Source organism: Ursus arctos, unplaced genomic scaffold, assembly GCF_023065955.2.
Source record: "Ursus arctos isolate Adak ecotype North America unplaced genomic scaffold, UrsArc2.0 scaffold_12, whole genome shotgun sequence".
NCBI lineage: Eukaryota > Metazoa > Chordata > Mammalia > Carnivora > Ursidae > Ursus > Ursus arctos.
In genome coordinates, this window is record NW_026622786.1 from 37,563,823 (window position 1) to 37,852,180 (window position 288,358).

General features: G+C 36.1%; 3 pseudogenes; 2 read left to right on the forward strand and 1 right to left on the reverse strand.

Annotated features, from left to right (window-relative positions):
• Positions 1-84,536: 84,536 nt before the first annotated feature.
• LOC113254320 (elongation factor 1-alpha 1-like) lies at positions 84,537-88,889 on the reverse strand (annotated as a pseudogene).
• Positions 88,890-113,834: 24,945 nt separating this feature from the next.
• Positions 113,835-232,107, forward strand: LOC113254321 (GTPase NRas-like; annotated as a pseudogene).
• Positions 232,108-234,968: 2,861 nt separating this feature from the next.
• On the forward strand, positions 234,969-238,317 carry LOC113254322 (60S ribosomal protein L18a-like; annotated as a pseudogene).
• The last annotated feature ends 50,041 nt before the right edge of the window (positions 238,318-288,358 follow it).

Sequence of the window (288,358 nt, forward strand, 5' to 3'; positions counted from 1 at the left end):
CGGAGGTTTTCTCTTGGGCAGGGGGTGCGGTTAGATTCCACATATAATGAGATCACACAGTAATTGTCTGTCTGACTTATTTCACTACTGTATTAACCTCAAGGTCTACCCATGTTGTTACATTGCAAATGGCAACATTTCCTTCTCTTTTTTTATGGCTATATAATATTGCATTATGTAGATAGTTAATATAAATATGTGATATATGTGATACATATATACCCCATTGTCTTTATCCATTCATCCATCAGTGGACACTTAGGTTGCTTCCATGTATTGGCTATTGTAAATAATGCTGCTATGAGCATGGTGGTACAGATACCTTTTCAAGTCAGTGTTTTCATTTCCTTCAGATAAGTACCCAGAAGTGAAATCAATGGATCATATGAAATTGATGGATCATTAAAAGTTCCACTTTTAATTTTTTGAGAAACTTCCATACTGTTTTCCATAGTGGCTGTACCAATTTATGTTCCCACCAACAGTGCACAAAGGTTCTCTTTTTCTCTATGTTCTTGCCAACACTTGTTATTTCTTGTTTTGTTTTTGTTAATAACCATTCTAACAGGTGTGAGATGGTATCTCATTGTGGGTTTAATTTGTGTTTTCCTAATGATTAATGATGCTGAGCATCTTTCCATGTGCCTGTTGGCCATCTGTATATCTTCTTTGGAAAAATGTCTATTCAGATTCTCTGACCATTTTTCAATTAGGCTGTTTGGTTTTGGCTATTGAGTTATATGAATTATTATTTATATTTATTTATATTTATATACTTACATATTTTATATATTAGCTCCTAGTCAGATATAGGATTTGCAAATATTTTTTCTTATTTCATAGGTTGTTTTTTTTTTCATTTTGTTGATGGTTTCCATCGCTGCACAGAGCTTTTTAGTTTGATGTACAAACTGGATTTTTGATGGTCAAAGTTATTAAACAAAATCACTTGGGTTTTAGGTCATGGTACATCTTTTTAGAACATGTTCGACGCTACTCTGAAAACACCCTATACAACTTGGGGTTCAGAAAATGTCACCATGGAAACCTCAGCAGTAGTTAGACAGAGATTGTTCTTTATTCACCTTTGCACCCCAGTGCTTCATGCTGTACCTTTCAAGTCCTGATGCTCAATGTCTCAGAATGAGGAAATGAATGAATGAATGGGAATGAAATATTCTTGAATGCAACCACAGCTTATTCCAGATAGACTTTGTTCAACACTCCCCTGTGAATCAGAATAAGACCTCAATCAAGCTGCAGACTACATAAGATGGCACAGGTAAATTATCACCAGGGTTGTGGCAGGCTGCAGGGAGGCAGAGAGACCTGGACAGGTGCCAGGTGACTGTGCAGATTATATAAGAAAGTGATTTTAGCCAATTGTTGGGTTAGAGTTCCTGTAGTTTCACATATACATAGTTTTGTAAGTTTCTAGTAACTTTCAGTTACTTGTGATTCCAGGAATGATCAGACATGCAAGGTAGCAGGCATTTACAAAGTCATTTGTATTAGGTTTGATATGCTATACATCAGATTTACATTTCTAGTTGTGACTTTCACTGGCCAAGTCTAATATCAGTTATTCTTAGTTTTTTGTTTGTTTGTTGTTTTGTTGTTGTTATTATTCTGTTTTATTAAAACTTAATTTGACTAAAGATTATTTGAGATTAAAAACATGAAAAATTCAAAGTTCAAAATATCTCTATACACACATACACATAGATGCACACCTACATAAAACATATTTATGTATGAGCACACATACATATACCCCTATAAAGCAATGCTCATATAATTCCATATTATCTATGATATATATATTTCATAGTATATATGGAAATGTATATGTGTGTACATATGTAAATATGGGATCCATATAATATGGAATTGTATGGATATTATTATGTAAGTATGTGTGTGTATATATACACATAAGCATATGCATATATATGCTATATATATGTATATCTTTTATACTGACATCATTGCTTTAGTCATCAAATATTAAATATTTATTGTATCTAGGCACTCTACTAGGCACTTAGAATACAAGAAGTGAATCTTTTCCATTCTTCAGGAAAATCACAATTTACTAGGGAATAAAAACTCACAAACCCATCAATGCAGATTAATAGCAATACAGGCAAATGCTTCCTAGAAGGCTTCAAGAGAAGAATGTTCCAAACATTCACCAGTGTTTTCCACTTATGACATGCAGGTCTTTATTCTTTTATCTAATCCATCCATCTTCCAAGTAATGAGTTTGTAGATACTTTTTACCTTGATAAAATCTCAAAATTGTTGCAAGTGTTGGTGGCAAAGTTTTGATTTATGCCTCTAAGAGCTAAAGCACCTTTTGCTTTTCCCAGCGTCACATGAAAATTTGTTGCTTGAACTTTGGAGAGGTTTCTTCCTTTTTGACTTTCTTCCCTTTTATCATGTTGCAGTTTGTGAAATGCAATGATTCATTAATGGTTTTCTTGTGGTTTTTCTATGTCATGACATTTATAAATATCTTAGCAACATTCAGAGTATATGAAACTCTGTATATAACTAAGAAGTACACACAAACATATGCATGTTCAGATGATAAAAAGTATAGCACAGCTGTCTGTATCATGATCCATGAGTGCAGGGATGGTTGGAAAATTTAATATATTCTGAACATTCTGTCTCAGGGTTTTCCATCTGCAAAATGGAACTAGCATTCCCTTCCCTTCTTATTATACAGGATTGCCATGAATTTCACATAAGATAATATGAGTAAGTGGTTTATGAGGTAAAATATACTATACAAATACATGTCTGGCCAAGATGTAAAGACCATCTGGCTGCATGTCAGATTTTCACAGGTTCCTAAACTACCAGAATGGCTTCTACAGGTGACTACAAGGAAGCTCAAGCATATATTTGATATTTATAGTTCTTTTCCAAATCACTTTTCCACCTTTTTCGAAAGCCCAAGTCTGTGCTCTTTCCTGACCTTCTTGTATGTGTTCTAGTTTCTATCTTTTGAATTTGATACTTTCTCTGGTAACAATATTTGTCCCTGCTAAGTAACATTTCAATAAGCAACACAATCTTGTCTCTCTATCACTTTTCCTGGGTTGATGCAGGATCCTCTCACCCAGAAGCTGCCCCCTTCTTTCAAGCCCAAGTTCCTGTGGTCACATGATATTTTTACTGGGTTTTCTCAAACATTTCTAAAACGGAGCCAATAGATCTGGGGAAGATGGTGGAGTAGGAAGATCCTAGGCTTACCTTGTGCCATGGATATAACTAGGTAACACCCACATTAGTATAAATAACCCAGAAAATGTCTCAAAGACTGGCAGAACAGACTCTCCATAGCTGAATGTAGAGGAGGCCATATCAAAGAGAGAAGCAAGGGCAGAGATGTGGTCAGGACCCAAACAGACCTGCGGGATTGTGGAGGAACATTGCAGGCACAGAGAAGGGAAAGAAGCAGACTCTGCATCAGGCACCTTAGGCATAGGGGCCTTGTCCTGGGAAGATGAATACCCATAATATTTGGCTTTGAAAACCAGAGGGGCTTAACTTCCTGAGTTTTACAATCAGTGGGGCTTAACACATGGAACTTTACGTATCAGTGTGCTCAGCTCTTGGAGACTTAGAGAATGAGGGGAAACTTGAAGAGATAGAACAAACAGCCCCACTGAGATATAGCACAGAAGCAGCACTTTGAAAGATGCCCAGAGTATACTGGAGGGAGATTTGTTTGCTAATCTCACAGCCTGTCCTGGAGACAGGCAGGGATCTTTCAGAGACTTCTGTAAGAACAAAGGAGCTGGTGGGTGTCATTTCCCTTCCTGCCCCCATCAGCATAGATGCATGCAAACCTATGAGAATCAATGCAACATGAATATTCTCCACCTAGCTTGCTAACAGTGCACCCTACTCCTACATACTTCTGTGATCCATTCCCTCCAACTTGGCCTCCTCCCATAGTAGTCCTGTGCAAACCCTGCTAATGCTACAAGTCCTGCCCCTATGTTCTCTTGTTGACTCGCTCCCTCCAACACGCCCTCCATTGGAATCCATCCAAAGCTGCCCCACAAGCATGGCAGTCTGCCAGCAGCCCCAACAGGAGCCAGCAGCCCCAACAGGAGCCAGCACCACCCCAAAGTGACTCCTGCCCTGGGGAGAGGGGATGATAACCACATACACCAATCTGATTTTTGACCCCAGCAGTGGGCTGGGGGCAGATGTGGTCTGACTGCAGGGTCTGCCCATGAATGAAATCTTCTCAGGGGACAACACAGGGAAAACACCCTGCAGTTCAGTGGAACAGAGCTCTGTCAAACTCCTGAACTGACCCAACTCACACTGAAAGCAGCCCCAGTCTGGTCCACTAATATAGGGACCAAACTTTGCCCACAACAGGAAAAAAGAGACACTGCAGACAACCGGACTAAAAGTAAACATGGCTCAGCCACAATAGCAGGGCACATGCAACACACGTATGAGACACCTCTGAAGTGCCAGGTTCTGGTGAACAGGGGACTCTGTACTGCAGGGCACTACTGAACCTCTTCTTCATAAGTCCACTACTCTTAAGAGCAAGAAACAGAGCTGACTTTCTTAACATATAGAACCAGACAGAGTTAGAGAAAATGAGAAGGCAGAGGAATATGCTCTGAATGAAAGAATAAGACAAAAATCACAGCAAAATAGTTAAACTTAATAGAGATAAGTAATATGCCTAATAGAGAATTTAATGTAATGGTCATAAATACTCAATGGACTGAGAAAAGAGTGGAGGATACATTGAGACTCTCAAAAAAGAGATAGAAAACATAAAAAAACCCAAACAAACAGAGATGAAGAATTCAATAAGTGAAATTAAAAACACACTAGATGGACAGGACACCTGGGTGACTCAGTTGGTTAAGCATCTGCCTTCAGCTCAGGTCATGATCCTGGGGTCCTAGGATTGAGTCCCGCATGAGGTTCTTTGCTCGGTGGGGAGCCTACTTCTCCCTCTGCCTGCCATTCCCCCTGCTTGTGCTCTCTTTCTCTCTGACAGAAAAATAAATAAAAATATTTTTAAAAATACACTAGATGGAATAAACGGTAGACTAGAGAAAGCAGAACATTTATAATAATAAATGAAATTAGACTAAGGGAACTCAGTGACACCATCAAGCATGATAACATTCACATTATAGGGATCCCAGAAGGAGATCTTCTCCCAGAAGGAGAAGAGAGAAAAGGGGGCAACAAATTTATTTCAAGAAATAATAGCTGGAAATTTCCTGAATCTGGGAAGCAGAGAAATCCAGATCCAGGACACACAGAAGGCCTCCAACAAAATCAACCCAAGGAGGTCCACACTAAGACACATAGTAATTAAAATGGCAAAAAGTAGTGAGAGAATCTTAAAAGTAGCAAGAGAAAATAGATACATACAAGGGAAACCCCATAAGACTGTCTGATTTTTCAGCAGAAACTTTGCAGGCCAGAAGAGAGTGGCTTGATATATTCAAAGTATTGAAAGAAAGAAACCTGCAACCTAGAATACTCTATCCAGCAAAGCTATCAAAGCTATCATTCAGAATAGAACGAGAGATAAAGAGTTTCTCAGACAAACAAAAGCTAAAAGAATTCATCATGACTAAACCAGTCTTACAAGAAATGTTAAAAAAAAAAGGAGATAATTTGAGTGAAAAGGAAAGAACATACGTAGAAGAAAAGTAGGAAGCACAAAGCAGTGAAATTAAGTATATCTATAAAAATCAGTCAAGGTATTCACAACAGAAAAGGATATGATCTATGACACCATATACCCCAAATGTGGAGTGGGGGAAAGGAGTAAAAATTCAGTGCTCTTAGAATGAGTTCAAACTTAGGTGACCATCAACTTAATATATATGCATAGGGTATTCTATATAAACCTAATGGTAATCACAAATCAAAAACTGGTAATAGATACCCCCCCAAAAAAATTAAACAGAAAGGAATCCAAGCATATCATTAAAGAAAGTCAGCAAAAAATGAGAGAAGAGAAGAGAAGAGAAGAGAAGAGAAGAAAGGAACAGAGAAGAACTACAAAAACCACCATAAAACAAGTAATAAAATGCCAATAATTACATACCTATCAATAATTATTTTGAATGTAAATGGACTAAACACTCCAACAAAAGACATAGGGTGATGGAAGGCATAAAAAGCAAGACCCAGATCTATAGACTGCTTAGAATAGACTCATTTCAGACCTAAAGACACATGCAAATTGAAAGTGAAGGGATGGAAAACCATTTATCATGTAAATGGAAGTGAAAAGAAAGTCAGGGTAGCAATGCTTATATGGGTCAAAACAGACTTTAAAACAAAGATTTTAACAAGAGATAAAGAAGGACACTCTATAATCATAAAGGGAACAATCCAACAAGAAGATAAAACAATTGTAAGTATTTATGCACCCAACACGGGAACACCCAAATGCATAAAGCAGCTAATAACAAACATAAAGGAAGTAATCAATAGTAATACAATAATAGTAGAGAACTGAAAACACTCCGCTGACAGTAATAGATAGGTCATCCAAACAGAAAATCAACAAGAAAACAGTGGCTTTGAATGACACACTGGATCAGACAGATCTAACAGATATATCTAGAATATTCCATGCTAAACAGTGGGATACACATTCTTTTCAAGTGCACATGGAACATTCTCCAGGAAATACCACGTTAGACCACAAAACAAGTCTCAACAAATTCAAAAAGATTGAAGTCATACCATGCATCTTTTCTAATCACATTATGAAACTAGAAATCAACCACAAGAAAAAAAATCTGGAAAGAACACAAATACATGGAGGTTAAGTAACATGCTACTAAACAATGAATGGGCTAACCAAGAAATCAAAGAAGAAATTAAAAAAAAAATACATGGAGGCAAATGAAAATGAAAACACAATGGTCCAAAATCTTTGGGATGCAGCAAAAGCTGTTCTAAGAGAGAAGTTTATCAATATAGGCCTACTTCAGAAAGCGAGGAAAACCTCAAATAAACAACGTAACCGTACACCTAAAGGAGTTAGGAAAAGAACAAACAAAACGAAAACCAGTTGAAGGAAGGAAATAGTAAAGATTACAACAGATAAACAAAATAGAAACTATAAAAAAATGCAATAGAACAGATCAATGAAACCAGGAGCTACTTCTTTGAAAAGATTAACAAAATTGATAAACCTTTATCTAGACTTATTTTTTTTAAGATTTTTATTTATTTATTTGACAGATAGAGAGACAGCCAGCGAGAGAGAGAACACAAGCAGTGGGAGTGGGAGAAGCAGGCTCCCAGCGTAGGAGCCTGATGTGGGGCTCGATCCCAGAACGCCGGGATCACACCCTGAGCCGAAGGCAGACGCTTAACGACTGAGCCACCCAGCCGCCCCTAGACTTATTTTTAAAAAGAGAAAGAAGACTCAAATAAATAGAAATGAAGGAGGAGAAATATCAACCAACACCACAGAAATACAAAGGATTATAAGAGAATATTATGAGAAATTATATTTCAACAAGTTGGACAACTTAGAAGAAATGTGTAAATTCTTAGAAACATATAACCACCCAAAACTGAAGCAGAGGAAATGGAAAATTTGAACAGACTGGTTACCAGTAATGAACTTGAAGCAGTAATCAAAAAATCCTAACAAACAAAAGTCTAGGACCAGATGGCTTCACAGGCAAATTCGAATAGGAGAAAATATTTGCAAATGACATACCTGATAAGGAGTTAATATCCAAAATATATAAAGAACTTATATAACTCAACACTACACAAACAAATGATCCAGTTAAAAAATGAGCAGAAGACATGAACTTCTTTTCTCCAAAGAAGATAGACAGATGGCCAAGAGACATGTGAAAAGATGCTCAATATCACTAATCATTACGGAAATGCAAATCACAACTACAATGAGATAACACCTCACACCTGTCAGAAGGGTTAAAATAAAAAACACAAGAAACAACAGATGTTGGAGAGGATTAAGAGAAAAAGGAACCTTCCTGCACTCTTGGTATGAAAGCAAACTGGTGCAGCCACTGTGGAAACGTATGGAAGTTCTTCAAAAAATTAAAAATAGAATTATCAGATGATCCAGTAATTCCACTACTGGGTATCTACCCAAAGAAAAGAAAAATGCTAATTCAAAACAACATATGTACCCCTATGTTTACTGTAGTATTGTTTGCAATAAACAAAGTATGGAAGCAATCCAAGTGGTCATTGATAGATGAATGGATAAAGAAGCGATACACATACATACACACACACACACACACACACACACACACACACACACACTGGAATATTACTGAGCCATAAAAAAGAAAGAAATCTTGCCATTTCCAACAGCATGGATGGATCTAGAGTTTATAATGCTAAGTGAAATAAGTCAGTCAGAGAAAGACAAGTACCACGTGATTTCACTCATGTGGAATTTAAGAAACAAAACAAATGAACAACAAAAAAAACAGACAAACCAAAAGAAGACTCTTAAATATAGAGAACAAACTGGTGGTTACCAGAGGGGAGGTAGTTGGAGGGAGGTGGGGGGTGAAACAAGTGATGGGGATTTAGAGTACACATAATGTGATGAGCCCTGAGTAATGTACAGAATTGCTGAACCACTATATTGTACAACTGAAACTAATATAACACTGTGTAATTAAACTGGAAATACAATCAATAAATACATAAGTAATAGGCAGCCAATAGTATTTATATTTTTAGAATTATCCAACCCTATTTAATAATGGCAGAAGTTCTAAGCATTTACTTTTCAAAATGGTTCAGGCCTCTGGAAAGGGCAGAGATTTTCTAGGAATAGTCACTTTAAAAAATAAAAAAAAATTACACTCTAGACTCACTTGGGGTAGGAACCTTAATGAGTCATCAGATAATTGTAGCATTGCTTCCAGTGCCCCACTGAAATAAAAAGGAAAATATCTGAGTCTGATTAGAATCATGTAGACAGGTAAAACATGGTCTTTTGGTTAAAAGATCTTCCAGGATGCATTTCGGCATTATGTTTAATATATTATTATTTCACAAAAACTTGATTGTGAGTTTTGGCCATGATAGTTAAGAGATCTGTGATATAGAACAGGTTGCTTGGCCTCCACAAATGTCAGTATTCTCATATAAAATGGTCCTGGTTGGCTACTTCTTTTCTTCAAATGTAGAAAGATATAAGAGAATGCCACCTTACCATTACATCAAGGGAAAAAAAATCTATGAAGTCATTATTCTTCCTAAAACCATTAGAGAGATGAGACTTCTAATCACATGAACTGACTCCTACAGGCTGAGAAACCCCTCCAAAGAGAGAGAAAGCAAACAAACTGTTTCCCCTTTAGAAGAGCACGGAAGAAAGAGGTGATTGCTGAGTACAGCAGGTAAGGAGGAAAGCTAAGTATGAGTTAGTACGACAGAGTAAAATCCCCAGAAGTTAGTTGCAGATGCAAGTGGAGTGTGTACATTCTCAAAAGTGTCCTTCACAGGCTCCCACTGGTGCTCACAGGAAATATTCAGGGAAGAGGAGGAAAACAGAGTGAACTGCCCTAAATGGTGCATCTTTATGTTTTTCACAAATGAAGTAAAAGTCACAGCTACCAATAAAAGGACAGGTGATCCCCTCACATCCCATCCTTCAAAAATATGAAATACTTAAGGATATAGCTAGCAATATATCTGCAAGATCTGTAAGCTAAAAATGACAAAATGTTGCTAAGAGAAATTTAAAAAGACCCAAATAAATAGCGCTATCTATTGTGTTCATGGTTCAGAAGACTCACTATTTAGATTTTCTCCAACTCACCTACCAGATTCAATGCAATCCCAATCAAAATCCCAAGGCTTTTTAGTAGAACTTGTCAAACTGATTTTAAATTTTATGTGGAAAAGTCAAGGGCCAAGAGTAGCCAAACAATTTTTAAAAAGTACAAAATTGGTAGACTCATGCTACCTGATTTCAAGGCTTTATTTACTAAAAGGGTGAATAAATTATACTTTAGTAAATCTGACTTTAAAAAGTGTACATAATGAAGCACTTACTTCAAAGGGTTGTTTCATGAATTAAATGAGGTGACGGTACCAATACAGGGGAAGTGCTCAATAAATGGTCACTGTTGTCACTGGCATTTGTTATTTGTTAGAGGGTCATAAATTGTAATTCCTAGTTCCCTTCTGTTCCCTCTCCCCTACCACAAAATGTTCTGGAATTGAAATAGGTCTTTTTATGTGTGACATTATAAGCTCTTTCTTTTCCTGGGTACTCTCTACAGATTTAAGCCATTACTATGTCTTGGATACGTATTCCGATGTATTAGCCTCAGAAGTGGGCATCCTTCATTTTACCTCATGAGTTCAACTGTGGATGCTTGGCTGGAAACATTGTTTTCATGATGAGATAAATATGGCAGCTCCCCAATTCCCTCTTGTTAACACGTAGGCACTTTGGGGGTTGAAGCAGGTTTACTATAAAGAAGCCTAAGTTTCAGATCCCCTCACTTGCACTGGTTTCTTTTAAGGTCCCTGGAAGAAGCCCTAGCAAAGTATTTACCTAATCATAGGTTGCTGTAAAATTGGTAAAAATAGAGTATTTTAACCACAATTGTGAAAACCCACCATGTCTTTCCAGTCTGCCCTGTTCTCTGTCATACTTGCCCTCATGTTGGGTGGGATTTCTTCTTCCCTCCCTCCCTTTCTCCTTCCTTCTCTCCTTTTCTTTCCTTTTTGCATTTTGCTGAGGGAAAGTTGAGTTGGAGGCACAGTTTGACATTTTTAGTCACTTCCAAGTATAAATAATTTATTGTTAATCTGAGTTTGAATGCCTTCCAGTAATACACCTGAGGTCCACTATGCTGACTTATCTATATTCTGATACAAAGGTACTGGAGGAAGATCATGTTGTGATATGGACATGAACTATAGAGCCCAGAAAAAAAAACAGTTGGGGAGAAATAAAATTTAAAATATGTGGAGCTAGAAGCTAGTGTTTGAGAATTCTTCTGAACATCAGACATGAAAAATTGTGGGATGGGGGTTGGAATTAACTTTTTGTAGATAGCTAGTCTAAATGGAGCTTCTCTCCTATTAGAAACACACCTAAAGTGCATATAATTATATTCTCTGTATGTATATTTTATAGGATTTATGTAAAATAGAATTTATCAGATTTACTTCATTTGTAGGCACAAACCTAGAGCAGTATTACAAAGAATGGGTACATGCCTGGGTGCGAGCTTCACACTATGTCTGATCATACTGAATGTATCAGATACATCTTATCCTAATGAAACCTGTCAGTCTGCCCACCACCACCCCCTCTTCCCCCAAAAAGTGTGCAAAATTGCTATAGATACATTAAGCAGCCTGAAAAAATAAGTGTCCCTGTGACAAAGCATCTGCATACATTCATCAATAAGTCAATTTGATTACATAGTTATCTAGCTTAATACAATACAGAAGACATTTAAAATGCATTTGAATTTCTCTTATGTATGTCATAATTTCAACTAATTGTATGTATTTTCAAAATTATTGGTCATATTATTAAGCAAAATAAAGAGTGAAGATAATGTATGTATACCATATTGCATGATGCAAGGCACATGGTACTTCATAAAAAGCAACTACTAATTAGTATGTCAATACTGTAAACTTGGCATATCAATAGATAGCAGCTGTTTATTCTTGATAGTGCTGCCTAGTTGATTATTAAAATTCCTTTGGGGAGTTTCCAGTGGAAGGTGGATGGAGTACACTGGCAATGGCCTTAGAGCAGCAGACATCTATTTTTTTTATATATATATTTTCCAAGTTATTTATCTTTTATTATGCTATGTTAGCACCATACAGTACATAATTAGTTTTTGATGTAGTGTTCCATGATTGTTTGGCATAACACCCAGTGTTCCATGCAATACGTGCCCTCCTTAATACCCATCATCAGGCTAGCCCATCCCCCTACTCCCCTGCCCTCTGAAACCCTCAGTTTGTTTTCCAGAGTCCATAGTCTCTTGTGGTTCATTCCCCCTTCTGCTTACCCTCCCCTTCATTCTCCCCTTCCTTCTCCTACTGATCTCCCTGCTATTCCTTATGTTCCACAAATGAGTGAAACCATATGATAATTGTCTTTCTCTGCTTGATTTATTTCACTTAGCATAATCTCCTCCAGTCCCATCCATGTTGCTGCAAATGTTGGGTAATCGTTCTTTTTGATGGCTGAGTAATATTCCATTGTATATATGGACCACACCTTCTTTTTCCATTCATCTGTTGAAGGGCATCTCGGCTCCTTCCACAGTTTAGCTATTGTGGACAATGCTGCTATGTACATTGGGGGGCATATGGCCCCTCCTTTCACTACGAGCAGACATCTATTTTTGTAGAAGACTTCTGCCTCCACAGGAGTACCCTTTCAGACTTGCCCTGCTCCCAGTGTAGTTCACAAACAATGCCTCATCTCTTACGGCTTTAGACTAGATCAATCTACTTGCTCTTGTCAAGTCCCTAAGACCATTTCCAAATGCTTCGATCTGCAAAAGCATTTCTTCTTAAGAATTTGGAATATAGGAGAAATGCCGGATGCTATTGTCATTGGTGGAAAGAAAAACAAGAAAAACAAGAGCAGAATCTCTCTCTTGTTTTCTTTTGCTGGCCAGATACTAGGTCAACAAATAAATGACACTTAATTGTGCATCCTTAGAACTCCAACTATTTTGGCACTGTAACATAACAGAATGGTTATGGAAGTAAATAGCTACTGGATAGGTTATAAAAAAGGATGAGAACTATTTTATATTCCATAACTCTTCAAATTCCTTGATAGCTTAAACCTGAAATATCTGAAGTGAGTATTCTCCAGCCTTCACATGTCCTCTTAGTAAATAATTCCAGCCTCGGGGCACCTGGGTGGCTCAGTTATTAAGCATCTGCCTTCTTCGGCTCAGGGCGTGATCCTGGGGTCCTGGGATCAAGCCCCACATCAGGCTCCTCCACTGGAAGCCTGCTTCTTCCTCTCCCGCTCCCCCTGCTTGTGTTCCCTCTCTTGCTGGCTGTCTCCCTCTGTGTCAAATAAATAAATAAAATCTCTAAAAAAAAATAATAATTCCAGCCTCATTAAAGCCCACCAGTAATAAGAATGATGATGGAGACACTGAATTATCATTTATCTTTTTGTTTTGTGGCACTTTACATATAGTAATTCTGCTTTTGGCTCTATGCAGCCAGGTCTAAACTTAACAATGACTTAAACATTGGGGGGTTATTTTTCTTCGCAAGTTCGGAGATCGTCCAAGTCTCTCTAGTGGCTCTGTGATGGCATTCGCGACTCAGGCTCCTATAAGCTTTCCACTCAACTCTCCTTATTTGTGGCTTTATTCTTAGAGCTACCTTAGAATTAAAAGATAGCTGTTTCACTTCCAGCATCACATTTCCTTTCTTGGCAAGAATAGAAAGAATAGTAAGGAGAAGTACAATGTGCAGGTCAGAACAGCCCCCTTCTGAAAATATCTTAAATAGCTTTCTTTTAAAGGTCTAGTCTCTGTTTCTATCTCATTGGCCACCACCGTGCTGGATATGGCATACTTGTCAGTCCCCTAGCTGCAAAGGAGGTTGGAAGGTGGAGGTCTGCGCATGTAGGTATGTATGGACACATGCATGCACACATTTTTAAGGAGAACACATTGCTGCCACAAACGGATTCTGATAGAAGGGGAGACTGGTACTTGAGTAGGAAACACATAGGGTCCATCATACATAGTAACCTTTATAAAAGTTCTAGGATGGGTGTTATATTTCCTGTCAAGAACAATAAAAGAAAAGTTAAACAATCTTTCAAATAAGTTGCAAAAATTAAGTTTGCACCTAAGAAGTCATATTGGAGGAGAACAATTACAAAGAGCTTATCATTGATATGCTTCAAAGACATAAGGAAGAATCATAAGAAACTTTCACAGGCTTAGAATTGTTTGTGCTTCACAATTTTCTTCAGCTTATGAGAGCTTTTCCGCTTCCATCCTTCTAGGCTTCTCTTGGTTGCTCTAACACTCCTGGGGGCTTTGTTTTTGTTTCCTCTGTTTTGAAATGTTTTATCTGGTGTTTATGCTGTCCAAATTCTTCTTTACCTTCAGGTTTCAGCTCAAATGCCATCTGCTCAGAAAAGCCTTCCATGAACTCCCCATCTGGGTGCCGACTATCCTTAAGTCACCATCATATTATCCTAGCGTTTCCTCCCCACGTAGCTTAGTTCAGTAGTCCGTGCCTTGTCTATGCGGGATACGGTCCAAGACCCTCAATGGCTGCCTGAAACCACAGATAGTACCGAACCCTGTATATTCTATGTTTATTTCTATGCACACATACCTATGATGAAGTTTAACTTCTAAGTTAGGCACGGTAAGAGATTAACAACAATAACTTATAAAAAATAGAACAATTATAATAATATATGGTAATAGAAGTTTGTGAATGTGGTCTCTCTCAAAATAGCTCGTACTGTACTCACTTCTCATGATGTGAAATGATAAAATGCTTTGCGATGAGATAAAGTGAGGTGAATGATGTAGGCATTGTGATGTAGTGTTAGGCTACTGTTGACCTTCTCACCACATGTCAAGGGGAGGATCACTACTTCCAGAACCTGATTGACTATGAGTAACTGAAACTGTGCAAAGCAAACTGCAAGTAAGACTATTGTACTATCCAGAATTATTGTTTATTTATTTACTTATCTCTGTATTTGTCTCCACCAGAATGTAAGTTCCTGGGAAGCATAGATTTTTGTATTTCTTTGTGTTCACTGACCTTTGCCTGGTATCAACTCCAATGCCTGATAAATGGTAGAGTCTGAAGACATGTTTGTTGAATCTGTGAACGAATATGTGAGTGGGAGTGGGCTTGTGGCAGTAGAGAGTGAGACACTAGGCTGACAGGCGTGTTTTTTCCAAGCTCTGGGTCAGTATCTGTGCTCCTGTAGAAGCATGTGTAGTGGTGAGTGGCTGGCTCTTGGCCCCAGGTAGACGGTTCTATTGAGCGCAGTAAAGGAAGAGAGTGAGTGTGAACTATTAACAGACCAAAGTCAAGCCATCAGATTCTTTTGGCATAAGAGTGGTCTGGTTCTTAATGGTGTTTACGTGGAATGGTGGGAAGAGAAAGCACAGAATGTGCTGTGTCTCTTTGAACTTTCGAGTGCTTATTGCATAGACATCCGGCATGTCTGGAAGAAATGCACAGCTGAGCGAAAGGCACCAGTTCTTAAGACATGTGGGTGACCTGAAGTATAGTTCTGAGAAAACCCTAATTCAACCCAGAAAGCTCAGGAATGAACCCTTCAGAAATATTTAATTCGATGGTTATGAAGCATTTACTTGAGTAACAACTCAAGTGTTTTCCCCTTGCATAAGAAAGGGAGCGACCTTTATATTCTTAAGCAACATTTTCTTGCCAAGCTAAGAACTGTGACCCAGCACATTGCATTTTGCCTACAGATGTTATAAGGAACAGCAGAAATCAGTGGCGCTTCCGAAACAATTTAAAAGGTTAAAATTTTGATTTAAGAACTAAGTTGGTAAACTGTGCTTTTGTCACTGATAAACATTTTATTATCCTCAGATTTGGGGCCCAAGTATTTGCTGAAAAACTGTCTCTTTGTTCTTAAATTATAAGAGATGATTTCAGTGATACCCTATGATATTATTATACTGTCTGGAGTGAGGTTTTTTAGAAGGCAAAACCACTTGCTATATTCTGTATGGAGACTTCCCTCTGGCTTGTGTTGACAGTAATCTCAAGGTAATCCTTTGAAATAAAAACCTATAAAAAATGCTGTGACAGGACAAAGAGATAACATGTGTGGCAGAGGAAATGAAACTAAAGTGTTTATTTTTCTGATAAAATAGGAGTGTCTCCTCTCTCCCAGTTGCAGCGTAGTGACTCAGTTCAGCGAACTATATAATCCTCTCTGGAGCTTAATTAGAAACCTTGTAAACTGAGTGCAAGAGGCCAGAATGTATGTTGGGTGAACACAGAAAAGGCTTTTTACAAAAACAGGAACTCCCCCTGAATCATCTTACAGTGGGATCTAATGACTTTGTAATTGAATTGCCCAGTGTGGGTTCAAGAGAGGGAAACTTCTGTTTCTACAGAAAGATGATGAGAAATGTGGACTTCACATGTTTATAACAAAGGCATTCTTCCTTCGCTCCCTAAATTTCAGAGGCATGGATCCAGATCTTCCTGGCAGCTGACTTGTGGGCTGTGAACTGAAGCCCTGCATTGGTTTCCCCGATGGTATCCTAAGGAGCTGAAAGAGTTAATGCCCAGCTTCTCTCAGAGTATAGAGACACCCTGGCCCAATAAAAAGAAAGATAATAGGCTATCAGGAAGGAATCTAAACTTGTTTTGTCCTTGAGTAATTGCAAGCAGTAGCCCCTCCTTTGGAGGGGGAGGGCACTCTCTTCAAGGGGGTCAGTAGATTTCCTATCTCTTGAAAAGACAGAATCCATTTTTCTGCCCTCAGATGGATCTCTTCTAAATATCTTTGTCCTTTAATTTTTCCATTCCCTTTTCCTTTCCACTTCGCTCCTCCCGCCCACGCCTCCATTAGGCCCTGCTGCAGCATTTGACCTGTTTTATTCAGTCCTAATGTGAACTTTTACTGTTGTTACTGTTAGCTTATAAGTTTCCATTTTGGAGGTTATTAAGATTTAATGAAAGTTGGTCTCCATTTTGAATCCCAGCTTGATTTATTAAAAAAAACCTGTTTTCTAGGACTGTATTTTTATTGAGCAAAACAGCCATATTCTTTGCCTTGGAGTTACCATCTACTGTACCTAAAGGTGTGGAAGGACTGAAACGACTGTCCTGTGATTTTAGAAGTTCTAAGTACCAGTGGTAGGAAATTATTCTCTAAAATTAAAGTACATTTTACTATTCATATGACTCACATCCATTTATATATATACTAATGTATACTCAACTTCTATGACATGAATAATAGTATATAAATGGATGTATATTTCTAAGGGGCAGCTTGTGACCGTAAAGAATGCACATAAGGTTGACACCTACTCAATTCCTTCCATAAACTCATCTTTTCAACTTACTATGTCTCCTATTCTCTGAAATAGGTTGGAAGATGCTTACATTGCATCCAGATAAATGTCCTTAGAAAATATTTTTGTATTTTTTGAGCTCTTTACATCACCACATCATGGTGATGCAAGTATTTCTACATGTCTTCCAGTGCTGGTCTGGTGCTTTTGATTTTTGTTTTCGTTTTTCTTCATGCAACCGTGTAACTGTTAGGCCTGGGGAAGAGGAGAGAAAATTGATGCCTTCTTCCGATTGCAACATGCCATGTGACATTATGTACTCCACTCCCTTTTGCTAAAAAAACAAAAAAACAAAAACAAACAAAAAAAACCCTTAAGTCCAATGATGATCTAAGGTGGATTTAAAAAGTTTTTCTATCCCATGGGGCACCTGGGTGGCTCAGTCAGTTGAGTGGCTGCCTTCAGCTCAGGTCATGATCCCAGGGTCCTGGGACTGAGCCCCACATGGGGCTCCCCGCTCAGTGGAGAGCCTGCTTCTCCCTCTCCCTCTGCCTGCTGCTCTGTCTACTTGTGCTCTCTCTCTAGCTCTCTGTCAAATAAATAAATACAATCTTTAAAAAGAAAAACAAAAAGGTTTTCTATCCCAAATAAGCTGTTGTGGTTCTCCAAGTTGGTTCAGATGCCCTGCAAATCCTTATTTTGGCTGACATTCTTGCCTGGTGTAGGTATTCAATTAGCCATTTCCGTAGTGCATTTTATTTGTAAGCATACTATGCTAGAGATTAAGACATAATTCCTGCCCTTCATAAACTGAGGCAGAATGAAACAAGGACAAAAATGACTATACCACAAAGTAGAATATGACAGATACCATAAGAACAGGGCTAGTGAAGTAACAAGTTCAAAGTGCCAGGCACAGAATTCCAAAGAATATATGCTCGGTAGATGCTGGTTCCTCTCTCCTCCCCATGATGATGGCAAATGGCACATCTGGTTAGAAGAATAAGTAAAGCCCTTATGGACAAGATGCCATTTTGGTGAGAACAATGTGGGGAAATGTCTGTGGAACAGAAAGCAATTTAACTAGACTTGACAGCAATGTAAGTATAGGAAGGAAGTTGAAATGATTTTTGGAAAGGTGGGCTGTGGCCTAACGTGCATGACCTAGCATGTCAGGAGAAGACATTTTAACCTAGTTTGATCGATGTGAGGAAGCCACAGAGGGTTTCAAAGTAAAGAAAATCATACTGTGGCCTGTGTTTTAGAGAAATATTCTGAAAACTGTGTGAAGAATAAATCAGAGAAAAGGACAAAAAGATCATCTGGATTAATTATATAACAATAATAGTAATTATAATCTTTACCATTTGATTTAAAGCCTTTTGGGGGCCAGAATTTTTGCATACGCAATTTTCCATACTCTCAGCCATTTTAGAAGATAGAAAAATTGGTATCTCCATTTTTACTGGTAAAGAATTTGAAGCTCAGTGCCTTAATAAGGGCATAAGAGTTGATATACATATATATATATATATGCATATATATATACACTACTAAGCAGTGTATGCAATGTTTAAAGCCACAATTATCTGACTCCATCGTCCGTGATAGGAAGTAGGACCCACATTGTTCCTAATGAAATGTGACTTTGCCTAGGTCCCTCAGTTTGCGTAGGACTCAGTCTCTCCATATGAGGAGGTGAATCAAACATTAAAATTCTACAATCAAACTTTAAAATTCTACAATCTATCTATACTCACACATCCAATTCTTATTATGGCCAGTATCCAAGGGAATCGGATAGAAAGCAGTATGAGATTTTATCAGAACTTATTTTCTAACTAACTGAGCAAACTCTTCAGGCTGAAGTGTAATGAGTTTTAACAAATTTTCACAGTACAATTTTTATAACTAAAATGACATGGGAAATTTACATTTATAAGCCATACAAATTCTGTAGGAATAAGATATATTTAACTATAATTTTATAAGAGGTACATTTAAAAAGATCCACTCAATGACATTTCACTTGCGGATATTCTAAAGTTAAAAAGGAAAAGTTTGCGGAAAAATATAAAGGCCCTAAGCCCCTTATTACCTCAGTTCAACAAGGAATCAAGAGCAGAGTTCGTCAAAGAGATAATTGAAGACACCCTGGGAAGAGGGGACTGAGGTTTTCAAGTTTATCATAAATCATTCAATGCCTTTGGCAAAGCCTTGGTGGAAATTAGGAAACTGAATATTGTAATTTAAGGTTCCACTAAGGACTTCATTCTGATTCTGATGGGAATTTTTACCCAAGAAAGGACGGCAGAACTAAATCCCAAGAGCCAGATTCTATTGATCATGATAATGTTTTGCCTTTTGCAAAAAGGTGAGCTGCTGTTTTGAACCCAAATGAGAAGCGTTTTTAGAAGCACCCCATCTATTCCTTTTATACTGAGCAGGAGTAAACCAAGAAGACGATGTGAAATCTATTCCTCTTCTGGAAAAAGGATAAATCAGAGTACCTTTATTTGTATAGGACTGGACTTAGAAATCGTCTCTGAAATCTCTATCAAGTGTTTCTAAATAGTATAGGCGTGTGCATCAGTGATGGCTCAGTAGATCTAAACCCGTCTGAAAATCAGAGCAATTGGAAAATGTTTGTGTTCACTCACCTCCTGACAAAGGAAACAATAACTAACACAGTAGGAAGCTACAGCTATCTTCTGACACATTATGTTTCCAGCCCCAAAATGTCACCTGAAACCACTGAATGGAGATGAATGAAAACCAGCAGTGGTCGTGAAACATGCAAAAGGAGAAAAAGCCCCAGCTACAAAAAAGGCCAAGGTTCTTCAAAGCCCAACAAGCTGTTGACTCAGACCTCTGCAAAGTCGAAAGCGTATGTCCTCTGGTTAAGGCCGAGGGTCTTATAATTGACCAGGCAGGGAAACTTAAAATGTCTAATTTGAGGTTTAACTGCAACATGTGAATTCTTTGCAAGAAGCCCTCAGAGAGAAGAGCTACAGTAAACCTGCGAATGATTTTCCATTTCTCTATTATTTGAAAATGTGAAGAAAGACTCTGAAACATGTAACATTCAGAGGAAAAGGGACCCAGGAGCTTCCAGAATTCAAACTTATTCTGCCAGGGTTGATTCCACAAATTTTGCATGAAGTATCCTGTGACACTGACGAAAAAATCCTTTGCAACTTTGTAAGAGCTAAAGACAGCTGATAAGTGAAGATGAGTTATTAACTTTCTAGCAATATCCTTCTCAGAGCTTTCCCCGATCACTATTTTGGGAGTCAACATGAAATTTTTTAAAGCACAAACAGTTCTTATTGAGTGAAGCTAGAAATGCATGCTCATTTGAAACTGAAGGGGAAAATGAGAAAATGGGACGTATCCTTCATAACTTTAAAATTTTTTTTTGGCTATTTGAGCCCATAGCATAGTTTGGGACTCCGCTGAGCGAAATTACTGTGATCATACAAAGAAACATAATGGAGTTTTACGTATGTGCTGGACCTCAGAATTTCTCCATTCTCTCTAGTTTCCTATTTTTATTGACTGTTTGCTGTGAATTGGTCTAAATTAAAATCTGGTTATCTTTTGTATAGGTGCACAAGATAACATTAGTGTCTTTTGAGATCTGAGAACAACTGATCTTGCCACATTTATGTTATCAGTGTGGCCCTGGGTCAATATAAAGCACCAATTTTTGTAACTTTTCCTGTTTCAGAAAGGTGATTTAAATTATTGTTTAATTATTGTTTTTACTATTGTTTCAAATTATTATTTTCTTTTCAATAATAGTAACACACTCACAACCAGACCAATGTCACACTTTGAAAATTGTGTAGATAACCTCATTAACTGAGAAGACTACATTCAGTTAGATGACTGGTTTCAAAGGTGAGAAACTGCAAAAAGAGAAGGGAAGAGCTTCACATTAACTTTCCAGTTGGACTACCCATGCTGCTCAATTGAATAAACGAATTGCATTTTGACCGTAAAGAAAGTAGAAGAAAATAAAACAACTTTTAGGAAATTCTTATATTTGTGATAGGTCTATTTTAGGATAGACTCTTTATATTTATGCAAGAGTCCTTAGATATTTTTCTTACAACAACCTAAGATTTCATAAGATTTTTTTTCAACCCCATGGAATTTGGACACCGATGAAATATGAACAGAGACTAATATATGTGCATTTTAGCTAAAATGAAGCATTAACATTAGGCTAGGTAAATAGATTCCATAGGTTCTCATTGCCAATTTATAGTTCATAATTGGACCAAAAAAAATGGATCTTCTCTGATTTTTTTCAACACTTGGAGCTGTCAGAGCTCAGTAACTATTCCATGATTCATGATAAAGTGACTGCCTTCAAAAACGGAAGTATACTGACTTTGTTTTCCCAAGAACTTGAAATCCCTTTGGTAGGAAATTCAATATGATACATCATATGGTAAACTGAAATTCGTATGAAACATTACATATTTACAGCTTTCCCTTTAATTCTGCAAAACTTCATTTTAGTCCTGTAGTTATTATTTTCCACTATTTTAGCAGGAGTAGGCAAAATATATTGTTGGAGAAATATGCTGGAATAGTAAAGAGAACAAGGGTTGGGGCTATTAAGTTATATTAACAGCTTTCTCTAGCTTTATTTAAAAAAATTGATGCAATAAATGTCATTTTAAATATTTTATCATACATTTAATCTGGTAGAGTAGGGCTTTGACAATTTATTCTTGAACATAATGTTTCTTAATGAGGTTTTCATACATGAAATTCATTAGTATTTAGGACAAAGAAAAATAAGTGAATTTGTACTATATTGTCAAGTTTATGATTTGTTGGTACACTAAAGTAAATAAATATGGTGCATACACTAACAGATTAATTCTACATACATTATAAAAGTGAACTCAGTTTTCCTAATCTTATTTTTTGACATATGTGCTAATTATATATATGTCTAAAAAGTAATTGCTCACATTTTAATCATGTGAGGTACTAGTTTATAATGAATTTTAATCTCTTTGTTCTATGATTTTGAATGTTCCTGGATATCCAAAGATCTAAAGAGATTAATTGAACCATTCATTTATTCATTTATTCGTTCATATGAGTTGCTGGCCTAATGTGTGCCAGGTACTAATCTATGTTCTGGGAGTACGATGGTGAGAGGGCACAGGTCCTGCCCTCAACAGTGCGGCTGCCTCAGAGTATGATGGGAAGATATAATTTAAAGCTTAGCTAATGCCTAAATTCAGGGACTACACCTTCTAGGGTCGGAATGCCCTTCTTCTGGATGTATATGGTGCTATGATTGCCAAAGCCAGAAAACATGGGTCCAGAAACCAAGACGTCCAAGATTGGTCCCTTCGTTATCATTCAGAATGGCCCAATTCTGGAGTTTGCGCTTCCCATATCCATAATTTAGACTCTTCTTGATTAGGAGTTGGGTTGCCATGGATCAGGAGAGCACTTAATTAGGGAGCATAGTAAGTGTTTCACAACCTTGAAGCTATAACTACTGCTTGGTCATTTTGGGCTTCTCATTTAAGCGGCCCCAAAAGAAGAAAAGAAAGTGATCACGTTGGTGGGGATAACTGAACCTGACAACCATGAACAGCTATGATTGCTGCTACATAATGGTGCCCTGGAAGAGTATATTTGCAATCCAGGGGCTTCGCTGGGGCTTTTCTTGTGATAATAGAAAGTTGACCATTGTAAAGACAACAGCTTAACCAGGGTAAAGTAATTAATGATTCTGACCACTTGGGGATGAAGGTCTGGGTTATCCCTCCAGACAAGTGAGTCTAAACCAAGTGGGATGACAAGTATGAATGGAGGAAACAGTGAATGGGGATGAGTGGAGAAAAAAGATGGTTAATATCAGTTATGGCCCAGGAACAAGTTGCAACAGCAGGGACTCTAGCTTTTTCTACTAACTTTTCTATATTGAGCTGATTGTAGAAACTACTGCTGGCCACTACCTTGAAGGTTCTCTGAAAGATGTGAGTCTAACATTTTTATTCCACCATTGATACAGCAACTAACTGATTGCAGGTGTAAGCAGCCAGCACCCACTCCCAACTTTTGCTGGAGGGCTCTTTTGTGTGGAATACCTGCGGGACCAACTAACCAAACTCCATGGGGATGACCCTTGAACAATGGGGATAAGAGCATATGACTCAGTTAGACAATTCTGAAGTGTATTACACAAGGCTCCCCAGAGGATTCCTAATGATGCTGAGCCCTAATTATGCACACTGGTCAGCAACTTGATAACACACTGTTACATCACTTTTCCTTTCTTTCCCATTTCACTCTTCTCATTTTCCTGCTTCTGCTTCTTGCTATTACTTCCAAAAATAAGTAACCTAAATACAAGGTCCTACCTCAGCTTTCTGGGGAGAGGTGGTGATATAAGAAAGATGGTGAGAATTGTTTTAAAGAAAAGTAAAGCAGGGAATGGGGTATTGGAGTCGAGAGAGAAAGAAAGAGAGAGATAGAGAAAGGGGAATTGGTGACATTTAAGGAGAGACCTGAGCAATAAATAAATAAATAAGCATGCGGATATTCCGCGGAACACTGAAGGCAGATGAACTATATGCACAAAAATGCTTGGAAGTTTGTCTGACACATTTGAGGAGAAGCAGGTGCCTGGTGTGTCTGGAGCAGAATGAATGTAGAAGAGGGTAATAGGAAATCAGTCACAGGAAGTGGGCTGATGGAATAGAGGCTTTAGTGGCTCTGTCAGCATATTTAGTATCTCTAGGCTCTCATTTTAACTGGGGCTAATAGTGCTAACCTCCCATAGTCTTGAGAAAAATTCAAAAGAATGTAGTGACTAGAAAGACTAAGCTTGTTTTCTATCATCCATCCATCCATTCAACCATCTAATTTATCTGCATTTCACTTCTTAATTATTTCATTCTCTTCCATTTCCTCTTCTAGCGTAACACTCATTGATACATAGTCTACTTGGACTTTGGCCACATGGGCAATGATGGCAAGGCACTGGAGAGCTGAAAGCTTTCAGAGGATGGGATTCTCACACCTATGTATATGTCACATCACACCATTTCCCTCCTTTTTTCATCCTGTGTCTCCCTTCAGTCTCTAGAGCTCTGTCATCTGTTAGCCTAAACACACCATACTGCAAGGAAAACTTACATCCTGTTCACTTAGAGGGGCATACCCTTAATGATGTACTTTCTTTAAGAGAGCCTGTTGAACTTGTGGGGACCTCGACCCTGTCATGTATTATTAGTAGCAGGAAGGCTCTTACTTGGTTGAGTCTTGTTTTATGTTATCTTTTTCACTGGGGCAATGAAGAAAATGTGAGTCACCATTATTGGGGAAAAAAAAGAAAAAAGGTAAAGGTGAATAAGTTGGGACTCATAAGAATATGTGTAAATTACTTGACACTTCCTACAGCAACTGACTTCATAATCTGTTATGAAGCTACTTCCTGTTCCACGCTTTGGCTACTCACACATCTGTTTACTTTGTATCTAGTGACTTCATTCCTCCTCATACCGTGAATTTTATAGCTTATAGACTATATGAGATCCACTCAGTAATTTATTTTCCAGGTAATGTTTAATTTTATAGAGTTGTAAAAATTGTTACGATTGTGACTTGGAGAATATTCATACCTTGTCATCCTCTGCACTGTTTTTTCTGACACTTTTTACCGAGGCAGATTGGACCTCTCACTCCTTTCTTCAACAGGTATGCAAGTGTGGCCGACACAGTGTCAGCTAGTGGGGCTATAACAACATAAAAACTTGAGCTTCTCTGGGATTCAGAGTCTTGGACCTGGAGTATTTGAAAAGTAGTTGTGACAAAGCAGGAGTATAGAAGTCAGAGGAGCTAATAACAGAGGGACTGGATGGGCATGGGCAGTTCTAGGAGCCTTCGTTGCACTATATTCCTCATTTATCCACTTATCCTGCCACTTAAAGTCTGCCACTGATAACTGGAGTAAGTTAGAGACTTAAGCTGAAACAAGAGGCAGTCTGCCAAAAGGCAGTGTGCTCATGGGAAACCTGGAGAAGAAGTTTAGCAATGGAAGAGCCCAGGAACCCCTTAAAGACAGGCTGCTTAGAGACTGGACTTGGGTTCTGAATCATGCAGTTGGGTTTAATCTAGAATTAAACTAACAGGCAAGTTACCAAATTGTTTTGTTCTACTTTCTCTTCCTACCTACTCCTATGTCCCCACTAAAACCCAAATCAGATGAAATATAAGCATTTTCTTAGATAAAATTGGCCTCCTATTTGGTGGTATATCAAGTTATAAAGGTACTGACACAACTTCACAATTGATGCACAAAATCATAGGCAGTAAATAAAGCCCAAATCACAAGATGTCTCTCATGGCCTAAATATTGCAGAGTTCAGACTCTCACAATGTCAGGAGTAGGATCTCTGAAGATGAGACCTTCAACATGAGAGAAACTAAACCCAGGACAAACAGAAAGTAAATGGATAGCAGGAAATTCTAAAATTGGAGAGTTTTTATAGTGTCAAATATTAAAAACTATACCTGACTGCTCCAAAGCAAGCTTACATGTATGTGCTTATATTTGATTGATGTTACATATACATAACATTATAAAAAGATTAAAGGAATTTCAAAACAGATTTTTGGAATCTCAATAGAATTAGGATACACTTCCCGAATGTTCATGACACTATTCTAAAGAGGAGATTTCACTATCAGTTCTGTGCATGTTTTAATCAATGATTGTACAACTCAGATACTTTAGATTCCAAAGTAAAAATTTTTGTTTAAATACATTTAAATATATTCACTATGTTAAAATGCCATGCTATTTGGGAATGAATAAAAGATTTGTTTTTTAGAAATAAATACATACCTTTTATCATTTCTTTAGTGACTTTCTTCTTTTGGCTTCTAGGATGCTTCACTCTCCCAAATTCTTTCTTTCCCAACTGACCATTCTTTCTGAGTCCCATCTGTTTCATTCTTCTTGTCGCCTTGAACTCTAAATAACGAGTGCCCAGGAACTTCATCCTTGGACTGCTCTCCCCTGCCTGCACTCCTGACCTCATAGTCTCAAGGATTAAGAGTTCTGTAGTGAGGATTTGCCTAACCTACAGACTCTTACTGACGACTAGCTTACTCAACCTCTCCTCCCGTAAAGCTAATGTCCAAACATCTGACCTACTTGCCCCCACTGAATGTGCTTCTCCCAGTTCTTCTCCATTTCATAAATGGCAACTCTATCCTTCCATTTGCTCAGGTTAACTTAGAAGCATCTTTGACTTTTTTTTCTCTCACATTTTTATCCAACTTGCCCACAAATCCTGTATACTCAAACTTCTAAATCTATCCACAGTCCAACTTCTTCATTCTACCTCTGCTGATGACAAACACCTGTATCATCTCTTAGCTGGATTATTTTAAGAGCTTTTTAACTACCGGTCTTCACTTCCATTCTTATTCCCAATAGTCCTTTCTCAAGGTAGCCTGTGTGCTCCTAAGTCAGAAGGCAGATCATGTCACTCTTCCACTTACAATCTTTTGACGGTTTCCCACCTGACTCAGGGTAAAAGCCCCTCAATGGACCCCTCATCGCCCTCACCTCCACACACACATTCCCACTTCAACATCGTCTCTTTGACCTTATCAACTGCAGCTCCTCCTCCCTCAATCTTTCTGCCTTAACCACACTGACCTCTCCGCTGTTCTTCGGACTCTCCAGGGAGGCTCCTGTCTGGGTTTCTTTCATTTGCTTTTTCCTCCGTAGAACATTTTCTTCCAGCCACCAGCTGAGTGGCTTGCTTTCTCACTCCCTCAGTACCCTTTGCTCACATGCCACCTTTTCAGAAAGGGTTTCTTCTCCCTGATCTCCCAGATCTCCACTTTTCTGCTATTTTTCTCCGTAACACTTATCAGCAGCCAACATACCACATACTGTACTGCTTCTCCCTACTACAATGTAAACTTTATTGTGGCAAATATTTGGTTAGCTTTTGTCACTGGTGTTTCTCCACATTGAACTATAATTTTAGAGAAAAGTTACTAATATGCACACACCAAGAAGCACGTATATTACACATAAGAACTGGATGGGGTGTATGGTATGGTGAGGACTGAATGTGGACTTGGCTTTGAAGCAAATCATATGCAGTTAAGATTCATAAGATGACTTAAAGATCAAGACTTCTGCTTAAAGTCATTAAGGAGTTTAAAGGTATAATGCTTTAACGATCATGAAAAATGTCACAAAAAATGGCCTCTCTAAAAATATCATTGAAGTTTAAAATGTTTGCTACTTATGTTAACGTGATTACCAGCAGATTTCAATGTGTTAATAAGTCATCTAAAATACCCCCCAAAAGTGAAACAAACTTCCAGAGCCAAAACTGTCTTAAATAGAGTAGATAGCTGACTATCACAGAAGACGATCCACCGTATGAGACAATTTCTCACGACCATTAAAAATCTCTACAGGTCCTGGGGGACTCTAAATTGAAGCAGACCAGACATCATGGCATCCATGCAAAATTAGGTATGACAATTCATTAAAAGTATTATTTTGGGGGGGAGAACTAATGGTTCTCCTAAATTCAGGACTGCAAAATAAAAGAAAAAAAAAAAAAAACGATGAAATCCGAATATCATGTTTAGCTGGCTGACATCCTTTCTGGTTTTTTTTTTTTTTTTAATAAAAAAAGGATTTCCAGTGCCACAATACCATATTCATTGTCAAACATGAGAATGATGTGCATGCATAGGAAATAAGTAGACACGAGCATGGTATGTGCATCATTGTTCATGGGAAATTTGTGAAGTTGTGCATATCTACAAACTCTCATAGCCCTGCACTTGGCATTCCTGGTAACAATAATCCTTGGACTTTGGGACTGTTTGTTTACAATTTAGGAATATAGTGTTTCATTTTTTCTGATGGGCCTTATTAGCAATGGCATCGTTTTATTGTGAACACAAACATTTCTCAATAAATTCACAGCTTGGTGCTTTGGCAAAGTGGAAATGCCATTTAAAGGACAGAGCCTGCAAATTGAAATATGAGGCAGAAAAACAGTGGTGAGGAAATTACTGAAAATCAAACTCATCCCATGACAAGTTTAACAGCATTATTGAACCAATCAAGATTGCAGTTTGGGGGTTGATTTCACCTGCTAATGAGCAAGCCACTCACAACTCCTAAGGTTTTGAGTTCAGATTTTGTATCTTTTACAAATTTAAACACGAAAGCAGATTGGACTGCTTTTCCCTGCCTCTCTCTGTGTCCTTAACTTAGGTGAAATCTTTCTTAGGCAGCCTGACTCTCCACTCCTAGATGAAGTCAAATTTCCGTGGAATGATAATTGCTCAGAATTGAACTATAGGCAGCTCTGTCCATACAGTGTATCATCAGACAAGTATTTCAAAGAGAATATTGAAACTTAGAGAAGCACAAATGATCTTGGCTATGGATGTCTTAGGATTTCAACTCCAATTAAAGGGAATAGGACCTGCTTAGAAATCGTCATCCCCACACGCCACAGCCTGAAGTTAGACCTGCATAATCACAGACACCCCTGTCAAGCTGGTGGAAGGCGCCCCTTAGAGCAGGAACGCACACGCGGCTCATGAGGCAGCACATGTGGGTGATTGTGGCTCAGGATCAGAAATAGCTTCAACTCGTTTGAAAGGAAAGAGCAACACACTTTAGAAAAAGCACACACAATCCCACGTGATCTTGATTCTTGGAAACACCTATTTTCTTAGTAAATGTAAAGCATGGCGGAGCGCATCGTGTGTTATTTATTCCTGCCCGGGCGTGGATGTCAGAGTGGAAGGGCTTTTTTGTGCTGGCATACAGGATTGGAATGAGACAAACAGAGCAACACAAATATTCCATTGTTTGCCTCTGTGGAGTGGCGGGGCTGCAGACAAAGGCGCTAGAATGCTGGAGAAGCACTTTTGTGGAAATGCTGGTGAGAAGCACCGAAGGCTCTCTTCCCCCTTCTTCCCAGCTCGCTTTCATATTTCTGGAGCTAAAACAAAAGAGAACTTTAAACGCGCACACATGAGATAGAAAGGTGACGTGCCAAGTCACAAACAAGCAGAGCATTCTTAGAACATTTACAAAAATGAGAACCTACTCGGAGCCCCCCTCATCACCATGCATACACCCTCAATTAAAACAATGCCCCTGATAGCAGGCAGTATAATCTGCATTTTATTTCACTCATGAGCAAAATAACAAGTTACTCAGGCCTGCGGCACTCACGAGTGATATGGGGCGTGTAATATCCTTTCCATTGAGTTTCCTATTATTAAGCTTGAAATAAGGAGTTCAGAATTAACTGTGACAATGATTTTATCTAGTGTTGGCATCACCATTAGCTTTTGCAGTTTACTGCTAATAAAACTTTAAATTTGCTATTACTTCTAATAACCTTCTTGCCACCTTAGCTGTAGAAATTAGACAAAGAACCCTGCTGACATGTGGCTAGTGACATTTTCTGGAAGTGTAGAAAACTCCGATGACAACAGTGACTGTTATTTACCAAAGTATAATAAAGCCAGGCCCTGCTGGCCTTCAGCAGCCTAATTTAAAGCACCTGTTCCTGGGGCTTGACAAGGCCTATAAAAGAACAAAGCATAAAATTTTGGTTTCTGTTATTGTTGTTCCAAGCATCAGAGTGCTCTTTCATGGCAATCCAATAGATTCTAAAGTAGGAAAAAAAATAAATACACTTGTGATCAGGCCTACGTGAGTGACAGGGAATATTAAAACGAGTCGTTGTCTGGTTAACTTGGAAGTAGTCACCTGAAGCACCGAAAAAATTTGCAGTGATAGACACATCTGTGGCTTGATCACTTTCCATCAAATCTCTAATCTCATTCAGCCCTTCCTCTGTGATATTAGGCATTACCCTTCCCCAATAATCAGGGTCACGAATGCTCTTGTGTTTCAGACTGTCAGCAGAATTAATATATATTTGGATGTTATGACTTTGGTCATAGGTCAGATCTTGCTGGCAGTGCCGTTCCAACAAAGTTCCCCTAAAGATATGAATGAGACAACGGACTTAAGCATTCAGAAAAAAAATAGTAATAAGTATTATAAAATATTTTTTAAGCATTTGCTTTTAATCACGGAGAAAAGAATTAGTTGTTCACCAGACTTTTCTTTGGGAATCTGTGTTAGCATTCCGTCAGTTACGGCTGGCATGGAAATTCCTTCCTTCACACATTTTCATCTCAGGGCGTGCTCTGCCCCTGGAGAGGTTACTGTTTACTCTCCTCGGGCAGTGTGGCTAGTTGATGAGAAAGTCTGCATTCCTGAAAGCTGGGGAATCAAAGTGAAGCTTGTTGGCCACTGAAAAATGTGCCTTTTGCAGGGATTCCTTTCCTTTCTGTCTTCTTGGGTCAACTCTCTTCTCATTTTAAATATAATTGAATGTTATTAAGAAACACGAAGTCAAGAAGAAAAGTTTCTCCCCCAAGACACTCCAGGGGGGACGTTCTCTTTGCCACGTGAAGGCTCTGAGCAAGACCGGCTGTAAGTGGCAGTATAGCACCTAGCAAGCTCTTCAGATTTCCTGAACTGCGACTGAGTTGTTCATCATCGGAGGAAGAAGCTCAGACCATTCTCAGCCTTCACAACGTTGATAATGGCTGCAGTATATGGTGGTAGTTTCTTCCTCAAGTAACTTCAGGGTTAATCTTCTCCCCCTTGAGTACTACAATCACGTCCTGAGTGAATGTTAGGCACGCACCCATCAAGTTTTCCTCTATCAAGTCTTCCTCTTACTCATTTTCCTCTCTCGGTCCGACACTCAATGAAGATGGAGGTTCTGCTACTGCTTTTTCTGTGCTGGCCTTTTAAAAAGAGGGGATGCCAACACTAGGTCTAAGGAAGAGTCTTGAAACACTGGGGAGATGACTGGGGGGCAAGTTCTCAAGGAAGCACTTGGAACTGGACAAGACATGAAATGATATTCTCTTGTTATGACTTTCCTGGTGACCCAGGAAGTTTTCCTTATGGCTTTTGTTAAAGTTCCCAATTCCCTCTCAACTCCAGGAAATGCTATCTTGGTATTTGGAGCCAGGAAGGAATAGTATCTTTCCCTTAATGAGCCAGGACTTCATTCACTGTGAATGTGAACTATTCTTCTCACATCTGGGATTCATCTGTTCAACCACAAAATGTCGGTTAAGAAAGAAGGAATTTAGTAACGAAAGTGATATTGAGGGCCAGCCCATCTTAGCTGGCTGGGAATTTGGTTATAAGAGATAGAAAGTGACTGAGAACCAGGTGAAAAGCACTGGTGGCTCTACAGAGAGCTCCCATCCCTCAGGGCTCCCCCCTCAATTCTACTCCTTTTCCTTCTTATCTCAGAGCCCCGTCCCAAGTTTCCACCTTCATTCCAAGCCCCTGTCCCTGAAAATTCTATTTTGTTCTCTCATTTACAGACCTGAGAAGAGGGGGAAGAGGAAGGAAGAGGATATCCTGCTTCAGCACCCAGAGAAACTTGCTTCAGACATGCCCCATTTTAGGAATGATTGCAAGTTCCCAAAGTATCCTTGTTGGAAAGTTGTGTTTAGACTCAAGTCAGAGCCATTCGAAATTAAATTGTCACTAGATGTGACATTAGTCATATGAAATAATGCATCTCAGGTTTCCAAAATACTTCATTTCAATGGAGATTTGGAAAACACAACTGATTGATAAATTGCTTTTGCAAAACTCCTGGTTGTGCTAATTTCTATAGATTGCCTTGGATTTCATGATCTTTTGATAGTTGTGAGTAATTCATGTTTGTTCAATTCTTCTTTCTTATTATTCAATTGGGAAAAAGAAAAAAAAAAACTTTTCCAAACTAGCTATCTGTCCCATAAAACAGTACTGAAATTGTATGTACTTGTTCCCAAATTGCTTTCTACTCCAGTAGCTACTATCCATTTGGACTATTCATTTTAGTTGCTGAACCACAAAAATAGGTCTCTTTTGTTATATACAAACAGCTTTCAATCTGCTAATTAGGGCTAATTAGAGGGCAATTGAACTTTACTCTCCCTGTGTCTTTCTCTCTTTAAACTGTAGGCTGGTGGCATTTTGCAGACTAATAGAATGAGCAGCCTTCCTGAGCCTCATACTCTTCCTATTATGCTACGGCTACTATACATTTCCTCGTCAGTGTTGGTATAGAGAAACCCTAGGAGTGCAACTGTGCTTATTATACATGCTAAGGGAGACTAATTTAAGGTGACTGGATAGAGCTTGGCTGGTTCTAAAGAAAACCTTCAGCGTGGGGCGGGAGAGGGTGGCACGGCTAGGTAATCCCTCAGAGTTCACTTATTCTCTGTGTTATTTAAAGTTATTTTTCTCCCTAACAGTAAAGGCAGTAGACTTTTCTGTTACTCTGTTCCACATTAACTGACATGATTTCCTTTGTTCCTTTTATCAACCGTGTGGAGAGCACAGTTTCCTCTGTCCCATTTCTTTGAGAGACAGAGGCTTGGGGAGTTACCTGGAGAGGGAACACGGCACAGTAGAAAAAAGCACAGTCTCTGGAGCCAGACAGCCAGGCTTTAATTTTCTTTTGTATACTTTGGAATGTTACTGAAACACTTGGAGTTTTATCTTCCCTCATTTGGTTATAGAACAATAGTGTCCCAGAATTTGGTGGGACTCAGAGTCATGAGTTAAATTGAGTTGAGCTCAAGATTCATTTATTCACCAAACTCTCATTGACATTCTACTCCAATGTGCCCCTTATTTAAGCTGTTAGAAACACAAAGACAAACAGGATGCTGCCCATATCCTTGAGGGAGTTTTGATCCTGTGAAGATGGTGAAGGCAAGAGACAACGACAAGACATTGGGATAAGCACTGTGGTATGTATGGTAGCTAGAGGTGGGGGTCACCTGACTCTGGTTGTAGGAATTCAGGAAGGAATCCTGGAGAAAGTGAAGATTAAGCTGGGTGTTAAAAAGAGGGACACATTAATTAAGTCAAATGACAGGTGAGGTTAGGGCAACGATTCTCAGAAAGCAAATGAGTAATGGCAGATGGCCATAAAGAGAATTCAGGGAGTTATATAAGCCATGGATGAGAACCCAGGATTTGGGGGACTGACTAGAGAAGTAGTTGGTGGAGTAGGGTTTAGGATCATAATTAGGAAGGAGTCAGGATTTGAATGTAGATTTTCTGATTTCAAATCTTATCCCTTCTCATCACAATCCCCTCCCAGCCCAGCATGTGTGTGCATACGCACATGTGAACATGCACGAGTGTGTGCATATGTGCATGTGTGTGTGTGTGGGTGTGTAGTCATATGTTTGGAATGAACACTTCACATATGTTTTTACCACTCAAGAGATAGTACTTTTCTTTACAGCTAACATGTGGATACACATTACAATCCTATTCTAATGGAACAGAAATGTCAACATACTTTGAAAGAAGCCTTTAGCTGTATTTTTACTTCCCGTTATCTGTACTTTAAAAAAAAAAAAAAAAAAGAACAATTCAAGCCATTAGAAGCTGTTTGTGAAATATTTCAGCTTTAAAAAGTTGTCTTTGATGAGAAAGAGTACAAGCAAAGAAAGAAAGCAAAGCAAACCTGGGCGGCATATAGCTATCATTTTATCTGAGGTGAGAACCAACCATCCTAACGGACTTAAGAACTGTAAATATTTCTCCAGTGATTGGCAATTTGTAGACAGAATTCTGCAAGTAGGCTACCTTTTGTACTTGAATAATTATAAATTTAGATTCATAGATGGATAATGGATAGGTCAGTAATTTATCTATATCAGGGAAGGGGCTGTTAACCTGTGTCCTTTGAAACACAACCAATATGTGTAACAAACGACCTGGATTCTGTATAAAATGTAAATTTTCTAGTCCAGAATGTTACTTTCCTAATGAGAATGGATAAGTGTGTATTTCAAGAGAGAGCCTGTGTTATTCTAATCTTCCAACCCAGGCCATTTGATTGCAGAAGATACAAGGAAAACACCTGAGAATGGAAAAAAAAAAATACATACACAAACAAAAATAATCTAGCCCATATCTAATACTTAAAGATTCAAGTATTTATAGTAAATGGGCTCCTTACAAGGGTGTGATTCATAAAAAATACACTAGAGTTCATATGTGTTTTAATCTTGCTCTAGCAAACATATGACACTGATATGTCTCCCTTTATGGATATAATGAATTATTTAAAAATATAACATATGATTGAATGTCTAAAAAGAATCCATGTTTCCTGTTGTTTTCTTGTAAACTAGAAGAATATTTCCATAATCTGAATTAGAAAGTTTTTTCTTTTAAATGGGAGTGGTAAGGGGAGGTAAGGAAGAAGTTGGTCATTCCCATGGCTCCTGGAAACATTATCACAGTATTTGTACTCGCTCTCATGTTGTTTTTGCTAAGAAATAGAAGGCAGAGGTTAACAGATTCCCATCTCTTTTGTACCTCTTTGTTTAATTTTGTTTAACTTCTATTCCTCAATTTCTTAACAGTTTCTTCCATGCTTATATTCTCATTTCATACTCATAACTCCCAAAGCCAACTATCCTTCTAAACTTGGTCAGGATATGTCGTGTGTACAGTAAAAGGGTTGCATTTTCTAGTTCTACTGCAGCTCAAAAACTGCAATTATATTGCCAGCTCTGTAAACACAGAGCATATGTCTACAGTAAAATATGACTCTATGCCTTGCAGTGGGGTATTTTCCATCTGCCCCTCCAGATCATTCTCCAGGTTTCTTCCCTTACCCTATATTCCAGGAGGCTAATCTGAAGGCAGTGTGAAACAAAGTTTCTTTTCCTCTGGCTTCCGGTGGGGCTCAGCCAGTGGGAGGTCCTGGTTACAAAGTGGACAAGAGGAAGGAAACCCTGGGGCATTTGTTCCCTTAGCTCCGTCTGGCTGGTTCATGGGTTGATAGTGTCTGAGTGCCTCTTCCTTGGGCCACAGCTCCTGTCATGAGACCCTCCCATCAGACAAAGGCCCCACTCTACGCTAAACATACCTCTGTCGTTACTTCAGCCCTGGTGGTAGTTGGGAGGCTTAGGATGCCTGCTTTACCCTCCTCGGTTGGTTTCCCTTAATACCGCCCACTGTTTGAGTCTTCGTTAAAACTCTCTTTAATCTCTTCTTTTGAGTGCGCCATCTGTTTCTTGCCAGAACTCTGACTGATACAATTTCCCAAAGCCAAACATGAAGAAAACAGTGGGAAAAATATCAAATTTGGGCAGTGAATCAGCTGAAGTTTGTTTTCCTGCCTCTCCATACCCTGCATACAGCAAATACATGTGAATAGGAAGTACTTGATCTCTGAAGAAAAAAAAAAAAGATTACTAGTTGAGGAATTTTAAGTTAGTCATATTATACCATGTTTAGCATTTGCTGTACATTAAAAACAGGCAAGTGGCATCAACTTGCACTGAAAAGTAAATTGTTTTTCTTCTGTCCTAGACGGCCTTTTTTTTTTCTAACATGCCAATGTTTTCATGCAAAGAGACATACAAAAGATGGAATAGCAGAAGTGAGCCCCAGATGACTTAAACTTCTCAATATTGATCATTTTAGAGGCTCTTCTCTCTCTTCTTCAGACTACTCTGATAATGGTAAAATCCTGCTCTCCGTCAATGGGCTCGTGCTTGGAAGACAAGATGCGTCGGGTAACGACTTGCCACTACCTCCATTAACGCAATCTGGGGGGCTTGTTTTGTTTCATTTTGTGGCTCATTTCTTACTCCATGCTGCCGTGGTCTCCAGTGCTGCTTCCTACCATAAGTTAGAAATGAATTTTTTAAAATAAACACTTGTACTTTGAACCATAAAACAAAATCTGAAGCTGAAATCAAAGGAAGAAGGTAAATTACTTTTAGTGCTCTGCAAAGAAACTTTCACTTGCCTATTTCCTGTTGTTTTGAAACTCTGAAAAATCAATACAGAAACATATCATATTCTGAAGGCAGGTCAGCTGTTCGCTAGGTGTTTTTAACAGTTGGCTTTGAAGGGGATACTTATGCCCCCTTGACATGAATCTACAGTTCTTTACACTAAGTGTCCCCATGAAACTACATTTTTGCTCGGGCTATCCATCTCAATGGTTATTACTTTTTACTGTTGCAGGCTCCCATCTTCTATTATAGATTCACTGATAGATCAATATGACAGAGGCAAGATAAAAGTCAGTTAGCTGCACATGTCTATTATGAGCCTGAAAATTCAGACACACATTTCTCCCGACAAAAGCCAGGCACGTAACTGAGTCGTTACGTGTCTGGGTGGTTTTCTAGTCCTTTCTGTACAAACTCACATTTCTTGACATCTTTCTTAATTTTGAGGTCCTCATGGCCTGTCAGGGAATTAGGAATGAGTGGTTCCCTGGGGGAAAGAGTGATTTTAAAATACAATCTTCACTTTTGAAAGGAGAGAACAAAACACATTTGCTGCTACACTGAGGCAGTAAAAAGTAGTGCTGACATGCTCAGTTTCTAAACCACAGGCAAGTGGACTGTAAAACCAAGCAATGGTTCAAAGTCAAGGAAAGAATCTTTGTAGTCCTCTAGTGGGTAATGGGAATGACAAAACTGGCTTTGGGTTGGTTGGAAACCTTAGTTCCCTCTGGGGTTGATCACTTTGGCTATGAATCAGCAACCATTTTGAGAAAGAAGTAGAAATCTACTAAACACTTCAGCCACTGTCCACGCGATGGTCTACAATAGCCACGAGCATTGTAGGGAGAGAGTGCTTAAGCAACACCTCAGAGACAGAAAAAATGGGTAGCAAAAGAGGCTAAGATTCAATGGTTTCATATGTGAAGATTTTAGCTCTTATTGCAAGTACTCATGGTTAGATTCCTAAGAGAGATGAAAATTGAGAAGTCCACCAAAGGTCATTAGAAGTGCAACCAAAATTTAGACCTTTTAATTTAGACCTCTTAAGTGATAAATTATCTCATAAATGGATTTAATAAACATTTACTGAGTTCTTACTGTCTATCACTCACTGTGTTTCAGTATGCAGGGTGTTTAGGTTAGAAAGAGGCTGGTTTCCTGTCCTCAGGTGGCTTATGATTCAGATGCAGACAGACAGGTATAACAGGCAATTATGTGAAAAATACACACAGATAAGACAAGACATGACTTTCATAAGGACTTAATTGAAAATCAAGAATCCATACACATTTATGGATCCAAAGAACACATTACATTTATGGTGGAAGTAGCAGGAAGAAATGGGGAGAAGGGAATGAATGAATGAATGAATGTCAGTGAAAAAAGAAAGACATTGCACAGACTGGTAATAGTCTGCTATGGACTGAATTTGGAAAACAGAACAAAACAAAACTAGACATCATAGCACACATTGCTGCTAATAACTGGATGAGGAGAGGTACTTAGCCCAGATGGGTTTAGGAGAGACCTCCTGGCAGAAGCAGCACTCAAGGAGTTTCTGGAGGATGAGCGGGGATTATCAGGTGAACAGAGGTCAGTGAAGATATATTGTGTCTATATACACACTGATATATTTATCTATTTTTTGTTGTGGTAAAAAAATGCATACTATGAGATCTACCCTCTTGGCAAATTTTTAAGTGTATAGTTCAGGATTGTTAACTAGAAGCACAATGCTGAACAGTAGATCCCTAAGACTTTTTCATCTTATATGACTGAAACTTTATACTCATATAACAGCAACTCCCCATTTTGCCTCCCCCCCCATAGGATATTTATCTATTTTCAATTTTAATTTCTTTCCCCTCCACTACCCACAAAGATAAGGGAGCACTTATTTCAAGGCACGCAGGGAGAACATGATGAGTAAGTAGTTTACCATGTCAAAAGGGAGGGCTGGCAAGATTTCATGAGATTGTCAGATCATAAAAGGCCCTACAAATTACTCTGAGAAAATTTTATTTTATCCGGAGTGAAAGGAAGCCAGTGAAATTTTTTGTTAAAGGGTATGAAATGGTAAGGATATCCCCTTCACAACTGTCACTCTGGGGACAATTGGGCAGGGGGGCACAAGAAGCATGTGAACCAGTCTGGAAGAAGTGCTGGTTGAGACAAAAATAATGAGGGCCTGAAGGAAGGTGTGGCCATGATGGGGGAGAGGAGAGGCAGTAGTACAGGATCCTAGATGAGAAAACATGTGAAGGTGGGGGCAGGACAGGTGACAGTGTTGTGGATTGTCCATTTACTCAGTTTCACAAGACAAAGCAAGTTAAACCTCAAACCTGCTGCTTGAAGAGAGGGAGTGAACACTAAATCAGGATCAGGTCTGAACATGCCCAGTTTGCCTACATTTTATACACTGAAGTTGGTCTCCATATGCAAACCCTAAAAACTTACAGGGGGTGTCCTTTCTTTTCCACAGATCAGTTTTAAGAGCAAGCAGAGCATGAGTGAGACACTCAGAAAAGAAGAAAAGGCAGAGCTGGAGCTCTGTGAAAATCAGTGTCTAGTACTGAATATCAAAAATTCTCTATTTTTTCATTTTTGAATTTGTGAAATGTAGTCAATAGCATAGTTCTAAAGAAACAATCCTAAGAGTTGCTTTTATTTTGGCTATATAGCTCTTTCAATCAATGAAAACAAATGAAGAATGACCAGGGTCCAGGAATTCGAGAGGGCTAGAATAAGAGGATAAGTAAGATAAAGACCAAACTATCCTTTGGTCAGAGATGGGGAAAGTTTTTTAAAACAGCTTTACTGAGATATAATGTACATATACATAAAAATCACCCATTTGAAGTTCACAATCAGATAGGTTTTAGTATATTCATAGAATTGTACAAACATCACCATGATCTAATTTTATACTTTTATCACCCAAAAAGAAACCTTTCTACTCATTAGTAGTCACTCCCTATGACTCCCTGCTGCTACTCCAGTGCTGGGTAGATCATTACTTCATTCCCTTCTATTGCTGAATAATATTTCATTGTATGGCTACACCAAATTTTGTTTATTCATTCATCAATTGATAAACATTTGAATTGTTTCCACTTTTTGGCCATTTGAATAGTACTATCATGAGCATTTGTGTACAAGTTTTTGCATGGACCTAGGTTTTCATTACTCTTGAATGTATATCTAGGAGTGGAATTGCTATGACTAACATTTCAATGAACTGCAAAACTGTTTTCCAAAGAGGCTGCACCATTTTACATTCCTACTGACAATGCATGAGGGCTCCAGTTTCTCTACGTCCCAGCTAATGTTTGTTATTGTCTGTCTGATTATAGTTATTCTAGTGTGTGTAAAGTGGTAGCTCATTGTGGTATTGATTTGCATTTTCCTATGTTTGTATTTCAAATCCGTTGACTCAATCTCTTTTTCATTATTTATAGTGTATTTCTCTTGCATTTTTTTTAAAAAGATATATTTATTTATTTTGGGGGGGAGGGGCAGGGGGAGGGGGAGAGATTCTTAAAGCAGACTCCACGCTGAGCATGGAGCCTGACGTGGGGCTCAATCTCACGACTCTGAGATCATGACCTGAGCCAAAACCAAGGGCTGGACACCTAACCAACTGCACCATCCACGTGCCCCATCTCTTACAGTTTTTTTTTTAATCTCGTAAAACTTTGTGAAAACTCACCAGTCATATATTAGTACAATAACTGCCTAATAAAAGTACAAAATTCATGAGCTTAAACTATTAAGCATCTATTAGTTTGTGAATCCATGATTTAGTCTGGGTTCAGCTAGGTGGTTCTGATCTGAGCTCATTCAGATGTTTGGGGGTTAGCTGATCACTGGCTGATCTAGGCTGGCCCCGACAGGACAGCTCCACTGTCCTCCATGTGTCTCCTGCCCTCCAGCAAGTGCTATCAGCCATGCTGTTCCCAGACAGTGGCCAATACAAATGCTTTCCATGTCTCCTTTGCTTCTGGTACAACTGCTTACACCTCATTGGCCAAGCAAGTTGCATGGCTAAACTCAGAACCAGGGGGCAAGGAAATATGTTCATTTCTTAATGGAAAGAACTACAAAGTCTCATGGCAAAGGACAAGGATACCATGTTGGGGGAGCATCTAGGCCACCTGTGGTATCAGTCTACCCCACATAGTATACTATCTCTCAGAAGAGAGATGGATTAAATTCGTAGGTCAGCAGCTGGTGTTCACTGACCTACACCAGGGCCACATTTGTTCTTAGGTTTGCCTGTGTGAGTAACAGAATCATTAGCTACCATTTAGGGTTAAATATTCTCCCGGTAACAACAATCTATTTTTAGAAAATAGGAAAGATATTTATGTGTCAAATGAATTTTCTATTGTTTGAAAACATCTCCAGTGCCATAATGAGAACTCAGGACAAACCTAGATCAAATAAATAGCAGCAGGTACTCTGAAATATTCTGGGAAGTGTGTAAGCCTAGGATATATGGCATTATTTAAGAATTTATAAATGTCATATCATTTGTTTTAAGAAAAGCTAATAGAATGCCTTGCAGACATTTCAGGTCCCCCCAGAAATGCTTCCGTAATCTATTTCTATAGGATCGGCAAACGTGGAAGCAGACGTATTATGGGTCAATACCAGTGAAAGGACTCTCTGCACAGATATAGGATTCACAGTCCATTAAGCTTCAGGTCTGCCCTGATGTGGATTCCTCTGATGTATTACTATTATATCCTATTTTTGTTGACTCAGTTACTATGTCAGCAAAACCAAACATTTTGGCTTGTGGCCCAGCCTCGAGCTGTCTATGAAGGGTATGTTTTTGCCTCTACCACCATGACAGTAATGAGCAACTGGCATTAGTTTGATTTGCATAATTGTGTGCTTCCAATGTAGACTCCGTGTCAGTAGGAAACAACCTATTGTGATGATACCCACAGCATATTATCTGTTTTGTGCTATCAGCATTTATTTATGTAAATTCCATCATTACAAGGGGTCATTTTCCAACCTTCTACGACGAAATCACATTCTCTGCCAATAAGCAGGAAGAAAATATTATAGCAGAAGAGCTGGGCATATTTTGTCATTCACAGCTGTTGGTCAAGGAGTCGGAAAGGGCATTATTGGTGGTTGCTTGTTTGTTTGTTTGTTTTAGCTAGTTTATTTTAAGGACTGACAGATACAGTGATGATCTGAAAGTCTGTCTCTGACCATTTAAAACTAACTCCATCAAGCAGACACATTCTCTTTTTCTCTCACACATACATATATATATATATACACCACAAAGAGTGTCCAACTCATCTAAGATTTTCTTTAAGAAATTTATGGTCGAAAAAAATATTTCGTGTTCCCTAGATGATGAGTCAAATGTTTTCTTTGATAAGAAGCAGAACTCTGTAATTTATTCATGCAAGAGATAAAATGATAGAATAACTAACTACGATATACCACTTGTGAAAGTACCTGAAAGAATGGGAAGGAACCATGTGGAACCGAGATTTTGCATACTAAACCTCACAACTATGTTCACAAAAAAATAGCCAAGGTCAATTGTGCATTTAGCCATTAGAGGTAGATGAGCATTCTAAGTGTCAAAGTAACTGGAGTTGTAATTTATACATTTCTCTGATAGTTTCGCTAGTTAAGCACAAAAAGATGTCAGCATCTAACTCTACTTAAGGAATGACGATGCAGAAAAAAAGAGGGAAAAGAGTAAGGAAGCCCAGCACTCAAGCATTTTAAATTTAGTTCAGACCTGTCAAAACGAATCCTAACTAAAAGGAGGGTAATTAGAATATTGCTTTATTGTGAGCTCATAGTTTCCAGCCTGGTCTGTATCACGCTTCAGGCTGGTCAGAGATGAGAAGGAAGAGGGAAAACAATAAAAATGAAAAAATCAACCGGAAGTCGAATGTCATACTTCAGCAACCTTACATTTAACAGTTATCCTTACAGAGGCTCTTAATGGGAGCCCAGCTGATCATTTAGCCCAAAATGAACTCAGAAATGATCTTTTAAGGAATGCAACAGGAAAACCACATTTGGTAAAGTCTGTAAAGGAGAGTACATGGGATTTCCCAAGAAATCTTTCTAAGCCTAAATGTTAAACTTAAAGGGGGGGAGGGGACAGAAAAAAAATCCCACCAACCCCATCTTCTTAGTATGATAATTCTTTCAAAAAGTATCCTGTTAAGTGTGTGTGTGTGTGTGCGTGTGTGTGTATGTGTGTGTGTTTGTGTGTGTTTTCACTTAACTTTTTACACTTTGGGAGGTAAGAGGGCATTTATTCATGAGTGTATAATACTCAGTCACATGGACTATTATTTCCTCCTATCTAAGCATTTAGAGCTTCAACTCATAACTAAGATGTTTCTCATGATTTTCTCCCCATTCTCTCCATTTTAATTTTCCTTCTCAATAACATTTTCTTTATTTTGTATTGTATTGATGAAATGCCTCCAAATAAAATACACAGAATCTCCTGCCACTCTGACTTCTACTTTGACCACCTGTGGCAAATGAAACTGAACGAGGAATCAGTGATCAAATGACAGCTGCTTGATGTACTGTATAAAACATGTGATTAAGAGTGATTAGACAGGATTTCACTCCCAGTCATTTGCACTATTTATGTAACATGTGTCAGCCTTTTACCATGTCGGCTCCTCAGCGTCCCCAATTGTAAAATGCAAGGGAGAGCTCTAAGGGTCCTTTTAATGTGATCTTTGAAATGACACCAGGATTTATGTTATCATGTGCTCAATTGCTTGCACTGGGGATAGAACTAGGAATGGAAAAGTGAGGTCTCTTGATGTTATTTCTTGTGTGGACAAGTTCCAAAGGGAGAGGAAAGGTACTCAAAGAAACATCAAGCCAGGCAAGCAGAACACACATTCTCATAGGAATACCTCCTCAAAAAGAGTTTAAATAAGCAACCGAGTAGAAAGGCAAAGCCGGTTGTGGAAGAAAAGCTGGGAGAAGCAAAGGTCTGGCCACTGCTTCATCTACAGTGGGGCAGTTACACCACACACATGTCAAAGGGAGAAAACAGCCTTTCTGAAGAGCCCACCATGTACCAGAGAAGTGGAAGTTGAAAGGCAATGTGGAATGTTACCTAAAAGCCACAGGGGCAGAATAGCAGCACTGGGAAAAGCAATGCCAATCCTAAAATGGGGCCAAATCCCAAAAGGATGTAGTTTAAGGAACCAAACCGAGGGAGACCCATGTGGGGGCAGTTGAGCCACAAGGACTGAAGTAAATGACAGTAGCATTTAGAAAAAAGTTAATATATTTGACCGCAGGGACTGACAGAGGCATCTGGAAACAATGAAAAAGAGAATTTATTTTTCTCTAGAAGTTTTCTTTGAAAATAACCCTCCAGTGGAACAAAAACCATAATAATATCCTTAACATTTCACTTTTTGTGTTTTAAAAATTGATGTGAGAAACAAACACAAAATTCTGGTTTTGTTAATTAAGGGGAAGTATGATTTACAAAACAATTCCTTGTAGCCTTTCTGATTTCATGAGGTCTTACTCCACTTAGAAGAAGCCCAGGGCATAAGAAGAGAGCTTAATAAATACCTTTTCTCTATATTCCCTATAGCCATGCTTTACTCTGCTCACCCTCTTTTGGACATATGGAAACATAATGGGGAATGAATAGAAGACTCAATGATGTCTTTTCTTGGGTAATGACAATGGAAAAAAACCCATGCTGATCATTTATCATATGTAATGTACTCATATCAAAGATAACATAATCAGAGGAGAGTGGGTTACAAACTACCCAATTGACTCAGCAGGTATCACCAAAATATTTGCAGGTTGCTTGGTAACCCAATTAAAAGTCTCTATTTAAATCCCAGATCATTAGTGACTGAAAATCACTATCATTTGATGGCTCATCTCAGTCCAGTTCTTAGGGGAGATTTTCCTACATCAAAAAACCACCAACATATTTGGCACTAATTGGCTCCCTTGGTGGCAATCTCAGCCTATAGGCCAAGAATTGAGTGGACCTGGGAGGCTAAGCTATTTCCCCAGCCTGAGAGTTGGTGCTTCTCAGCACGGGCTGAAGGACATTGGTGGGTTAATACGAAAATTTTACATAGATATTACCTGTCTTTGGATTAATTGAAATGTTCTATATTTAAGGATATCATATTGGTGGCAAGTTCTTTTTTTAAATTAAGGCCCATTTAGGACTCTCTTATTAAAATATCTCCTCCTCCTCCCCCTCTTTTTTTTTTTTTTCAGGTCCTCTCCCAAACTTACAATAATTAACAGGAAGAATATGAAACTTTATCATCTCAAAATTAGAAACTTGAATTACAGATATTGATGCTATCCAAAAGACAGACCCAGATTAAAAGGGAAATTGTTTCTTCACTAAAATTAATGGGTTGATGGCCTTGTTACTATGCTGGTTATGATAGGAGCTCTGCAGCGATAGATTTCCACAGTAGTCAAATAAATATATATGAGACTTGGCATTATTTGAGTACTTTTCTTTAGAAAATCAACCTGAAATTGATCTTTTTTAGATAATGAATTTTCCATAGATTATGGTATTGAAAGTTGTAGAAAAATTCCAAATTGGTGAAGAGACATACATATGGGGAACATATAATTGCAGAATCCTAGGTTTGCTACCAGTAATGACATTTTAACTAAATATGTATATTTGGACATTTGACTATGAAGAAAAGGATGATACAGAGTATTGTAAGATAAATTCATTACATTTATGGTACAATATTTGACACAGACACAAAAGATAATAACAGCTGTAGAACAATGTTATGAAAAATAAAATCCAATACAAAAGAACTAGACTAAGAGAAAAGCTGGGCTTCAGTCATTTTATTGCTATCTCTTTGGTTCTCATTTTTTTTTTTTTTTTTTTTACCTGCAAAACTGGAAATAAGGACCTACAACACCTCTTTTTAGCTCAGGAATTATGAGATTCCTTTAGAAAAGATTCCTTTGCAATTTTCTTTCTACTGACATCTACTTTTCGTGTACTGGGATATGAAGAGTCAGTTATATTTTGTCCTCAAGAATTTCAACAAAAATTCTAAAGGGACAAAACCTGCTGAATTTATTGGATTATAGCATTTTCTAAGATGAATCTCAGAGGATTCACTATCAGAAATATTTAACCAGATATATGGATAGTTTTAGTTTCATTTGGCCACAGTGCCACAATGAAGAAAAGTGGACTTGTTGAGTAGTATTGAAAGAAATGGTGGGGAAAACCTCTAACATTTTTATAACAATGAAACTTTCTCAACACAGCAGTCAAGACCACAAAGATGCTGTGTCTGAACTGATAAAGTGCACTAGCTTCCAACCACTTACAAATCAGAAAGATTGAGTTTTTTCCTGAATTATTTACAGATCACAAAACTTTCTTATTTTCCACCTTCATTGTTAATAATTTTTGTTGAACTTGGGACTAGCATTTTGCAATTTATTTTATGCAGGCAATCTTTCATTCAATTACTTGCAGCGAAGGCTTTGAGGAGGCAAGGTTCTAAGCACTATTCTCCAACTGATGTCTATGAGAATATATATAACCCATTTAAGTCCCATAGGCATTCAAATAGACTTCTTTCTTTTTCTATGGCTGCTGTGCATACGTTCAGCTCATAGGGTAAAGATGATCCAGTGCTAGGAAAGTACTTGAATGTGTCATGAAATCATGGAAGAGACTGCAGTGGTTGTGTCAAACCATCCTTGGTTCATGAATTCCCTATAAACACAGAAGTTCACCAAGTAAAGTTTGTAAAATTCTAGTCCCAGGAGTGTCTCAATTAAAAAAAAAAAAAAGTCTAGTGTTCTGTTAATCTAGAGAATGTTGTATGCTACACCCTTCCGGTTAGAGAATCACAGACCATTATAAAGTCTTTGAGAAATCCTAAAGTGGGAGGCAAGCATTGTTAATTTGCTTAATCTAGAGTAATCTAGATTATTGGCTTAATCTACACAAATTTGATCATAAATCTATTTTTCTCTTTAATACCTATGTATTTGTATTCTAAGGTCTCTAATAAAACAGCCAGGCACCCTCTGTAGTAAGAACACTCAGAGATTTTCCAGAAAATTGTGCTTTTTTTGGGGGGGGGGATTCTTCCTTATACTGAATTCCTTGTTGCCTTCACCTATCCATTGTTACCATGCATTCTAAAGACACACAGTGAATACTGACCTCGTGGCAATATTCCAAAAATTTTAAATCAAGAATTGATTTTTTTCTCTATGACACATCTCCTGCACACTAAAAATCTTCAGTCCTTTAGACATTTCTTCATGTCACAGTTTCAAGACGATTCCCTTTCTCTGAATATGCCCCCAATTTACCACTACTCTTACAGGCAGCACTAACGAAGAACACAGTATCCCTAAGGGGGTAGAACAGAGTGGAATAGAGGGAAACTATCATCTCCCCTACGGAATAGTCAGTAATTTATCATATGGTCAGGATTACTTGCTCTGCTTTTGCGAAAGAAGACTTTAACAGATGTCCAGTGCAGTAGGCAGAATTCTAAGATCGCCCCAAGATTTCCTGCCTGCCTCTTGTTCATTCCCTAAACAGTCCCTGGGACTATGAATATGATGAGTTTTACCCCTATAATTATTACTATATGGTGCAACTGACCTTAAATTAGGGTGGGCCCAACATAATCACACCAGCCTTTTAAAAGCAGGGAGTTTTCTCTGCCTGCTCCCAGACCAGTAAGTCACAGATCCAATGTGGAAAAGGATTCAAAGAGCTGTTGCTGGCTTTCAGACAGAGGGGGCCACACAGCATGGCATGTACCTGATTTTCAGGAGAGAGAACAGCCGCTGGCTGATAGGCAGCAAGGAAACAGGAACCTTTGTCCTAAAACCACAGAAACGGAGTTTGGCCAAAAAATCTAAGTGACCTTGGTGGTGGATCCTTTCTCAGTGTTTTGAGATGAAAACAGGCTAACAACTTGATTTTGGCATTATAGGACCCTGAGCAGAGAAGAGAGTAACACCGCACCAGATTACTAACCTTCAGAACTCTAAGCAAATAAATGGGTATTTTTTAAGCCACTAAGCGTGTAGTAATTTGTTACACAACAATAAAACCCTAATAAATCCAGATGACCCAAACTCACCATCTTTGCCATATTTTGCTTTAATAAGTGTTTTGTGATATATGTCAGTTATGCATTTTCTGTTTTCTCTGGCTGCACAGCTTTAAATACCCTACATAAATATCACTTGCATGTCCCTTTTCTTTGTTTCCAGTAAAATGCTGCCAGCATGCAGACATTCTCTGATTCATTGATTTTCCGTACAAATTCATATTTTATAGACCTAAGGATCTATCTCACTTTTTTCTTTTTTACTTTCTTTGGACTTTTTCATTAAGATATGCCATTGCAAACCTAAATTCTAAGCATGAGACACATAATATAACTGATTATTTATGATAACTATATACATTTTTCTATTAACATTAGAAGTTTACTCTGTTGATTACCCAAACCCTAGTATTGATATTCTGATTGACCTCAAGTATTGATTATGACCTCTTTTCTCATTTGCTTTTTTCTTGAGAATTACCAGGCATCTTCTCTTTCTGACTCATGTTCTTTGTCCTTAATAACTGGTAGCAAAGATTTTTTCTATTTCTTCTCCTACATTTTATTTTTGCTTGTACAGCTCTGTACCACTCATTCTCTGACCAGCTATCTTAGTCCATCATCACTATGTCTTTAGTCAAGATCTAAGACGCACCTATTATCTGTTCTATGGTACACTTTGGTATAGAAAGTTCTTTACTGCCCATAACCTCATTTCTCTTTCAAAATCCCAGCCTTAAAATGAATGAAAAAGTGGAGGTGTTATCTGGGGCCCCAAATCCTTCAGTATTATATCCCTGAAGTTATTTGTTAACCCTTTTCTGTTGGTTTTCCTTGCCCTGCATAAATAAGAAATTGTAGATACTAGACAGACAGCCTGGTAATTCTCAGAAGCCTACAATATTGCATAAACCTTCTTCAAGAAGTAGCAACTTTCCATGAACAAGTCACTAAAGTATTCCAGCCACATCCTCCTACTTTTGCTTCTAAAAACACTAGCCATTCCTTCTCGGTCTCCTTTGCTGGTTCCTTCTCTAATTAAATCTCTCTGCCCACGTTTCACTGTGAGTTCAGTTTGAGCACATTCATGTATGTGTTTGGCTGGCCAACAGTAATCTTAGTAAACAATGAAATATCCCCTTCTCTTTTGTACTTTTAATGGAAATTAAGGAGTTACGCCTTCAAAATATGATTCCAACAATCTGATTTTAATATGTCTGGTGATCTAGGCTATACCACCCAAAGATTAATATCTTCATTAGACTGAATATTTACAGCTCCCCATTCATATGTTAAACCCTAATATCTAATGTGAAGGTATTGGAGATGGGAACGTTGGGAGGTGATTAGGTGATGAGGGTGGAGCCCTCATGAATGGAATAGTGCCTTATAAAAAGACCCCAGAGAGTTCTCTTACCCTTTCCACCACATGAGGACACATCAAAACACAGCTGTCTATGAACTGGGAAGTCATCCCTCACCAGACACTGAATCCGATGAACCTTAATCTTGGACTTCCCAGCCTCCAGAAATGGATAAATGAATGTTTATTGTTTAAGCTACCAGTCTACGGAATTCTTGTTACAGCAGCCAGAATAAGCTAAGACTAATCTAGTGACATTTGCCTTAAATTGCCACATGGCTTCCAGATGGCAGGAATAGCAAGAGGTTTGTCTTATTCTCCAGATAACAAGATTCAAGGAAAGTTCTATCTTTGGCCTTATCCCAAAGAGTAATTGAGTTCAAGAATCTCAATTAACCCTTGATCTACTCCAATAGTGTCTATCTTCTGTTACTACTATTTAATTGTCTAGCTGCTTTAGATCTGAAAACTTGAGTAATTGGTGGGGGGGAGTATGGCATGTGCACATGCATATATGGGGTAGTTCTCTTTTTCTAAGTATTTTTCTATGCTTCCCTCTTTGTTCATTATGAAACTCATAACTATTATTTTGCTTTCTCATTACCCCATAAATGTAGCAAATACACTTGATTTTTGCTTTAGAAATTTCCCAGTTAATCAACTTCTCCCTAATTAGTTCAACATTTTCATTAATATTTACTTTCATTAATATCTATATTCTTCAACTTCAGTTCCAAACCACAAGATCTGAAAATATTTCTTTAACTGCACAAATTTGGCAACTCATCAGTATAAATTCTCTTCCACCCTCTCTTTTCAATGACAATAAGTAAAAATGATCTGAATGTGTTTATACTGCTTATACAGCATTTTGCCCTTTCCTACGTTCTCCTGAAGAGTAACACGTCATTTTCTGTTCTGTACTTTAATCTTATAGAAAAATGATAAATTAAATGTGAGCAGGCTCTAAAATCATTGAGAAGAGAATATACATTCCCACTATTATATTTATAATTATTATATGCATATTTTGCATTATTATATCCATAAAAATCTCTTAGAGAAAGTTCACATTGAAGACTGGCAAACCAATATTTTCATTCAGGATTGGAACAGATTATTATATCCTTAGTTGAGTTTCAAATGAAATGGCTGGCTTGAATTTAGGGGGCATGTTGTACTAAAAATAAGTGTTTTTAAACGATAGAATTGTGCTTCACGCAGTGATAGACAACGACTGAATGGAAAGCCAAATCACGTCTCCATCTCTTGTTAGAAAACTCATAATTCTTTAACTGGAATAGTGGCAAAAATCTTCTGCTGTTACAGAATTGTTTTTTTTTTTCTTTTCTTCTTGACTTGCCACTCTCTCCTTTTATCAAAGATAGCTGAATTTACATACTTGAATTCTGTACATCAAGTGACTACACATGCACAAAATAATATATTGATATGATCATTATTTTTTAGTTGGCTAACCTTAAAATGATGAGACAAAATAAAATATGTTTTATTTTATTTACTTTCCTGATACAGTTTAAGCTTTTTGTTTTATTTTGTTTTGTTTTGTGAGAAATGAGAACATGAAGAACAGGAAGACAAAAGAGAAATTAAAGGTTTTTTGAGCATTTATTCTATGCCAGTAATTCTACATGTTGTATGCCATTAAATCTTCAAAAATAATCTCAAAAATGCATTATTTTTCCCTTCCTGTGGATAAGAAAATAGACTCGGCAAAAGCATTCGTTGAAGGCCATATAGCTAGTAGGTGCAGATGCTTCTCTTCTCTCCCTGGAAGTAGACAGGTTCCAAACCCCAAGTTCACTCCAGAGAGTCACCCACCATCCTCCCTCCTAACTTTATTCCTATTTCAAGACAAATACTTTCAGGACAGTAGGTTGAGGTTTCCAAGGCCTTATTAACTCTCCCCATAGTCCAAGTACAGCCATTTTTATGCCATTTGTAAGAAACAGGAAATTTATTTCTTGTGGTTCTGATTCATGTATACTTTACTCAGAAAGAGGTCTAATGTTTTATCAAGAGCTTTTGAACTGCAGGCCAGATTACTTTTCAATTTTTTTCAAGTTACTGGAAGTCAAATGTTGATATAAACAAAATGGAAGCACCTCAGACTACTGGATTAAAAGCAAGACTTAAATCCCTAAGTTTATGCCCATAATGATATGCTATAAATATAGCAAAGCATATTTTATTGTTTATACTTTTGATTGCCATAAGTGAACATTTTAAACATAAGTGCGTTTTTTTCCCCTTAGCACTTATCAGGTGTGTGTGGAGCTTCTATTTCGTCTTGACAATTCACTGGTAAAAATACCAGTATTTCTAGGAACTTTTTTTCTGTACAAGTCAGCATTGTATGTAGGCCCATGATTAAAGTCGTACTTGAATGCAAGATGCCAATGATTTCATGCAAAGTTAAAGATGTTCGCTTTAAAACTGTAAGAAGTCTGGTAGTTCAGAAACATTAAAAGTAAATTTCCCAATTCTCTTAAAAAATAGTTGAGACTGTGGAGGAAACAAAAAATAGTCTGGACTTTGGTGAACTGAGGAAATAAATCCCACTCTGTATAGATTGGCTTCCTAATGTCACAAGTCAATTTAGAAATTATGCACAAGATAAATCTCTTTCCTCTCATTGCACCAATGTATTTAGCTTAATCACGAGCATCAGTGGAGACAGAGATTGAAAAATAAATTGTTCACTGTCTCCAAGACAAACCCCAAATAGGAAACTTGATATTCTGCATAAACTCTATCTCTGCAATATGCTTTTGAAAAAGACATGGTATAATTATATGTAGCATTATGAGACTTTTGTGTTTATAAATATTTTCAAAAGCCTTTGAAATTGTTTGTAAATCCAAAGTTTATAAATGACTTATGAAATCCACAAATTTGCTAAATATGATTCTGTATTTTTGTATTATGCTCTGTGATTTTTCTTTCTATGTGGTGTAAGTCAAAGAAAATGATATACAATATGACTAGATGGGACTAAAATTTCCAAACAAAAGAAGCATCTGTTTTTCTAATTTAGTTTTTCAATTTATGTTGGTTTCACAATTGGTTACACTGCAAACAATGTGGTTCAAATGACAATGACATTGATTACAATTCTACTTTGCACTAAGAGCACTTTTTATCCACGATTGTCAACTCCTTTAACTAGCAATAACTAAGCCTTTCTGCACCTCCCTACCTTGGATATTGTTTTATCCAATCTGAAGCACATTGAACTGTAACTTTGCAGGAGGCTGACACAGTTTTCATGAAGCCAGAGATGGCTAGAATTTTAAAGAATGTGTTGCAACAGCTTATCTTTTGATGCGCATTTTAAAAGTTTTGAGCAAGCTACTTATGGCTGAGGTTTCTCCACTAGGCTCATCTTTCTAGTACTTTGAAATTATTTCTACTTAGTTCAGGGACCACTGGCCAGGTGAACTTTGTCTCATCATTAATTCCTATTTTCTTTCCGTTTCTGTGCAGTGTGTTCCTACTTCCTCTCTGAGCCAGTGGAAGAGGCTATATCATAAATGGGCAACAAGCCTTCCAAGTATCATCCCACCATACAGATCTTTGAGTCCTAGGATAGTTTCCACCAATTGCTTTAGTTCAAAATTTCGCTTTACAGATCATCTAAATATGTGTCTGCACATCAATTCTTAAAAAGCTTTTTACATCTATGCTGTATCCAAATAGACTGTGAGTCCTTCAAAACAGGAGAAATCTGCATTCCTTGTATCTCTGTGTCTTAGTCGTTTGTTCATTCAGCAAATACTTCTTGAGTAACTATTATGTTTAAATAGTATCCTCAGTGCTGGCACATAGGAGCAACTGAACATGATTTCCTGTTTAAGATATTTATTGTTTCAATAAGGTAAGAACTCTAAGGAAAACTCATTGGCAACTGAGTTGACTAGCGTACTTTACTGAAATATTTTCACACTGTAATTTGTATCTATAATATGAGAACATTTACATTGTGTAATTTCTACAGTTACAAGATCTTTAGGACTGATGACTACCATTTTGTACTTTTTCTGTTGAGTGGGAATTGTATTACTCTATGAACTAGAAATGGAAAACTCTGAATCATCTCCCAAGGGTTTTGTTTTTACTGTGATGCCTTTAATGATTTCATTAGTTTTTAGTTGTATATTAAAATACCACTTTTGTCTTATAAGTAAGATAAGCTTAATGGGCATTTTTTAAAATGACAAGAACAAGATGTTATAATAAGGTATTAAATGGAGATAATTTCTCAACACTGAAACCAGACCAGTTTTAACGTATGCTTTATCAAATGGTATTCTATACTATAGCAAGGAGAAATTGACAATAAACTTAATACCTCAGTGAGAGAGCCAAAAATGGCTTATTACCTGATTTTTTTCATGCAATTTTTGACATCCCCAGATATATACATCTTACCTGAATGGCCTTACAAAAAAGTGGATAACTAACCCAATTCTAGAATCAAAAATAGTTGTGTATAAAACCCACTTTTGCCTCTCATGAATTGTATAGTTGTGGGAAATAATTTTGTCCCCTGAAAACTTAGTTTTGCTATCTAGGGAATGGAATGATAAAAAGTATATTCATGATTTAATGATGGATACTTAGAAAAGAGCTTAGCACAAAGCAACTACTCAAGAGATGTTAGCTAATGCTATTACAATAGGTGTCAAATAAATCAAATTTGTGCTAAATTTATTGGAACAGATCAATCAAGTCATATAAGATCACAGATGAATTAGGAAATCATTATTAACTGATTAAGAAGAAACCAATCCTTTTGGTGATTCTCAATCTGTCCTTATTATGCAAAGCCTCAGCCCAGTTTTATTGTACTGACTACAGCGTTGCTTAGTAACTATAAGAGACATTTAGTCATAGAGTCATCACACCACCACTAGCAGGTAGATAATATGGTATCCATTTTAAAAGTGAGGAAACTGAAGGTCAACATGCAAAAGTGAATTTTCAGGGTAAAACAACAATGAAAGGGCCAGTTCTGGGATCTAGGGGCATTAAATTCTACATATCTCATGCTTTCCAATAACCTGTAGTTCTAATTAGCATTATTTAAATACAATTAGTGGGTACCTGGGTGGCTCAGTCAGTTAAGCTTCTGCCTTCGGCTCAGGTCATGATTCCAGGGTCCTGGGATGGAGAGCTCTGCATCAGGCTCCCTGCTCAGCAGAAAGTCTGCTTCTCCCTCTGCCCCTCCCCCCACTTGTGTGCTCCCTCTCTCTCTCTCTCACTGTCTCTCTCCTCTCCCTCTCAAATAAATAAATAAAACTAAAAAACAGAAATACAATTAGCAATTAGATTTGACAAAAGAGTCAAATCACCATTGCTGATCTAATAATTATTGTCTATTACTTGCTAAATACTATGCAACAGTCCTTAATACATATTTTTATAACATAATCCTTCAGTCATTAGCTATACATATTGGGCATCAATTTTGCTGCTATGCTAGCTAGGAAGAATATTCTAAAGATGATGTATTCCTAACTATAAAGAGCTTATAAGGGAAAGGCACAAATAATCATACTATCGTAGAATGTAATGTGTCATCACAATGGATTTTCATCCCATTATCCCCATATTATAGATAAAGAAACAGAGGCTTAGTGAGAAACATAACCAATCATAAGAGAATGATTAATATGAGGAACAGTCTGGATACAAACTCAAATCATTTTATGTTTATCCTTTTTAAGTTTTCAATATGCCATGCCCATATTCATTGCCAGCAATGGATTTCTGATGCTTAGAGATACAACCCTTTGTGTGGCTGCATCTTGATTGGTGTGGTTCTAGAGCTGTCTGGCTCCAATCTAAGGGAATGTTTTATAATACAGAATGAATATAAAATATGCCAGACACTGTTGCTTGCATACAAACCACCATTCCCCACCGTTCCCTTTATTAAAAAAAAAAAAAATTGTTCAGGTATCTCACACTCATGCATTCCTGGATTCTCCTTAGCTCCAGATTATAAATCATGATTGGTCAAAGCACCAGGTCAAGCCCATCTCCCTTGATATTTTAGGCTAAGGTCCTATCATTCAGTTCTGGCAAATAGGTTAAGAAGAAATATCTGCTGGGAGCCATTTGGATAGAGTTCATTAAAGAGATAACACAGAAGGGAAAGACTCCATTTATACCCGTCTACATTTTGTAGCCATCTTGGGTCCATAAAAGACAAACCAATTCACTTAAGATGACAGATCATAAAGAGAAAAAAGTTAGGTCACTGATGATGTCAATATGCCACTGAATTATTCAACTCTCAAACCACTTTATCTCCAGACTTCTAATTATGTGAAATAATGATTTTACTTATTGCTTAAGTAACTTTGTATTGGATTTTCTGATTTTTTCAGAAAAGAATTGTTAAAAGGTATTTTTGTGGGATTCATCACATAGATCTTAATAAAAAAGTTCTCGTTTTCCTTGTTTGAATTTTTCTCATGTTCCCCCTCCCTCCTAATACGATATTTTAATGACATGTACAACTTACAATCATATTGGGGTGTCTAAGATGAAGTTTAAATTGTTTTATTGGGCCCAAATTTGGCTATCAAACCATGACTTGTTAATGAGGCTACAGTTACCAGGCAAATATGAGATCAAAGACACTTATGGATTGTTTGGCTTAAAGGACATCTTAATCCAGAAATATATCTGACTGTCTAACAGTACAGAGCAGGAGCAGGGCAATAAACCTAACTGCCATATATAAATTTGGATGGCAAATCAATCAAAAAATGATTCCCTTTTACTCAATTTTATTGCAGGAATAGAAGGCAAATGCAACTGGAAGGAAATAAAAACATTCAAGAGAAATAACAGAATATTTTGTTATGTATATGTGATAAGCTGTCTTGTTCTCATACTCAGTCAAGGTGTATACAAGTACAGAGGCCGTCGAAAATAAGTACCTATATGGTATCATTCTTTGTGTGTGGCTTTATGGTAGACAACATACCAAAAGAGGGATGCAGTATAGTCTTTGCCTACAGAGTAGCCAACACATGGAAATGGCAATTAGTGGACAAGTAACTGAATAGCTACAATGTACAGTCATAAGTGCTAAGTAGAGATGTGCCAGGCAGTACTTCCAGGAATGCCTAACTGTCTGAAAATTAATGGTAATGGATTACCAGTGGGTTAGAGAATAGTTCCACAGAGAGAGAAGCACTTGATTTGAATCTTAAAGAATGCACTCAAGGAACTGCAAATAGCTAGGGCAGCCAGAATGCATCTTCCATGTGGCAGTGTGGAAGGAAATTAAGGTGAAGAGGGAGGTAAGAGCCAGATTGTGAACAGGGTAAAATTCATGAGAAACTACATTAAGGTACTGAGGAATGGAATTAGCTAATCTGTAGGTTGTCTATTTAAATCATTAACTGTTATCATCCAAACTGGAATAATTTTTAGAGTGAAAGAGAGCATGATTAATAACTGTGATGGATAACAGGTATAAATGGGAACTTTTGGGGGGTAAGCTAGGGTGCATACCATGCCAGTTGAACTAGAATATATTCAAGAGCTTCTTATTTGATAGAATTAACAGTACAGAATGGCTGATCTGTTCTGGCAGTGGTGACTGAGGATAAAGAGCATATTCTCAGGCTTCTGATGTAGGCAAGACTAATGGTGATTACTTTCACTGAGGTAAGAAATATGGAAGAAGAAACAGGCTTTCAGGGAGGGAAAAGGAATTATATTTTGGACATGTTGAGTTTAAGGGGCTTGTAGGAAGTTTAAGTAGCCAAGTCTCTAGAAATCTGAAATGTGGATTAGGGAATCAACAGTTAGACATTCAGTACTAAGATAAAAACTGGGCAATCATTAAAGTAAGACAGGAGTTCAAGCTGTGGGGAGGGTAACTTTTGCCTTCTTTTCTCACTGTATACAGGAAGAGACGATAACCAAAAAAGAGAACTCTCGTGAATAACAACAACAAATGTGTCATATAAAAGAAAAGAATCCTATGGAAAAAAATGAAAAAAAAGGTAATCAAAGAGACAGGAAGAACCAAATTTTAGGATAGATACTGAATAGCCATTTTCGGTTTTGTCTATATGCCTGTGAAAACAAATAAAGGAAAAACTTCATTCAAAATGGAGTTGGGAAGTCCTCAAGGGAAAGCTCTCACGTACATACCACTAATCAAAGCTAACTACATACTCCAGGAGGAGGAAGGAAGATTTTCTCCTTTCCCAGTAACAAACCAGCCAATAAGAAATACCACAACTCAGTCAATCACAGGTCTCCACAACCCCAAATTCTCACAGTCCTCCAATGAACTTTCATTCCAAAGGGCTCCTTCCAACTTTCTCCTTTCCTCTACAAAAGAATGTGCCTCTCCTTTGTTCTCCAGAATTGCCTATGGTTTGTCATAGTTTGTATGTCCCAAGCTGCAATTCCTCTACTATTCCAGAACTCATTTTGCTCATAATGGACTATTTTATATTTAAGTTTGACAGTGCCTATCCCGTTTATCTGGTAACAGAGTTACCTTAACTATGAGAACCCTATCCTCTGCATTCCCTGTCTCCTCTCTCTTGCGCGCGCGCACACACACATGCACACACGCACACACGCGCGCACACACACACACACACTTCAGCACCACAATTGATCATTTGATGCCAATTATAGCCCATCTGTTCCAGGTAATTATGATTAATTCAGGGGTAGTCTTGTAACTTAAATCTATTTCTCCAAGGCATTTTGATCTTGACTTAATTGGCACATGGAAGCGTGGTAGTGAGAGGTGAATTATTCTAATACCAGAATTCAAAGGGGACTATCCATGAAATCCTAACTAAGATCTATGACTCAACCCTGATTCCTGTAATTCTTAAGTCCTGGTTATCCTGTCTTTCCTTAGATTCTATGAGTTAACTGCAACCTTACAGTAAGCTTGTTTTGTTGTTGTAGCTTGTTTTTTGTGTATTTGTTTTGGTTTAAGTTATCTATGAATGGTTTCTGTTTCTTGCCATCAAAGAACTCGAAAAATACTAAAATAGGTAACTGGAAGTGGAGTGTTACATTTAATCGTGTCTAACAAATTACTGGTTGAGTTGTACAGGACAATTAATTTTTCTCTCCAGAGATACTGGCTAACTTCTAAAAATAGCAACAAAGCATCTGCTTAATCTATTATTGGTTGCATTTTGTGAATTAGACTATGTGCTAATGAAGTTGAAGCTTTACAATACTCAATATCAAAAATGTCAGGATGTTGGAATGTACAGGCTTCTTAGTGTAGTCTTTAACACGGTTCTACAAGAAGAGGAAATATTTTATAGTCGGAGCTGGGTCATGTGGAAGCAGAAAAGTAAGACTATGTTAGTTTGCCTTAACAAGGTCATTTATGACTTTGGCTAGCAGTTTAAGGTGGTTGAAAATTTACTAATCATCCCCCCTTGTTGAATGGAAAAGCCAGAGTCTCTTCCTTCACTAAAATTAATGTGAATCTAAGTAGGGGCAAAGACACTTGGTGGTAGATAATAAATTTGGGAACAAAGAACTAAAGAAGATAACAAGAAGGGAGAAATTGACCACCTCATTTTCTACCACAGACTTCCTGCTGTGTGTCTTCTGCTTGATAAATAAAAATTATTACCACTAACATAAAAAAAGAAGAAGGAAAGAAAGAAAAAGAAAGAAAGAAAGAAAGAAAGAAAGAAAGAAAGAAAGAAAGAAAGAAAGAAAGAAAGAAAAAGAAAACGAACAAGAAGCAAGAACTTCACTGGTGTATGGCCTGGTGGCAAATGAGAATATAAGAGTAAGAGTGCTTTCCAATTGCTGTCTATTGTTTAGTATTGGTATTTTTCTTGCCTGAGAGATTGAAGATAGTACTTAAGTTCATAGGTCTTGACTTATCAAAATCCTGAGTTTGGTTACTAACCCAGGAGTCACAAAAATACAAATAACCCAGAAGTTGTCTAAACTCGTAGAGAGGTTATACAGCCAAGGTATCCTCAAATCTGGCAAACTGAGGCTTATGTTTTTTCAATGCTTATACCATTTCCTGATTCCAAATCCCAACCAGAAATTGATCTGGAAAACAGAAAAGTCTCCAAAAGGAAAATAAATACGCTCCATTTCCCCTTTTTACGTGGCAACAGAGAGCAATGAATAAAGAGAAGTGTCTCATGAAGGGAGCAGGTCAGTTGGTCAAGGGGCTTATTCCTGTGCCAAGGCAGAGAAGCTTTGCAATCCTCGCCCTTCAGGGTGTGCTAGATGTCCTCATCCATTTACTCAACTACATCACAATCTCTTTTTCCATCTGCGTTGTTGTATGCTACCTTTCCTCTATATATCTCTTTTCCACTTTATGTCCAAGGCAATCCTATGCATACTTCAAATCCCAGCATAAGAAAGATTTTCCCAAAGCCCAACCCTCCTGATCCTAACCCCCAGTGCAGCTAGTGCATTGCTGTACTTCTGTAACTTTTTTTTCTGTATGGTTCTTTTCTCCATCATAAAACTATGTATTACTTTAGGTCAGAGTAAGTTGAATTTCCCTTTCTTTTTCCAAGGTTTAGTCCAATATCTGTCTTCAAAATTGCAAATTAAAATCTTATTAAATGCTTAACAAATGCTCTTTGAATGATAAAGAAATAGATCAGTATAGACTATTCACTCAAGAAGATTGGCTGTGAAAGAAATGAGTGTAGATTGAGGGCTCAATAATTAACTAATCAAGCATTAATTGTGAGCATTAATTAAGCTCTTGCCACACCCAGGTACTCTTTTACGGACTTCATATTTTATTAACTCATTGAACTTTCAAAATAATCCTTCTTCAAAGTATGTAAAGTTATTATCCCTAGTTTACTGATGAGGAAACTGAAAAATAGAGATATTAAATAACTTGCCCTAAAGTACGTGATTAACAATGTCAGAGCAGAATTCAGTCCCAGGTAATCTGACTTCTTAACCCCCTGCTATTAACCACTATTTTATACTGCCTTTCTTGAATTTGAAAAAACTCAGTGCAAAGTCCACTTATTTTTAAAAATTTATCTAAGTGTTTGTGTACTGGACAGAAACAACTCAAACCAGCAGGTATTTTTTTTTTTTTTATCCAACTAGTTTTTTGATGCTAGCTAGACAGCTTATTCGTAGTTCAGACAGCTTAAAACTTAACTTGTTCATTATATTCTATAAAACTAAAAGTGTCTTTTATATTTTATCTGACATTTAAGAAAATGCCAAAATAAAGCAGATTATAAGTCCAGCACATCCTACCATAAACACTGGTGTGAAGTAAGTGATTTTTGAATACGTCATAGGAATATTTCAGCAGCAACTACATAGAATTTTTGTGATTGTAACACTGAGGGTTCTTCAGAATTATGTAAACTTGGCTGTGTTAACTGGCTATTGGTTCTTTTGACTAAACTTCTGATTAAATAATACTAATGAATTACTGAATTCTATATCTGAAACTAATGATATTCTACATGTTGGCTAATTGAATTTAAATTAAAAAAATAAAAAATAAAACAGAATACTTAAATGTTCATACACTTTTAAAGTAAAAAAACTAATAAGCAGCAAATTAAATTTACTGTTTTGGTTAAACTAACAAATTAATTACTTTTATTTACTTTCTGACTTTATAATCCTACAAAATATGCCTTACTCTCAACATCATTTTGAACTAATCATTTCTGTGTGAAAAAAAGTCTTGAATGGTAAAAGAAATATAAATTTGCATTGTCAAAAACTATGATATAAACAAATCAAAACCACAGTTAGACACACCTCACACTGATCAGAATGGCTAAAATCAACAACTTAGGAAACGAGATATTGGCAAGGATGTGGAGAAAGGGGAACCCTCTTACACTGTCGGTGGGAATGAAAACTGGTGCAGCCACTCTGAAAAACAGTATGGAGGTTCCTCAAAAAGTTAAAAATAGAGCTACCCACACAGCAATTACCCTACTAGGTATTTATCCAAAGTATACAAAAAGAGTGATTCAAAGGGCCACATGCACCCCAATGTTTATAGCAGCAATGTCCACAATAGCCAAACTATGGAACGAGCCCAGATGTCCGTTGACAGATGATTGGATAAAGAAGATGTGATATATATATATATATATATATATATATATATATATATATATATATATATATGATATGTATATAGGAATATTACTCAGCCATTAGAAAGAATGAAATCTTGCCATTTGCAATGACATGGATAGAACTTGGGTGTATTATGCTAAGTGAAATAAGTCAGTCAAAGACAAATACCATATGATTTCACTCATATGTGGAATTTAAGAAATGAAACAGAGGAACATAGGGGAAGGGAAGGAAAAATAAAACAGGATAAAAACAGAAAAGGAGGCAAATCATAAGAGACTTAACTATAGGGAACAAACTGAGGGTTGCTGGAGGTGGGGGGGTGAGGATATGGGGTAATTAGGTGATGGACATTAAGGAGGGCACTTGATATAATGAGCACTGGGTGTTATATGCAATTAATGAATCACTAAATTCTACCTCTGAAATTAATAATACACTATAATAACTAACTTGAGTTTAAATAAAATAAAAAACCCCAAAACTATGATGTAAATGAGAATTGACATTTTGAGATATTTTCTTCCAATCTTTAATTTTTTAAGTTTAGGGTTACAGATACCTTGATAGAGGAATGTATTTAGATAGACACAGACATAGATGCAGTAAAATTATCTATTTTTAGACATCTTCATTTTTCACTTGAATTAGAAAATTTCCATATTATTAAAGACTTTCTAAAAAGCTATCAAATAGAACATTCTGTAATTAATTACACTATTCCTCTATTGCTGTTCATTCAGGTCATATTCAGATTTTATTTTTATAATCAGATAAATAATAAAAAACACTACACAAATCTTTGTTGACATTTCTGATTGTTACTTGGGGATTATTTTTATAAATAGAATTACTGGGTCAAAGAATAAAAGTTTTTTAGCTTTATTTTTATGTATTTTAAAATTGCTTTTCTGAAAGATTGTCCCAAATTGCTGTCTCACCAGAAGGGTGTGAGAATGTTATTTCGTACCCTTGTCTAATGGGAAAAAATGATTAAAAAAATGCTAATTTGGAGAGCAAAATTTTTATCATATTCATACTTTAATTTGTATATTTTTTGTGTTGAACTTTTTCATTTATTTATTGCCTATTTGCATATTTTCTGTAACATATCTTTTGTTCATGTAATTTATGGGGTTCTTCATGTTGACTTTTGTGTGCTCTTCAGGTAGTACGACTATTAACACTTTGTTCATTATTTTTGTGACCATTATTTTTATGACATTATTTTCATCTCATGTAGATATTTTGGGTTTCCTTTAGTTGTCCCATGCTAAATGTTTTGACTATTGCAATTATTAATGAGATAAAGTACCCGAGTTATGTCACTGAAGTTGTGCCAGCAATATATCAAACAGCTTAAACACTGGCAAATAACTGGACAGCTGACTGAATTTTTCATTTTCATTTTCTTAATAGTAATATCAGTGTCTAAGTCTCCATTGTAATATTTAGAAATAAGTGTTTAGAATGAGAAAACACTGATTTAAAATGAAAGGAATAGAGTGTGCTCTTTACTGATTTTGTATTGCAAACATTCTTCTTAGTAGAGATGAAAATAGGTTTGACCTTCAGTTTTCTGCTCTAATCATTGGCTTTTATTCAAAGAAAATTTTAAGCAATTAAAATGCTATCAGTTGCAAGATTCAATATAAGCAAATCCTGTGGCTCTGATCTATTTGCTATTCATTTAACAGTGTGATTCTGCTCTCAGAGAGATTCATACTTGCCAGAACATTGTAAATCTCTCAGCTTCAGCCTATAGAAATTCTTTCCAGATATGTACAATATAAGTGTTTTTGACTTTTGGAGAGAATTAAGTTTCGTTGAATAAACTATTAAAATTATATTCTAAGCTGGGCAGTAATTTAATTAGCCTAATACTGAAAGAATTTAATGAAATAAATGACAAAGCCAAATATATTATAATCTAACTAAATATTACTTAACCTTTCCCAAGATTCATATTCATTGTTCTTAGATGTTGTTCTTATTTACACACTGTACCTATCATGTGATTGCACAATTATTAAGTCTTTAATCTGGTCTAATTGAAGTGACACATATTTTTGACTAACTGCTTGTTTTCAGTGTATACAAAAGATATTTGAACCCAAAATCATAGGGTCCTTATCATCTCATCTTTCAGTTAAACTCATATTACAACAATCCTGTGTGGTTGTTTGGAGGAAAACATTGGGAAAGACTGTTGGTAGGCTTATGAAGACTGCCAAATACTTTTTCACTGGGATATTAATTTACTGTCTCCTAACTAAGTGTAATATACTACAATATATGGGATACGAGCCACACAAAATAATATTTCATGTGCTAACAATACAAATAATATAATTTTAACATGTAGAATTTATAAATACATTGTAATTATGCACTTATCATAACACAATAAATTTCCTGCAATTATTTTTAGAACCAAATGAACATACTCTCTAAAGCAGAAGTGCTCAAGCATGTGCAATGCTGTGCCCATCGTACAGCTGGTCAACCAATAAAAGATGACATGGTGATGATATAAACGTTTTTGGAAAGTTTAGGGCTATGTTTGTTAATACTGGATGTTTCAGATGTGAAAATAATAAGCTTACGACCTCAAACCTGTTTTCCTGCTCCTCTAGCTAGTTGAGCAGATGCCCCCTCTGTCCTCACACCTCTGTGTGTCATATTCCCCAAGCTGCACACCTGAAGGAAGCAAATGACCTTTTCTTATTCAGTAGTATTTTTTTTCCTCTAAGATGCATCTTCTCCATTCTAGTCACCATCACTAGTCTAGTTCAAGGTCTTTGTGGCTCTCCCTTAGATTACTGAAGCAGCTTTCTAAACGGTGACTTTATTTCTAGTCTCATTTCTAATAGCTATCAGATTCATTTATTTAAAGCATAAATCCAGCCACTGCATCCCTCTAATTTAAGCTCATATGGAAAAAACTGGAACTTTCATATAATGCTGGGAGGAATGTAAAATGGTGTAGCTATTTTGGAAAAAAAAAAAAAAAGGTTGGCAGTTTCTTAAAAGTCAAGTGTACTTTTACTGTATGACCAAAGAATTCTACCCCCAAGTATCTACCCAAGAGAAATGAAAGCATATGTTTGTGCAAAGACTTGGATGTGAATGCTTATGGCAGTATTATTCATAAAAACCAAGTAAACTCTTGTAGTATTGCTGGCAGTCCCTCAGACATTCTAGACTATTTCTTGAGTCTATGCTTTTGCTCATTCTCCTATACATGAAACACCATTCCCGCTTATGCCCCCCGCCCCCAACTCCTTTACCAAACATTCTTCTTACTCATCCTTTAAGCTTTAGCTCATGCCACATCTCCAAAGAAACTTATCTTGGTCTCTGTGTTGATCCCTCCAAACCCCTAACCACAGAATGAAGTGCTATCTCAATGCTCCCATAGTATCTCTAGATACCAAACAATACACATGTATACAGCTGTTTATGAATCTATCTCCCTCTTTAGATTCTGACTTTATCATTATTGTTACTTTTGGTATCTTCAGAACCTAGTACAGTGCTTGGCAAAAATAAATGCTCAAAATGTTTGTGAAATAATGAATTAATGTACGTACAACTGCTAGAGATACAGAATCCATGTTTATGGGGCATTCTCATCCAATCTGACATGAACTACTACTTCAACTTTATTTCTGGCAGCTGAATTCCAGGAGAGATGACATAATAACATCTACATGAGATCACAGGTTAAAATATTTCATTTGTGGACTCACATCAGTTCATGTTTTCCAAAATGTGAAATGGCAATCTTCTGACCAAATCCATCACTTGCACATAGGATGGATCAAGTGTATGCGTGTTGTGACTGGTGACTCGCAATAATGACAGATCACACTGCCTAACAGGCTGTCATTTCCTGACATGATTTACAGTTCACAGTAGAGACCACAAGAGAAGATGAACGGCCACTTGGGGACCACCTGCTACAGGTGAGGAATGCAATATCATTTTCAGCTGTTACGAAATCACCTCATCAGGAGGATTTGGAAGTTAGTCGATAGGCAGTGGGTAAACAAATACACCAGGCAAACTAAACACCACCAAATGACGGATTTCAGACGTGGGAGTTCAGGTAAAGCTAGAAGTTTCACACTGCTTCATTTAGTATTACTAGAACTATGTAGGGGATTGTGGCATTACTCAATTCTGCTGTACATTGAGATGAAGCCACAAAAATGAACACTATTTCCTAGGGCAGTAATACCAAGACAATATCATTCTATACAGTGTAAGTGATTTGTTTGTGTCAAGGCTCTAAGGATTATGATTGAAAACAAAATGCATAGCAAATGTTCTAATACAAACTGTAAGCAGAAACATGTTATTTATTCATAAGCCTACAAGAAAATATAATCAAATCTTTTAGAAAAGGGTAGAAAGAACAACATGTAACCTCATGAGTTTTTGGTGTGGACTCACAGATTGTTGAGTAAAATTCCATGCACCCCTGTAGGGCTATCTATTTCAGATTTGTGGAGAGGGCAGTGATGGTTTCCTAAAAGTGCACAGAATTTCCTAAAAATGCAAAGGGAATCTGGCTACACAGGCAACTAGGACTCCTATTGGTGGCAACACGGAAGTTTAATTGTTCTTGCTCTGGCTTTAATTTTAAAGTTTATAAAGAATACAGGAAGTAATTAAAGATGGCAGAGAAAAGACATTTCTGCCCTGCTCTTTGAAACCAACTTAAAACCAAAATGCAGAACAAAGAAGCAGAAATCAAAACTTGGAGGGCTGCCAAACTATTGTGAAATTTATATACAGGTGAAATGAGGAAAGCAGCAGGAGGTGCGTGTCTCCAAGTTGCAGGAAACAGGCAGAACTATCCAAAGGTAAGTAGCACTTTCTGAAAGGTCAAGTCAGTGACCTCCTCTTTGGAACAGCAAGGGCTCAGTGGCTTTGTTTGATGTTGAGCCATCACTAATTCTGTTGGGCAGAATAGAATGACAGAAAAGGTGAAGCTAAGTACAGTGCCTGCATATCATCTTTGCAGGAGGAAAAAAAAAGGCAACCAGCCTGGGTGGTGGAAGGGGAAACATGGGTGGCAAGCAATCTTCCAGTTGATTATCTGGTACACAGAAGTAATATAAACTCCAGATCACTACTCAAAAGGTGGTGATATATTTTATCATGAGATAGGGAAAGCATATGCTAACCGAGACATAACCAAAACTCTAGGATGACCTTTTGTTGGGAAACATTTCAAGACAAGGGATCTGAGTTCTAGCTTTCTGAATATCCAATTCACTCCACTATTGTCCTTTCTAACATCATCCTCTAATGCATAGTTGGCCTGGGGACAGCAACACAGGTAAACAGAAAGAAAGCACATGAGAGATGCATAAAACATTATGAAAGAGGAAAAAAATGAAAAAAAAGGCAAAAACACATAAAAAATATTTTGTCATAAAAGACATACAGATTATGAGAAAACTCTTCCCTGAGAATTCAAAGATGACTCTAAAAATATAGTCTTCTGAAATATTTATAGTCAAGATAACTGCCAGAAAATCTACAAGCAGAGAATATGCCTTCCAAATTAAGGGCTAAAAAACTAAAAAGAGTAAAACATACACACACAAGAAACATAGATGTATAGCAAAAATAAATTAAAAAAAACAAACATTAAACCATCAAAAGTATAACATGAAATAAAATGTCAGAACTACTTGTTATACCAGTAAATATGAGTGGAATAATATCACCCATTAAAAGTAAAAGACCTTCAATTAGGATCAAAGAGCAACATAGGTGATATATATGATATTCATCTAAAATTAAAATAAGGACCGAATGTAAAATACAGGTTAAAAAATTCAAACTAAAAGCAAGTCAGGGTCATTTAATTAAAATTATATAAGGTCTAATTTTAAGAAAAGCACATTAAACTACCAAATGAAAGACATTTAATAATGAAAAGCCTGGAATCTACAATTAAGATTTGTTGTGAATCTTCATAAACTAAATAGCATAGCATCAAAATTCAAAATGCTAAAATTTCAGTAAATATAAGCAGTAGACAGAAATGCAATAATAGAAGGAGACTAATTAACCTCTCTCAGGCCTTGGCAGATATATTAAACAAATATTAAGTAATGTTTAGGGGAAATCAATAACATAGTTAAAATAATTATTCTTGATAAACAACAAAATTTATACCTACAATTAGACTTTAGCCTTTTTAAAATTGCATTGAAAATTTATGTATTGATCATGTTTCAAGCCACAAAGAAAACCTCAACAAATTCCACCAAGTAGATATTATACATACCACATTCTTAAAATATTACCAGAAACCAATAACAAATATAGAAAACAAACCCTAAACCATGAATAGAAATTAAAATATACATTCAAACAACACTTAGGTAGAGATAAAAAATTATATTGTAGTATAAGTAGGAATATTAGTTATAAAACTTTATAACTATCAAATCTTATAAAATGGATGTAGTTCCGGTGCTCAAAGTACACTTTATCACACTAAATATTTGTGTTACTAAAGTAGTAAATAAATGAATTAAAATTTAATGTAAGTGAGATAAAGTCCAATGAAAGCATTAAATAAGCAGAAAGAATAAGTAAATGAAGGCATATAAGGTAAGACAATAAGCTGGCTATAGTAAACTAGTATTTACTATGGAAATATGATAAAATAATAGAACTATGAACTAAGATGAAAATAGTAACAAAAATAGAGTTATCTGTCAGGTAAGTTAATTTTGGAAGAAAAAGAAAGAAAGTCAGATACTCAAAATACAAACTGAAAATGGATATATAATCACAAATACAGAATTATAAAATAGTAAGTTTCTATACTCTCTATAGACACTTTTTAAAACCTGAATAAAATAAAGGATATTCTGGGAAAACACAAATTACCAAATCTGATGCCAGAGGATTTAGAAATTCTAAAGAGGCTGATTATTCCCTGAAAGAGCACCAAACCAGACAGCCTCACAGGCAAATTCTATAAAAGCATTAAGGAGAAGGAAGAGGGCAGAGAGAGGGAAGGAGAGGAAAAGAGAGTGAGAGCAAGAGCAGCAAGGAGAGGGAGAGAAACGAAGACAAGCTTCTAAATTCTTTTCGTGAAACCACCATAATCTTGATCCCAAAACCTGGCAAACAGAGCACAAATAAAGACTAACAAATAGCATATATGAATAATGGCTCAAAATTCCTAAAAACTACACTGGCAAATAGAATCCAAAAGTACTTTAGAAGAATCATATATCATGTCCAAGAAATAGCTTTCCCCAGAAATACAAGGTTTCATGATGGAAAATGTTTACATCTAATCCAGGGTAAAAAAGGAAAATAAAAAAACCTGTTTACTTCTATAGATTCTAAAAACATATATTATAAAATTAACTTTCTAGTAAAAAAATTTTTAAGGGTGCCTGGCTGTCTCAGTCGGTTAAGCATCTGCCTTCGGCTCAGGTCATGATTCCAGGGTCCTGGGATCGAGCCCTGTGTCGGACTCCCTGCTCCGCGGGGAGCCTGCTTCTCCCTCTCCCTCTGCCTGCTGCTCCCCCTGCTTGTGTTCTCTTTCTCTCTCTGTCTAATAAATAAATAAAATATTTTTTAAAAATAAAAAAAGTTTTTAAAATAATCTATAATAAAATATTAGCTGATACATGGAAATTTCCTTAACACACATACACAAGCCAACATCATCATCCTTACTGATCAAACACTAAAAACTTTCTCATTTTATTATTTTTTTTAGAGAGGGAGTGGGGAGGGGCAAAGGAAGAGGGAGAGAATCTTAAGCAGGCTCCACACCCAGCATTGAGCTCTATGCAGGGCTCGATCTCAAAACCCTGAGATCATGACATAAGCCGAAATCAAGAGTCAGATGCTTAACTAACTGAGCCACCCAGGTGCCCCCAAAATTTCTCATTAAATTCAAGACAAACACAAGACCAAATATGATACAGAATCTTGAAAAAAACAAGTTAATAAATATAAGTATTCAAATATTTGTTCATATAATGCAGCAAAAGTATTTGACAAAATTCAACACTCATTTATGATCAAAACTCTCAACAAGTTAGGAATAGAAGTGAACTACCTCAACTTGATAAAGAACATCCACAAAAACCTTACAACTAACATTATAATTAGTAGTGAAAGACTGAATGCTTTCTCTCTAAGATTAGAGGAATAAGGTAGGGATATCTATGCCTATCTTATCACTCTTATTCAAAATAGTATAGATGTTCTAGTCACTGAGCTAAGGCAAGATAAATAAATAAAAGGCATGCAGATGGGAAAGGAAAGAATAAAACTGTTCTTATTGCATGAATGTCATGTGGAAAATGATGAGGAATCTAAAAATTTTTTTTAAAATACTTCTAGAGCTAATGTGAATTCAGCAAGGTCTCAAGATACAAGATCAACACACAAAAATCTATTTCATTTTTATGTATTAATGAATATGTGAAAAGAAAAATTAAAAAGACTACTAGAAAATGAAATACTTCAGTATAAACTTAAAAATACATGTACAGGATCTGTATGCTGAAAAAAAATGCTGATGAAAGAAATTAGATAAGACGAAGAGAGATACACTGTGCCCAAGGAAGGTAAGGATGAACATATTAAAGATGTCATTTCTCCTCAAACTTATATACAGTTTCAACACAATTCCTATAAAAATCCTAGCAAAGTTTTGTAAATGTATACAAAATCATCCTAAAATTTCTATGAAAATGCGAAAGAACTAAAATAGCTGAAACCATTTCCAAAAAGAATATCACTGAAGAAATTAATTTTATTAAATAGCTACAATAATGATGTGATATTGGCAAAGGAATAGATAAATAGATCAGTAGAACAGATTAGATAACCAAGAATAAGTACCCACAAAAATGCCCAACTGATTTTTGGCAAAGGTGCAAAAGCAATTCAATAGAAGAAAGATAAGTTTTCAATGCAGCAATTGGACCTCTATAGGCAAAAACGGAACCTCAACCTAAACATCATCCTTTATACAAAAATTAACTTTAAATGGACCAACCTTAAATGTACAACATAAAACTAATAAAGCTTGTAAAAACAAATCATAGGAGAAAAATCTTCAACATCTATGGCTTGGCAAAGAGTTCTTAGACTGGACACCAAAAACATGATTTCATTAATAAAAGGAAAAAAATAGATAATTGGATTATCAAAATTAAAAGTGCTCTGTGAAAGACACTGTGAAGGCTATAAAAGCTATATATTAGAAGAAAATATTTGACAATCATATATTCAACAAAGGATTACCTGGAACATAAAATTACTATCAAAATAAAACAGTAAATACAAGACTAGTAACAACTGGAAAATGGTCTAAAGATACAAAGAGAATTTCACTTAAGAGGATGTAAAGATGACAATAAGCCCATGAAAAGATTTTCAAGATTGTTAGTGATTAGGGAGGTGAGAACTAAAACCACAGTGAGATGTCACTACACAGTTACTAGATTGCTAAAATAAAAACGTAACACCAGATCCTGACAGTTATGCCAAACAGCTGGATCACTCATACGTTGCTGATAGAAATGTACACTGGTGGGGCACCTGGGTGGCACAGCGGTTAAGCGTCTGCCTTCGGCTCAGGGCGTGATCCCAGCGTTCTGGGTTCGAGCCCCACATCAGGCTCCTCCGCTATGAGCCTGCTTCTTCCTCTCCCACTCCCCCTGCTTGTGTTCCCTCTCTCGCTGGCTGTTTCTATCTCTGTCAAATAAATAAATAAATAAAATCTTTAAAAAAAAAAAAAAAAGAAATGTAAACTGGTGCACCCACTCTAGAAAAGTGAATGGCAGTTTCTAGAAAACTAACTGTGTGCTTACCATCTCATACGACTCAGCAATTCGCTAAGCATTTGTGTCAGAGAAAGGGAGACTTCTGCTCATGCAGAAACCTGGACACAATTGCTCATACAAGCTTAATGTGTAATAGTCCCAAACTGGAAATGCTCTAAACATCCTTCAATAGGTGAAGGATTAAATAAACTCAAACATCCACACCATGGAATATTACTCAGCAATAGAAAAGAATGAACCATTGACACATACTTGGTAGGATCTCAAGGAAATTACACTGAGTGAAAAAAGCCAGTCTCAAAAGATTTTATGCTGTCATTCTACTTATAAAACATTCTTTTAATGGCAAAATTACAGAAATGGAGAACAGATTTGTGGTTGTCAGGAGTTAGGGAGGGGCAGAGGGACGAGGCAGCTGTGAATATAAAAGGGGGTGATCCTTGTGATGGAATTGTTCTATATCTTGGCTGTAGTGGTGTGTTCACACAAATTTTATCACATGTAAAATGCTTAATTAAACACACACACAGGTGAATGTAAAACTGGTGAAATCTGAATAAGGTTGATGGATTATACCTATGTCAGTTTCCTACCTGTAATATTATTATACTCTAGCTATGTGAAATGTCATTAGTAAGTGAAATTAGATGATAAATGTATGGAATGTCTGTAATTATTTCATATAACTGAATATGCACCTACAATAATCTCAAAATAAAAGGTCTAAAAAATGAAACCATGGTTAAAAATTAAATTTGACAGAAAAATAACAAACTAAAAATATTGACAAGATATATGATAATGGGCTCATTGCTTCTAACATACTAACTTTGAGAGCAGTAGAAAATCAGGCCAAGATTATGAACAGATAATTCAGATAAAAAGGGAAACACAAATGTAGTGAAGAGAAGGGCCATATGCACCCCAATGTGCATAGCAGCATTGTCCACAATAGCTAAATTGTGGAAGGAGCTGAGATGCCCTTCTACAGATGACTGGATTAAGAAGATGTGGTCCATATATACAGTGGAATATTACTCAGCCATCAGAAAGAACGATTACCCAACATTTGCAGCAACATGGACGGGACTGGAGGAGATTATGCTAAGTGAAATAAGTCAAGCAGAGAAAGACAATTATCATATGGTTTCACTCATTTGTGGAACATAAGAAATAGGGAGATCAGTAGGAGAAGGAAGGGAAGAATGAAGGGGGGGTAAACAAAAGGGGGAATGAACCATGAGAGACTGTGGACTCTGGGAAACAAACTGAGGGCTTCAGAGGGGAGGGGGGTGGGGGACTGGGATAGGCCAATGATGGGTACTAAGGAGGGCACATATTGCATGGAGCACTGGGTGTTATATGCAAATAATGAATCATGGGACGTTACATCAAAAACTAAGGATATACTGTGTGGTGACTAACATAACATAATAAAAAATTATTATAAAATAAAATAAAAAAGAATTTTGAAAAAAAGGGAAACAAAAAACTTGTAATATGTGAAAATATACTCATATTTTTTCATAATAAGACCAATACAATTGAAACTGTAATAAAATATCTTTTTGGAACGGTCAAAAGTTTTGATAATAAATGCCATTGGCAAGTGGTCTGAGGACATTTTAGGGTACTGTAGGTTACAATACAAAGGGATGCAATCACTTTGAAGGATATTTGGCAATATCAAAACTAAAAACTCACTTGCCATTTAATAGAAATTTCACTTCCATAAATTTGTACAGCAAGTATACTAATGCATGTATAAAGCCCATTATGTATAAGCACTGTATATAACAAGGAAGGACTGGAAACTGCATAAATGTACATTAAAGACCAGTGATTCAATACATTATGACACAATCATACAACAAAACATGCTATTAAGAAAAATGAGGTAGCTCTGTATATTCTGATATGGAATAATATTCCAATTACTGCGTTTAGAGAAAATCACAAGGCCATGATTGTATGTATAACATACAGTGTATGTATGTATAACATATCCTCAATTGTATAAAATTAAAAGATACATATATATGGATATGTCTATATACAAACATATGTATGTGTATATATGCACTTGCATATACATGTGTTTCTGGAGAGTTCACAAGAATAAATAGTGGCTGGCTCTAGGAAGGCAGCAAAGGTCTTCATTTAGAGAGCTGCAGCCATTCTCTTTTAAGCCTGTTGTCTGGCTAGAAATAGTTAATATGTCTGTCTTCATTATTGATGTGTCCTCCAGAGTCTAACATTTGCTTAGTACATTGTAGTGGCTAAATAAACACTTGTCGAAATTGAACAGTATTTCTGTGTTACTCACCCTTAAGGAGTTAACTCTTAACTTGCAACAATTAATTACTTTTACGTGTAGCAAACTATATGCTTTTCACAAACCTTTTCTAACACGTGATCTTACTTGATCCACAAATGTTTTTCAGTTTATACAAAATATTTGTAAGTTTTACCTAATGTGTATATTCCAATTATATCCTGCAATGCAGTCTTAGGTGCTAATAAAATTGCACACCTTTTATAAACTCTGTTTTCACGTTTTGTTGCTTTTTCTATTTGCTTTACAGTTTTTTCTTTGTAATTTCCTTTCTAGCCAGTTCTCTTTACACTTTTTTTTTTTTTAAGATTTTATTTATTTATTTGACAGAGATAGAGACAGCCAGCGAGAGAGGGAACACAAGCAGGGGGAGTGGGAGAGAAAGAAGCAGGCTCATAGCGGAGGAGCCTGATGTGGGGCTCGATCCCATAACGCTGGGATCACACCCTGAGCCGAAGGCAGACGCTTAACCACTGTGCCACCCAGGCGCCCCTCTTTACACTTTTTTTTAAAGATTTTTTAAAAAAATTTATTTGAGAGAGAGAGAGCATGCACAAGCAGGAGGGGGGTGGGGCAGAGGAAGAGGGAAAAGCAGACTCCCTGCTGAGCACGGGGCCCAGGGCTGGGCTGGATCCCAGGTTGGTACAGCCACTCTGGAAAACAGTGTGGTGGTCCCTTAAAAAGTTAAAAATTGAGCTACCCTATGATCCAGCCATTGCACTACTGGGTGTTTACCTCAAAGATACAGACGTAGTGAAGAGAAGGGCCATATGCACCCCAATGTGCATAGCAGCAATGTCCACAACAGCTAAATCGTGGAAGGAGCCGAGATGCCCTTCAACAGATGACTGGATTAAGAAGTTGTGGTCCATATATACAATGGAATATTACTCAGCTATCAGAAAGAACGAATTCTCAACATTTGCTGCAACATGGATGGCACTGGGGGAGATAATGCTAAGTGAAATAAGTCAAGCAGAGAAAGACAAATATCATATGATTTCTCTCATCTATGGAACATAAGAACTAGGATGATCGGTAGGGGAAGAAAGGGATAAAGAAAGGAGGGGTAATCAGAAGGGGGAATGAAGCATGAGAGACTATGGACTCTGAGAAACAAACTGAGGGCCTCAGAGGGGAGGAGGGTGGGGGAATGGGATAGACCGGTGATGGGTAGTAAGGAGGGCACATATTGCATGGTGCACTGGGTGTTATACGCAACTAATGAATCATCGAACTTTACATCGGAAACCGGGGATGTACTGTATGGTGACTAACATAATATAATAAAAAATCATTAAATTAAAAAAATATATATTTGAGAGACAGAGAGTATGCACAAGCAGGAGGGGGGTGGGGCAGAGGAAGAGGGAAAAGCAGACTCCCTGCTGAGCACGGAGCCCAGTGCTGGGCTGGATCCCAGGACTCTGGGATCATCACCTGGGCCAAAGGCAGATGTTAAACCAACGCAGCCACCCACACACTCCTCTTCTCTTTACTCTTATGCACGAATGGCCTACCACCTTCTGTATTAACACATTTAAAATATATTATTCTTTTTCTTTCTGCTTTGTTTTTGTTTACAAAACAAGTTATTTTTTTTCTTTTAAGATACTGTAGCTTGTTCTTTCTGTGTCCTTCAAGCATTCCTTTGAAATCTATTTAAAAACTGTGTTGCAGTTTCTCTTCCTCACCCCACATCCACCCTCTTTCTATAGAGCAACAATTCCTTCTCCAGCCCAAGAATTATTGGCTCAGGCCAGCAGTTTGTCATAAAATATTCTACATGACATCCATGCTTTGTCCTAGCTCTTCTATTTCCTGCAGCCTCTTAAAGATCTTTTTTAATATCCTTACTCTCAAATCCATCAATTTCCGTGTTATAAGGAGAAAAGGCCTTTGCAATTATTCTATGTAATACTTTCCTGACTTCTTTTTTAAGGACCTCATCCTGTATTCCTCTTTCTGCTTCATTTAATCTATTCTTTTGGAAAGTTAGACTTTTCCGTTTAGCCCCATTTAATAGTTCTATTTACACTTCTGTTTGCGTATTCTGGGCCTTTTACTTTTCTCCTAAATTATTTAAAAAGCAGGTACTCCACTCCTCAAAAATATGAGCATATTGTGTCCATTTCCGGATTTCCATCCCCCTGATTTTGATCAGTTGTTTATGGTGAATTAAGAACTTTGGACTTTTAGCTGTTTATTTTCTAACTTTGAAATGGTTCCATAAAAGGAAAAAAAAAACACAACAAAACCTAAAAGCTCTTTGATCATTTGCTCTTTTACACGTAATCTTGATCTGATTGTCCATTTTTATCTTTTAGGACCAGTGCTAATCCAGTCTTCCTGACCACTCTAGGAGGTTTCTATAAATTTCTCAGTCTTTCTTCTCTATTTGTGCTTTGGGTGTGCAAGAGTTTGTTTACAGTTCTCTCAGTTTGATTTCTATTTCTTTAGCAATTATGTCTGTTGATGGGATCTCCAAAATTCCTACTTTTAGCTGTAGCAGTTAAGATATGTCTGGTTGCTTTATTGGCCATGATGCTGCATAACAAATGACCTTGAAATATAATAGTTTCTTAAAACAAGCATTTATTTTTCTCAGCCACGTGCTTATAGGTCAGTGGGCGCATTTCTGCTCTAGACTGAGTGTTGGCTGACCTTGGACCCAGCCTTTGGAATTGGCTCTGGGTCCGCTCCACATCTTCTCATTGTTCTTGAACCGACAGTTGCTGGTCATGTTCTTCTCCTGGTGAGGCACCAAAGGCCCATGCAAGTCTGTTTAGAGTCTCTGCTCACGTCCCCTCCCTCTCACTTTGCACTAGCCGAAGCAAGCAGAGGTATGCTCTGTTTCCTCTGCTACGCTGCACAGCAGGGAGTGAAGAATTGAGAACAAGCATGCAATCTGCCACAGCTGTATACAGTCTGCTCCTTTGGATACCCTATGGGTATGCACCCCCTTCTTCCTCTCTAAGCAGAAAAACCCTGATGTCTCCCCTGCAGTCACTGCATTCTACTCAGAGTTCAATCTCTCTGGATGGTGTACAGTCTCCTCTAACAGATTTTGATTTGCCTCATGGTTCAGTTAACGTGATACTTTTATTAATGTAAAGATAAGAAGAGCCTCTCTGGGGCACAACAATCATCAGAAATTTTTGCTGAACAAAAATGCTGTAGGCTCCCTGCCCTGGCTGTGGAGTGAGCTCTTCAGTTTGTCCATCTGGTAGCCCCGGGTTTCGCTCTTCAGTAAGAACTCCCTTGTCCATTTTCCTTGTTGGTCCCTGGCTTTGCCCTCTGAAAGAGTTTTCCTTCTCCATTATCCTGTGGCCACATCTAAGGTGGACATTTAGGAGCACATTTTTCCTAAGGATCACACATCAGTTCCTGTTAGTAAGGTTTCAGAATCCAGTGGATTCTTTTTGGACAGTAAGTTACCCTCAAAACTGTGGTAGGCATGCAGCATTCCTGGCTTTTCGGTGATTTTCAAGTGTGAGTAAACACAGTCAAAATTCTTGGATAAATGGAATTTTTAAGCTCGAGGACACTAGTCTTTTTATTTACAGACCTCTGTGCTCTGCCCATCTAAATAATTCTCAGCTTGGTGTCTGCTGCACTGACGACATCTGAAATAATGTACTGTCTTTGCCAGCAGGCTAACCACTTTTGAATGGTGGGGCACCAGTCATATTTATTGCTAAGATGAGAATTTGCAGATAATTCTTTTAACTGCTTCAATTTAGGATATAAACAGTTGGCCTTTTCTACCCTGAAAGTTTTCAAATTATCAGTCTCTCAATCAGCTGAGGTTGCAGGTTATAGGCAAAGAGTTCCTTTAATCTTAGAGAGGAGGCAAATACTTTCTCTTTCAACTCTCAGACTGGCCAGCTGGCTCCACCTTAAATTCATCATTCTTTTAGGATTTTGCTGACAAACCATGCCAACATTTTGCACATGATTTGCCATTTTCCCTAATACCATATTATAGCCTTTGTGAGCATATGGCTGGCTTTCCAGTATGTGGCAGGTGATGATTTGACTAAATATTTTATTGATATATAATAATAGTCTTGAGATTTTCAGTTTTCATTATCTACATAATCAATTTTCACCTACCTAGTTCTGCCTCCAATCTAGTACCACATCTTAGCTTCTGTTACTTGAAGCACCTCATTTCTGGACACCGAATTAGTTGGACTAAGTGTTAAATCCACATCACCGAGATAATAAATACTATTGGAAATAAATAAATACTGTGGCTTAATTGAGATAGAAGTTTATTTCTCTCTCATGTAAAAGAGAATTTTGAAGATAAATCATCCAAGGCCAGCCTACTGGCATCAGGATGTTATCAGAAACAAGTCTATCTTTTTTCTACTTCTCCACTCTGAGCATAAGGCTTCCTTCTCTGAGGTCACGCCATAGTATAAAATAGCTATTGTACCTCTATTCATCACTTCTGTGATAGCAGAAGTGGTGGGGAAGGATAAAAGAGTATCTATCTTGAATCAGTGGGCTCTCTTTCTTTAAGCAGTCTTCCAGAAGGCCACTGCAAAATCCTAACCTTACATCTCACTGTCTAGGACTTAGACATATAATTTCATCTTGCTACAAGGGATGATGGGAAATGTAGTAATTTATTTGTTAACTGAACACAATTGGGATTTGGTTATTAAGGAAGAAGAGAATTATAGGTATTAGGAGTCTGCAATTAATAGTCTCTACCAGAGACTCTGCCTTGAGACTTTTAATTTGTTAAACACATGTTCAGTTAAGCTTTGACATCTTGAAAGGACAGAAAATATTTTCTCTTCTTTATCATCCTCATATCATAATTTAAGTCAACCCTATTATAACGGCAATTTACTCATCCTTCATATACATATGCCACATTTCCAACCTTTGTGGAAATTAATTTCTGTCATTATTCTAGCCTTATTTAAAAAGACAGAATATTTTACTTTATATAGTACAACAGTAATTCTTTTACATAGATCTTTTCAAACTGACTGGTCCATTTCCTTTTCTTTTAAGTACATTTCAGACTACTACTCTGTTTACCTAAATAGATTTGTTTTTTTCTAGTTAGAAATGATCTTAGTGATTATCTATTTAATTTGTTCATTTTGATGAAGACGCTGAGACCTAAAAAAAGTACCTTAGGCCACTCACGTTACACAGGAGGAATTAATAGACGATCGTTATGCCTATATCCTTGGATTTGTTTGCAATTAAATATGTCCATATATTACTTTTTCTTTTCCCCAAATTTCCTTCTACCTTCCTTAGTATTTGAGTTAATGTCTATTTCCAACCATTCTTATTATATGCAGGAGATAAGTCATGACCCAAAATAATATTTCCTTTTCAAATTTCTCTTATGGATGAGGATGGAACATAGTATATTCATAAATCTGATATTTCCTCTCACTGAGGAAATCACACATACGATCATATATCTTCCACTTCAAATCTCATATATCTTTGAACATTTACATTTGTGTGATTGGCAACACTTCTCCTCTTATGATTTTTTTTTTCCCTTTTGGCCAGTGTAAAGAGCCCTGAACCAAGTTCCTATCTATGTGAAAGTAAGTTCTCCTTTAGGTCCTTCTTCTAAAATGATTCCATTACCCACCCACCCTATTCGTTCTATTGGTTGATTAAGTTAACAATATTTACAGAGTAAGGTTTACCTTTACATGTAAGGTTCCAAGAAATCTATGACTTAAGCTGGAAGCATGCAACACAAATAACATGAAAGCCTATATTTTGCTTGATCCCAGGAAATATCCTTTCAACTCCCAGACCTCCTTCCCTACTGTGATTTTCTTCCTACCGCTTCTCTTTATCACCGGAGCACAGCATGTAGTAAGCAGCCATATGTGTGTTTTGCATTATGTTGAACCTCAGACTCTGCTATAGCAACATCCCTTTCTGCTTTCTTCTTTATCCTTCAACATCTCATTTGCTGCAGATAAACTACTGGTAGTGGTTGCGTGTCCGGGAGACTGGAAATTTGGGTTTGGTGCTCCACAGGGCGAATTCAGGACTTAGCATGTATGTGCACACTTCCGGGTTATGCTTTTGGTACTGTCGCTATTGCAGTGTTGTTTTCTTTTTTCATATTAAAATTCACTTGATCTTGCTCACACAATACTGTCATCTTTTTATCCATCTCTTGGAAGGTAGGCTTGACCTTGAGCAGCTACCCCTGCCATTTTCACTTTCCTAATTCTTTTTCCTTTCCAAACTCATTGAATTCCTTTCAAACTGCACTATTGCTTTCTGCAATATTGATAATCATAAATATTGAGCCTAACATAAAGACTAGCACTCAACAAATGAAAATCATTTTTCTTATCTTTATTAAACGATCTTCACCATAATTCTGTATGGTGGATTTGACTGGCCTGGGATGAACTAACCATAGCATAAGATATTGACATGGTAGTTAAATACTATCCTGCAATGATTACTACATTTGCAATAAGACACATCTGAGTTTAAGGCTTGGCTCTATCAATCACCATTATGTGAAACTGGGAAGTTACATGAACCCTTTGGAGCTCAGTTTCTTTGGGGTGTGAATTAGGGAATATAATACCTACCTCACTGGGATGGTGTAACATTAAATCATATCCCACTTGCCTGGTGCATGGCAGAAGTGCCAGAAAAGTCTGTCCTCTTTTATATGGAGCTTATTGGAAACTAAACCAGTGGCATTTATTGGATACTCCTCTTAGAGTTTTTATATGTATCTCCTTTTTTCTTTTCCATATCCATTTATAAGTCTTACTAACTATCTTTCATTGATATCCTTAAGAGTTTAAAAGTGGAAGAATGTTCTTTCTCATTTTTCAAAAAAGACATCAAGGAAGGAGAAAATAAGGTAACGGATTGAGTGAGAAAACAACTTTTAGCCTGCATTCAACCTATTGCTGAATACACTTGTTTCCCTAAAAGTTGAGGTAAAATATGCTGCTTCCTGGTGGTAAGGAATTGATTTGATTTTGTTTTGAATAAACTTTGAGGGGAAAAAGCCATATTTCTTCAGCATTTTCTCATCTTATCTATATAAAATGGCAACTGATTTAGGTTAAAGCTATTTTGGAACCGGTCTTGTAAACTTAGCTCTAATAAACTAAATGTCAATGTGATAAAAAAAAAAATCCTTACTAAAGAAAAAATATCTACTTCATTCCAATTCTGAAAAAAATATGCTTTGCTGCAGTTCTGAGAGGTTCTTTTCGGTATATTACTGGGGTCCATTCATTTACTTTTTGTTTAGCATAAGCTTCCAGGGAGAGTTTGGGCAAAGTAGCCACCGTTGTTCTTTCAGTAGATGGTGGCAATGAAGTGCAAGAACTATTAGAAGTTATAGAGCAATTCAGTAATGTGGCGGGATACAAAATCAATGCTCAGAAATCAGTTGCATTTCTATACACGAATAATGAGACTTAAGAAAGAGAAATTAGGGAATCCATCCCATTTACAATTGCACCAAAAACCATACGTTACCTTGGAATTAACTTAACCAGAGACGTAAAGGACCTTTATTCTAGAAACTATAAATCACTCTTGAAAGACATTGAGGAAGACATAAAAAGATGGAAAGATATTCCATGCTCATGGATCAGAAGAATTAACATAGTTAAAATGTCCATGCTACCCAGAGCAATCTACACTTTCAATGCTATCCCGTTCAAAATACCGAGGACATTTTTCAAAGAACTGGAACAAATAGTCCTTAAATTTGTATGGAACCAGAAAAGGCCCCAAATCGCCAAGGAACTGTTGAAAAGGAAAAACAAAGCTGGGGGCATCACAATGCCGGATTTCGAGCTGTACTACAAAGCTGTGATCACAAAGACAGCATGGTACTGGCACAAAAACAGACACACAGACCAATGGAACAGAATAGAGAACCCAGAAATGGACCCTCAGCTCTTTGGGCAACTAATCTTTGATAAAGCAGGAAAAAACATCCGGTGGAAAAAAGACAGTCTCTTCAATAAATGGTGCTGGGAAAATTGGACAGCTACATGCAAAAGAATGAAACTTGACCAGTCTCTCACACTATACACAAAAATAAGTTCCAAATGGATGAAAGACCTCGATGTGAGATAGGAATCCATCAAAATTCTAGAGGAGAACATAGGCAGCAACCTCTATGACATCGGCCAAAGCAACCTTTTTCATGACACATCTCCAAAGGCAAGAGAAACAAAAGATAAAATGAACTTATGGGACTTCATCAAGATAAAAAGCTTCTGCACAGCCAAGGAAACAGTCAAAAAAACTAAGAGACAGCCCACAGAATGGGAGAATATATTTGCAAATGACACTACAGATAAAAGACTGGTATCCAAGATCCACAAAGAACTTCTCAAACTCAATACATGAGAAACAAATAAACAAATAAAAAAAATGGGCAGAAGATATGAACAGACACTTTTCCAATGAAGACATACAAATGGCTAACAGACACATGAAAAAATGTTCAAAATCATCAGCCATCAGGGAAATTCAAATCAAAACCACACTGAGATACCACCTTACGTCAGTTAGAATGGCAAAAATAGACAAGGCAAGAAACAACAATTGTTGAAGAGGATGTGGAGAAAGGGGATCCCTCCTACATTGTTGGTGGGAATGGTACAGCCACTCTGGAAAACAGTGTGGTGGTCCCTTAAAAAGTTAAAAATTGAGCTACCCTATGACCCAGCCATTGCACTACTGGGTGTTTACCCCAAAGATACAGATGTAGTGAAGAGAAGGGCCATATGCACCCCAATGTTCATAGCAGCATTGTCCACAATAGCTAAATCGTGAAAGGAGCCGAGATGCCTTTCAACAGATGACTGGATTAAGAAGTTCTGGTCCATATATACAATGGAATATTACTCAGCTATCAGAAAGAACGAATTCTCAACATTTGCTGCAACATGGACGGCACTGGAGGAGATAATGCTAAGTGAAATAAGTCAAGCAGAGAAAGACAAATATCATATGATTTCTCTCATCTATGGAACATAAGAAATAGGATGATTGGTAGGGGAAGAAAGGGATAAAGAAAGGGGGGGTAATCAGAAGGGGGAATGAAACATGAGAGACTATGGACTATGAGAAACAAACTGAGGGCCTCAGAGTGGAGGGGGGTGGGGGAATGGGATAGACCGGTGATGGGTAGTAAGGAGGGCACGTATTGCATGGTGCACTGGGTGTTATACGCAACTAATGACTCATCGAACTTTATATAGGAAACCGGGGATGTACTGTATGGTGAATAACATAATATAATAAAAAATCATTAAAAAAAAAGAAATATCTGCGTTCATTTCATTTACTGATGAGCCCTTTTCCTCCAATGATGCAGCCTGCTCAACTGCAAGGAAGAAGGGCTCCTGCTTGTCACACTCACAGGAGATGAGAATCGAGGATCTAAGTTTGACAAAGCGATGATGATGTGCTTATCACAACAACAGGACATTTTACAGAGAATACTGCAACATCATTTAATTAAAGGTCAAAAAGGGCACTACTGGAACAGGATAGTAAGGATGTGTTTTAGTAGTAGCAACCTCTAGAGGGGAAAAAAAACACCTTTCTTTTTATTTTGCACTACTTCAGTTCCCTCTCCAGCCCTTCCACTGATATGCACAGCTGCTGACCTCCTCCCTAACTGCGACTGGCCTTCCTGTCCTCCATTGTGCACTCACTGTCCCCTTTCACCTTACCCAACTTCTCTTGGTCCCTGGAGTATTTCTCGTGCTCTGATTTGACTGGGGTTTTCACATGTTATTTCCTCCTCCTGAAGCCTTCCTCATTCTCTTTTTTTGCATGGATAACTCTTATTTATCATCAAAGTCTCAAATTAAATGCCTGAGAAAACTACTAGGCTGCCACACCTGCATTGGGTTAGGTGTTTTAGAGTATTCCCAACTCAGCTATTTTATAACCAGGACCTGCCACATCATTTACATGTCCCATGGCAAAATGAAAATGGAGGGTCCTTCCAGCATCAGGGAAATCGATCTCCCTGTCTACACACGTTGGACAAGTACCCCACAAACAATGAAATCTCCATCCTGGGATGTACTTGGTGCAGGGCGGATGTGAAGTACCCATCAAGTCACCTGCTAAACTTGCTATGGCTGTGCCAACCCAGGCACGGATTCATGCTGCTTACATGTACACATATGCCCTCCCCTCCCCAAAGATGCCTTGAGGTGTGCATCTGTCTCTGACTTTCTTTGTGCTCACCACAGGGGAAACCCCTGGATGTGATGGCAGAACACATGCTTTCATGGGCCACTGATACCTGTTCCCCCAGTGGTGATCAGGAGTGGTTGGGGTGCAAAAGGGAGGAAAGCTGGGAGCTAAGAACCCTCCTAATGAAGGGGGCAAGCAGTGAGAAGCCAGCCTGCATGAGCTGACACAAGCTCCATTGTTCCACTGGATTTTATTTATAAAACACGAATTCAAAAATAAAAGTATTTAAACACTTCAAGACAGCCACTTCAGAGTTTACACTTCAAGAGGTTGGCCCTTCTGAGCATACAGCCCAGTGTGACTGTTCTGGCTGTGTGCCTCTGAGGCTGGCTCTGTTTTTAACTGGTCACACTTTACTTTTATTGCCATTAAATTGTATCCCCTCCACTAGACATTTATAGTATGGTCCCAATGTATTTTGTAGGATTAATTTTTTACTACTTCTGCTTTATATGGAAGCACACTTGTCTTTCCAATTTCAGGTTAAATAACTGATGACCTTGTGAAAGATCATCTTGTGAAATCTCTTTAGACTCTACCATCAGTTTTGGAGGGCAATGTCTCTGTACTCTGCATATCAAGAGTCCTCTGTTCCGCCATGGCATTTGACAGGATAAATGGTCAATCAAGTTGAACTGTAGCCTCTTTTATTCCAGAAACTGAGTTTCCATTATTAGATATCAACATTTTTGATGCTGCTTAACATTGTTAAATTCAATTAATATTGAGTTTACTAGTTTAACATGCTATAGATTAAGGGTTTTTATGTACGAAGATCTATGTATGTTTCCTCAGGGAAACGAACAAACAAAAATGATTGATTGTGAACTTCTCTCTCCTTCCCTACACACATAGAGAAGTGCATAACCTAATGGGAGAGATAGAAAAGTAAATATAAAGTTAAATTTAATACTTTAAGTACTGTACTAGACACAAGAAAAAAGGTGTCTTGATAGTGTATTTATAGAGTTAGGAAAATCATAATGATGAGGAGACTAGGAACTGAAAACTCTTGAGTGTTTTGGAAAGAATTAGTTTCTAGAAAACAGAAAAGTCTATAGAGTAACTTGAAAGTCATTCAACTAAAGAAGAATTTTTTTCCTCAGTAGACATTTGTTTTAATGGGTCTTGAAATTCTGTGACAGATTTTTGGTCAAGTTGTTTCCCTTAAAAAGTACTGATTTTAAAAACTAGTAACTTAAAACTGCCACACACACACACACACACACACACACACACACACACGGTCCACAGAACATTCTCCTTCCCTTCTGAAAGTTTTACAATGCATTGTTATCATTAACTAGTCTTTCACAACTAAACGTAAATGGCCAATTGACACAACAGTTCTGAGGCCATTTTTCCATCACTGAATAAAACCGGGGTGGCAGGTATTGGGCACAATATTCATTTAGCCTTCTGAGCTTTCTGGGAAGACTTGGTGACCTTGCCAGCTCCAGCTGCTTTTTTGTCCACTGCTTTGATGGTACCCACAGCAACCATCTGTCTCATGTCACAAACTTCAAAACAGCCCAGAGGAGGATAGTCAGAGAGCTCTCAACACACATAGATTTGCCAGGAACCATATCAATGATGGCAGTATCACCAGATTTCAAGAACTTGAGACTGTCTTCCAGCTTTTTTCCAGAATGACAATCTACGCCTTCAGCTCAGCAAACTTGCAAGCAATGTGCTCTGTGTGACCATCCAGCACAGGTGCATATCCAGCACTGATTTGGCCTAGACGGTTCAGGTTAATCACCTGAGCCATGAAGCCAGCTGCTTCCATGGGTGGGTCATTTTTGCGGTCATCAGTCACACTGCCACCATGAACATCTTTGACAGATACATTCTTGAAATTGAAGCCCACATTATCCCCAGGAAAAGCCTCACTCAAAGCTTTATGGTGCATTTCAACAGACTTTACTTCAGTTGTAATGCTGACTGGAGCAAAGGTGACCACCATGCCAGGTTGAAGAACACCAGTCTCCACTCGGCCCACAGGGACAGTACCAATACCACAAATTTTGTAGACATCCTGGAGAGGCAGACAAAAGGGCTTTCCAGTTGGACAAGTTGGTAGCAGAATGCAATGCAGAACTTCAAGCAGTGTTGTTTCACTGGCATTCCCATCTTTAGGGGTGACTTTCCATCCCTTGAACCAAGGCATGTTAGCACTTGGCTCCAGCACGTTGTCACCATTCCAGCCAGAAATTGGTACACAAAAATGCTACTGTGTCGGGTTGTAGCCAATTTTCTTAATGTAGGTGCTGACTTCCTTAATGATTTCCTTGTATTTCTTTCGGCTGTAGGATGGCTCAGTGGAATCCATTTTGTTAACACCAACAATTAGTTGTTTTACACCCACTGTGGAAGCCAGAAGGGCTTGCTCACGGGTCTGCCCGTTCTTAGAGATAACTGCTTCAAATTCACCAACACCAGCAACAGCAATCAGGACAGCACAGCCAGTCTGAGATGTGCCGGTATCATGTTTTTGATAGTCTCTGTGTCCTGGGACTTCAATGATAGTCACATAATACTTGCTGGTCTCAAATTTCCACAGGAAGATACTGATGGTGATACCATGTTCGTGTTCAGCTTTCATGTTTATCCAAGACCCAGGCTGAAGGAGCCCCTTCCCAATTCAGCAGCCTACTTGAATGGGATCAAGTAGTTGAAGGCACTTTTCAAGTGCTATGAAATAGGAATTATTATTATTTATGTTGTTAATAAAAAATAATAATAGTCATATGCATTATTTTGGTATGTGTAGTCCTTGAAGATAGACAGAATAATTATCTTCTTACACATAAGAGAAGTATCAGATTACATGTGACCTTCCCATAGAGACATAGCTGGTCAATGAGTGGCAGAACTGGGAGTCAAGACTTCTCCCGTAGAGCTAGGAATTAACTCCCCTGCAGCACACTGCCTTTATGATGAAGGAATCTGTGACATTTTATAGTTCCCAAAGTACTTTGGACTGAAGTCACTCAAGTAACAATAGACTCTGTTTAGACATCATTCTTTAAGTGATATGCTTATGTGATTTTTCACTCAAGGTACCAGGATAAAAATAACACATGTTGGCTAGATCTACCCTTTCTTTAGTAAATAGCACCTTTCTTTAATAAATGTTGATAGAACTCTTGTCAAATAGGAGCTTTTATAAGACAACCAAGAGATTACTCAAGATGAACTGAATACCCACTATGGAATACCACACACACACACACACACACACACACACACACATATATATATATATGAAATTATAAATGATATGCCCAACAACTACTATTACTTTTAATGTTAATACCATCCCTCATTATTCTGGTGACTGACTGTATCATATTTCTATTCTTGTCCTTTTCATCCACTGTCTTTCTCTGCATGTTCTCTTATTTAAATGTTCTAGTTCTTGATCCCATGATGGGACACGATGAACCAATCAATTCTTTGTGACAAGTGAGATACACTCTCTACAGGATGTTTTCGGTAATGGTTCAGTGTTCAGTCACATAAATGCAGATGGGTTCTGCCTAAACTGTTCAAAACTTAGAAACTATTTTGATGTCTATTCCTAATTACTGTTACATAAATGTTTCAAGGAAGGAAATTTAGGAGATGTGACTATCTTTGTTCTCTATAAAAACCCAATATTCTGTGAAAATTTTCTGGGGCTTCAATGGCAGAAATTTTTATGGTTTTCCTTGCATTTAAGGGTAGAAAATGAGTATCTTCTAGTCTGAGTGCTACTTTGTACTCCCTCTGCTATTACTCAAATTTTCTTTCTTCTCTCTTTTCCCATTTTGCCATCAAAAGTTCCTCCCACATCCCCACCCATTTATAAAATTTAGGATTAGAAGCTACTTTGCTACAACAAAGTGTTTTCTCAACAGGAGCTTGTTGTTTAACTGTTTGAAGACCACCACACTTCACTTGCTCTTTGGTACATTTAATCTCATAAATATACACCAGAAAAAATGAGAGAAAGTGGTTAGATTCAACCAATCCTTTGAAAGATGGTGCCTTTGATTTTCTTTTCCTGTTAAAAGCTCACAATTCACTAGCTACGCAGTTTGTGAATATTTTTGTATTCTTTTTATCTGTCAAAATGTACAGTTTTAAAGGACTTATGAATTTTTTAATCACATGAGTTTCAATGCCAGCTCTCTGCACTGGTAATAGCATAAGAAGAAGGTCAGTCATGAGGCCTTAGCCCCACCAATAATTCAAATCTCAATAAACTGGAAAAATGCCCCTCCCTAGGAAGTCACAGCAGGATCCTCCATCTCTTTTATATCTGTTACATATTTTTGATATTAACATAATGGAATTTATAAATCCATTGAAAAGGAAATATACATGGACTTCCTAAGCAGTAAATCTAGTCATTGCCTATGACTTTAGAATGGAAAAGAGGAAAATCCAAAATTTTTCTATTTTATATAACCTAGAAGGAGAGGAATAACAATGGCACCAATCCCAGGGCCCTTTCTCTTTTCTTCTTATCTAAAAGCATCTGGACTGGCAGAAAAAGGCCCACTTTCCTCTAGGCGGCAGTGCTGTGCAGGTGCCATGGTTTTCACTTTCATGCTCAGGGGCCATTACAAGTACTATCCACTTATATTCCATTACAATTGATTGAATATTATACATCAAAAAGTAGAGAGAAAATGTTTAAGATTTTATGAATGCAAGCGAAATGATTAGAGCTCACAAAAGCTTTGAATTTTGAAGCTTGGCTTCTATCTTGTCCTTACATAAGCGTCTTTGATCTTCTCTTCACCCAGCTTTTTAGATGACTTTTATGTGGTCTTATAATTGTTTTATTATTTTAGGAGAATTAGTCATGTAGACTTCTTTTTTAAATTTTTTCTATAGAGGTTATTTTTAAAAGAAAGTTTCCATTCCATTACAAGTCAGGGGATTTCTCAAACCAGATGGAATTAGTGTTTACTCTTCTGTGTGTTGTAAGGAATAAAAGATGGAAGAATTAGTTAGGTTCTAATCTTAGATCTTCCATAAAATAATGTCGTGACCAAATCATTCATCAGATCCACTTTAATTTTTCTCTTCCTACGATGGGCTACTTGTCACTTATTTTTCAGGATTAAAAGAGTCAATTTTGAAGAGACTTGAAAACTATTTTACAAATGTGAGGTATTACTAATGTAAAAATCCAAGTTCTAAGGTTAGGTTTATAATAAACATTCACTAATAAATAAGAAGAAACTGCACAAAGGACAGTCAGCCTCCCTTCAAATTGTATTGTTTTCCTATTAATAGCCACCCTTGATTGTGCCTTCATGTGCACTGGCAAGTTGCCAAGACTTTGCAAACTTTTCCTGTGGGGAACCCCTTAAGCGTAATCTCTCAGAATAGAGACAGGATTAGGAAACACCTGGAACTCTTGGTTTCTGCATGTGGGCCAACCATTGGAAAGTCTCCAAATAATGGAATTTTCACTATTCTTATGGTTCTACCACCACTGATTTACTATTTGCTCAATTGGAATAATGATTTTTGAGCACTTTCTCTGTGATAGACACTGTTCTAGACACTAGAGATACAGTGGCAAACAAGAGACCCTCTCCTTCTACTTCAAAAAGGAAGCAGACTCCAAGAGAAATTGTGGTGCAGCAAGTAGCAACTTTCCAGTAAGTCAGAGGTAGGCTCTATTTGTGATGCTGATAAATTTACCTTCGCCGCCTTTTTTGTTTCTTTCCAGGTGTACACCTGAGCAAGGGTTTTCATTCTATTCCTGCTTTTCATTTTTCCTGACTTGAGTAATGCAGTCAGTCCCTAACCATGGCACTCCTTGTCACATCCATGTTGATCTCTGCCATGTTCTGCCATTTGTCTCGTTTGAGCTTCTGATCAGTGTGTGTAAAGCAATTTTTCCTCAATTTTCCTATTTGCCATTAAAACAAATCTCATTTGAAGGCTCTGAGAAGTCCTACAGTAAAGAACTCTCTTTAACATCATTTAACAAAGAATTTTCCAAACTTATTTTGACCACAAATTGTGTTTCACCCCAACTCTCCCCTAATACTATCCTTTGGTGCTTATTATCTGAGTATCACATTCTAGGAACCGCTGCATTAAGCAATCTTCAAAACACCTAATAACCTCTTTCCCATAATTCTCTCCCAAAGGCAAGGTCTTGATAAAAAGGTTGAAACAAGAACATTTTTTCCCTTAGCAATATGTTTCCAAATTAAATATATATGTATATACAGCAAATATATAGCTATTAGATGATTTTTAATTACTAAAAGATAAGAAATACAATGCATGTTTTAAAGATTAGCATATTGGGGTGCCTGGGTGGCACAGCGGTTAAGCGCCTGCCTTCGGCTCAGGGCGTGATCCCGGCGTTCCGGGATCGAGCCCCACGTCAGGCTCCTCCGCTATGAGCCTGCTTCTTCCTCTCCCACTCCCCCTGCTTGTGTTCCCTCTCTCGCTGGCTGTCTCTATCTCTGTCAAATAAATAAATAAAATCTTTTAAAAAAAATAAATAAAGATTAGCATATTATTCAAAATAAATTGATAACAGAATTAGATCAGCAATCACTGTTGTATTAGTAAATGTTGATGGTTTGAAAGAAAAAAAGGTAATTATATTAGGAAGGTGATAAAATGATAACAGCTATTGAATTATGTAGCTAGGTGAATCTAGTAATATTTCTAAAACTTTTGAAGGTATGACCTTGACATAAAACACCACTATTTAACACATAAACTAAGGCTGTTGTGGTACATTAAGACATGAGTTGAGGTCTGGAGTTCATGGGTTTATTCCATTTTTCCCCCCTTTTTTTTTTTTAACTTTGTTGAGAAATAACTGACAAATATAATTGTATATATTTTATGTGTACAATGTGATGATTTGATATACATATACATTGTAGAATGATTACCAAGATCAAGCTAATCAGCATAATCACCTCCTCACATAGTTCCCTCTCTCTAGCTCTCTGTTTTTGTATGTGTTGACAGTGCTTAAGATACATTCTCAGCCACTTTTCAAGTGTACAATATCATGCTATTAACTATAGTCACCGTGCTCTACATTAGGTCTTCAGAATTTATTCTTATAACTGAAACTTACAGCTCCCCATTTGTCCCTCTCCCTAGCCCCTGGCAACCACCACTGTATTCTCTGTTTCTATGAAATCAGCATTTTGTTTGTTTTCTGTGTTTTTCGTTTTGTTTTTAGATTCCACCACCACAGAGTGACAGCATATAGTATTTGTCTTTCTCTGGCTTATTTCACTTACATAATGCCCTTAAGATTCATCCATGTTGTCACAAATGGCTGGATTTCTTTCTTTCTCAGGGCTGAATAATACTCCAGTGTATATACACCACATTTTCTTTATTCATCTCTTAAAGGACATTTCTTTTTCATTCATCTGTTTTTTATTCTTATTTCATTCTTGCTTTAATTAAAAATCTTATAAAAATGTCCTGATTGGAATGCCAATTCAGTACATTTTCTTGACAGTATTGTGAATAGATTTTATTCAAGTCTTTTCTGGCATGTGGTTGCGTTATATAGCTGCTTGCAAGGATCTAAGGAATGATGAAGTCTTACCTCTCAGTTATAAATGAGGATGTCTTTTGTAAGGACTGGCATCTATGTCCTTGTTTACCCCTTCCTGTTCCTTAATTCTGCTGTTCTCCCAAGTTCTGCCATATTTTGGATCTTCTCTCTTTTCATTCTAGACTTTCTCTCTGGGGCAATCCAGCTTTCATGGCTTCATATGATATTTGTATGTATTTGACTCTGAAGAGATACATCTTTAAGCAAAATATTTCCCCTAAGCTCAAGGTCTAAATACATCCTTCCGTGGATGGCCCTTCCCTCTGCCACAATCTGCTCATTGACAACACATTGAAACTGAACCCTTCATCTTTTGTCTTAACCCACACTGTTACCAAGTAAATAATATAGACCATGCCTTATTTGCATTTCACTTCTATCTTTTGGAGACCTCTATCCTAGCATCTATAGTATTTTACTCTTTTTTGTTCAATGACAGTCTTCCCTTATTATATTCTAAACTTCTCAAGAGCAGCAATTAAACGTATGCTTTTATTCTCTTTTATTCTTATGTAAATATTTTATCCTCAGCATATAGCATAAGGTCTGGCACATAGAAAGTTCTTGATGTCTATTTGCATTGAGTGGATCCGTCCAAGGAAAGAGACAAAACCAGGTGATGGGCTCTAGGGAAAGTGTGGCACTGTGGTTTGGGGAGATACATTACCCCGAGAAGATAAATCTCTAACTGTGGGGTGAGTTCCAGGGGAAAAGATATAGGATCCCAGTTATACTATAAAAGTGGGTGAGAGTGAGGTTGACTTCCCATTCCTGAACCTAAGAGTCAGGCTGCTGTAGTCAGAGCCAGAAGGCTTTGCCTCTACTGCCTTGGCAACTAATAGAGTGTGTTAATGTTATGTGTTGCATTTCTCTCTTCCAAACTGGAACTTCATGGAGGGCAGAACCCTCCCACAATCATTTTTGTGTCTGTGGTCCTTAGCTTAATGCCTAGAACACAGTAAACACTCAGCAAATACTGTTAGATAAATAAATGGTCTGTCTGAGTCTTATAATACATAACTTAGAAAAAGTAATAACTACTTTAGTGGTTATTTTAACAATTAAATGGGAAACTGTAAGTAAAACAACACTCACAATGATTGGATGGAAAGTACTATAAAAATATGTCACTCTCCTTAATGTTTACTACTCTAAGACCAGAATTGTTTCCAAGGTTTGGAAGGAAAAAAGGAAGAAAGAAATGATAACATGTTTTGCGGGCCTACCAAATGTCTGTGCTTTCACATATTTCAGAGACTCTTCTGTGAAGGAAGTAGGCCATTTTCCAAGTAAGAAAACGGATGCTTCATGAAATTAAGTGCCCAGCCCAAATCAAACAGTCAAAAGGAGCAGCGATGGGATTGAAAGCTACAGCTTCTGAGTCTGACTCATGAGCTCTTTGCACTGTAAGGAATAGGAATTAAATTTCCTCAGTAGCAGTGGGTAGGTGGGATCAGACATGGGGAATCATATAGGAAGTTAATGTTTGGCCTCATATAAGATAAACTGGTCATGTTAATTGTGCAGTTAATTGTACAGCCACAACCAAGCCTTTCAAAGAAACTAATATTAATTAATATTTAACCAATGTTCTCTTCACCAATCACAACGTGTCTTTAAATGTCTCTATATTCCCAAGAACCTCTCTGAGCTTTAAAAATACATCTTTCTAATATTAATCACTGGAAGAAAGGGGTGGTATTGTGAAGAAGCCGTGTCAATACGTAAAATCTCTTCTCTTGGGATCTATGCATAATGACTAGCATATTTTTCCCAATTTAAGGAGCATTTCCATTCTATTTCCTTGTATGGGAAGACTCCAGTTTTGTGGATAATGATAAATGGATCTTTAATCACTCCCATTCTTACTCCTGTCTTCTCTCCTCCATCTCAGACTTGCTCTCACGTCTTTTAAGTTTTTCTTCTTGACTTCATTTTTCTACATTAACAGATTTGGCAGAGCAGCTTGGAAAACCTCTGGGAGCAGAAAACCAACATATTTAAATGTTTACTGCAGCTGGGAAATTATATTACATCCACTCTAACAGATGACAGGGAAGCCATATTTAAATGTCTGAAGGGTAGCTTACAGGTATTTTAATGCATTGTCTTTCTTTATTTAGGTCCAAAAGACTCAAACCTTTCTAATATCCTAAGTAAATTTGCAGAATGGACTAGTCCTGTTAGTCTATAAAATAGAGTAATATTTGTTATTCTACAGTCTACATGCCCATACTGTCACATATGAGGTTTTCCTGAACAATTTCATGAATAATAATTTAGCCATGCATTATGTAGACCCAGGAAACAATCTCTTCCTTACTGGTTCTTGGAGGAGACTTAGGTTCTCATGTGGTAAAAACTGCTTCATATGTCTTTGGAATAATGAAATATAAGGATTTTTTTTCTCCTGATAATTAAAACCTTAAATGAAACATGTATCATCCTCTTATAGGATTAAATTGATAATGAAAATATTAAATTTTCTAGAAATGCTTATTGTGGTATATGTTCTTTATTATTTTAATGTAGTTTGAAAATAAGAAGCGGTCTTGGGTATCATAAATGTAAAATTATATTAACTATGCAATCAATAAGAAATTACCAACAGACACAAAAATAGTATTGAATGTATGACATAATATAGACATAGTCTCCACTGTATTTAAAAAATGGAAGCAAGTATTCTTATTGCTGGCCTTAAAAAGAACACAACATACTATAAGCTCCATGAAAGCAAAATCAATTTTTCATTACCTCCTTCAGTTTTTAGTCCTACAATAACTTGCATTTGGGGTAGTACTTAAGACCCCCAGGTTATAGAGCCCAAGTGTCAGATTAAAAACAGGCTCTTCCACTTAAGGTCATGATGGCCTTCAGCAAGTCACTTAAGATTCATGTGCCTTGGTTTCCTTGTCAGCTGTGGTGGGAGACTAATACCTACTTTGTATACACACTGAAGGAAGTAATACTCTAAGAGTGTTTACAGTAGTGCTCAGCACATGTTAAGACCTATATAAATGTTTGCTATTATTATTGGTGTTTCTATTGCTGTTATTAAAATTATCACTAGTATTACTGACGTAATGTCTTACAGTTAACTGATGAGGAGGAATAAATTAATGAATGTACACTAAACTACATTTTTTTTTCTTTTTGTCACAAAACAAACAAAAACTTCCACTGCAAGGTTGAGTGCATGTTAGCTGCCTGTCAGGCCTTAAACGAGAGAGCACACAAACACACATGCACATTGTGATGAGTTCTATGAAGGCAAAGAATAGGATAAAATGATAGAGACTAGAAGGGTGTGGGTGAGAAACTAATTTAGACGGGCTTGTCAAGAACAAGCCCTCTGGGGAATTGGCATTTAAGATGGCACCTGGAGGATGAGAAGAAGCCTGAAAGTGAAGAGTTGGGGGAGGAGCTTCCAGGTGGAGGAAACAGCATATAAGAAGAATGGCAAGCGAGTCTGCTGGGGTCAACCACAAGATAAGAATGAGGTCAGGAGGGTGGATCCCTCAGGAACTTGGAGGTGAGTTAAGAACACTGGATTTTATTAAAAGTGCAGTAGGAGACTTCTGACGGATTATGAGTCAGATAGTGACATCCTCAGGGTTTAAAATGTAAAAGCTCATTATAGATGCTTCCCAAATAACAGAATGGAGAGGGTAAGAATGGCAGAGACAATTTAGGAAACTATCGAGAGAAAATAGTTTATACACTAGAGCGGTAACAGCAAGCAACGGGGGAGAAAAAGTGAACATGTGATGGACATAGGAGGCAATAGTGACTTACTACTGAAGTTTTCATATAGGGATTGAAGGAAAATAAATTAAGAAGGACTCCTAAGTTTTTGAGAGTTCCCCCCAAATGAGAAAACTGCGTGAGTAAAGGGTGTCGGGGTTGTTTGAGTTTGGTTTTATTCAAGTTAATACCACGTGGAGCTGTCAAGAAAGCAGTCTGGTAGAAAAGTCTGGTGCTCAAAAACAAGAATCTTAGCTATTTGGGGAGTTGTAAGCAAATAGATGGTATTTAAAGCTGTGATGCTGGATGAGCTCAGCTAGAGACGGGGTAACTAGAGAAGAGTTCAGTGAGGGAGGCGCTCTGGGCTCTGGGACACGAAGTTGGATGCAATGACGTTAACGAAAGAGAATGAGAAGGGTTGGTCACGGGAGGTGGCGGTTGGAATCCGGGAGAGTGAAGTCATGCGAGCCATGTGATATTTCACAAAAGACTGAATGCTCCTGAATGCCTTAAATGCTACTGAGAAATCTAGTAAGATGAGAATTGAAAAATACGCTTGAGATTTGTTATGTGGAGATCATTTGTGATTTCGGCAAAAACAGTTTTATAAAAATAGTGTGGGAAGATGCCTGACTGAATTGCTTCACGTTGACAGGTAAGAGAGAATTGGAGACATTGGTTGTAGACAACATTTGTATTTATGGAAATCAGTCTTCGTTGTTTTGGGGGGAAAATGTTTAATCGTAATGTGATTCAAATCATGCTGAAGAAAGCAGCACTTATTAAACTATACACTTCTCTGATAAGTGTTCTAAACCTTTTTTTTTTTTTTTTTTCCATCAGGGACCTCTTCTCTCCTGTTGTCTCACATTCTTCCTCTAACAAAAAAGATATATATCAGAATTGCCATATGGTGAGAAGGAGCAGGCAGATAGAAAGATGTTTATAAAAACAAAATAAAACCCTGGAGAGACAATGTAAGCCAAAAGTAAAGGGGCAGATGGATAAGCTTACCCAGAAGAATTAGCCCTTAGCCTCTGCACAATCAATAAATGTTGACTGGCTATTGACAAGAAAGGGGACGGGAGAGCAAGAGAAGCACATTGGGGGGACAGGCATTTCTTCATAACAGCTGCTATTGCCACCACCAAGCAGCTGTTCAGGTCCACAGCTCACGACTTTTTGCTCTCCTTACAACTCTCCTCAGAGGCCCAAACTCACACCCTGATACTGCAGTCTTAGAAGAGATGTCATGTGTGATTTATAATGTATCGAGCCAGAAATTGTTAAATCACTGAGTAGGCCAGGGGAAAACTGTGTCTATGCAATGAGTGGATGGAGTTTACACTCCACTTTCTCTACACTCTGAGCTTTGGTGATCCTCAAAGCCAAGTGGTAATATGCAGTCAAATGGAGTTATAGCCTTGCCAGCGAGAAAGAGGAAGCCATATTTTAGAGATTCAGAAAGGGAAAATTCTCTCATTTTCTCAGTAGGATTACATTTAGAATGGTTAAGATGAGGTTAGGTTTAGATTATTGTACCCTAAATTCAGCCATTTGTGTCTATTGGGAGTACTGTTCTTATAATATGCAGAGTCCGAGAGTGTCGTACTCGTGCGTTTCAATGCCCCAGATGAAGAAGCTCCTCTATTGCCTGTTATGTGGTTCATATGATAATTCTGTTCCTCATCCACAAGAAGCTGAAATATCAAACACATCCCCTTTGTTTTAAAAATAAAAATGCTAATTTGTTAATTATTTAGGGATGTCCTAAACGGGGGGAAGAATATTTCCATCACTATAGAACATATATCTCAATATTGAATAACCAATCAACTGCATTAGTAACCAGATATCTGCTTGGTAAGTATGGATGTGGTGGGATGCTCATTTCTGGCTGTAGGCTATTCAATTCCACAATAGAATATACCTCTATAGACATAATAATGCCCATCCTCTGGATTCAGTTGTTGATTTTAACACCAGAGAAAATATGACAACACTAAATATTTTGCTATTTTTTTTCATGCAATACTAAAATATTACTAGCAATATTGGTATTTTTGTGAAAAACAGGTTCACGATTTACACATTTAAAAAAAATGAAAGTAACCATGTATTACATTTCCACACAAACATTTCACCACAGCAATCTAGTATTATTCGGTGGAAGAGAGGCAAGAGAGGATGGCAGGAGGTCAATGGCTTGTAGGAGATGACTAGGAAAAAGAGGCTGAGAGAGGTTGGCTGAGGATATCAGAGTGGGGAATAGGTAATTAGAAAGTAGAGAAGGACAAGGATGAGAACATAGAAGAGAAAGTCAACAAAAGTGAACAAAACCGCTGATGAATATCTGAGACAATAGTATTACACATGCAAAAATATGATTTTTTTTTAAAGATTTTATTTATTTATTTGACAGAGACAGCCAGCGAGAGAGAGGGAACACAAGCAGGGGGAGTGGGAGAGGAAGAAGCAGGCTCCCAGCAGAGGAGCCTGACGTGGGGCTCTATCCCATAACGCCGGGATCACGCCCTGAGCCGAAGGCAGACGCTTAACGACTGCGCCACCCAGGCACCCCACCAGTTTGATTTTTAAAAGCAGCACAAAATATCAGAAGGTCACTATCACATTTAATAAAGAAGTCAGGAGAAATACTGTGAACATTTGCCTTTTGGTTTCCTTTCTTCAAGATTTATACAAGGCCACCCGTAAAACTCCTTTTTATTCACAGTCTATAATTACTAGGTTTCATCTTTACTTATTGCTTCTGACAAATAAAAACATATGTTAACGTGCTCTAGTCTAAATACTAGTGTTCAGCACTAATGATTTAATTACCATGGCATGCATCTATGTACACATTTATTCTATTCATTTCCTGCATTAAGTAAATCTTCCATGACCCAGACTTATTCGGAAAGTGACAGTAAAATGCAAGAAACTAATCCAAAACATTGACTGTTTCATCTGGGAGAATCGGACCATGCAGAGAACAAAAGCTGAGAGAGATGGGATTAATTCACTCCTTGTATATTTATTGAACGCTATACTAAACATGAGGAAAAGGCACATAAATTTTGCCATCGAGGAACTTACCGATTACTAGGAGGTGGGGAGGAATGACTATAATAAACAATTAAATCAGGTGCGACTGATGTTAGGAAAAAGGTGAGATAAGGTGCTATGGGAGGGATTTTATTCCAGAGTAGAGGGTGAGAAGAAGGGAGAAGTGACAGAAATGGCAAAAGGAATGAGTCTTAAAACTGAAGTTTGGACAAGGTGGAGGTGCATTCATATTCTAGGCAGAGATCCGTGAACAGTGGCCTGAAGTTGAAGAGAACAAGACAGGTTCAGGGAGGTGAGATTAGTTGTTCACGTGACAAGGTCAGACATGGAATCTGTATCGGGGGAAACAGTGAGGGATGCATGAGAAGGAAAGCAAGAGTGAGACCATTAAAGGCCTGCTTTTGCTATTTGAACTTTAACTGAAAAACCACACAGAATACTGGGAAAAAATTAAGACAGGAGGGACATTCACATATTTGCACTCTAGAAAGAAGTCTCTGGACAATATTAAGAACAGATCAGAGAAAGTGGTGTGCTGAAAGATGGTGTGTTCCAGGGTTGTTTAATGAAACATTAGAGGATGCATGTGTATTGATTAGATACTTGTGTACTGAGCAGGGTAATGGGTCGTGGGTGTTAAGCTAAAAGGACAAAGAAGAGAATAGAGTGACTGAATGATGAGAAGAGAATCAGGGATCCAATCCTGTATCCATGAGCTCAAAGAACAAATGTGGTAGAATAAGGGAGGAGATGGGTGTGTCATGGGGAAAGATGGCCTAGTTACGGGAAGAGTGAAGTAGGATCAAGGCGAGAAGGTAAAGGGAAAAACCTGTGAAAACTGAGAAAATGAGAGAATTTCTCTGCTTTAGAATAGGGAACTCAAAAGAACAGCACACTAAGAGCGGAGAGAGCTAAGATGGGAAGTTTAAAGAGAGGAAGCTCGGAATAGTATGGGTGTTATGTTTACGGATGAGGACCAACGGTTGGAAGAGTTTGATTCTAGCTATGACAAAAGATGCCAGGGATGTGAAGCATCCTGGGTTCTCTATTATCTCTTACATGGCTCACAGATGGTGAACAAGAGAGCTGGTTGTAACTCTGCTTTCTGTATTGCCAGTGCTGGTCTATTTACAGGTTTGTCCTTACAAAGTATACATATATAAAATTTAGTTTCAGGATTTATCATAATAAGGCAAACATATATCCTTTGAAAAAGATAAATGTGAAACTAGTGAAAAAATTTTACTCTAGTTTTCTAAATAGACATATTTTTTTTTAAAAATGTAGCTGCTTCTTCCCAAAATCTGAACACTTTTAAGAGAACTAATTATACATTAAAGAAACTAAAAAGGAAAGAGTTTCCTTCAAATATTATATATATATCAAAATAGCTGACAGGCTTCTTGAAGGCTCTTATTTTAAATAGTACAATTGGTTTTATTAATTGAATTGCTTTATAAAAGTTTTTGGGAAAATGTTTTGTAGGCTTCCAGGTAAGGGTGAGGGTATGGGCTGAAATTCAATTTATAATGACAAACAGTACTGAAGTAGAGAAAAGCGGGCATCTATACTAGAAACTAGAGAAGGTTGCCTTCCTCATAGCGGACCCTTCAAGGAACATCTAAGTGTATGCAGGTGGGGACAACTGAATGACGGATCATCCTACTACAAACCAACTGCTTCACACTAGTTGATCCTATCTGTATTTCCGGCATATTCATCTTTTGTATTTACTTGACCAGAGATAATTTCCTTTTATTTTTTTAAAGATTTTATTTATTTATTTGTAAGAGAGGGAGAGAGAGAGCACAAGTAGGGGGAGTGGCAGGCAGAGAAGAGGGAGAAGCAGGCTTTCCGCTGAGCAAGGAGCCAGATGTGGGGCTTGATCCCAGGATGGGAGCCGAAGGCAGACACTTAACTGACTGAGCCACCCAGGTGTCCCAATTTCCTATACTTTTCAAATGAATTTGGCAGTTCTAATTTTTTTTTTTTTTTTTTTTTTTTTTTTTTTTTTTTTTTTTTTTTTTTAGTGAGCCACTTCAATCCACTGTTAGTTCATGTGGTTGGGATGGTGCTGACATATCTCTATTAAAAAGGATTGGATTTAGCTGTGAATGATGAAAACCCAAGATAACAGTTAAAACAAGGCTGAAATTTATTTTTTCATGCAAAGTAAGACTGGGAAAAAAAAAAAAAGAAAAAACAGGGGCGCCTGGGTGGCACAGCAGTTAAGCGTCTGCCTTCGGCTCAGGGCGTGATCCTGGCGTTATGGGATCAAGCCCCACATCAGGCTCCTCCGCTATGAGTCTGCCTCTTCCTCTCCCACTCCCCCTGCTTGTGTTCCCTCTCTCGCTGGCTGTCTCTTTCTCTGTCAAATAAATAAATAAAATCTTTTAAAAAAAAGAAAAAACAACAGGACTGGCAATGTGTCATTTAATGTTACAGCTCTAAGCTCCATCATTTTTGTTGATCTACCATCCTGTCCCATTAAGTTACTTTTCTGAAGGGGCATGTACCAGTTCTTACTTGCTGTTGATCAGAACGTAGCCACAGGCATACGTCTAGCTACAACAGAGGCTGGAAACTTAAGCCATGAGGCTAACTAAAATCCAAGGGTTGTCTTTATAAGGTAAGAAACGGATAATGGATTTTCAGTGAAACTAGCAATCTCTGCCATAGCACTCTTGGTTCTAGAGTGGGCAGTCTGAGAACTGTATCCCCTTGGCTGCTATGATTGGTTCAGAGATATGTTCATGTTCAAAGCCTATATACTACAAAGTGTGCCCATGATTTTAAGAGAAATAGTAAATAAACTAAGCCAAACAGATATGACTGAATTCTGGGAAACTCTCTTCTAAACTTGATGGTGGGTCAATGTAAGCCTGGAGCTGCTGGACACCACCATAAGAGAAAAGGCAAAAAAGAAAACTGATCCAACAGACGGAGAGATGAGGACTGACAACATCTAAGCCTGGAATAGAGCCATGCCTGAATTTTGACTAACTGAGATATTTCAATTAAGTGAGTCAATAACCTTTTGTTGGGTTTTTAATACACAGAATGAAAAGTTTAGTGACAAAAAGAGAAGGCTGGAGATAAGGGAAATACAAAGAGAATATACCACTTCTATTCTATTTTACCACCATGAATCATTTCCATTTAAAAACTCAATCTGAAAAAACAGACAAAAAACTGCACCTGGTCCAGGACGGTGCACTTCATTCACACCCACACACACACAAAGAATGAAAGATCAAACAAGCTCACATCCAGACACATTCTTGTAAAGTCTTAGAATATTGAGAAAAACTAAAGCATTCTAAAATTTTTCAGAAAGAAGAAAGAGATGCCTACAATGCCTACAGCATTGAAGGAATGTAACTTTCATCTTTGAACTCTAGAGTCACAAAAAATTGCAACCAAGTATGATAAAATTAAGATATTTACAGATGTTGAAGAGCCTAGAAATCTTACCATGATTTTCAATACATGATTATACTCAGTAGCTAGAAACTGAGATCAGAAATAACAGGTGCTCAAATGGAATATGTTTTTCTGTCTGTCAAATGTATTTGTAGCCAGTATCCATATTTGTTAAGTACAATATATTATAACACGGCTAGTAGAGCAGTTCTATGATGTCAACGAGGACATAGATTCCCCTCCTTTTGTTGTGCTGTTTTTGGTGTATAGCTTCAATTGTCAGGATTGCCTCATGTTTCAGATGATTGCTGGAGCTCCTCCCATCACTTAGAAGTAGGTGCACGTGTGTCTGTAGAGTCCTTACCAGCTATGTCATCCATCTGAGGGGTGTTCTCTGAAGTTGCACCCAATGCCCCCTTAAATTATTAGAATTAACCTAGCTACGAGGTAGAATCTTTCATTTGTGCACTTTGCAGCCTGAAAAATAAATTGGGACTCTGCTCCTAAGTACGAAAAGGAGGATGGATGTTGAGGTCACTAGGTCCCACACCATCTTATGAGCAGCCACACCTCCCAAATCTCATTCTGTAAAGTTACCTGAGTTTGTACTCTCAATAAATGAACGAGTAGATTAAGAAAGAAAAAAAGACATAAGAACAAGGAAACAGAGAGCAATAAAGGGAAAAACCTCAGGATGACAGTGGTCTATCAGGTCGAATAGTGGCTGTTTTAGAATGCAGTAGAAGGATGGTGGGCTCTATGGGAGTGGTCTCTGAAGGTAAAAGTCTTAAAAAGAATTGTATGATTAAGGGGACAGAACAAACTTGAGACAAGATTAAGCATGTTATTCAAGATAAAAGGAAAACAATGCAAAATTCCAGGAAAAAATTAAATTGCATATAAACAATTGATTTCAAGCAACTGTTGGAATGTAAGAGAATTCATCTTTGTCTTGATGCTCCTAATATTCTCTTCTAAGTGGCTCAGGAGTTATGGTATTGTTTACAGAAGAAAAGGAGTGTAATCCTAGTGCTTATTCATAATAATATGATAATGTCTTAATGGTTTTCAGCTTAGGCAGCCCATGGATAAATTGTCTAAGACTTGGTTGTAAACGCAGAACTTAGAATGTAAATACTAACAAAATTCCGGTATAAATGTAAAATAATAGCACACAGACAATGGGAAGTGAAAGGGCAGAGGAATTATGAAAGGGAATAGAGGAGCACTAATATTTAAAATACTAGATAAAATCTAAGAGCCAATAGAAGAATCACACACACCCACACACGCGTGCACGCATGCAAATGCTACTGATAGCACTGAGAAAGCAAGGAGGGGAGGTTAAAAGTTTACTAAGGAAAACTATTTTTAATTTTAGAAAATCAATACTCATTTGGAATATTTAAATTGAAACAGAAATAGAAGTATATTACTTGGTGTTTTGAAGGTAACAGAAAGTAAAACAGCTTGTTCCTAGGGAGTGGGACTAAGAGCTTGGACAGATATGGGATGGGGAGGTACAGAAATTATGATAGGCTAACCTTATAATTTGATTTATTCACACATATCTTTATAAATATGACAAAAATAAAAGCAGCAATACCAGAAGGCTTCAATTTTCCTGGAAGTCTTACAAAGCACAAATCTCAGCAGAGAAGCAAAGGCTTATCACTGAGGTAACATGAGCTTCTCTCTTATGTGGTGTGTGACATGTAGGGAACTGGCTACAGACACAGCGTGAACCTACACCAGCCAAACAGACACTGGATACCAAAAACTGACCATTGGTGAAGTAGCTTTACTAAACACAGGAAATGAGCAGAGAAAATGTTCCCCTGCTGGGACTGTATTCAACTTGGACTCTCTCTTTTCAGGTTGTTGCATAACTTAATTGTTAATTGAATTTAGATCTACCAGTTTTGTTAGCATGTTCAAAAATTCTAAGTATAGTCAGGCATATAAATTAAGGGGGACAAGGATATTCTCTGTTTAGAGATGTATACATCCTAGATAAACATCATGTGGAACCAATGAAGAGATTCACAATATAAGAAAATAGATAATAGCAGTTATTATGAAGAAACAGATGACAATTTTAGAATAATTATGACATTCAACAGAATTAAATTGTACAAATTACTTGCTGAAATGTTAGGAAGAAAATAGGAACGGTTATATGGTATGCTAGTCAGGATAGGCAGGGTTTTGCTGCAGTAACAAACAATCTAAAATCTCAGTGACTTAAAGTAGGATGATTTTATTTTTTCATTTATTCCACAGATTTAACATAGGTTGAAAATGGGCTCTGTTCCAAGTTGTCATGAACAGCTCAATGAATTACCCTATGAGAAGACAATTGTGTTCACTACTCAGGCTAAGAAATGGAACATTCCCTGTGTCCTTAAAGACATTCCCATGCACTCTCCTCCTCAAAGGTAAGCACCATCCTAACTTCTAAACCTGTATCAGTTTTGTGTATTTTCAAACTTGATATAAATGAAACCACATAATGGAGGTTTTCTTATATGACTTTTTTCTCTTATCATTCTGTTGATGTTCCAACACGTTGCTTTATTATAATTGCAGCAGATTCAGATTCATTGTTGTATATAATTCTATCACGTGAATATACTAAAATTTTTATTTATCCTAGTGTTGATATACTCAATAGAATTGTTTCAAGTTGTTTGCTATTACAAATAATGATTCTTTAACATTCTCATACATATTTTTTGCTGCACACACATATTTCTGTTGGATGTGAAATTGTGAAATTTAGTACTACATTGTTATCTTTATTGGAGGCCATCTCTAGATGCCATATTTAAAATTGCAATCTTCCCCTTTTCTCTTAGAGCTCACATTCTCTTTACTCTCCTTTATTATCTTCACAGCACTCAATCCTCATCAAATAAACTATAATCACTTATTTTGTCTACTCATTTTTATTGCCTATAGTTTGCTTATTGAAGTATAAGCTCCATTAGGGCCAAGATTTGTGTTTATTTTGTTAATGGCTGTTCTCCCAACATATAGAAGAGGTACTCAATAACCTTTGTTGAATGAATTAATTATTTTGTATCATTATGAGTTGGGCTCCATATTGCATTATATATTTATTTCACATTTGTAATTTTTTTCTGTACACTGCCTGTTTGTAGCTCTTGATTCCTCTTTAAGATTTTATATATACATTTTGAGAATTTGAAAAATTTACTTTGTGTCTGCTGTACATGCTGAAAAATTGTTTTCCAGTCTGCTGTTGGTCTTTTGACTTCATTTAGGGTAATTTTTAAAATATATGTTTTTTATAATATAGTTGATGTTATTTATCTTTTTTTCTATAAATCTTCTAGATTTTATATCCAATTTAAAAAGGCCTTTCTTATTTCAGTAATATGAATAAATTCACAGTACTTTCTTTCCAGGTTTTTTATGCTTAGTTTAAATCTTTGCTCCATCAAAGTTTATTTTGTTTTGAGGAATGAGGTGAGGATCCAGCTTTACTTTTATCTTACATGATTTATAGAATTATCCCTGGCTTCCCCACTAATTTGAAATTGCATCATTAATTTAAAGTTAAGCCAATCATGTTTGAATCTATTTACTTTCCTCCTACTCTGTTTCACTGTTTGTCCCAACTTATCTCTAGTGACATTATAAACATTCATCTCTAGTGCTCAAGTTTCAAAACATTATTTTATATTTTTAATATATTTTAAAGTTGTACATCTATCCATCCCTATTATTAAAACTTTCTAATTTTCTTCATTGTTAAAAGATGTCCTAGCTATCTTCACATACTCATTTTACAAGATGAACTTAATATATTTTGTTTACTTTCATGTGGCATGCAAAATCAAATCCCAAACTAAAAACTACAAAGAAAGAAGCATGCAAACAACAATAAAATCCTCTTATTTGTTAATTAGGTTTGTGTTGAATCTATAGATTAGTTTAGTAAGAAGTGACATAACCAGTGGATTATATCTTCCTATCCAAAAACATATCTTTTTGGTTATTTAAATCTTCTTTAATGAGTCTTTATAGATTTTTAAAAGATTTTAAAATTTTGTCTAATGCAATAATTATAAAATTTATATCTAAGTATCCTACTGGGTTTCCTTGTTTCTTGAAACAATATACTTTTTGTAATATTCTGTTTTCTGACTGGTTATATGTGAACATAGGCAATCTAGGGATTTTTATATATAACTTTCTATTCCATCACCTTATTAAATTCTATTTCTCTAATAGGTTTATATCTAATTCTCAAAGCATATAGGCATTATTTTCTAGAACTATGATAATGAATTGATAATAGCAGAATTTTATTAATACAAAAGAGAAAAAACATGTATACAGAATTGATTTATAAATCTGAGATTTAAGAATATTGAAAAATTCAATGAACTTAAAAATACTGATCAAGTAGGTACATATTAGGGAGGCTTTCAAAAGAAAAATATAGAAAGGGAAAATCAGCAATATATACTAAGAGATTTAAAATATCACTAAATTGCTAAATATAATTCTTTAATGATTTTTTGCTTTAATTTTTAGGTCCTATGATCCATTCTGAATTAATTTTTGTGTATGGTCTGAGATAAGGGTCAAGGTTTTTGTTTTTTACCATTGGGATATTCATTCATTCTAACACTATATATTAAAAATACCATTTGTCCCTGGAGGGCCTGGGTGGCTCAGTTGGTTAAGTGTCTGACTTTGGCTCAGGCCCTGATCTCATGGTCCATCTCTTAAATGTAGAACTAATTTAGAGCTAAGTATCAAACCTTCTTTGTTTCTCATTCTGACCCAGCTCTTTTCTCACACTCTATTTCACATTCTATCTACAAACCATTTCCAAATACATAACTCTAGTCTAGTGTACTTCCTTAACCATGGGAGACATAACAAGTTCTCTAAGTGGCAACATGACATCAAAGTGGAGGGTCACATCACACTGAGACAAGGGGTAGATGTGGGACTATCTCCAAGGCGATCTTTGGGTTCAGTCTTTAACAACCAAAAATGCTCATCTGGACTTGTGTTAGTAAGTGTTTCACTTTACTTCCTATTACACAACAATGACAACCAACATTTACTGAGTGTTTACTATCTACCAGGCACTCTTCTATGAGCGTTACACATATTAATACATCTTTGTAATCCTCATGACAATTTTATCCTACGTTATTCCAATTTTACAGATTAGGAAATTTAGTCATTGGGAGATTAAATAAATTACTTAAGGTCACAGCTTGTAAGTGACTGCAATTACCTTGTAGCCTGACTTCCGGGCCCATACTACCAACTACTGTGACAGAACTACGATTATATACAACACATCTTACGACAAAGGTGGCATTTTAAAACAAGATAAGGAAGTTTTAGTAGAAAGAAAGAAAGAAAGAAAGAAAGAAAGAAAGAAAGAAAGAAAGAAAGAAAGAGGAAAAGAAAGAAAGAAAAAGAAAGAGAAAGAGAGAAAGAAAATAAAAAGATAATTAGAATATTATTTGAAAAAATTAAGGTTTTTTTTCTTCACAGTATATGTCAAATGAACTAAAGACTCATATAAAATGCAAATCTTTAAAAGGTAGAGAACATACAAATGTCCTTCAAAATACTTTCAGTGGGGGAGAGGCATTCCTACATATGGATTTACAAGCTGAAAACAAAGATAATTCTAGCAGATTTGACTATGACCACTTATTTAAGAAAGTCCTATGCTACCAAATGCCACAAACAAATGAAGAGGCATAAAGCAGGGAGAAAGTAATTGTGGATTAACAAGAAAAATAAATGCTCAAATAGAAAAATAGTACATAACATGACAAATATTTCACAAGAGGGTATATTTTCATATCCCATGAGCATATGAAATCACCATATAAATAAAAAAATAAAACAACATGTTTTTTCTTTCAAATGGTAAATCTATTTTTTAATGAAAATTCCCAGGGTGGGTGTGGATGTCAGAAATTTTATAATCCTACACTGCTGAACTGGTGGGTGTATAATTGGTAAAACCTTACTGGGTAACAATTTTGTAATAGGTATTTTGCCTTTAAAATTGTTCATTTGTCTTGCAAACATTGCTACCTTTATCCTAGCATTTCTACACTAAGAAAGTTACTCTAATGGAATATTTGCATTTCTGTGTTTATTTTGTAAGGATATTTACTCAAGTTAACTATAGCAGTGAAATATTGGTAATAATCTAAATATCCCATATGGAAGGATTACCACAGTGGGCTGGAAAATTAATTTTGTTAATTTATCCTCAAATATATAACATTTCATTGCAGGGTTTAAGGTTGCTTTCAGAAGTAGAATCTCCACATTGTCAAGTCAAGGCTTGAATTGAGAACATAGATGAAAGAACATTCTGGGCTATGTCTGGAAATCCTATGGCTTTTGACATAATGTGATTTTACTATATCACATAACTTGAACTCTGTCACACACTAATTTAGTTTACCATATGCTGAGTAAAGTAAAGCTTCTTTATGTATTCCTTAACTGCTACAAAGAGGCAGCTTCCCTTGAGGAAACACCCACATCATCATTATCATCATCATCATCATCATCATCATCATCATCATCATCACAGGGGTGGTTTTCACTTTGCCAATTTGGTTAAGTCAGGATGTACAGTTCTCCAAACTCCCTTCTCTTATAGTTCTGGGTTACAGTTGGTCAAAAAGAGATATTTGCATGAGATTTGGAAAGGGGAAATGAAGCACTAGTCATTATCCTTTAAAGGTTGCTTTAGTCGGATGTCATGATGGACAAATGCAGAAATGGGTTCCTGTTTTTTCTTACTCTGCTCTATTCTACGTCCGGGTCTCTTTCCTGATTGATGACCATGTTGACCAAGAGCAGCTCTGGGCCTACCACTAAATGCTAATCTGTAGACCTACAGTGTTAAGACCTAGACAGATATGAGATAACTTCTCATAGACTTCACAAAGAACTTGTCCTTCACAGTCTAAGATTGCCATATAAAATACATATAAAATATAGATAAACAATAAAATAAGATAAAACAGATAAAATAAGTTCAGATAAACAACAAATACTTTTTTTGTCTAAATATGTCCCCATACTTCAAGAGTTGATTATAGCAGTGACATATTGATAATAATCTAATATCCCATAATAGAGGATACTCCTGAATGGGTTGGAAAATTAATCTTGACACTTTATCCTCTACTGTAAGTACATATTTATCCTTAAATATCTGTTGTTCACCTGAAATTCTAATTTAACTGGGAATCCTATACTTTTTATTGCTTCATCTGACTATTCTAACTTTTGTGGATTGACATGGTTGGTTCTTAGACTAATTGATGAATCCCTTTCCTATCCTCCATCTCCTCTTCCAAACTTTAATTCGTCCAGCTCCTTGTACAACTGTGTAAGGTCTAATTCCTAAAAGAAATTGCCTTCCCAAAATATTCATAGGGACTCTGCTCCTTCGATTCCTAATTTTTTAATACTAGTAATGGTGATAATAAAAACAACAGCAAATGCTAAGGTTTATTAAAGCTTACTATATGCCAAACTCCATTAAACAATTTACAATAAATCTATATTATTTATTCTCATTTAAATTTAATGCATCTCAGAATTTGATTAATACATTGCACTTAAATACCAATTTCCATTGATCTCAGATAGCCTATGCTCCTCTCTTTCCCTTCTCTATTTTTCCTTAAAGGAAATGTGAAGTGAGTTAGTTACTTCAGACATCTGTATCTGAGAAGAAAGGAAACTGAGGCACCGGGGATTTTAGAGAAATCCTCAAGGTCATATATTGAGTTAATGGAGCACTTGGGAGTAGAATTTGTCATCGCTGAGACTGTAAACTGTTGTCTTGACTGTTGTGCTGAGCAACACTATGTATCTTTAAAAGAAAAGGAAAAATAAATCTTGAAATTTCAGAGAATCAGTTTCCATTAAATTTCTATATCTTGCATGGAAACTTTTAACATTAATCAAAATGTCCAAATGTAACTCACTCCACAAGTTTTAACATTTATTTTTAATCCAAGAACCTTACACATCCCTTTGTTGTTCTTATAAAATCAGATTTTATATTCTTTATCAAACATGTTTAAGTTCAGTTTCTAAACATAAGCCTGGTTTTCACATAAGTGCCTCACATGACTTGAACAATGGGTTTTATATGTACCCAAAGAAGATATTTAATCACTTGGAATTTCTTGCTTTATCAGAAGTTATTTCTTTGAGAGGGATTTTGATGAGAAAAGTTTGGGACAAAAATTAAAGAAAAAAAGAAAATTGGAAATATTCAGACAAGTGAAATGACTTTAATTGATATAAAGAAATTGATGTAAAGAAAATGAAAGAATAACACTTACCCTTAACAAGTCAAACCTGAAACAATCTCACGGAAAAAAGGCGATTTCAAAATAATTCTAAAGCTTGCTATAAAAATCTCTAAGCATAATAAAGGTACTTTTCATTTGTTCTATAATTGATCAAATATGGGATTTCCAACCACAGGTGTTCACTTTTCCCTCTTTTTTCTGATTTGGGGGATATTTGGCATAGGCACGTCCTTTTCTCCTACAGGTCAATTTCCCACATAACTCTCCATATGGTCCATGTATAGCAGAGTATTTGTTTTGTAGAAGAACTACTTATCTGCTAATACCCTACCTGATGTCCAGAATGGAAGACAGAGGAAGAAAGAAGATAACCTTGCCTAGACCAGGAGAGCTGATATCAAAGAGCTTGCTTTAGCTTCATGAATTATTGTTTAATTTCATAGCATTCATAAGCACATTCCTAAACTTAAATTAGGTATAATAATTTATAAAACTTCCAGTTTCCATAGCTAGTCTACCCTATAAACTGTCCACAATATTCCAATGAAATAATCAAATACAACTGTACTGTGTAGTGACTTAGAGCAGTGTTTCTTGAACTATCTGTAATGAAAGGCTAGTTGTTATTCCTGATCCACTGCAAACCAATATTTTGTAAAACACAAAAAGCACAAATTACTATAAAAATAACCATGTACATGGATGTTGAGACAATATCAAATAGTTACAAAAGTTCTCAAACATTTATGCTCAGTTTCTGCACTTATTTTGTTAAGGACATGCCCCAGCTGATGGACCATTTTTGAGTAAAATTGCTTTAAAGTATAATATAGTCTTTGGGACTCAGTTGCTTGGATTCAAATTCCATCTCTGCTATATTCCACTCACCTTGTAACCTTCCACTTACATTTTACTTTAAAGTAAAATGAAAAATAACACTGATGCCTTCTTCAAAGGTTTGCCATGAAGATTTAATGAGATACTATATGTGAAACACTGGGAAGAATGTCTAGCACACACTACGGAGTCAATAAAGGTAAGTCATTATAACGACTACATGCACTTCTACAATATACAAAGTGCTTTCCCATCCATTTCATTTATTCCCATGAAACTTTTGTGGTGGTAGGCTAAAGAAGTTATGATTATCCTCTACTGCACATTTGAGAAAACCAAGGATCAAGTGTTTAAATGGTTCCTCAAGTGTTCAAATGGTTGTACAGCTGGTAAATGATAAAATCAGGAGTTATATTTAATGCTAGCTCTCCTTATTCTATCCTCCCCACCTCGCTCCTTCTTCAAGGCATGTCAAAAGCTACACCAAATAGTTTTCTTCATACAGAACAAAGTCTTCCCACTGGATTCGCAAGCCTCTTTTTTTTTTTTTTTTTTTTATGACACACCTTGACAAACCAACAGGATCATCCTAGCAATATCCTTGATTGCCTCTCATTGATTAGCCTCTCTCTTCCACAGGAAAGGCTTTTGTTGACCATGCACTTACATTTCTTTTTGGAGCTACTGAAGAGCAAGATGTATACAATTTATGCTTTTAGCACACAGTGCTATATATCTAGTATTAATGTGATGGGAGATATATTTTAGATGTTGGAAACACTGCTTGGAAAATAATTTCCAATCCAAAGATGAAAGATATGACCATTGCTTTTTGTGTGTCAGTGGATGGTCTGGCTTACCTTTTCTACTTGAACATATTCAGATGTTAGGAAGGTTTCTTTATTCAAGGTTTGGATGTTTTACTTCTTACAGGTCCAAAGAAATGTTTACTTCTTCCTGTGGTTAAATCATTCATATGAATTTTCAGAGTGTAAGGCACATAAGAAATTCATATGGGACATTAAACATTCTAGTAATTATGATATCTATTTGATTCAGAGACAAAGGAAGGAACCAAACTCAAGATACGTTAAGAGAATAAAATTTCCCTGTGTTAGTAAATTAAAAAGGGAGTTACAAAAATCAAATACTGCAGATGCATTTTCTCCAATAATGCCTTCAGGGAAACTTTCTTTCAGAAAAGAAAACTCTTCAATTATATAGCAGCACAAAATGAGCTTAGTGTAAACAAACCATTGTCCGCTACTCTAAATAAGGTAATGAACATCCCATTAGCTAATTTAAAATCCAAATGATAAAATGACTTTTTAAATTGTGTAGAACAAGAAACTTGGGTGAAGGTAAACTCAAAGCATTCAGAATTATGTCTAAGTGCTACACCTGTGTATATCAAACCTCTCTAGAAATTAGTCCCGAAGAATGAAACACTCTCTCTCTTCTGTCAAAAGTGTCAAGTAAATGAAGTAACTCAACCACACTTGTTTGGGAGCAGCCCTGTGCGCTCAAAATTCTGGGTTGAGGTCAGGAGTGCTATAGCAACCATGATGAAATATGAGATTCCATCGTGCCCTAGACTCTTGTTTACTGCACATAAAGGACTGCACTAGATAAATATAGAGAGTTCCAGGCATTGTACCATTAGTGGCCAAAAAGCAAATAACCTTTAGCTGGAAAGTAAAGCTGTCCCAGACCTAATAGACAGGGATTGAGAGCTGACTGCAGTGAGCATGGTAGAAACTTTATTTTATTACAGGTGAAGAAAGATTACCATCGTGGATACAACATCGCCTGCAATCTGCTTAAATATTCTCTTTGTTGTAATTCTCAATAGGTGAACCAAAATCTTGAAGCCAGAACAAAAGCATGGACATATATGAAAAATAAGGATCCTACTTAGAAATAAAAATCTATGATTAATTTGAGTTCCCTCAGAAGTAGACCCTGAGGCTAGGGTTTGAGAAGTAGGCTATTTGGCAAGTGATCTCAGAAAACATTGTTAGGAGAGTGGAGAAAGCAGGCAGGAAAGGGAAAGCACAAAGTAAAGGGTAAATTTTCAAACCAGTATCACTGGGGCAAACCAGAACTCTGGAGTCCCTATAGGACAAATTCTCCCAGAGTTAGCTCAGTCCAGGAGCCAAGGAGCTGTGCTACTTGTATACTGAATCTATCATCAGTTGGGGAGAGGAAGAGATGATAGTTTAACACTACCAAGCTGATGTGTTGGTACCTTAAGGCAATTGGGTGTCCAACAGAGCCTTTAAATAGTGAGGCCTCAGGGGTTATAGATGGGGCATTGGCTACAGCTTGTGAAGCCAGATTTCTTTTGTTTTTATAGCAATTGGTGCTATATCCTTAGGAATTTAAATACATATGTACACACACATTTGACTTAGGAATTATCTTCATTTGCTTTTAAATGTAGATGTGTGACCCACATTAAGGCAGAGAACTGAGACAAGATGATGCACAAGATCATAAAGTGGAAAGAATAAATGCTATGGAGTTAGACAGACCCAGATTCAGAGCCTAGCCTTACTAGCCAAGTGAATTTGGGCAAGTAATTTAATGTGCTTATCTTCTAAAGCAATTCCATTTTCTTTATTGGCAAAATGAGTAAATAATATGCATTTTGCAGAGTTGTGATAATATATTTCAAGCTCCTAGACTAATGCTTGTGATAGAGCAGTATGTCAATGAAGATTAGTTATGATCACTAACATCTCCATGAGGAATACCACCACCACCGTAATCAGTAACAGTATCACCAACATCGTCACTATCATCATCATCATCATCATTTTTTCTCGCTCAAAATGCTTGATGGTTTCTCTGCAAAAAAGAAATACACCTCTTTTGATGTAATGGGAAAAATCAGAACGATCTTCAGTCTTTAAAAATATGTGAGAAGAACTCAAGACTCCTCTGACATTTCATTTCAGAGGAGTTGCACTTAGCAATGGGTGTACAGCTGCTTATGCTAGAACACTTAGACAGGTAGTAATTAACAGGCACTAACAGCTTCAAGGGAAAAGAGTATGTAAATACTTATTTAGAAAATATTTAAAGTATTCATTACAGAGATTCTCCAAATTGCCACATATTTTATGGTAATCTATTTTCTAAAATGAATCAACAGGACTAAGCCATTCTGTTAAAATGTCATTTAGTAACACCTCCGTACAACTGGCTGCACCATCATATGGATCCAAATACAGATTAACACAGTAACTTCTTTTCCTCTCTTCTGAAAATTATAGCATTAAAGAGAACACTAGTGACTTGCATAAAGTAACTATACTAACTGGGTATCACTGAGTGAGTATTAGACTTCGTTAGAAGAATTTGGATAGTTTAGGTTCTCAAAGGCACCGTGACCTAAGTATATTAACTGACTGAGGATGTCACTACTTGACCCCTCAGTGATTCAGATGAGAATAACCCAGGAATTGTTCAACCTTAAAAAATCCAATGATCCTGATGATGATAACTAAAGATCTTCCCTTAATTGACCGTATCTAGCTCCATAATTTTAAACACCATCTTTGTGTTGATAATTCTAAATTTTTATCATTAGTTCAGGGATGTTAATCTACATGTCTCTCATCAATCTGCCTCCATCTCAATATCTTTATCACGATGACTAACAGGTATCTCAATATTATATAAATTAAAATAGTGGAGTTTACTTCACCTCCTCTATTAACCTAGGTGCTACTCCTCAAAGCAAATCTTTGGGAGTCATGTTTGATTTTCCTCTTTCCCTCCCCACCTCCCCATTTCTAATACATCAGCAAGTTCTAAAGCTTTGCCTCCAAATTATTTCCTGAGCCTGTCTACATATTGTTACTCCACTGCTCCTATCTATTCCAAACCACCATCTTCTGTTGTTTGAACTTCTTTAATTATCTACTTACTGGACTTCCTGCTCCAAACTATATAATATTTTATCAGCCAATGCAGAAAGGTATCTTTTCAAAAACTTGAATCAGATCCTATCACTTTTCTGCTTAAACCCTTCCAGTGGTTTCAGCTCATATGCCAAATAAAATTTAAAATGCTTACCAAAACATATACAGACCTACATGGCCCTTTGCCTCTTAGAAATCTTTTCTTCCTCCTACTACTCTCCTGCTTACTTTCCAGGCACAGTAGGTTCCTTTATCAGGGACATACCAAGTTTATTCCTTACTGTTGTCTTGCCTTTCTGGCCATGTAAAATATTCTTCTTCCAAATCTTTTTTTTTAAGATTTTATTTATTTATTTGAGAGAGAGAGAGAGACATTAGAGAGAGCATGAGCAGCAGGGAGGGGTAGAGGGAGAAGCAGACTCCCCACTGAGCAGGGAGCCTGATGCTGGCCTAGATCCCAGGACTCTGTGACATGACCTGAGCCAAAGGCAGATGCTTAACCTACTGAGCCACCCAGGTGCCCCTCCCGAATCTCTTTATGGCTAGCTCTTTATAATTCAGCCCCGAGCTCAAATGTAATCCTTTCGAGGAGCTTGTTTCAGCAACCCTATTTAATATCTCCCCTACATCCTCTTTAGTCACTCTATATATTATTCATTTTTTTCTTCATATCATTCACAATTCCTTGAAATGATCTTGTTTATTTATTAACTCCCTATTGTTTATGTCATGCACTAGAATATAAGATCCATGGGTGCAGCCAGTGACTGGAACTTCATGATGGTAAATGGAATTCTCTGGGTGGAATAATGTGCTCCTCTCAGGTTCTTCCTATGTAGTTGGGTAGTCTGCTTAAAGAGACTCTGACATGATGCCCAGAAGTGGTTATCTAGCCACTCTTGAGTTTTCCAAGGCTTGTTCTCTGGTATCAAATAAGCTATCTTCCTGAAGAGGAGTGGTGATAATTGAAGTTATAATACTTCACAACCACAGAATTGTTTTATTCCCATGGAGGGATGATTGATCTGACTATGACTGGAATGTGTCAGTCATGCTAATCAAATGCCCAATTAGGTGAGGCCTGGGACTTGGAGACACTGTTGACAGGCTTAGACTGGCCAGGGTTGTCTTATACAATGGAATGACTTTGAGTGTTGGCTACCCAAGAGGATATTACACTCTGACCAGCCTCATATTTGGTACAGATTATTACCAAGTAGAAAAGTAGAACAATCATGTTCTACATATAGTAATGAGCAGGATGGTTATTTAAGATACCCTAATAAGAATCCTGGGACCTCTTCTCTTGGTCAGGTCAGAGTTCCCAAGTTTGATACAGTGGAAGGCTTGCAGGTGTTATTGTTTGAATTTTTTCTTCTTCTATTTACTGCTATATCCATCCTCCAGAGTCTACCGCAGCCATATCTGTGACTAGCATTGCAACTATTTTGGGCTGAAATTGTACAAGTTGCTGATATGTTAGTATGTGATCTATAAAGTCCCCTTTTGTGATCAGAGAGAATATATAAGCTGAGAATCAAAAGTTAGTTTGTCCAAAAATTCTTGCAAGCTGACCTCCTAAAAAATTCTAAAACTGGCCACAGTTGAATGCTTAAGGCAAACATTTTTGGTAGAGAACTGAGAGGGTAAATCAGATCACTCATTTACCAGGCTGTATAAGCTACAGCTACAAGGCTTAGACCCCAGCTCTCTGGTCACATTAGGTATATTAGCTATCTATTGTTGCATAACAAATTACTGAAGAACTTAGCAATTTAAAACAACAAATATTTATTATCTCACAGTTACTGTGAGTCAGATGTCCAGGAGTTATTAAGCTGGGTGGTTACAGTTCAGTGTCTTATGAGGATGTAATCAAGGAGAGGTACCAGGCAAGTAATTTTAATACTTGATGAAAGGAGGATTTATTTCTAAATTCACTTATGTGGCCTTTGTCAAGATTCAGAAAATCTGTTTCCAAAGTCACTCATTTCGGCTTCTCCACAGGGCTGTCCCATGACATGGCAGCTGGCTTCTTCTAGAGTGAGCAATCCAAGAAAGAGTGAGAGAGAGAACCAAAGATTGAAGTCACAGCCTTCTTATAAACTAATCTAGGAGGTGACATTCTATTGCATTTTGTTCTTTACAAGTAAACCAATAAGTCCAGCCTACACTCAAAGGGAAGAGAATTAAACAAAGGTTTGAATGCCGGAAAGTCGGAACCGAGATGGCCTTCAACAGATGAATGGATTAAGAAGTTGTGGTCCATATATACAATGGAATATTACTCAGCTATCAGAAAGAACGATTTCTCAACATTTGCTGCAAAATGGATGACACTGGAGGAGATAATGCTAAGTGAAATAAGTCAAGCAGAGAAAGACAATTATCATATGATTTCTCTCATCTATGGAACATAAGAACCAGGAAGATCAGTAGGGGAAGAAAGGGATAAAGAAAAGGGGGGTAATCAGAAGGGGGAATGAAGCATGAGAGACTATGGACTCCGACAAACAAACTCAGGGCTTCAGAGGGGAGGGGGGTGGGGGAATGGGATAGACTGGTGATGGGTAGTAAGGAGGGCACGTATTGCATGGTGCACTGGGTGTTATACGCAACTAATGAATCATCGAACTTTACATCAGAAACCAGGGATGTACTGTATGGTTACTAACATAATATAATAAAAAAACATTAAAAAAAAAAGAAATAAGGCAGCTTGATCTCCAAATTCTTTATAATTCTTGATAATAAAAATGCTATAATTTTAGTGAACAAATAAAAAAAAAGTCTCAGAAGCTGTCTACAACACTTTAGAGGGGTAGGTGATCCCTATCCATAAACAGTGTGCATATAGAATAGGGTTGGTTTCCTTATCATCTTACTGCTGGATCCTTGCCGCTGGTAATGTCAGTGAGTGTTGATGTTTCCTTAATCACGCAACTTAGGAGTCCCTCTCCCAGTTTGATTTCTGACTCCATTAGATGCCTGTGTGCCATCCAAGAATGCAATGAGCAGTGAGGAATCTGAGCTTCTACTACTGCTTCTGTCTCCATGATTTTCTCCTTCACCTACCAGCAGCCCTATTAAGAGTGGCTTGCTGCTATTTAAGCAGATATGGCATGGATTCTTGTCCCATCATTTGCTTCTGTTGATGCATCACTTAGTTTTGTTGTCGTTGCGTTAGTATCATATATACTGCCGGTATTTCAAACCCAAATCTTCCCTAAATTGTGCGCACTTCCTTTTAGTAGATGAAGTCCTATTACGTTTTAATAGAATTTTAATAGGATTTTTAATAGAATTTAGTAGAATTTTAATAGGATTTATTGGATATGTTCTTTAAAAAAAAAAAAATCTCTCCTGGAGATTTCTGTTGTGTTACACAGCAATTGAATTAGATTTTCCATTACCATCATGCTGGGGATTACTTTACCTATCATCCCACGATGGATTCTCTTTCTTGGATTACTTTTACCCTTTTTCTTGTATTTGGATGATGTTGTTTAAATTATTGGGTTCTGTTCTTTACCAGCTTCTTGAGAAATAGTATACAGAAGCAAAATTGTAAGACATTGGTATGCAATTCCAGATTGGAAATAGTTTTTTTCTCAGAATTTTACAGCCTTACTCCACTCTCTTTTAAGTGAAAAATATTACTCTTAAAAAGTCCATATTTTGTGTAAGTCATGTTTTTATATTGTTTTATCTCTCTTTGAAAGCTATTTGTCCTCAGTGCTTTGAAATTTCATAATGATCCAGGTTAATTCATCTGTGTCTTTTGGTTTTTTGGTAGGCTTTTTAAATCTGGAAGCTCTTATCCTTTACTTCTGTGAAATTTTCTTGACTTATTTTATTGGTGATTTCATTACCTCTACTTTCTTTTTTCCCACTTTATGGAATATACATTTTAATGCTATTGTCACCTCTCATATTCTCTTTGATTGGGCAATTAACACCTGAACACCATTTTCAGCAAAATGGAAAAAAAAATATTTGCTCTTGCTTTAGTGTGTTTATATATTGTAAGTGATGAGCAGAAATTAAACGTCTGTATTTAATCAGTCATCTTTATCTGGGCATACTGAATTGTTTTTTTACATTGATATACTGGCATCTCTATATGAATTTAACTAACATTTCATTAAAAACATTTAATATAATTATTGAGTTTATATCCACTGTCTTGCTATATTTTTTTCTCTGTGCCCTTTGATTTTTGTCCCCCCTTTTCTGCCTCCTATTAAGTTAATTGGGTATTTTTTTAGTTTTCCTTTTATTGTCCCACTTGATTTTTAGCTTCTTCTCTTTGCACCATTTTGTTACTGGATTACTCTAGATATTACAATGCACAGACTTAACATTCTCTTATGAATTAACATTATACTACCTCCTGTAAAAGTAAGAACTGTGGAGTATTACAGTTATATTAATATGTCCTCCTGTCTATTATGTTATTGTTATAGTAAATTTTACTTTAGATCTAAGATTAGTCCTACAAAAAGTGTCACTATTTTTTGTTTGAACTATGAAATTAACTTCCAAAGAATTTAATTTAAAAAAATGTCTTTTAAAAATCTTTTATTTTTACCCACATACTAATCATTAAATTACTTCTTAGAGATTTATATTTCTTTCTGCTATTATGTCCATTTAACTTGAGGGATCTCTAGTATTTCTTATAATTTAAGTCCATAGGCAACACATTCTCTAGGTTTTTATTTTCTGCAAGTGAATTTATTTAACTTTCATCTCTTAAGGGTGATTTCCTTTTTCTATTTTCTTAGGTTAACTTTTTTTTTTTTTTCCTTATAGCACTTAAAATACGATGCTTCCTCCTCTCTGGCCTCCACTGTTTGTGATGTGAAGTCATTCTTAATGTTGTTCCCTTGTAAGTAACGGGTCCCCACCTCCCCTCTCCAAAAATTAATTTTTTTTCTTTTTCTTTGGCATACATAAGTTTGACTCTGATATGCCTAGTTTTATTTGTCTGATTGTTTTGTTTTGTTTTTGTATTTGTCCTGCCTAGGGTTCTCTGAAATTCCTGGATCTGTGGATAAAAGAAATTATGCTTTCTGCCCTATTTTATCTCTATTCCTTTTCTAGAATTCTAATTACATTATATTAGATGGCTCAATTTCGTCTCATAAGTCATTAAGATTTTGCTCATTTGTTTTAATCTTTCTTCCCCCTGGTGATTCAACTCTACCCATTCTTTCTTCTGTTACACAGTATGCTGTTAATCTTATCTAACAAATTTCTGATTTCACATACTGTTTCTTTTTTTTTCCTTCAAATTTAGAGTTTCCATTTTGTTCTTTTGTTGAATTTCCATGTCTTTCTAAACTACACCATATTTTTGCTCATTATCTTTTCAATTTTCTAAATTTTTATAAAGGGTTATAAGTTTTGTTCTAACATGTAAATTAACAACTGGAGGCCTAGTTTGAAACTTTGTTAGAATGAGTCTACTTTGGTTTTCATTTTGTCCTTGGGTATGGACTTTTTGTGTAAATTGAAAGCACAAGATGTGTACTAAGTCCCTCCAAGTTGGCAGGACCTCAACTCTAAACAGAGTTTGGTAACTGGCAACTACTGAAATCTCTCCTCAGTTCTTTAAGTCTTCCAGGTGTTGCATTCTGCTAGTGTACCTGAAGTCTTGATTTATGCATGCTTAGTATCATCCCAAGATCCGGGGGGAATTTGTACGCACATCTGTGGCTGCTCTTTTTTAAGCTTCATCTTTCTTAGGTGTTCCCCTCTCCATTTCCTACTATGGTAGGAGCTGTGAATTCAAATATATGATTTCCCAGCCAATAAAATTGCTGCTCTCTCATTGAGTTCTATACCTTCGTGAGCCACAAACCTCGCAGTGTCCTGAGAGAAAATGTCAATATTGAGTGTGGATCTCACCCAGTGTGCTTCCTTTCTTTCAAGGGTGATACCTTCTCCAGGTTCTCTTACTTATATATAAAGACATTTATCATAAGAAATTGGCCAAATGATTATGGAGGCTGAGAAGTCCCAAGATTTGTGGTTGGCAAACTGGAGACCCAGAACGGCTGATGGAATAGTTCTAGGCTGAGCCCGAGGCTCGAGAACCAGGAAAGGTGATAATGTAAGTGCCAGTCTGAATGCCAGTAAGCTCAGGGCCCAAGAACAGCAGTGGTTTCAGTGTAAGTCTGAAAGCCGGAAAAGACTGATGTCCCAGTTCAGTGCAGTCAGGCAGGAGGAATTCCCTCTGATTCAGCCTTTTTGTTCTATTAAGGTCTTCAATTAATTGGATGAGGCTAACTCACATTGGGCAGGGCAATCTACCTACTCAATCTATGGCTTCAAATGTTAATCTGATATAGAAACACCTTCACAGATACACCCACAAAAATGTTTGACCAAATGTCTGGGCACCCTGTAACTGAGTCAAGTTAACACAGAAAATCAACCCTAAGTAGATTTGAGTTCAGTGAAAGAAGAAAATTTTCCAAGCACTTATTTCTTACTTAGGTTGCTTTCTCTCAGATATAACTTGTGCCACTCTTTGAAGGGCTCAGCATATTGTTATGCAGAAAATTATGGGTGGATTTTAGCATGGCAGGTATACACAACTGATAGACGGCATTCCTTAAAATGGGTCAAATTTAGGCTAAGGCTTAAAGAGAGTGGGCAAGCATTATGCTATTTATTTATATTTTGTAGTTAGGTATCATGAAAATGCAAATATTATTGACTTAAAAATTAGAAATAAAAGGGTATATCAGACTTCATTTATACCCTCCTCAAGGCTGTGGTAGTACATCTCTGTGACTCTCTTGGTTCTACCCTGCTTAGTGTGTCACCTTTGTTCTCAGGATAACTTATTTTATAGGATTATGACGGCTAAAGAAATTCCAGTCTCCATGGCCACCATCAGAAAGAGCAGAGTATTAGTGTCTCAGAATTATTCCATAAATTCTTTATAAATGTTCTAATTAAGTCATCCCTTACCTAATTTCTTAAATAATATAATACATGTAATGAGTTTGTTTTAGTGTCTGGTACATTATCAACAGATGTTATCAGTTGGCACCATTGTTTCTTTCCCTTCTGAGTAAAAAGGCATTTAGTGTGACTTCAGGTCACACTTCTTACCCAATGCTCCCAAAGCAGGGGAAAAATGTGGTGATCTTGATCATTCCTATCCTGTACCTGACATTTTAGTGTGAATAAAATTTGCCTATTTTCTCTGCCAGGAGTAATTTGTTGGGAATGGGACCAATTTATGATAACGATGGTGGTGATGATGATGATGACAGTCTCAGGTGGTGAGTGAATGATTTCTTACAAAGTGCTTTCTTACATGTGATCTTATGCAACCCTTACACCAATTATAATAAAATGATCTCTCTTGGAACCTGCCTATTTATGGAAATGCAAGGATTGCAATAGTACCTCTCAAATCAGAGGCAGGCAATTTCTTATTCTGCATGTCTATAAGAATTGCCCTTCTTGGGACTCCAGTGAACATTAGAATCCCAAAAGCTACTGCAACTGTCTGTGATTGTCTAAGAATCAGCTCACTCTCTGATTGGGTACTCAGGATTAAATTTTGTCCAACAATATGTGAATTTTCCTGCTCTCTATTTGACAATTCATTCCTGAATTATCTTCCAAATTTGAGGTGAATTACAATTCAATAATTTAGTCTGAAGTAGAAGCTAATATGAGCTCATATTTTTGGACATGCAAATAAAAAATAATGATGTTTATCTTAGTTAAATAAAGCACATTTATAGACACTATCTTACTTGATCAACACAATTCTGTCAGATAGGAAAGGCGGGCGGAATAACTATTTGTTAACTGCATAGTATGTGCTAGACTTAGACATTAAAAAAATACATATAAACAACTCTAACTCTCAGATAGTCTTAATGCCAAATGGTGACTTATTAATTATTGATCTCAACTTTAGAAAATAGGAATGTAAGGCTCAAAGAGGTTAAGTGACTTGCCCAATAGCATGCAGCTAAGAACAAGTGAAGCTAGAACTCTCTGGGTCTTCTGATTCAAGTCCTACGGATTTTGCATTATCACAATTGCTGCCTCTGACACTAATGCTGCACAGTAGAGATATATTTCCTCAGCTTTTTCTGTTGCTTGGCATTTTAAAATAGGCTCAGAGAATAATTTACTGTCTCCTTGTGTGTGTGTGTGTGTGTGTGTGTGTGTGTGTGTGTGTGGAAAGCCTTTCTCCATTTACATACGCTTCTATTTGCAGATTCATAGTCTAGACGGCCAAGGCTGCAAGTATCCACTGGTGGGCCATTATGATGATGTTTGTTCTTTCTCACTAATATCATAAATGGGTGTAAGGTTTGATAGCTCTAAGTGACAGAAAAATATTTTTATAGGTATAGCAGGCACCCATGTCTTTGTAATTAAGCTTGCCTGAAATAAGACCAAATGCATCAACATATTTATGTCTTGGATTGTGCAGTTTCTTTTTGCTGTTATTTTATTAACATAAAGGGTGCCTTTAATTATGCAGAGCTACAATCTGCATTATTGATATTCTATAAACAGTAACTATACCCGACTCTAACGAAGCAAAAACAAAATGTGATCTCTTATTTTTTAAGATTCGTAGAAAGTCTGTGTTATGAAATAAAAGTAGTTGGAGGCATTAGTTTCCTTGAGTTGTTACTATGTATGGATATGGATGTAGTCATTTTCATTGTTGGGATTTCCCAACTCCATACATTTTGTTCAAATTTGCCTGAATTACAGTAACATTTAAAAAATGATGTCATCTGACTCCACTTGACACACTTTTATTTTTTAATTTATCTTATTCCATATAGCCTACAGAGACATTTCTGAGAATATCTCAAAGGAGTTGACGTCTACTTGGCATTTTATTTGGGAGTCTGAAATCTGTCAGTCAAGTTAAATTCTTAATGGATTTAAAGGAAGTAGCTACTTTCCAGGATCAAGTACATTAAATGCCTTTCTACTCAGATTCATATTGCTTTGTATTGTTTGACCAGTTGATTTAGGTTTTGAGAGAGAGAGTGAGAAATATGGATGGAAGGAGGGAGGCAAGGAGGGAGGGAGGGAGGGAGGGAGGGAGGGAGGGAGGCAAAGAAAGAATAACTGCCCACTTGCAGTTGCATGATCTTAACCTTAATAGTCTATTTATATATCAGTCATATGGGATTTATTGCCATTAGAAAATATAATGGAAGATCATGAAAAAGGGAATCATAAAAATAATGATTATTGTCTTCCAAGCTTAAGGAAATTACAAGAATTGAAAAATCAAGAGGCTTTTCCTTGCTTCACTCTGCTATGTCTATGACACTTCCAGCCAAAAACCCTTTCCATACTAGGATCAACTGAAAAATTAAAAAAAATAGTTTGAACAAAATGACCTCCAATATTTTATAGCTCTGGTAGTGAAAGATATATATGCCATTGGAACCATCTTTATATTTTGTTCTTGGTTCAAAATTTTGCTACAAGTGTATTCATGAGCTTTTTTTAAATGGCATTGCCTCAAAAAACTGTGGTACTTAGGTGGTCTGGTCTTTTATTCATTCCCTCTCTCAATAAACACATAATAGGTCTTTTCTCTCTGGATAAAGAAGAGAATCAACAGTCATGGTCCCTGCATTTCTAAAGTTCATGGTCTTGGGTAGAAAGATATTATAGAGAAAGTCACAAAAACAATTTCAGATTTTGTGATTAGCAGACAAGAACTTTAAAATAAGTATTAAAGGGATGCCTGAGTGGCTCATTAAGTTAAGCATCTGTCTCTGGCTCAGGTCATGATCCCAGGGTCCCAGGATCAGAGTCCCACATCAGGCTCCTTGCTCAGCAGGGAGTCTGCTGCTCCCCCTGCTTGTGTTCTCTCTCGCTCTGTCAAATAAATAAATAAATAAATAAATAAATAAATAAATAAGTAAATAAAATAACTATTAAAATATATTAAGCTATAGGTAAAGATATATATGATGGTTGAAGATGGGGACCGCATTGGTCAGAAACAATCAGAGAGACAGCTCAATTAAGATACAAGGCAAGGTTAAATGATAAGGCTCATTTCCTACAGACCAACTCCTGCAAGACAGGGAGAGATAGCTGTTTTGCATCATAAATAGAAACAAACACAGAGAGTCAAACAAAATGAGGAAACAGAAGAACATGTTCTGAATGAAGGAGCAAAATAAAACCCCAGGGAGAAAAACTTCATGAAACAGAGATAAGTGATTTACCTGGTAAAGAGTTCAAAGCAATGGTCATAAAGATGCTCGCTGAACTCAGGCAAGAAATGGATGAATCACCAAGAACTTCCACAGACACAGAAAGTATAAAAAAGTACCAAACAGAACTCACAGAGCTTAAGAATACAGTAACAGAACTGAACAATGCACTAAAGAGAACCAACAGCAATACTCCACTTACATCAATAGATAGATCATCAAGACAAAGAGGTCACTAAGGAGATATCAGCCTTTTTTTTTTTTTTAAGATTTATTTATTTATTTGAGAGAGAGAGAAGGAAAAAGAGACAGAGAGAGAGCACGCGCGTGCATACACACAGAGGGAGAGGAAGAGGAAGAAGCAGACTCCCCCCTGAGCAGGGAGCCCAATGTGGGACTCCATCTCAGGACCCCAGGATCATGACCTGAGCTGAAGGCAGACGCTTAACCAACTGAGCCACCCCGGTGCCCCAGGAGACATTAAACAACATATTAGAACACAGGGACTTAACAGATATACAGAGAACATTCCATTTCAAAACACATTATCTCAAGTGCATACGGAACATTCTCCAGGATAGATCACAGGTTAGGACACACACAAAACAAACAAACAAACAAACAAACAACACTTCAATAAATTTAAGACTGAAATCATCAAGCATCTTTTCTGACCACAGTGGTGTGAAACTAGAAATCAATTATAAAAGAAAACTGGAAAAAAAAACCCCACAAATACGTGAAGATTAAACAATATGCTACTAAACAACTAATGGGTCAACAAAGAAATCAAAAAGGAAATAAAAAAATACCTTGAGACAAATAAAAGTGGAAACACAACATTCTAAAATCCACGTGATACAGCAAAGGCAGTTCTAAGAGGGAAGCTCATAATGACACAGGCTTACCTCAAGAACCAAGAAAAATCCCAAATAAACAATCTAACTTTACACCTAAAGGAACTAGAAATAAAGAAAAGAAAAAAAAAATGAAGTCTAAAGTTAGTAGAAGGAAGGAAATACTAAAGATCAGAACAGAAATAAATGAAATAAAGACAATAGAGAAGATTAATGAAACCAAGAGCAAATTCTTTGAAAAGATAAATAAAGTTGGCCAGTGCATTCTCTTGTGCATTCTCTGTATGCACAAGAGAAAGAGAGAGAGAGAGCCTAAATAAATAAGATCAGAAATGAAAGAGAAGTTACAACTGATACCACAAAGATACGAAGAATTATGAGACTTAATTGAATAATATTACACCAACAAATGGGACAACCTGGAAGAAATAGATAATTCCTAGAAACACAAACTTTCAAGACTGAATCATGAAGAAATAGAAAATCTGAATAGACCTATTATCAGAGATTGAATGAGACTGAATCAGTAAAAACAAAAACAAAAACAGAAAAAAAGCCAAACAAACCAAAACTTTCAACAAACAGAAATCCAGTACCAAGTAGTTTCACTGGTGAATTCTACCGAACATCCAGAGTTAATACCTATTCTCAAATTATTCCAAAAAAATTGATGAGTAGGAAATGCTTCCAAACTCATTTTATAAGGCCATCATTACCTTGATAGCAAAACCAAAGACACCACAAAAAAAGCAAATTACAGGCCAATATTCATGATGAACACTGACATAAAAATCAATAATATATTAGTAAACCAAATTAACAAAAAATTAAAAGGATCATACACCATGATCAAGTGAATTTTTTTCCAGGAACATAATGATGTTTCAACATTTGCAAGTCAATAATTATTCATCATATTAACAAAATGAAGGATACAAATTACATGATTGTTTCAATAGACGCAAAAAAAAAAGCATCTGGCAAAATTTAACACTCATTTATGATAAAAACTCTCAACAAAGTTGGTATAGAGGGAATGTACCTCAACATAATAAAGGTCATATATGACAAACCCACAGTTAATATTTTACTCAGCAATGAAAAGCTGAAAATTTTTCCTCTAAGATCAGGAACAAAACAAGGATGCTCTCACAACTTATATTCAGCATAGTATCAGAAGTCCTAGCCACAGCAAGCAGGAAAGCAAAAGAAACAAAAGGTATCCAAATTGGAAAGGAAAAAGTAAAACTATTACTATTTGCAGATGACGTAATACCATACATAAAAACTCCACCAAAAAAACCCTGTGAGAACTAATAAAGGAATTCAGTAAAGTTGCAAGATTCAAAATTAATATGCAGAAATCTTGCATTTGTATACAATAATAATGAACTGTCAGAAAGAGACATTAAGGAAAAATCCTATTCAGAATTGCATCAAAAAGAACAAAATACCACACTGGCCCCAGACATAACTTCTATCCCTGTCCCTGTTTTCTGTTTATCACTAACAGACTACCTTTTATGTGGGTTGTTTTGTTTTGTTTTGTTTTTTAGTGGGGTTTGGGCTTGGTCTGTTTTGTTCCCTCCAGGAATCAGGTCACTTATCCTGGTTTTATCTGCTAATTTCCTACAGGTTGGGAGCCCTGTGAGCCACAGGGCAGTAAATAGATTGATGAAGCCTCATGCACTTGGTTCCGTCTGTCCTGTAGCAGGAGTTTCTCAACTATGGAGCTGGAATACAAGGCTTCTTGAAAAAGAATGACCTTGTGCTTTCCTGAGAAAGAGTAATGAACAGTTCTGGTTGAATCAGTCTCACAAGGCTTTTGTGTAACTTGAGGACTGTCTAGAGGCCTGTTCCCATTTTGAAGAATCAAGGATTATTGCTAAACTTTGCAAAATTTATAACATGTATCCTTCTCATCTGGAGAAAGAAAATAAAAATCTTTAAAACAAAACAAAACACCTACAAATAAATTTAACCAAGGAGGTGAAAGACCTGTACTCTGAGAACTATAAAGTACTGATAAAAGAAACTAAAGAAAACACAAATAAATGTAAAGATACAGCATGCTCATGGATGGAAATAATTAATATTGTTAAAATGTCCATACTACCCAAAGCAATCTACAGATTGAATGAAATCCTTATCAAATACCTATGGTATTTTTCAAAGAACTAGAACAAAACTTCCTAAAATGTGTATGGAACCACAAAAGACCCTGAATAGCCAAAGCAGTCTTGAGAAAGGAGAATAAAAATGGAGGTCTGATTTTAAACTCTACCACAAATCTATAGGAATCAAAACAGTATGGTTCTGGCACAAAAACCAATATGTGAATCAATGGACAGAACAGAGAGCCCAGAAATAGCTCATGCATATATGGTTATTTAATCTATGAGGAAGCAGGCAAGAATATACAACGGGAAAAAGAAGCCTCTTCAATAAACGGTGGAGGGAAAACTGGACAGCGACATGAAAAAGAATGAAACTGGACCACTATCTTCCACCATACGTAAAAATTAACTATAAATGAATTAAAGACTTAAACATAAGACCTGAAGCCATAAAACTCCTAGCAGAAAGCATAGGTGTAAGCTCCTTGACATCAGTTTTAGCAATATTTTTTTGAACTTGACCCCACATGCAAGGGTAAGAATTTTAACAATGAAGTACAAGGAGCATGAGCTATGCATTTAAATATATGTCAACTTTAATCTCAGTTATATGATTTGTAAGCAGGGTAACCCTGGACACGTTTTGTAACTTAAGCCTCAATTCCCTCAACTGCAAATGGGAATAATAGTACCAATCACAAAGCTTGACATGAAAAGCAAACTAGTTTCTTTATTCAAAAATAATGGATGCGGGCATTCAAGAACTGTTAGACTTTTCCCTCACCCCTACACCCCCCTACACACTGTTACAAATGGTCTCTGATTTACATTGGTTCAATTTATGATTTTTCAACTATACAATGGTGCAAAAGTGATATGCGTTCAGTAGAAACTGCACTTCAAATTTTTAATTTTGACCTTTTCCCAGGCTAGTGATATGAGGTGTGATACCCTCTTGTGATGATGGGCAGTGGTAGGGAGCCCCAGCTCCCGGTCAACCATGTGGTCAAAGGGTAAAACACCAACACTTACAACCATTCTGTACCTATACAATCATTCTGGTTTTCACTTTCAGTACAGTATTCAATAAATTACATGAGAGATTCTACACTTTATTTTAAAATAGGCTTTGTGTTAGATGATGTTGCCCAACTGTAAGCTATGAAAGTATACATTTTTTTAAGATTTTATTTATTTACTTGAGAGAGAAAGACAGGGAAAGCACAGTGGGAGAGTGAGGGAGAAGCAGACTTCTGCAGAGAGCCCAATGTGGGGCTCGATCCAAGGACCCTGAGATCATGTCCTGAGCCGAAGGCAGATGCTTAACCAACTGAGCCGCCCAAGTGCCCCTAGTGAAAGTATTCTGAGCACATTAAAGATAGGGTAGGCTAAGCTATGGTGTTCAGTAGGTTAGGTGTATTAAATGCATTTTCTACTTACAGTATTTTCGACTTATGATTTATCAGGTTTACCACAGTTTATCAGAACATAATCTGTTAACCAAGGAAGATGTGTATATAATTTAGACTATTCATCTATTCATGCTGGCATTTGAGACCACATAATCTAGTTCTATGTAAACTCATACAACTCATGTTATATCATTCCTGTATTAAGCCACTGTTCTAACTTCATTCAGTTTCAGATATCCCATCAATTTTTTGATGACTCTTTGCATATGCTGTTGGTTCTACTAGGAAATATTCTTCCTTATCCTTACTACAAATAAACCCTTTAAATCCTTTAAAATCTGACTCAGTCTTAAGGATGTTTTTTCTTGTCTCAGATAAGCAAGTTTCATCCTTTCTCTATTCTTTCACATCTGAGACACTTCTAGAACATGCATTGTGCTGTAATCTAGTTTGATCTAAACACATAAATCGTGAGCTACATTGTAAGTTAGGAGAACAGTGACTGAGTTTTCATGTCTCTGAGTCTCAAATTTCCCTATGATCTTGACATATAGCATGTGCACAACAAATATTCTCTGAACACATCAATAAATGGATAAATAGTATTGGTGAGGCAAAGTGCAGTTGAAGGGATCAGCGGTGATTTCAGTCTGAAAGACCTAATTTCAAGGCTGAGACTTGCAAATTTCTAGCTGCATGAGGTCTTTTTCAAGTCACCTCATCTCTGTGTTTCAGTTTCCTCAACTGAAGGAAATAACATCTTCCTGCCTGAATTGTTAGAATTAAATGACACTAAATACATGGCAGTAGTCTGTAAACTTCAAAATAGTCTGTGCATTTACATTACATTACTTCTTTTACTAAGGATCAGTGAAAGAAATTTTTATTTGAATATTTTGTTAAAATGATTTTCCAAAGCAGGCAATGTCCATTTTGCAATATACCTTGAATGTATAACAAGTTTTACCTGTAGACTGCTCTTGGGAGAGTGGGTAAGTGGGCTGAGAACAGCCTTGAAAGGAGGATAATTTTTGAGACTTCTGTAAAACATCTTTAATGAAGTGAATAAAGATTTGGGAAGAAAAAAAGACAAAACAGAAGAAGGAATATTCATAAGATGAGGAAAACTGTTTTGTTTTCCTGGGAAAGACTTAGAGTGAACACTTGTTTACAAATATATTTTGTTTTTAATTATGTGCCCCCCCCCACAGTTTCTTATAGATTGTTTATATATTATATTCTTAGTCAGGAAAAACTTCTAGTTATATATTCGTCCTTCCATTTCCCTAAGTCTCCAGGCCTCAATTCTCTCACCTCTAAAATGAGAGAAATAATATCATTCTCATAGCACTTTGTGTACATTAAATGAAATAATACATAAAATCGGCTAGCACATGATAAAGGATGCAGCAAACATTTTGTTTTGTTATTTCAGAAAAAATATTTTTCAACACTCAATCTACTCATTAAGTGGGGTATTTCTCTGTGTCAGGACTAAATGCAATCTCTCATTCTTAGTCATCTTTGTTGTTCTCACTGGGAGCAAGAAACAAAACTTACGAGAAAACAATTCCAAAGTCTCTCATATGCAGGAAAGCAAGTCTTTGAAGTTACCTCACGGGACTCCAGAGATCTGAAATGAAAGTGGAGATAAACAAAGGAAGCTCAAAAAGAATGAGAAACAGAAAGCTATGGACAATAGTGACAGACCATGGAAATCGGGGAAAAAGAGACAGAATTTATGATTGAAGCACACTGAATAATTCTGGTTTTGTTTTTGTCCCGAGGCTATAGATAGTTTGTCCTAAAGGAATAATGCATGATTTTCGTTGTTCAAATGGTTAAGAACGTTTGGGTGACTGAGGAATGGATTATTAGTTGAAGTAGAGACTTCATACCTTCCCAAGTGGGTTTAGGTGTGAAATGCTTTAATTAGAAGTAATCTGGTTACAGAAATGATTCAGTCTGAATTTTTTTTTTTTGCAATAAAACAGCCCATTGGAAAAAAAAAAGTCACTTTTTTTAATAATAATTTTTTATCATGTTATGTTAGTCACCATACAGTTTATCCTTAGTTTTTGAAAAAGTCACTTTTTAAAAATGTTTACTTTTTTAAGGCAGAAGCAATTACAAATGACCCAAAAACATACAATAAAAGATTTCACCTTACTAGCTATCAAAAAATACTAATTAAGATGATGTTTAACTGTTTTTTCACATGTCAGAATGACAAAAATTATAATAAATGACTATACATAATATTAGTGAAGAACAGGGAAGATGAGCACTTTTAAACACGGTTGTTGAGAGTATACATGGAGATCAAGGAAAGAAGCATCAAAATCTGGATGGAGTGAGGCAGAATTTGGCAATTGCTATCTAGGTATATTCTATTCTTTTTTAAGGAATCTATCTTAAGAAAATAAATTACATCATAACCACACAATAACATAAAAACAATATTGGATAAGAATATCTAATGAGTGGAGAAATGTTTATAATTCCATGTTTTAAAAATAGTTCTTCATTGTATGTAAAACTTTTATGTACATGTACTCATGTCAACATCGCTCTGGATATAGACAGAAATGAACCAGCTGATAAGAACCTATCTTTGAGTAGTGGGAATACCGTGATTTTCTTTCATTTTGCTTGCTCCCTTTCTCTGCCAAAGCTTCCTACTATGAAAATGAGTAACTTTTGCAGTCTTGAAAACACTGTGTTTTTCATAATGAAAGTATTTTTCTCTTTCAACCTAGTCTTTGCATCCTACTTCCAAATCAGCTTTTATTGTTTTTACTTTAACGTGTTTCATGTAGCTTATTTCTGTAGATTTCAAATCCCTATTCTACATCTGAAAACAGAGCTGCTGGTGACTTGGATGGCCTGAGAACATCCCAAGTAAATTTTTTTCATAAACTAAGAACCAAAGCCCATTTTTTAGCCATTCAAATAAGGAAGTGATTGTTCACTGGTTAAAAAAAAAAAAAAAAAAAACACTATCAATTTTTGCAGAAGTTGTTGGGTCGTGGAGCCTTTAATGGGGACCGTGGAAAGAAACACAAAAAAAGTAGGACAAGAGTCTGCAGTGTGTCAATGAAATGCCAAGGGATGCAAAGCGACAACATAATGAAATGTGACGTGTCTCTGCAATGACATGTCAAACTTGTACAATTCAAAGGCCGGGGTTTGTCTAAAACCTTGGCAAAAGCATGGTTCCAGTTAGTTGCATGTAAGGGACCTTCAACATTAAAAATAATGTTTATTAACAAAATGGTTTCACTATGGGAAAATCTTCCTGTGACATATCTTACCAGTGGAAAAGAATGGTTTGAATTGCAATTCTATAAATGAAGCCGATCCCCCTAAGGACTGCATTTCCAATAAGGAAGCTTCAAAGTACAAGAAGACACCATTATTTCTGTCTTTTCAGTGCCTATATTCAAATGTTCTTTCAGTCTGATAACTACCTCTGTTTACTGTCCTAGTTGTTATACTTGGAGGGCAAGAAATCCTGGAAGCTTTGCTTTTCTGATTATTTACCTTACATCGTGTTATTCTAAAATCAAACACTATTATGCCAATTTTAGTATTAGTCTTCAGGTTTTTGTTTGTTTGTTTTTGCTTTAACATTTGAAAAAAAATCCATGAGAGGTGATGCAATGCTTTCTTTTTCACTTATGCACATTACTGTTACAGCTTATTTTATAATTGCTTTCTAAGAAAATGCCAGGACTCTATCAAATGATAAATACACACTTTTTCCATTCTCCTTACTATCTATATCCATGGGAGTTTATTTCATTGTTTCCCAAAATATATGACTTTGTTGACACTGCTAAAGTTAGTGACTTTTTCATTCACTTTAGGTTTTCTACAGATATTTTATAATAGGGGCTCTGGATATTAGAGCAAATACTGCACATTTTCAAAAATCCATATGAGAATTGTCCGTGTTTAAGTTCCTGGAAACATCTTTTCCACTTTTTATTCGTTTAATGTGGTCTTAAAAATATATGTAACAGACCACAAGGAACATGTTTCTTAAGAGTACCTACATTAAATACTCAGAAGTGAGTAGGTAATGCTATGCAGATGTTGTCATGGTAAATACTCATGATAACATACTTGAAAATGGCCAGAACTCAAGTTTCAATCTAGGCTAGTCAGACTTAAATTACTGGCTATTATTTTTCAAAATGTTTTCCTTTATTTTAGTCTTAATGAATAAATGTTTTCAGATCTGATACAATAATGTTTGAATTCTGTTGAAACCACAATTTTGTGCTACTTCAAACCCACCACAAATGGTATGAAGACAGAACTAGGAGGTTGTGCTTCCCTACAGATCTCCCTTTAAGTACACTGCCATGGTTTGGGTTATTTTTCTCACAGTTTCAAGTTGGTCTGCTAGAGAAATCTCATAAAAGTAGTCTGGAACTCTTTCCTAAAAGAGAAGGTCTTTTCTCTTTAAATGATTTTGGATCCAGTTATTTATAGGGAAAACAGAATGGAATACTAACTAAATGCAGAGTTGCATTTAATTCACGACAGACTTCGTTTTATACAGAAAAAAAAACATATATTTTTTTTAAATCACTGGACAGAAAAGGCACCAGTTTCTATCGCCCTGAATCTTTTATAGCTGAAATGGAATTACTAGACTCATGTTTGTGCTTCATTAATACCATCAATTGAAAGGCGATGAAAAATCTCATGATGTCTATTGCTTAAAAACTGACATTTTATGGTAGCTTAAAACTCATATTTGCAGCTATCAGCTAAAGGGCTCCTTGGGGATCTGAAATGAGCTAATATTCGTCCCAGAAGGCTAAAACTGGAAGTTCTTGTGGTCAGGCTCTAAGGTATCTGCTAGATGGAAGATCTCAAAGCTCCTGGATGCTTCTCCTAGATAGAGTAAACAGCCTTGCTCAAACTTCTTACAGACTTTGTTTCCTTGATTAAGCCTCATAATGGGCAAGGACCTCAGTTGTTTTGACTCTTATATAGGATTCATATGTCTTTATACATTTCAAGGCATATAGATTACTGATTTACTGCTTTGAATTGCTTGCTATTTTACACTGCCTATGAAGTGTAATATGGTATGATATATATTTCTTCTTAGTACCCGATATAGTGCTCAGCCCATAGCAAGTACTCAGCAAACGTTTGCTATTGTCGATGGTGTTCTGTACCTTCCTCTCTCCTTCATTTCAGAGAGCAGTGTTAAAGTTGACACGCACTAACCTGCCTTATCGAAAATGAATGCTTTCTTTTGCCTTTAGTGATAGCATGCTGTTAACAGCATGCTCTGTTACCTAGTATAATATGTGAAGTTTAATCACCAAAAGTAGCTACTTCAGAATACACCTAGAGGAATGACCTGATTAATGGGGCTTATTCCCAAAGCAGAAGCTATGCCATCAACAAATTCTTAAAATGCAGAACATGAGTTTACATGAGCAACAAGCTTCAGAATACAAGTCCTCATTCTGTTATTCATTTTGTTCAATCACCTGTGAAAAGAACCTTAATCTGTGATTGTTTATGACAAAACATATTATAGTATGTTTATGTCCTTCAACTTCAGCATGTGTAGCAGTCAGTCATTTTGTCCTGGGCAATCAGTGCTTGTGAAAAAGCAACTGAAATATTTCCTTTCACATGAATGCAAAAGTCCTTCCAAAGAATCCCCTCCGGGAATGTGCACAATAATATCAGAACATGGGCTAGCTTGAAGTCACAAATGCTGACAGTTCCTGCCTTTGGGGACAATGAGACAGTGGAGACTTCCTGACAAATGCTGTACTTGACTTACTTCCCCCTTATCTGTTCACAGAACAAGTGTCACACAAGGGATTACAAAGCCAATGTCGATTTCCCTATTTAAATACTCTAGGTATTAGGCTGAGTTCCAAGATGGCAAGAACCAATCATCTACTACTGCTTCATGGCCTGTCAGGCCCAGAGCAGCTCAACCCTATAGTTGAAAGTGGTATATAACATCAAGCCATTGGTTTTCAGCAGAAAATAAAACTGATGTGTTTATAAAACAACCAGTAGGCAAGACTGCTGAATAGATGCAGGAAGAAGAAATTTCTACAGATATAACTTAGAAATAATTTTAGAATGCACTGTAGAAAGTTGCTTTGCTTGGTTTGGTTTTCTATAGAAAAACTAAAACAATCATAGTAAAGTAGAATGTATGACTCCACAGGCTCCTCTGAGCAGCCTCGTAGCCCAGACATCCAAAGGAGTCAATTCCATTCTCCCGGCCCATTGCTACTAAAAGTGGGCACTAGAAACTGCAGAAACATACATAAGGATGGGAAATTTGGTTGTTGACAGAAAGCCAGCAAATAGTACCATGGTTTCTTTCTGATGGCCTGCAATTTCACAGGTTTTTAAGTATTGCAGGGATAAAAACTTTTCTTTTTAATGAAACTCATCCATTCTGTAAAACGTACGTTGTACAAATATTTCCCTGAGAAAAATTAGATGGAAGTATGGTAACTTACACTTCTTTCCCAAGTGTATTTGGAAATGCATCAGATTTAGAAACCAAGGAAATACTTACCATATGTTGGGCAGGAGGAGGGAGGGATGAAATGAAATTGGATGTTTTTCATATGTGAATCTAGTTTTGCTTGAGTTAGTGTAAAAAAACATGGAAAAGCCAGTACATTTGTCTATTTCATTTAAAATATCTTTTTATTTTACATAAACCTGCTCTTAAACTTTTACTGAGCAGTTGTATAAATTTTCACATTTTATGATATCAAACCAACACATATAAAAATTCCTCTATGGAAATGAACACCTGAAAAACAGTGCATATGGGCCTGGCCTTGCAATATGTGTTACTAATTAGAACCAAACAAATAATGGCTTCAGAATTTTTTTTTTTTTAACACAGGTGTAATGCAAAATCAAAAGCACTCTAGGCAGAAGATTACTCTAATCACAAGATTGCTACATTTCTTTGATTTCTGTCCATGTGGGACCCCCTGCAGTGGTGAAGGTCTTGATAAAATGAATGCCCACATAGCTAATTCACAGAACCTTGGTGTGGAACTCCCTAATTCAAGAACCCCAAGGAAATACTGGCTTCCCTGGTGAAAAAGCCATAAAATGACTGTTTATTTAAATGAGTTAATCTCCAGCTATTTAAAAGTATCTATGGGATTCTCATTGTGAAGCCTGTGCCTTCTTCAAGGTATTGGCTCTTTCACAAAACAAAAATCCACTCGTTTTGAGTAGGTGCTTAATAGTTCCAGAGCATTACACTTTTAATTACCTTTATTTAAATAACAAGCAATTTTATTAAATAGTTAAAGGCACAGCTTCTCAAATGCTTTCCCATTTCTAAACCTTTTTTGATTCCAATGAATTGGCTTGAGACATGTAACTTGGATGAAAATATTTCAGTCTGTAAACTCCTTACTAATGGTTAAACACACTGCCCATTTGATGCCTAGCCTGACACTCAGATAAGACATTATCTGACTTCATTACCACTAAACTCACCTATTTTATCAGATGAGTTGAGCTTCAGTAATTCAGACAATGATGAGATGAAGAGCAAAACACCCCCCCAGCAATTAAGAAGCATATTTAAAAGCACTTTAGACCAAATGTACCTCTTGTACGACTTTTTTTTTCTTCATTCTCTTTAGAGCATTTTCAAGACTCGGTCTATAATTGAAAGAAAATTTAATCCTGCATTAACCATATAATCATTTTGCAAACTAGGTTCTGGAACTCCTCTTTATTAAAGTGGGTAAGTCCAGAATTTGTGGATTAATGATTTCAGACCCTATTTAAAATCTTGTAGACTTAGCATACTTCACAAAGTCTCTATTTTCCTTATGATTAAATCACTGGAATATTAATTCTCTGCATTTAGCATCTTTCTTTTAAAAGCACAAAGTGTTGTAAGAACTCTAGCAAAAGAGAGTGAAAACTGTATTGCAACACAAAGTGAATATATTCCTATTTCCTATTCAGCAATCAGATAATATGGAAACAAATCCATAGCTATTAGGCAGGGTTCGTGACCATGAGATAAATCAAGGAAGCTCTCCTAAAGCTGCAAGGATAAGCGTGCAAGGAATTAGGTGGTTTGTTTAAGATAGTGTTTATTTGAGAAATAATGCCTACACAGTATTTTATTATTAATTAAAAGAATTGTTCTATATCTTATTGTATAAAAATGATTAAAAAAATAATAATAGTGGTAACACATTTGCATAGTTATTTACACTTTTAAAAGTTGTTTTACATGCTTTATATGTCATTAAAAATTTCTAGTAAGTTTCCAAAGTGTTATGTCAGTAGATGTTTTGCATATTTAGTGATAAATATCCAAGGAAAATTACTGTCTTAAAGAAAATTTTTAAAAAAACCATATTGGCTCATGAAACATACCGAAAAAAGAAACTGGCTTCAAGCATCTGAATTCAGGGATTCAAGATGAAGTGTTGCCAACCCCCCTCCCTGCCAACTCTCTTCCCCTCCACTATCTTCATTTTCAAAAAGGATCACTCCAAGCAGAGGCAAGATGACCACTGACAAACTGAAGTCAAATTTTTCTCCTTGCTCAGAGTCTCAGAAAAAGGGAGTTTTCTTGCTGGTTAGATTCAGCAAAAGTCTTAGCTTGACATTAGTTGGTTTAGCCTGCCTCAAATGTCTATTCCTGTACCAATTGCTGGTACCAATCCCTGATTGGCCAACCCATGTGTCTACCTTGACAGAATTCTGTCAACTTCTCTCAAACCACCTGAACTGAAACAAACAAAACAAACAAACAAACACCTGAACTAATGAGTTTACTGTGGGACACGTGATGACAGGTGTGGAGCAGAAGTTGGAAGGAGGCAGGCATCCTTCTTCAAAAAGGGGGTCCAGGGCAGACATGCATATATCCATTGCTTTTTACACTTTTCTTTTACAGATGAGGAAGCTGAGAGCAAAGGAGATTAGGTACCTTTATTTACGTTTTCAAACTCCTTAAAATAATTTAAAACTGTGAGTTACCTTACTGAAAGAACACCCACTTGTCTCATGTTACCAATGAGAAAACTAAGGCCTCCAAGGAGAAGTAGAGTTTGAAAGTTATAGAACCAAAACACAAGCTCAGATTTCTTGATGTCCACTTGTGTGCTCTTTTCATCACTCCAGACTGTTACTTATATTCCTCTTTTTTAGAATTAATAATCCACAACTGTATATGTACTGGTTCCATATTTGCCAAAATATTATTAGCAATCCTCTCTACTTTCACTGTGCTATATAGTTCTGTGCTTTATAAGGGATTATAGAGCTAGCCCAAAAGTGTGAGATTGTTTGTCCTTGAGCTGATATTTTGAGTGTGAATTTTTTTTTTCATGATCAGTAGTTGAAGAGTAAGATCTTTAAGTGCTGAATAACATCTGTTCTTTTGAGACCTTTCATATTTAAAACAGAAGTGAATTATATTGGAAGAGAAACTGAAGCATTTTTTGCAGCAGAAATCATCTAATAGCAAGTATCTATTAACACTGTGAGATTTTTCAGGTCTTTCTCCTCTGGGCGGAGCACCAGCTCTGATATCCTGCATCTACCAGGAATCTGTCTATATCAAGAGGGTGCTTAACATCAGGGCTATATCCTCTCATGAGATTTAGAGCATAGTGCTTGTATGGACCTTTTCCTATAGTTCAGATCCAAAGATGCTTCTGATCCTAAAACCATTACTTTCTATCTCTCTTCAATCATAGATCATGGCCATACTCACGAAAAAAGGTCCTGCTGCCTCAGAAACATTTTCTGCTTGCAAAGGGGCTGGGCAGAACCTAAATTCCATTCCCAATTGAGAGCTGTACTGATTCAGAAGGAAGCTTCCAGTCATATTTGGGGATACTATTTTGTTGATCTAAGCATCCTAAGAATATCTCCTTGATAAATAAGCCAAATTCATGATAAATTGGAAAAGAAAAGAACAACTTTTAACTTCTAATTTTTTTGCAGCTAGGAGTCTTTGTAGGAAAGGATCTGACTTTGTTGGGAAAATTCTTTGGTGTGTCTTTGGGAGCAGAGAGGTAAGAGGAGATAAGAGAAGAAATGTAGTGGTGTGTGCAGCCATTCATACAGGGGAAGATTCATATTCCTTTTCTGATATTCCCCAAATCATCTAGAAAACCAGCATTGCAGAATGCTCTGGGATGTTATATGTGTGTATGTGGGCATGTATGCACACAGTGAGGTGGATGGGCTGTGATGGAAAATAGCATATGCAGAATCAAGAGGAAAAATATAAAGAAAAAAATGCTGAGGAGGTAAACTCCTTGAAAACCACAGAAAGTCTGAGGAGGGCAGAGGCTCCTCACAGGTGGGAGAGCTAGGATTCTTACCAGGTGTAGCCAGAGAAGATTTTATCTTTCTTACCTCATGATTCTTTGTCTAAAGGGATTATGTCTTTGGCCCACACAACTGCAATCTGAACATCTGCAACTCTCTATCCTAAAGGTTCAAGTTCTATTAGAAAGAAACTTTTGTAAGGCTCTTGAAACTGTTGGGCTATTTCTCACAGTGAGTAACAAAACCTGAAACAATGATGTTTGAAGAATAGGTCACTTACTAGCTCATATAAGAGGAAACCAGGTTCATGGGGTAGTGATGACTGATTCAGCAGCTCAGCAATCTTCCCACTGGCTTCATTCTGACTCATTTTTTCAAAGATTTAGGATAGATGCCGAAAGTAATAGGCGCTACATGTTTCCTCATTGACAACCATGGGGGAGAGAAAAACCTTTCCAATTCACTCTGAAAAGAAAGAAAGAACTTTCCCAAGGGCCTTTCATGGACCTTACTGCATGGCTTATTGGCTAGAAATGGTCACACATCCATTACTAGACCAATCTCTGCAAGTGAGTTGGTATTACACTAGGGCCTACCCACTCTGGATCTGGGGTCAATTCCCCCAAATACAGTCAAGCTACTTGAGGGGATATTAATACAACCACACCATCTCCAATACTGGATAATATATTACATAACAGAGAAAACAGAGGTTCCCATCGCTTTCTGCCCAAGAAATTTCCAAATAACTACAGGACAGGATTCAACTGCTATGACAAATATGGAAACCTAACCACAAACCTGATTGTTTTCTCAATTTCAAATATAGTAAAGAATTCTACTCACAGTGAATAGGACTGAGAAAGTGATTCTGAAATATTGGGTTTTTTTAAAGATTGTATTTATTTATTTGAGAAAGAGAGAGACAGAGAGAGAGAGAACATGAGAGGGGGTAGGGTCAGAGGGAGAAACAGACTTCCCTCTGATCAGGGAGCCTGATGCAGGACTCGATCCTGGGACTCCAGGATCACGACCTGAGTCGAAGGCAGATGCTTAACTGACTGAGCCACCCAGGTACCCTGAAATATTATTAGAGGGAGACAAACCATGAGAGACTATGGACTCCAGGAAACAATCTGAGGGTTTCAGAGGGGAAGGGGTTGGGGGGTGAGGGTAATAGGATGATGGGTATTAAGGAGAGCACATGTGGTGATGAGCACTGGGTGTTATACACAGCTATTGAATCATTGAACACTACATCAAAAATTAATGATGAACTGAACAAAATAAAAAAGGAAAAGAAAAAAAGAAATACTCTGTGAATTAGCAACTTTCTAAGTTCTATAAAGATATTTTTTAGTTATGTCAAATTGTTTAATTTCTTTGCACCTTAATAAAACAAATGGCTTTTCTGAATTGTTCACCTATAAAAATGACAGAGCTTAAACTTGAAACCTTGATATAAACAAGGAGATCAGGAATGTTCTTGTATATATCATATTTTCTTCAGAAAAATGTTCCACAATGTAAAAGGAAGATGAACATTTTCCCTCTCACACATTTAGACTGCAATGCTTTTGCAAGAGACCTCATCAGGAAGGATTACGTAAATTTCTCTATTTCCACAGACCAAGGAGGGAATCTACTCAATGAAAGTGCTGGGTAATGGTTTGATCTCCAACAGAGAACACCTTCTCTGATGACCGTTGGCTGCACCCATGTGTTATGAGTTTGTTTATTTTTAATTGCTCCACAGTTGTTCCAGAGTGTGAGAAGTCGAGTTCCATTGAGCTGGCACTTCTAGTTTTAATTTATGCATGAGTATGTACATTGTTTTTCTCCTGCAGTTCTCAAAGAATTTTATGGGCCATTACTGAGTGACTAAAATGGGTGCAGATTTTGCAAGCCTCTGCCAGAAGATGTTTATTACTGTCATCATTCTTAGGAAAATCATGTTCCAGCAGGTTCAGGCAGTGTGCAAAACGTGGCACATGTGTGAATTGGCCATTTCACACCGCTCTTACAATATTGTCAGTAATAATAAAACCAAGGGAAAGACCTTGGGGAGGGGGATAAGCTACACATTAATTTGGTCATGAAGCTTTGATATGTGATCTTTGTTAGACCCGGAGATGCAAAGTATAGCTTGTTTTGTAACCTCACCAAGGGCTAAGGCAGTAGCTTTATTTTAAAGGTTCCCACTTCTGAGGTTCCTATCTCACGAAGTCTACGTCTAGAGTGTAATATCCTTGGAAGCTTCTGGATGGTTCTGCCTCTCTACTTGTTTTGTTAACTTTGAAACACAACTTTCATGTGGCATCTAACACTGTAGTGATAAGGGAAGCAAAATTCATTCAAGGTATTTCAAATTACAGCGTATCGCCAGTTGTGAAAGCTTGCCACAAATTCTTTCGTGTTCACCTCTTCACCTGGAATCCTTACCTTTCGAGAGACATGTTTTACTTTCCTTTGGGATGGCTGTTTTGGGGGGTTGTGGACAGAACTCGGACATGAATTTGGGAAAAAAATTCAGCCAAATATTTCCAGAATCAATATTTCTGGCTACTATACTATATTGCCCCTATTTCTTCTTACGTTTAATGTTTCAGTGTCATTTCCTTTTTGATGTCTCAGAATGGTTCACATTATGAGGCCATTTTTATATATCTTCAGAAACACTTTCCATTTTTATATTCAATTATTATATATATTGTATTTATTGTAATAATTAAAAATGGGGAATACGTATTTAATATTATCCCACAAAGTTTGAGCCTTATTTCAAAAGGTATAAATTTAAAATTCCAGATTTGTGCCATTCATATAAGCATGCAGCATATACTCGTAACCTCAGTACCAATACATATAAATTAATAAGCATGACTTGGATTGAAGTTCCTAAGGAGGCCATATAAATAGTACCTCTCCCCTCTCAAGTTCTACAAATCAAGAGGGGGGGGAAAAGAGTGGTAGATAGGGCTTGAATATAACCTTCATTATTAATAAAAGCTAAGTTAAAGAAAAATCCTTAAAATGAGAGTCAAATGGACTTCCTAAGTTTTAAGTTGAGTTAAAGACTATCCACGCAGTCAAGCAGCTTAGACCAAGAGACCCCCTGCCTGCAACAATAGAGCTGCTCCTTGAGACATAAGAGGAAGCTTCTTCCTAAAACAAATCAAAACAACAACAACAAAACACACACACACACACACACACACACACACACACACACACAATAGTATAGAACTGATCAAACTCTTTCCAAATTCAGCAAGAAAATCAGTAGGGAAGCAGAGAGAGACCTGCAGGATTTCAGGATATGTCTTCCTCATTAAAACCAGGAGTGTTGCACTGATTCCACCCCCCCCTTCAAGAGTTTCACACAATCTTGGATGCATGCATCTGAAAACTACAGCCAGTCTTAGTCTTATCTTTGTTTCCCATAGAAGCTGTTGTCTTCATTTTTGTGTGTGTGCATTTTTAAAAACTCTATCAGGTATTGAAGTTAACGTAGGATTTCAAGTACCATGTTTTAGAGGAAATATTATACTGAAAATTACTCATCATTTATCTGAAATTCAAATTTAACTGGGTGTCACGTGTCATGTATTCTTACTGGGGAAAATTGGCAATTCTAATTTCAAGGGATTTTATTTTGGTTGAAAAATATTAGAATTCATCATTCTTTGCTATCATGATAAATTTTGACATGTTTTATCTCCAAGATTCACTGTTTTCCCCAGCTGTTTAAAAGCCAGGAATGTGGGACCTAAAACCATAAAGCTCCTAGAAGAAAACATAGGCAGTAAGCTCTTTGACATAGGTCTTAACAAATTTTTTTCTGGACCAGTCTCCTCAGCCAAGGGCAATGAAAGCTAAAATAAACAAATGGAATTACCTCAAACTAAAAAGTTTTTGTACAACAAAGGAAAATATCAACAGAACAGTCTAGTGAATGAGAAAAGATATTTACAAATCATACATCCAAAAAAAAAAAAGATTAATATACAAAACATATAAAGGACTCACACTACTTAATATCTAAAAATCTGACTAAAAATTGGCCAAAGAATCTGAATGGACATTTTTCCAAAGAAGACATACAGATGGCCAACAGGCACATGAAAAGATGCTCAACATCACTAATCATCAGAGAAATGCAAATCAAAACCATAATGAGATGTCACCTCACACCTGTCACACTGGCTATTATTCAAAAAGTTAAAAAATAAGAAATGTTGGTGAGGATGTGAAGAAAAGGGAAGCCTCAAGCATTGTTAGTGGGAATATAAATAGATGCATCCACTAAGGAAAACATAATGGAGTTCACTTAAAAAACTAAAAATAGAACTATCATACAGGCTATCAATTCCACTTCTGGCTATTTATTCAAAGAAAATAAAAAGACCAGCTCAAAGAGATATATACACCCCAGTGTTCATTGCAGAATTATTTAAAATAGCCAGGATATGGAAGCAACCTAAGTATTTATCAATAGATCAATAGATAAAGATGTAGTATACATATACAATGGAATATTACTCATCCATGAAAAAAATGAAATCTTGCCAGTTCTGACAACATAGACAGACCTTGAGAGTATAATGTTAAGTGAAAAAAGTCACACAGAGAAAGACAAAGATACCACATGACTTTACTTATATGTGGACTCTAAAACACAAAACAAATGAACAAGGAAAACCATTCACAGATACAGAAAATAATCATTCATTACCAGAGCACAGGAACTGGGGAGACAGTCAAAACAGGTGAAGGGGATCAAGAGCACAAAATTCCAGTTATAAAATAAATAAGTCATGAGGATATAATGTACAGCATATGGAATATCAATAATATTGTAATGACTTTGTATGGTGACAAAAGGTAACTAGACTTATAGGCATCATTTCATAAGTTGTAAAAATATCAAATCACTATGAAGTACACTTGAAACTCATAGGATATTGCATATCAATTTTACTTCACTTCTAAAAAGCCACAGATTTGAAGTTAGAGGTCAATATTATACCCTAAGATCAAGGGGTGATTCCTGATTGATCTAATTCTGTTGAGGAAACCCCATGTCACTTAACATAGTGCTTGATTCGCATACCTAAAGTTTGCTCCAATCAGCATATAGCATTCCTTGGTCTCCCAGGAGTTTTTCTGGATGGACATATGATCAATTTCAGGGGTCAGATTGATTAAAGATTCAAGAAGAATTATGCCATAAACATCTAGGAAAGAGGATATTTATATTTTTCAGAGAATTGATTGTAGCCAGCTTTGGTGTCTTTCCAGAAGATGTAATATAAAGGTGTGAAGCCTGGAATTGTTAGTCATTTTGACACCATGAAGGATATATGCATCCCCAGGTTTACTGCAGCATTATTACAACAACCAAGACATGGAAGCAATCTAAGTCCATTGATATATACATTATTTAGCCATGAAAAGAAGGAAATCTTGCCATTTGTAGTAACATGGATGGACCTTGATGGCATTATGCTTAAGTGAAATCAGAGAAAGACAAATACTATATGATCTCATTTATATGTGGAATCAAAAGAACAAAAACAAACCCCAAAACTGATTTCACAGATACAGAGAATAGATGGGTGGTTGCCAGAGGCAGGGAGTGGAGGTTGGGTGAAAGTGGGAAAGGAGGTCAAAAGGTACAAACTTTCAATTATAAAATAAATAAATCATGGGGATATAGTGCATAGCATGGTGACTATAGTTAATAATTATTGTGTATTTGAAATTTGCTGGAAGACTCAATCTTAAAATTTCTCATCACAAGAAAAAAATTTTCTTAAAATTTATGGTGATGGATGGATTTATTGTGGTGATCATAACACATACAAATATGGAATTACTACGTTGTATACCTGAAACTAACATAATGTTAATATCATTTATATCTCAGTAAAAAGTTTTAAAAATACAAGGCCTGATCAAGATTAGGAAACAGCAGGGGCGCCTGGGTGGCACGGCGGTTGGGCGTCTGCCTTCGGTTCGGGGCGTGGTCCCGGCGATCTGGGATCGAGCCCCACATCAGGCTCTTCCGCTATGAGCCTGCTTCTTCCTCTCCCACTCCCCCTGCTTGTGTTCCCTCTCTTGCTGGCTGTCTCTATCTCTGTCGAATAAATAAATAAAATCTTTAAAAAAAAAAAAAAAAGATTAGGAAACAGCAGGGGCGCCTGGGTGGCACAGCGGTTAAGCGTCTGCCTTCGGCTCAGGGCGTGATCCCGGCGTTATGGGATCGAGCCCCACATCAGGCTCCTCTGCTATGAGCCTGCTTCTTCCTCTCCAACTCCTCCTACTTGTGTTCCCTCTCTCGCTGGCTGTCTCTCTCTCTGTTGAATAAACAAATAAAATCTTAAAAAAAAAAATTAGGAAACAGCAAAATAACTAATATCAGGAATGAAAGGGCAAACGTCACTGCAGATCTTATAGACATTGGAAATTAAGGGATTATAATTAATAAATATCCTAATAAAAGTGCTAACTTTGATGAAATGCAAAAACTCATTAACAAATACAAATTTTTAAAATCTGACACAAAAGGAAAAAGAAAACCTAAAGCCCTGAATCAAGAGAAACAAATAAAATTCATAGTTAAAGTCCTTCCCATAAGCAATAGTATAAGCCTCAATGGCTTAAGAACTGATTTCAGGGCGCCTGGGTGGCTCAGTTGTTAAGCGTCTGCCTTTGGCTCAGGGTGTGATCCCGGAGTCCTGGGATCGAGCCCCACATCAGGCTCCTCTTCTGGGAGCCTGCTTCTTCCTCTCCCACTCCCTCTGCTTGTGTTCCCTCTCTCGCTGGCTATCTCTCTCTGTCAAATAAATAAATAAAATCTTTAAAAAAAAAAAAAAAAGAACTGATTTCAACCAATGATAATTATATGCAATCTCTTCCTGAAAATGGAAGGGACAATTCCAATTTATTTTATGGAGCAAGTACATGCTGATACTAAAATCAGACAAAGATATTAAAAGGAAACTACAGATGAGCATCCCTTATGAACACGGACACAAAAATCCTTAACAAAATATTAGCACACTGAATTTGGAAATATATAAGAGGATAATTATGTTGACTGATGTATGTATGTGTATGTATGTATGTATGAATGATGTATATATCAGGAATTAAACAGTTGATTTAATATTTAAAAAATAATCAGTGCTGAGGCCCCTGGGTGGCTCAGTTCGTTGAGCATCGGATTCTTGGTTTCAGCCCAGGTCATGACCTCACGGATCATGAGATCCAGCCCCACATTGGACTCTGCGCTCAGCGGGGAGTCTGCTTGAAGATTCTCTCCTTCTGCCCCTCCCCTACTCGTGTGCTTGCTCACTCTCTCTCTCTCAAATGAATAAATAAATCTTTAAAAATATAAAAATCAATTTAAAAAATCAATGTATTTGAGCATATTAATAGAATGAAGAAGAAATTCAACATTCAAGTTAAAATTTATCAGCACATGAGGCTTAGAGAAGACTTTATTCAACCTGATAAAAGACATGTATGAAAAACCTGCAGTGAGCACCCTATATAATAATAAAAATCTGAATGCTTTCCCCAAAGACTGGAAACACGTCAGGATGACTGTTTTCCTCACTGGTATTCAACACTGTACCGGAGGTAATACACAGTGCAAGAAGTGAAAAAAAAAAAAAAAAACAATATAAAGATTGGAAAATAATTAATAAAATTGTCCTTGTGAACAGATGACATGATTACATATATAAGATATTCTAAGGAATCAAGAGCAACAAAACTGCTATAAAAAACAGCGAGTTTAACAAAGTCATAGGATATAAAATCAAATTAAAAATCAAGTGTATTTCTATCCTAGAAAAGAACAGTTAGAAAATAAAATTTCAAATAAAACATACTATTTGTAATGGCATACAAAAACATGAAATATTTAGGGATAAATTTAACAAAATATGTTCAAGATATCCAGTGAATAATTCAAACATTGTTAGGACAAGTAAAAGGAACCTAGTTATGGAAGACTTATCATGGTTAAAACGTAAATTCTCCCCAAATTAGTCTATAGATTTCAATACTATCCCAATAAAAGCCATCAGACTTTTTCTTCAACATTGACAAACTGATTCTAAAATTTGTATGAAAATGCAAAGAACTTATAATAGCCAGAACAGCTTTTCAAAAGTGGATTACATGCCCGATTTTAATACTTACTCAAAAGCTACAGTAATCAAGACAGTGTAGTATTGGTGTAAAGAGCAATGTATAGATCAATGGAACAGAATGGAGAGAGTAGAAATACACAAACATGCTCATAGTCAGTAGATCTTAAAAAAGTATGTGAAAAACTGAAATCATGAAAAGATAACATTTTCAACAAATAGATATCCCTATGGGGAAAAAAATGAACTATATACCTTACCTCATAATGTACACAAAAATGAACTCAAAACTTAAAATATTAAACTAAAATTTCCAGAAGATAATATAGGAGAAAAATCATTGTAATTTTATTTAGGCAAATGTTTCTAGGTAGAATGCAAAAAAAAATTAGATATATAGATAGATAGACAATCATTAAAAAAATGAAAAGGTGACTCGCAAACTAGGTGAACATATTTACTTTACATTTATCTGATAAAGGACTTTTATCCAACATATAAAAATCATTCTTCCAACTCAAGAAGAAAATTAGAAACCCAAATTAAAAAAAATGGGCAAACGATTCAAATATATATTTCACCAAAGAAGATACATGAATGTGAATGACTAACAAACATAAGATGCCCAATGCCTCTAAGCCTCAGGGAAATGAAAAGTAAAACCATGAGATATTGCTGTAACAGCCAGAATGGCTAAAATTTAAAACGTTGAAACTATAGTTGTTGACTAGGATATAAAGCAACTGGAAGTTTCATACACTACTGGTTAGGAATATAAAATTGAATAAACATTTTGGCAATCAATTTGGCAGTTTCTTACCAAAAAACTAAGCAATTCTAAGTATTTACCTACGAGGTATGAAATGCCTTGCACATAGGTTTTACTCTCAATAGGCAAAAACCTGTAACAACCCAAGTGAGTAGATAAGCATAGTATACCCATATAATGGAATATTTTTCAGCAAGTAAAAAAAGACAGTACTATGATACCCCAGCTACATGAACAAATAAACTAAAGAAATTGTGTGCTGTATGATTTCAAATACACAATATTCTAGATCAGGCAAAATAGGTCTATATTGACATCAAGCATTATCAGTGATGTGTGGAGTAAGCAGTAGGAAGACTGATCATAAAGGAGTACAAAAGAAGGGCTGAGTGATAGAACTGTTCTATATCTTGATTATGATGATGATTACACGGATATAGTTAAAGCTTATTTAACTATTACTCTAAATAAATTATACAAAAGTTATACCAAAAAAAAAAAAGAAAAGAAAAAAAGAAATACATGATTAAAAAAGCCTATATAATTTTAAACCATACGAAAGAAAAAAAAAGAACAGTATGATTTGGGCTTAGTCCCTTTTTCTCTATAGGTCTTCATTTTTGTCTATATTAAATGAAGAAGAGTTAAACTGAAAACTCTTTAAGACTCATCACATTACACATTTCTAAGGAAAATCTTAATTCCCCTATTTCTTTTTTCTTTCAGAGGAGAAAACTTACTACAAAGGACAGAAGTTGGTCTTGGATCCAGGCAAACCAGGATAATACTGGGATCCTCACACTTATTAGCTGTCTGAGCAGGAATTCAACATCTCATGGTTACAGTCTTCATCTACAAAGTTAGGATAAAAATTTATACTTTATACACTCATTGTGAAAAACCAAGTGATTCAAAAATGTATGAATGTCTTTGACTCTCACTAGCTGCCTTTCACCGGAGAAAATTTCAAGATTCAAAACCAAAAATAAAGTTAAATAGAATTCTTCCAGAAATCAAATATTACCTTTATCAACTGAATCCTCTAAGGAGGACATTTGAGTTTCTATAAGAGATCCTGTCTTCTACTAACTGCCTTTGCAGATGCTCTGAGCACAGCACCTGTCATGCTGTTCAGGGTGAGAAGACAAGCATTAAGGAATAGCACAATAGTGGGAATAAGATAGGCCATCCTAGGGGAGCCTTCACTCTGCACTGGTTTCTCACGCTGAGTACCCTTAGACAGCTGAACTACATGAATCTTTTCTTATTCTCTGACTCAAATGGAAGACTCCCAAGTGAGCTATAAAAGTTATTTAGTGCACTTTCTTTGGTATCTCAAACGTATAGTTAAATTCAAGAAATTCACATTAAAAAAAAATCCTACTTTGACTTTGCTTGTGTTACTTTTCTTTTAAATTAAAAACAAACAAACAAAAATTCCTAGCCGCCAGTATCTACTGAAGCCCTGATATCCCAGATAGAATAATTCGGTGTCTTGAAAGCCTTATGAGAAGCAAAATATGACATTTTCATAAAAGTACAATATTTTCTTTATGGGCAAAGACGTAAAGTTTTACCAGATCACAATGGGACAAAGAGTTTAAATGAAACTTCAATGACATACCAAACCAGATGAGAAAAATGTAGATACCTCCAAACTCAACCACCACCTACGGCATAAAACATTTCATAACCTATGTATCAACCAGCCACTGCCAATGGGGTAGTTTAATCAACTCCTCTAGGGCCAATTTAAAAGGGTAAACATGAGCAAAGCTTTTATTAATGCCTCCCTTCATCACAAAAGCAATTTCCCACTGTCATTTGAGCTTTTTACGATGGCCCACTACCAGCAGAAGCCATTTCAGTTTACCTCTGACTGTGCACCAAGCAAAAAAGAAAACAAATCAAATAATTAAAATGGTCAAAAATATACCATTTCAAAATGGCTCAATCCTTTAAAACATTTATAAAAGTACCCCCCTCCTTTTATTTCTGAAGAGGGCAAATTGTGAAGGAGGAACAGAGCAAGAGCTTTTTCCTCTTCTCCATATGTGTCAGGGAATTCTAAATATTTTCTTTTCTAAGAATGTTAAAGGATCTTCTAGCATGGTTACTGAACCAGCTGTTGCCTATCTTCATCTTCCTGCTTCTAGGAAATATCTCTAGTTATAATCTTGTGTGCCAATGCTTTTGGGAATAGAATGCTTTCTGACTGATTAAAAAATTCATACTGGCTTCTCATGCTGAGAAGTGAAGATTATTCCCATTCAGGCATAAGAGGGCTCCGGCAGAAACAGGGTTAATTTTCTTCCCCCCTGAGCCAGTAGCTCCCACACCTGTCAACCATCAAGGTCAGGCTTGCCAGGAACCTGGGAGGGAATGGGCATGGGCACAGCTGTAGCAAATTAGTGTATCCTGAGGAGGTCCAGCATAAAAGATGTGAACTCTTGCATATGTCTCTATGGGGTTTTGACTGATCTAAAAACTATGTTGCTATGGGGAATCAAGAGTGGTAGGAGCCTCAGAGACTTCTACCACAGCCTTCCCCTAATAACACATGATATGTAAAACTGTATGTGTGCCTGTGTTTGTGGGGTGTGTATGTGTGTGTGTGTGTGTCTATGTATTTTAAGGTTGGGATTATAGCAAGTAGCAACACTTATTTATAATTTTTTAAACAGTAAGAAATGATTTAGAAAAGGATACAGTAATGATTAAAATGGTCTTTTGGCTAGCTCCATCACTAAGTATGGAAAACACATAATTATTGATGAAACAATACTTAATGATTTTCATCAATGCTCTTTCTCAAGAGTACATAGGTATCACAATACAGTAATCATATGTGTGGATGTTTTAAAGAAAGTAACTAAAAAGGAATAATTTGGAAAAAAAAGGCACTTGGCCCAATTGTGACAATATCTTAGCATCTATAGATGCCAATTTCCTTGTAATTTGGAAGTCTAAATTCTGACTTGGTTTGTTTTCTTATTTTTTAAAGGTGAAAAATATTCGAAGAGCTATGTCATAATCGAGTCTCTTGTATTCTTGCATAGTTATAAGATGTTCTAGGCCTTTGAGCCCTGCCCATTTTCACCTTTGTGTGTAATATAAAAAGGGCAGAATTGTAGGAAGGATAGAAAGGTTATATGGTGAGAAAAACATAAAATGGAAGGGAACATAGATGCTTAAATAGTATGCTACATTCCTGCACACATTCAATTTCTCCAGCGGAATGTGAAGTCAATATTTCAAGCAATAATAGAATAAAAACATTGCAGAATGCTGTGTGTTCTCTTTGCACTGAGCAGGAACCAAAAGAAAAGTGGGGGCAGAGGGATACATCTTAGTGATTCCACAAAGCCCGTGCATATTCTCAGTAGAGGAGCAAAAAAAGCAAATACATCTAATTGCTTATAAAAGTTAGGCCCATCAACTACAGCTTAATTACAGTCTACCGCTAAATCCTACATTAGTATAAAAAATTACAACCCTAAAGAATAAAATAAAATGACACTTTGGCTGAGCAAAAGTTCCAAAGTCCTACAGGGTCATGATTTAACGTTTCACACCCTTTAAGCATCATTAATAGCAAAGACAAAATGCAATTTCGAAAAAGATTGTCTCCCAGGGGTCTCTATTTAGAGGTGAAGTTTTTGAAAGGGAAGAGGGCAATTGATGGGATAAGTATTAGATTTGGCCCAGCACAGTCACTCAAACAGATTAAAAAACAACAACAACAACAACAACAAAAATCAAACCCAAAAACTATCTAAATTGTTAATCGACAATTTAGGAAACCTGCTGAGATAACTGATTTAGAGACTTCTCAATTTATCAAAATAGCCTAAGCACCTTAAAAAAGGAGTTGCTTTAATTACAGTGGGCTATTATTGAACATTGCAGAACCTATTTTGTAAGGACCTGTAGAGTTTGCAAAGTCCTGCTGAGCAGATACTACTCTGCAATGGAGAAGGGTGGCAGGTTCCTAACTGACTCAGCGAGACCAAACTGACACGCAGAATAGAAAGCTCATGCCCTTACTTTCTTCCCTTTCCATTGATACTGACCCATGTTGCCACCCCCAACTCTTCCTTCAACTTTTCTTGAAGGACGGAGGAAGTACTTAAGAAGAATGAGGTAACTTGTTTCTTCACCAAGACTGCCAACACATGCACACTGCAGCATTTTGTGACATGTGTGTTTTCAGTCACCTCAGGATTTTCACCTGAGGGGCAACTTATTTCATATGTGCTTGTGGAAAGGCAATGAAGATTTTATTATTATTGTATCAACCGAACCAGTTGAGTGCAATATCAACTATTGACATAAGTAAGTTCTACTTCTACTGTTTCTTTCCGTTCATGGAATACCCCAATTTAGCAGTACAAAACCATGATTGAATGAAACAAATGAATCCCCGAATTGGAATTTTGATCTCAAAAATCATTAAATTCAATAAATTGTTCAAAGGTAAGAACTGATTTGATTGATTACTTATCATCTTTAGCCAATGGTAACCAAAAAAAACCAAGAAACAAAAACCAAAAACCTCAAATTGGTTAGCAGCCTTCTCTAGGACGTCCCTTGTCCCACTTGGTTGTTGTTCATCTTGCTGTTATCTATTCTTGATATTGTGGCTGATGAAAGTCATGTTTATGTCTCATTTTTTCTCTGCACAGTCAGTGCCGCGAGGGCCCTTTGCTTCTACAAACAGGCTCCACTACTCCGATGTGGCCCCTCCTCAGACTTTTCTGCCGCAGCTGCTCTGCTGAATCTCAGCCATATGTTCCTTTGATCCCTTCCTGAAGAACTACCCTCCATAATGAATCAATGATTTCTCTGTTCTCCACTGAGAACACACAGTGTCTTTGAGACATTCACTCATTATGCACAGAATGTGTACAGGTAAGGGTGAGAGTACGATAGGGTGTAGTCTGTGGCCATTTGGCCATCACCACTCAGCTGAGTGTGTCCATGTTGGTGTGGGACATTCAGCCAAATGGCCTCCTTAGATCCAAGAAATTGTGGGGCTCCTTTCTTTTCAGCAACCCTCACATACACATATACCTTCTGGGGTTCCTCTATTACTACCCAATCTTCATCTTGAGGTTTATCATCAGGTGAACTAGATTAGGGGTGGAATAGAGAACTAAAGACACAGCATCTGATCTTTTGCTCTTTTCTCCCTCTTTCTTACTCTAGACACTCTACAGACTCAGATGTCTCTCCATAATATCCCAAGATTCTTTCTATATAGTAAAATAAAAACCCAGGTCTCTACATTTTTTTAACGTAAAAAATATTGGAATTTTAAAATTCTTTTGTCTTTCATTTGAGCCTCGATTGCAAAACTACTGTTTTATTGGAACACCAAAGCTGTCATTTACCATACACTTGACATCTTTGTTCCAGATTATGTGACTCTCCCCTGGACCATGGAAATGCTTTAATGGCTGGGAAGTAAAGAAGGCTATAATTTAAAAGAAATACAAAATACATGATCTTATCTTTTTAAAATATTACACCCATTTTCTAGCTCAAAAATAATGTGAAATGAAATATAAAGATTCTGGCATACCACAAACCGAAGGAGAACCTTCATCTTAGCATAGAATTGCCTGGCACCAGGGCTCAACACACTGTGAGAAACCTCGTCTATACTTTCTACCTTACTCTCCATGTCTTTTTATGGCTTTTATATTTTCATCTCTTTTATCAGTTTTTTATTTTCTGTACCAGCTTTCTCTCTATTTCTAGTCTATAAAATGGAAAATATTGGATTCCTATTAAGCTCTCCAGTTTTTATATTCCCTTTTCAAGAATACAGCTTTAACTGGGACTGAAACACCATTGCCCCTTTCCCTTTCCAACAGAAAACTTTAATTGCTCTAGTTTGGATCATCAGCCCATCTTTTGGTCAAGGGAACAAAATGGTGTTAAGTGTGGAATCATAATACCCTCTAGTTTCATCCACGTTGTTGCAAACGGCAAGATTTCATTTTTTGATGGTGCATAATATTCCATGATAGATAGATAGATAGATAGATAGATAGATAGATAGATAGATAGATATGTGTGATATATATCACATCTTATTTATCCATTTGTCTGTCAATGGACATCTGTGCTCTTTCTATTGTTTGGCTATTGTGGACATTGCTGCTATAAACATTGGGGTACAGGTGTCCCTTCGTATCACTACATTTGTATCTTTGGGGTAAGTACCCAGTAGTGCAATTGCTGGGTCATAGGGTAGCTCTACTTTCAACTTTTTGGGGAAACTCCATACTGTTTTCCAGAGTGGCTGCACCAGCTTGCATGCCTACCAACAGTGTAGGAGGGTTCCCCTTTCTTTGCATCCTCGCCAACATCTGTTGTTTCCTGACTTGTTAATTTTAGCCATTCTGACTAGTGTAAGGTGGTATCTCATTGTGATTTTGTTTGTATTTCCCTAACGCCAAGTGATGTTGAGCACTTTTTCATGTGTCTGCTGGTCATCTGGATGTCTGCTTTGGAGAAATATCTGTTCATGTCTTCTGTCCATTTCTTGATTGGATTATTTGTTCTTTGGGTGTTGAGTTTGATAAGTTCTTTATAGGTCTTGGATACTAGCTCTTTATTCTTAATTAGAATCTAATTTCATTTTGGATTATGCACTAACATTCAAAAATGACCTTGAGGGTTTTTGTTATTGTTTTTATAAATATTATCTACCTTTGACAGATGCTGATATCAATATTCTGCTGATTTCAGGGTGACTGGGGTGGCTCAGTCATTAAGCGTCTGCCTTCGGCCCAGGGCATGATCCCAGGGTCCTGGGATCGAGCCCCGCATCAGGCTCCCTGCTCCACTGGGAGCCTGCTTCTTCCTCTCCCACTCCCCCTGCTTGTGTTCCCTCTCTCGTTGGCTGTCTCTCTGTCAAATAAATAAATAAAATCTTTAAAAAATATATTCTGCTGATTTCAAAAAGATGTTGCAAGCATTATATTCTTAGTTCTTTGCAATAACTTAAATAGAATTTAGATTTAAAAAATTTAAATAGAATTAGCAATACTGGTTGGCTTAAGTGTTAAAATAATTTGGACTTAATTCCTAGTGAAGGTTGTTCATGGCAATTCTGGGGTCTCCAGCATTCTTCCCAGTTGTGGTCCTAAATCCATCTGAAATGGAGGCAGCAAATTTCAAAGTTCTTGCTGGTGTGAATACAAACTGGTGGTGGTTGGAGTAAGTGATATTGGGGAAAGTGCACTGACAAGCCAGCTAATCCAGAACCACTTTGTAGATGAATATGATCCCACCACAGAGGATTCTTACTGAAAACAGGTGGTTATAGATGGTGAAACCTGTCTGTTGGACATACTGTGTACAGCTGGTCAAGAAGAGTACAATGCCATGAGAGATCAACACATGAGGACAGGTAAAGGCTTCCTCTGGGTATCTGCCATCAATAATAGCAAATCATTTGCAGTCATTAACTTCTCCAGGGGACAGATTAAGCAAGTAAAAGATGCAGGTGATGTACCTATGATGCTAGTAGGAAACAAGTGTGATTTGTCAACAAGGACAGTTGACACAAAACAAGCCCACGAACTGGCCAAGAGTTATGGGATTCTATTCACTGAAACCTCAGCCAAGACCAGAAGATTGTCGAAGATGCCTTTTACACACTGGTAAGAGATATTTTTTAAGTATCAAATGAAGAAACTCAACAGCAATAATGATGGGACTCAGGTTGAATGAGGTTACCATGCATAGTGATGTAACAAATACTTTTAAAGTTAGAACATCAAAAAAGAGCCACTGTCTAGCTGTACCAACACCCTGGTCTTGAATTCCCTGGAGGAGAAGCAATACTGTTGTAATCTTCAGTCTCCCAAAGAAGCTCCTGCTACTTCAACTCTCAGTAGATCAGTACAGTATTCCCTATTTGAGAAGTTCTAGGAATAACTACCTTCTCACTTGGTTGTCTGACCAGAGCAATGAACCACTATTTTCCACCCTGGGTTCTCCCTCACTGCACATGAATAAACTTCTGCCATCCCAAGTTTTTCACCTGAAAAGCAATTCATGCTTTGAAACAGGGAATATAACTGAAGACATGAAATTCTGTAGGAATTCTAAAGTAACAACTGCTGGTGACTTTTTGTTTTTGTTTTTTTTTAATGTTGAACATGGAACTATGTTGGGTTTTGGAGAAATGTCATAAATAATCAAGTTTTTGCTAGAAAATCACATACTTCATTTAGGTTGTCATATTCATTTATATAGAATTGAATAAATATTCTCATTTAAAAATATCTTCTATGTTTTTCATTTTTAAATTTGGTAAAAATCATAATAAACTAGAATAATACTACTTATTCATTTAAGGGAAGAGATATTAAGTACATTATAAGCAAACGCAATTCAAGAGTTGATGAAAGCATAATCTGTCATAAGATAAACAATTTGCTCCAATGAAGTCACATGGATTAATTGTTGAAGTTCAGTTTTTTTCATTTACTTGTTGTTGAAAATTACGTAATTTATTTAACTTCTCTGAGTCCCACATTTTAAAAATACTGAGGAAAGAATGCGTGCCTTAAAATACCTTGTCAGGATCATTGAAATAATCAATATAATTGACTAGTAGAGCAATAACACAGAGTTAATGCTCAGCAAATTTTACTTTCACGTAAGATAGAGTTTACCACTAGACAGAGTTTATTTTAGAAATCAAGGATGATTCAATGTTTTGAGTTTAAATAAAATTAAATAAGGAAAATTAAGTGATCACCAAATGGATGATTACACTAATACCAATACCTCAACCTAACAAAAAATTTATAAATGATACAGAGAACAATATTGAATTTATTTTCCACAATATGTCTCTAAAAGACTAGTGATATAAAAATAAGTCACATATTTTAAATCATTAAATTCTAATTAGATAAGATATTAATTGGGTTAAATATTAATTAATTGTATCAATTAAATGAAATTATCTGATTAGATTAAATTAATTAAAACAAAACTTTAATTGATTGAATACATTTTTTTCTTTCACAATAATCTGTGTAAAGTGAAACATCCTTTTCTCTGAAGTTCGATCCTGAGTTAAATCAGAACCTCAGACTCCTATCTCCATGCAAGAAGAATTTTTCTAACTGCCATTTCCAACAGAAGGAAAAACCAAAAGTTCTACTGATCTATGTATCTATTTTTGTGCCAGTGTCATACTGTTTTCATTACTGTAGCTTTATAGTGTATCTTGAAATCTGGGATTGTGATACTTCCAGCTTTGTTCCTTTTTTTTTCTCTTGACTAGTATAGTAATCAAAACAGTATGATACTGGCCCAAAAATAGACATATAGGAAGGGTAGATGGCCCAGAAATAAATCCATACCTATATGGTCAATTAATTTACAACAAAGTAGGCAAGAATATAATGGGGGAAAAGACAGTCTTTTCAGTAAATGGTGTTGGAAAAACTGGACAGCTACATTCAAAAGAATGAAAGCTGGAACACTTTCTTATACCATACACAAAAATAAACTCAAAACGGATGAAACACTTAAATGTGAGATATGAAATCATAAAACTCCTAAAAGAAAATAGTAATCTCTTGGAAATAGACCTCAGGAAGATATTTATGGAAATGTCTTCATAACAGAAAGGAAATGAAAGCAAAAATAAACTATTGGGACTATACCAAAATAAAAAGCATTTACACATCAAAGGAAAAACCATCAGGAGCACCTGAGTGGCTCAGCTGGTTAAGTGTCTGCCTTTGGCTCAGGTCATGGTCCTGGGATCCAGCCTGCATGGGGCTCCCTGCTTAGTGAGGAGCCTGCCCTCTCCCTCTGCTGCTCCCTCTGCTTATACTCTCTTTCTCCATCTCTCCATCTGTCAACTAACTAAATAAACAAACAACTAAATAATCTTTTTAACCACCAAGAAAACAAAAAGGCAACCCAATGAATGAGAGAAGATATTTGCAAATAATATATACAATAAAGGGTCAATATCCAAAATATTTAAAGAACTTATACAACTCAACACCAAAAAAAAAAAAAAAAAGAAGAAGAAGAAGAAGAAGAAGAAGAATCTGATTAAATACTGGACAGAGGACAGGAATAGACATTTTTCCAAAGAAGACATATAGATGGCCAACAGACACACTAAATATCAGGGAAATGCAAAGCAAAACCACAGTGAGATATCACTTTCATCAGTAAGAATGGCTATTATCAAAAAGATAAGAAATAATAAGTCTTAGTGAGTATATGGAGAAAAAGGAACCCTCATGCACTGCTGATAGGAATTTAAATTGGTTCAATCATTGGGGAACCAGTGTGGAGTTTCCTCAAAAATTTAAAAATAGAAATACCATATGATCTAGTAATTCCACTGTTGGATATTTACCCAAAGAAAACAAAAACACTAATTCGAAAAGATATATTCACCTCTATGTTTATTGTAGCATTATTTACAATAGTCAAATTATGGAAGCAGCCTGTGTCCATTGATAGATGAATGAATAAAGAGGATGTAGGATAGATAGATAGATAGATAGATAGATAGATAGATAGATAGATAGAATATTACTGAACCATAAAAAAGAATGAAATCTTGCCATTTGCAGCCATATGGATGGACCTAGAAGGTATTATGCTAATTGAAATAAGTCAGACAGAGGTAGACTAAGGTCATATGATTTCATTAATATGTAGAATCTAAAAAACAAAACAAATGAACAAACAAACCAAAAAAAAAAGAAAGAAGAAAAGAAAAGAAAGAAAAGAAAAGAAAAGGAAAAAAAAGAAAGAAAAGAAAAGAAAAGAAAAGAAAAGAAAAGAAAAGAAAAGACTCTTAAATACAAAGAATAAACTGGTAATTGCCAGAGGGGAGGTAGGTAGGGAGATGGGCAAAAAGATGAAGGGGATTAAGAGCTACAAACTTCTAGATATAAAAGAAAGAAGGCACGGGATGAAAAGTATAGCATAAGGAATATACTCAATAATATTTGTAATAACATTGAATGGGGACAAATGGAGACCATACTTATGGTAAGCATTGAGTAATGTATAGAGTTTTCAAATGAATATATTGTAACCCTGAAACTAATATAATATTGCATGCTAACTATACTTCAATAAAAAAGTTTGCTCAGGGGCACCTAGGTGGCTCAGTCTGTTAAGCACCTGCCTTTGGCTCAGGTCATGATCCCGGGGTCCTGGGACTGAGCCCCACATCAGACTCCCTGCTAGGTGGGGAGCTTGCTTCTCCCTCTCCCTTTGCCTGCTGCTCTCGTGCTTGTGCTCTCTCTCTGTCAAATCAATAAAATATTTTTTTTTAAAAAACTCTCAAAAAAAAAAAGTTTGCTCAGAATTGAAAGAGTCCTGTTAATTCTATTGATTCTCTCATGGTTGCATGTTATGGCTGCTAAAAATAGGAAATCTAGATTTGCAATGCAACCTCCAGTTTTTAAAAAATGCCCCAAGATAACCAACGTATGACCAAAAATCACCCAGCTCAAGCAGTGCAATCGTCTGATGCAAGATATAGACTGCAGTAGGACATGTGGTGGAAATCAAGGACCAAACGGCATTGCTTGTGAAACAGTAGTTTATCCTGTTTCATGTGCGGGAGTTTTGCATTTGCTGTAGTAACTGGGTCAGTGTGGGTGCCAACTTCATATGGTCACTTGGCAATTAGGAATATTTCATTATATCAGACACGTTTCAATGTTTATCTCTGAGGGCAGAAGTATGGATTTCAGAAGCTTGGTTCCCCAAAAGAACCTGGATTCATTAAATAATTTTACTCACACTTTCCCAGAGAATTTTTTGTGTTATGTATCATACATACCAACATATTTATGTGTGAGTAATGGGAGAAGCGGAATCACCATATATATATATAGAAATGCCATTACTGGCTGAGTCAAAATGACTTGTTGGTCATAAATTTCCATTCTGATGACCTAGCTAAAACAAATAAAGTATATTCCAATATGACCAGATGCCCCTAACGGCTAACATTTAAATAAAATTTCCCATCACTAGGGCATATATACATTCACTTACAGACACACACACACACACACACACACACACACACACACGTGCGCACACACATACACACACACACACAGTGATTTGTTTTAAATTACACCTTCTTATTGTACTGCAAGCTCCATGAGGACAATGATTTGCACATTGCTATAGTCCAATATCTATATTGTACATATTCAGGAAATTGTATGGATTCAGTAAATGTTTGTTAAATCAATAAATTAAATATGTATATGATACGTATATGATAATACAAAAAATAATTCATAGATATATTTTAAAGCAGCACTCACATAAAATTTTGTTGGCACAGACTTGGCCACTCATTGAAATATTACCTATGGTTGCCTCCTCATCACAATAGCAGATTTGAGCAGTTGCAGCAGGGACAGTATGGCCCACAAAGCCTAATAAATCTACTATTAGACCCTTTACAGACATTTGCTAACCCATTTCCCAGAAGCATAATCTTTAAATTTATATGAATAAACACAAATTAAATGAATATTGTTACTGAATACAATTTTGGAATTTCTGCCCAATACAATACTAGAAACAGATAAAAACAAACAATGGAAAGATGCAGAGTAAGATAAAATTATGAGAAGATATTACATTTATGTAAAAAACGAAAATTAATTATAAAATTATTACAATTAGAAAATGGTTTCTTGATAGTGGCCAAATTAATTAATTAATTTGAAATATATTTTTTGAGTGCATACTATTCACCAGAATTTGCACTTCGTAGAACAGATTTTTAAAAGATGCCTATACAGTATCACAATTTGTCTTTTTATCTTCTTTCCATAATCCTTTTTAGCCTAGACTATTACAACCGCTCTTCAAGTACCTCTGATGGTATCCTTTTCTGGAGCATACACATCTCAACTAATCGGGTCATTTCCCTGCTTTTTGGTGGTTACCCATTTTACTTGCATGAATCCCACCGTATTTACTGTGCTTTACAAAGTTCTTCACAATGTTGCCTCAGTCCAAGACCCCCTCAAGGTATATAGTCCAATGGTAGGGACCATGGGCTTTGAAGTCACCCAGTTTGTGTTCAAATCTTGATTCCACTTCTAACAAACTGAATGAATTTGAACAAGTTACTTATCCCTTCTCTGCCTTCATTTTTTAATCTATAAAATGGGAATAGTAATTATATCTATGTAATCAGTTGCTAAAAATTAACTAACTTATGTAAAGTGTAGACAAAAGTCCTTGAAAGGTAGTTAGCACTCAGTAAATTAGGCTGTGATTACCTGTGCAATTTCAAGTCTTCCAAATTCATATCCCCCACCCCAGGATTACTTTTGCAACACTAAGCAAACTAAGGCTATGATCGTGATAGTTCTTTCCTTACATTGCTCCCTTTGACATCCCTACACCTGTCCTGCTGTGGCTTGACTATGTCCTACTTTGACTTCAGGTCTCTGTCCAGAATTATGAAGATCTGAGATTTAACTCTGTTTGTAGGTTAGCTAGTTAGCCAGCCCCAGTTTCATGGATGCTGGCAGAAGACATGAGATTCCTAGGTCAGGGACAAAGGACTTTATTACTCATGGTAATAGCAGAAAGAGTTTCAGTATTTGTTCTGGTTCTCTGAGCCCAATTTCCACAGGATGGTCAAGAGGGTCCACAAAGAGGGTCAAGCAACACATGCAGCAGATCATCTTACTGGATAGCAACCCTGAGCTTAGAGAAGCTGACTTTTATAATAGTCAGAAAGCATGTCTGTCTTTGCTGTCAAGACAGACACTATATATTCCAAAACCATAAGCAAATCTGCCCTTTGCTCTGGAGTGAAACATTGTTATCTCTATTTTCCAAGGCTATTTACTATATAACATTAGTGAAAAGATTGTTGAGAACAAAGGCAGTCAGTGTTTCTGCTACCAGAGGTTTAGAAATGCAAGAGTGCTATGGGACAATGATATCTTAACAGTCTCCAGAGAATTCTTTTATTCTGTATTTCCTTAAGATAGGGTTATTGACCCATGTAAGCTCCTTGAAAACAAATTCCCTACATTTTTCACCAGTTATCCCAATTCCTAGTATAGTTCCTTGCACATAGTAGGCATTCAAAAATGTTTTTGAGCAAAATTCGAGAGTCTAGTGTAAATGACATTATTTTTATTCCTACTGTTACTACCATAACCAGTTGGAGAATAAAATTTAAAAATATATCTCATTCATATGAGCAACAACTTATAAATACTTCAGCATTGTGCATACTTCATGAAAAATGTGCACTAAGTATATATAGAAATCTACAAAATGACTTTAGTGAAATAAAGAAAGATTTTGGTATATAAAGCTACATGCATAAAGATGGAGCAGCACAGGCTTTGAATTGCAATGAGAAAACAGGGATTTTATTTGCATCTTTGCAACTTAAAAAGCTACATGCTCTCAGAGAAAAAGGGGAAGTCTTCATAACTTTTTATGCTTTTATTCAACAATAATTTACTGATGCCTTAAGTAGGTCCAGGTCCTTTTTCAATAGCGACTGTCTTTATTAACCAACCCCCATTATTAAGAGTGTCTCCTTAGAGCTAACCTATAATTGATACAATAAAAGCATTTTTCTTATTTCTAAGCTTAGTGACCATATAGGAAAAATGTTTGTGTCTTCTTAATAATATACATATTATTATGTATATATTATGCATAGTATGATATAAGCTATCATATATATTATATATACAAGTATGTATATATTATATGGATAGTATCTTACTCATATAATTAAATATCACTTTACTCTTATAAAGAAGGGGCAATTCACAATATAAAATTTGATATTTGTTTTCAAAGCTAACCAAAGCAGATAGTTAGAAAACTCAAAAATGGCATAAATTTGAATTATCTCAGTAAAGGCCAAAACTACACATAGCATTTTTCCTTCATTGTGTATAGAGACTCCTGGGGAAAAAAAGTGACTAATTAATTATTTTACACCACACAACTAAATGATAATGCTTGGTATTGGTGTAATAACCAGACCCCTGGACAAGACAGTCTCATTATCACTCCCAATAAAATAGCACTTCAGTATTCTGCAGGACTGCCATTACTGTCAAGGATCGTTGGGTGGTGTTTACAAATAGTTAACCAGCCTTCCTCACAGCTGTTCAAAATGAGGGCTCATGAACACTTATGCAAGCAGAGTAAAATCTTATAAGCACAGATGAGCAGGAAGAGCAGTGGTACACCAAATGCATAACAAATAAGAATTTTAATTCATCTCATCATGAAAACAATAAGAGATGAAGAAAGAGAGGACAGAGGCCCTGGATGCCCAAAATTAGAGACTTAACTTGGATCAACAGTGCCTGTCAGACTTAATGAAGATTGTTTATAAACACAAATTTGGCATATTTTAGAGCTGAATGTAAGAAATAACTGCTCAAGTGCTATTCTAGTTGTGTGGCTGATGTTCGGGGATATTTTTAATTTAATCATTGCTTTGACAATGGGGAATCTAGGCCACAAGGCATTCAGATACTTGCATAATTAAAGTTTCTCTGGGATACTTCACATGCCATGTTTTAGAAGATGCTTAATACTCTCCTAAGATTTGGTTACTCAATTTATATTTGTTTGTGAAATATGCAGACCAAAATCCTTAGGTGGTAGTATTTTCCTACTTAATCCATTGTAAAAAGAACCACGTAGCAAAATCTCAATCATTATTTTGTGGTTTTTAAAACTAAGTCCAACCTCTTCACTTTAGAGGAAACTGAGACAAACAGAGATCAGTTAAAGTCTTTCCTGAAGATACAAACAAGGTAAGTGACAGCTCAGGTCTCCTGCACCTTAGTCTAGAGTTATTTCTACCATTCATCATTCTTTCAAAGTGAAGTTATTCTATAAGTGAGAATCTGGGGTGTAACACTCTAAGAAATCAAATTTATCAATAGATATAACATAAAGAATCCCAGTCTGCATATGCTGCTTCTGAAAAGCATGGACTTTGATATTTCATAATTTTCAGTTTCTTCTACTGTCATTGAATGGCAGTGGCACATTCATTTTGAGGCAGATTTAGCTAGATGAGATAGGACACTATAATTTCATCTAGATCTTTGTTTTCAGACCTGTGATTTAAAATTTAGTTTCCTCCTTTCCTAATAAGGAAATTCAGATTTGTTTCAAAATAAAAAATTCTATTTTTAAACATCCTCTCGGTAAGTATATATTGATTAATGACTTCCAATGTAGTAACATAAAATAATAATTTGGGGAGTTTCAAAGAAATCTATATTCATTCAAATATTAGCTTTATTTTACAGATTTTTTTTTCAGTCATTGTACTTATTTTCTCTAATTCCCCTGATGGTAAAATGTTAAGAATAAGATATTTGTTGTAATTAATTTTATTTAATTTTCATTAGCCAGAAAATAATTCAATGAACCTCTCTCTGATCCTCAAGTAAGCCTTAAGGTACATGTAAACTATCTAATCATTTTCTAGTTTGCATTCTTTATAGTACATGCTGATATAAAGTTAACTCTAACCCCTTTAATACACTGAATTGGTGTAGTACCATCTTTAATACCCTACATATGGCCACTATCTTAATACCTTAAGAGTCTGAGTTCATGAAAATATTATTTGCCTTCATAATGCCTACAGAACAAAGTTGAAATTTGTAAGAAATCTTTTAAAAATGTTCATGGTTTTGCCTATTATAGTTCTTCCTATTCTCCAGCAAAAAACATTCTGTTCCACACTGGTAAGTTGTTCTATTAACTCCTAACATTTAGATCATGCATTTCTTCAACAGATATTTATTGAAACAACATTGCTATAAACTATAGTAACAACTGAGTTATGTAAAATAACTTAGTAATCAGTTAAACAAATATAAAAATATTAATTATTAATGTAGTATGTTAAGTACAGTATACGCAAGTTATTTAATGGGCACTGTAGGAAATGCATGAATATGATATAATTACTACCTGAAATAACTGAAATAATTTTCATGTCCAGTGAAAACATTAACCACATTAGAACCATAAATAAATAAATATTTAAAAATGTAGTTAAATTAATAATTTTTATTATTTATTTTTCTAGTGGTACAGCCTTTCTACCCCCTGCTCCAATCTCTTGTTGCAGAGTTCCCAATCTATATAATGCTAACACTAATCAAAAGAAAATTGAAGTAGCTATATAATTCCAGACAATGCAAAGTTAGAACAAGGATTGCTGTAGCACTACATAATAAGAAGGAATTAATTCTCCAGAATGTAATAACAATCCTAAATGTATATGCACCTAACAATAGAGCATCAAAATATATGAGATAAAAAGAGAACTGCAAGAAGAAATTTAAAAAATCCACTAGTATACCTGGAGATTTCAATGTCTCTCAGTAATTGACAGGCAAACAAAAAATCAGTAAACAAGGAGACAGAAAATCAGCAAATTTGTAGATGACCAGAGCAGCACTATTAATCAACTGGATCTAACTGATATTTATAGAACAGTCCATCTAACAACAGCAAACTACATACTCTTCTGAAGCTCACATGAAACATTCACCCACATAGATTACATTCTGGGCCATAAAACACATCTTAACAAATTAAAAGGAATAGAAATCACATAAAATTTGTTTTCACACAACAGAATCAAATTAGAAATCAATAACAAAAAGATGGTTGGAAAACCCCAAATATTAACCCAATTCTCAATAATATATGGGTCAAGGAAAAACTCAAGAGAAATTTTATTTTTTTTAGAGAGATTTTATGTATTTATTTGACAGAGAGAGACAGCACAAGCAGGGAGAGCTGCAGGCAGATGGTGAGGAGAGGCAGATTCCATGCGGAGAGGGAGCCCAATGCAGGACTTGATCCCAAGACCCTGGGATCATGACCTGGGCCAAAGGCAGACGCTTAACCAACTGAGCCACCCAAGTGCCCCTCAAGAGAAATTTTATAAAAATATTTTGAACTAAGTGAGAAAATAATTATTTATAAAAATTTGTGGGATACAATATAAGCAGTGCTGAGAGGGAATTAGATGCATACATTAGAAAAACTGAGGATCTAAAATCAATAACTGAAGCTTCCATCTTAGTAAAAAAAGAGAAATAAGTACACTGTATGCCTAAATCAAGTAGAAGAAAGAATAATAAAAATTAGAACAGAAATATATGAAATTGAAAAGAGGAAAACAATAGGGGAAATGAAACCAAAAGCTGAATATTTGAAAATACCAATAAAATTGATGAGCTCCCAGCTTGACTAACCAACAAAAAGAGTGAGAAGCAAAAATTACATACATAACAAACAAAAAGAAGTCATCATTACTGATTCTGTGGATATTAAATGTATTGTGAGGGAATACTATAAACAACTCTATGTTCACAAATTTGGTAAGTTAGGTGAAATAGACAAATTCCTTGAAAGACACAAAATATAAAATACACACAAGGAAATTAACCCTATGTCTATTAAAGCAATTTTTATCAATAATTAATAACCTTCCAAAAGAGAAAGCACTAGGGCCAGAGGGTTTCACAGATGAATTCTACCACAAATTTAAGGAATAAACAATATTATTTTTTCACAATTTCTTCCAGAAAATAGAAGCTATACACTATCTTTCTGCACTTATCCTATGAGTTCAGCATTATTCTAATACCAAAACTAGATAGGGGCCCCTGGGTCACTCAGTCGTTAAGTGTCTGCCTTTGGCTCAGGGCATAATCCCAGCGTTCTGGGATCAAGCCCCACATCAGGCTCCTCTGCTGGGAGCCTGCTTCTTCCTCTCTCACTCCCCCTGCTTGTGTTCCCTCTCTCGTTGGCTGTCTCTCTCTCTCTCAAATAAATAAATAAAATCTTTAAAAAAAAATACCAGAACCAGATAAAAACAGTATGAGAAAACAAAACTACACAATATCTCATGAACACAGACATAACAATTTTCAACAAAATATTTGTAAATAGAAGCCAATAAACAACTGCACACCACAAGAAAATGGGATTCATTCCAGGTATGCAATTCTGGCCTAACATTCAAAAATTAGTCAATCGATAAAAAAAACACCAAAAAAAAAAAAAAAAAACAGAAGAAAAATCCTATGTTCTATCAATTATCACAGAAAAAAATTGTGAAAATCCAATACCCATTCATAATAAAAACTCTCAATAAAGTAGGAAGAAAGAGGATTTCTTCAGCTTGATAAAGAACATCTACAAGAAAACTAAAGCCAATATAATACGTAATAGTGAAAAACTGGACCTTTTTTTTGCCTAAGATTGGAAACATAGCAAGGATGCTTTCTCTCACTACTCCAACTCATCGTGATACTAGAAATCCCAGCTTGTGCAATGAAACAAAAACAGAAAGTGACAGGCAAGTAGATTCAATAAGAAAAACAAAAACAATCAACTGTCTTTATTTTCAGATAGCATGGTTGTCTATGCAGAAAATCCCCCAAAAAATCAGCAGATAAATGCCCGCAATTATAAAGCAAATATAATAAGATAACAGAATACAAGTTCATATACACAAGATACTTTCCTTCACATATAGCAGCAATGAACAATTAGGATTTGAAATCTTTTTAAAAAGCACCACTTGTAATAATACCCAAAATATGAAATCCTTAAGTGTAAGTGTAACAAAATATGGACAATATTTATATCCATAAATATATAAAACACCAATGATAGAAATTTTAAAATATGTAAATAGATGGAGAGATATTATACTTTCCTTAGATATTATGCTTTCCTATTATTTTTTCTAAGGAAGGTATAATACTAGATTTTATAGGGCTGGGACTACGAATGCATTGGAGAATGATCTAAACATCATCAGAGTAGATAATTCCTTGAAGAATAGTTTTTCCTTTACTGGGTGCTCGAAAGAAAGAAAGAAAGAAAGAAAGAAAGAAAGAAAGAAAGAGAAAGAAAGAAAGAAAGAAAGAAAGAAAGAAAGAAAGAAAGAAAGAAAGAAAGAAAAAGGGAGGGAGGAAGGATGGAAGGGGAGAGAGGGAAAGAGGCAAGGAGGAAAGGAAGGAAGAAAGAAAGGGGAGGAGGGAGAAAGACAGAAGAAAAAAAAAGAAAAGAAAAGAAAGAAGAAAGAAAGAAAGAAAGAAGAAAAGAAAGAATGAAAGGAAAGAAAGGGAGGGAGAGAAAGAAAGAAAGAAAGAAAGAAAGAAAGAAAGAAAGAAAGAAAGAAAGAAGAAAGAGAGAAAGAAAGAGAAAGTGAGGGATGGATGGAGGAAGGGAGGAAGAAAGAAAGGGACAGAGAGAAAGAAAGAAAAGAAAGAAAGAAAAGAGAGAAAGAGAAAGAAGGAAAGAAGGAAGGAAGAAGGAAGGAAGGAAGGAAGGAAGGAAGGAAGGAAGGAAGGAAGGAAGGAAGGAAGGAAGAAAAAATAGTGGTGATGATTGCACAATTTTGTGAATATAGCAGAAACCACCGATAAAAAAAAGTCAACATCAGACACTTAGAGAATCTATTATGACTCCATATGAATCTCAGGACAGAGCACTGCTATGGTTTTGGTTTTTTTTTCTGTTTTTTATTGTTTCTTTTCTCTTTTATTTAAATTTTTATTTTAATTCTAGTTAGTTAACATACAGTGTTCTATTAGCTTCAAGGGTACAATTTTTATGTATTCTTTTAAAAATGATATATGTTTTTGAATATTAAAATTTTTAATTCCAATTATTTACTCTAAGAATTTATTTTTTAGTTTATAATGTGAGCTGTTCTTTGTAGAAAACAATAGGGAGAAATTTCATGTTTCATGAATTAAAAGTCTCAATATTGGTAAGATATTAATTACTTTCGTCTTGAGCTATAGATTGAACACAATGCCAATCAAAATCCTCGCATGCTATTTTGTAGATATTGACAAACATATAAAAATTTATATGGAAATCAGAAGACACAGAACAGCCAACACAACACTGAACAAGAATAAAGCTGGGGAATTATCACTACCCAATTTCAAGATTTGCTATTAACCTACAATGATCAAGACAATGTGGTATTGGTGGAAGAATAGCCTCATAGATTAATGAAACAGAATGCAGGACTCAGATACAGTCCACACAAAGATAACCAACTGAATTTTGACAAAGGTGCAAAGGTAATTCAATGGAGAGAGAATAATCTTTTTAATAAATAGTTCTGGAATCATTAGTCATGCAAATACAAAACAAACAAACCTAGACACAGATCTTACACATTATACACTAAATGAATCACAGACCTAAACGTAAATTGCAAATTATAAACCTTATAGAAGAAACCATAGGAGAAAATCGATGTTTCCTGGTTTTGGTAATGAGTTTTTGGATATTCATGACCGAAGTATGAGCCATGAAAGAAAAAAGTTACATTTTTGACTTCATTAAAATTAAAAGTTTCTGCTCTGAAAAAGACACTATTAAGAAAATGCAGAGATAAGCCACAGAGTGGGAGAAAATATTTGAAAAACATATATTTAATAAAAGACTTGTTTTTAAAAATATACAAAAAAGTCTTTTAAAAATCAGCAAAAGGAAAACAAACCACCCAGTTCAGAAATGAGCAGAAGATTTGAACATATCCCTCACCAAAGAAGATATCCAGATGGCAAATAGCACATAAAAAGAGGCTCGACTTCATTTGTCATTGGGAAGACAGGGTGGAATACGTGAAGCACAGAAGATTCTTACGGTGGTCAAACTGTTCTGTATGATACTATACAGTGGTGAATAAAAACATTAGGTATTTGTCAAAACTCACACAACTTTATAGCATAAAATCTACAACTTAATGCCTGCAATTAAAAAAAAAAACTATTTAGGGTTGAAGAATTTCAAGATGGAATGCGTACTGTGATGACCAAAAAAAAAAAAAAAAAGAAAAAATCTAAATGCATTACAAATGTGTGAGATAACCTCAGTGAATGGGGTAGGGAATAAATTGCTGACCTAAACCATTTTAGAAATGAGTTCAGTCTGTAAGACTAGAGTGCAAAAGAAAATATAATCTAGTTGATAAAGTTGTTTCATGCAGGGGTTTGAGTTAACAATTCTGCAGCTACTATACATGTACACTAGAATTTGACAAGCAAATAAGTAAATGAAGCATTGGTGGGAGCTAGGTTTGTCAGTGTTGGAATGAGAGGTTTCAAATAAGCAAAAGGAGAAGGCTAGAACAATCCATATGGTGATGGATTAGATGGAAACATCAGCGTAAACTCATGTTTAGCTTGATATATATACAAATGATTACATATGAAAATATTTATAGATTTGTGTATATACATGAGGTAGTATACACACATACTTCAGCTCTGTCAGCTGAGAGAGTCTGGAAGCAACAACATCTCATTAATAGCAAGTACACCTAGTACTCAGCTCTTGGTTTCTAATGCCGTTCTCAACCAAAGGAATCGGGACTCCTTGGAGAACAGGCTTATTCTAGGACTGGGACAGAAAATTTACAAGATGAGTCTGTAGCATTTTATACTGCGGTAAAACAAGGAACTGCTAACACACACATACACATTGATAGTTATACTAAAGGGACATAAGAGCTAACTAAAAGAGCTCCTAATGATCAAAACTGGAAAATTATAACCGTCAAAATATTGTTGGATTATAATGCAAAGCATAAAATAAATACCCATGAGTACTCCTCCCAAAATTCATATGTTGAAGTCTGCCCCTCGATGTTATGTTGTTTGGAAATGGGGATGTTAGGAGATACAAGGATTAGATTAGGTCATAAAGGTGGGGCCCTGGTCAGATGGGATGAGTGTTTTTATAAGAACAGACACCAGAGACCTCTATCTGTGTGTCCATACAAAGAAGAGATCAAGAGAATACACAGCAAGATGGGGGTCACCTAAAGACAAGAGAAGAGTTCTTAGAATAATAGCTACATTACCGGCATCTTGATTAGGTACATATAGGTTCAAATAAATGGCCAAAAAAATAAATAAATGGAAAAAATAGATAAATTCCCCACACATAAGAATTACAAATAATGTATGCAAATACTCCCCCTTGAAGAAGTAAAGCATAATTCCCTACTCCTTAAATGTATATTCTGTATATGACTTCCTTATAAAGTATAAGATGGGGAAAAATTGTTCCTTTATTAAGAGAAATCTGGCAAACACGACCCCAGCCAGGTGATCAAGATTAACATCAACAGTGATAAGTCATAGGGATAGTTATCTACCCTAGACATGATGTGATGTGAATGACACTTTACCTCCATGGTCTTCCTCCCAAAAACCCATAACCTCAGTCTAATCATGAGAAAAACATCAGAGACATCCTAATTGAAGAATATTCTACAAAATACCTGACTAGTACTTCTCAAAATGGGCAAAGTCTTCAAAAATAAGAAAAGCGAGAGAAACTATCACAGTAAAAGAGCATAAGGAGACATGACAACTAAATGTAATATGATATTCTAGATTGGATCCTAGAACAATAAAAGGACATTAGGTAAAAACTATGAAAATCTGAATAAAATATGGACTTTGGTTAACAATAATAATATATTAATATTGATTCACTAGTTGTGAAAATAAACTATACTAATGTAAGATATTAATAATGTGAACCTAAGGGGCGCCTGGGTAGCGCAGTTGTTAGAGCGTCTGCCTTCGGCTCAGGGCGTGATCCCGGCATGCCGGAATCGAGTCCCACATCGGGCTCCTCCGCTGTGAGCCTGCTTCTTCCTCTCCCACTCCCCCTGCTGTGTTCCCTCTCTTGCTGGCTGTCTCTCTGTCACATAAATAAATAAAATCTTAAAAAAAAAAAAAAATGTGAACCTAAAACTACTGTAAGGTAAAAAAAAAAAAGAAATTTATTTAAAAAAATAATTTGGTAACATCGTTAATAGTACTGGACTTCCCATGCATCTGTGTATTCTTTCTGTGATAAGATTATACTTCTTGAACCACTGATGTTATAACTTGCTTTGGCCAATCAAATGTGAGTGGAAGTATTTAGGGACCCTACAACAAAACACTCACAGGAAGCATCATCCGTTGCTAAGTATTTCTCTTGTCTGAACAAAGCAATGTCCCAAATAGGAGCTCTTCTTTCAGCCTGGATCCCAGAATGAATACATCTCATGGAACTGAGCTACAACTGACTCAATCTATATTTATCATTTGATGAGAATGAGAGATACACCTTAGTTGTAATAAGCTACTAAGATTCTGTCATATTACAGTATAATCCAGCAAAGAGGACCAATTAAGAAATTTGAACATTGTTTTCTGTTGAAACAAAAACACCAATATATGTGCCATTGGGTTTGGACTGGGTAGTTGGTAGAGTGGGTATTTACTGTTGATTAGACAGATGGCAACCCATTGTGCATGCGCACAGATGAACATGTTATATAACCATTGCCTCTGATAACTTAGAGGATAGGCAATGTACTGATGAGCTTTGTGGGAGAAGTTGGAAAACAGAAAGTTACTCATGTGCTATTCGCTGCATTTGATAAGGTACTGTAAGAAAGAGAGGCTAACTGAACATAAAAGATAAGTAAAAAAGAGATGAACTCAAAAAAGAAGCGTTCAGTTTATTAACAAGGATGAATGATGTAATTTTTTTTTAAATTTCTCTAAGTAAAATATAACGTTAGGAAATTTTAATGACAGAGGCCAATTAAAACTCAGCCTGATGGCAAAGACTAATTTGGGGGGAGCTAAAACCTGTTGGTAAAATTCAGAAGTCATTGATGTGGCACCCAGTAAATCCCTCTAATTGGATAAAATGTCTCCAAGAGAAAAAAACTCGGAGTGAGACTCCCCTATGGAATCCTGACAAATTTAAAATATTGGCAGTTAAATCTAGAAAGAAGGGCAATGTACAAGGGAGGAAAAAAAAGAAAGCTCTTCCATACACTCTGGAAACTGACTGTAATCAAACAGTTAAAAATATTACTATGTTTTTCAAAGAGTTGTGCCAGCACCCTAAATTAAATACTTTCTTTGAGACTTGAAATTCCCTTTGTGTATTTGGGTTGCCAGAATTAGTAAATAAAAACACAAGATGCCTAGTTCAATTTGAATTTAGATAAACAGCAATTTTTTTTTTAGTATAATTATGTCCCCTACGATATTTGCAACATACTTATACTAAAATATTTGTGGTTTATCAAGATTCAAATTTAAACAACAGTCCATACTTTGTTAACCCCATTTGGGGATCAAAACTTCTATAGGCATAAAATAGACTGAAAACCCTTTTGAGCTCTCAAGGAGGGCATATTCTTTAATAACTTCTTCAGATGTAGCCAAGGAATAAAATGAAAAACTAATGTCCTTGCAGAGATCATGTCCAAGAACCATCACAAATAAAAGACTATTCCCAGGAAATAACCCCCCATCAAGAAATGTCCTATTTCCCTCCATTGCTGTGATCTGCACTAGCAGTGAGGGGATTACACCTTCATCCCACTGAGACAAGTTTGGCCATGTGACTGACTGTGGCCAGTAGCATGCGATTGCAACTAACTTGTGACATTGATAAGCAGCAACTTTGTTCTTTTCCCTCTCCCACCAGATCAGCAACATCCCACCAAAGAGCTTCTCCTTCACCCTGGAATCCATAATAAAGGAAACAATTGTTATGGCCCAATAGTTACCTGCAGCTAACATGTAATAAAAACAAGAAATCAATATTTTGGCAGTTGTGGAAGTCACTAGAGGAGCAGGGAGCAAGTCACTAAATTTTGTTTTTTTGGGTTGTTTGTTAATCTGACCAATACAAGTATTAATGAGTTCTGGGAAAGCATTCATTCATCTTCCTTCCTCCCTCCCTCCCTCCTCCCTCCCCCTCCCTCCTCCCTCCCCCTTCCTCCTCCCTCCCTCCCTCCCACCTTCCCTCCCTCTCTCTCCCTTTCTTTCTTTCCAATCACAATGGAGCCATAGTTCATTATAGCCATAACAGACCTTTATAGTTAAATGGCTTATTAAATCCAGATTAAACGGTTTGCCCAAAGTCATATAGTAAGACAAAACTTTGATTCAGTTGTTTGTTTGGCTTTTAATATGGGCTTGCTGCTGGTCAAGACTCAAAGAAAATAAAACAGTACCTGACTTCAAAAAACCAATCGCTTTACTAGGAAGGTAAGTTTTACATGTATGTGTGCATGCATGTAAACACACACACTCTTCATGTTGTTTGAGTTACAGCCCTCACAATACTTCACATTGTTCATTACCATATCCTGCTCCCTCATGCGGCTATGTCTGCTCTCACCCATGCAGGCATGCCTTGGAGGCCTCTCCTTTGACACTTAAACACCATCAGTATATTTCTTTCTTTTCCAAAGAGAAGCTCTGCCACTTGTTTTATAGTAACATATTTGTCATTTGTAATACAAAATAATGTGTTGGATTATGTAAATATAACTTGGGCCTGATATTACTAAGATTTTTGCCAAGATGCATAAATTAACCTAATAAAAGTAAAACAAAAAATAAAGTTTTGCTCTAACCAACTCATTTTAGTTGTAAAAAAATAAACATCCCTTACAACATAGTCCAACAACAAGAAGCAGGAGAAGTTTTTTAATGGATTTGGAAGAAGTGCAATGTGGACTCATGGGAACTAACACATCTTAAAACAGCTACATTAACCTCATGTCTTTCTGATCCAGAAGGTCTCTTGTTTCTGAGCAACAGTTCCTCTCTCTCTCTCTCTTTTTTTTTGGGGGGGGGGGGTTAAGTTAAGGTTTTTCCTTCCTCCCCCCCTCCTCCTCGTTCTGTTTATTCATAATTTTGGAGGTGGCTTTAATTTGCTATGATGCTGGTTCTGGCCAAAAAATTGCATAACTTGTTCAATCCAGAGCACTTTATCTTCTGACCAGTTTCTGTTACTGGGGGAAACTGACTGACTACTGACTGGATTCCCTTAAATCAGATGTCCATTCCAGTCTAATTACCTATAACCATGGAGGTGGGGTCATCTGGTATGCTGGATATCTCTTGTAAGAGTTTGAAGAAGACAAAGTAAATTATTAGCAGGATATAGATATGGCAGTGAAACTAAACTGACATGTCCAACACAAAGGTGTGGTTTCTAAAAGCAACACACACACACACACATACACACATACATACATATCACATCAGGATATTAACAATTAACAAATCTCTCTCTCTCTCTCTCTCTCTACATATATATATATATATATATATATATATATATATATATATATATATATAAATTTTTTTTATCAGGACTTCATAAAGTTTAAAAATTTGCCCAAGAAGACAAATTGATAAATATATTACATTTTGGCTTTGGCTGCTTCATATATGTTCTAATATTGATTTTTTTATTAATTTAAATTTCATATAAGATTCAGTTCTTGAAATTTAGGAGTAGTTGATGCAGTTAGAGGCATTTTACTTATTTTGCCTTGATCTGTTGGTGATTTGAAAAATCTTAATTTCTGAGTGAATTATGAGATAATTTTATTGCTTAAATTTATCTATTTCTGTATAATTAGGATATAGTAATTTAGTTTATTATATTTTCTGTTGAATTGAGTTAACAATGTCCGCTGAAAATACAATCCTATTAGCTGATTTGAAGGAATGTCTATAATTAACTTTCTTATTAGGACTGATTGGATAAGAGTGACTTTTATCATAGGCCTCTCGTCTTCTGAATTTCAGTATGAAATACTACCAATGAATAAAAAATGCATTGAAAAGGGTTTGCTTTCATTGACAAAACCCCAAGGGTCTATGAATACATTTAAATTATGGTGAGCTTAAAAAGATAAAATTTATAAGTATAACATTTTAAGAAATATTTTGTGTGTGAATAATCTGCATTTGAGAATAAGAATTTTATAATTATTTTAACCATTGTGCCTACCTTAAAAAGTAAAAAAAAAAAAACATGAAATAGATGCTTTTACATTTTCTTCATCTATTAAAGTCAGTTGAACACATTACCTACACAAAATGAGTAAATGTAGGTAATGTGTTAAACACAGTGCCTAAAAAATAATAAGAACTAAGTAAATATTATCTCTTGTTATCATCATTATAACGATCTTCATCATTAGCCTGCTCTCTGGATATGCAACAGCATAATTAAGGTAATCTCAAGGTAACATGTTTTGTCTTGTTTCAATGATGATTATCAAAATTTTAATTTAAAAAAAATCCTAATTTCTAAAAGATCTTATGAATGATCTCACAGATGAATGCAATTTTAACCCATGTTTATATTGCACATGATATACACCCAATTCCAAAGTTTTTCCTTCGGTATGACTTAATGGAAATTCTCCTATGATTTTTACTTCCCTTTCTTCATAGGTACAAACATTTTGGAAAACCTTAGGTTGGAGAAATTTAGTAGCAGATAAAAAGATTAAAACTGACAATCTCTTGCTAACTAAAGATATATTAGTACAAAACCGTATATTTTGATCACTTTCTGGTACTGCTTGATCAAAAAAGATTTTCTACTTTCTATTTGTGACTGAGTTTTATATAAACAAATATGCACTTTCTGTGGATAGTGAATGGCATCCAGATTATCTTGATTTTCCCCAGTAATCTAGCATTGTCCATAGCACACACATACACATGCACACGTACACAATTCCATTTTACCAAGTACCATATAAAATATGGAAGAACCATTTTAGGAAACAGATCTAATTGAAATGCAAAGACATATAACCAAAAATTTTATATCTCCTACGGAAGAACAAAGTTAGAAAAGCTTCACTTTTCAAAGATATAAAATACTCAGAATTTTTATTACCACAACCAAAATGACCACCCCAAGTTTCTTTGAATAAAAAAGTCAAAGATCTAATCCCTATGGTACAAACTGGAGAAGACTATGCCATCTGTAACCAACTTGAATTACACAATACCAAGCTTACAATGGCAAATTTCAGGCAGAGAATATCATAGGTTATCCACAACTAAATTTCAGTCACAAAAGTGGACTAAAAGAAAAGTGAAATGCCAGAAGATAATATTCAAAGTAAATGTAATGAATGTTATCTGAGAGAAAGAAGTCAAATTGCATGTTGGTTATCAACATTAAATATGCAAATGTACATATAATATTAGAAGGCACAAATTCACAGATACAAAATTTTTTTTTTAAATTGAAATTAATGTCAGGAATTTAAGAATACTATGTTCAATTTTAATTTCCAAGGAAACAGATTTAAAGCTATTCAAACAAAATACCTTTCAGAGAAAAGGGAGGTATAAGCCACACAAAAGATTAAATTGCAGTCAAGCAAATCCATTCATGAAGCTAATATTCAAAACTACTGTAAATTTTGTAGCTTCTATCTTTGTTTCAGTCCTCAGCTCTTTCATAATTCTAACACCATGCCAGAAAAAATTCTCAATTACTATAAAATTATCAGCTGATCAAAATTCTGGAGATAGGACAAACAACTTTATGAGAAACTTGAAAATAATGATGTTCTCCTAAAGAAAAACTATTTTTGTGGACTTTGTTTTTCATTTTCTTTCTTAGAATCTCTAAGGTTTCCATGGAAATTTATATCATGTCAGAAGTGAAAAACAAAATGGAATAGCTATTTTTTCCACCTCATAACTTTCATGAGTAAAACATTCATCTTTCTTGCTAAAGAAAGGGAAGAAAAAAGACACTACCTTCATAATAATTCTTAACTCTTTCTTCCTGATACTTTGCATCAGAGAAGACAGGATTAGGTGGACTCTAATAGAAAAGGTTAAGTTAAGGGCTTAGGATATTTTTATATGTGATGAAAATAATCATTTATTCAAGTTTTGTCACCCAACTCTTGGTAAACACAAAGTATTTTAAGGCATAACACTTATAAATCATAGTTGAAAAGAGTCTGCTTTGGTTTGCTAAGTTTTCAATCTTGTTCCAAATGAATAAAAATCATACAAAACACTTACAATATTTCTTAGTCATAGATCTAGAGATAAAGTATACCAGAAAATATTTGTAGTTGGATGTTGATATGCAATACTAGACTACTGTAAATAAGCATATAAATAACACCATTTAAATGGCAAAGATATTCCATGAGCCAACTGGTTTGAGTCATTTATATACCTTACACTGTGCCTGCCTCTTGGTAATTATACCAATTAGATTGGAGATTCATTTATCAGGGTGCCAATTAAGTGAATTCTACACTTTCTAGGACTTAAAAAAAATCTAAATTAGACATACTAACAACGCCTATGTTTATGGGTACTTTAGTTGACTCTTGATCATGTAACATGGCAATAATTTAACCAGTGCTTCTTACTCCATTTACTAAGGATATAGTTAGCTGGGGGCATACTTTATTCGTGCAGTTCACTCTGCTCTTTGAATTTCAAAGTAAAAAAAACTTTAACCAAAAAATATTGGCTTGGAATCATACTTTTAATTTTGTTTAAAAACTGATTTCAATGAAGATTTTCTTTTTAGCTGATACTTGAATTTAAAGGTTAATTAATGTAACGATTCCTGCGTTGGTAGACATGTAATTATGGTTGATTGCAAATGTGTGATTTTTTTTAGTGACACATTTTTCAGAAGATGCAGAAGATTGAGTTTAGAGTTAACTGACATTTGATAACAATGGAACAGAACTTTTTAAATGCTTATGATAAAAGTATTGCTCAAAATCCTTTCAGCTATTGAAGTCTCTCTTTTTTTTTTAAATTATAAAAGTGAAAGAACATTTCTAAAGCTTTTTCTACCATTTAATAAAGAAAGGAGATGTTATTAACTGTTTTAATCATTCTATGAAGGACAAAAAATTCTACCTAGTTACTCTCTGAGTAGTTCTACCTAGCCAACCATTCAATAGTAGGCAGAGTACAGCAAAAAAGGTGGGGTGCATGGCCTTTAACAACTCACCTCTCCATTAATTTTTGTAGAACTAACATTTACAATATTTTAATTATATAATAATAAAAACATGAGAGATGAACAGTTCTGAGAGAACAGTTTTGCTAAAAAGAAAAATCTCCAAGTCATTTTTCTGTGGCTAGTATCCATATACACAAATGTTTTCATTCAGTCATATGAAATGTTGATGTTGGTCAAAGAAATCCTCAAAATCTTTTTAAGTGAAAAATTTGCTTTGATGTTAAGTCATCGGTTAAGTGATTATCTCATACACCAACTAGTTCTTTTTATGACTGTGTAGATCAACACTATGGGTGTCAACTTTGAGAGTATTACGTTGCCAAAATGTATTCTGATAGTGTAGAGGAGTTCTTATACATTTATACAATAAATAAGATAGTATTCACAAGTTGAGGAGAAGTGAGAAGAATTAAAATCTTGATTGAATTTGCAGAGATATGTATGATGAACAGATATGAGAGATGTCCTTTGAGTAGATAAGTGTTACACTAATTGAAAACACCTGTTTTATAAGTCAAGTTGGAAGATCATGCATCATAATAACTGAGATAACGGTAGCACAGGAGCCAAAATAATCAAATAAATAATTTCAGATCTTGAAGTTTAGGTATCAATAAATCAATTCTGAATTATATACAAGCATATTAGTTTACTTGCTAAAGCCAGAGAGAACCTATTATGCTTAATTACAGTCCTTGTAAACATTTTTTATACCTATATACTCTTATGAGTCATACCAAGAAAACACTTCAAAATTAATATACTTAATATCCATAAAGAAAGAAGACTTAAGTCACACTTTAAGCCACACTATTCTATCATCCTTTATTGCCTAGCCTTAGAAGTCTCATAGGTTTGCTTCTGCCATATTGTATTAGTTGAGACAGTCAGAGAGGCCCAGCCAGGCTTAGGGAGAAAAAAATAGGTTCAATTTCTTTCTTTCCTTTTCTTTTTTTTAAGATATATTTATTTGAGAGACAGAGAAAGAGAGAGAGCAAGTGTGGGGAGGGGCAGAGGGAGAGAGAGAGAGAGAGAGAGCCTTAAGCAGACTCTGCACTGAGCATGGAGCCTGACTTGGGGTTCTATCTCACTACCCCAAGATCATGATCTAAGCTGCAACTAAGAGTCAGATGCTTAACCAACTGCACCACTCAGGTGCCTGTAGATTCAACTTCTTGATGAAGGATTGGCAAGGTTCTAGAAGAGCATGTGGGTCTAGAAATATTGTTGTGACCACTTTTGGAAAATATATTTTGTCACATCAAGCTTTAAGGAGGAGTCTATCTCCCAAAATGAATTAATGAATTCATAAATTCTTGAAAGGAGGAGATATCTTAGTCTTTTTATATTTAACTATATAAATAGATTATAAGTAGTAAACTATTAATGTCAAACATTTTAAGGAGATTTTTTGGCTTCATCTCATTTAATGTTAACAACAATGCAAAGTGATAGGCATTATCATCAATTTCTTTTTGATTTGATGAAGTAACTGAGCCTTAGAAATACTATTTAATTTGTTATTTAATTACTGAAGTTCACACTACTATGGTAGTTTCTAGAGTATGTTCAAATGCTGATAGAACTAATCCTATACAGATAGGGTTATACATGTGTTCTAGGAAAGATAAATAACTCCAGGAATTAAGCTCTTGAGTTGGCAAAAGGGGTATGATCCAGTATACAATTGGAGAGTCTAGCCATACTAACAGAGAAAGTTCATCAGTTTTAACAGGGGGGAAGACAAAATTTATGGACATAGATAAAGCTAATTGGGTAGATTTAGTTGTGATGAGATGAAGTACTTCATTTTATGATTGCTTTCATTTTCTCAGTGAAATAAGCAGCAACACCATCAGCTGAGGCATGGTGTTAGAAGCTTGACCATTGGGGCGCCTGGGTGGCACAGCGGTTGAGCGTCTGCCTTCGGCTCAGGGCGTGATCCCGGTGTTATGGGATCGAGCCCCACATCAGGCTCCTCCGCTGTGAGCCTGCTTCTTCCTCTCCCACTCCCCCTGCCTGTGTTCCCTCTCTCACTGGCTGTCTCTATCTCTGTCGAATCAATAAATAAAATCTTTAAAAAAAAAAAAAAAAAAGCAGCTTGACCATTGAGCCACTGTGAAACAACCAAGTTTGAGAAGAGAGTATAGGGACAGGAGGAGCATAGTTGGGTAGCCACTGCTTAGGATCCACTTGAGATTTATTGTCATGAATTTACCTGAGAGTACTCAGCTGAGTTGGGTGTTTTTCTCCAACCACAGTTCACTATTGGGTTTAGATGCAAAGTAGGAGGAGAATTTAGATTTAACCAGGCTTTAAATTTTCCTTATAAGCATAAAGAAAGGAAAGAAGGAAAAAGACCTTGGGGATATGTGTAAATAAATAATTTTCATTATTGGCCTCACAATCTAACTAAGGTAAAGTGGGTAGTGAAACATGAGACATGAAGGACAGGAAAAAAGTGGGGGTCCCTGTGTAGTAGAATAAGGTGTGGAACAAAGTGAATAAATTTCCATGGTCATACTGCTTACCAAAGAGATCAATGAGTATTCGTGATGTCAGTGCCTGAAACTTGTTCCTTCCCTTACCATTCCTTTGCCTCTACTTACAAATGAAAGAATATGTGTATGTGTGTGTATGTGTGTGTATATATATATATATATATATATATATATATATATATATATATTTGGTCTGAGGGCCTTCTTTTTCTCTGTGGGCTATAAGTATGAGGAATTAACGTCCCTATGAGCAGACGTCAACCAAAGACCGATGGTAGAGAGTATATAAATATTACAAATTCCTCTCCCCTGGGGTGAGATAAATCTGAGGCATGTGTTCTACACCATTTCCCAGATTCCCCCAGTTGGATTAAACTTCAGTTACCCAGGTGGGAATTGCTTGATAATACACATTTAATTGGCTCTACTCATTCCATGTCTTACTTCCTCATTGTCCTTGTATTTCCTAGAATCATCTCTCAAATAAATGAATTATACTCAAATCCTTGTCTCAAGGCCTGCTTCTGAGGTACCCCACTAAGAAAACCCCTGATATGAAGAAAATATTTATCAAACACCTCCTTTGAGCCTCTAGAGCTCCTATCATAATACTTACCAAAATACATTTTGTCTTCTTACTTGTCCTTCTCTCCATTACTGTGTTTCCCCCCAAAATGGAAAAATCTCTATCTCTGTACAGCCGTCTCCTCATACAGTTCCTTTTACCTAATAACATCAAGCTACATATTTAGTAAATGTAATTGAATGCTCAATAAAAACTGATGGTTTTGCTAACAAATGATTTGAAATATCTTTTTAATCCATAAAGACAAAAACATTAGATTGGTTCAGAATGTCATGAATGCCAATTCTAACATGTTTTTGTCATTATAAGTCTTTGAAAATTGATAATCCAAAGTAGTTAGAGTGTCAAATATGAAATTTTGGCTAGCCAGAATATATCACTACTTTTAGATTGTTACATCTGAGAAAGTTGAATAAAATGATATCATCTCTTTAGATATATATTTAACAAAGTTAAAGTGCTGTGAGATTGAGCATTCATCGTTTCTCCCTAAACTCTTTATTCCAGGAATTACTTTAGTTTCAGCAACAAAGAAATAACCATAGGAAAATTTTTATTTTTATTTTTTTACCTCATAAATACCTAATATACAGGGTCCTGAAAAAATATACACAGAATAAATATTTTTGTGAGAAAAAATTATCATTTTAAAATAAATTATTGTTGAGACTAAAGTGATTTTTAGTTTGGGAAATAAAAGCACAGCAATAAGGCTCCTTACTGTTTGTTTTTTGTTTTTTGAGTGGTTTTTTTTTGTTTTTTTTTTTTAGATTGTGATTTGACTATCACTTAAGTAACTGCTATTTATATACCTGTTTGCTACTACTAATTACTTTATAAGAGTTCAATTACTATAATGGCTAAATATCACAATCATTGTGTAACTCTACTAACAGCCATAGTAGCTGTGATAGGGCTACATTTGTGAGGAAGCTTATTTGCATTTGCAAATCTCAACAACTGCTCAAGTATCTGCTTTCTAGCAATTAGGCAGCTGCTACTTAAAATCAATAGTGGCAAACTCTGGTTGTGTTTGGTTTGGAAACGAAGTGTCTTGTGTGGCATTCTGGTACTTTCAGTGTATTAATGAAGCCGCTTTGCTTCACACTGTCCTGTCACCACTGCTTGGCATCCATTCCTCCTCAGCTGGCTGTGATATTACTTCATCTGTTTTCTTTTCATCCTTTGTCTTATTCACAGGCTTTTGGTTTTGAATAGTTTTGAATTTCCCCTGTCAAGAGTTCATTCACAGCCTTTATAATGTACAGCTATGGAGTCTGACCTCGGTGATATATGTTAGATAATTTATTGCCAAAAGCTATGTGTGAGATATTTAGTTCTATTCAAATTTCCTAAACAGTTGGGACATTAATTTCATGGAGGGCACAAGGTATATATGGTGAAAACTGGCAGGCAAGTGGATGTTAACAGACTGAATAGATAACTGCAATTATACTGGCTTCTACACAAGTAAAACAATCTGTTTTGAGTGGCGAATTATATCTTACTATGTGCTAATAAATGAAATATGTAAAAAAACACTCAGATCAAATCTCCTATTTATACACATTACCTTTGAGATTTTATGGTTCATACTTAACGCCAATTTTTGCCTTGTTATAGTGTTTATGTAAGATTTCTAGCTTAGAAATGTGCTTTAGAAGTCTAGCAGGAAAAACTGGCTGAAAAACAAGAACTCTGAAGTTAAACTAAATGCTAATGGAATACCACTCTGAAGTTTTCAAAGGCACCTGCTGCTTCATGACAGTGTACCTCCCCTCCCCACCATCACTGCCTCTCACCCACCCCAGGAAATTCTGCATTTTTTTCTAGTCCCTGCACAAACCTCACCTCAGTCTCTCAGGTGCAGTGGGATAGTCCAACATCCATTGTCTTTGATCCCACTGTAGTTTGCCCACAGAAGGTAGGATTATACTGTCATAGAATTACTTCTGTTCTAGGGGCTTTAGCAGAATGGTAAATGCTCCTACTTTCATAAGTATACATCTGAAGAGATGATATTGTTCTTCCTCAATAAACCTCAGTATTTTACAGTTACGTTGAGTAAACAAATATCTCTAAGTGCAATGTTTTGCAGATACATCTCATAAAGTCTCCTATTTCATTTCACTTTAATTCAGGATGCAATACTACCACTCCTCTAACTCTTTTCCTCTATAACCTGAAGTTCCACTGATTTCTCCTGGATCTTCACCCTTTTCCCTAAAAAACTAACTTAAAAATAGTAAGAACTGTAATGAGAGAAAGACAGCAATTTTCCTGCTCTAAGCCTCGGAAGGAGTTCCTATTGAAGTAGTTTGGGTTGACCCTACTTCAAACCACAGTCTTAACGCGCAGTACAGCCTAATGAGATGTTTCTGCTGTTAGAAAAACCTTTAAAAATATCCAAAAAGTACAGACCCATCCTAGGTATTTGATTACATCGATGTTTGTAGTTTCCCTCTCTAATTCAAAATCAATAGAACATCAATAATTTTCAAAAAGATGGTATTGGTTTTCTTCTCACTGTGCAAGAAATTACATTAGAGTGGCCATTGTAAAAATATATTTTATTTTACTGAGTCTTATAGTTGCCTTGGCACTGGAGAGTTTAATGCTTTACAGGCATAGTCCACTCGAAATATGCTAATTCTTCACATCTTTTTTTAAGGGTAGAGATGTATGCTTATCTTGGAACAATGACTATAGTCACTGAAAAATGATTCACTCTTTAAATATTCTTCTATTTTCTCAAGCTATAGATCTGTGAAATACATAGACTTGAGCAACTAAAAAATAATGTATATTGTCCTTTAGAGATCAATAGACTTGAGTTAAGTTGAACTAAGAAGGTTTCTGAGTTCAAAGATTAAAAGCCTTCCACTAACAATGTCATGATAATTAAACCAAAACACTTTAATTTGGGTTGTATATAAAAAATAATTCAAATAGACAATCATAGAAATGAGAAATAACTTTCAGGCATTTGTTAACCAAATTGTCTCTATTCCCTACATTTATCAATAGCTACAATTTGGAAAATCTCTAATTCAGAAATGTGTCTATTTTTGTAATCAGCTCTTCCACAATGAAAAGAGAAAGGGCGCAGACTGGTTTGCTAAGGTTCTTGAGTCCTGAGGGCTGTCCCTCAAAAATGTGAATGTGACTTTACCTCAAGGTGTGAGAAGACCCAAACATAAAACAATGACTCCCACTATAGAAGATAATTTGAAGCCTTCAGGAACTGGGAACTTGCTTTTGAATGGTTAGAAAAACAAAGAAGGAAGGCAGAATTATCACTCTACCTGGAGGTGTGTTTATCCAGTTTATCTGAAGTCATAGCCAATCTCCTTACAGACTTTAAAGAAAATGAATCTCCTCAAAAGTTTAAAATATTCCTATACCATAAAGCAATTACCTTTACTCATGTTGGGGTGTGTGTGTGTATAAATCTGATCTTATTGGAATGTAGGTAGGTGTTTAGCACAACTTACCAGACCCTGGCACCTGCTCCTCTAACCAACTTTCCCTTTATCTCCAACCTTAGCAGCATCAGGTTTCTTTCAAGCCTATGAGCCTGGCTAGCAAGATAATGCAAGTTTGGAGGAGCTTCACATAATTGAGACATCAAGTTGGAGATAAAAGTTAAGCATTTAGTTAGAGATAGGTTGACAGAAACAGGAAATTGAGGAATCGCAGTGAGTATTTCAGGGCCAATTTAAATTATCTGAATTTAAGCCTTGAACTGACTGTTAAGGATTGTGAGAAGAGACTGATTGATTGATTGATCGATTTGTTCTTTCATTCAACATTTGCTAAATGTTATGCATAGTGCTGATTGTTGACAGTAGAAACATGAGTAAGCTAGAATTCTATTCTCTAGAGGTTGAGAGTTAAGAATTCATGGAGGTGGTTGGGTGGGGATGGAGAGGAGACAATACCCAAACATTTCATTGCATTTGTATTTGTATGTGTACGACAAGGTAAGAAACACTTCTAAACACTTTAAAACATGTGGTCTTGCTAGACTAACATGTACACTGTGAAAATATGCGGGTTAGAGATGAGAATTTCTTGATAGAGGGAAGAGGATGGAAGGGATGGAGTCATGGAGGTTTTATACAATCTGGTATACCTAAGAGTAATTGCAGATAATTACTATGGTTGAAGCATGGGAAGTTATAGCAATAGATAACACTGGACAACTAAGTACATTCACACACATCACAGAAGAGGTTTAACTACAGTGCTATACCTCCAAGTACAAGTGTTAAGACTTTCCCTGATACAGGAGGATCTTTTAGAAGTTAAGATGCCTCCCCTCTGTTTCTTCATCTTCTAAATGTTTTGGACCATTGAGAGGGACTGGAGAATAAACATGCCAAATGGTCTGTAAGAAAGATAAATACAGTCCTGGGGCACGAGGGCCATCTTCCTAAATGAACCACAGGTGACAGCTATTGATGGAGGGCATACAGGGCAAAATGAGCAGCCAGGATGGAGATATGCACAAAAATAAGATATTGGTTTGGATTGCACCATTGTCAGGGCTCCTTCCAATGACTTCATGACATCCCTGGACTGGCACCCAAAATGACCCCTGAGTTCTCTCAATGCTAACCTCGCACTACTCTCAGCCACTATTCATGCCTCTTCTCCAGGGTACCAATATTCTAGAAGATCACTTCTCTTCCTCATTCTTCCACACTGCCCTCAGCCTTGGTGATATTCTTCCCCTTATCTCTCCTGGAGTTGGGGTTGGATTTCAGTATAAACTCTGATTCCTTCAGATTTCCCAATTTGATTTTCAATCCCTAGTTACTATTTTCTTTCATTTTATTTCAGTCTTACCATTCCAGGAATGTGACTGCTGGATAAATTACTTAGTAAATTACCCTTAGGTAAAACGAAGGGTAAATAACTTGGCAGGGTGAAGAAAAGCGTAACGATTAATATGTAAGATATTATATAGCCATCCTAGTAATGGAACACATTAATCCTGAGGGTAATGATGAACCACTGAAAATTTAAAGGAAGAAAAGAAAAACAAAAAGTAATGATTTACTTCCTGAAAGTTCCCTTTGCCTAAAGTGTAAACGGTGGAAGGTGGTAAAGCCAGATTAGAGATTAAGGAATGTGGGGAGGGGCGCCTGGGTGGCACAGCGGTTAAGCGTCTGCCTTTGGCTCAGGGCGTGATCCCGGCGTTGTGGGATCGAGCCCCACATCAGGCTCCTCCGCTATGAGCCTGCTTCTTCCTCTCCCACTCCCCCTGCTTGTGTTCCCTCTCTCGCTGGCTGTCTTTATCTCGGTCAAATAAATAAATAAAATCTTAAAAAAAAAAAAAAAGGAATGTGGGGAAATCATTGCTCAGGCCAAGGAGACAGAAGACAAGGTCCAAAATGAAAGCAGTAGCTGAAAAGATGATGAGGAGGTTTACACTAAAGAGATGTTAAGGGGACTTGGAGACTACATTTTTTGAGAAATAAAAGGAAACAAATAACAATAACACACAAACAAGAATTAAGATGATTGCCCTCAGGTATAAGCAGCTGGGTGACAGTGTCATTGTCAGACATGGAATACAGGAAAAAAGTAGCCTATTTGAGCAAAAGTGATTATGAGTTCAGTTTTGGACAAATTGAGCTTGTTCAGGGGAAGATATAAATATATGTATACATTTATATTTATACCTATAGTTCAGTAGAGGAAATTCATATTTGGACATCATCTACATTCATATGATAGCTGATGCTCTGCGTGAGAACGAGATGAAGAAGGGAAAGCTTATAGATTAAACAGAAAGCCAGCGACAGAACTTTTCCTCTTTCTTCTCTTACCTTCTCTACAGAATTACGAGTGCCATTATTTAAATCAACTTTTCCTATATTCTTTAGTCTACTCCACTAGAATTTAGGAGGAAGATATTTTCTTGATCCAGTGCTAGCTATGAGGAATTCTTCACATCAATAACTGAACACTAGCCAAATGGCTCAAAAAGAGAAATGTGATCAAATGAAATGTGGGGTTCTTCCTGAATTCAAACTTTCATAGATCTATTCAGGTGGTCAAATATGAATTCACAATGTTAATAGTGGAGATTTTATCAAAATAGAATATCTCTGCCTGCCTGCTTTGCCTATAACTTTATTCCAACTTGCAGTAACAAAATGCCCAGGAATAATGTCAATGAAACATGCCATGTATATTTGAAGATAACTATCAAATAGGGAATTAAAGCAGAATTAAGAAGTTAAATAAAAATACCAAGCTTTAGATAAAATTGATACATATTTAAAGATATCTTCTCACTCATAATTACTTTGTTTACCATAATTTCATTCAAAGTAAAAAAGAAATAACTTTTAGGAAAGTTGACATTATAATTTTAAATTTTATATATTAAAAACATGTATAAAATTAAAGGAATGGGAAAGACCTGTCAGAGAGTATATATTTACTAAATCATAATATTTAAATGATCATAACACAATTAGCTAGACATAGAGAAGTAGCACAGAATATACACATGAGAATTAGAGCTTATCTTCCATGAAGAATACTGCACACCACAGAAACATCACAAACCAGTAAGCAAAGGAAGGATGATTTAATAAAACTGTTTTGATAACCATTTTGCTACTTAGAAAATGATGAGGTCACATACTCATTTCCTATATTAACCAAAAATTCAAAGATGACCTTGCAGAGAAATAAATATAGCAATTCATTAAACCTACTGAGCTAATAAGATTTTTATAAATGTAAATATGACATCATAATAAAAATAGATTTGAGGTACCTATAACTAGAACCTTATTTTAAAGAGAACACAGAGTGAAATAACACAATTTAAAGCCATAAGAGAGTATTAAAGTTATTAATATAAGGGGATTTCACAAATTAGTTTAATATGTCCTATAATCTCACTAGATAAGCAACCAATTGATAGGACCTGATGTTTAACAAAGAGATCATACATTTGGGAAATATTCTACCATATCAGTGTTCAAAAAGCAAATAAAATCAAATATAAATTTTAATTCTAGGGAAATTAAATACATATGTAAAACAAGAGTATGGAATGATAAATTTGTGGCCAAATATAGTGTAATAAAAAATTATCTCAGAAACAGGTCAGGACAGTTGTGAAAATTTTAAATACTTATGCAATATGATCTGATAATTTCACTCCTGGGAATCTATTTTAAGAAATTATTTATAAATTCTGAAATAAAACAAAATAAAAAAATTGGCATAAGTACTGATGACAGAATTATTCTTAATAATGAGAAGCATAGCAACTTGTGGTAGTTAATTTTATATCAACTTGATTGAGCCATGGGGTGCCCAGATATTTGGTTAAACATTATTTGTGGGTGCATCTGTGAAAGTGTTTCAAGAGGAGATTAGCATTTCAATCAGTAAGCTTGGTAAAACAGATTGTCCTTCCCAAATTTGAGTTCATATCATCCAATATGTTGAGGGCCTGACTAGAACTAAACTGGCTTGGATTGAGACTTACATCATCAGCGCTCCTAGTTCTTGGACTAGAACTTATACCATCAGTTCTCCTGGTTCTCAGGCCTTGGTCTTGAACTTGAACTTTTCCATCAGCTCTCCTGGGTCACCAGCTTGCCAACTACAGATTTTGGGACATCTCATAATCATGCAAGCCAATTCCTTATATTAATTAACTACCTATCTACCTATCATCTATCTATCTAGATCTATCATCTATCCTTTTGGTTCTGTTTCTCTGGAGAAGCCTGATTAATACACAACCTAAATGTCTATGATAGGATTATGATTATGTAATGCATAGTATATATACTCAGTGAGCTCTCATGAAACCATTAAATATTGTTTAAGAGGTATTAGCTCCTGGAAAAAGTCTATTTCATTTTCATAAGTGAAAAGGAAAGATTTAAGGTTTCATATTCACTATAAAAAGAACATACACAAATATAAAAAAACAAACAGAAGTGACTATAAAAAACACTTGGGTTACTATCAGGTAGTGAAAATATGGGTAGTTTCTTTTGAAGTTAAAAAAAAATGTTTCCAGATTTACCAGTGTAAGTGTATATTAATTTTAAAATGGAAAAATTAACTTTAACAGGGGATTTATTAACCAGCTAAAAATATTAAGTACACTTAATGAAAACATATGCATTTTTATGCCCTGAAGAGAACACTGGAATACAGAGTGGGACTCACACATAAGTACACACACATGCCATCTGCTATCCAGATACACTCACTGAAAAATAGAAAGTACTGGGGCATCTGGGTGGCTCAGTCAGTTAAATGGTTGACTCTTGATTTGGGCTCAGGTCATGATCTCAGGGTCCTGGGACCACAAGCCCCATCATAGGCCCCATTCTCAGCAAGGAGTCTGCTTGAGGGTTTCTCTCCCTCTCCTCTGCCCCTCCCCCTGCACATGCTCTTTCTCTCTCTGAAGTAAATAAATAAATCTTTAAAAAAGAGAAAGAAAGAAAGAAAGAAAGAAAGAAAGAAAGGAAGGAAGGAAGGAAGGAAGGAAGGAAGGAAGGAAGGAAGGAAGGAAGGAAGGAAGGAAGAAAGAAAGAAAGAAAGAAAGAAAGAAAGAAAGAAAGAAAGAAAGAAAGAAAGAAAGAATTAGCCTATTTGCCTGCCAATACTTCCACAAGGCTGGTATACTTAAGCTTCATTTAAATGCAGCCACTTAAGCAAGATGGGGGAACACTTAAAGCTCACATGACAAGAAATCACTTCTCTTGGTATAAAGTGGCTCCCAGGCAAGAAACACCCCAAAAGGGACTACTATAGCTCATTATACACATTTCTTACTATAATGTGCCCCAATTTGCTCCTTTAGTGAAAAATGGCGACATCCTTCCAAACACTTACATTCACATTCACACAATTTTTCTCTCAAGTAAAGAAAGGTATTAAATACCACTAAGAAAAAAATTTAGAGAGTAAGGATTTTAGGATAAAAATAAAGTTGAAAAAGCTATGGATATTTTTTGAGCACCACTCTGATCAGGAAAAGAAAAATCAATACATAATTCACTTATAAAATGTATATTACAAAGTTAATGCTTACCTTTCCAGGAAATGTTGATAATCTGTTTTTTATTGCAGATTTATTATAAGCAACCTCCAGTGACTAAACTTTCTAACAAACATAGAACATAAAAATATGATTTTAAGATATTAATATGTAGTTAAGTTTTAAGAACGTAGGTATATTAATTTTTTCATAAAAATTATAGTTAAATAATGCAAAATAAAAACCAGTTTGTTACTCCAGCTTGTTACATTTGGAAAACTACATATGCTTTGCCCCTAAAGTTTAATGCTGGCACCAGGCCTCTGCTGTGCCAGCATCCCATCATTCCCATCCCACTCCCCTCCATCAACCCTGGCTTAGGAAGGACATTACGTTGGTACCATCCTCACTAGCTCATCTCCCATTGATTTACTAAATGGAGAGTCCTTTAGACTCTCTTTGGGAAAATAGGTTAGACAATGAATAAATTCATTCCAGCATGCCCACCTCTCTAAATATTCTGAACCTCTTCCACACCATTCTAACAAGGCATTTACAGTAGTTTACTAAACTTTAAACTAGCTATTAGTCTAGAAGTAATGAGAGGAGGTAGAGGCAAATCTTAAAGAAGGCTCTTATCATCTCGAGATGCACCCATCTCAGTAGAGGCCTCTGCCAGGTCTCCAGGCAAGAGTAGGCTATTATTGTCTAGGAAGGGACACAGGTCACTTCTGCAGTCTTGGAGGGTTCAAGAGTATGTGCAGATCCAAGATTCTCAAGTGTATCCACACACTCGTGTTCCCATCCCTGTTAGCCAGGGCCCATTCCTTTTGTACCTTTGTACCCATTCCTCTGGCACTTTCTTTAGAGTAGGAGACATGTCAGTACTGGGAATCATGCCTTCCCTGTAATTCAGCTACTTTCACAATTAGATCTGGGGCTGGTTTGGGCCTGATTTGCCCTCCAGTTGAAGGAAATGAGGATCACTTTAAATACCATCAAAGATACCCTTTGGCCTTTTCTCTGTGCAGAAGCTGTCTGTTGACTGATTTGAGTCTATCATTTTTATTTAGCTGATCAATGGAGTTTTAAAATAACTAAATAATGTCACAGCCTTTATAATCACCATTGCCACTGTGTATCTCAAAGGTCAGAGATATTGCATGTATCAGCGCATTCTTCTTCCATCTCAATTCACCACTGGTGAGAGACTTATCAATGGCTATGCTACAGAATGCCAAGGTTATCACCATCCCACCTATCACCAGTAATGCAGTATTCTTTTACTATCTGCCTAGCCAATGACCCAACCATATAGTTCAGTCTGGGGATGTGTTTCCTAGAACCATTTCTAACTCCCCAGTAGGGTTCCCCTTAGAATCAAACCTCAGGGGCGCCTGGGTGGCACAGCGGTTAAGCTTCTGCCTTCGGCTCAGGGCGTGATCCCGGCATTATGGGATCGAGCCCCACATCAGGCTCCTCCGCTATGAGCCTGCTTCTTCCTCTCCCATTCCCCCCTGCTTGTGTTCCCTCTCTCGCTGGCTGTCTCTCTCTCTGTCGAATAAATAAATAAAATCTAAAAAAAAAAAAAGAATCAAACCTTGAGAAGAAAGATTGTGCACTCTTAATTTGAGAGGTGCAAAAAAACCAAAACAGTATAAAGATAATGTAGAAAAGGAAAAGCAACTTGTCAAGTTGTTATTAAGTATCATTCCCAGAGAATCTCTGGGGAAAAGGTACTAAACACATACTTCAGAATTATTCTGACCACAGGTGAAGGAGCTAGAATATTTATATTCTTGAACCCATAGGTAAAGGGCTGCTTTCAGGGAAATGTTAAGTTCCAGACATTTTTAGCCATCTGTGCATTGGCAAAGAGGGCTCTGGCAACAAAGGGCAGCCTTCCAACAGAGAAGGTGGGGTTAACGATGAGAAGTCAGACTGTCACTCCTGGAAGAAATAAGGGATTCAAAAGGATCCAGGCGGAGAATTGAAAATAATAAAAAATAATTTTGATGTATTATATAAAAATAGTAAGTTAAACATAGCATTAAATTTTTCGATAAAATAGGGGTGACTGGTGGCTTAGTCATTAAGCGTCTGCCTTTGGCTCAGGGCCTGATCCCAGGGTCCTGGGATCGAGCCCCACGTTGGGCTCCCTGCTTCACTGGGAGCCTGCTTCTTCCTCTCCCACTCCCCCTGCTTACGTTCCCTCTCTTGCTCTCTCTCTGTCAAATTAATAAATAAAATCTTTAAAAAAATTTTTGGATAAAATATGCATTTTTTGTAAATAAAGAAATCAGACAATTCTGCTACATTACTTCAAATATCAGTAACAGACCATAGCAATCACTATCTCCAAGAGCTGTGTATACACATATGCATAACACAAGCTCTACTATTAGATACATAATAGGTGATCAATTAGTGCAAACTCACTATTATTGATATAAATAAGGGACTTATTGTGAAGCTATTTTAAAGAAATTATTTCAGGTTAATGTTTTCTCCCCCCATGGGTTAATACTTAACCAGTAATAATTAAACCAGTAATAATACTTAAATGCAGCAACTAGGAAAACTTTAGTGTGGAAATTCGCCAAAAACTAATTCACAATTCAGAATATCACATCGCTGCAATGTTACTACTGGTATTTAAATCAATACAAAACACCTGTATTCGATCTTTCAATAATTTAACAAAGTATTTATCAGGCACATACTATGTGTTAGGCACCAATCCAGGCACTGAGGATATAGCAGTGAATAAAACAGATAAAAATCCTTGCCTTTCTAAACTTTATACAACCTACATTTGTAGCTGTAGTTTCATGGTGGTTTTACCTGAGTGTTCAAGTATCTGATTATTTCTTTTTATCTTCTAGGGTTGTTCTGAGGAAGCATTTATATAGAGAAATAATAATTTTATTATATTTTGTCTTTACTCCTCCTTTATCCTAAATTTAAGGTATTGCATTTTTTTTTAATTATGTGTATATGTATTATCTTTGAATTTAATTTCAGGATAGTAGAAGGAACATTTCACAGTATTACAAAAGGAGGCATTAAGTCTGATTGAGTTGATCACAACTTCATTACAGTACATACATTCTTACAGTCAGGAAAGCGATAAGATCCTTGGGATCTATTATATGGATGGCAGCCTGAGAGTTTCTGAAGATTCTAGAGTGAGTATCTTTGTATCTTCAAACAGATGCAATGTCTGCTAAAAATAAATAAGCTTTACTTTTAAAGTCACTTTATCACCAGAGAGAAAAATACAGTATAAACATCTATGAAGTTTTTCTTCTAGAAAATATCTATTTCTCAGTTACACTTCCGAAATATCAATTCTCCATAGCTATATAGCAGGGAAAGTATCCAATGCTGCATTTTCCAATTCTCCCACTCTCCTTCCTCAGTTACAAAGACAGCCTGGCACTTCCCAAGTCTCTCTCTATGGCCCAGTTCCGTTACATACATCAAGATCTGCATATCCATTTCTGAACTGAGGATCTCCATTTGTATATTCTTCAGTCATCCCAAATCCCAAACTGAACTCATTTCCAATTGCCATTCCCAAATTTACTCTATTTTTTTCTCTCTTTAAATGGCATGAGGACATCTACCGGGTGAACAGTGAGAAACTGAGTAATTATTCAAGATACCTTCCTCTCACTCACTCTCAATGCATCTATGTTCCAATCCCCTCTGAAATTTTCAGTCTATTCCTACTGACATTAACTTATTTTAGAGAGACATCATTTCTAGCCTAGATAATTAGAAAAGCCTCATAAGTTGTCTATCTGCCTTAGTACCATCTGGTTTCATACCATCTATTTTCTGTCCATTGTCCTCTCTATAGTAACCAGATAATCATTCTAGAAAGAAAATCTGAGTACGCCCACTTTAAAATCTTGCCAGTATCATCACATCACTCTCTGGATAAAGTGCAAAATGTAAAATAGTATCAGATTTAATTCTCCAGCCTCTATTTTCTCTAATTCCAATTCTCTACTTATAAACTCCTACTCATCATTCAGTTTTCTTTTAAGGTGTCATTTCTATCGGGTAATCCTCTCTGATCAGTTCTAGGATCTATGTGTTCCCAAAGAATGCTATCCTACTGTGTTCACAGTGCTCATCATAATACATAGCAATTAAGGTTTGTCTCTAGCTTTCTGTCTTATATACCTCTGTCTCCTAATCACAAATATAGCTGTGGTTATTAAAGGTGCCCAAGTATGTTAATTAATAAATAAAAATTATTGGGGCATCTGGGTGGCTCAGTTGGTTAAGCATCTGACTCTTGGTTTTGGCTCAGGTCACGATCTCAGGGTCATGAGACTGAGCCCCACACTGAGCTCCTCACTTAGCACGAAGTCAGCATGATATTCTCTCTCCCTCTCCCTCGGCCCCTCCCCGCTTGCACAGGCTCTCTCTCTCCTAAATAAATAAATATAATCTTTAAAAATAAATAAATAAATATTATTAAATAGTAGTATATGTTCAATTGTAATATTTCATATTGTAGAAAAAGTAAAATTTTTAGTTAAAAAACTTATTTATTGAGAAGTTTTAGGTTTACAGAAAAATTCAACAGGGAGTATAAAGAGTTCCCATTTAACCCCTCATCCCCATTCCACTTTCACCTACTATTAACATCTTGCATTTGTGTGGTACATTTTTTATAGAAGTGCATAGTTTACATTATGATTTATTTGATTTTACATTTTTCTTTGTTTCTGGTACTTAGAAAAAATCAGAAAATGGGACCGTATATTTTATAAATGTAAAATGAAATTTCTAAGGATTTGAGTCAAAACATGGGCAAATACTAAAGTGTATCTAATATACTTAATTCATTAAGCAAATATTTATTAAGTACCACATATGTATATGTAAACTGTGCTATATTCTGAGGATGTGAAGCTGAATAAGATGTGGCCCCTTCCCTTATTGAACTCCCAGTTATAAAAGAGAAGATGAATAAGTAACCTAGTGACCAGGTGGAAGGACAGCAGGTGCTATGGTGAGATACCTAAAGTGCCACTTCAGTAAAGGAGAAGAATTTTGAAAAACTAGGATTTGGGTGGAGAAGGTGATTAGGAAAGTTTACCAGAGGATATGGCAGTTTGACCTCAATGTTGAAATTTGATAGGATTTGGGGCACCTGGGTGGCTCTGTTGGTTAAACGTCTGCCTTTGGCTCAGGTCATGATCTCAGGGTCCTGGGATCAAGTCCTTCATCCGGCTTCCTGCTCAGGAGGGAGTCTGCCTGTCCCTCTTCCTCTCCCCCAACCCCTCTCTCCTACTCGTGCTCTCTCTCTCTTTCTCTCTCCTCTCTCTCAAATAAATAATCTTCAAAAAAAGAAATTTGATAGGATTTATCAGAAAAAATAAAAGAAGCAAAAGCATCCCAATTTGAAAAATAGCATATGGAGATTCATGAAGCCTCAAACCATAGAACATGTTTTGGTGGCTAAAGAAGAGGAGAACAAATGTTACAAAGAAAGAAATAGAAGAATAAACCAGTTAATGAAGGACCCTTGTTTCTAAGCTAAGGTGTTCAATTTTTATCTTCAAAAATAGGAAGCAAGAATATTATATGGGGAAATGAGATTATCAGTTTTGTTTTATTAAAAAGATCATTCTGTATTGCTAGAGTAAAATATGTTTAAAATATGAATTCGTATAAATATATGTATATGACCAAAATGTTAAAGTAGTAGAATAAATATAAGATGTATAATCCTCAAATCACTGGAGAACAAAAGACTAAAGAAACTTTGACTAATTTAGCAAAAGCAGTGAACTAGGGGTGGAAGAATACCGTGAAAGCTTAAGAGCATAAAATACACAGTAGAATAACAGAAATAAGCCCAACTAAAGATAAATATGTTAAACCTCACTACTTGAAAACTTTTAGATTGCAAAACAAAAGGCAACTAAAATATATGAGGATGTAAAACTAAAAAATACAAACAAAATAAAAATAATAAATGAGAAAAATTAAAAATAAAATCAGTAGTGGCAATGTCAATGTTATGCAAATGATCATCATCATCCCTATTATTATAATCATCATATAAATCCTTTATCATGTTGTCAGATATTATTTAAGGATTAAAGGTATAATATAATATGCATATTTAATCATCAAAAACATTTATGAGTCAAATATATATCACTGTTTTGTAGTCAAACATATAATCTATCCAAGAGAATATTCCATGTGTGCTTGAGAAGAATATGTATTCTGCTGTTCTTGGATGTAATGTTCTATAAATGTCTGTTATGTTCATCTGATCTATTGTGTAATTAAAGTCTTCATCTATGTTCTGTCTGGCTGATGTGTCCATTGATGAAAGTAGGGTATTTAAGTGCCCTATTATTATTGTATTGCTATCAAATTCTCCCTTTATGTCTGTTAATATTTGCTTTATATATTTAGGTGCTCATACATAGGGCACATGAATATTTACGAATGTTATAACCTCTTGTTGGATTAACCCCTTTATCATTATGCAATTCCTCTCTTTGTCTCTTAACACAGTCTTTGTTTTAAACTCTGTTTTGTTGAATGTAAGTATAGTTACCCCATCTTTCTTTTGGTTTCCATTTGCATGGAATATCTTTTTTCATCTCTTCACTTTCAGTCTATATGTAACCTTAAATCTGAGGTGAATCTCTTGTATGTATTAGAATTGGGTCTTGCTTTTTATCCATTCAGCCACTCTTATGTCTTTTGATTGGAGTCCACTTACATTTAAGGTATTTATTGATAGGTATGAACTTACTATTGCATTTTGTTAATTTTTTTCTGGCTATTTTGCAATTTCTTTGTTGCTGTTTTCTCCTCTCTTTGTCTCTTCCTTTGTGTTTGATGATTTTCTATAGTAGTATGCTTAGATTCCTTTGTCTTTATCCTTTGTGTATCTACTATAGGTTTTTGCTTTGTAGCTATCATTAAGCTATACATAAAATATATTTATTAAAGTCTACTTTATATTTAGAGTCTATTTTTTATTTAGTCTATTTTTTAAGCTGATAAAAACTTAAGTTTGAACACTACTAAAGATATACATTTTTAGTCTCTACCACAATATTTTATGTTTTACTGTCACAATTTACATCTTTTTACCTTGTGTACCATTAGCAAATTATTGCATAGTTATTTTTATGACTTTGGCCTTTTAATCTTCATACTAAATTTGTTAGTGATTTACCCACCACCATTGCAACTTTAGATTATTCAGAATTTAACTATATATTTACCCTTCACAGTGAGATTCATACTTTCACATGTTTTCCCTTTACTAGTTAGCATCCTTTTATTCCTGCTTGAAAAAATCCCTTTAACATTTCTTATAAGGCTGGTCTAGTGGAAACAAACTCCTTCAGCTTTTGATTGTCTGGAAAACTCCTTGCCTCACCTTTAATTCTGAAGGACAACTTTGCCAGAGAATATTCTTGATTGGCAGTTTTTTGTTTTGTTTTTCCTTTCAGCACTTTGACTATATCATGCCAACCCTTTCTGGCCTACAAAGTTTCTGCTGAAAGATGTGCTAATGGTCTTTTGGGGGGTTCTCTGTATGTAGCAAGTTGTTTTTCTCATGTTGCTTTTAAGATTATTTCTTTGTCTTTAACTATTGGCAATTTATGTCAATATAATGTGTCTCAGTATCAATCTCTTTGGATTCCTTTCATTTCTAACTCTCTGGGTTTCCTACATATGGATGTCTGTTTTGTTTTGTTTTTTTTTTCCTCCAGGTTAGCGAAGTTTTCAGCCATTATTTTTTATTATTATTATTATTATTATTATTATTATTATTAACCTTCTTACCTTTTTTGCCCTCTTTTCTCCTCCTGGGAGCCCTCTAATGTGAATACTGGTCCATTTGATGGTGTCCCATAAGTCCTGTACACTATCTTCATACTTTTTTATTCCTTTTTTTTCATCCCCTGATTAGATGAATTCTACTGCTCTGTCTTCAAGTTTGCTGACCTCTCGTATGCTTGTTTTAGTCTGCTGTTGAACCTCTCAAAGAATTTTTTAATTCAACTATTATATTCCTCAAGTATGTGATTTCTATTTGATACTTTCTTATATTTCCCATCTCTTTGTTGAAATTCTCATTTTGTCCATGCAATATTCTCCTAGCCTTGGTGAGCATCATTATAACCATTACTTCCAACTCTTTATCAGATAAATCACTTATCATTTTATTAAGTTCTGTTTCTGGAGTTTTATCTTTTTCTTTTGTTTGGAACATATTCCCCTGTTTCTATAAATTCCTATGACTTTTTGGTTTCTGTGCATTATATAAAATAGTCCCTCTTTCAGACTTTAAGGAGTGGTCTTGTGCAGGAGATGAACCTTATAGTAGAGGGTGGCTCTAGCTCTTGGTTGTCTCTCAAATCTGTGTGATTGTCCAAGCAGACTTCTTGTCTCTTAATGGCTCTCAGTAGCTGAGTGTGTGCCAAGACGTGTCAGTGTCACAAAGAGAAGGATTTCAATCAATTCTTAGATGCACATTGATAAAAAACTTCATGCTTAAGCAGAAACTTTTAAAATGTACAAGTAGATTTCTTTCAGGAAAAGACTGGAGCTGGGTATTTGTCTGCTCTCTCTGCACTGAGACTTGAGGGGAGAGCCAATTAAGAACTGATTCTTCGTTTTGCTATAGTCCCACAGGACCTGCAAATCAACAAAGCTGGGTGATGAAGGGGTGTGTTCCTTGGGTATTAGTTGTAAAAGCTGGTACGTAGGCATATGTATAAGCTTGTTTCAGACTGGAAGATGGCTGTTTCTGTCTGCTGCCTCTGCACTGAGCCCTGAAGAGACAGCACCCCAGAGAGTCCTTGCAAGCGCATTAAAACTGTTTCTTTGTTTACTCTAGTCTTATGGGTCTTGTGGACATAAGCCCCATTAGCTTTCAGAGATATATGTTTATAGATCCTATCCCTTAGGTAAAAATCTTAAAAATTTGGACACTAGATGTTGGGTGCAGACCCTTCACTTCTTAGGGAGAATCTGAGAGTTGTGATTTTCCCCCTGATTATATGTCATTATGCCAGGGGTGATATTTATGGCAATAGTATGTCTCAGCTTTTCCCACCTGTTTCAATGTGGATTTTTTTCTTATTGTTTTCAAACCACAGCTCAGTAAATTTAAGGTCACTGAAATCATATCAAACATCTTTTCTGACCACAGTAGTATGAAACTAGAAATCAATAACAGGAAGAAAATGGAAATTCACAAATATGTGGAGATTAAACAATGTTCTACCAAACAACTAGTAGGTCAAATAAGAGATCAAAAGAGTAATACAAAACTGAGACAAACGAAAACAGAAATACAACATACCAAAACTTATGAGATGTAGCAAAAGTAGTTCTAAGAGGAATGATAATAGCAATGAATGACTGCATTAGAAAAAAGGAAGAATTTAAATAAACAGCCTACTTAACTCTTCACCTCAAAGAACTAGAAAAGAAGGGCCAAAAAAAAAAAAGCCCAAAGATAGTAGAAAGAAAGAAAGAAAGAACAGAAATAAATGAAATAGAGCCTAAAAAGACAATGGAAAAGATCAATTTTCTACTGAAAATGAGCTATTTTTTTAATCATACACAAAATAGACAAACCTTTAGCTAGACTCACCAAAGAGAGGACTCAAATAATTAAAAATTATTAATGAAAGAGGTGATATTAGAGCCAACACCAGAGAAATACAAAGGATCATAGGAGACTGCTATGAACAATTATATACCAATATCTGAAAGAAATGGATGAATTCCTAGAAAGATACACTTTCCAAGAAAAATCATGAAGAAATGGAAAACTTGAATAGACCAATTAATATTAAGATTGAATCAGTAATCAAAAATCTCCCCAAACACAAAAGTCTAGGACCAGATGGTTTCACTGGTGAATTCTACCAAACATTCAAAGAAAATTTAATACCTATCCTTCTTAAACTCTTCCAAAAAATTGAAGAAGAGGCAATATTTCCAAATTCATTTTTTAAGACCAGTATTGCCCTGATGCCAAAACCAGACAAGGACACTACAAGAAAATAAAACTATGAGCCAATATCCCTGATGAGCACAGATGCAAAAATCCTCAACAAAATATTACCAAACCAAATTCAAGAATACATTAAAAGGTCACACACTATGATCAAATGGCATTTATTCTGGGGATACATGTATGGTTCAACATCTGCAAATCAAACAATATGATATACAACATTAACAAAACAAACAATAAAAATCATATGATCATCTCAATAAATGTAGAAAAACCATTTGACAAAATTTACCATCCATTCATGATAAAAACTCAATGAAGTGACTATTGAGGGGACATAACATAATAAAGGCCATATATGACAAGCCTATAGCTATCATCATACTCAATGGTGAAAAACTGACAAAGACACCAAATTGTCAAAGCAATCTTGAGAATGAAGGACAAGTCTGGAAGCATCAATCTTCCTGATTTCAAACTATATTACAAAGCTATATTAAGCAAAATACTGTGGTATCAGCATAAAAACAGACACATAGATCAATGGAACGGAATAAAAACCCAGAAATAAACCCACATATATATGGTCAATTAGTTTCTAACCAATGAGTCAACAATGTACAATGGGGAAGGAATAGTGTCTTAAATAAAAATGTGTTGGGGAAAAGTGGATGAACACATGCAGAAGAATGTTACTGGACCCTACCTTACACCATACATAAAAATCAACTTAATCAAAAACTAATGATGTACTATACATTGGCTAACTGAACATAATAAAAAAAATTTTTAAAGAAAATTTAAGTATAGCTATAGCTAATAAATAACAGAACTGGAATTCAAACCCAAAATATCGGACTTAAAAATATGTTGTACATGATATAGATTTATCCTAACAAAATAAAAATACTAAGGATGTTAAAAAAATAAAAAATTTAAAAAATATAAAATGGATTATATTTAAACATAAAGTTTGAAACAATAAAACTTCTAGAAGAAAACATAAGGAGTAAAGTCCTTATTATTCGTCTTGGCAATGATTTTTTTGGATTTAATATTAAAGGCAAAGGCAACAAAAGCTAAAATAAGTAAGTGGGACTGCACCAAACTAAAAAGCTTCTGCACAACAAAGGAAACCTTCAACAAAATGAAAGGGCAAGCTCCATAATGGGAAAAATTTTGAAAATCATATATCTAATAAGGGTAAATATCCAAAATATATTTTTAAAACTCATACAATTCAAAACTCATACAAAACTCATACAACTCAACAAAAAACTCATATTATTCAGCAAAAAAAAAAATCTTATTAAAAAGTGAGCATAAGGACTGAAGAGACATTATTCCAAAGAAGACGTACAAATGGCCAACAGGTAGATAACAAGGTGCTTGACATCACTAATCATCAGGGAAATGTAAATCAAACCCGTAATGAAATATCACCTCACACCTGTTAGAACGTCTGTCATTAAAAAGGTAAGAGATAATAAGTGTTGGTGAGGATGTGCAGAAAAGGGAACCCCCGTGTGGTGTTGGTAGGAATGTAAATTGGTGTAGCCACTGTGGAAGCAGTATGGAAATTTCTCAAAATTTAAAAATAGAGCTACAAATGATCCATCAATTTCACTACTGGGTATATAATCAAAGGAAACAATATCACTATCCTAAAGAGATATGTTCACTCCCATGGTCACCACAGCGTACTTATAGTAACCAACACGTGGAAACAACCCAAGTGTCCATTGCCAGATGAATGAATGAATGAATAAATAAATAATTGTATTATATGTTTTATAAATGTTTATATAATATATATAAATATTTTTCAGCCATAATAAAGAAGGAAATCTTGCCATCTGCAACAACATGGATAAAACTCGATGGCATTATGCTAAGTTAGGAAGAGAAAGACAAATAATGTTGATCTCACCTATATATGAAATCTAAAACAAAAGCAAAAATAACTCACAGTTAACAGAGAACAGATCAGTGGTTGCCAGAGGTGGAAGGTGGGGGTGGGATGAGTGGGTGAATGTGGTCAAATGTTATAACTTCTAGTTGTTAGGTAAGTAAGTTCTGGGGATAGAATGTACAGTATGGTGACAATAAAGAAATAAAATAATATTTCACTCACCTATAATAAGAAAAGCATTAAAAATAAGAAAGATAAATGGGAAAACATAATTATGTTTTGAAACTTTCTCTATGATGATCAAATAATCCAAAGTCAAATAAGGAAATTGAGAAATTGAATATAATTAATATTGTAGCTCCTAGGCATAAAATACATACACTTTTTAAGTATTCATAAGGCATATATAAATATTGATCATATCTTGAGTCTCGGAAAAATTTCCAAACGGAAAAGAATAAATCATACTACTTCTCTTTATCTCATTTCAGTGAAATAAAAATTAACTTTAATAATAAAAGCATTACTTAAGAAATATATTAAACCACAAAAGAATAAAAAATAATAATAACTAACTCTTGAGTCAAAGAGGGTATCAACTTCTCAAATCAGAATATACTAAAAACCAGAGGATACAGAGAAATACATACTCCAGAGAAATAATACCCTCAAAGTAGGAAAAAATAATAAGTAAACAAAATATTCTACTCGTTACAAGAATGTGGTAGTCAAACTTTCCTGTGACCCCCTGGTAAATATATGCCTTTTCCCAGTTATTCAGTCAAATATCTATTTACATGCTGCTATGATTTTATAAATATAATTAAGCTCTGAGGTCGATTGACCTTAATATAGGAAAATATCCCAGTGTGTCTGACTTAATCACATGATCTCTTTAAATCTGATGTAGAGGACAGAGACAATAGGTAAAGCTCCAAAGCATGGGGAAGGATTTAACACACTGATGCAGATCTGAAGATGTAAGGCCACATGGGCAATCTCTAGAAGCAGAATGTGCCCACTGAGTGACAGCCAAAAACGACACAGGGACCAGTCCTATAAGAGCAAAGAACTGAACTGCGCAGATAGCAAGAATGAGCTTAGAAGCAGATTTTTTTTTCCTTAGAGCATCTAGGAGAAGACTCAGCCTGACCTGCATCATGATTTTTGCTTCATGATACCCTGAACAGAGAACACAGCAATATCATGCTAAACTTCTGATGTGCAGTGAGCTAAAAAATGGGTGTTGTTTTAAGTTGCAAAGTTTGTTACAATTTGTTTTGCAGCAATAAATACTACTATGGTGATAATAAAAGTACATTGAAATAACTAAGAATCAATAGAAAAGAAGTTATAAAGATGACAACATAGGAGCACCTGAGTGGCTCAGCTCAGTTGGTTAAGCGGCTGCCTTTATCTCAGGTCATGATCTGGGGGTCCTGGGATTGAGTACCGAGTTGGGCTTTCTGCTCAGCAGGGAGTCTGCATCTCCCTCTCCCTCTGTGCTCTCTCACTCTCTCTTGCTGTCTCTCAAGTAAATAACTAAAAATCTTTTTTAAAAAATGACAACATAATTTAATACATAAGAAAGTTAGAAATGAAGACACATCTAAGGCTAGTTATTTGAAAATGATAATGAAACAGATAAACCTCTAAAGGATACTCACGGGAAAGTGTGAGACTAGTAACTCACAACATTAGGTATGAAAAGAGAACCTGAGACACAGAAAAATTCTTTTTCAGATTAATTACATACATGAAATCATGCTCATGAAATTTAAACACTCAATGACATAGTGCACTTTTATCATAAAGTTAAATTACTATATAGACTAAAGAAATTTCTCAAATTGTTTCATGACCCAGACAGTTTCACAGATGCTTTTGTACAAAATTTTAAGAAGACACAATTTATTTGCTCTTCAATCTCTTCCAAGGTACAGAGAAGTAAGAAACTACCCAATTCATTTTATGAAGCTAATATGATGCTGCTACCAACTCTTAACAAATATTAAATAAAGAGAGCAAAGCAGAAATGACACAGAAATGTGTGGACAAAGTTATTTTATGGATATACATACAAAATGGCAAATAGTAGTATCTCAAATTTAACAGAATATTAAATTATAAAGTACCATCATTAAGAGAAGTTTTCTGTGGGAATTCAAGGGCTTTTCATTAATAGAAAATAGATTACCATAATTAATCACATTACATGCGCAAAGCGGAAAAACTCAATGAACTTTATGACAGATTCCAAAAGACCTTTGATCAATTGAACCCAGTTTCTGATAGAAAATAAATGTTCTCTTTTTTTTTTCTTTGACAAGGCAAAACAGCAGTCATTTAAGCCAATAACAATTGGAGTTGCACCAGTGAAGTTTTAAAAGATCTCCCCATTTTAAAAATAATAAGAGTGAAAAATGAAGTAGTAGAGTAAATGGAGTTAAAAGGTCTATGATTCAAACAGTAGCAGGAAAGTGATAAAATAATAACTTCTTTTAGTTTCTAATAAGTACAGGATGAATATATAATCTCGAGGGTAGTCATTACAAATTACAGAGTATATAACTAAGGAATTAATATAGGGACAAAATTCTAATGTTTTACTAAGTCAAAAGTTAGAAAGAAAGCAGGAAAAAAAGAAACATTATAGGGTGAGATATATAAACACAGCTATATCAATTATTACATTAAGTGTAAATAGACTAAATTCATCAAGTAAAGGATTAAAATAGTCAAAGTAAAAAACAACTATATACTGCTTATATAAGAGACACATATTATGCATAAGAACACAAAAGAGTTGAAAGAAAAATGATAGAATGAAACATGGACCAAGAGAAAGTTGGTGTTGCTATACTAATATAAGCTAAAATAGACTTCAAAGTAAGAGATAAGAAGGCCATATTAAAATATAAAAGAGTTAATTCAATAGGAAGATGTCCCAAGACCAAATCTATAAGCGTTTAATATCATAGATTTATATTACAGAAAATAAATCCACATTTAATATACTCCCCTCTATAACTGATAGAAGTGAGCAAAAAAAAAAAAAATCAGAAGTTATGAACAATTAAATTTTTTTAAAGATTTTATTTATTTATTTGACAGAGAGAGACAGCCAGCGAGAGAGGGAACACAAACAGGAGGAGTGGGAGAGGAAGAAGCAGGCTCTTAGCAGAGGAGCCTGATGTGGGGCTCAATCCCAGAACGCTGGAATCACGCCCTGAGCCGAAGGCAGACGCTTAAGGACTGCGCCACCCAGGCGCCCCGAACAATTAAATTTTTAAACATCAACTAATTGATATGTAGAGAATATTTCACCCAAGAACAAAAGAATATATATTCTTAAGTACCCATGTATAAAATTTATCCCTAAGCTAGGCCAAAAAGAAAGCCTCAACAAAATCCAAAAGTTGAAATTATTCAGTTATGTTCTTTGATGAGAGAGAAATTAATCTAGAAATCAAAACTAAAAATAAAATTAGAAAAAAACTACATGATACCAAATAATGCATTTCTAAATAGTCCAATGTGAAAATGGAAAATAAAAGCAGAAATTAGACAATATTTTGAAGTGAATAATAATGAATACATAACATGGCAAAATGTACATGGTACAGTACTTCCATTTCAGACAAGCTGATGTAACAGCACTGAATTTACCTTCTCTTCTTCAACAATTAGGAAATGGGAAGAAATAATGAAGCAAATATTGTCAAACACTGGACAACAGATAGTGAAGGAATATGATCCATGAGAGAAGGATAACAAAGGTGAGCCCAACAATTACGGAGCTAGCTACTCAGAAACAATTTTCAGCCTGCAGCAGCAGAGAAACGGAGATTTAAGGGCTTGTTGAAATAGCCAGTAAAGGGAATTGGGAAGCCACATCAGTAAGAATTTGTAAAAAAGGCATATTCTCTTATTACATTTCGTTATGGTCTGTGATGAAATAAGGTACAGATATGGAGATTAACATTTAGAAATTTATCCATGTAATTTATTTTAGATACATGAGGAAATGAAAAGCAATCCCATTTGTTACATAAAAACTCTAAATACTGATTTTCATGGTGTTGGTTTAAATGTGCAAAAACAGTATTTGATTTGGGTATCATTTGTTACACATAAGTTTTTGTTTAGTTACAACTGAAGAAAGTCAAAGGTTTTGAGTATAATAGTGATTGTCTATACTAACAATCTATACACATATACACAATTTGCTATTTTTATTTCTTTTTTCTACGTAAAATTTCTTCCTGTTATATTTACTAAAATATAATTTTATGCCTATTAAATCTAAAAATAAATAATTTGAACTTGTGTTTTGGATATCTTTATTCATTTTAATTTTGTAGCAATTTATTTTTTTAAATATTTATTTACTTATTTTAGAGAGGGGGAGGGACAGAGGGGGAAGGACAGAGAATCCTGAGCAGATTCACCACCTAGCACAGAGCATGGGGGCTCAATCTCACAATCCCAAGATCACGATATGAGCTGAAACCAAGAATCTGATGCTCAACTGACCACATCACCCAGGCTCCCCAGTAATTTACTTTTTTTTCTTTAAGATTTTATTTATTCATTTGAGAGAGAGAGCACGAGCGGGGGGGAGGGACAAGCAGACTCCCCACTTAGCAGGGAGCCCGGGCGCCTGGCTCTATTCCAGGACTCCAGGATCATGACCTGACTGGAAAGCAGACATTTAATCAACTGAACCACCGAGGTGCCCCAATTTACTTTTTTTTTTTTTAACAAACATATTGGTACCTGAAGTACTTGGGAGTGGGGGGAATCAACCAAAAACTTGGTTCTTCACCACAGACAGTTTGAAATGCACTCTCCTGGAAAGGAAATATATTTCTCTTGACCAACCTTTCTTAGTATTATTTTATATTTAAAAAGTATTTCACTACTGTATATATACTGTGTATGATTAATATTTCCGGTTGAGACATTTGGGTGAACTTCCAAATTAATCAGATTAAAGAACTGTGAATATCAATAATGATATCAGTATACAGTCATTTAAACCAAAACTGCTTAATACAAATTTTACATAGATTATGTTTTCAAAAAAATCTGTTCCACTAGACCAATGAAATTAATTGATTGTTTTAAATTATAGACAGAGCTACTATTATGAAGAAGAGAATTTTTTGGATTCAATTTTCCAGGTGTTAAATTGAATCATTCTCCTACCATTTTTAGTAGATATAAATGACATATATGGAAAAAATAGACACATTTGAGTATCTGGTTATATGGTAGCGAGGGATATTACACTTGACTTTCCTATTCCCCTGGCTAGGTTAATTCAGCTGATAATTCTCTTTGTCCTAGCTGATCTGAGATATGTCTCTGACACAAAGAGCCTTGAGAAATACATTAGACACATTTTCCCCTTAGTTGTTCAGACACACAGAAAACATATCTTTTCCTGTTCATATATTCACATATTCAAATAAAGTCTTTGGTTCTTCTATCTCCACTGCATAAACATTAAGTGTTGAAAGGAAATTTATGACATAAATCTGGAATTCATTAATAAAATCAAGTCATATTCCATTTACATCCCCAAAATTACCAAAAAAAAAAAAAAATCACCAGTATGGAACCAGGTTTTGTCTAGTTTTTCCAAATGGTCTTAGTAATGTTTTATGTCTAAATTTCAAAGAGTATTCTTGGAATTCTTCTGTCCATATTCATGTTTATAAATGCTTATAGACTGAAGGGATGCATGGTTGATATCTGTTCTGAAAACTTTCATGATAGTAAGCTGATCTATTCCTCAAGCGAAGTGTAGGTCCTCATTGTTCTCAGTGATCAGAAGCAGGCAGCTCTGACAGCCTGACAAAAATACACTTGTTTTTGTTTTACATTGTATAAATTCATTGGTTGTTGCCAAAGTATAGATAATTCTTCATTCCTCTCTTACTACTATTTTGCTTGAGCTGTATTGGAATAAAGCATAATTTTTCCCCAAGAAAGATCATAGTATTAATATGCAAACAAACCATTGAAAAATACTGTGATGATTTCCTTAAAGCATAATGGCTTTAGAGTCCGATTCAGAAGCCAGACTCCCTACAGTTGAATCCTGACTCTGCCACTTGCTTACTGAGTGACATTGGGCTAGAAATATTACTACTACTACTACTATTACTGCTGCTGCTGGTACTCCTATTACTAATGCTACTAATAATAATATTTACCATCACAGAATATTGTGAGTTTATACAAGATAATATATGTAAACATCTTAGTGCCTGGTACACAGTAAGCACTCAATAAATGTTAACATTTTATGCCAAATGGGATAAAGAAAGGAATGATCACATCTGTTCAACTGGTGTATATTGTGGAAGATGGGCATTTGGAAAGGCTTCATGGAATCAGAGACTATTGATTTATTTCTTTTTTTCATTCAAGAACTATAAACTGACAGGATAATAGGTGCCACATGTTCTTCTAAGCACTGGGGATAAAGCAGCAGATAGATTAATAAAGTCGTTATGCTCTGAGCATATATTATAGTCCAGGAGATGGACAATAAAAAGTAAAAAACTAAAAAATATAATTTCACTAAGTAGAAAGTGTTATGAAGAAAGTAAACAGGCTAAATGAATAGCCAATGATGAGGCTGTCAACTATTTTAGACAGAACCATAAGGGAGACCTCTCTGGAGAGATGATATTCTGCAGGCACTTAAATGATATGATAAAGGTTTGTCAAGTTCTAGTGAGAGATTTTTCCAGATAGAAGGGTAGAATTTGGCAGGTTTAAGAAACAGCACAGAGCAGATTTGGAGGGATAGTGAGGGGCCAGATGACAGTGTACTGGGTGCTGGTAAAGACAGGATTTCATTTTGTGTTAGGAGAAGTTCCCGGGGGAAAGTTTAAATAGTTGTGTGATATCATGAAAAGATCCATTTGGCTACTATGTGGAAAAGATGGCAAGAGAGAAAGAGCAAAAGCAGAGAAACCACTTAGGTGGGGTATTCCAGTAGTCTAGAACTGAAGTGATGATGGTTTGCATTTAAATACAAAGATAGGGAGATTTTGCTCAGAACATGGATGTTCAAGGTGAGAAATGGAAAAGTCTTCCAGAATGGAAACAGCAAGTACAAATGCATGGATACTAGAAATAACATGATTATTTTGGAAAGCTATAAGTTAAAATCTTGCACCCTTTAACTAATTCTCTTCTATGTATCTTACGATAGAGTCTCTACAGGAAAATGTGGTTTGTTGGTGTTTTTAACGTATGAAAATATTGCTAGAACTTTTCTTACAAATCTCTATGTCTAGACGTAAAACCGTATTCAGTTTCTTAATGGCAACACTAATCAGCTGTGAGATTGGTGAGGATTTTTACAATAATGTTTAATTAGAAGGAACAAAATTGGAATGAATCTTCACATGCTTTGGGGAGGGTAGTTTAGCCCCGGGAAGGTTCTCCTTCTTTGCCTTGCAAAATATTTATGTAAATAAGTCATCTTTCCAAAAATCTGGCCCAATAATTTATTTTAGGAATGGGAATATAGAAAATAAAAGTAGCCAGGAATAAGGTCTTGTTATCAAAAGAGATGCCTGATTATAGCACAAAAGCACATTTATTTGTAGGACTCTTCGTTGTACTTAGAAGATAAATCTTTTTTTATTTTTTAAAAATTTTTTCAGGATTTTGAAGTTCTGCTTTAAAATAAAGCAAACAATTTTTCAGTGTAGGAAAAAACCAGCAATAAAGACATATGCATTTCACACCATTCCTCAAGCAAATAAATTTAACACCTCCCACTGGTATGAAATGTAGAAATATTTTCCCAATGTGAAGAAAATATTAAATATGTTTTAAAATATGTCACAATATGTGACCTTCTGGTTATCAGCAGGATTCAATTTGGCAAGGTCTATGTTCATAAACATGTTACCTGCACTCATTAAATAATCTATATTCTTACATTAAATCTCCAAAAATAAGAAAAACTCCCAAAATAAGAGTAACTCACTGAATATACATTATTATTTTTCCCATTTGAAACACTTCATTAGTAAAACATTTTTAAGAAAGCTGTTTTTGTGATGTCTTTTTTTAAAATAACATTTAGAAACTGTGTTTCTTAAAAATAAAAACACTTGGTCTTTCATAAAGAACTTTTCTTTGTTTTAAAAAGAAATAGCTTTTAATATTTTGTTTTAAAAATTACATTTCTGTGTCGATTAGAACCTACATTTATACAGATTAATCTTGAGCAAAAAGTAAACCACTTGCACATATTCTGAGGGCTGATTTTCATTACTAGACACAGATGGAATAATTCAGATATTGACATAATAAAACAGGGTTTATAAATAACTACACATGATTCACAAAAGGTGAAGTTTTTCAACTTACTAAGTCAATTATAAAAAAGCCAGAACTTCATTTTTTATTGTCCTTCGCTTTTATGATAGAGGCAAACTGATTAACATAAAACAAGTATAGAAAGGTATTTAATAATTTAAAAAATACCTTTTGGGTTATATCCAAGGGTCATTCAGTACAATCTATTCTATCTTCTAAATTTATACCTATATTTCTCATAACAAAAATTGATTACCAAAGTGATAACCATAAGCATCACAACATTCTGAATTATCAGAAAAGGTTATACAATGTCTACTATCACTGAGTTTACTAAGGCAGGAAAGAATACTAAGACGTTTGCAAATATATTCTACAACAATGTCTGAAATTTTGCAAAGCCTCTGGTTAACCACAGTATTTATTTTATTAGAATGGTGCATTACCTAAGGATTCTAATTAAGCTGAATTTTATTAAACCCATTCTGCAGAGTCCTTGAAAAATGGAATGCACCATCGAAACAGTAACATATCCATTACCTTTTGTTTCTGACCTTGGAAGAAAAGTAATTCTCATGAAAATCACTGCTAACATGATAGTTTATTTTCCTTCCCTTCTTAACCTAAGAGATTAGCATGAGATTCCACAACTTTCTCCAAATAATGATGACTACAACGTTTGGGAAAAAATCTGTGCCTTCTCACACTTCCCCTAAAATAACCATGGCCTTCATTTTAAACATTTAAGTGATTTAGCAGGCATACCTGTTCATTGAGGTGTTATCAGCTTTGTTCTATAATATTAATTTACTCACTCAATATCCATTAAAAGACTTTTACTTGCTTGACACTTTAGTAAACATTCACAAAGCAAGCTTAAGTAGCAACATATATGATCTTTTGTCTCATGGAGGAAAACAGATGCCCATCAATGAACGATGCATAAGCAATTATACAACTGCAATTCTGACAATGGCTACACTGTCAGTTTCAGTGGTAAAAACTCTGTTACGGGAATATTTGACCTAGCCAGGAAGTCCAATAAGACCTCCTTAAAAAATAGTACATAAGATGTAGCTGAGGGATAAGTAGAGGCAAACTTGACCAAGAGGGGAAGAAAAAAACATTCTTGGTAGACATAATTGCATATGCAAAATACTCATGGTAGGAGGGAACACAGGTAATCAAGGAATTGAAAGAAATCCAAGGTGGTGGTTCCAGGGAAGAATCCAAGGAAAACAGGGTGAGAGAAGACCTGGAGAGGTTGATAGAGTTCATATGATTTACAATCATAAGTCATTTTATCCTTCTATCCTGAGGTTCTCTAAGGAAAGGTCATCCATTGAAGAGAAATGAAAAGCTGTTGAAGGGTTTCAAACAGCAAGTGCGGATTATACGAGCAGATCAACATTTCAAAAATATCCTCCTGCTATAGGTGGAGAATGAACAACAAGCCTCATGCCATTTCCCTCACCGCCCTCCTAAATGTACAGTTCTCTGGAGGCCTCTCAGCTCTAAGAAGCACCAAGAATTTCAGTAACATCTCTCGTTAAATCTGACAGATCTACTTCTACTGAAAGGTTGGGGTACTATTGGAGACACAATGGCATCAAGACACATTCCTCACTGCCTGTAGTTCATGTCTGAGAAGCCTCACTTCTGTCATCTTCTCCATAGTCTGACTTAAGATATCATTTCAAAGCTCAACCTATTTCTACCACAAATTTCTTCTTGTATCCTTGCCCTCTACTGTAATTCAAATGTCCATATCCTCTTTCTTTCTTCATGAATACCCTCTATTCTCTCTCACTTATAAAGCATTTAGATCCATATAATCATGTGGCTTTCACTCCTAATTGTGCCTTTCATCATGCCTTTCACCATACCTACGATGCTGATACATTTAACAGAATTTATTTTATTTGCCATATGCTTATGCCTGTGCTACATTGCTGGTCTCAGACCATAAGCTCCTAGAGAGAAAGGAACATGAGGAGAATTTTTTGTGATGTAAACTTAAAAGCTTGGAAAATGATTTTTTAAGATGATAAGCCATTTAAATATGGGTAATACCATGTATATTATTGCTTATGCATTTTTAGAAAAACAAAATTATGTCACCATTTATTATATATCTCAACTTTACAATTTTCTTCTTGATAACATCTGTGTTTTTACTATATTTTTTTCTCCAGCAGGAATTTATTGTTTCAGGTTTTCATGGCTTTTTCTATAACAATAGCATCCTCAATGGTATAATCCTTCTAGACTTTCATAATGTTCTACCAGGATTCTCTTCCATAGCATTGATAATCCTTCCCATAGAATACCATGTGTATTGAGCCTGAAAGGTCCATATGATTCCCTGATCTAGAGACTGAATTACACACATTGTGTTTGGGGGCAAATAGACCACTTCAACACTACTGGTGTTAAGCTCATGGGGTTCTGGGTGGCCAGGGACATTATCTAATATAAAACAAAATTTTTTTAAATAAAAAAGATAAAAAATTTTAAAATGCAGGGATGCCTGGGTGGCTCAATGGCTTAAGTGTCCAACTCTTAGTTCCAGCTCAGATCATGATCTCAGGGTCATGGGATTGAGCTTCCTGTTGGGCTCTGTGCTCAGTGGGGAGTCTGCTTGAGATTCTCTCTCTCCCTTTCCCTCTGTTCCTCCCCCCACTCATGCTTGCTCTCTCTCTCTCTCTCTCAAATAAATAAATTAATTTTAAAAAAGCAAAAAAACACACACAAAAAACGTAGTCCCCTACTGGCAAGGTACTTCCTCATTTCAGGAACAAAGCATCAATGGAACCAATCCAGAAAAACAGATCTCACTGTTCAGGCCACTATTTTCTTCTTGATTTATCATGTTTGTCTAGGCCCAGATAAAAGATGAACTTCCTCTCTTTCAATAGATTATTATCTCATTTGTGATCGACAACTTTACAGCCTGTATCAGTCAGTATAGTTTAATTATGCTGCAGTTACAAACAACCTCCAAATTTTGGTTCTTGTTCATATTTAATATAGATGGGTCAGAGGTCTTTGGTTCAAATAACCAGGTTAATGAATGTTCTAACATTTTTTGACAATTCCATCTCAGCCCCAGTCTAAAGGTTTTGCCACGGCTTAAAGGAGAGAAAAGAATCAAATAATTGAGCACAAGTAATTAAGTGCTTTTTCCTAGGAGATACTTCCACTCTCATTTTATTATCCAGAACTAATTACATGGCCACACCCAACTTCAAGTGGGCAGGAAAACACAATTTTCTGTATATTGAGAAATGGGGAAAAAATTCATTAACATTAATAGAGTCTATCATTTAGTATGTTCTGATGACATCATTTACCTAGTAGTTGGGATACAATAATTACCTTTTTACTCTATTAAAAAATTATTTGGCAACAGAAAGTATGTTCAATTTTTTAAAGATAACAATTCCTTCTCTATATAACCTCTATATTCTATAATTCCATAATTTTTGTCCTTTTGATCATTAAAATTGTTAGTGCTTTCACTTCCATCCTTATAGGGAAAAAGCTTTTAAATTAGTTACCTTTTGTAAGTAATAATATTAATATTCTTACATTACAGTTGAGGACACTTAAGTTTTGAAAGACTAATCAATTTTATCAAGAGTTTACAGCTTAGGCTTGAACCCAAGCCTATTAAATGTTTAATTAGTAAATAATGTAGTTCTTTAGTTTAAATTTTAAGCCATCTTCTAAAGTTCAGATCAAGTTTCCTCTCTTTTATAAGGTTTCCCATACCTTTAATCCCCAATGATCAACCTTTTCCCTCAGCTTTCCAAACGCTTGTCTATGTACACATTTTATGTATGTCAGCATATTTGCACTAAATTTTATTAAATTGAACTCAATCCAACAGTGGGGTGCATATGTTAATTAAATTAATTACAAATTAAGTTCGTGTCTCTCTTTCAAGCCTACATCTCTTTGCTGACTTATTGTACAAAGGCTGTCATTCTTATTTTCAGTATGGATTCAATTCTCTCTAGGACTACTTGCAGCAAGACCAGCAGCCAAAGACTTCTATATATGACCCCTCTGTGTGCACAGGCACAAACATTAGGATATAGATATTAATCACAATATACTCTGTACCCTAACAGCATCTGAGTTCCAAGTGAGGTTTCAACATGAACACTGGGAAAATGCAACTGCAACACTGACTTGAGCTGCTAGTGCCTCTCTTTCAAGGATACTCACCCCAACTCCACTTTGGCCCACAGACACCCACGCACCTGTTATCATTAGGATTTGTCCACTGCTGGATTCATAAATTTAAATACCTCATTCTCTGAGCACAACCTCCTACCTATCCAGATCTCTTGCAGTTACTCTCCCTGCCCATGCTTGCCCATGTAAGTGACTGACATGTCCAGATCCTAACTCCTCTCCTTTCCCCTATGTATCAGTACCTTCCTATTTTCACTTCCTTCCCATCTAGCTTGGGAAGAAACCATCTCCCATGGTCCATTGTTTCCACCTGCATTAATTACATGTATATCTCATAGGAAATGTTAACTCAACAGATTCACAACTGAAATCATCTTTACTACCAAGATTCACTCCTCTTCCTACATTTTAGCAAATGGCATCACTATTCATTCTGTTGTCCTGGCCAGAAACTAAGTGCCATCCCTAAATATTCCTTCTCCCTTACTTCACACATGGAGTTCTTTACCCAGTTGATTCTATCTCCTAAATATCTTTCAAATTCATCTTTTCCTTCCTCTTGCTACTACCCCAGCTGAGCCCTAGATCATAACCTATGTGGATTGCAGCAACAGATTTTTAAGTGGTTTCCCTATTTTCAGTCTTGTCTCGCTCCAGGCAATTCTCCAGACTGCAGCAAGATTGACCTTTCAAAAATACAAATCTGATGATGTTAAATTCCTATGCAAAACCCTACATGACTTCCCATTGCCCTTCCAATAAATTTGAAATTCTTTAGCATGGCTTGTGAGCCCTTTCAAGATTTTGCACAGCTTACTTCATAGGCTTGTGTCCTTCTAATCCATATCACCCACTAATTTCTGTGCTTTAGTCCTATTGGACTCTCAGACTCTCCAAATTGCTACAGAAAAAAAGAAAAAATTCCAGGGCTCTACCATCTTCAGTTGTTTCTTGGGATGAGAACATTTCCTTTTTCCTGTCCTTTCCACCTTCAGGTCCCTAATTATTTCTCCCTCTTCAGATCCTAGCATAGTTTTGTTTCCTCTTCCGTAGGCCCTTAAGTCTGATTTAGAGGTCCTTCTTGTATGTTTTAATGAACACCAAATCTCCCCAAGGACTTCACATGGAATTATATTTGCTGGTTTTCCTCATCACCCCCTATACAACTCACCCTGGAAATGGTCCCAGCTGACTTGCCATGCATTTATTCCAATAAATTTTCCATTAAACCATCTTCATCTATTTTTGTATTTCAAGATGAAATTCCTTGTGCTACCTCCAAACCCATTTTCTGAAATAATGTTTAAAAAGTGCTTTAAATATTTTAGATCCCACAGGAAATATATTATATAAATTTGGAAAGTATATATAAAGCTCATCTTTGAAGTATACTTCGGCAAAAATACTTGAATGACAGAATCATAAAATAAGGTAGAGTTCCCTCTTTCTCCAATTAAAGGTATCCAATTATGTTGTAAAATTGCAAGTGCTGTTAAGATACAAAATACTCATTTTGATAAGAAAGGGTTAATAGGATATTTTTATACTAAGTTATAAAGTCACCTAGAAGGACAATATTTTAAGTTTCTGTTTTATTGCCAGTGACATCCATTTCAATTTTGCTTAGCTTACAAATTGAAACAAAAAGGAAAGTTTTTTTTTTTTCCTAATTGCTCACATTGCAAAGTTTGGAATATGAAAAATCAAGCTGTGTTCTCTCTGGTTCAATATCACCTCAAGTAATAAAGTTTCTGCAATTAGCACTTTACTGACAGTTTGGTTGATGATGCATGAGGCAGAATGGAAGCCAGCTCACTCTTCCATAGCTGTAATACCGTAGCACAGCTGAGGGAAGTGTAAATTTTGAAAGAAAAGCCAGCGGATATGTCTTGAAGACACCCAGGGAGCTAATATGCTGAATAAGAAGGTGACATTTTTTATGTAGTTAACTTTTCTAAGTACATCTAAACCACAACTGCAACTCTTGGTTATCAGCGTTTTATTCTTAGCAAATGGACCTTGAATCTTCTGGGTTCTTATAACTTGGTAAATCTTTACAATATACATTTTATGACTTGTAATTTGTATATGATCTATAACTGTTTCCAAATTAACCTGAATCAATTTAACTAAAATTAAAATATTTCCAAAAGTCTGTATTACTTCTATGAAACTGGGCCATTGCAAAACTCAGGGAGACAAAAGTAATAATAATAATAATCTATCTTTACAAAACCATTGCAGCAGAATATATACTTATATGTAAACTAGAAAGCTCTGTGAAAATTAATTGAAAATTGATTATTTTTATGAATCTTCATGACTTAATCTTAAATCTACACACATCATAAGAACTATATGTAGAATTCACTCCAAAACATGGCATAGTCCCTTAATCTTTCCCCAATTTCTTCTTACTCTAGATTAAAATTGTCCTTTGTTTATCTGTCCATAGCACTTTATAATAACAATTACCTTATTGATAGTATGGGTGGTTCTAGAACTACATTTGACTTTCAAACTGTCTTCTCTTTCTTAATTAGATAACATTTGCAAAACTAGCTTTCTCAATACAAACTGGACTTTCATGCAAAGCGGAGCCATGATGAATTTGAAACATCACGTGGAGGCACTGTCTGCCAGTCAATGGTTCAGTTGGCTCCTTTAAAGATTCATTTATGTTGAAATACAAAGCTTCACTGTTGCATAGTAATCCAGAGAGCATAAACTTCCTATGAAATTTAGAATTATATTCCTACTCATAAAAAAGTTCTCCAAAATTAAGAAGACTTTTGTAGAAGAAGGTGGACATATTATGCTAAAGAACTTGGTGCAGTGCACAGCATGCCAGTCACGAGAAAGCCACGTTAAGTTGGCTTGGCAAGCTTTAGCACTTCGCTGTTCTAAGGTTTTCCAAACACAAGTGCCAATATGTTTTCTCCTTCTTAGCCAGAGAAATAAGTCAGGCTTAAAAAGCTGTGAAAAGTATTTGAAAATTGACTATTTTTACTCATTCTTTGCTGATTTATTTTTAATTTACATTCATTGTCATAAGAGGTCTGTTTTCACTTCAAGATATTTACTCCAATAATTTAGCTCACTTCTCTGTCTTTGTCTAGTTATCATCACTGTCTATTCAAGAGGGCCTGCTAAATCACTTACCAATGCTACGTCCTACTGGCCGACACATATATCATAGTAGGAAAACATTTGCATTTGAAACTTCAATTTCTGTAAAATAAGTCTGTGCACTGCTTTATCAATTTTTGAAAGTTCAAATCACAAATAAAATCGTTTGACTTAGAAGAAGCTTTCCTTTTTTTCCCCCTGATCTCTACTAAATTTTTCATAGGGATATCTCAGAAGGAATTATAAATAGAAGTTTAATTTTGATAACATCTTCCAAGACTTAGGTTTGGAGATTTTTTTTACATTATTTATTTATTTATTATTTACATTATTTATTTATACAGATATAGCATGCTTTTATATAAGACAATTTTTTGAAAAAAAATTTACTGAAAGTGAGGAAATTTCTCTATATCCATACACAACACTGAATAATACAAAGATCTGGTGAATGACAAGTTTTCTATCTATTATATTTAAGCTACAAAAGTATTTTTATAATACTTTTATTTCCTAAGTCAATTAAAAATTGTTCTATAGTAGTGTCGCTTATCATCTGGGTCACTCAACTTACAGGTATTTTTTGCATTACTCAATTATATTATGGAGGCTGGGTTCTGCACAGATCGTTCTAATGGCTATATATAAAGCACTTGAAGTCTATTATTTTATAATAGGCAATACCTCCATGAATAATGAATTGGACTCATCTTTCTTATGTGACTAAAGGTCAAACCACACCACCTGAATATTTTTATCCTCTATGAATATTTCCATTTAAGAGTTTATTTAAAAGAATTTTTAAATCTTCTCATTATGTCTTAACAGCATGATATCATACTCTACTTTTTGACTTCTCGATTTGATATGGAATAAAATTGCATCATATGGCCAAAGCACATTCACTTAAAGTCTTCAATTTAGAAACTTTCCAGAATCAAACTGAGTCAATCTGTGTTTTAAAAGTCCCTCACAAAAAGAATCCTACATAAATTACTGTGTGTTTAAAGGTTTCTGATTTTAATCTAATAACTGAAATATCAAAACTACATTTTAATTCAGGCATTTGTGCATCACTAACAGGTGTTCTCATCAGATTTGGGAACCCTGCAGCAAGATTTATCAGTGTCAAAATGCTAAAATCCTAAATTTAGTGCAAGAATCCCTTTCAAATGGCATTTATATTTTGATATCTTAACCTACTTTGAATCCTCTGAGCATCTTGTCTATTTTTATTAGTAGGTTTTGCTGATTTTTTTGACTTTTCAAAGGCTCTTTAAATTATCTTAGTCATATATTTACCAGGAGAAAGCAGGTGTCTTTTTAGAGTGTAGATGCTTAAGTCGCTCATAAAATTAATTTCCTCAGGTTGAAAGAAGGTTTTTAAACTCTAATTTGAAAACCCTAATCTGGCATTCTGAAAACACTGTATCAGCATTGAGATATAATAAAAATGGAAACATAACGGCATAATAAATTTAATTTGCTCTAGTATAGCACAAGTATAGGGCATTTTTGCATAATAAACTAGAGAGTTTTGAGAGTCAAACACAGAGCAATAGTGTCTCTGTTTGGGGGGACCTATTGCCACAATACGCCTTGATGATGCTATCTTGCTCATCGATTCAGTTTCATTTCCCGCTAACACCTGTATATTGTGGCCTACGCTCTAGACAGACAGAGGTAGTTAATATTCAATAGATGAACTCAGTAAATGTTTTTATTTATTTATTTATTTTAAATAAATAGGTTATAAAATAAACAAACAAATTTAAAATTGAGATTATCCCAGAAACTGGAATGTATTTTTTTCTGTACCCACAGCATTGGAGGTTTTCTTACTTTTATGTAATTAGAAAGCAATATTATATATTGAACAATAAAATTATACTGTACATAATTTAATCTTTGGTGAGTCAAAAGGCACTCTAAGCTACTACAGTTTCTCAGAGTCAACACTGGGTACTTTATAATTTTTTATTGCACTGGTAATACATGGAGATATTGATTAATAGATATTTCCAGTATACACAATGTTTTATAAACTGCTTTTACTATATCTCTTCTTTTTTTTTTTTTTTAAGATTTTATTTATTTATTTGACAGAGATAGAGACAGCCAGCGAGAGAGGGAACACAAGCAGGGGGAGTGGGAGAGGAAGAAGCAGGCTCATAGCAGAGGAGCCTGATGTGGGGCTCGATCCCATAACGCCGGGATCACGCCCTGAGCTGAAGGCAGACGCTTAACCGCTGTGCCACCCAGGCGCCCCTACTATATCTCTTCTTAACATAGGAATGGTCAGAATACAGATAAACTCCAGGCATCTCACTTTAATATTTCCAAAAATAAACTGAACACTTTGCCCTTAAATCTCCTCCCTCTCCTTCATTTTGACCCCAGTTTATATCTCCAAATACCTCTCCAAACCTCAAAATATCAGAGTCATCCTCACCTGCTTTTCTTTTCTCATTCTCTGAACCCAAATGGTTAAAGAAACCTATACCTGCTACCACTTAAAAGACACTTGCACTCTCTTTTTGATTGGATTGCCCACTGTCTCTCATCTAAGTTTACTTTGACTAGAAATAATAAGAGTTGAAGTTATTGCATGTGTAATACTTGCAGACTTTAGGCTAAATCCTGAACATTCATTACGTATTTAAATCCTTAAAGTAACTACAATTTTTATTCTCACTTAAGAGATAAGTCTATCAAGGATTAGATAAGTTTGGTAATTTGCCCAATTTCAGAGAGCTAGGTACTGATAGTCAGAATTGGAAGCTGCTCTTAACTTCGATACTCTACTGCAACAAGCATCAAACTGTGACCTTCTCATTCGGAGTAAAATCCTGACTTTCAGCATGGTACCCTGTTTCATGAAATTCTCCTTTCTCATCTCAACTCCCACTCTCCACTCCATGTATCTAATACACCTACAATAGAAACTTCTCTCCAAATCCAGAAAATATCACCAACTTAAAGTGCTGCTGTTTTATTGCACACAGTCTTCTTTCCACTTCCTTTTGCCAAAATTCTACTCATTTCTCAACACTCAGTTGAAATGTGAATCCCAACATTGTAACCTCCAGACTTTAGAAGGCATAATTTTAGTGCCCACCAGAGAGAAACGTACAGCATAGTGACTTGCAAGCCAGACTTTCTGGGTTTGAAATCTCGCTATAGCGCTAACCAGTGTTTTGACCTTGGGAAAGGTCAAATATATAATGTATATATTAGTTTCCTCACATGTAAAATAAGGCCTTTTATAACACCAGCTTCATAGGGTTGTCATTAGCACTCAATCAATTAATATATGTTAAAAACATAGAATAGTACCTGACGCACTGTAAGCAATGTCTAAAGGTTTGCAGCTACCATTTATTCATTTCCACACCTCATTCCCAAAGTAGATGGAAGGATATAGAAATTTAACATGTGGTATAATAAGAAAAAAAAACATGGATTATGAGTTCAATAAAAATTATAAACACATGGGAAAATGTAAAATAATATTTATATGTTCTTTAGGATAAGTCTTCTCAAGTACTTATAAAATTAAGAAACCATGAAAGAAAAGATTAATACAATCAACTATATATAAATTTTAATGGTTTTATACTAAAACAAAATTATAATGCAAATGACAAACCAGGAATGTATATTTGCAACATATATCATAAATAAGTGTTTAAAACCCACATCAAATAAAGAGCTCCTACAAGTAAATATAATTCTTAAACAAATAAAATAATGCACAAAAATAAACATAAACAATAGGCAAATATCCAGTAAACATTTAAAATACATACTTAAGTGATAATATTGCCTCTTAAATGAGGTACATTTATAAACATCGTTATTAATTTTATTTTAGCAAGAGTTATAAAAGTGGTCAATCTTATTATGTAAATTAGAATAATATTGAAGGATATATAGAGTCTACCAAAACTTTTTGGAAATGGATATATCTTTTGTGTATCTTTCTCTCTCTCTCTCTCTCTCTCTCTCTCTCACACACACACACACACACACACACACACACACGCATACACATACTTCATACATTTGAATCAGGATCCTGGCTGCTGCTTCAACCTTGTGTAACTTCCTATTATTCTTTCCCCCCTCTTTTATTGTACATCTGTCATGCTGTCTTTCTTGCTGTCACTTAAACACACACAACACTTTCTTTTCTCAGGGTCTTTATATTTGCTATTACTTTGTCAGAATTCCGTTCCTTTGGTTATTTGCAGAACTTCATTTCATTCAAGACTTTATTCAACTATCACTTTCTCAAAGACGTCTTCCTTAAATACCCTATATAAAATAATACCCCTGTTATTCTTTATCTCCCTCTTCTGGTTCATTTTTGTTTGTGGTTCTTATTAGTAACTGGATACTAATGTTATCCAGTTGTTTATTTGTTCTCTGTTGCCTTCATTTGAATATAAGTTTCATAAAGACTGTGTTTTGGTCAGAGCTGAATCCTTATCATCTATAATAATATATGATACATAGTAGGTGTTCAATGAATATTTGTTAATCAAGTGGGCAAATCCCCAGGCTTCCTTGCTTCCACTGACTGGAATCAAGAAAGAGAACCAAATACCCATACTTCCTACTAACCCATGCTTATAGACCTGTCACCATCTTGTGCGTTGAATCCACCAGAATTAATTTCTTTTGTCTTTCATCTTTACATGGTTTCCAAGGCATCTCTTACTTCCTAAACCCAAATCCCATAATGCTCTGTACACCCCAGAGTCATACCCCTTTTTATACCTTTCCATCCTCAGATAGTCTTCCATTGTGTTCTCTGGAATTCACAGTTGATCCTTAGAATTCCTTACATCTACAATCACTTTTCTATTGTTTAATTTGCTCTCTTTATCTAATGAAAACTTGGCTCCCTCCCAAAGGTTCTGGTTTCCCTGCAAATCTGTCAGATCTGCCTTTTTTACTCCCACAACCTTTCCCTTATTGGAGCTGGTTTTGGGGTAGGTGTATTTTATTGTTCTTCATTGTCCCTTTCAAAACAGTCTCTTTGTCCTCTTTCCCCAAATTTCCTATTTTTGAATCTCATGTCATCTAGTCCTATCATCCAGTATCCCTCATTGTTACTTTGCCTTATATCCTTAGACCTATCTACCCTATTTGGTTCTTGACTTTCAGCTCTTGGCTGGTTTTCTCTTTTACACAAGCCCTGTTTTCAATCGCAATTTCAATATTTCAGGTGGGTCATCGTGACACCCTAAATTCTCTGATCCTTGAATTCCATCGTCCAGTGATCTTGTACTCTGTCACATTCATTATCATAAAGTACAACACCTCCATAAATTCAGTTACATATGTCCCTCTCTGATGACCATCTATTTTTTTTTAAGTAATCTGCACACCCAATTTGGGGCTTGAATTCACGACCCCAAGATCAAGAGTCACATGCTCCACCAACTAAGCCGGCAGGCACCAACTCTGATCATGAACCTTCTAATTTACTTTCTCTAGTTTCAAATACCAAATGCTTTGATCCCACTGGAAAATCTAATCAATTGATTCAGCTAACTTTTTACTGCCCCTCACCCCTTTGATGTTCTCATCTCCCCCTCTACCTTATCCAGCTTAGTTCCATGGGTAATCCTTATAATCACTTCCTGATATACACCCTTAACTGTCTGCCTGCATTTTATTATTTTTACTTGTTTGGCAAGACCACAATTTGGTTAAATCCAGATCACTGTTCTGTATGTCTACAACTCTGCAGCTAAACTTATAAGGAAAAATACACAACCATCCGTACTCATCTCAATTTAAAATCATAACCACAAATCTAATGGTATCTCTTAATGCTAGTCAGGAAATCATGCAATTTCTAATTAATTAATTCCTCCACTCTCCTGTTTCAATTTCACATTTTCTCTTCCTTCTGTATACTTACAATACCTCCTCCCCTGTCTTTACTCCCTGCTGATAACTATATATACAATTTCATGAAGAAAACTGAAATGATAAAGAGAACATCAGGGGTGCCTGGATGGTTCAGTCAGTTGAGCGTCTGACTCTTGATTAAGGCTCAGGTCATGATCTCTGGGTCATGGCATCCAGCCCCGCTTTGGACTCCAAGTTCAGCCCAGAGTCAGCTTGGGATTCTCTCTCTCCCTCTCCCTCTGCCCCTTCCCCAACTTGTGCTCACTAAATAAATAAATAAACAAACAAATAAATAAAATCTTAAAAAAAGAGAGAGAGAATATCATAGATTCCCACATCTACCCACTTACCATATATGAACCCACATTCTCTGCTTCTCATCTTGTTGCCAGGAGAAAACTCTCTGTACCACAATCTAAAGCCAATTCCTCCACGTATGTTCTAGATTCCAGCAGCTCCTGTTTACCCAAAAATCTTTTCCAGCAATGCCCCTTCTGTGTTGCAACATCATTTCCCCCATCTCTACTGGATCATTGTCATCAGCATACAAACAATCTATTAGCTATCCTCTGATCCAGCTACATTTTCCCTCTTCCGTTTTCACTACTCTGGTCTGTGCTCCAATATTTTTTCCTAAATTACTGTAATGGCCTCCTCTCTGGTTTCCCTGCATCCACCCGCTCCTTGTCTCCACTATGATCTATCCTCAACATACCAGTCAGAGAAACCCTTTTTGAACAGAAGTCAGGTCGTGTGTCTCCTCTTCTAACACCCACCTTGGATCCCCATGTCACTCAAAGTAAACTCTCAAGTCCTCACATGTCCTACAAGATCTTACATAGTATATGTCCTTTTCTGCTCAACAAACCCTCTGACCATCTTGCTACGTACAGCTCTCCTCATTCACTGCTCTGCTCGTTTATTGCTCTTCCTTCCACATACCTGTTTCTTTCTCTTCTAAGGGTTTTCCCACTTTTTATTCCCATGCCAGAAGTGATCTTCTACCAATGGTTAAATTCCCCAGCTCATTCAAGTCTTAGTCCAAGTGTCACTTTTTCAATGAGTTCTGCCTTAATAAATTTATTTAGAACGGTAGTCCACACGCCTACTCCTTACACTTCTAAGCTACTTATTCTGCTCTGCTTTTGCTTTTTTCCATAAGATTGGTCACTTTGTAACATATCACATAATTTATTTTTTACTATTTGTTATTTTTAAATTGCTTGTATCTACCATTAAATTTTAAGCTGCCGAAGGGCAAGATCTTTAACTTTCTTGCTCACTGATGAATCACACACACACACACACACACACACACACACAACACACACAGAAGAAAGAAAAGAAAATGAAACAAAAAAAACCCTAAAACAATTATCAGCCAGATAGTCACCATCAATTAATACTTTTTAATTGAGGGGCACCTAAGTGGCTCAGTCAGTTAAGCGTCTGCCTTCCACTGAGGTCATGATCCCAGGGTCCTGGTAGCACTGCTCAATAGCACTGCATGGGGCTCCCTGCCCAGTGGGGGGTCTGCTTCTCCCTCTGCCTCTGCCCCTGCTCATGCTCGCTCACTCTCTCCCTCACTCTGTCAAATAAATAAAATCTTAAAAAAAAAATAAAGTTTAATTGGTGCCTGGGTGGCTCAGAAAGTTAAGCATCTGCCTTTGGCTCAGGTCATGATCTCAGGCTCTGGGGTGGAGTCCAGCATTCAGCTTCCTCCTTAGTGGGGAATCTGCTTCTCCCTCTCCTTCTGCTCCTCCCCAAACCAGGTCCTGCTTGCTCTCTCTCCCTCTCTCTCTCTCATGCTCTCTCTCTCATGAGTGCTCTCTCAAATAAATAAAATCTTTAAAAAATACATTTAATTGAAAAATGTATTTTTTGTTAATATAAAGACATTTGGTGCACCCTTGTTTGAATAGAAAAAAACTGGAAAATATCAATAGTGGAATGGTTAAAGGATGGTTTATTCATTATATGAACATGTCATTAAAAAAGATGACATGGAAAAAATTCCCAGATACAAATAAATTTTAAAAATAAAATAAAACATAGAATAAAATCTTTTAACACATTGAAATTATATTTATATTTCTATCTATACATAGATCTAGAAAGACACACCAAAGTGGTTTATAACCATGAATACAATTAGGCAGAATAGAAATTTGATAAGGTAAAGAGAGAAGGGTGAATGTGGAATTTTTAATTAATTTTAAATTGTTTGAATTTTTAGACTGATACTTATCTTAAATTTCAATGTTTATAAAATTTATAGTTTTCAGGGGTGCTTGGGTAACCCAGTCAGTTAAGTGCCCAACTCTTCGTTTCAGCTCAGGTCATGATCTCGGGGTTGTGGGATCAAACCCTGTGCAGCATTCTGTGCTTGGTGTGGAGTCTGCTTGGGACGGTCTCTTCCTCTCCCTCGCCACCCCCCTCAAATAAATAAATCTTTTAAAAAATCTACAGTGTTCATAAATTTAAAAATGAGAAAATTAGGGGAAGGAAAAAATAATATACGAAAAGCAAGATGAAATCAAGAGTGAAATTACTACCCAAATATGCATATAAAATTCTCTATATTTTATACATACAGGTCACAAATTTTACTCTGAACTTTTCTGCCAACAATGACCAGTTAAGTCATGGTGTCGATATGATTAAAAACAAACTATTCAGGTGATATACACCATTCCTGGGAATAGTACCTGAAGAAAAGATTCTATTCTGAATTTCTGCTGAGTGATGTGTGAGCAGCTTCTTGAACAATATCTTTATAGAAACTTCAGTGCATTTCCTAGAGCTTTCCTTTTTAAATGGAGACTGCCAAAGTATAACTCAGTAATATCAATCTTGTAGGTCTTCAGGGCTTGTAGGAGGATGCTGGCCATGGGCCACAAAATACTGTGATCACAAAACATGACTCTGATTTCATCTTGTTTATTCCAAGAGCTGTATTTAAGGAGGACGGGGAGGGAAGTTGGGAAACGTTGGTCAAAGGGTACAAAGTTTCAGCTACATAAGATGAATAATTCTGGAGATCTAATGTACATCATGGCGACTATAGTTAATGACAGTGTATTATATACTTGAAATTTGCTGAGAGGGTAGATCTTAAATGTTCTATCACATAAACATATACAAACAAAAAGAGCCATATTTAGAGGGCATTAACCTATCATTCATTATTTTGTATTCTGCAAAAGTAGATTCCTTGGTCAAATATTTGAAAAAAAAATCTATATCAAACCAAGTTAAATATGTTTCTTTACATTAGGGATTTCCTAGAGCCTTTAATATGCAAATATGCATTATAAATCTTTCAGAGTGGGATAGAAAATATTGTGTTCGTCAAGCAAAATTAAGTTTGGGACTCTATTTTTGAAAGAGCATCTCCAGGGCTTCGGTTCCATGCGCACACTTTGGTAGGGCAATATGAACAGATGGCCCTTCATGTTAAGCAAGTCTCTACAAATAGGGTTTTGTTGTCATTGTTCTTTGTTTGTTTTCTTTCAATGAGGCTATTGAGTGATAGAACTTCTCTTGATCCCATATTTGATTTTTAGCTCCATTATTATATTTTCTATTTTTGCCGAATTAGACTTTTCTTTGATAGTTTCTCTACCACTTGGGAAGTTCATCAAGAATAGTTTTTGTGGAACACCTGGGTGGCTCAGTCGGTTAAACGTCTGCCTTCAGCTCAGGTCATGATCCCAGGGTCCTGGGATCCAGTCCTGATCAAGGCTCCTTGCTCAATGGGGAACCTGTTTCTCCCCCTGCCTGCTATTCCCTCTGCTTGTGCTCTCTCTCTCTCTCCCTGACAAATAAAATTTTTTAAAAAAAGAAGAATAGTTTTGTTATTCAGTACCTAACGTTGCCAGTGCCTAGCACAGTGTTTACTGAATATTTACTGAAAAAAAAAAAAAAACCTAAAAAGATATGTTTGCAGGAAGAGCAAAAATCCATGGAACATTATTTATAGGTCTAAGGTATTTTCCATACTCCAAGGCTTTCTACGTATAGAGAGTCAAATGGCACTTCTTTTACCCTGAAATTATACCAACCCAATGCATCTGATTGTAAATTCATTTAATAAAAGTTGGGAAAAAGTAATAAGTATAATTTAAAACAAAATCTTTAACAATATGAGATCTGACAAAATTAAAGTATTTCATGGTGAAAGAAAAAGTTGAAAGACTAGTCCAATTCTCTTACTTTACAGAAGAGGAAATTAAGACCAGTGCAGTGAAAGAGATTTGTCCACTATTTCATGAATGCTTTAGAGCAGAGTAGGTATTAAAATTCACACTTCCCGACTTCCATGCAGAGGGTTTTTTTTCTTTTTTTTTTCTCTTCTCTAGATCTGTCTGTTTTAGGTTTCACTGTAACATTTCTCTTTCTCCTTCTCTCATTATTTTTCTTTCATTTGCATAACATGTGACATCCTCTTGCACATATCAAGGACTCTTGCCATCTCAGAACCGGGAGGCCCTGTGAGTTGGCAGTTGGGGAAGCTGCATTTCTGCTCATTTATTGATGGGAAGCACTGCTTCTGACAGAGCTGATTCACAATGACGGGGCAGACTGGCTGAAAACTGGTAGGAGGACTTGGCAACAGCTCTGGGGCCAAACCGAGGCCACAGGCCATATGTCTGACTCCTCTGTCATAAACAGACGACCAAGTGTACACATTCCCAGGTGTAATGTCACTGGGACCTTATTTGCAAACATATAAACGAATGACATTCAATTATGTTCAGAGGCAATGCTGTCAAAACCACCAAGGAAACAATTTACTGTTCTTACACAGTATGTGATTCAGAGTGCATTAGCAAGTTTTCACTGCTTAGTTGTGCAAGATGCATTTAAAGAGGTTCTTTTGCAGCGTGTTGTATAAGTATGATACATACACTTAGATAACAGACACAGATATGATGATGTTGAGAATTATTACAGAATTGGCTCAGGTGAAAAAGCTGCTCAAAAGCAGCTCATTTCATTGTAGTCAGTAGCCAATTAATTAAAGGAAGAAAGGCAAGGTTTCTACAGCTAGGGAAGTTATCTGCTAACACCAATTGGTGAAAATTTGATGAAAGACTTAAAATTTTGGCTCCGTGTAATTCTTGTTAAAAGGCACCACATTTTCTATGGTAGAGAAAGAAGATTCCTCCTTTATATAAAATGTGGTTATAGAACAAGCAATAATGTTTTTAACTTTACAAGAGGCCTCATAATATCCTTATAATATTCTTGGAACAAATGCCATAAAGCTTAAAGGGCTCATTCCTAAGTTTCCTTATTGACACTATTACTAGTGCTGATAGGAAACACCCAGAAAATTCAATCAGGAACTAGAGCTTCGCACAACAAATGATGATGATGATGATGATGATGATGATGATGATGATGATCCTTCACACCAGCATTCTGTTTTCAGGTATACATAAACATGAATTATGCCCTTTAAATTGTGTGTATTAAATGAAATACAGACTGGGCACAGTGGGGAGGCAGCTCTGAGGGAGCATATCATCATTGGAATCCTTTTTTATCATTTTCATTTCACAGATTACAAAACTGAGTTTCAGAAATGTTAAATGAGTTATCCAAGATCATACCCCAACAGTACTAGAATCAAAAGCAGACATGAGGCGAGTCTTCAAAATCCTAGGGCAGAGTGTTTTCTCACATGACACTATCTCTCCCATCAAGATCAAAAGGTCTGTTTTGTGGCTGCCACTGCTGTAAGGGTCAGAAAAAGAAACAGAACAGGAGAGGCAGAAGGTGGCTGAACCATAGAAGTCTAAATCCCTGAAAGATGGGCAGTGCTCAGATGACAGAAGAAAAATGAAGAGAATTCTCATCTAAGCAACAGCTCGGATTAGAGTTGGAGAATGACCTCATTGACTGATTGAATTAATATTAAACACTAATAGGCACCAACCGGTGTTCTAGGTACTGTGATTCAGCTTTGAGAAAAAAGACAAGATCCCCAACCTCATGGTGCCTATACTGTAGATGAGGTAAGACAGACCATAAATAACTAAGCATATTTTTAAAATTACATGTTAATGTGTATAAAGTGAATGCATAGAGAGTGGTGGAGGCAAGGGGTGTTTTCTCCGAGTGGTCAGGGTGGGCCTCTCCTGGAGATGACATTTGAGCAGACATTCAGGTAAGCAATATTCCGCCCTGCAAGTGTCCCTGTGAAGCATTTTCCAATAGATGAGACCAGTCTTACACCTGGGGGCCCACCGGGAAAAGCCTTATAAGCGACGGGGTTCAGGGCAGGCTGCCCTAAATATGCCACCTTCGCATACGGATTATTTTGAATTAAAGTTACTTAAGAAATAGCTGGTGTAAGAACACTGTGACTTTCCTCTGTCTCTCTGAAAGCAGGAATAAATTTCCACCTGGAGGGTAGAATACATCCTTATCGGACATAGGGAGTTCAGGGCCGAGAAGGCTGTATAAACAAACCTTGTTACTTCTTCATTAACTTGCTAACCTAAGCCCAACTTCTTTGTCCTGTCAATTCTTCAAAAATTAATTTTTTCTTTATCTAAAAGGTATACTTTGGTCACTTCTTGAGGTCTCATATTTTTATGAGCTTCCATATGTATGAAATTAAGTTTGTTTTTCTCCTGTTAGCCTGTCTTATGTCAATTTAATTACTAGACCAGCTAAAGAACCTAAAAGGGAAGAAAGGAAAAGTCTTCCTCCCCTACACAGGCTACAGTTGAAAATACTTTTTTTCTTAATGTAGTAAGAAGACATTCAGAAGTTCTGATTTACTTTTTAAAAAGAAAATGTAGCTTTCTTCACAAAAGTCCAGAGGGTGTCATGAATGGAAACAGAGAGAGCAGAAGGAAGCTGTCAGCCTTGTCCAAGAGAGGCACCTGCATTGTGATGGCAGTGATGAGCATGGTGCCAAACCATCACTTTGGGAATGTATTCTGAAGGAAAGACTGACAAAATTAATTTTTGGTGGTTTGGTGGCTTGGCTGAAGTGACAGATCAGGACCACTTCCGAAATTTTTGGCTTGAGTATTCGAACGGATGAAATGAAGAAGACTGTAACCTGTCAGAGGTAGTCAAGTACATAAGACAGAATGGTTGTGAGGCTGCCCATGGCTACAAGCAGGGTATATATGTTGATGAAGTTAGGAAACACCAGCCGGCTCCACTGGACTCTCCTAGACTGGGCCATGATGAGGCATGTACAGAACTGAAAGAGAGAAGATCCACAACCTAGCCAGAGCTTCCCGAGCAACGACCATCTCTTTGGCACTCATTGTTACTGTCTGTAAATGAGAGGTTTAGCCAGATTAATAACGTTAAATTTACTTCAGGTTCTGGACGGCTTTTAGGAACCTAATGACCACTAATGACTCTCCAGGAAAATACCGCACATCCATTCAAAATTTCTACCCGGAGACCTAAGGACTTGGCCACTAAATATCATCAAAGATTCCTCCAGTTTGAGATGCATGATTCCATACAATATCAAAATAAGCCCCAAATCACACAAAACAACACATGCCTACTGCAGTGTGGTAGACAGCTGGCAGCCCAATTGGCTCACGCATGTGCACTTTGTAGCTGTAACGTCAGGGACATTCAGTTTCTTGTTCACTGCATACTGGGAGAGAGAATCAAGATCACAGGTGAGTTTTTCACTGCCTCTGACTGGGGATGACACATGTCCCTTCTAATCATTTATTATTTAGCCAGATTTAATCATCGGGCACCTGGCCCCTAACTGCAAATGGGACAGAAGACAGAAGAAAGTATGTTTGGTAGGTATTATATTCTTTCATATATGCTTTCTCCTTACACAGATGTTTCCCTAGCTCATGTAGAAACTTTTGGTTACATAAGTGTAGACTGAATTTAAATAATGGAACACTATGAAACTGTCAGAATATCTGTAAAGATCTCTAAGGCATAAAATTATGTGAAAAAGCAAAGTACAAGACAGTGTGGATACTATGCTGCCACTTATGTAAGAAAGAAGAAAATGAGAATTTATGTTTGTATCCGTTTGCACGTGCATAGAAAATCTCTAAAGGATAAACTGAAGAAGCTAGCAGAAGTGATTACCTGGTTATGGTGAAAAGGATCATGGATGGGAAAGATAGGTGAGAGAGTGAAACCTTTTACTGGCTATCTTTTTGCACTATTTTGATTTTTGACCTATATGATTATATTGCCAAGTCAAACTATTAAGAGTTAATTTAAAAAAAAAAAGTGGGGAATAAGAAACCATGTTCTCACCCTACATCTGATCCTCTTATTTTCAGCGGTGGAGGGTATCAAGACATGAATGGCTAATTCCAGAGTACTTTTAAGGAAAGACAGTATCCGATGGAGTAGGATGTTAATGCATCACCAAATAGCTCAAGCATGGCTTCATTACAGTGTAGTGTGCATCATGTCCTGTGTTATTGCTTACTTAACAAAGCTCACTCCATTGCATGGATTAACCAAGATAAAGTAGCTAAATATTGCCTGAGATTTCCTGTCTGTAGATAAGGCTTCCATTTGTCAGGATAGGAAGTAAAACGAAGCAATAGACTGGTAGATTTCCTGCTCGTTTAATTGCAATGCTAATATATAAACCTATAAGAATTTTGAGCCATAGTTTGATATGGCTTTAATCTTACAAAATTACAGACCTGCATGAGCAAAGTTTCCCAAGAGAAATAATTTCTCTTGATAATTTAATTTTGTATACTATTCCAATTTGATATGCATGAAACTCATTATCGTGGTACTATTTTTATTATTAATGGCTTATAGTTTTCAAAGTAAAAACAATATAAAATTGTAGTAAAGAGAATAAGATGTTGAATTAGACAGATATGGATTAAACCCCTACCTCCACTAGTTGTGTTCCTAGGAGCTTTTTGCTTACTCTTTCAGAGTTTTCATTTCTCCATCTGTAAACTGAGAATAACATTAACTACTCTATGTGGTTGTTGTGAGAATTGGGTTAGGTATTTAAAATACCTAGCACAACATCTGACATAAGAAAGCATGCTCTGTAACTGGTTGCTACTATTAGTATTACACCTTGGCCAACTAATCACAATTTAGTAAAATTTATTTGAAGTTATTGCTACAAGAAAATTCAGAAATGAGGCCGATATTACTTCTCTTTCCCCAAAGTTATGGTGAGACTTTCAGGGTAGATGACAAGTTCCTTTATTCCTCCTATAATCTGCGAAGTTAAAAGGAGTTGCAAGCTACGCAAAAGCCTGCTACAGTGACATGAGGTACACTCAATAGCGTGGACTGGAGACTCGAGAAAATAATTGACATCTGGAAAATGTGGATTGTGGTTCAGATTAATTGAGATATTTTTGGAAATACACTTATCACATTGCAAGGCCTTGTTAAATAAAAGTTCTCATTTGCATTTTACGGTGGTGAGAGGACAGATAATTGAGACCATTAAGTCAAACCATGACTCTAAAAGAGTCTGTCATTTAGGAAATGATACATATTTGGGGGAAGTTAGTAGGGAGCAAAAATATTTGAATAATGTGCCATTATAGTTCAATTTTACCATATTATTAAACTTTAGTATTTTGTTTCCTAAAATCTTTCCTCAAAGTTTTGAGCTCTATATTATTTTAAACATGTTTCTTCTTCATTTTTAAGCCCAGTGTTTCTCAAGGGAAATTTAATTTGTATGTTTCTGATTCTTTTACACTTAACTCATCCAAAAGTTATTTTGTAAGAATTCTTTGATGTCCAGAAAGCCTTATCATTTTCTTATAATATATTCAAGATTTTTTCCCTTAGAAAATGGAAATCATGTCTTGCTTAAAGTAAATAAACTAAAACACCCAATTTGGGGAGAGGTATAAAGTCCTCCCCCCGCCCTTATTTCCTTTCTCTTTACAAGCTTTCTCTGTTAGTATCTTGGCTTCCAGCAAGGATCATTCTAATTCAGGAAGGAACTGGAGAGTTTAACCTTCCTTAAGTCAGTAAACTCAATAAATATTTTTTGTTACCTCTGATGTATGGAGAAATATGCAAGTTTCTATGGGTGATAGCAATGAAAATGATACAGAAAAATAAAATACAGTGCATAGTCTCATGGAGTTTATATTCTAGTGGTAGAGATAGGTATATATTAAAGGAATTATAATATTTGGCTGAATAAAACACTCCGAAAGAGGTAAAAGCAAAGTTTTGTATAAATAGTACAAGAATTGTGAATTGAATCTGAGGAACTGAGGAAATATTTTCACATAATAGGTGAAATTTAAGCCAGCCTTATTAGAATTTCAGAGATGATTAGAATTTCAGTAAGTGAAGAAGCTGGGGAAGATGGCCCTCTCTCAAAACCACTTGGGCATGACATAGGAGGTAAAGCCAAAACATGCAGCACTTGAAAACACAAACAAGGAAAGGACCTGAATGTCCTTGAGGAGAACAAGTAATACAAATGCAGCTTGGGCTTTAGAAAGACAAAGCTGATGAAAGTATCAAGGGTAAGGAAGAGATGAGGGTGTCAGAAGTTTCAGAGACCAAGTCTACTTGCAATTACTTCAGTAGTTTGAGCAACGGTCAAAGAAGACATGAACTATTGTAGGAGGAAAGAAAAGATGAGGAACAAAGAAGGAAGAATCAATTATGATTCCTGGATTTTTAGTTAAGGTGTACATTAGTTAGAATATAAGACAAACTGACTCCAAAAAACTAACCTTAAATAAATAAATAAATAAATAAGTAAATAAATAAATAATAAAAGGAAAGGAAAGAAACCTAAAACCAGGGCAGTTCAAAAAGAGAGAATTTTATTTTCTTCTTAAGTAATAGTACAGAAGTAGGGGCATGATCCAGGACCGAAAGTTAACTACTCTACAAGGTCATGCACATGGTTGTTGAGATAGTGAAAGCTGGCTCTTAACCACCCCTTCAATCCAGTCTTTGGAAAGAGGAAGTTGAAAGCAAGCAGCTTGCTGTCAGAGAAGTGTCCCTGCAACTGTATGCATTGCATCTATTCATATTCCATTAACCATATGACTACAAGAGAATTTTCTATTCAGAATCTAAAACTTGGCAGAGTTTCAGAGTTCAAGAGATTGTTTCCCTATGTCTTATACTTATATCACTAGTAGTGTTTGAAATTATTTTGGGTGCTATAAAGAATTAGGCTATAGATCCCATGGATGGCAAGGTGAAGGGGGACAAAAAGGATGGGAGGAAATGAGATACAAGACCAGATAAGGCAGTTTATTTTTCTTGGTTTGAGAACAGTGGCTTAGTCCTGTATGAAGGCTCTCAAGCTAAATCATCACCCAGCCACAGGTGTCTAATGCTAGACTGGACCAGTAGAGGCAAGGATCCACAAGGATCCTATATAAACATCAGACTCGTTCATCTTATTTACCAACACTGATTTTAAGAATTGTGTAGCTATTGGCTTAATGCCTATCACCTGCAAAATATCATAAGCTCCAGGGGGGCAGGGAATTTATTTTTTTGTTCAATACTGAATTATCCCAGTATTTAGGGAAGTACCTGATATATTTTAGGAGCTAGATATACATACACATTTTTTTAATTTATATCTTTAAAAATGTCAAACCTAAGGAAAAACTGAGAGTAGTACAATAAATGTAAATGTTCACTAATTGTTAACATTTGCCGTATTTGCATAGTTTTTCTCTCTTCATCCTGAATCCACTGAAAGTAAATTGCAGATGTTCTAACACTATAATTAATTCAGGAAGGAAGGAAAGAAAGAAAGGAAGGAACAAAGACATACCTGCTAGCTATCCTTTTAATTCCTTTACTTTTAAATTTAACAAACCTTTGTATTTTACCTTTACTACCAGGATAACTTAGTCAAAATCATTTCTTGTTTGTTCATAGATATATTTTACAAGATAAACTGAAGTCATTTACATGAGTGATATTTCTGAAAATTCTACAAAAAAGTTTCAGGATCACTTAAGAAGCTATTATAAACAAATGAATCTTAAAATTAAATTTTGTGTTTAAATGGATGCATTTTACCCAAAGAATAATTGTTTGTTAAACAAGAAGAGAAAAGGGGAAAAAAAGGCCGAAACTGTGATGATCTAGCTTTTCTTCACTTTGAGCTGAGAAACAGTCTTTCCTGGGTGCTTTTGCTTTACTTTGAGAAGGGTGATTTAAAAATTGAGGTATTAATAAACAGAGCTATGAAAAAAAATCTTCATCAGAAGGTTCAGCAGATCCTTAAGAATTTCTCTGTGCTAGAGAAATAGGCTAATAACATTTTGATGGCATTCACAGATGATTCTAGAGGAAGTGATAAAACATCAGGAAATTCAGGAGAATACTATAATTAGACTTTAAGAAATTGGTAGTGGGGAAAAAAAATCAAAGGACTCATAAAAGCACAAAACTGATGGTAGGAAAATAAATCTATAGTTGGGTTCTTCAAAGGTGTAAAGAATACTGTCATTCACACAGGACCTACTAACTCCCCAGGGAACCAGATCTAGTCAATGGTAAGATAGAGATAAAAGCTTAAATTCATCTGACTACTTTTTTCTCTACCCTAACATACAGCAAGGAAAATACTTAAAGAACCAAAGGGGAAGTACTGTGTTGGGAAGGCTTAAATATTCTCCCCTCAGATTAAATGAAACTATGATATTATATATGAATATTCAGTATCAGAATGTTGGCCAACAGATTTGTTGATGGACTGCTACTTGCCTTATTTACACTCAGGGCTCAAAAGTTTCATATACCTCCATATCTATATCTGTATCTATATCTATACATATGAATTGCATATCCATGTTTTAGCTTTTTAGTTGTTCGATACTATCCTCATAGTAATCCTACAAAGGAAGTAAAGAAACTACTAGCATTACCATTTCAAGACAAAGTAACTGAGAAACATCAAGATTAAATGATTCATCCAATGTCACGCAGTTGGTTAGGGCTGCTGAGAAGACCATCCTAACCCACTGGCCACCCCCTTTTATTAAGTACTTTGTTAATTAGGGATTCGGAATTTTCAAGATCTTTCTTACTAGCATTAATGGAGAGACTAATTAAGTTCAATTAAGATGACAACTACCTTTCTAAGGTGGCAGCAAGAGCAGAGAGGGTGCTACTAAGGCCTCGGGGACACTGAGAGCGTACAAAGTGGTGGGGTGCTGCCTGCCCCCAAGTGCCACACTCCACCCCGGATCACATGCAAGTCTTCGCACCTAATCACGTTGTCACCAAACCTGATTCTGGTACCTTGTGTCTCACCTGAAGAAGATGAAGAAGTCTTCAGGGTAAATTGTCTACTTTGGACAGGTGTTCAAAAAATCCCGCTTGCAGTGAAGAACTTCGGCATCTGGCTGCTCTATGACCCCGAAGCGGCACTCACAACACATAGCGGGAGTAACAGGACCTGACCACTGTGGGTGCTGTCACCCAATGCTATCGAGACATGGGTGCCCAGCACTACATACCAGGGCCCGCTAGATCCAAATCATGAAGGTGGAGGAGACTGCAGCCAGAAAGTGCTTCCCCCTGGCAGTTAAGCAGTTCCGACTCCGAGATCAAGTTTCGCTACCCCACTGGATCCTGTGTCACTAGCACAAGACACACTTCACCACCAAGAGACCCAACACCTTCCTTTAGTCCCCAGGTCTGACCAAATAAACTCCTTGGGAAAACCAAAAAATAATAAAATAAAATAAAATAAAATAAAATAAAATAAAATAAAATAAAAATAATATAAAAATGAAACAAACATCGAGAGAGTGGAGGTGTGCCTACAATCACTCAGGGTTATTACAAAGATCTTAACTGTCATCTTGGATGAACTTTCTTCGTATTTTTAGAGTCTCTTTAAAAATTTGATGGAATACACAGTCCCTATTTTCAGAAAATAAATTAAATAAATAAATAAAACAAAGCAAAACTGAAAGAAAAAAAAAAAAGACCAGGAAATAAAAAGTTGGGGCAGATACAGAAGGGCCAGTGTATTCACTATAGGTTAAGAAACCCTGGTCGGGGGAACACGGGATTGAAGCACTGCACTAGCTTTGGAACATAGTAAGAACTGAAAGACTAATAGATGACAGAGTGCTACAGATGAATTCACAATGAGTCACAAAGGAAAAGGAGACCAATGGCAAGGATGTAGAAGAACCTGGGCCAGAAATATGATATTCCTTCAGTAGCATGACTTAGATAACAATCTGTATCACTCCCTTGGCTCCCCATTTCTTCTGGAGACTATATGTGGGCTATTTCACTTACCTGAATATCTAAAATAAATATTCAAGGGAAAAGCAATAAAAATAAATAACACAACATAGAAATAAATGAAGAAATCTTAAAAGTACTTTAGATCTCCCCAAAATGAAAAAAATAATATAGATCTCTAGACTATAAAGAGAAGATATTTTAATCATAGTTAATACAGTTATAACCAGAAATAAATAGAAGTCATACATGTGCATGTAGTTTTGTAAAAATTAGTATATGGGCTCACACACAATTATGTATGTGTATGTGTATGCATGAATGTATAGTATACCATTTATCTATCTTTTTAGCTCTTGATAAAATTTCTTTGACAATTTCATTGCTAATAGATTCAGGTACAGTCTCTCAAGGGAAGTGGTGGAAAATATAGCTCTTTTTGTAGAATGATAAAATAGACCAGATATTTTCGTGAGCAGATTGGTGGATACAATTTCCAAGAAACTCCAAGACAGTAAAATATGGAGATTAAAAAAAATAAAAAACAACTTGCTAAAAAGGTGATGGAATTCTAGAAGCATATCTAACTCATAGAACTTATTTCCATATATTCAATTACTATAAATATGCCTAAAATGTTAGCTATTAATTAAATTGGAGCTATAAAATAAAAGGCCAGTCATTTTAGAATTTTGCCAGAGTATCTCAGTAAACATGAATATACTTCTAACCCATCGTGAGATGAAGAACAGGCTGCCTAGCAACCGTTTTAACTAGTTCCCCAGAGGTTCTCAAGAGAAAAATGGGTGTTTGGAGGGGGAGCATTTGTTTTTGTTTTTGTTCTTATACCAAAGTTTCAGCATCATTTCTAACTAGCTTCTCTAGTCATTTTTCTTGTCTTCATCATCTGAAAGAAATAATGAAAATGAGGGAGGAAAGAAGGAAGGGAGAAAAGAAGGGAGAGAGGGAGGAATGAAAGAAAGAAGATACAGATCAACATGGGCCGTTTGAAGCATTCACTCAGGATTCAAATATAATAATGGAAATTGAAGTCAGGTTCTCCTGTTTATCATATACAGGCATATACACCTTTTTGTGGAATGCTCACAAATCAAATTCAAAGCAATGACATTGGCTTGGGAAACTACAAGTTCATTGAAATGTGTGACAGGAAAGAATGTATGTTGGTGGCATTTCTTGACCCAGGATTCAAGGGCAACTTTGAAACTCTATGCCTACTTCATGAAGCCATAGATCACAAGGAAGATGTTCTCATAAAGAAAATGTGGCAGGTTAGGTCATTCTCCTCCTTCCAGACTTCCTGGTTAAGTAAAAGCACACTCATAAAACATTCACAGCATATTTTCATAGGATGTCCTATCATGTAGGTCCCTAGCAGGGGAGGGGAGAGAAAGTGTTTGATGCTGATTCCAGAAACAGTAGCTTTAAGTGTTTCTTTTGAGAAAAAGAGAGACAGAGACAGAGAACGGCCCAGGTTTACTATGCATCTCTCATATAGCCTTTATGAGTTTGGGAGGGAAGAACAAAGATGGATTTCAGGTTAAATTCCAGAGTTGATGTGTTAATGAAAATGTAGGGAGCAAAATGATGAGTTAAAAAGGTTATAATCTCAAGCAAAGCAGAAGTGGTGGATCTGAAGTATGATGGGTAAAGTTATATAAAAGAGATGCTTAAGAACATAAGTCACCTATCTTCTTACTTTATATAATTGTTTGTGTAGCTTTTGACTCCATTTTAAGACTCTATTGCCAACTGGGTTTAGTAAACATCATTTTGCAAACCTACAATGCAAAAGTGTTTCAACAATAAAAATTGGTTTTTATAATCATTATGAGTAATATAGAAACAATGTCCCTTCTAGAACTTATTCTGAGCCCTGGGTTCATTCGCAGGTCTATTATTGAAATGAAACATAGAATTTATTTGCTGTTTAGTACTTTCCTGAAAAACAAAAGAGAAAGTGGTTCCATTGCTTTGAATTACCTGAAAAAATTGCCATAATTTGCCACTTCACAATGCAAGGCTAGATTTCATAAGTTAGATTCTGACCTCAATGATTAGTTTAAGTGCCAAGACAATATTTTAACTATGCTAAGGCGTAAGACTTACATGAAACTCCATTTGTTTAGGTTATAATGAAGACTTATTTTGACACATTATTCTATGTATTTCAGCATCTTATCATCTACTAGGACATTATCAAAACAAAACCTTTCTTGAGGTAGGGAGTCTTTTTCCATTTTCATATTTTTTATATTCTAGTTCTTCATGTTTCCTAAAGGTAAATAATGCATGAGAAAACCTGCAGTACTTTGACTAGCATTTTTCTTTAAATATTAAATATTGCTTTTGAAAATGTTTGAACTATGAATAGTTGTGCACAATAATTTTCCGGTTGGAAATAAAGCCTGATATTTATCCATTTTCCCTTTGATGTCCTAGCATACTAATGCTATGTAGAGTGGTTGACTACTGAATTCCTCCCAAAAGTTATGCAACTTACAATTTCACGAAAAAAACAAGGATACAGATACTCTTTGAAGGAGTGGTTTACATGTTTAGTAGAAGGTTGTTATTTTTTGGCAGTGGCTTTGGTCTCTTACTGATGAGTTTTCACAACTAAGGATAGGTTCTATTTCTTTTTTTTTTTCAGTAAATGTCATGACAACCCTAAATTAAGTCCACTAATGTATAAAGGAAGTGATTCCATGGATAATACCAGAGAGCACTTCATTTAAATTGCTATAAACCTTCCAAAGGACAGTTTAAATTGCTCCTACCTAAGGTAAGTATCTTATTTGAAAGAGTCTACAGCTTTATTCATCCAGATTTCCTACAAAGATTGAGAAAAATCCTCAATTTATACAGTCGAGGACTTTATAATGAGGAAAAAAATTACAGTTGTTTACAAGTAAGCTAAAATAGGTGCAATCACAGATGTCGTTGAGATAAGACATGAGTTGTGTTCTAAAAATACTAAGTACAACTTATTTCCTCCTTTATTTAAGGTAAGGTCTTCTCTTAATGTCTCACCACTGGGGACATCTTTACAGTATTTATAGATATCTCATATATAGCACAGGAAGAATGGTAACAGAGTGATAGTAATATACATGCATGCTGGACCCAAACTACCAAACGTATCAACCATCTGACCTGGGAAAATTTGTTCAATTTTTCTGTGCCTTAGGCTCCTTGTCTTTAAATGAGGATAAGAGTAGTGCCCACTTCCAGGACTGCTGAGCAGTAAATGAACATACACCGAGAATCAACAATGTCTGTCTGAAGCATATCATACTATGGTATGACAGCATGGCAAACATTATATTATGTTGACAAAATACTTCATCAGTCTTATAATTTATTGCTTTGGGGTGCACCAAATATATTTTAATAGGTGAAGGTAGGGGAAAAGCCACCATTCAATACCTTTCATCCCTTTAGCAAATATTTATTGATGATGCACATTGGAGTTCTGAGGCAATAAGGAGGATCAACTCCTCAAAACTATTGATGTTATTAATGAATCCAGAAGTATAATGAAAGGAACCTAACACTCTTGCCCATATCCCAGACCAATCATTTAGGATCTGTGTGTATCTGCTAGACAGAATTAAATTTCTTTTGCAAGGAACCATCTTTTGTGGGGAAGTAGACACATCTTCAAAGATTTTATAAGCAGTCATATCATAGCCATCCCCCCCCATTAATAATATAGCCAATTAGAAAATCTCAGCCTCTAGGAAGGTACAATCTGAAATAATATTTTAATTGCCTAGAATAAGTAACACACTTTTTAGGAAATTTGCTGGATATTCTATCTTAAGTAGCTTCATTGGCAGACCAAAAAGAAGAGCCCATTTTGTGTTGACCTCTGTACTAAGGGTTAGCTATCCAGACATGAGCAAGACTAGTTCCTCCTGGCAAGACACTCACAGTCTCGCAGGTGGAGACAGGTGAATGTAAAACTAACTTGAAAACAAAATTCACTGCTACACTTTTATAAGGCGGTGTTTTGGATTGCACGAAAAGCAGTGAAAATCGAGTTGGCTTAAGCAAGGAGTTAGGTCATAAAAACTCGAAAAGTTTACCGTGTGCTGGGCAGATGAGCTTCCTAACAGAATATTCAAAAATTCTTCTTAGCCATCCTACAATGTTTAGGGCCCAGTAAGATGTATCAGTCATATCCCGTAATTTGCGACGACCAGTGATCCCCAAAGGGCCGACACTGAATCTGGCCAATTAAATTTCCCACATGTACAAATTTAACTGCTAATTACGATGTCGCAAAGAGGCCGGACTCGATGGGAAGAGGAAAGGGCTTCTGACAGAAATCCCAAAGTCAGGCGCAAAGGCTGGGACTGAATAATCCAGCTTACCCGTCGGAGGCGGCCATCTGGTGAAACTGCAAGGCTTCCTGGACCTTCTCGATGCACGACAGATTCCTCCACGCCTGGGCTGCGCGCAGTAAAGGAGAAACCAAGGACAAGAGGTGAAACGGGGTCACGAGCCCCTCAAAAATGCTGCTGCAGGAGCTTGCCAGGAAAAGCTGCCCTTGGAATGGCGAAGGTGAACTCCCGCTGACCTCCAAGGGCGGGAAAAGAAACCACCAGAAACAAACAACGGAGGGCGGCAGAGTGGGTATCCTGAGGGTGCAGGGCAAGCCTGGCTGTGGCGCAGGGGAGGAGCTCAAGCGCAGGCGCAGTACGGGTTTCAACGGAGTACCCGCCCTTTGCCGTCTGCTGCCTGCCTCTACTTCACTGAGGTGCTGGGGTCCGCCAGCCAGAGACCACAAGGGACGCACCAGACACCGGAAAGAACAGGTAGGTTAAGTTACTTGCAGCAGCAAGAGAAAACACAGTGGAGGGAAACTCCTTGAGGGAGTGGAGCAGCTACGGGTTTTAGGTTTTAGGAGGCTTTAGGATTTTGCTGAAATGATTGAACTAGGGATTCGGGAGATGGAACCAGCTCTGGAGATTCTGTCAAGAGGAAGGGCTGTTCAGTTATTGGGCACCCCGGTCATCTATTCAGGAGGTGAAACGAGCTAAAACTAGCTGGGGCTGTTATCAGTGAGAGAGCAGCAGTCACTCAGAAGCAATTTCCTTGTGATCTTGGTCATGTCCAGTTGGAAACATTGTTTGTTTTTTGTTGTTCTTGCCAGTCCTGTTGGAGACATTGTTAATGTTTCTTCCACATTAACAGGAGGATTCCATTACTAATTGTGCTGGTTTTCATTTTCTCGAGTGCGAGATCCTTGGAAAAGACAGGGCTCCAAGATGTTAAAATGAGAAGAGGAACAACGGATGAGGGTTCAGGTCAGAATTTATAAATGTGTCATACTAGTCTGGCTGGTGAGACCACGAGACACAGATTTTATGTCACCAGTGTGAGCAGAGTTGTAGGGAAGAACACAGTCTGGGGAAATTTAGAGAACGGAAAAAATTTATTTTTTGAACTTTCAAAAGAATGTCCATCAACTGTATGATATTCTGCAAAAGACAAAACTATGGGGACAGCAAAAACGTCAGTGGTTGTCAAGAGTTAGAGGGGAGGGAGGGATGAATAGATGGAGGTCAGAGGATGTTTAGGGCAGTAAAACAACTCTGTACCATACAGTAAGGGAAGCAGATTTTTACCTTTACCCTCTTTGGTTTTCTTTTCTGGGTCTGAGAATTAAACTAACATAAAACAGATTAACGGAAGAAAAACATATGGATTTATGCAAATGTATATGGCACGGGAGTCCTCATAAAGAATGAAGACCCAACGAAGTGGCAAAACTTACCTGCCTTTATTATTGGGCTGCCCAAAGAGAGACAATTATGGAATGAATAGTAACTCAACTCTACAGGGAAGCTAAGGGAGATAAGGGTTGTTTTAACAAGGTTTGTTTTTACAGAATTCTTTTGGCTTTGATTCCTCCATTGAAGGTGGTTTCTTTTCTCCTAGTAGAGAGGCCATCTTTCACATGGGAGTTTGTATTTCTTATTTTCAAGAAGAAAAGGGAGATTAGAATGTCTTTCTTACATATGCTGTTTTTCAAGTCTCTTTAACTTAAAATAATCCTCATGTCAAAGTGGCACAGTTTGGGATGGCATATTCTGCCACTCTTCAAAACTGTAGTGGCAGATACATGTCATTATACATTTGCCCAAACCCATGGAATGTACAACACCTTAATGATAACTATGGATTCTGAGTGATTATGATTATGTGGGTCCTTAGTCGTAAGAAATGTATTACTCCAGTGGGGGATAGTGATAGTGGGGGGTGGCATGTATATGTGTAGGTAGAACATTTATGGGAAATCTCTGTACTTTGAATTTCACTGTGAACTTAAAACCACTCTTAATTAAGACTATCAATTAAGTATATATATACATATACATATATATGTGTAACTTCTTAACCTTTCACCCAGATTGTTGTAGTAATCTCCACCCTGTATTTTACCCATTGTTTTTCCCATCCTCTTCATTCTCCTCACTGCTTTCTAGATTTTCTTTTCTAAAATAGAAATGTCAAGTCACTTACTTGCTTGAAAATCCTTAAAGGTTGGCTTGCCGTTACTTTTAAGACAAGCTTCAAATTCTTCACTGTATTAGTTATCCATAGCTGCATAACAATGTTGCCACAAAGTGATTGACTTAAAACAACACATATTTATTATGTAGCTGTTTCTGAGTGGCTTAGCTATGTCCTTGATTCAACGTTGTCTCATAAGGCTGCAATCAAGGTGTAGGCTGGGGCTGCTATCTCAAGATTTGAACCTTGAACGTAGAAAGATCTATTTCTAGACTCACCTGGCTATTGACTTCATTCAGTTCCTGTGGGCTGTTGGCCAGATGTCATTCTCAGTTCCTGGTTGATTGTTGGCCTGGGGCTGCCTCAGTTCTCAACATGACCACTTGTTTCCTCAAACCCCACAAGGGAATCTTCTGAAAAGATGGACATTACAATCTTATGTCATATAATCATATACATCCCATCATCTTTGCCAAATCCTGTTGGTTAGATGCAAGTGCTAGGCCCTGTTTACACTCAAGAGAAGGGATTTCACAAGGGCATGAATATCAGAAGGCAGTCTTAGAGTCTGTCTGCCACAGAATCATTAAGTCATCCAATCTCCTTAAAATCTGCTCTTAAACCTCTTCCTTCTTTCTACCCCAGCCAGTACATATTTTAGTCACACCGGACTGTTTATTTTCCTGGGAATTATATTGGAGCACATGAAACTCTATTCTTTTATTGCCTCCATGTTTTTCTCCTGTTGTTTTCTGTGACCAAATTACACTTCTACACCTCATTTGGCAAAATCTTGCCAAAGAACTTGTGCAAATTCCAACTCTAAGTAGAACTCTTATGGTCCTATGAGGCTGAATTAACAGCTCCTTCCTCTGTATTCCTAAACATCTCTCTCTCTTTCCCTCCCTCTCTCTGTCTCTCTGTTTCTATCTCCAGCTACTTCCATCCTGATTTCATTATGGCATAGTTTTTAGTGCCACTGCATTTTAAGTATACTAAAAGTAGATAGTGTTCTATCAATCCTGAATCCTCAGCACCTAGCTCAGGATCTGCTACTCCCAAGGACGTAAACATTTGCTAATGAAGTAAACAAATATTACGTTAATTTTAAATGTTTGCAAAAACAAATTGTTGAATACTCTGCGGACCAAACTATTGACAGGGCAATGTGATAATTTAGTGCTTTGCCTTTAAAAAAAACTATACCTTTGCATATGAAGCACAACTTTATCTCCTCAAAGTTCTATAAATTAACTGAATCGCTCATACAAAAATAAATAAATAAAATAAAACGAAATTAGTTAAGTACTATAATCAGGCATAAGCTATTTTTCTGTCTGACATATTTTTTTATATTTCACATTTACTGAGGCATAGTAAAAACATGACTATGTAAATAAGTTGTATGATAACCTATTCATCCCTATGCTCTAAGAAATTATGAAAAATCATTTACTATTATTTCACTATTTTTAATATTTCAAATCTATGTTATCAATGTTATCACATTAATTTCTTCTCGTAGCAGATGTATACTTCAAAGCTTGAAAAATTTAAACAGCAGATCAAGGTCTTTTTAATTTAGTCTTTTCAGTTGAAACTTCTGTATATTTGAATTACAACTGTTCTAGCTTTACATTAGGCAATAAGCTAGGTAATAAAGATAGCAATATGTTTTCTGTTTTGGGGGAGTGAAGAAAGTCACATAAGGACAAGTTCCCAGGTAATTGAAATTAATATTCTTTATTACTAAACTGTTTTTATTTTTATCATTGGGAAGAAAACATTTCTTAATTGGACTATCCATAGTCTGGCCTCCTGGACCAGAGTTTAAGGTAATTTGAATTTCTGAAATAAATATCAATCACAGCACAGTAGTGTGATATAACTATGCCTTTAAAGCCTATTACAGAGAATCTAAGCTACAGACCCTAACGACTATGATTTTCTTGTTTATACCTGCTTTATAAGTTTCTTTTTAAAATTTGCTTCCTGCCTATCAATATACCTGCCCCTAGTATTGCCCCCTCCCTACCTCTTCTTAGGAATCTGGATACATATATCCATTAAGAGTAAATATGACTATGACACAAAGATAAATTTAACACTGATTTTAATATTATTAGTAATAATAGGGAACATTGAATTCTTCCTATATGCCAAATACTGTTCTGAATCTAAATACTATTTTAAATATGTATAAACTAAATCATCTTCACAAAGACTGTGGTGTAAGGTAAAAGAATAAAGAAGTAATATTTCACTAAGCAGATGACCTACCTTGTGTAAAATAACCTCTGAAGTAAGAGGGAATGTAGTTAGATGCAGAAGCAAGTCCAGAAGAGCTAGAGTGGAAAGTGTCTGGGGAGAAATAGCTAAAAGTAGGAATTAAAAAGTAGGCAGGTCAGATCTTTTAAAATACTCCAGTCAAATCTCACATTCTAGAAACATTCTGTGATACTAATGAGCACAAATAAAGCATCCTTTCGCTTTTGTTCCTTAAAAACATTGTTCCCACTTTGTATTATGTTTGATTATTTCTGTAATTCTCCTTCATTAGTTTGACATTTCCTCAAGAAGGGAAGAATTTCTTTCTTTCTTTCTTTCTTTCTTTCTTTCTTTCTTTCTTTCTTTCTTTCTTTCTTTCTCTTTTTAGATACACTCCAACATCAGTTTCAGTCTTTTATGTTATAAATGTGCAATCAGTGTTGCTGAATTTATGTCTGCACTGCTAAGTTGCAATTCACTGGAAGTATGGTCTTTAGTATAAAAGGACTTCCTTGTTTCTTTCCATGTTTCATTTGAGTGTGATTATCTTACCTGCATACATATTTACTTCTTCCTCCACTTCATGCACCAACTCCCCCCAACGTCCCACATGCATATTTAATCATATTTTTCATCAGAAAATCTTGCAAACTCCTTCAACTTAATAAAATAATCTAGTTATGAAAATTACTCAGTCCAAGAATGCATTGACATTGGATTCTCCTCCAAAGTGAATCTTGTTGGTTTTCTTCTTTAGACACCAATGTGTATTTTCATTTTAAACCTGAAAGCACGCTGCAGTTTCCTTTGATTTGGTTGCATATTTGTAAAATTAAATGTAAAGCAAATGTAGCTTTGTAAAAATCACCTCTCCCATAAAACAAGATAATGTGAGAAAGGAAGAAACAACATAACAATTAGAAGCAAACTGTCTTAGCAAGGTGATGAATTCTTTGTACAGTAGAAATGTATAATCATCAAAGAGTTTTATCTCCGTCTGAATGCTACATCACATAGGCATGTGTAAATGCCAACACACCTGCCTGAACATTGAGAAAAACACAAAGGCTCCATCATTCATTCTTAGACTGGGCTCAGTTTTTACCCTGAGGTGCTGTAGGCACTCATGTAGCACCGCATATTTTAAGACATTCAACACCTTGCATGAGTGTTCCTGCGCCAGAGCAGATTATTCCAAATAATAGCCTGGAGCGGTGCCTGTACACTTCAGAGGACTGCCTAACCCATTGTTTGTTTCAAAAGAGAGGCAGGTCCCTGAGAATAGATATTGCCAATCACATTTCAATGTTGTACCAAATCCTCTAAGGAAACCAGAAGGTTGAGAGAAAGGTAAGCATTTTCCTGCTAGAACTGCATTAAGCATTCTAACCTAGAAAAGGGAAAACCAGCAATAAATAAATAATACACAGGCTAGAAAAAGAGCATGTTGATCATCCAAGAAATTGGAGGTAAGAAAAATATTTCTGCAAACCTAATTTTTGATTAAAAGAAGAAGGCAATGACAGAAAGAAAAGAAGAGAGAATGTTTTCCTCCAAGACATTATAACAGAAAATCTCAATAAGAAATTTCCTCCTTTAGATTGTTTTAGTTTTGCTTCGTCTAAAAGCTGTTGTTTAATATTCATAGTTTTTCTTGTGATCAAATTTGAAGAACACAATGGATGATGTTTTGGGGGGATATGGGACTGTTAACAATGGTACAGTTGAACCAAAGCATCTTAGAGGTTTGGCCTTCCACTTCTGAAAACATATATCAACTTCACTAGACTAAAACTACATGACTGGTATGACTATAAAACATTATTCCTCCTTTCCTCCTGGAAATTATACACAAATAACAGTGAAAATATGTAAAATTCATTTTCAGAGAACCTAGGAAATATACAATCTACTGACTTCTAAAAGTACATAGGGTTCCTAAAATCACCTAAAGAATTAATTACATGTGGGAATATTAGAAATAAAGAAGCTTAGAAAATAACAAAAGGGCATGGTGGTGGCAGATTTCAGAATGTACTGGGAAAACTCTGCTTCTCAAGGTTAAGGACTCATCTGAAGTTCTAGCCATGTTCCTTGCTTGAAATAAAAAGTGAAGAAAGTAGTGTGAGCAGAGTTTGTAACAAAAACCCTCCTGGAGTTGGTTTGGATTGAAGAAAGAGAGGCATCAGGAATCATACAGTAGAGCCGTATTTGTGAGTAGCTGTCTATCTCTGGACAGCAGAGAAGAGAACCTCTGGGTTACAAACCCTGGAAGGCTACCCTGCCTCCTTTTCTTTTACAAGAATGAACTCCAAATAACCAGTGTAGGAAAATTCAAATCATTCAATATGAATTAGTAAAAGGCTAATGGTAACTGGCAAAAATTGATAACAAAACACTGTAAGAAAAATGGCGGAAAATAGCAGCAACACATACTAACAAAGAGTCATCAGAAATAGTACAACGCGGGGGCGCCTGGGTGGTACAGCGGTTAAGCGTCTGCCTTCGGCTCAGGGCGTGATCCTGGCGTTATGGGATCGAGCCCCACATCAGGCTCCTCTGCTATGAGCCTGCTTCTTCCTCTCCCACTCCCCCTGCTTGTGTTCCCTCTCTCGCTGGCTGTCTCTATCTCTGTCGAATAGATAAATAAAATTAAAAAAAAAAAAAAAAGAAATAGTACAACGCTACAGTTTTTAGTATGTAAGACATCAGGTAATACTGTTTCTGTAACCTGTTCTTGAGAAAATTACTGGAGTTCACATTTCAACCAACCAAGAAATTCTATAACTGGAAGTACTGTATAGCAAATGAATAGTGAAAATTGAATATATTTAAATGAAGAACTAGTATTAAAACAAATTTGGAGACTATCAGTAGAATTAATGTAAATAGTACCTAACTGATAATAATTCAGCAATAAAACAACTTATATACAAATTGGGATGATAATAAAGAAAGAAGGTAGAAATAGAGTAAATTTCCTAATTGTCTCTTGTGTAATAGCTGGAATATTTTTTCCATTGTTTGTTAGGATATAATTTGCATAGAGAAAAAGTGTCATTTTTTTCACACCATTCTGCATTTTTGACAAATGCATGCAGTTGTTTAAAGAGCACTATATCAAAATATGGAACAGTTCCAGCACATACACACACACAATCCCCCTTTTATAGTAACCATTCCTTCCAACTCCAGTCCTTGGAAGCCACTAATGTTTTCTGTCCCTATAAGCTGTGCGTTTTCCAGAATGTCATTAAATGGAATCCCATAGTGTGTAGCATTTTGAATCTGGCTATTTTCGTTTAGCATAAGCCATTTGAGATCCATCCATGTTATTTTGAATGTCAATGATAAATTCTTTTTTATTGCTGAATAGTATTCCTTTATATGAGACTATCCCAGTTTAGGGTAATTTATTCATTATCCTAACTGAGGAAATTTTGATTTGTTTCCAGTTATTGGCAATAATAATAAAACTGCTATAAAACACTCATGTACAGGTTTGTGTTTGAACACATTTTTTAAAATCTCACTTAAATAAGTAACTATAAGTGAAATTTCTGGGTCATATGATATATTTTTATAAGAAATGCCACACTTTTTTTTCCCAAAGCATCTGAACCATTTTGCATTGTCACCAGAAATGAATGAGAGTTTCAGTAGCTCCACACCCTCATCAACACTTGGTGCTGTCAGATTTATTAGTTTTTTGTTTTAAGTCACTCTAGTATGTGTGCAGTAATATTACATTTTTGTTATAGTTTGCATTTCCACAATTCCTAATGGTATCGAGCATGTTTTCATGTTCATTTGCCATCTGTATACCTCTTCAAAGTGTTTGTTCAAGTCATTTGTCCATTTTTAAAATCAGGTTGTTTCTTTACTGAGATTTTAGAATACTTAATAGAGTATGAATACAAGTCTCTTATCAAAAAAATAATTTGCCAATTTTTTTTTTCCCAATCTGTGGTTTGTCTTTTTTAAGAACAGAAGTTACTACTTTTAAGGAGGTCATTTTATCATTTTTTTTTCTTTATAAAGAATTGTGGGTTTTGTGTGGTCAAACAAAAGTCTTTGTTTAACTCAAGGTTGCATAGGCATTGTCCTATTTATCTTCTAGAAGTTTCATAATTGTAGGTTTTAGAGTTAGGTGCAAAATCCATTTTGACTTATTTGTTATACTATATAAGGAGCGAGTTATTGATTGAAGTTTATTTTATGCATATGGATATCCAATATTTTCAGTGTCTTTATTGAACTCTATCGGCACTTTTGTTGAAAACCAATTGACTTTATGTTTGAGTGTATGTCTGTATTCTCTCTTCTTTTCTATTTATCTATAGGTATATCCTTTTCAGTACCAAACTGTCTTGGTTACTGTAGCTTTATAATCAATTCTTAAATTAGGTAATATGAATCCTTCCACTTTGTTCTTCTAGTTTGAAACCATATTGGTTCTTTTCTCTTTCACATAAATTTTAATATTGGTTTCCAGTTTCTGAGGAATACCTGCTGGATTTTTATTATAATTCTATTGAATTTGTAGATTAGTTGTGGGAAACTGGACATCTTAATATGTGTGTAATTTTAATTTTGTTAAGATTTGTTAAGAGTTGTTTTGTGGCTTATGATATGCTCTGTCTTCGTGAATGTTCTTTTTGTACATGGAAGTAATGTATACTCTGTGGTAGGTTTTGTAAATGTCGGTTAGGTCAATTGGTTGATAATGTTTCACTGGTCTTTTATATTTTTACTAATTTTCTGTCTTCTTAATCTGTCAATTCCTAAGAGAGGAGTGTTGAAGTCTCCAGCTGTAAGTGTAGATCTGTTTATGTCTGCTTTCAGTTCTATCAGTTTTTGCTTCATATATTTTGAAGAATTGCTATGGGTGGATATATGTTTCAGATTATTATCTCTTCTTGAGGATTAATCTGCTTATTGTTATGTAATAATGGTATTGTCTAATATTAATATACCCACTGCAGCTTGACTAGTGTTTACATGATATAATTGTTTCCCATCCTTTTATATTTAACCTATTTTCCTTACTTTCAAAGTCAATTTTGTATAGACAGCTTATAGTTGAGTCTTGCTTTTTTATTTAATCTGATAATCTTTATCTTTTAATGGGTTTGTATAGATCCAATTTATAGATCCTTTATATTTAATATAATTATCAATGTGGTTGAATTAGTATCTATCCTTTTGTTAACTGTTGTCTATTATTTTTCATTTATTATTTGTTTTTCCCCTTTCCTGCCTTCTTTTATATTAGTTGACTACTTTTAGGTTTTATTTAATGAACAACCTTGATATGTTATGTGTACCTCTTTTTTAAAAAATTAGGATTTTGCAAAATATGTTAATTAATTAATTTGCCTGCCTTCAAAGAATATTATTCTGCTTTATGTGTGGTTGAAGATTTTACAGATACATACTTCCATTCCATTCCTTTAATCTTTTTGGCTAATATCATGCAATGTAGTTTTAAGCTTGCTATAAAAATCAATTCCTTGCTACTCTTTTGCTTTAGGTGGCCAGTTATCTTTTAGAGTAATTAGAAATGGGGGGGGGGGGTAATGACATTCACGTATTTACCTTTATTATGTCATTTCTCTTACTTTTTTTTGTTTGTTTGTTAGTACTGGTGCCAGGATCCTGCTCCCAGGGATTTTTTTTTCTAAGTTAGTTAGTAACATTGAGCTGTAGTTGACCTATATTGTTATCTTCTGTTACTCTCAATTTTTAAATTAGTTTACTTAGATCCAAGTTTATAACTAATGTCATATTTTTTCTGCCTGAAATGATCCTTAAATATTTCTTGTTTGCTGGTCTGCTGACAACAAAATTATCTATTTTTGTGTTTCTGAAAATTTCTTAATTTTCTCTTTTTTAAGAAAGGTGACTTCTGTAGCTACTGAATTTTGGATTGACAGTTATATTCTTTCAGACTTTAATGATATAACTTCATCTTTCTCTTGCGTTGCATCTTAAAGGTCTGCTGTAATTTTTTTTTCTCTGTTCCTTTGTATGGTATGTGGTTTTGTTTTTTTGTTTGTTTGTTTGTTTGTTTTTTAATCTAGCTACCTTCAAGAAATATCTCTATGTTTTTGGGTTTTGGCAGTTTCAATACTATATGCTTATGTGTTTCTGTTTTTGTTATTATTTTGTTTTGTTTTGTTCTGTTATTTATTTCACTTGAGGTTTTCTGAATGTCTTGGATCAGTGGTTTTGTGTTTTTCATTAAATTAAAAAATATTTGAACACTATCACTTAAAATATCTTCATCATTCTCTCTTTCTTCTTCTATGGGAATGCCACCTATGCTTATTTTAAATAATTTCATATTATCCCATGGTTCTTGAATAGTCTGCTCCTTTTTTTTTTTCCTCTTTTTTTCCTGTGGGTTTTTTGTTTTGTTTTGTTTTGTTTTCTGCTTATTTTTTAAACTTTTTTCATGTTCATGGATATTTTTCTCAGATGTTCAAGTCTATGAGCCTTTGAAAACATTCTTCTTCTATAGTGTTTGTCAGTTCTAACAATTTCCATTAAATTATCTCTTAAAGTTTCAACTCTCTGTTGAAGTTACTTATCTAATAATGCATTTTATTCACCTTTTTCACTCAAGACTTAAACATATTGATCATAGTTGTTTTATTTATTTTTTTCTTTTTTTAAAGATTTTATTTATTTATTTGACAGAGATAGAGACAGCCAGCGAGAGAGGGAACACAAGCAGGGGGAGTGGGAGAGGAAGAAGCAGGCTCATAGTGGAAGAGCCTGATGTGGGGCTCGATCCCAGATCGCCGGGATCACGCCCTGAGCCGAAGGCAGATGCGTAACCGCTGTGCCACCCAGGCGCCCCTGATCATAGTTGTTTTAAATTCTGTTATATAGAACCCTCACTCTTTGCAGATGATATGATACTCTATGTGGAAAACCCAAAAGACTCCACCCCAAAATTGCTAGAACTCATACAGGAATTCAGGAAAGTAGTAGGAATCAGTTGCATTTCTATACACTAACAATGAGACAGAAGAAAGAGAAATTAGGGAGTCAATCCCATTTACAATTGCACCCAAAGCCATAAGATACCTAGGAATAAACCTAACCAAAGAGGCAAAGGATCTGTGCCCAGAAAACCATAGAACACTCATGAAAGAAATTGAGGAAGAAAGAAGAACAGATATTGTTAAAATGTCTATGCTGCCTAGAGCAATCTACACATTCAATGCAATCCCTATCAAAACACAATCAGCTTTTTTCACAGAGCTGGAACAAACAATCCCAATATTTGTATGGAACCAGAAACGATCCTGAATAGCCAAAGGAATGTTGAAAAAGAAAACCAAAACTGGTGGCATCACAATTCCGGACTTCAAGCTCTATTACACAAAGCTGTAATCATCAAGATAATATGATACTGGCACAAAAGCAGACACATAGATCAATGGAACAGAATAGAGAACCCAGAAATGGACTCAATTCTATGGTCAACTAATCTTTGATAAAGCAGGAAATGGAATCCAATGAAAAAAAGACAGTCTCTTCAACAAATGGCAGGAAAATTGGACAGCCACATACAGAAGAATGAAACTGGACCATTTCTTACACCATATACAAAAATAGAGTTAAAATGGATGAAAGATGAAATAGATGTGACACAGGAATCTATCAAAATCCTGCAGGAGAACACAGGAAGCAACCTCTCCGACCTCACCCACAGCAACTTCTTTCTAGACACGTCTCCAAAGACAAGGGAAACAAAAGCACAAATGAACTATTGGGACTTCATCAAGATAAAAAGCTTTTACACAGCAAAGGAAACAGTTGACAAAACCAAAAGACAACCAACATAGTGGGAGAAGATATTTGCAAATGACGTATCAGATAAAGGGCTAGTATCCAAAACCTATAAAGAACTTACCGAACTCAACACCCAAAGAACAAATAATCCAATGAAGAAATGGCCAGAAGACATGAACAGACATTTCTCCAAAGCAGACATCCAAATGGCCAACAGACACATGAAAAAGTGCTCAACATCACTCAGCATTAGGGAAATACAAATCAAAACCACAATGAAATACCATCTCACACCAGTCAGAATGGCTAAAATTAACAAGTCAGGAAATGACAGATGTTGGCGAAGATGACAAGAAAGAGGAACCCTCCTACACTGTTGGTGGGAATGCAAGCTGGTGCAGCCACTCTGGAAAACAGTATGGTGGCTTCTCAAAAAGTTGAAAATAGAGCTACCCTATGACCCAGCAATTATACTACTGGGTATTTATCCCAAAGATACAAATGTAGTGATTCAAAGGGGCACCTGCACCCCAATGTTTATAGCACCAATGTCCACAATAGCCAAACAATGGAAAGAGCCCAGATGTCCATCAACAGATGATTGGATAAAGATGTGATTAATATATATATATATATATATATATATATATATATATATATATATATATATATATATATATTATAGAGGGAGAGAGAGGGAGTAATGGAATACTACTCAGCCATCAAAAAAAATGAAATCTTGCCATTTGCAAAGACGTGGATGGAACTAGAGGGTGTTATGCTAAGTAAAATAATTGAATCAGAGAAAGAAAATTATCGTATGATTTCACTCATACGTGGAATTTAAGAAACAAAACAGAGGATCATAGGGGAAAAGAGGAAAAAATAAAGCAAGACAAAATCAGAGAGGGAGACAAACTGTAAGAGACTCTTAATCATAGGAAACAAACTGAGGGTTGCTGGAGGGAATGGGGTGGGGGGATGGGGTAACTGGGTGATGGACATTAAGGAGGGCATGTGATGTAATGAGCACTGGGCTTTAAGACTAATGAATCACTTAACTATACCTCCGAAACCAATACATTATATGTTAATTAAATGAATTTAAATTTAAAAATCAGGAAAAAAGACACACACAAAAAAATAAATAAATAAATTCTGCTTGATAGTTCCGATATCATTGTCATATCCAAGTCTGGTTTTATTAATTTTTTTGTCTCTTAAGAGCATGTTGGTTTTTCCTCCCTTTTTCTGTTTCTCAACTTCCTATTGGGAACTAGACATACTGTATAGGGCAGTAGAGACTGTGATAGATAGCATTTATGCCTGAAGAATGGAACCATCCCATCTTTTATTGTGACATGAGGGAGTTATTCCTTGTTGTCCTGGTTTAACCTCAGCACTAGGCATATACTATGTCGGTGATAACGGTGACTGGGCCTTCTAAATGATATTGCCTTTTCCCTACAGGAGACCTTTAATGGTCTAGGTTTACAGTCTATTTCTGTCTCTCCCCATGAGTAGAGTTTTTGTCTGTTCCCTACCTATAGATGCAGTGGATCTCTTTCTGTGTTTGATATTCTCTCCATCGGATTAATGCATTGTTCTATAAATGTGATAGGGAAGTAGGATCTTAGCAAGGCTAATGCCTTTTCTACTCTTATAGCAGCTCCTGTTTTCCTTCCACCCCGAAACCCAATGGAGGCATTCTCGCATATCTTACCCTGCCCCAAATATGCCGTATGGATCTTCCACCCAACACTGGGGTTCATGAAGAAAAACTTCCTAGTGGTTGAAAATTCTCATATGTGCATCTCCCAGCAATTTGGTACTCTTAGAGCAGCCCACTTTTATATTAGCCTTGAGGAATTCATTAAAAATTTTTATCTGAATTCTTACAAATTTGTATGGCATGTAGTGTCTAACTCAGGGAAACAAGCTCTTTCATGCTATCTCTCCTTAAAGGTCTCTCCCTCAAATTTTATTTATAAGATATATGGACTGTGGTACAGTCTATAATCAACAAATTTCCATGTGTATATTTAACACTGACAACATTTTCTTGCCACAATGCAGACCAAAAGAACTTAGAAATTATTAACAAAATATGAAAGAAAAAAAAAGTTGTTCAGTCCATAAATTTAAAAGTCTGTAACGATTCTTGAGTCAAAAAAATATATAAAATAAAAGAATTAAGGGTGCCTGGATGATGCAGTTGGTTAAGCATCCAACTCTTGATTTTGGCTCAGGTCCTGATCTCAGGGTGGTGAGATGGAGCCCTGCATTGGGCTCTGTGGTCAGTACAAGTCTGCTTGTCTTTCTCCCTGTGCTCCTCTCCCGGCTCACATGTGCACTTTCTCTCTCTCTAAAATAAATAAATAAATCTTTAAAAAACATATAAAATAACATCATTACATTTAAAAAGAGTGTATTACATATTCAAATGTATGTGATATTACTAAAAGTGCTTCCAGAGGAAAACTCACAGCCATAAAAGCTAACATCAATGAAAACATAAATGGAAACAAGTGAATCTAGCATTCAACTAAAATTTTTGAGAATTACAATAAAACAAAACAAAGAAAATATTAGAGAAGTAATAAATACCATGGCAGGAAGAATTCCAAAGTGGCCTCCCAAGATTTTCCACCCCAAACCCTGAGACTATGAAAATGAGAGCTTTTGCTCTGATTATGTTATATTACATACAAAAAGATTTTGTTTTGTAGATGTATTTAGGGACTAATCAGTAAATTTTGGTTAATCAAAAGAGAGATTATCTGGGTGTGCCTTTCCTAATTGCAGGAGAACTTTAAAAGCAGGCAGTTTCCTTTACCTGGGAGCAGAAGGGGAATTCATAGAGTCAAGACATAGAAAGAATTTGATATGCTGTTACTACTTTTGAAGATGGAGGGAATTACCCTGGATTGACTTTAGAAAGTGTCCTCTCGGAGCAGAAAGACGACCTCTGGCAAATAAAATGCAAGCCAACAGGGGTCTCACTCCTACAACACCAACGAACTGAATTCTGCTAGCAACCTGAATAGGTTAAGAAGGTAATTCTGTCCCAGAGCCTCCAGAAAACAGCCCAGTCCAGACCAGTGTACCCCTTGACTTCAGCCTACAAAACTCTAAGCAGAGAACCTATCTGAGTCTATCTGGGTTCCTGACCTCCAGAGCTATGAAATAATAAATGTTTTTTGCTGTAAGCTGCTAAGTTTGTTGTAATTTGTTACACAACAACAGAAAAGTAATGGAAAGATAGAACAGAATTTAATGAGTTAGACAACAGAAAAGTAGAATGAAAAAATCAATAAGCTAGTTCTTTAAAAAGCTTGCAATATAGGGACACCTGGGTGGCTCAGCTGGTTGGGCAACTGCCTTTGGCTCAGGTCATGATCTCAGGGTCCTGGGATGGAGTACCACATCAGGCTCCTTCCTCCACGGGAGCCTGCTTCTCCCTCTGCCTGCCTCTCCCCTGCTTGTGCTCTCTCTCTCTCTCTGACAAATAAATAAAATCTTTAAAAAAAATTCTTTTTGCAATATAGATAAATCATACATAAAATGAGCAAGAAAAAAAAGGAAGATCAATTCCACATTATTTTGCTTGGGGGGAAATAATAACAGATCTGAAAGAAATCAAAAGAAATAGAAGCTATTACTTTGTAGAACAGAGAAAAGATAATATATATTCATATTTTATTGTATATGCTTAAGTAAACTCTGGAAGAATACAGAAGAAATTATTAACTAACAAATTATGAACCAGTAATTGAGGCAAAGGGGGGGTGGAGTTGAAAACTGAGTCAATGACAGACAATTGTGGGAGGGAATATACATGTTTATATGTCTGTGTATTTTGTTCTTAAACTATGAGGAATTATTTCCTTTCCAAAAAAGTAATAATTATAAAAGAAATAAATAGAGAAATAAACCTTACAACATAACTAGATTACTTTTTGACCTACACCATTGTTGGTGTGATTTAATTACATATATTTCAGTTGATCTTATTTAAAACAAATATAATTCTTTGTATATACTTTTCATTACATTAAAGTAAATATATGACAGGTAATTGTCAAAGCCTACATACCTTCAAACACCTAGGGAGTGTTTTTTTGACAGTACTTCTTTTAATTAAACAAGATGTCCTTTGGAACAGCTAAGATAGAAACATTTAGAAATCTCTTTTCACTCCTCTGTGGCAAGTGTGGGAAATGAATAATGGACATAGGTAATTAAAATGAGAGTTTTTGAATTACCTAAGATGACATTCAGCAATACCAAGAGGACATCCTTGGGAACATGCAGAAAAATCAAAAGTCTTCTTAATAGATATGGGAAACAGGACAAGAACAAGAAGGACTCTTTTATTTAGACATGATGATAATGCTATTCCTTCTAGATTTGGTTCCTTGGTAAGAAAGAAGAGCTTCTTGTTATGTGGAAAAGGAAATTATCTAATAAGATTAATATGGCAGGTTGATAAAAATAAGAAAGGAATGTGATTGTCATTGCTTTTGTAACTTTTTATCCTAAAATATATCATGAAGAGAAGATAGAGGAGGATGTAAATGTCTTTATAATGAATATATGCAGAGACCATATGGTAAAATTGTAGCTCCCAAATGGCATCAATTTCTAGATGGTGCTTTAATTTGGAATATTACTGATAACCTAATTTTGGATCTGTTTCAAATCCATCATTGTGTTTATCTCCAAAAGAATCAAGGGAATGCATTTTGAGGAAAAAAAAAAAAGAAAGAATATCAAACTTCACTCTGGTGGTTATTGAATGCATTAAAGAAAAATAAGCAATGATACAAGTTACATGATGTGTAATGATACATGGCATGAGGAAAAGATACATGAAATAGGATGAATGATGGATGAGAGAACATACTGATATATGTTATTGTTTAAACCTCGTTTTTCTTAAAATAAGGACTCTCTGAGAAAATGATTAGATCAAGGGATAATCAGACATAGTAAGTTCTTGCAGAATACATGTGCATACCATGCACACACACACACACACACACACACACACACACACTGTAAGGTGTTTTTTTTTTCTTTTTTTATAGCCAAAGATGGACGCAGGTAATAAAAAGCCAACTCATCTCTACTTACAATAAAGCCCTAAAATAAAGAGCAAACCTTATTATAAGGACATGAAATTTCCAATGAAAGTATAATTGGCTTGCTGCATTTTAAGACTGCATTACTGAGCTACAGCATTATTGTTGTAACTTTATTACATACATTTAAAATTGAGCTTATTCTAAAGCAGTTTGGATCCTCTCTCTTTCTGAGTACTTCATCATTCAGCCTTCCTCGTTGCCCCAATCCCTGAAAGCAACTCTCTTTACTGATTTCTCAAACTCTGGGTCAGCGTTTACTCTCAATTTCCAAACAGTGCCACATGGTTTCTCTAAAATTTTCTGTCATAATCATTGCAGTATATCATATACGGACCCTCACATTTCTGAAAATTTTCTAATTGTATTAAGTATCAATTCTCAGCTAATAATATAATAAAGAAGATTTCTCTCTGTCATGACTGTTCAGAAACTTGAACGTGTTCAAGAATATGACTGTTCAAAGTCTTCTGGCTTTGTTTTGAAATGGCTAGAATCCATCGGGAAAAACGAGTTTTATCAAACTTGCTTTTATATATATATCACACACACACACACACACACACACACAAATGCTCGTTTGCATATATACTTGTTTACATAGGTGCATTTTTTTCTGTAAAAATTTGTCATGATCATAGTAGAGCTTAATCATTTTTAATTTAGTTCCATGCTGATGAAAGATAACCAAAGCAAAACAAGAATGTTCTGCTTGAAGAAGAAATGTTTTTCATTGTAAGTATAAAAACTATCCTGAAACAAAATTCAAATTTGATACAAATCTTAGGGATTAAGAATTTATGATTCTACCATGCAAGTTTAGGGTAATCCGTATTTTTGATTCAGACTCTCTGGTCTCAAATTTTGATCCACTATGTGAGACCATCAACAATTTCTGAACCGTAAAATGAAAACAAAACAAAACAAAAACAAAAACAAAACACACACACACAAACAAAAAAAAAAGCAAAAAAACAGAAAAATACTTCATAGGGTTGTTATGAAGATTAAAGGAGATAATACTTGAAAAGTGTTTTGCACAGTGCCTGGCAAATTAATTAGCACACACTTAAGATAGTATTATTATTTTATAAACATAAAAGTCATCTAGGGAAGACCTGAACCACCATGTCACCTTTAGGAAAAATTTATCTTCTGTTTTTATGTGAAATGGAAAAGGCAGGGAGTTAAAGTAAGGAGAAAAAATAAGACAAAGGCTACAGCATGCACAAAAGCCCAGAGACTTTTCATAGTTAAAGACTTTGACTATACAGTTCTGTATAATCTCAATCCATCCTTATCCCATGAAAACTTCTCAAATTAAGCTTACACAATGAAAACAAATGAAAAAAAAAATCATAATCTTCCTCTCTTGCTATTGCCCTGTGTATCCCTTACTCTTCACGGTCACACATCTTTCAATAAATGAACTTGGATGCCACATTGATTTCCTCAGTGCCTTAGGCTCAACCAATGACAATACGGCTATAACCAAAATGTTTTCCCTATATGCCACTAAATTTCTAGGACATATGTCAGTCCTTCTCCTCCATCCACCTACTTGTTACCAATCTAACCTTAGTTTACTTAAGATCTACCTCTTATAACAGCGTTTGATACTGTAGACTACTCCCTCTTACTTGATTTCCATGGCCTTAACCTATTTTTTTCTCCTACCTCTCTGGGCTCTCTCTCCTTTCTGATCTATCTTTGCAATCTTCTTAAATGGTGATGTTCCTTTAGCTATGTCTAAGCCCTCTGTTTCTGCCTGATATACAAGGGAAATCTTTACATCCACCTCCAAGTTCTACATTTTCTACCTAGACTTATCTCCTGAGCTCCTGACAAGTCAACCCCAAAGCCTTTTGAAATAACTGCTTAAATGTTTTGAAGTATCTCAACAGTCTATGATTTCAAACTGAATTATTTCACCATCCCTTAACCTTTAAAATTGCTCCTCTTTTAAATTTCTCCAGCTCATTAAATGGTCACCACTGTCTGGCTGTTCAGGCAAGAGGCTGAGGAAGCATCTGTGACTCTTTCCTATACCTTAGAACCAATATCCACTCATCAATCACTAAGCCCTATCTCTTGTATCTCACATTCCTAGGACTATCATCAAAGTCTAGCTAGAAACATTCTACCTGGATTACTGCAAAGCCACTTGCTTCCCGTAGCTCCATTCAGGCTTTCCCCATTCATTTCCCACCCTTATTAAAATAGCTACTCTTTAAAAGTGAAAATCTCTGAAGGTCTTCCCTTAGTACAAGCTCTTTTATGCCTCCCTGTAGTTCCTAAGATGAAGACCAATGTCATTTTGCAATCTGACCCTTGCTTACATTTTTCCATGGTCATCCTTTGCCACTTTCTTATGTCAACCTTAACATTTGTTTTTCTGTTTGTGTAATTGCCCTTGCTGTTGTTTCTGGGTCTTTTCATAGGTTGTTCTTCCTGTTTGCAACACTCACACTCCTCCAGTCTCTAAACATCAGGCATCATTGTTGTCTCTCTTAGGTTTAATGTCACTTCTTTGGAGTAGGATGGGGATTTTCCTCTCACAAAGTTATGTCAGACCCCTCTATCTCAACCACCTACTGGATGTTCCCATTATACTTTGGAGCAGAGGCTATTATTTTATTCTACCAATATTCATTATTAATGGGGGTATTTTAATTAGTAGGACTCTCATGTTCTAGTTATATAAACATGGCAATCCAGCCGAAGACTTCCATTTCCAGCCTCCCATTCAACTCAGGAAGCCATGTAATTAAGTTTTATCTATGAGTTGTGAACAGAACTGTTGTATGCTACTTTTGAGTTGTGCACCTAAAATGAAAGTGGATCCATACCTCTGCCTTTTCCCCCCTTTCTTTTAATGGGAAGCTAACAAAATCTAAAGCAGCCAACAAGGACTTGGAGATGGAAGCCACATACTGTTCCATGAACCCCAAACTATTTATCACCCCACATTTGTATGTGGTTTGTATCACTGTATTTTCAGGTCTTGTCATTGCAGCTTACCCTGCACTTAATTCATACTATATTTCCTTTATTGTAACCTATATTACTCTGTGTTGCAATTTATTTTTTAATGTCTGTTTATCATTCTCCATGTCTGAATCATCGCAATGTTCTTAGCTCCTAACACAGAGTCTAGACAAGGAGGAATGGATGAATGAATCAAGGGAAGTCTGTACGGTAAAGTTGGGGCATGGTGGAATTGGACTTTAGAAGTCTCCTGATTCTTAGTCCACTGCCCTTTACATTTCATAACATTATTCTCCACAAATAAGTGCCCCAGCTATAGCTGGAACTCATAACATCACTAACCCCACCACCGGTACTGATATCTAAACACCTTGTGCTGCATGAAAATTCCAAATATTTCCTTACAGAGATTGGATGATCTGAGTAGTAGGGCCCCTTAAATCAAGGTTCAGCATGGGCCATTTCTTGCTGACATGCTACATTTCCTTTTTGCTTTGAGTGAGATTATACAGCACACTGAAATGATACCTTCAGTACTGAATGATTCGGCATTCAAGAGAATTAAAAAAGGCTTTCCTTTATGGTTAAAAGTAAATTACAAAAAAAGGGATACTGGCAGGCAATTACTCTATAAGCTATAGAAATGAAAGGGATTTCACAATGTGAGTAGTTTAGATTCATATAATGTGAAGAGCTGTTGGCAAGTGGGAAATCACTCAGCAATCTGAAGGAGAGCACTGAGGCTATGAATGCAATCTCTGTCTCTCTCTTTCTCTCTCCCCTTCTTCTCCCTCTCCCTCTCCCTCTCATGAACACTCACACACACTCATAGCCCACATGCACTAAATGCAGATGTTCCCAGGTAAGGATTTAAAAGTTTTAGCTCAAAATGCATTATATTTAAAAACAGCTGAGAATATACATAATCTCCCTATTTTGTATCTAAGAAGATAAATATTTAGAACTAAAGCTAAAATAAGATCATCTTCATACTGATGATATTATGCAACAGAATTTAACATCTAGAATTAATAAATATGATGACCTTGGAAATACCTTTTTATGGATTGAATTGTGAGCCCTCAAAATTCGTATGTTGAAGTCCTAACCCCCACTACCTCAGAATGTGACCTTATTTGCAAATAGGACCTTTGCAGATGATCAAGTTAAGATGAGGTCATTAGGGCAGGCCCTAATCCAGTTTGACTGATGTCCTTATAAAAAGGGGAATTTGAGATACAGAGATGCACAGATGGAAAACACCATGTGAAGACGAAGGCAGAGATCAGGATGATGCATCTACAAGCCAAGAAATGCCAAACATTGCCAGCAAACAACCAGAAGCTAAGAGACAGGCCTGGAACAGATGCCCCCTGGCAACCCTGGGAAGGAATCCACCCTGCTGGGACCTAGTGCTCAGATTTCCAGCCTCCAGAACTGTGAGACAATGGATTTCTGTTGTTAAGCCACTCAGTTTGTGGTCCTTTTTACAACAGCCCTGGAAAACTAATACAAACCCCGATGACTTTATGACTGTTCAGATGCCATCTTTATTTATTTTTTTAATGTCTGAAAGATTCACGGACAGCTCAACAGAGCCTCCAAATGCTATACTCAGCATTACTAGCGAGGGGAGAGCATCAAGAAGACCTAAATTTTTAAATTCTGTGGTAGAGGAAGCGCTGTCAAGGAGCCCAAGAATTATTTTCCAGAGTTGTGACATGTCACTGTGCAGGCTGAATACTGCACAACCCTAGAGGCTACATCCCAGGCTAGCAAGGATAAGCTGGTGGCGGGGGGCAGTCGGATTGCGTGTGTACTCACCCCAGCCTTACCACAGTCCAAGACACCAAGGCTGAGTACCAAGTCATGAGGCATCAAGTTGTATCCTTGTTTATTTTATAGTAAAACAAGCAAACAAACACATTTCTCTGGCCACATGTCTTAACTAAAGTGGGAAAATAAAATAAACTGACATTTCAAAGAAAGTGAAAGATCAGCATGTGCCCCATCCCTTCATTTTTGTTTGTGTCTCCCTGGATCTTCAGGTCTTTTAGTTTGAGACCCCAGGTGAAGGTATTATTCCGCTAAAGAACAAATACTACTGGGAGGAGCCATTTAGCCTTATCAGTCATTAGCACCTCCCTGGGAATGTGCTTATCAGATGCACTGCAGCCTTCAGGCAGGTGGTGAGAGCAGGTTTGATAAAAAAGAGAGAAGGAAGGAAAAAGTATCCAGAATGGTATCTGGAGAAGGCCACTCTGGGGTTTACTCTAGATCACAAAGCCTGTTCTTACTGACATTCTTGTAATCACTTTATTTTAAAATTGGAATAATCTCCTCTTCAGTATATCGAAAAAAATCATTTAGTATTTTTACTGGTCTGCTTATGCCTCCTGGTTTCAAGCTTCCCCCCTTACCTGGCACATACTCTTAAATAAACATAGAATTGATTCAGCAATATCATAATCTTTATATCTGAAATTTTGTTTTTGTTTGATACTGGTGTCTCTAAATTAATTCTTGGTCAATAGGAACTCATGTATTTGTTTCAATGCCACATGTGCATTGGAACAAACATGTTTAGGGAAAGTATAAAGACACTTATAATGACTGTGAGCATCTGAGTGACGAGTATATTGATCCAAATATGAAACAACAGGAAAACTAGACCCCAGAACCGAATGAGTTAATATGCAACATACTACTTGTATGTGTTTGGCCAAGTTATTTAACTTCTCTCAGCCTTAGTTTATCCCTTTTTAAATCCCTACCTATATATCCCAGTTTTGATTTGAGCATCAAGAATAGTGGATAAGAAATATTTTGTAGGGCCGTCTGGGTGGCTCAGTCGGTTAAGCGTCTGCCTTTGGCTCAGGTCATGATCCCAGAGTCCTGGGATTGAGCCCTGCATTGGGCTTCCTGCTCAGCAGAGAGCCTGCTTCTTCCCCTGCCCCTTACCCTACTCGTGCTCTCTCTCTCTTGCTCTCTCTCTCAAAAAAAAAATAAATAAAATGTTTAAAAAAATGTAATTTGTAAATTATGAAGTCTGGTTCTGTAAGTACAAAGCATCATTATCAAATCAAATTTACTACAGTTAGAAAACCTCCATGCAGATAGACTTCATGTGTCTGAGTGTGTGCATGCACACACATGAGATAATTCAACATTCTGAGGTAGATTTTAATCTCTTATGTTTATGGATGTGAAAATTGAAGCTGAGAGCAAAGAAATTTGCACAAAGTTATGTGGTTAATAAGGGAAGTTTCAGGCTTCAAATCCAATTCTAAACAAATTGTCAACACACCAAAACAAAACAAAAGTTCCAAATGATTCTCAGTTTCCACAGTAGTACTTATAAAGGCTAAATAATGAAGAATATCAGAATATATCTGCCACCCCAAAATATGCTCCTTTGGCATATGGATTATTTTGCACTGAAGGCAATTGAGAAGTAACAGATGCAGAAAGAAGCCTTCTCAGAGCTTTCCTTATCTGACTAAAAGCAGAGACTTTTAAGAGGCCTGACTTAATTCTCCTCTCCAGGGGAGTTTTATTGTTACAAAGAAAATAGAAAGTTGGCATCCAAGATGAGTCTACACAGACAAATCTTACCAAAATAAACTTTATCTTCCATAAGTTTTCCCAAACATTTATCTTCTCATAATTTACCACTCCTGGAAGCCCCAACCCCCTTTCTTTTGTCTGTCACTTCTCTATAAATTATTGTCAATTGTCAAAATGGCATATAACTTTCCAAGTCTAATTGCTCCTTGGGTTGTCTATTCTTTTCTGTGTAGAAATCATCAATTAAATTTGCACACCAAACTCTTGTTATTCTGACTTTTCTTGTTATTCTCTTGCTTGCTAGTTTAATTCACAGTCCCTGGAAATTGAATTTAAGAGGGTAGAGAAAACAATTTTCCTCCATTACAATGACATTGTATACCATTTGATATAATCATGTTTTTAGAAATATCATTATTGTACCTTTTTTATGAGCAACATTTTCATTGTCTTGATTCTGACTTGAATTTGATCTTTACATATACTTTTAAGAACACTGTGTCAAAAATGGACAATACACAACAAACATGTCAAAGTATACTTAACCTCAATATAAGTCAAGAAAATGTAAATTAAACCACGGTACAATAATTTTCAGCCATCAGACTGACAAAAATACAGGAACATTCAAATCTCTCAAGGATGTGGGAAAACAGGAATACATTTTTACTGAGGATTAAATAGCATTTTAGAAATTGGTCAATGTTAATTACAAAAAAAAAATTAATAAAATCTTCTAATCTTTGTCTAAGCAATTGCACTTTGGAGAATCAGCCCTACAGAAGTAATAATGAAATCAAACTCATCTCAATACGTATATAAGGAAATGTGTATGAGGATGTAAACTGTTAGTGTTGTTGTTGTTGTTTTAAGGTGGAACAAACAAAACTGAAACACCTGACCACCTACCAACTAGGAAAATAGTGGAAATCATAGTCTATAGATCTGTGTGATATCATACAGCCATTTAAAATGTATGGACTTGTAGAATGTCTATAAACTTAAGTGAAAAAGCAAAATAAAAAATTATCTGTTTTTCATAATCTTATTTTTATAACAAACTAAAAAATAAGAAAACACCTTTTCCACCCTGTCTCAACTTACATACATATGCATACATATATAAATAGGCAAGAGCAAAAAATGAATCATCAAGTACTTACAAATTGAGATAAGCCATCAAAGAGAAGATAGAGATTTCTTTCCACAAAAGTCTTTATTTTTAACATAATAAAGCAAACACACTTTATTTTGTGATTTATAGTGAAACAACAAAATTTTTAAAAAATGACTAGCTCAGAGTTTTCAGTCTTCTTTGGTGAATAGAAATTTTGAGATAGCCAAGCAAATGAACCCTTTTGGGAAATGATATAAAAGCAGAAATTAGAGGTGTCATCTTGAATGTATCCCTATGTAAGGAAGCCAATACAGTCATAGCAAAACCACAACTTAAAAATAGTATTCATCTCACTACCTGTGATGGTTAGTTTTATGCGTCAGCTTGGCTAGGTCATAGTACCCAGTTACTTAATCAAACACTAATTTAAATGTTGTGAAAGTATTTTGCAAATATGGTTAACATCTACAATCAGTTGACTTTAAGGAAATTACTCAATAATGTGAGTGGGCTTCTTCTAATCAGTTGAAGAGCAAAAACTGAGGTTTCCTATAAAAGAAATTCTGCCTCAGGATTGCAGCATTAACTCCTGCCTGAGGTTCAGTCCTGCCAGCCTCCTCATAAATTTTGGACTCGCCAGTCTTCATAATCATGTAAACCAGTTCCTTAATAGGGGTGTGTGTGCGTGTATGAGAGAGAGAGAGAGACACTATTGTTTTTGTTTCTTTTGAGAACCCTGACTGATATATTATCTTCCTTTAAAATCTAGCCTGCCTTTTGTAAAATTATTAGTCTAACCAAATTTCAAGCATTTGTTTAAAATATGTTTTAGTAGTGAACATCTAAATCAGTATACATGGACCAAAGTGCTGATGACTTCCTGTAGTTTTCATGTAAAAGCTTCTATGGAAGCTAATGCTGTCTATAGACATGGCATCATTAGTAGCCCCTCAAACCATCTGCTGGACCTTCAAAGAAGAAATACACATCTGTTAACAGAAACCTTCTGGATCTCCCCAGAAATACCAAATTATGTTTTAATAAGGGCAGTAATTTCTTATGAGGTATTTTTAAAGTGCCCTTAAGTAAACAAAGACCTAAAAGTGAAGAAAAGCAAACAAATGAACAGACAAAAACTTCACAGTAAGTCCATTTTAAAATGATTAAGATGACATTCATAAAAAGTGTCATAAAGCATTAGTTAAATATGGGACCAATACTCTGATACTTTTTATGTAATTAGTTTTATCTTTAAACAAATTAGTAAATAAAATAACATAATTGTCAGTCAACTTTTCATCAAGTACAGAAATTCCTCTAAGCAAAGATTGAACTAGACAGATAAGATTTTTTAATTCTTGCAATTTCAGTGAAGATTGTAATTTTTTTTCATGTACTCAAAAAGGCCTTAAGCGCATAGGCCATTATAAATAGTGAATCAGAAAGATTGTTTGACATAGGGTTATCTCCTTTTCATTTATCTCCCTAGACCCATCTCCTCATGCTGGTACCCTCTGGCCTTATTTCCATTGGTAATAATCTGTAATTTCTGCTATTTTCTCTTTTCAATACCTCTAAGAGTCAGATTTTCCTTAGGACATATTACCTATTTATAGCCATTTAGAACATTTTACACCAATTGGCACTTTGGAGCTGTATCTGGCGGTGTAACTAGCATTTACAGGGTTTCTGTAGACTTTTATTACATGGTGTGACATTAGATTGATGGACTGTCTCAATCTTATTCTCTGTCAATTGTACACTGATCTGTGACAGCATAATGGATATGTGACAGTGTTTGGAAGGGTGAGAACGAGTACAATAACATTTTGGGGAGGATGGATATCAAAGTTCCTTTTAATACTCTTCTTAATTTTCCTCTCATACTAAAATTTTAAAAAGCTGCCAACATAGGATATGCCAATTTTCTTTATTAGAAAAAAAAATGGTGCCTGTTTTAGACAAACGGTATTAGATATGATGGCAAAATAGCTGTCGATCATGCTGAGCAGGGCTATTAGGCATTCCCTATAGCAAGGAGACTTCCAAGGACCTTCTCAGAAGGGAATCACGTTATGCTGCAGTCTGGGTCAAAGGTTGTTACATCTAGGAAGATATTCTCTGTTGAGGGAGGAGAAGAAGAAGGGCTTACTGCTCTCGCAGCAGGGAATTACCCAGGACTTGCCTGAGGAGATAGTTGAACCTTCCGCTAAGCAGGCATTTGGAGTCTGTGCCAAGGAACATGCTTCTATGACTAGCCAGAGAGCCTTTGAACACGTGACAATTTCAGGTTTATTTACTGTTTCAAAGTTCCACCAATGTCCTCTCTTGAGGGGCAGGAAAAAGAGAGCAAAAACATTTTCAGCTCTTTTTTTCCCTTCTGAAATGTCATAAATAATACCCTTAGCCTGTGCTTCTTGTTTTGTTGGTGAGACAGGTGCTAAGAAGCTTCAAGGTAGTGGCAGAGAGAGGACAAGTTAGTTGAGCTGTGAGTAGTAAGTGAAAGGCACTTACGAGGAAGAGCTGTGACTTACCCTTGGCTTTGTTTCAGCAGAAACGGGAGTCATGGTTCACGGAGCTCAAACAGGTGGGAGGGCAGCCTGGAGTGTGTGACATGGTAATGGATACAAGACATAGAGCCTGGGAAAGGTGCTCAACTCCGCAACAAATAATCAGTCAGGGGTGCATGTGGTCTATTCTTTGTCTAGAGCAGTTTAACTGAAGGTTTGGAAGCTGTGAGAATCAGTCTTACTCACTTAAACTTTATTAGGAGCCATGTGATGCTTTTATTTTTGGAAGGGTATTTTGAAATTTTTATGCATGGCAAATGTATAATAAAAAATCTCTCTTTTATTGCCGTGGGTCAATGCTAAACATGCACACATACATACAAGCATACACACAGCGACCCAAGGTTCTCTCAGTCTTAAAAGAAGTGAGAACAATACACAGAACACAAAGATAACAAAGGCCCTGAATGTGCCAGTGGCTTGGGTCAGAGAACAGGAAAGGTGAAGACTCAAAATCCTTGTCAACACAGGCAGGAGAAGGCTTAACCCAAGTTGTCGAATACTGAGAGTCTAGCTGTAGAAGGGCCAAAAGACTATTGCAATCATGATCACGGCATTCTATTGCTCACCAGGAATTGTTTCCACTCACAAACATGTTAATGTGACCCTCATCCACATAGGTACAATTCCCTGTGACTACAAACCCAGTGGAAATGATCAGCATGACTTTGAGTCAGGCAGATAATAGAATGTCCAACACGAAATAGCTTAAGCAATTAAGGATTGATTTACATGGTCAAAAAAGTTCAGAGGAAATGCTGGCTCTATAACAATGGACCAGATTCTTTCCAGCTCTACTTCTCCAGAACTCTTTTCAAAATGGGTGCCAGCAGCTGGTTGGACTTAGGCTTTCTCTTTTACAGCCAACGAAGTTTGGGATAGAATTGGCAACATGTAGAGGTCATGGGAAAGGATGGATACTTTTTTTTAATGTTTCCATCAAAAAGAAGACAAACAGGTACTGAGGAAAATGGGTAACAAATGTCAACTGCCGATCCTGTCATTATGCTTCCTCCCTACCATTTTCCCTTTTAAGCTTCATCTTCCTTCATATCAATGATTAACTGGCCAGTTATTCATTTAGCCAATTAATCAGTCTGCAAACAATTATTGAGCACCTACCTTATGGCTTGTGTAATATACTAGGAGTACAGTAATGCGTTTCCACTGTTGAGGAATTCTCACTCTAGTGAGAAAACGAAATACAAATATAGATTAAAATGTTATGCATAAGTGCTGATTATGGGGATATATACAAAATACTATGGCAATGTGTCTGTGCAGGAAGATGTCAAAGAAGGTTTCACAGAAACTGGATATAGACTTTGAGGCCAATAGGAGCTCTGCAAGCCAGGGAGCAATTATGGGCAGAAGGAACAGTGTGTACATAGGAAGGAGCTGGCATGATAAAAGCACCCCGTGTTTTTGAGGAATAGTGAATGGTACATAGTAGCTGGAGGAGAGATTGTGAAGATAGGAGTCATAGAATTTGAACCCACAGAAATGGGCAGAATCCTACAACTTTCAGTCACACCAGCTCTGAGTCTCTACTCACTCCAGACATCCTCAGTGTGGGGAGTCACAGGGAACTGTTTTGACAGTGATCCAGAATGAGGCCAACCTGATCTGGGGTTGTTCAACAAATGTTTGCCAAATATCTGCTGTGTGCAAAGCCCTGGACTGTCACAATGTGGCCTCAAATGGAGGCTTCCTACCAACAGGAAGTGCTCTGAATCATCTCTCTAAAACATGTCTTCTGTCTTTAAGCCCTTGTTCACTTCCTTTGCTCATTTTCTTTTTTTTTTATTATTATGATATGTTAGTCACCATACAGTACATCATTAGTTTTTGATGTAGTGTTCCATGATTCATTGTTTGCATATAACACCCAGTGCTCCATGCAATACATGCCCCCCTTAAACCATCACCGGGCTAGCCCATCCCCCCACTCCCTCCCCTCTAAAACCCTCAGTTTGTTTCCCAGAGTCCATAGTCTCTGATGGTTTGTCTCCCTCTCTGTTTCCACCCCCTTCATTTTTCCCTTCCTTCTCCTAATGATCTCCCTGCTACTCCTTATGTTCCACAAATGAGTGAAACCATATGATAATTGTCTTTCTCTGCTTGGCTTATTTCAGTTAGCATAATCTCCTCCAGTTCCACCCATGTTGATGCAAATGTTGGATAATCATCCTTTCTGATGGCCAAGTAATATTCCAGTGTATATATGGACCACATCTTCTTTATCCATTCATCTGTTGAAGGGCATCTCAGCCCCTTTCACAGTTTGGCTATTGTGGACAATGCTGCTATGCACATTGGGGTGCATATGGCCCTTCTCTTCACTACGTCTGTATCTTTGGGGTAAATACCCAGTAGTGCAATTGCTGGGTCATAGGGTAGCTCAATTTTTAACTTTTTGAGGCACCCCCACAGTGTTTTCCAAAGTGGCTGTACCAACTTGTATTTCCACCAATGGTGTAAGAGGGTTCCTCTTTCTCCAGATCCTTGCCAACATTTGTTGTTTCTTGCCTTGTCAATTTTTGCCATTCTAACTGGTGTAAGGTGGTATCTCAATGTGGTTTTGATTTGAATTTCCCTGATGACTAATGATGTTGAATATTTTTTCATGTGTCTATTAGCCATTCATATATCTTCATTGGACAAGTGTCTGTTCACATCCTCTGCCCGTTTTTTGATTTGATTATTTGTTTTTTGGATATTGAGTTTGAGAAGTTCTTTATAAATCTCAGATACAGCCTTTTATCTATAGTGTCATTTGCAAATATCTTCTCCCATTCCATGGGTTGCCTCTTTGTTTTGTTGACTGTTTCCTTTGCTGTGCAGAAGCTTTATATCTTGATGAAGTCCCCAAAGTTCATTTTCGTTTTTGTTTCCCTTGCCTTTGGAGACATGTCATGAAAGAAGTCGCTGTGGCCAATGTCAAAGAGGTTACTGCTTATGTTCTCCTCTGTGGTTTTGATGGATTCCTGTCTCACATCAAGGTCTTTCATCCATTTAGAGTTTATCTTTGTGTATGGTGTGAGAGAATGGTTGAGTTTCATTCTTCTGTATATAGCTGTCCAATTTTCCCAGCACCATTTATTGAAGAGACTGTCTTTTTTTCCACTGGATGTTTCTTCCTGCTTTGTCGAAGATTAGTTGACCAAAGAGTTGAGGGTCCATTTCTGGAGTCTCTATTCTGTTCCATTGATCTATGCATCTGTTTTTGTGCCAGTACCATGTTGCCTTGGTAACATAGCTTTGTAGTATAGCTTGAAATTAGGCAATGTGATGCCCCCAGCTTTGTTTTTCTTTTTCAACATTTCCTTGGCGATTCGGGGTCTTTTCTGGTTCCACATGAATTTTAGGATTGTTTGTTTTAGTACTTTGAAAAATGACATTGGTATTTTGATCAGGATGGCATTGAATGTATAGGTTGCTCTGGGAAGCATAGACATTTTAACTATGTTTATTCTTCTGATCCATGAACATGGAATGTTTTTCCATCTTTTTGTGTCTTCTACAATGTCTTTCAGCAGTGTTCTGTAGCTTTTAAAGTATAGATCCTTTACCTCTTTGGTTAGGTTTATTCCAAGGTATCATATGGGTTTTGATGCTATTGTAAATGGAATCAATTCCCTAATTTCTCTCTCTTCAGTCTCGTTAGTGTATAGAAATGCAACTGATTTCTGTGCATTGATTTTCTATCCTGCCATATTACCGAATTGCTGTATGAGTTCTAGTAATTTGGAGGGTGGAGTCTTTTGGGTTTTCCACATAAAGTATCATGTCATCTGCAAAGAGAGAGAGTGACTTCTTCTTTGCCTATTTGAATACCTTTTATTTCTTTTTGTTGTCTGATTGCTGTTGCTAGGACTTCTAGTATTATGTTGAACAATAATGGCAAGGGTGGGCATCCTTGTCATGTTCCTGATCTTAAGGGAAAGGCTCTCAGCTTTTCCCCATTGAGAATGATATTCACTGTGGGCTTTTCATAGATGGTTTTTATGAAATTGAGGAATATATCCTCTATCCCTACACTCTGAAAGGTTTTAATCAGGAAAGGATGCTGTATTTTGTCAAATGCTTTTTCTGCATCAATCGAGAGGACCATATGATTCTTGTCTCTTCTCTTATTAATGTGTTCTATCACATTGATTGATTTGCGAGTGTTGAACCATGCTTGCATCCCAGGGATGAATCCCACCTGGTCGTGATGGATAATCCTTTTTATGTTGAATCCTATTAGCTAGGATCTTGTTGAGAATTTTGGCATCCATATTCATCAGGGATATCAGTCTGCAATTCTCCTTTTTAATGGGGTCTTTGTCTGGTTTGGGGATCAGAGATCAATGAATTAGAAACCAGAAATACAGTAGAGCAGATCAACGAAACTAGGAGCTGGTTCTTTGAAAAAATTAATAAGATTGATAAACCACTGGCCAAACTTATCCAAAAGAAAAGCGAAAGGACCCAAATTAATAAAATTATGAATGAAAAGGGACAGATCACAACTAACACCAAGGAAATAGAAACAATCATTACAAACTATTATAACAAGTATATGCCAATAAATTAAGCAACCTGGAAGAAATGGATGCCATCCTGGAAACCTATAAACTACCAAGTCTGAAACAGGAAGAGATTGAAAATCTAAATATGCTGATATCCAGTAACGAGATTGAAGCAATGATCAAAAACCTCCCAAAAAATTAGAGTCCAGGGCCTGATGGATTCCCTGCTCATTTTTTTTAAGATGATCTTCCTTTTTTGATAACTAAAGATGTTCACACCACATAGGAATTTTTGTATTCATCCAACTTTGGTCTTCAATATGTGTCTACCTTTACATTCTTTTTCAAACCCTAACATCCAATTTCTAATGATATTTTTCTCCTCCTCTTCCCTGGTTCCCAGCTGTCAAGCCCCCCACAGGAATACTCAGCACTTTCTAAAGAAAGATGCTCAGCCAACCTACGCACTGGTTATTTCAGTGTTAAATATGCTCACGATTCTGCCTGAAGGAGTCCAATATGGTGAGACCCTTCCATCTTCTTTTTCCTCCCTGGTGCTTTGTTTCATCATTTATTACTTCCCACTCTTATTATCTTCCTCTCCACTGACTCCTGCCCATTGACATTCAAAGATGCTCAGATAATTCATCCTCCCCAAACAAGGAAACATGAAAACGTATATATCGATTCTAGTCTCTTTTCAAAAATCCTTCTTTACATGAGAGTGGTTTATCCTTGCCCTTTTCATATCTTAACTATGTACTCATTCCTTAAACTACTGAAATGAACTTTCTAAACAGGTTTGGTCACATGGTTTGTGGGGCCCAGTGCAAGATGAAATTATAGAGTCCTTTGTTTACAAAGCAGGAGAAAGATTTCTTCTTCTTTAATTCAAAGTATCTTTCTCAACCTGTCATAAAGCTTTTTATTTGTCTTTTAATGTCATACTTTCTTGGGTACAGGGATATTCAGAGAATGAGTACAGACCCTCCCATGTGCCCAGCATTCCACCTTGAGACTCAGTACACAGGGCATGTCCCCACTTGTGTCTGTACCCAGGAAACCTCTAGGGTGAAGGGCAACAGGGACAACACTGTATCCACGCAAAAACTCCAGTTAAAGGTGTCATCAGCTCTCCCCTGGTTATTGCAATAGCTTTCTACTCATCACTCTGCATTGCCTCCCCAGAATATTTCCAACAAAATTATCATTCATCTTTTTAAACATGTGTCAAGTCATGCCGTTTCTGTGCACCAAACCCTCCAGTGACTGATTTCCCTCTCACTTCAGGTAAAAGCCAAATTCCTTAGAAAGTCTGCTAAGACTGTGTGGTTTGGCCCCATGCTGTCACCCTTTCCTCATCTCCTGACATTCTTCTTGCCTCATAAACTACACTGGCCTCTCTGCTATTCCTGAGCCATCCAAACATGTTCCTACTTCATGGAGTTTGCACTTGCTGTTTATGCAAAATATGAATTTTATTGTCTCACATATGTTGAAGGTTCGGGGTTCAACCACCATCAGGCAAGGCTTGATCATGGCATCAAACAGGAGGATGAGAAACCTGGAGCTGCACGCTGCAGTCAGCTCTCCTCAGTCATCACTCCATTCTTGCCTCTACAGAACAATAGGCTTATCAACTTAGGAACACCAACAGATAGAGTGTCTCTTTCCAGTAGGTCTAGAACATTTGTTTGAGAGTTCACATTGAATTGGGGTTACGTGCCCATCTCAAAAAAAAAAAAAAAAAAAGAAAGAAAGAAAGAAAAGAAAAGAAAAGAAAAGAAAAAGTGACTAAAGTATTTGATACTTTGACCAGAACTGAATTATGTGCTCACACATGGAGTCTATGGGAAAGGAAAGAGTAAGAGACAAGTGCTTCCTGAAAGGAAAATATCTTATTTCTTAACATAAAATATATGTCAAATGCAGCTATTTAATGGAATATTATGTTATCATTAAGGCTGGTCTTTTGAAGAGTATTATATTTAATGACATAAAAGTCTCCTGATATACTGTTAAATTTAAAAATAAGAGATTAAATGAGTAAGAGTGAGTGAGTGAGAGAAGAAAGAAGGCAAATTCTGGAAAAGAAAAAATGAGATATTAAGAGAATAATCCTGGAATATAGGAATTATGCAAGGAATTCGTTTTCTTTATTTCTTTATGTTGTTAATATTTTCTACTGTGATCATGTTATTGCATAAAAACATAAACATTCTTAGATGCTTAGATAAACAGATGAGGGTAAATATAAAATGCAGTGGGGCAAAGAGTTCCTGAGGATAGCTTTTGTAGTCTTGGCTTTGTGGGTACTAACCCTGGATTCACCAATGACTGTACACATAACTTTGTGCAAGTGACTTGACTTCTCATACCTTAATTTCTTTATCTGTAAGGTACAAATGATAGTGCCTTCTTTATAGGATTGTGACAGGGAATAAATGATCTCTATAAAGTGCAGCATTCAGCTCCATGGTAAGGACTTAAAAATGTTATCATCACTGAGAGTTAGACCTGGGTAGAGGTGGGCAAAAAAGAGAGACATACTTCATGATTTTATGTGAAGTTATCCATTCTTATAGGATGATCATCTTATAATTTTTTAAAGTAATGATTGGGTTTGCTTTTATAACTAGTGGCTGTCTGAGGTTGATTAAACCAGGACAACAGGAACACCTTAGCCACGTGAGAAAAAGAAAACACCGTGGCTTAACTTTACTTTCCTGCCAAGAATCAATCTAAGGTCTTTATTGATAACACTAAGAATATCAGACTGCTATCATCATATCAGTCATGAGGGGATCAAAAAAGAGATAATGTAGGTGATTTAAGCCATGGCTATGGGCATCCTTCAGGTAATTCTGCAGAATTCATTCCAGCAAGAACCCCACTCCCTAAACCGTCTGCAACACACACACACACACACACACACACACACGCACACACACACACGCTTTTTTTAAAAAATTGCCTCACAGTGAAATCTTTGTGGCCCTCATGTCAGCTGCCCCGACCATTAAGCAGGTGCCTAATTTTTTAAAGAAAATAATTTTTAACTTGTGCCTATCGGATGAGAAAACAAGAGAGGAGAATGTCACTGGGTGCTGACTATCAAATAATTGGAGTCCTCATGAAGAGGCCCTAGATGACACAGCAGCGTTAAATAAAAGATAAAATGGAAACAAGACTCTTTGAATAATACTGCCTGAAAGCAATTTCCTTCTTGAACTAGGGCACTGCGGATCTGAAAGCCACAAATTTTAGAGAATCATGCAGGGCCTGAGACTTTGATTGTATAGTTAATAAAGGATAAAAAAAAAATCTTCATCTCATGCAGTTGATGACATGCAAAACAAATTCAAGATGTTCAGCAACAGAGTTGCAAGAATTCCAAATAAAAAATGAAACAGGAGCTAAGGCTGTTCTTTTAACTAACTGTTCACAAACTTAGACCTATAGAATCAGATGGATTTTTTTTTAACCACTGCATTGAAGTTTGGGGACAGAGACTTATTTTAGATATTAATTGTCTAGATGCCTGTGTCATCTTTATACTGCCAGAGATTTGACAACAAAAATTAAATGCCTAAGGAGTTTTTAATGTATCAAAAAAAAGAAAATGTTCTCCAACTGGGAGTGTGTTTTAGGAAGACCTCTCCTCCCTTTCTTCCACTCATTCTCTGGAGTCATTGCCTCTGTGTCAAGGAAGCCAGTATATTTGACTTTTGGCTCAAGCCAGTGAGCCCAAGGCTCCCTGATAGCTTGTGTTCTTTCCCAGAATTGCAGTTTGAATTTGAGAGAAAATAAATGTATTCTACATTTGTAAATGTAGTCATTCTGTTATAAGCACATTCTTCTGCCAATATTGATGATATTAAAAGGTTAATGACAAAAATATAAGGAATGAGCCAGCCAGTAAGACTCCAGGCAAAAAAAGAATTGTCTGGCCAGATGATATAATTCCAAAAAGATAAAAGGGGTTAAGACTCCATTTAGTCAAGTACAACACCAGGATACCAAAGTTCCAAAAATTAAGTTTGACTGATATAAGCAAGAGAGGAACATACCATCATTTTAAAGAAATGAAAGAGGAAATTTCAGAGATGGGGCACAGAGGTGAACAATGGGATGAATCTTTCCTTTGTGGCAAGATCTATGGCCCTTCCTGCCAGACTGTGTCTGTAGTTATCATAATCATTTTAGGAAAATACCTGAAAACATTCTCTTAATGTATATATTTTTGCTTCTTTTTGCTATATTCTGGGAATATCCTTAGATGTGGTAAAGGTCACTGAACTTTTTTATTTCTATTTAATGAAACTCTTTTTTTATGCTAAGTTCCTATCAATGTGAATATTATTTCATGCTTTTAGCAATCACAGAGTGTTTATGTTCTGCTCATTGCATCTTCTTAATGAAGAGAACTTTGCTATAGTCTTGACCTCTTTTTTCCCCCCAGACTATTTTCAACCAGGGTAGGCCAGTTGAACTTGAATCTGTTTCTCCTCTGTGCTTGATCAAATCTGTAATGGGGGCAGGGGTTGGGGATGCGAAGGGGAGAATAGAGGCCTGTGCTGTGAAAAATGGTAAATGAGTTTAAAGGTGCTGTCCTCACAACCCTTTTAATCTTGTCAAGTCATTGTTCTTTTTCTTTCCTTGGGAATTATTTATGGATGGAAATGGAGATTTTCTTCTACTAACATAATCAGGCCATTCAGGGACAAGAATGCAGGATTCTTGGCCCTTGGGCAATGATCTTATTTGACTGATACTATCGCCTGATCTTCCCTGTGGAAGTAAATAAATCTAAAATCTCTTTGCTTAATTTTCCTTGTAAAGAGAAATATGACTAAATGTTTGCCAGTTGATAAGAACTTATGCTGCCATGGGGACAGTTGATGACTGGGATATTTTAGTTTTATTATAAAATTACTTACACTTCAGGGAAATACAAATCAAAACCACAATGAGATACCACCTCACGCTGGTCAGAATGGCTAGAATTAACAAGTCAGGAAACAACAAATACTGACTAGGATATGGAGAAAGGGAAACCCTTTTACACTGTTGGTGGGAATGCAAGCTGGTACAGCTACTCTTGAAAGCACTATGGAGGCTTTTCAAAAAGTTAAAAATAGAGCTACCCAACAACCCAGCAATTGCACTACTAGGCATTTACCCTGAAGATACAAATGTAGTGATCTGAAGGGGCACCTACACCCCAGTGTTTATAGCAGCAATGTCCACAATAGCCAAACCATGGAAAAAGTCCAGATGAATGGATAAATAAGATGTGATGTAGATAGATAGATAGATGATTGATAGATAGATAGATAGATAGATAGATAGATAGATGATAGATAGATAATGGAATATTACTCAGCCATCAGAAAATGAAATCTTGCATTTGCAACGACGTGGGTGGAACTAGAGGGTATTATGCTAAGTGAAATAAGTGAATCAAAGACAATTATCACGATTTCACTCATATGTGGAATTTAAGAAACTAAAGAGGAGCATAGAGGAAGGGAGGGAAAAATAAAACAAGACAAAATTGGAGAGGGAGACAAACCATAAGAGACTCTTAACCATAAGAAACAAACTTAGGGTTGCTGGAGATGAGGGGGGTAGAGGGATGGGGTAACTGGGTGATGGGCATTAAGGAAGGCACGTGATGTAATGAGCACTGGGTATTATGTAAAACTGATGAATCACTGATCTCTACCTCTGAAACTAATAATATACTATATGTAATTAATTGGATTTAAATAAAATTAAATAAAATTTACAAAATTACTTAGACTTAATTGCAAATAGGGCTTCAAGTATATATCCAGTTGTGTGTGTGTGTGTGTGTATATATACACACACACATACACACACACACTTATATACACAAATATATATTAAAATTTCATATTTTAATATATAATTAAATCAATCTTTCCATCTGATTTAGTTTTTTCAAGGTTTTGTAAGGAATTTATTTTGTATGACAGAATGGAGGAATCTATCTTTTCTGTGAATTTCATAGGTGAGAAGTAGTTTTAGAACCCTCTGAATTTGTATCTAATTTGTAATTATGAAAGAATTTCCTCTTATAAGAATGACTCAGTATGAAAGATCTGGTGGGGGATCATTGAACAGAGTGTCATGCAGAGGTTACCAATCTCAGAAGACTCCACCTGCTTCTGTCTACTGCATCTTGGTATTGGTATTGCTAAGGAAAACACAGCTCAATCAAGCACTGGATGAGACAAGGCTTTGCTCACATAGAGAAGAGAGAGCAAGATCAGTTTCCATAGTGGGCATTGGTCCCCCTTGACCAGTAGGTTTGTCCCAGCAGTCCACACAAGACTTAACTCACAAATGCTCACACTTATGTGTTGCAGTGGAAAGACCCCTTATTCTCCACATGGAGGGTAGATATAGCAGTGGAATTGGCTAGGTGCCATATGATGCACGTGATTAAGCAGAACAAAAGGGCACACTGAGCATTAAACAACAAAAGATAGTCCCACACAAGTTGATAAACCTGGCACAAACTAAGTAGGCTATTTATCACTTGGTAAGGAAATATTCCAGGCCCAAGATCCATTCTTGTGGGAGCTGAAAGACACAAGATTGCCTTTCCCAACAAGGGTGAACACAGATCTTTGTCCATTAAGTATCTGGTCCCAAGGATAGTTGTCCTACTGGTTGGGAAGTTTTGGTTATAATTGTGAGGAAATGGAACCATTTTGAAGAGATGTGTTAATACAACCTTTTAATGGTCAGAGTCATGCCTTAACTATGTTGTATACTCTGATTGATGGAACCATTTTCTCATCAAAATATCAGAACCCTTTTCTTATCCCGGGCTAGATTTATTATCAATTTCTTATCTATCCATGGACACCAAGACAACGTTTGTAGTTTCTGTCCTGAAAGAAGGCTTAGTTATATATGACACAGATTGGAAGGGAGGCCCAAATCCATGGCACTCGGAATTAGGGTCAGGAAAAAGATAGATGCTAATATATGGGGGAAAGTTAAGTAGCAGATTATTTAAGGCTTTCTAAGGAATATTTTATCCAGTTTCCAGTTGAATTCAAGATTTAAGCCACTAAGTAATCATGAGAAAAGCAATCTGCAGGAAACTGTATGGGTAGATGATAGCCAGTGGGAAGGTGCAAAAGAGGAATAGGATTTCATAATCAGAGGTTAGAATTTAGGAGTAGAACATTGACTCCTGGGTTTTGTTGGGGTTGTTTTGTTTTGTTTTGTTTTGCTTTGGGTTTTTGTGGCTACACAACTGGGATTTGTTCTCAAGAAAACAAATCAAAAGCTGAATCACCAAGAAATCAGGGCATTTAAGACATGACTAGAACCAGACATAAAGCTGATCATGTTTCATTAGTGATTTAGAGTCTCTCAAATTATCCATTTTGGGGGCCTGACTTGATTGTAGAACTTGAGATAAAGAAATGCAGAGAATACTGCAAAAGGCAAGGGTGAATGAACTGGGCATTTCAAAATGGCCAAGCAAAATCAGTGTGTGTGTATGTTAATTCTTATAAAAATTGCCATCCTTACCAAATCTTGTTTGGTTTAGTTGAGTTATATAGATAGGTCCCACATTTTTCTTAATCCTAGAAGATCAATAGCTGCTAAGATTGAGAAAAGAGGATATTGAGGTTAGGAATTCTCCCACAGCATCCTTAATCCCAAATGATCAGTTCTTGATTTAGAGAGACAGTCATTCATTGCCTAATTCATTGATTAAGGAATTCCACAAGCAAATGATCGTCCTCACTGAGAGTCCAAAAAAAGCAGAATTCCTTTCTCTGAAGTTGGAGTCAAAATCCTAACAAAGGTCCTACCACAAGTCATGGGTTGAGTTCTCTGGGAAGGAGACTTAGATGAATTAAAACTTATAGAAGGGAGAGAAGAAGGCAGCAGGACACAGTAGGAGTGGTTGAGTTGTAATCTTGGCCTGGTGACAACTTCTACCAATGACCAACCCCACAGAGGAACTCTGGAACAAAAACAACCTGTTAATGTTGCTCTGCACTGGGTGGACTAAAATGACCTGGCATTTATAGACACCTCTCATCAGTCAGTTGGTGTGAGCTGCTCCCATAAGGGCATGACCTTGAGTAAGAAAGTTCTCTGCAGCTGAAGCCATCCCTGCGGGTGCTGCCAGCTGAAGCTGGCCTCCCAGCAGCCACCCTAGCAATTGGGACAAGTTTTTCTTGAAGGTGGCAAGTACTGTCTGGAAGGAGATCTGGAGACAGCATCACAATGACCACCACAACTTCCCTTTCTGTCATAATAAAGCTGTGTTGAAAAAACAAACAAAAAAACGCATATAAGAGTGGGTCTCTGGTTACATATAAGAATTCACTAAATAAAGTGTACCATTATTTCCATCCTACAATTAATACTAATTTCTACATGCATTTTCTTCTTTATAAAATAAGGCTTTCTAGGCATTTTTCTCTAAGTAATGGTGGCAAAGTGCATCAATCATAGAATATATCAGTTTATGGCCATGGACTTGGTTTTTGTTTTGTTTTGTTTTGTTTTAGTTTATTTGTTTTTGTTTTTTTTTTTTAACGTGGGAGCTGTCGGTTGGGAAAACTTCTAATTGAGAGAGACTCAGGGCTGCTTTAAGTGGTAGAGCAGCAGTGTACAATGCAAACTAAATGGTTCAAAATCTGTTTAAGATTTTAACAGTTTTAAGGTTTCAAGACCCAGAATCTAAGAAGGAAGCACCCTCTAATATTCCATATTTCTGGCCTATCAGATGTAAGTTCTAACCCTAAAAGACCATTCTGTTTTTCTTTATTTTAATGAAATATTATATTTTCCTTACAACTTAAGATCAGAGCTGGTGTATTACTTCCCAAGTAAAACAGCATCAAGTACAAATTTTACAAAGGATCTATGAGTTTTCTACAGGGTCTACATCATGTTGTGCAATTTAAATATATACGATTTCTATAAATAAGAAAGAACCATTCACTTAATTTTTTTTTAAGATTTTACTTATTTATTTGATGGAGAGAGAGACAGCCAGCAAGAAAGGGAACACAGGCAGGGGGAGTGGGAGAGGAAGAAGCAGGCTCCCAGTGGAGGAGCCTGATGTGGGGCTCGATCCCCACCCTGAGCTGAAGGCAGACACTTAACGACCGAGCCACCCGGGTGCCCCAAGAACCATTCACTTTAAATAGACTTTTCTGAGCACTCTTGTGCTCATGCAATAGTTGCAGCCAAGCATCCCAGTTGGAGAAGAGCTCTGAAGAAACACTCCGTAGAAGAAAAACCTGTCTCCCTGACCAGTGGCATAGAATGTAAGTGTAGAAAAGTACATAAAGAATTTCTCTTTACAGGCTCCTTGGACTGAGCTCCTTCACAGAGTCCTCCTGCACCCATGGGGACCATAGGTGAGTCTACACTGCCTAATCCTAGGACCCACATCTGGAAGAACAGACTAAGTTGATCTCATCCAGGACAACTGACTTTTCTCTTTATTAATTCCTTATTTAGCTGAACTATAAATATTATTAAACATTTGCTTATGAACTGCCAGAGCCCCATGCTGTTCAACAGATGAGGCTGGTGTGTTTTAATTGTATGCACTCTGAACATGCTTAGTTTAGCTCCCCCTCTGTACTACACATTTTCCTAAATTCCAGTTATTGGAAAGATCTTTTTCCTTACAACTCAAGGCACAGATTTTCTTAATTTTTTTTTCTGTTGGTGGGGGGGGCAGGAGGTTGGTTTGGGGGCATGTGTGAGAGAATAGGAGGATTATGGGGGTGGAATGGGTTATGACACATTTTCATTTGCAGCTGCTACAACTCCCCTGTCTTAATCCAGCCCAGATCTCAGCAGAAACCTAACACCATTCTGGTGACCCTGGAACTGCACCAGTGCCTCACATCACCAAATAAGGTAAGTCGTTTGTTATCTGAGCCATAAATATTTACATCCACTAGTGACAAATGTATAAAGAGTGTGAGGTGACTGTGCAATTTCAGCTGCTCTCCTCAAGCCTGTCAATAGTTTCTCTTATCTCCCAAAAACCCTAATGACTGATGTGTGCTAGTTTAATAAGAATGTCCTCCCCAGCTTGTTACCCTCTTCTAATTGTTCATTATGACCACATTAGTCACCTCAGAAGTTTTTATTTTCCTTTTAAATTTAAGGCCTGTTACATGAAATTGTTCAGACTGGCAAACACTCAGCAGCCTCCTGGTCTCCTCATTCCTTCTTATGCTCCATCCCCATTGTTGCCCTAAACCGGGAAATCATCACTCTTTTTTCTTCTCTCTTTACTAACAGAATAGTGACAAAACAGTTCCCTTTTTTTTTCTTCATTCTCTCTTGCGTATAGATGACTTGGGAGGCTAAGTCTTAATAATGTGTCTAAGCAGTGCTTAGATGTACATTGGTAACTTTCTAAATCTAACAAGTGGTTATGATACGAAAGTATTTTTAAGCAAGCAAGTGAAAACTCTTTCTAATATTAACTGGCCTGAAACTGAGCATGCTAAAGGCAAAGTGGATCCTGTTTTATTCTTCTATCAAGAGCAGGACTGGTAAGAAAAATGGAACATCAGTAAGATCATGTTGTTGGTCTTCTCAACCAGGCCATTATATAGGGCTTGTATTTTTATGTAATTACTAGAAAAAGAACTCCAAAGGTTAGATAGAGTGATAAAAAATATATTCAATCAATTTGAAAGATGAGAGCTAACAATATCTAAAAATTTGGGTGATTCAACTTTAAAAGACCGGAGTCATTCTTGCTCAAAAGATGAGTGGACGAGTACTGACTAACTGCACATCTGCCTTCATCATAAGCATAACCTTTGAGGAAAATAGCTACAGATTTCCCTAAAACCCTGTGATGGCTTGATGGCTAAAGTTCAAAGGCTAAATTATAGATCAGCCTCTGTGGGATTCTTCCTGCAGATAGAATTTGGATTTAGCAAGAACTTGAGCAGACCCCCAGAAACATTGGAGTTGATAACTTGCAGAATCATACCTGGAAAGAAGACTCAACTGACAATGCTTTGCAGATAATTTGAGCATAAAAAAAAATATATTAGTTGAATGAATGAATGAATGAATGAATGAGAAGAAAAGTTGAGAAAAACAAAAAAGAAAGAATCTTAAGAGAGAGGGTGTTTGACCTTTAAAAATCTTTATTAGAAAGCACGTGTTAGGAACTTAGCTCTTGTCATCTTTTTCGTGTGTGCGTGTGTGTGTGTGTGTAGTGTGTTGTGTGTTTGCATATCAGTGACTGATTAGGGTAACACTAGTTTTCATGAGTCAGTGACTTATAGAAAATTAAGCTAGAATGGACTGCAGAGATGGATTCACTTAGGAAGATTTACATTTGTAGCCTTAAAAATTATTTGGAATTCAGTTACCTGAATTAACAGCCATGTGCTCAAGATAATTTTCAGTAACACATTGGCTGCTATTCAGGCTCAGAGGCATAGTTGCCTCTAGTATGCAACCTCCTTTTCACCTACTGCTTGGCCTTCTACTTTCTAAATATTCAGTGCCCTTTTATGTTCCTAGCTGAACAGAGTTCTTCCCTTCTCACCAGGGCTTTATATCCTCCATGCTCTCAAATTATTTTCTCCTCCCTGCCCAGCAAAGCTCCCATTTCCTGAATTACTTCTTTTCAGCTTGATATTCATGTGATTATTAAAATAATTGTCACTATGACTTACGGATTTGATCTCCCCAGGATATTTGCTTTTAAAAAGAGGAGTTTGCTAATCCAAATTAATTTCTAATTGTTCAAATATTTATATGAGAAGAGATGGAAATATTTTAATTAGAAGACCTTTTGGTGGCTCTTATCTACTCATCCCTCTCCGGGCTGGGCACCTACTCCAACACTTACTCAATAATTCCACTGAATAGTATACTATACACTCTCCTATGTTCTTTGGCAAGTGTCTTTCACCACAAAATTCTCAATGGATGGAGAAGTATAGTTAGACAAATGCAATAAGTCTTAAAGGAGTCATCTTTCAAAATAGAAGTTACAATGGGGAAGGGTGTCCAGTATTGGAGATAATGTTCCATGGAGGCAGACCATCTAAGATCAAGATATATGACCTTGGGACACATTTAACTGCTTACTCACCATTTTCTTATCTGTAAAATGGGAATACATGCTGTTGCTCTGTGGATCTAGGAAGTAATATATGTGAACATGATGAGTAAAATAAGCATCTTAAATAGAAACTATTGTTGTTATCTACCAGTAGAGAGTATAAGTAGGATACTTAAGGTGTAATCATTTAAGGTGTAATTCTTTAGCCACATCTTCTCCTTTGAAGAACAAATCTTCTGAAAGTATGATCAGTATTTCATTGTTTCAATTTTTTTTCTCCTTAAAATACATTCAGTGTTGAGATTTCAAAATAAAGACACAAAGAAACTAATCATTTTGGTCCATCTTTATTCTGCTTCTCAGACTTTTTTTAAGTTTGGGAATAAATATTGTCAGATAGTATGTATAGTATATAGGGAGACCTAATAAATTGGTCAGAACACAGAACTCATAAGTCATAGTCAGAAGCACTCAAAACTACCTTGACGTTGTTTTTCAACAATAGACCTTGGGAGTGTCACCAAATCTCACTGAGCCTTGGTTTTCTTATTGTTTGAAAGGAGATAATTCAGGGGCGCCTGGGTGGCCCAGTCGGTTAAACATCTGCCCTTGGCTCAGGTCATTGTCCCAGGCCCTGAGATTGAGCCTGGTGTCGGGCTCCCTGCTGAGCAGGGAGCTTGCTTCTCCCTCTCCCTCTGCTGCTTCCCCTACTTGTCTCTCACTCTCTCTCTCTCTCTCTCTCTCTCAAATAAATAAATAAATAAATAAAATATTTTTTAAAATGAAAGGAGATAATTCAGCCATTTATTCAAGAAATACCTTAA